Source organism: Pleurodeles waltl, chromosome 6 (genome assembly GCF_031143425.1).
Source record: "Pleurodeles waltl isolate 20211129_DDA chromosome 6, aPleWal1.hap1.20221129, whole genome shotgun sequence".
Taxonomy (NCBI): Eukaryota; Metazoa; Chordata; class Amphibia; order Caudata; family Salamandridae; genus Pleurodeles; species Pleurodeles waltl.
In genome coordinates, this window is record NC_090445.1 from 966,943,635 (window position 1) to 967,231,992 (window position 288,358).

At 45.6% G+C, this 288,358-nt stretch overlaps 1 protein-coding gene across 1 annotated transcript; it reads left to right on the forward strand.

Annotated features, from left to right (window-relative positions):
- The first annotated feature begins 20,474 nt into the window (after positions 1–20,474).
- MARCHF5 (membrane associated ring-CH-type finger 5) lies at positions 20,475–232,729 on the forward strand. Its single transcript, XM_069239806.1, has 6 exons — positions 20,475–20,828; positions 64,251–64,453; positions 91,323–91,453; positions 132,082–132,265; positions 185,764–185,930; positions 231,443–232,729. Exons 1-6 carry the CDS (start codon positions 20,782–20,784, stop codon positions 231,557–231,559), a joined length of 849 nt encoding a protein of 282 aa, XP_069095907.1. The 5' UTR covers positions 20,475–20,781; the 3' UTR covers positions 231,560–232,729.
- The last annotated feature ends 55,629 nt before the right edge of the window (positions 232,730–288,358 follow it).

Sequence of the window (288,358 nt, forward strand, 5' to 3'; positions counted from 1 at the left end):
TTGTAAACATAGCATCAGCAAAGGCAAAAAGTCAGGGGGCAACCATGCCAAGGAGGCATTTCCTTACACTAAGACGCTGAAGCGTTCTTCAATTTCATCATGCTGGTTCAAGTCTTTGGACGAGGAGCACAAACAACTTCACTCCAGGTCTTCTCCTACGTGCCGCCAGCATCTGGCTCCACTCCATGCTTATTTGAGTTTCCTAGAGCAGGAGTGACCTCCGCCCAACTCTGTGCACCTAATATTTGGGTGGGCCAAACTTCTGGAGCGCCTCTGGGCCCTATGGGTTTGGTGTGTGCCCCCATTGGATTCTCCCTGGTAGGTTTGCCTTGGTACCAGTCGGGCCCCCTGGATCCCATGTTGTATGGGAAAGGCTCTGCTTGCAAGACCGAAACCTTCTCCGGAGGCTGTTCTAGCAGCTTCGTTCCCAGTGGCACAGACCCCATCATCATACCTGATTTTGATAAAGAGAAAGATTGGTGTCACCCGATGCTGCTTCAAGGGCTGGCCGGAACCAGATCACGTTAGTGGGAACCAGTGCCTCCTTTCTTTGACAGGCCTGGAGAGGGTTATGATATGGGGAGATCTGAGGATCCCTATGGCTACATCCCCTCGAGGAGACCGAAGACAACTGGTATGAGGAACTGGTTTGTACACCTCACCAGAGAAGTGGCCTGGTTTCTCCTCCTTGTGTGCCTACAGAGGAAGGGGCCTTTTGGGGTTGGTGGTGCACCAGGCGGCTGAGGTCCTGGACCTTCAGCTGCCCTCTGTGGCAGTCAAAATAAATGTCTTGGAGGAGGTGCTTCCACCAGGAGTCACTCCCTCAGAACATCTTCTCTTTGATGAAGCCCTCACTGATGACCTGCTTGGGACCATTGCCACCCGCTATTGCCCCGCTCGTGGGAACCAAGCTTTCCTCACCCAGCACCCCGCCCCAGAGAACCTGTTTGTCTAGGCCTTCACCTCCAAGGTTAACCCTGCTGCTTTCCCTACCACACCACCGGAAAACAATTCAAGATGCTTGATGCCTTTGGCAAGAGGATGATCTCTTCTGGCAGCCTAGCACTGCGGTCGGTGAAGACCACATGCCTTCTGGGATTTTATACCCTCAAAATGTGATTCAGGTGCACAAGTGTTGCCCATGGTCTCGAGAAGGCCTGGGTTATACTGTCACAAGCTACTGTAGATGGCAGACACAATATTCGCAGTGGACTGGACATGACTAGCTTGCTAGGCATAGCGATTGCGTTGTCAGTGGCACTCAGATGGGGGGTGTCCAGGCATCACTTTTGGAAATGCTCTTCAATAGCACCTGCCTCCATGGCAATATTGCGATTTAAGGAAAGCTGGGCTACTGCCAAGTCCTTGGGCCTCTCCATGTCCCCCATCTAACCCCATTATGCCTTCAGCAGCTACAGTGTGGGTTACCAACATCATCCATTCCTGCCCAGCCACCAAGGCCATGAGGCTCGCTTGTCCTTTTGAGGCCAGTTCCCACAAGCCCTTTGAGACATCCAAAGATCGATCCAGTCCACTCCACCACTTCCCAGTAGCTGCAGCCTCCAAACCACTTTAGTTTGCCCTTGTACGATGATGGGCACCCAGCAGAACCTCCGTCACCTGCCCCACTGGCAGTTCATTACATTGGAAGTAGGTACTTCAGATTGTTCAGCAGGGTTACTCCATCCCCTTTTTTGGAAACCCCTCCATCCATGCCACCCTCATTTTACTGAGGACCACTTCTGCCTGCGCCATCAGGGAAGTAGAGGCTTTTTTAGCCAAAAAAGCCATCAGGAGGGTGCTAGCATCAGAAATAGGTCATGGTATCTATTCCAACTATTTTTTGGTGCCCAAAAACAAAGGAGCCCTCCGCCCTATTCTAGACTTGCGTCCTCTTGATTACTTCCTAAAAGACAGAAGTTCAAGATGCTCACATTGGCTCAGATTCTGTCAGCACTTGACACTGGATGGTAGTGCTGGACTTGCAGGACGCCTATTTCCATTTCCCTGTCCTGTCTGCCCACAGGTGATACCCGTGGTTCACAGTGGTCCTTGAGCATAATCAGTTTGCTGTGCTCTCATTTGGAATGACCACCATCCCTGGTGTGTTTAAAATGGTGATGGCAGTGGTTGCAGCATATCTATGGAGGTCGGGCGATCCAGTTTTCCCCTACCTTGACGACTGGTTGTTGAAGGAGGGCTCCCATTCCCAGACCAAAGCTGTCCGTCTGCATTCACTGGGGTTCACTGTAAACGTACCGAAGTCATACCCGACTCCCTCTCAGACAGCTGTCATTGCAGCTGTTATGGATATCGTGTAGCGGAATGGCGAGTCCAGGATATAAGGGGTATGAATCTGACGTTTCAGCCTTTATCCTGGATTTCTGTGAGCCCGACTCGGAGGCTGTAGGATCTTTTGGCCTATGTGGGCTCTGCAGTGGGCCCTGAAGTCCCAGTGGGCTCAGCATCAGGGAAATCTCTTCGAACTAGTCCAGATCTCGGAGAAAACTGCAAAGACATGCAGTGGTGGCTGATGAACCACGATTAGGTCAGCGGCAGACCCCTCTCCCTTCCCGGACCAGAGCTCACTGTATTGACAAATACATTACCCCTAGGCTGGGACAGTCATTTGGCAGAGGTGGATATCAGAGTACTTTGGTCTCTGGAGGAGTCTCAGCTCCCCATCAACTTGCTGGAGCTGAGAACGATCGAACTGGCATTGGACAAGACCACCACCATGTGGTATTGCAACAGTGGAGTTGGGCTGTAGACCTTATGTCAAGAAGACCAGCATCTCTGGACATGGCTGGAATATTGGGGAATTTCTCTTGAGGTTCAACAGGCTCTATGAATGCCAGAGCAGCCAAACTCAGCCATCGATGCCTAGCAGATCACAAATGGCATCTCCATTCAGAGGTGGTGCATGGTCTCTTTATAGATTGGGGAGAACTTTGGTTAGATCTATTTGCCATCGCTGAGAACGTGCACAGTTAGCACTTCTGCCTGCTGGGGTTTCCAAGGTGACTCTCGCTCTAAGATGCTTTTCGTCCCGAGTGGATCTCAGGCCTCCTGTATATCTTTTCATCTATAACACTTCTAGAAGATCAGGAACGATTGGGCCCAAGTCATGTTTGCGTCTCCGGTTTGGGTACTCCAGAGCATGAGCATTGGTCATCCGATCAGGCTGCTTTTTGGGGAGGATATACTGTTGCAGCAGCAAGGCAGGATACTACACCAGAACCTGTGACTGCCCCACCTTCATTCTTGGAGATTGTGCGTGGCAATTGACAGTTTTTGACCTTCCTCCTTATGTCTGTGATGTAATTTTGGTAGCCAGGCATCCCTCCACCAAGACAATATATGCCTGCCATTGAACAAATTCATGGCTTGGTGTGCTTCCACAGAAGTTGAGCCCCTTTCTGTACCCTGATTCCAGGTTTTGTTGTCTGTTCTCTCTTTGACCCAGCAAGGCTTTGCTCTGGCTACTGTTAAAGGGTATCTTTCAGTCACATACACTTTCTTTTGGTTGCCGGATCAGCCCTCACTGTTCAAGTCACCTGTTGGGACTCATTTTCTAAAACGGCTACAGCACGTTTCCTCCAAGACCCTTCATCATGCCCCAATGGGACCTGAACATGGTTCTAACTTTCTTGATGTGTGCGCCATTCAAGCCCTTACAAAATTTCCGCCTGCGTTTACTGAGCATGAAAACGGCTTTTCTGATGGCCATTAGGGCTAGTGAACTGCAGGTTCTTTCTCTCTATCTTCCTTACACAATATTATACCCAGGCAAACTGGAGTTGAGAACTCATGCCTTCTTTCTCTCAAAACTAGTGACACCTTTTCATGCAGGCAAGACCACAACCATGCCTACCTTCTTTGCTGTGCCTCACTCGTCCAAAGAAGAGAAGAGACGCCACGGCCTAGTCCCAAAAAAAGAGTTCTGTTGATCTGTATTGATCGTATCTTAGAGTGACGGGTGGCAATCAACTCTTCGTTGGGTACATCAGTGCGAAGAAAGGAAAGGCCGTGCATAGAAGGACCATCTCATGATGGACTGTGCTCTGTATTAAAATCTGCTACGCACTGGCCAATAAGCAACCTCATGAGGGCTTGCAAGCTCATTCCACCAGAGCCAAGGTTGTAACTGGACATCTGGCACACTGCAATGTGGGCATCTCTGCACATGTTTACTGAGCACTACTGCCTGGACAGTCAGGTCTGTCGTAACAGACACTTTCCCGCTTGGTTCTACTGAACTTTTTGGTCTAATATTTTTCACAGACCCATTTCCTGGGAGGTATTGCTTGGGTATTTATTGAAAGGTAAGGAAACTGTGGCTGGAAGTCTCTACCAGATGAACAAGGTATCTCTCTTCGGTAACACCTTATGTGGTAGACACTCTATCTAGCTGACAATTCCTTATCAACTTCCCATTCTTGTTGCTCTGCAAACAGATTTCTACTTATAGGAGAACTCTTAGCAGGTCATTAGTATCTGTACACTAGTGTATCAGAAACCTTTGTGGTTCTACACTTCTGGCGTGGAAAGATCATGAAAACTAACTGTTGTCAGTGCGCTGGGAAGGTACCAATAGGAACTGCACACATCACTTTTGGCGCAGACGATGCCAATGTGGAGCCGACTGACACCACCTACTGGTGCACAGAGGTACTTTACAGATCCAGTCTGATGCCTGGGGATTACTCTAAAGTAAGGATTCTCCGGCTAACGCCCCTCCCAGATAAGGCATTACCAAAGGTAAGTAACTTGTTTGTTACAGTTACTCCTGGCCAGGAGAAGTAAAATGTATAATATGGAAGACCTTCTAGAATAGCTTTCTTAATTTCCTTGAGTGCTTAGTCCTGCAAGTGGGGTGACCTAGAGACTTAAATTTAGTGTGACACAATAGATAACCCAATACATTGAATAATTAGCAAGTGCTTCTTTTATAAGACGAAAAGATCTTTTACAAGTGAAGAGTACATTTAAAGGATGCACTGAAAACCAGAAGGTCCTGATACTTTCTGGTTACCAACCCAAAATGCTTTTATAAACCTATCACACTATGCACTACAATTATTGTTATCACTGTTATCATTGGATATTGTTCTCCTATTTGTTGTTTGGCAGAAGCATTTGCTCTTTTTAGGTAAAAACCAGTGGTGGCTCCTTTGCAATGGTGAAGGAGTGTCGCCCCCTTGGCTAAGAGTCCTTTTGGTTTGCACTTGGGGACAAAATGTCCCAGGGGGCTGCCCAGATGTTTCAGTGCATCATGGCAATACTGGTAGCCACCGACGTCTTGCCATTTCTTTTTGAGGTATGTGCTGCACTTTATAAATAGCAAAATACTTAATTTCAGGTTTACCTGGGGTAAGAGCTTCAAACAGCAGTATCTCCTCAACTGTAAGGGTGAGAATAATGATTGAAGGTGCTCAGGAATCAGAATAACCTTCTTCAGCAGCATAACTGGAACCCCTGTCTGGGCTATGACAAAAAACTGTCTCATAGTCCCTCTATTTTTTTAGAAAAAGTAAATAGGGTCACCCTATGGGCCCAGAATTCATTGAGGGTCACACAGGCTTACATGTTTCGATTCCAAAAGATATTGGAGCAACTCCTCAATCAGCATGATTATCGTGCTTTTCCTGGATAGCTGGGCTAGGGTGAGTTTGTGGCTCCAGGGCAGTTATCTGGTCATGCTAGACCAAGTCAAAGTCAAAACTTAAGTCTTACGATGATGGACTGCTTTCAGATAAATGGACCAGATTTATCCCAGTGGAAAGGTTATCATCCGAATTAGAACGTTTTCTGGAGAGAAAGTGGTTGTCAGTGGGGCAAGTTTCAAGCTGAATCTGAATTGGGGCTATATGGTGGTGGGCTCCCAGTGTGGTCATCAACAAATGCGGGGAAAAGCTCAAAGTGGCCAAAGTATGGAGCCTGTACCAAGGAAGGTCTTGACTTCGGTTGGATGCAGCTCATCATTGGTCTCGGTGAAGCCCTCTACGTTCAGTTAGAAACTTTCCTGGAAGTAGTATCTCCTTCAGTGGGGCAAACCGGCAAGTTGGTTCCTACCAGCGATCCTAGTGTCCTGCTGCTTTGTCACAGAGAAAGTTGGTGAAAAGTCTCAGCTCTTGCAGTTTGGACAGGAGGAGTACATTCTAACATCAGCTGAGGGTCCAGGACCTTAGGGGTGGGGGAACAGGGACACTACTTGGGGTTAGGACTTACTCCAACAGAGTACAGTAGAAAAGTCTTGGGCAGGTCCAGTTCGGATGGGTCTGGTGGGCGGAAAAGGGAAAAGGCCCCTGAAAGCCGGTTGTGGACCTGTAGCTCAAAAAGGAGAACAACCAACTGGCCCTTAGGGTCACTGCTGGAGCCCTGGGTTCAGAGTAAGAAGGTAGCAGGTCCAGTCTTCTTTCAGGATTCAGACTGCAGGGCAGTCCTTCTTCTGATTCTTCTCGGGTCCAGGAGTGTTCTGAAGAGAGTTCTGGGGATGTCTCTTTTATGCCCAGCTCAGCCTGTGAGTTGGAGGCAATAGTTTGTCCACTCTCCAAACAGGTTCTCACCAACTACCCACTCCCACCTCAGTGGGTTTGGAACCAGACTGACTATAAAGCCAAAATGGAGGCGGACCTAGGCGTAAGCTTCATCTGCCAGTGACAAGGTAGGCATCCTTTGAACTTCAGGAAGGGGCTGGCACAGGCCCCCAGGCCATCCTTCCAACGAGGGAAATTCCCTCCTGCTGCCCAGGGCTCTGTGCCAAGTGTCTGTGAGCAATACACATCCCACCACAGGGGAGCCATCAGTAGTCAGGGGACAGCTGGACACTGGCAGAAAAGCCTTTTGGTTTTAGACAGAAACAAAATAACTTTCTAGAAGTGTATTTTCTAAAGCAATAATGTAAATTCCAACCTTATAATTGGATTTTAAATTGCTATTAAAATGAGTTATTGTATTATTTTTCTAGCTGTCCCCAAACTGAATTTAGCATTCATTGAGTTAATAAGGTAAACTAGTGTTGGCCTATGGGAGAGCCAGCCTTGTCAGTGAAAAATGGCATTGGGTGTTTTTCACTGCTAGAATATGTAAAACATGAATTTCTATGTGCTTTACTTTCAAATACCATGCCTTAATGGGCAATAGGGTCTACCTCAGGGGTGATACCGATATTAAAAAGAGACTATGGCAAACAACGGCAATGGAGCACTTATCACATAAGCTCTTCCTTACAGATAAGAAATTCCTGTGACTCTGGCAACCCCTTCTGGAATACCTTTTGCGATTGGAACATCTCTGCTTCTAGCTGCCTAGGCTTCGTGCTCTCCAACTTTTTGATTAATCCACCTGCTCACTGACCCCTTTCACTGGTTGCCTCTTGCTATCCCTCTGGTACAAGAGACCGCTATAGCTGCCCCTGATCTCTCTGCAAAGTGCTCTCCTCTCCTCGGCCTCAAGACCACGTATGTGGCCCGCTTCTGCTTTCTTAACAAGTGACAATGAAGTCCTCCCTCTGGCCTCAGTATCAGCGAACCTCCCCCCACCTCACATTTTTGTTGGGTTGTTTGTGACTACATTCCCTCTGAGACAGTTCTACACTGGAGCACATTGGTAGTTTGAAAATGGACACAATTATTCACTGATACTCACTGCAACATGGGAGTATCAATGAACCATATTTTGACTCAAAGGTTGCTAGCCCTAGGTACTCGTTCCAAAGGGGAAATCGCACCCTAACATATCGACCTACTAAGTTTGAATATGCTTCAGTGTGCCATACCCTGTGTTTTACTAGAATTTTACCCTACACTGCACATCTGGATTACATTTGTTTTAGACTTTTGATCTTCTACTGCACCCCTGTATTATGCTGTAATCCATTTACTAGTGTTTCTTATGTGAATTATGTCACAGACGTTCATATTTTTTATTGTAATTGTTTTAATATTTTAAAAAACTTGTAAAAAAACGGATTCTGAGCAAAAGAAAAGGAAGGTTTAAGCTTGTCAAAAAGGTGTTTCTGACACCTTTAATATGCAGTTTAAAACTGCACACCCAGGCTGCTGTGGCAGGCCTAGAAAAAAGGTTTTTACAATACTTTAGTGAGTGGCACAATGAATGCTACAGCTAGTTACTCAAGACCCTGGGTATATGTAGTACCATATACTAGGGACATACAAATAATTGAAATGTGAAAATCAGATGCATACCAGTTTTAACATGTTTGAAAGGGAGAGCACAAGCTCTTTATCACAAGTATATAGACCTCCGTCTGAAGGGTGTTGTGAGGGAAATAGCCATAACACAGGAAACAGGGAAGAGGTGAGACTTATTCAGGCATGGATTACTAACTCTAAAGACAAATCAGGTGGGCTGGAGACCTCCATTACTTATTAGACATCATGAAGGCAAAGTGCCTCAGTTATAAGGCTTAAACAGACATTTTACGGTAGCTAGCCTCATCATTATGCTGCCACCACATTAGTCACTGAATAGCTTTGTTTGAGTTGGTAGTACTGACTCGTTCAGAATGTCGGTACATTTTGGGAGGTCATCCAAGTCCAGTTTTGATATTCCCAAAAACAAACAATATAGGGAGCATGTCCAGTAGGTTGGCACTCCTATTGAGTTCACTGGGGAAAGATGCACATGGCTATCCAAAAATGTACTACAGCAATTCAGAACAGCTAAACAAAACCATACAGAGGACCTACCCCCAAGCATCAGTAGGTACAAAAAAGGGCTAACTGCAGGGCATCCTCACAACAGGCACGTTTGCACTCTTTGGCGGGCTGCTAACGCACAACAATCCAGATAATTTTATTGGGCTGGTCCATAGAGATCAGAGCTGGGAGGGGACACATACAATAACTGGGCATGAGGTCTGGGTAGAACAAGAGATCTAGAAAGATTTGTGCTTTGGTGTGGTCTCTACAAAGAATAGCATACTGGGCTAAGACGTGATGGCTGAATGTGGTCTGAGTAATTACTAGTGGAGGATATTAATTCAAGCATTCCACTTATCACTTTTTCTTTTTTTTAAGTGAGGTGCCCTGGCTGCAACAGCTGTGTCTGGGTGTGGTTTTCATGCTCACTGCGCCACTGGACATAAGCTGTACTACACTGATAAGCCTGGGGAGTCTCACGCCCAGGCCAAGATGATTCCTGCTGCAGACAAGAAGTTTTAATCTATATTTAGTCTGTTAAACAAGCATTCTGCTATGCCATCCTACAACATATGCAAGCATATATGGCCTGATTTACAGTTTCGTAGACGGGTATTACGATCTCCATAGACTATTATAGGATTGTAAAATGGCAGAAGGGATACCCGTCATGTTTGTAATGGATCAACCCCCTCCAGAAAACTCTAAATCAAGTCCTAAGTCAGTTATTTCAAATTGCATGCTGAAAACATCCCGAGCACTGATTTTCAGAGGTAAATATGGTAACCATCATAAGCTTGAGGAGAGCTATGAGTAGTCTCCTGCTCACACCTGGTAAGCAAGGTGAAACAGATTCAATCTATATATTGGTTGTGGGCTCCAACACTACAAATAACAAGCATGTTGTGAAGATGGTCTCCGGGGAGGGAAACTGGGTCCTGCCGCATCCAGAGAAGGTGTGATTTAAGTTGAAAGTATCAGCTGTCTGGTCCCCGTGTGCTTGCAATATTGTGGAAAATCTTAGTGAACGCCTTGCTGCATGCCATCTCCAATTAAAAATAGAAGAAAATTGAGGACATAAGAGGTCCACGATCACTGTTGTTGTCCGGCTGGAATACCAATGAGCTGATAGTGAGTAAACAGGCTGCAAAAGGTTTTCTGTAGTGGCCTAATTAGCTGATATGTAGTATCAGGAAGAAGGGCTTGTGAGGTAGGTTACAGGGGCTGGCTGCCTCTGTCGGGGAAATGAAGCGCAAGAAATCCAGAGTGTGGTATACCTGCTGGGCGGAAGGAGCTCCAGAAAGGGGTTACTTCCTGGGACTGGAAAACCCAAACAAGATATACTGAGTAGACGTCAAGTTTAGGTTCAAATGGTGTGTTCCAATTTGCTGCAGAGGCCGTGATGCTGTCAAAAAAAGAAACACACACTTCTCACCCAGGAACCCGAGGGGAAGTCACCCTGAGTGGGGATTGATTTCAAATGTTTAAGACGACTTTTACTGCTTAGTCCCAAGCTACAATGTTGCTGAGCCGGGTGTACATTGGTTGTACTCTAGTTCAAAGAGGTGGGTGAGTCAACAAATTAACAAAAGCGCCAAGGATCGACTCCACCTTTGAGTGCCCATGTACGAGCCAGACCTTGAAAATATTTGGCATGCCAATAATGCAACATACATCATGCAGAATATGACAAGGTGTCTTCCCTGCTGAAAAAAGTGCATTCTTTTAACTCAAGGAAACTTTTCAGCTTAGTACATCAAATTAGATCATTTCATTGGGCTTTCATTAAACATGCAAGTTTTCAAACATGATCTGAGAAAGATTCCTGCCCATGCTGTGATAGCAATGGTATTAATGATCTCAAATGCAAGTCAGCAAGCTTACGTATCATATGTGTGGCCTTGATTGATATTATACACAGATTAACATTCTAGGCAACTGAATCAAACACATGAGTTTTTTGCAGAGCGAAGGAGGCTCAGTGAAATAAAGTACTTGCCTAGGGTCACACAATTTGGTCAAACAAGGAAGCCGGGAATGATTCCAGGTTTCCTAGTTTCAAACTATACAATTCAGCTACTAGCTAGCTCTTTATTTTTCACATCAGATGTCAATGCTTTGTTGTTAATACTTTATTGTTAACACCTGGAGAATGAGATTAGCACATCTGTAACCAGAACAATTTTGGAAAAGCACACATGTAGTACGGTCTACCCTCAAAGTCATACACAGGACTTCTGTCACAACAATCAGGCTGTACAAAGGGCTGAGTGTACAGGAGCCCCATACAATAAATGCTTAAAGTCTCCAAATGCCTCATAATACTTAGCAGTCTAAATCATTTTATTGGGCGGTGTTTCACCGTAACCCCCCGCCCTAAACACACACACACACACACACACCTCCCCACCCCCAAACCACCACCGCCAGGACAGCAAGAAATCTTGGGGTTGTAGCCGATGACCAACTCTCTTTCGAAGGCCTAATTTCCTTAGCAGTAAAAGTGTGCTTTTGGCAAAATGAGGGCCTTGAAAGAATTCTCTTTTCTTCTCTGGGAAGCCCAGAAAATTGTTGCCCAAGAGTCTAATATATCTAGATAGGATTATTTCAATGTCTTATATTTGGTTTTTCCAACTTTCTTTGTTAGGCGACTTCAAGAAATACAGAATACAGTGGCTCGCCTCCTTTTCACTCTCTCTAGGCCAGAGGTAACCCCCCCCCCCCCCCCCCCCCGACGCGTCATTTGTATCCAGTCCTTTAAATGGTCTTAAAATTTAAAAAATTAAAATAAAATTAAAAAAACACAAATGGGATATCTTGTAATGTAAAAGAATGTATTTCTATCTGATTAGCTAAACCTGCATTTATATTTAGTTTAAGATTTCTGTATTATTGTTTATGCTGGTAACTGAAAGGGGAAAAACAAGTCACAGAATATTTTATTCCTTTTAGGAATGTAGTGGTAGGGTCAAAAACGTGGATAAAAAGAACACATTATTCTTCAAGTGTTTTGCTTTTCACTTTAAGTTAATTGCATATAAAATAATGCAAGAAAATCTTCACTCCAACCCCACCCTCCCTTTACCCAGAGGCACTTGACGGGCCACAATGACTGTTCAGGGATGGTTGTGTTTTTCAAAGAAAAGTATGGGAACTGCTTTTGTAGAATTAAAAAAACATGGGGCACATGGGTCCTCATAGACACCGTCCACTATGACCTCTGTTCACATGCACATGTGCTTCAAAGTGAGTCGAGGGGTGACGGGGAGAAGGCCAGCCGGGTGACGTTCAGACAGAGCTCTCTGATCGTCTGGACCCCCTGGGCCTCAGAGTAACGGTCCAGGAGAAAGAGGAAAGTACTTGGATAGCATCAAAGAGATAGCCCACAGGAAGGGTCGGTGTCATTTTTTAGATTACAAATGACAGAAACAGCTTCTTTGAAGAGATGCCTTGAGGAGGGTGTGGAGTTTCCTTTTTTTTTTTTAGGGTGTAGTTGCATTAAGACCCAGGCTCACAACACCCCAATTGTGAGGCCTATTTCTGTTTTTGTACTTTTATATGTCTCACATATAGCATGGATTATGAGCTACAGAGAAATACCCCTCAGAGCAAAAGAGTTTGAAAACCTCTGTTCTAGACGCAGTCCAATATCCTGATAAATAAAACAGCTCCACTGGTTACCAGTTAATAAAAGAATCACTTTCAAAGCCTTACTGCTTACTCACCGTCCCTTGCACGGAGTAGAGACACTATCTGAATAGGAGAATCCTGCTTCATTTCCCTGGCATGGTCCTCTGCTTGGGAAAAGCTCGACTAATAGTAGCCCCTCACTTTAAAAGATCAAGACGTAATGGTTCGTCCTTTTTTTAGTTTGTGTGGCCATAATCTGGAACCATCTTCCCCAGCATCTGTAAACATGTCAAACGCTTTTATTACAACGGATTCCCATATAGCATACATGAGGGAGCTACATCAGTGTTAGATGGGTAAGAAAAATGTTATCATTTGTCAATGTTATTTGCTACGTTTTGAGACTAGAATGTCCCTGGCATGGTAAAGAGTCATTTTGCCTAACTGTATGTATCTGGAAACCTGATTTTTGCTTTTGGCCCTGGAGTCCTGCTAACCTACTGTGCGCACAGATGTTTCGGTCTGTTTTATTTTTTATGTAAGGTGGGCACCTGTCCTGGAGGGGCGCATCAAGCACACACATTGAGAGATGGTGGAGAAATGTCCGTCATGGGTTCAGCACATACAGTGGTGGTGGCGGCATATTGTGTTTTGTGAATTCATACTAGTGGCCAGCCCTTTTTTATCTGTCTCACTGAAGTTAAAGTTTACTAGCCTACTTGTGTTGATCGATAGCTTATCTCTGTAGATCTAAAATCTCAGGTGTATGCTGTACATGTTTGTGTGTGTAGCTTGTGTGGTGCATGCATGGATTGTAAATGAACCACAATAAATAGAAGTCTGTTAGAACAATCCTGGATGCCCCTGGCATTGCCTTTTGACAAGATGGAGATGAGATTGTTCTCAAGACAGTGGAAGTGTACTGTTGACATTCCTGGAGTGGAAGGGACAGGACCTAGAGAGTGATGGGAGGCAGAGGAGACAGGCCACTTTAGAAAATCATTTAGGCCTTTTACTGAGACAGGGGCTGTTGATTAGGAACACTAAAACTCTACTATTTAGTGGATGGTAAACCTGAAGGTGGGACTGTAGGTTCAGTTGTGCAAGGTGAAGTGGACCCTTTAGGTGAGGCCCAGCTCTGTCTCTCCGTGAGCACACTTCTGAATTGGCAAATGGCAGAAACCTCTATGTGTATCTGTTGTGGGTTCTCTAGACTGGAGGCAACCCCTGATGTGAGAAGGATCACTCTACACAAGGAAGGTCTCTGGAAAACAGCCTTGAATGGACACTTAAAAGGGGAACCACCCGAAACTGGTCTGAAAGTGCAAACATTGAGTTCATATCCCCTATATGCTGTTATGCATAATAGGGTGACCCCACTGCCCTGCTTGTTGCTCCATTTCTACATTCTCTATTACCAGGAAGGGTTGCTCTCCAGAGTACTCCAAGGACTACTCTGCACCCAGAGCTTGTTTTTGCCTATCAGACAGCTTTCCAGAGGTGAAAGGACATCACCTAAGTCTACTCCTTGCTGGAAGAGTTGTTTACCTGACATAAATCACTTCGAAGCCAGCCTGCGTTCCCTCAGATTGGGAAAGAACAAGAACCTGATAATCCGGCAGGAGAAGGGACTGTGCAGAAGGATCAAGGTGAAGCATGACCCCGGTGCTGGTGGGGTGTGCCACAAGAACCTGTGGAAGTTATTGCACAAAAAAATGAATTACACAGTTATGAGCCAACCTATAAATAAAATGGTAATTCAGCACTTAATACCTGCTATACCCCAGTATGGTGTTGGGCATTCCAACAGGTGTTTTAAAAAGGACGCACCCGCGGAGCGTAGACTCATATTATACTCCGCTGTGGGCTCACAAGCTTAATAAAAGTGTGCTGCGAGTCCGCTTGAGGGTAGTGCAATAAACAGCAGAAACTCTGTAAGTGTACTTATTTACACTGGTGGTCCCAAGTCGCAACATGACAAAACTGAAACAGGCAGGCGACATAACATTCATCCACGCTGCCTTGATGTGCAGCGGCACCTCTTCCCTTCATTCTACCCTCCTGCAATCTTTGGCTTCGGACGGCCTTCTGTTTCCCCATATTACCCAGCACATATGCAGCACCCGACCTGGCCAGTGGAACGGCAAGGCTCTGAAGATGACAGTGCGTTCCACCCAGTACATGCTGAGGTAACCCCCCCTCCACTCCCCCAAGTAAGACAGCCACCATAGCTGCACTCCCAGTCCTCCATGCAGTCGGTGCCGGGAAGAAAACAGCATCCCGATGAAGTCAGTCTCAGGGTGCATAGAGCCGGGACAGCCTGCTTGCTGAGCTCTTACCAGCCAGCCTTCCTCTGCGACACGGTGCCCACACCAAACGAGGTACCACTGCACAGATCTGACTGACACACCCAGTCTGGGAACACCGGTGACCACAGCTCAAATAACTTCGCTACTAGTGCAATGCCTGCACGAAAAGGACAACTGACGCATCTGGCTAAGATAGACTGCATTGTTGTGGTGACAAAGCCACGCTCACACCCACAGCTCAAGGAAGATAGGCTCATCCACTGGTGTCAAGGCATCCATCCCAGCTGTTGAGCACTTTGTCATGACTGGGCCTTCATCTGCACAGGTCCCAAGATGGAAACTGTGGGTCAAGTGATGAGATATGTATTTTGGAGCCATGGAAACTGATAATGATAGGAAGAGGTCCATGTTGCTTCACCTAGCAGGTGAGGAAATCTACAAAATCTCCTTAAGTGTTGTGGCAGCTGGACTACCTTTTACATGTCCTACATTAAAGACAGAGCAAAAACAACAAGTGATGGACGGAATGCTGAACATTGTCAAACATTCACCCCCAGTACAGTGATCTGGGCCTAAATCCATCGTTTTTTTTGCTGCCCATGCCATTCCAGTTTGGACCCAGCCATATGCAAATCAGTCTTGACCCTGTTCCCTATGGGAACAGTCCAGCCCGAACTGCTAGGCCAGGTCTTCCCTGGACTGGAAACAAGCAACCTGGGACCGGTTTCAGGGTTTCACCCCTCATCAGCCAGGCTAGCTTGAATCCAGTGGCATGGGAAGCACGGGACCCACGTCTGGGCATACCCTTCCCACTTAGGGCGACAAAGCAAAAACAACAAGTGATGGACGGAATGCTGAACATTGTCAAACATTCACCCCCAGTACAGTGATCTGGGCCTAAATCCATTGGTTTTTTTTGCTGCCCATGCCATTCCAGTTTGGACCCAGCCATATGCAAATCAGTCTTGACCCTGTTCCCTATGGGAACAGTCCAGCCCGAACTGCTAGGCCAGGTCTTCCCTGGACTGGAAACAAGCATCCTGGGACCGGTTTCAGGGTTTCACCCCTCATCAGCCAGGCTAGCTTGAATCCAGTGGCATGGGAAGCACGGGACCCACGTCTAGGCATACCCTTCCCACTTAGGGCGACAAAGCAAAAACAACAAGTGATGGACGGAATGCTGAACATTGTCAAACATTCACCCCCAGTACAGTGATCTGGGCCTAAATCCATCGTTTTTTTTGCTGCCCATGCCATTCCAGTTTGGACCCAGCCATATGCAAATCAGTCTTGACCCTGTTCCCTATGGGAACAGTCCAGCCCGAACTGCTAGGCCAGGTCTTCCCTGGACTGGAAACAAGCATCCTGGGACCGGTTTCAGGGTTTCACCCCTCATCAGCCAGGCTAGCTTGAATCCAGTGGCATGGGAAGCACGGGACCCACGTCTGGGCATACCCTTCCCACTTAGGGCGACAAAGTTACGCTATCCCACAGCGTTTGTATTTTGCTTTGCTTTTGCCGCCCTAAGTGCGCCGGGTATGCCCAGACGTGGGTCCCGGGCTCACTGTGCCACTGGATTCAAGCTAGCCTGGCTGAGGAGGGGTGAAACCCCGAAACCGGTCCCAGGATGCTTGTTTCCGGTCCAGGGAGAACCTGGCCTGGCAGTTCGGGCTGGACTGTTCCCATGTGGAACAGGGTCAAGACTGATTTGCATATGGCTGGGTTCAAACTGGGGTGGCATGGTGAGCAAAATAATGGATGGATTAAACCCAGATCTGTGACTGGGGGTGAATGTTTGATTGGTTCCGCATTCCGTCCATCCAGTTACGATATCCCACAGCGTTTGTATTTTGCTTTGCTACATTAAAGACAGGCCTTAAAAGCTACTTCCTGCCAATGACCACCCTGATTATGAGCATGTTCTACTGCACCATGCCAAGCCAGAACCTGATGAGTCAGTAGACACTTTTTACGCATGACTGAGAACTCGCAAGCACATGTACCCTCTCTGATGAAATGGGAGCCCTATCCATACAGGGTTGTGCATTTGTCGATGTTACAAAAAATTCCGGAAAGTCCATTCCATACAAACTCTCCAAAGCCAGGGTTTCCACAAGGAACCATCACTGCACACACCAGTTACGACACAAACCAGTCAACCAAATATCCAGGGATTGGTAACATGGAGAAGGGACAACAAGCCACACTCACCCCACAGGTCCTGCAGAAACTGTGGAGATCCCTTCCCACATACCGGGGAGAGCCCTGCATTGCACAAGAAGTTCTCAGCATGCAGTAAACTGAACCAATATGCAAAAGTGTGCTGGCCAACTCCCATGATGAATGGCAACCCAAAGAAAGCCAGATGACAAAGATATGGAAGATGACAGGATAGAAGGTACCCTAGACATTGTTTAGGCCCTAAAGCAATTGTACATACAGGCCAGGCCTGCCTAAAATACTGGGTGCAAGTGAAAGGATAGATCCCAACACGTTATCAATACTGGGGTGCCAATAAATATAATGCTGGAGCTCTTGTAGGCTGTAGAAAATAAGCCCAAACTCAAGACAACCCGAGTCTGGATGTACGTTTATGACAGGATTGAACATCTCTCGCTAGCCTGCATGTTTGCAAACGCCATCAGCAGTAAGTGACACTTTACTCTTATCCAATTATAAGGCATCAAGAAGGCAGAGCCATGCTACTTATTGCCAGATCACTGAAGGACTCACATTAATACAGTTTATGCTTGGCGTACGTATGTTGGGTCTTAAGTCGCTGCTGGGAGAATTCATGACCCTATTTCAGGGAATAGGACGCATGAAAGGGAAGACAGTGTGGCTTCACTTCAAACTTTCTATTCAGCTCGTATAGGTTGGGTCAGTGGTGGGTGGCTTTCCATCTCAGCCCCAAAGTGTAGGAGGAGCTAAAAAGGTAAGAGGCAGCCGACAACATTGAACAAGTGGAAGGTCCCAACCTGTGGATGTCCTCAATTGTGGTGACTGAAAACCAAAGTAGCAAGGTGTGGTAAGGATGTGTGTGGATAGGCAACTCCCCAATCTAGCCATCAAGAGGGAGAGATATTTAATGCAAATAGTCGACAACACTGCGACTGAGATCACCAGGTCCTGCTGGTTTTCAAAAATGGACCTCAGGTCGGGGTACTGCTAACTCCTCCCAGCCCCCGAGTCACAATACATAACTACATAATCAAATCACCTGGGTCCCTGGCGCTACAAGTGCCTCAATGCTGCCATATCCATCGCTATTGAAGTGTTCCAAGATAAAGTGTATTGGCCAAGATCCCCAGGGTCCTCGATGTCAGTGATGGCATCATGGCACATGCTTCGACAGTGGAAGAACAACTGCAGCGGATGACAGTTGTGTTTTGCAGACTCTAAAAGAATGGCCTCTCGCTTCACAAAGTGTGAATGTTTGATGATCAAGATATGCTTCTCTGGCCACTGATTCTTGGTGGCAGGAGGAACACCATGTCCAACCAAAGTAAAAGACATACGATCTGCTTCAGGGGTCTGAAGTTTCTTGGGCATGGTAAATTACTGTGGACACTTCACAAAAAATGTCACTCCCCTTGCAGCTCCTCTACGAGAACGCACAAAAGTCTTCTCCCTGTGGATATGGGGAACAGACATTCCAAAACACAAAAAAAAACATCTAAAGACCCTACCTTGGTGGACAGCGATCCCCGGAACAAGTACCTTCATTTCTGGTGCATCACACACAGGAAGACTACATCAAGGTGGCCATATGCGAATGGGGAAGTCAAATGCTTCATGAGACCCCTGGCTAAGAAGATCTGCATAGCTTATACTTCCAACTAAAGAGTAGAATGGGCCATCTACTCATTTTTAGGGGAGTACAGACAGACCCAGCATATGACCACATTAGTAGTTCCAAGTATAAGGTGTTTGGGCCGTCAAGTTGCTGATATGATTCCCACGATCCAGATTAGGTGGCAAAGACCACACGTGAAGAGGTGTTGTTCCCATGTTGAAAAACTTGAAATGCACAGGTTATCAAACGGAGAAAAACCCCAAGCTGACAACTGCACTTGGACAATCTTGTTCTCGCAAAAGACAGATATCCGGCGAGCAAGTTCTGGCTCCCTTTTGAACCTACACCTTCGAGACTTTCCCAAGTTTGAGGCACCAAGACATCTGTCAGGAAAAGAACTCAAACTATTACAAGGAATATATCTTTCTTTAAGATGCTTTGGAGTACGGAAACTAGACAAAGACCAAGTGATGAGATGGGTCGAGACAGAAGTGGACAAAGGCTTTGAGGAAGTTGCTGATGGAGGCATAGTAAGGTGAGAAGAGCCACCCCAGTTAAAACAGCAGAAAGGGATCTAGGCTGACCGCTCAATGACTTACACTGTGAATCCGAGCTCCATTGTCCACTCCTGCAACAAAATCTCAGAACCCGAGAGGAGGGATTCATCAAATCAATTTAAGACCTGATCCAGTTCCATCCAGCAGTACAATGATTTTGTGATTAAGGAGCTCATCCATGTTCATGTTCTTTTTTCATTAGTCTAGGATTCTCTGTTTTATCTGGGTTTAAAGAGGAATGTAATGCTGGGCGTTCCCAACACAGGGACAGTCAAGAGTGTTTTCGCAGGAAGCCTACCACAGAGCGTAGGCTGCAATATAATACCCGGGGTATAGATAAGTTGCCATCACCGTGTGAAAAAAATGGCTTGTGTCACATCAGAAGCCATTGAAGCCCTAAAGAACATATTGTGGGGTCAGAACAGTTAACGCAGTGGTTTCTAACCTGCGGTCCAAGATCCCCCTAATGGTCCCGTGAGGCCTTCAAGGGACTTGTGAGTGTGCTACAAAATTAAAGGAGATTAACATTAATATATTAAAATTAATAAAGTCTACCAAAAAAAAAAAGGAAGCAAAATTGAAAATGAGAAAACCTTTTCTGTATTTGTGAATTAAACAAAATATTTACAGATTTGAGAAGTTGTTTGGTATACACTTGCTTTTATATATTGTTTTGAGTTTCAAATCATAGAAATTGCTTTTTTGGGGGGTGGGGGAGCTCTAGCTTCGTAGGGGGCCCTAAATTCCTGTAATGATTCAGTGGGGGTCCATATAAGTCAAAAGGTTAAGAGCCACTGAACTAAGGTAAAACTTAACATACGTGTCAAGCGTTACCTACTTAACATTCACACTTCTAAAAAGAAACATGACTCCAAATACTTTCATCAGTGGTTTAACGGAAAATCAACGCTGCCTCCCCTAAAAAAACATCTCTCAGTATTTATGCGTCTCTTACCGACATCCAGCGTCCGGGGATAGGGGGTCACACAAGCGCTTACAGGACGTTGCATTACGCACCTAATATAACATCACCCGCTTTACAAAACTGCACCCCACTCTCAAAAAATGATTTTTCTACATTCAATTAAAAGGGAACACTTATGACCCCTTTAAAAATTTGGCTACGCCCTCACTCCAGAAACACCAGGCTGACGGATAGGAATAATAGCGAACCGTATTAAAAAACTCAGATATAAAACAGCGAAACATCCTCGAACTGAAACGATTAATAAAGCCTGCGAACCCGCGGCTGTGGTGCCGATGTTCTGTTTCGTGTCAAGTTTTCTTCTAAAAATCTCCACGTTACAGTTACTGAGGTAAACGTTCAGGAGAACAAAGCGCAAATTTTCGAGCGACGTCGCCGAAACCGGAGGCTCCTGTTGCACTGGCAGCCGGTACAGACCCGTGACGTCTTCCAAGCAGGAACGAGGAGGACGCTCTGGAGGGTTTCTCGGTGCGCCACCGGTGGGGGGGGGAGCGCGCGCACACGCACGGAGTCGCACTTTGACGTCAGCGCGTGACTGCCGCTTCCTCCCGTCAGTGCCCAGTGGGATCACTCCGATTCTGATGCTTTACCTCACAGAAGGGGCAGGCGAAGCCAGAGTCCATTGCGGGGGCCGCCGCTTTACCGGGCGGTGGGGGGTTAGCAGCCGTTTTAGTGGCCTCGGGGAGCCGGGGCCAGGCAAGAGGACGTCAACAGGCGTGCCAGGTCCCGGGACCTGGTGGCTGCGTGGACGTAAGGACTGGGGAGGTAGCGCAGAGGCCTGCAGTTGGTAGTGAAGTGCACCCAACTGGCCCCCACCGGACCCCAGCGAGCAAGGGCCATGTCGGACCAGACCACCAGCGTCTCCCTGCCACAGGCCCTGGATAGGTAAGCGTGGAGGGGCTGTGGAGAGCGCTGTTGCTCATGGAATGACGGGGTTAAGGGGCATTAGTGGCTTGGCAGAATTGGAGGAACGGGAACTGTGACAGTTATGATACAACCACCGTTTTAGACCAAGAAACAGCTCTTCCCGGTGTGGCACTCCGTGGCAATGTTTATAACCATGAGTTGCACACATATTAAGCCCCTTCTCAATTAGAAATCCATACAACGCGTACTTCTCCACCAATGTCCAGTTGCGTTTTTTTGCAGAAAATCTTTATGTATTGAGGATGTAGGCACGGTCCTTAATAGAGAAGAAAAGCGCGAGCCGAGTCGTCAAAAGAAACCAAATGTAAACCAAAGCAATCGTCCTATAAAACAACAATAGACACGATTTCGGATTATAAATAGATTGTTATTTGAACTCGTATAACACTTGAGTACAGTAGATTATTGTTGTCCTGGGGCATGTTCTTCCTTGTGTTTTTTTTTCTCTTTTAATTAACTCCTTTTAATGAGAGGATGGTACGGCCAGAGCTGCTGATTTTAGATCTGGGGAACCAGGTTCGAGTCTCGGTGTCGGCTCGACATCCTGTGATTCTGGGCAAATCACTTAATCTCCCCATGCCTACCAAAAATGAATGTTTCCCTGTGTAGCGTAACTAGTGCTCATGTAGCGCTGCATTACCTTGGGATTGAGTTCGCAAAACTGCTTTTTCTTTATTCTGGCTACATGCATGGAGTGTAACTCTAGAATCCGTCGCTTGGAGCTGGACTGCATGGATGCTAGCTGTTGGACTCGCCTTGCTTACTAAATACAACTTAAATACAAACCCGTATTTACCCCAGACGTCTAGAGAGTCATTCTGCAGTGGTCCAACACCACATATTTGGTGACGAGCAATGGCGAGGATTTAAATTTAGGTGGCCCATCAACATCTTAATCGCAGCGGAGTGCTTCAGTTGAGCGGACTCTTCACCTTTACATGCTGTAGTTACCAGGACTACTGAGTTCGCAATCGACGAAGTCCCATGGTTAGGTGGTGTCGACAGGAGCAGAGGAGACGCATAAAGGCTTGATGGTAACAGGTGTGGCACTTCGTGAACCATCGGAGACACTTTTTCAACCAATGAACTTCGGCATTCAGGCATCATGCGAGTAAATGTGCAGACACATGTAACGCCTCAGTACACAGTCCGATGTGCGGCCACTGCTTAAAGTCACAGAGCAGCGAGCTGAAAGGAACGCAAAATGTATTTATATACATTTGTATTATTGGTTCCATTCTTCAGTTAGGACCCCAACAGCAGAATCAGCAGCGGAGAGACATTCCAACATTAGCACATGATTTATTTTTCTTTTCTCCATTCCTCACTTCAGACCGGCAAGGTGGGGAAGTTTTGTTGATTGAAGCAAAGTGCTACCCACATAGATAGGGGAAAATTTGAATTTGTGGTGCGTGGCATGTGTATATACTGATATAATTACTTGCTAAGCACAAAGATGTATTACTTAATAACTTCCTGAGCACAATGATTCATCATGGCCGGTGGCGGGCATGTTAAGCAACCTCAACACTTTTTGGCAAATCCTTGCAAGCCGGTTTTGGAGTGGAAACATTGTATTTGCGCATTTCAAAAATATTTAGTAGCCATAGATGCTGGATGTTATTCACTGAATAAGAAATTGGCTCTACTATTTTACTGCTTAGGTAACTAGGGTCAGAAAATATTTGACCATCTGCCGGAAATACAACCACTTAGTGATGATTCAGGTGATTCCGGGAATTGGGATGTCTTCATAAAGGTGGAGAAAAAGACAATAACAACATTTTTTCAGAGGAACCTAGTATTGTATTAGAACTTTTTATTTTGGGTTTTAGCAAAAAAAAATGTGCTGGAGAAACTATTGACCAATATGTAGCTGTTCTAAGGGTATTGTCTACTTTATGTAAGTTTGACAGTGCAGTAGATCAACAATGCATTAGGGATCAGATTGATTGTTATATAAAAATATTCAGGAGCATCTATTATGATGTACAAATACTACACTGAAAAATAATAAGAATTGTGAAGGGGGATTGAACGTTCTGTTCAATCTGTGAAAATATTGGAGGGTGCTGTTGCGTGTGACAAGTCAGAAAGTGTGAATGTACCTGTTGTTAAAAAAAAAAAAAAAAAAAAAAGTCCACCTAGAGGAAGAAGTAATAACGCTGTTCTTCGCAGTGGTGCATGTTTTAGTTGATGTTCGCATAACCATATGGGCAATAGTGCAAAGAGTCCAGCACAAGGGAAGAAGTGCATCAAGTGCAATAAAATTGGTCACTTCATGAGTGTGTAAAAATGTAAGGTCTGAGGTAAAAGTGAGTTGTCTCAGATGATGATCAACAGGAAGTTAGTAATATTGCAACAACTACTGTTCTAACCGTGGAAAGTAATCACAATGGAGGTGAAGTTACAAGTAAGAATGGACCATATTGTATGGTGCCGAGTGGTTATGTGGATTTAAAAATGATGGCAAATTCAGGGTCACCTGTGACAGTGTTGTCGGAAAAACATTTAAGTCTTTATTGAAAAAGTTGTAGCTTAAGAAAGCGGATATTGGAGCAGTAACTTATGGGGATTCATAGACTGAGACATTGTTTTTCTTTTTTTTTTTTTTTTTTGAGGCCGAGTTGCACTTTTGTGATAGAATAATTGTCACTAAAATTTATGGAGCAGTAATTGTTAAAGACTTAATGGGATGGATAGATCTGGGCAGGTGAGGTATTATGCTGAGACAACGTACGAGCATTCCTAATATATTGGTGGAGCAAAAGTGTGACAAGGTGAATTAAATATTGAACAAATATCCCCAAGTGTCTGCTAATAAAATAGTTACTACGAAGGGATTAGAGCATGAAATAATTTTTAAGCAGAATGATACATATGTGGGCACAAAGTATGTGATGTTCCTTTATGTATGAGAGAGCAATCGAGAAACCCTTTAGATCAGTTGTGTGCTGATAATATAATTGAAGCTGTGAATGCGACAGGATGGTAAGTGCAATGGTGATAGCGAAGAAATAATAAAAATGGCAATATTCGCCTATGTGGTGATTTATGCTCACTAAACAAAAATAGTGTTGTAGACTGTCACCCCCTGCTGAAAATTCTCGAAGTATCCAAAGTTCGGTGGAGCAAAATGGTTCAGCAATATTTATCTTGATGCAGCATATCATCAGGTACCTTTTGAAAGAACGATCTCATCTTATCACATTCTTTATTCAGTTTGGAGCTTTTAATATTTGCTCTTAATTAGCATCTGCTGCTAGTGTTTTCCAGAAGCTAAAATATATATTTAAAGATGTTCCGGGGGCGCAAGCCTTTCTGGACAACAATTTAATAATTGCCAATCCATTGAGGAACGTAACTGTATATTAGATAAAGTATTATCAATTTTAAATGCACATGGAATGACTGTATTTTGTGACAAATTCATGTTTTTGACCAATACAGTAGAATACCTGGGACTTTGCATAACATCCAAAGGCATAAGCCTAAAAAAAGATCTGATCAATGCCTTGAGAATTGTACTGTGTCCAGAAAACAAGGAGTGTCTTAAAAAGTTTATTGCTTTAAATGACTACTGTGTGAGATTTGAGTGGATATGTTTTGCTCTTCACTGCTGACTGAGCTGAAATACACATACAAACACATGCTTTCTCTCTTTCTCTCTTTCTCTCTTTCTCTCTTTCTCTCTTTCTCTCTTTCTCTCTTTCTCTCTTTCTCTCTTTCTCTCTTTCTCTCTTTTTTTTTCTCTGGAATGCACCTTTTAGTCTAGGAAGTATATTTAACTAATCACTCTGCAAGGCTCGTAAAGGAAGGTCGGTACAACTGAAAGTGCACATTTAAAATGTGCACAACAATAAAATTAAATCGTGTAGAAAGAATCTTCAATCTATAAACAGCAAATATATACATGTAAAGATACAGATACATATATATATATATATATATATATTCATACACAATGCAAAGCAAATAATTAGTAAAAATTCATCACCATGGGGCACAGTTGTTCCTTCAACTTTCTCCCAGCACTTCAAGCTGCAGACCTGAGATCGACTGTCAAGAGAAATCGGATTTATCCTCACGGGAGATGTCAGGCATTGACGCCTCAGTCCTGACTGAGGTATCCGATTCTCCCCACCATCAATCCTGGGTCTCTTCTATACCATAAACAAGCCAGAGAGGATTTCTAGACTCCCCCGCTCTGCTGCCTTTAAAAAAATGCTGGCTACTTCATGTCATGTTTTGAAAGGAACATGTTGGAATTGGCCAAAATCCCAAGGTGCCCTCTCTCAAAACAAAACTGTCCCCTACAGTACCATAGATATCATCCTAGTACATACTTATCTGCCTAAGCCGTTGAAGAACACACAGACACGCAGAATAAAAACATGAGCATTTTGAATTGGTGGCTTTCATGAATTCACAAAAACTTACAGAAGTAGACCAGGAAATCGTACTCCAAGAAAATATTTGTGAATTGTATTTCAGCACTAGTAAATATGCATGTGTAGATTTGCTCATGTGAAAATGTATTCAGTGTTTACAAGTACACATTCCCTCCAACCACTTTTTTCCCAACCCTCGAATAACTTCTACTTCTGCCATTGTCAGGAGTACATTTCCAACCTTTCTCATTATGGGAAAAGTTTTTAGAGAAGAGCTGGTGAAAATCCTTAAAACATGCAAGTTAGTACGTTTGCAAACTCAGACATTCCAACCCTAGAACTATTGGTTACTGTTTCCTCCAGCTCCAGTATGTAGATCTGCGTAAAGGTGGCAAAATATGGAAATTGCTATAGTAGGGAATGAAATTGCAAGTATTCAAGCTCTACTATAGTAGTAGCCCTGGCATAATCAGAGAGGCTATTATCAGAGCTCTTACATTTGTCGCTGCACTAAATGGCTCCAGTGGTACAAGTAGATTGTTTTGCAGGACAAGTAGATTTAAGAAGCAACGTGTCCCCTGGACAAGTAGATATGTTATTCAATTCCACACCTCTGTGCTTAAGAAGCAGATCCCCTGTCTCAGCTTCCAGAGCCTCACATTGAGGAGAAATCCTGGGTTAAGGAGTCATTCATAATCCAAACTTTATTGTAAAGCCCTTCAATTCTACCTGGCTACTCATGAGTCACAATGCACCAGCCCCACTGATCCCAGAAGTCCTGGGACACAAATTGTTATCCCTTACATAAGATTATTCCACTTTAACTGTTTATGGACAATATAGGCCTATTCCACGTTTTCAAAAGCCTTTTTTTAAGCATATCCTCAAAGTCTGTGTGAGCCCTAATTTATATAATATGTACATAGCCCTCTTGCTGTAGTTATTCAGTTGTTTGGCTTAAGTGTGGTCTCATGGACACCTAACTCATGGTTTGTATCAGCAAGAATACCAGTATGGCACAAGAATCTTTTAAAGAGTGCCTTGTTAAAGTAGCACATTGGATGGAATCTAGCTGCCTTAAACTTAATTCTGGTAAAACAGAAATCTTGATGAATTTATTTATTTATTATTTATTTTTTTTAGCATCCCAATCAAATAGGTGCAATGTGTGGTGGCCAAATGAAGTGGGACTCTTCTAGTTCCTCCTAACACAGTGAGAAACCTGAGGGTCCGATTTAATTCAGATCTTTCTTTTTGTCCGAAGATATGAATACTTGCTGCTATCTATTTTTCTTTATAATGTTCTTAAAATAAAAAGAAGCTTGCCTTTCTTTATGCTAGTACATAAAATTCCAATGTCCATGAGCTTATTACTGCCAGTCAAGGTTATGCCAATTCTTTATATCTAGGTCTGCCTCAGTATCTCAGGCGTTGTCTTCAGGTACAAAATACAGGACTATTTCACATGTCACACTTCGAAGTAAGAAACAGAGCTATGTATAACTATGTAACCAATTTATTCCCAAACCCACTACCCTTGGTTTCATGCTTCCTTATCAATACAGCCCAAACCTTGTCATATTGCCCTTATACATTATCTGTATGCCAGGAATTGCACTGCTGGTATGCTTGCATGTCAGAAAAGTCCTCTGAATTCTACATTTAAAACACTTGAAAATACTCTTTGCTCCCAGTTGTGGCCTAGTGGGACCCATTTGTCACATGCAGGTGTAAAAGGCCCTGTTGTTGCAAATCCTGGGCACAGTCTACCCTTTTGAACCTGTCCACTGTAAGCCTCTAGATCAGCAGTGCTGCACCTCATGCAAATCCAGGCAGTCTTTCCCCATGGCCTTAGATCTAAGAAGTGTGGCTATAGATCTGCATCACATATCTGCTGTTAATGCGAAGTTTTCTGCAGCTGGAGTCCTCCACATCCATTTGGTCACCTACTAAAGTTGTGCTGCAGTGTAATAATGTTCTGAATCCGGTACTCGCAGGCCTCCCTCTTTTATCAGCAGATGGAGCTTGCTTTCGTCCAAAATAATGTGGTCTGAGCTCCCAATCCCCTCTACAAGTCTCTTTCTTTGAATAATTTGATGGCAACACCACCAGCAGATTATTGAAATAGTATAGTAGGCTAGGTAGTGATGTGTTGTTTTTTTTTTTCTTCTTTTCCTGAAGTTATTGTCCCCATTACTGACTGGATGCTTCCGCCAGACGGCAGCACTATTCTGTAGTGCCGTGATAACTTTTCAGTTGCCTGCTACTACATCTGAATTTCTATAATAAACTTGGACCCACCAAAATATCTAAATTTAGGATATTCCGCTTTGAGGTTCAAGATGAGGCGAGGTCCGGTCTAGTTGCCTAACCAAAAATATGCATGATTTGTCCCAGTTTATTTTCATGTTAGAAAACCTTTGTTTAACTTCTTCAGATGTTGGGCCTAACCCTTTGTCGCATTCACCACATATAGTAAAAAGTAATATCCATATAGTGTGTTGAGGCAGCTATTTTTGTACCCCTCTCCTTATGAAACCTCTGTTACGTTGGCTAAAGGTTCCATTGCCAGTGCGAATATTAGTGTTCTAAAGTGGACACATCCCTCTCTAATCTTCTACGAGGGCAAAACAACTTGCCCCGTTACCTACCCATGCCATTGGATCAGTATACAAGGCAGGACATAAGCTCATTTTGTGCAGCTCTACAGATATCTAGTACACAGCAAATTAGTGTGATGTAAAGTGTCCCTAAAATAAATCAGTTGTTCTGAACTTGAAGAACTTATAATAAGTATGTCAGGCAATTTTTTTTGTATATTGCGTATTAATTGAACAAAGTAGGGGTACGTTGGTCACTATTAAAATCAGAATTTCCATATTGCATTCTGTTACTTTTGTTGTTAATTTCATTATTTTAACATTGCTCAACGGTTGCCTTCCTTTGTAAATACTTAAACATATGTCTAATTCAGTGTCTATTAGAAGGTCTTCCTTCCTTGTTTTTGTTTGTAAACATAAGCTGCAAAAATATAGACTCAGAAGCTACACAGCCCAAGTATTCACTGTACATAAATATTTTTCTGCAAAAAGTTTGTTACATTTTTTAATCTCGCAAACTTTTATTACATGTTGTGTAACTGGGCTAACAACTCCCAGTATAAATGGGGGTACATGCTTTATATATTGATGGAGTGGGTGTATAATGTCCATAACAAACATGATGGCCTTAATGTGATTACTTTACTTGGTGACATAATAGTCAAAGAGGAGGCCAAAGGGAAAGCAGCTTGTTTAAAATTCCATTTGAATGTGAAACCATTGTTGAAACATGCCATTCAACCACACACTGGGTTCCAACTTGCAAAACTTGATAGTTGTTTTTAATTATATTTATCCTCTTAGCTTATGAGACTTACCAATCCTCCATTTTGAGCCCATTTGTTGGGCACTTTGAACATAAGCCTTCGTCACTTTATTTGAATAAACTGTATTAATGCCAAATTTGTGTCTTCCTCCCTCTCCCCACCCCAACACACACACATATGTTGGGGATTCTAAGGTATCCAAGGTTTTTGTGTATTCTCCTGGAGAGAACCGAAAAAAAAGCCAAATGAGATATATATTAAACAGACATTTGAGGTGAGCAAATCTAGAGTGTCACTGGTGTTGCAGGGTACTCCTTACTGGAGCTGCTTTCCATCGAAACTTGGGAACTACAGAGAGTTCTCTCTTCTTTTTTTGCATAATTGATGCGCGACTCTAACCCTAAAAGGGCTTTGTTTTGACTTTTACTGGGTGTTCCCTTCTGTTTATACAAAGCTAAATCCCTCTGAAGAGCTTTAATGAGAGTGAAACACGTGTCAGGGGTTGCTTTTACTCATTCCAGGTGGGCCTGGATGTTATTTTACCAATCCAAAGCTGCAATACTGTGCCTGGAGTGGTGAATGGCTTTTGTCATTTTGCAGCTCGGCAAGGATAACACTGTGACAATCCTATGCTTAAAGATTTTGCTGTACAAATGCAAAATTCTTTGTCCCTATTTAGCTTGGCGTGGATAGCACTTTGCTGATACAAGGCTTAAAAACTTTGAAAGATAAACAGACATTTGAGGTGAGCAAATCTAAAGTGTCGCTGGTAACCTGTTAGGCAATTTGGACCTTTGTGGCAAATACCCAGAGTTGGTAAATGAGTTGCAGCTTATAATGATATTTAATTGTGTACCAACAATGCAAATTTGTATGGTAAAATCTAATGTCTGAATAATTAGTATGAAGGAAGGCTGCATTTTTTAAACTGTGCCTAAGATGCTGATAATTGTGGTTATTTGAACAACTATTAACTTGTGATTTAGAGGGCATTTTGCAAAATGTTGTCTTTCTTGCACACTTGTATACATTTAGAGACAAAAATGGCAAGATAATAACAAATGTCCAACTATTCCATATTCCCACATTTATCCCATTTAAAACAGTACCCCACTTGTGTGGCTGGGGCTGTCACCTGTGAAACACTAGGCTCCAAAACGTAATGTGGTGACATCCAATTTTCGCCATTAAAATTGGCTCATTTTGATGAGTAGCTGCTGGATTTGGGCCCGGCCGCCACCCTTGAATACCTACTAACCCTAGACAGGTATGAAAATTAGACACCCAGGAGATTCCAGGGTGATGCATTTTCTTACTGAGAATTTCCCGCAGGCCACAAATGTTGGCAAAAAGCATGCATTTTCCTAAAATTTCTATGAGAGAAAGTTGTGTAATGAGCGAGGATAAAAATACCCAACGTCCCACATTTCTCCTGAGTTAAAAAAATAATAATAATCAGCAGCGGCAAAACTTTTTACAGAATTTTGAGACGTCCATAAAAACTCAAAGAATTAAAACATTCAAGACAACTTACATTAAAAGAAGCATCCTACAAATTAATCAATTAAAATGGCTATGCTAATTTCATAAAATAACTTCAATCTACAGAATTGAAAACCCTCCTTTATATGGCTGGTCCGATGATCTATGACAAGAATGGACTGAACTGTTTTCTATTAAAAAGTAATTACCAAGACGTACACAGAAGTGATTTAACTGGGATGTGGAGTGCTCTAAAATTATAGTTGAAGACCTTAAGAAGACAAATTCATAGTTACGTAATCAAATTAAGTTCACTTTGCAGTAAAGTATTATGGTAATTTCCCCTCCTGCTATCCATATTATATGTTGATAATTTTACCACAGTTGGTAAGAATACAGGGGCAACCCCTTGCTTTATTGATAATACAGCAATGAAGGGCAGTAATGATAAATATATTTACTTTTTAAAATGTACCTGGTTGTAGACCCATTTGCTACTAGATTGCGGTACATTTTTAGACCCTTATCAAAATGCTTTAAAATTGCTGGTCTAAAAATAAGACTGCTTTTCATACTTATCTGCAATATAGTTGGTGAGCGAAAGGAAATTTGAAGATGCAATGTTTGTATTATGTAATTTTTTGTGCAATGATTTTTTTTTAAAAATATATAATTGCACTATTTTATGTCTGTATTTTGAAAGCTCTAACCAAGGAAATAAAAGTATTGATAACTAACATAAACCAGCATTTGCAATGCAATGGGTCTCTCGCGTTTGCTCGTGTTAGAGCCATTAGCTTTGTAAATTCCTAACTGGACTTTCCTTGCCACATAAAATGAAAAGTAAATCAGTTGACCTAAGCGAGCGATTCAAAACGCCACAGCTGGCAAGAGTGTGAAGGAGAGACACAAAAGAATAAAGAAGTTCGCTTGCAGTCAAATGTATCTGCAAAAGTGCAGTTATCCATGTAACTGGGTCGACGGTCAAGGCAGTAACAAAACTGCCCCAAGGAGTCACAAATGTAAAGCATTTACCAATGATGATAAAGGTTTTTGAAAAGGCAAGCCCTTGAACGAGTGATAATGATGGGTGTGGTTAAAAGCCCACAGATAGATTACAACACGTTTGAGTGTTTGCACGCTCGACCTAAGAAATGGCACTTAAAACTTCCTTCTCGACTACTTATTAGTTGTGCAGCTTTGTACCTTGTTTCATTCCTGATTGGATCATTTACTTAATTGCCTCTCTACCAACCTGATGAGTCATCTCTTACATGATCATCTGCAATACTCTTCATCAGGACCCTTCTTTTGTTTACTGACTGCCTCAACTATTAGATTACTGTTGCCTATTCTACTGAGTTTGCTTGTATAGAGCTCTAGCTCTCATAAAGCCAACTGTCGGTTGACCCTCTGCTTATTCCGGCTTATTGTTCTCGGGATGTGCCAGCTAGATGAAAGTCATTGTTTTACTTCTGGTATCAGTCAGTAATTCACTCTTTTTTCCACTACGATTGAGTCAGAAAAGCAAAGTTATCAAAAAAACAATGCAACATGATGATAAAAATCTGTTTTTGATACAAAAAGACTTTTATATAGGGCCAGAATTACATAATCACAATATATTCCTATGATTTGTCCTGATGTTCAAAGTCACCCAAATTAGATTTAAAACAGCTAAAAATATAGACTCTGGTGAAAGTTGCTGAATTAAAAGAAATGCCTCCTTTATAGGAACGAATATTAACCTTTTTAAAAAGTAGTAAGAAGAAACGTTTCCATGGAGAGCTGTACAGTGTGCAAAATAACATGTGAAAAGTGATTTGTGGTAAAACATTGTCATAAGGGGAGGGAAGTAGTGTTTCCTTCTATAAGCCGGCAACTGGGAATGCCAGTAGGAAATGCAAAAGTATTCAACCAAAGCGGGTTAAATAAAATCTAAACTAAGGATTTCTGACAATAAATAAGGTTCTGTGGCCTTTATTAAAACTAGGGGTAAATAATCACTCTCAACTGGGGTCCTATCAACTTAACCATCCGCTTGTTCCCATACATCTTACAAATCTTGTCCAGAATCCCACATTTCACTTACCAATCAATTATGTTTCATGTCTTTAAGCCAGGGGATATCTAAAACTTTATCCAACCTTAAACAATCCTTTATCACCGCTTTCGTGAAAGTGGTTTCCCTTTTGACCCAAATTGAGAGCCATAACATGATGGGGGTGACTTCTAATAAAATATAAGGCGCCCCAGACTCTGTGTTTACAAGTAGAATTAGGAACTGCTAGAAGCCAGAATAAAAGCAAATTGTCTATCTTGTGTAGGGGTACAGGTTTAATATACCCCCCAAGCCTCTTCCCCATACCTACCCTCTGAAAAGCATTTTGCCCTATTGATTTCCAATTAATGTCTGAATAGTGTCCCTCCTAACTTTGAGGCATACCCCTTAACTTCCACAGATCTCTAAATTTGTTGAGTTCTAATAGTACACAGGTATTGTCAGTGAAATGAAGCTGCTAATTGTACGCCCAGGTAGGTAAAATGGGGGACTCCATTGACATATAAATTATCTGTTGAATGAGTTTTGATTTTAGAGCCCCAAAGCCCACAGTCATAATATAAGATGTGGCTGAATTAATATTTAAATCTAAAAAAAAAGTTTGAATGAATCAATCAAAAGTTGAAGGCCATTTTGCTGTTCTTTATAACAATACAGCGTTGTCCGCATATAGTAAAACTGGAACTGGCTGTCTCCCCACCTGTGGTAAATCTTTCACCTATCATCTAAAAATGGTCCCAAACTGTTAGTATAAAAATGGAGCCGATTCACATCCCTGTCTTAAACCTTTTCACAGAGGCTAGTTTCTCTGTACATGTCCCAGTGAGTGCATAACAAACCCTAACTCGTGTGTCTTGATGTAACATCCTTGAAAGAAGTGATCAGAGGCTTTTCCACTCAAACAGCCTTCATCAGCAGCAATAGCGTAGACCAATTCACAGAATCAAATACTGCTGTTAAATCCATCAAACCCATGTTGAAGGTGCCCTTCTTTGCCTTAGTATATATGCCCGTTATCAAAAGAAGATTGAGACAGTGCTCGATTTTTCCCAATCCTGGGTGAAAGCCATGCTGTACATCTGAAAAAATCCCTTTTCCTATACCCAACTCTCAAGTCAATGAAGAATTATTCTGCCTAGGCTCTTTACCATGGAGTCGAGGAGAGAAATCGGGCAATAGCAGGAAGGAAAACTCATATCTCTTTAAAAAAAATAAAAAATAAATCGGAACTACGACTGCCTTACTTATGTTTTCATTTAATGAGCCCCATCCTGTCAAAATCAAACCTTGTCCATTGCAAGATATTGTTCTGTCTCCTGTAAGACTTTGTTGTATCCCCCTGTTAGAAATGGGGTCTTTGGTTAGCAGTCAGGTTGCCCCCTGTCTAAGCAAGGACCCTCACTCTAGCCAGGGTAAAGGAGAAACATACCCAGTTAACCCCCCCTTCACCCTCTTGATAGCTTGGCATAAGCAAAAAGGCTTAACCCAGAAGCCCTGTGTAAAGTATTTGTACCAACACACAGTAATAAAGTTAAGCACTACAAAAATGTACACCACACAGGTTTAGAAAAATAGACAATATTTATCTAAATAAAACAAGACCAAATACAATAAAAATCCACAATTAAAAATATGGCTTGAGCAATTAAAAGCAGCAAAATAGTGCCTAGAAGCACAAATGCTGCAATCTGATGTTAAAGCGGCGCCATGACGAAGTTTTTTTTCCTTCAACGCGAAGCCACTGGTGCCGTTTACGGAGTCACACGGACCACCAAGTACAGTATTTTAGTATGGAAAACAGCATTGTGGAAAACAGGCCGGGGCATGGAGTCGGGGAGCGAGGTGTCGCTGGATATAATGCGGTATTGGTTCCGGCGCTGCAGGGCGAAGGAGTGAAGGCGTCATGAAGAGGCGTTGGGTCCTTGCTGTGGACCAGTGGAGGTGAGGCGGTGTCCGTTCCTGGGGACCTCCGGCAAAGTCGAAGTCATGATCCTGCTGGGCGACCTCACGGGGTCGCAGTCATGTTACAGGCCCTTCGATGGAATCTGGTGTCACGAACGGCAAGTCTACGAGACTCCAGTTCACGAGTGCGTGTCGACATCAGCGGCTGCGGCGACATTGGGCCTACGTTGACGGTGGGGTTGCCTCGGCGAGGTCCACGGATTCAAGTGTAGGCAGGATTGCAAGCTTCGTGCAGCGCCGTCCTTAGCAATGTCACATGTAGTCGTCCGCCGTTGTTTCACAGGATTTCACCTGAAATTCACTTCCAGAGGTCCAGGAATTGGAATGGCACCCGCTGGCAAGCTTGTTTAAATCAGGAAAACTGCAAGAGCTTTTCACTTCTTTTGATTTTTTTTAAAGCAGAGAAAGCGATCACAAAGGAGATATTTATGGCAACTCGTAACTTGTGCACAATAGATCATTACACAAAAGCTAGAATCTCGGAATGGGTTTACAAATCCTGCCACAGAATATGTTTTAACTCTAGTATTCATTAAACTGATTTGACTATCTTTTTGCAACTGCTTTTTGGTACATGGTCAGACTTAATTTTTCACCCGTTTCTAGACCCCTTTTTTGCTGGCTTTAGTACTCTGTGCACTTTATGCCTACTAATCAGAAGTAAATTGCTCACATTTTTAACATGGTTAAATTGGTTTATTCTTATTTAACACAGTTAACATGCTCTTAAGTCCCTAGTATATGGTGTAGGAAATGCGCCCAGGGCCTGGAAGTTAAATACCACTTGTGGACTGTAGCACCTATTGTGCCATTCACGGAGTGCGAGTACAAAACATGATTACAGGCATACCAGCATAACCTGACTGATCCAGTGTAAAGCTAGTAGTGCAACCTGTCAGAATAACTGTTTTTGACAAGCAAATAACTCAGTTTGTCCTATTAAGTCACCCCAAGTGGGACATTTAGAAAATTAATATCACCATGTCCATACAGTACCAAGGCTCCAAAATATGTTTTCTCAGTGGCAGTCCTAGCCGTCCTATCCAGAAAATCAGAATATCAGTGAAAATATTAATTCTGTATCTCCGGTTTGGGACCAGCTAAAAAAATAATTCAACTACTCCTCAAAATATTTATTGAAAAGTCTATTGTGAAGTTGAATATTTAAAACATATTTAGGAAAAGTGACTTTTAGTAAGTTACCTTCTCTCTTCTGAAGCTCATGGAGGCTGATTTACATTCACTCTCCAGCAGCTGTTAATCAAGTACTTGATGTTAATGAGGTGAGAAATTCCTTCAAGAAGCTATACAACAGAGCACTTTGATAGTTTTAACTGAATGGACAGGATTGACTCCTCTGAGCCTAGCTGTACATTCAGGGTGGGGACTCCTATCCCTCCTATTGACATCACAGTGCCAGATCCCCCTCAAGGCACATGTGGAATGTTTGTGTGTTTGAAAGTGATCAAACAGAACCACAACACAGTTCCTGTGTATCCCCTGCCTCGTTGCTAGAGGACCCTGCTTGTCCTTCTGTGTCTTTCTAGACTTGGGTCTCCTTTTTTCTTGTGGATCAAGGCGAATCATGATTGTGATGTTAAATGTGGGAGGAAATTAGTCATTTCCATAGTACATTTCTCCTATACATTCACAGCACTCAGAGACCATGTTTAGTGTCTTGCAAGAGTTTGGTGATTTTGGAATTGGATTTGGGCCTGTTTGCAGTAATCCAGAAAATAAATAGTAAAATCTTTAGGAGGCCAGGGCCTAGGGACCTTTACCTACTTGGTTAGGGAGTGCCCATGTCCTGTCCCACACCCACTAGATAGTGCTAACCATAACAGTGGCAAAACAAGGCACTGTCAGAACACGTTCTAGACCTATAGAAAAAAAAAATGAGTACTAGTCCTGCTTTCTTTGTCCTGAGGACAAGGGGGAGCAGGACTGGTCCTTCAGGTCAAAGAACAGCACTCCAAGGGTCAGTTGGCTGACCTCTGGCTACATGGATACAACAGGCTGCAAGAGGCCTTTTTCCCCAAAGTGTCTAGCTGACCAGTGGCAACTGGATCTGGATCTGGACTGGACTTTGCTTTTGGTCACTGCTGGTCCCCCCACCCTTAAGAGTCTCTAAGTGTTTCCCCTAAGGCCCCGAGAGCCTTAGGAGTGTACTCCTGTGGTTGTTTGGGCAATAGAAGAAAATGTTGACACATTTGAAAACGTTTCCACCCAAGCTTCAGCGGAACCCTCCAAAAAAAGTGTCCAACTAGGAGTTCCATAGCATCAGATTGAATTTCAGCTTTTTTCTGTGCGAAGACCTCAGTTCCTCTGAAAAAACATGACATTCTTGATTTAGAAGAAACGTGAACATTTTTTGTAGAAAAAGGTGACAGCACTTGGTGCATCTGACCCGGTCTATCGCTTCCAAAGGGTATCATTGTTGCTTAGTGCATTTTGGTGCTACTTTTTATTTCATACTTACAAAATGTATATTTCCTGAACTAGTTAATTGTTTTTTTTTTTTTAATTCATTTTTGTGCCATTTTGTTCAGTTTTAATCTTTTCTGATTGGATTTGGGATTTTTATTGCTTAGTTTGTTGGCTTTATTAACTGTTTGTGCAGGGCATACATATTTTACACATTGCCCTAATTTAAGCTGGTCTGCTCTGTACCATAGCTATGAGGGGGTTGAGTTCAGGTTAATTTAGTGACTTTAAAGGTTTATACTGCCAAGAATTATTTTTCCTTGAGGTTGGCAGTAACCCACCCCTAATAATAATAATATCCACGTTTTCACTGTATGTTTAATTTTGCAGTACAGATTGTGCTTTTAATCTTGTCTACAATGAACATGAAATAGCAGGGCACCAAAGATGTATTCAGTTTATGGGAAAAGTGATGGTGTGCCCATATGTTAACAGGAATAAAATGCCCTCTATTAAAATGATATTCCAAGTCTTCTCAGAGTTCCATGACCTTATAAAGGATCCCAGCTTTTGGACTTGTTCCTCTGTATGGTCATGGAACTCCTCAACGACTTACAATATTCTCATGTATCGCAATGGATAATTTAGAACAAATAACAAGAAAAGTTATGGCAAAGCCTGACCAATTTTTTTTTAAAGTGTATTGTTAAAACCAACAGGCCTCATAGAGTAGGTTGTCATTACACTTTGTTGAAAGCTGAAATATTGTTTTACTTGAAATTTCACAAATTACCATAATAGGCAAGAATTTTGGTGTTGGTTACCCACTCTGAGAAACACATGGACTGGGACCTTTTTAGTGCGACAATCCTTTTTTAGTCCTTTTCAGAGGGCTGTATATTGTTTTGCCAACTGTAATTTTCTGTTTATTTTGATGTCTTAAGACTGTGTGCTTGATAGTTGCCTCAGTTATGGCGACAAGTCAGTAATGAAGGATATTGGCTTGATTGGTTCATATGCGATGGATATGTCATATGCTGTAAGACCAGTCTTTAAATAATGGAAACAAATACAGTCAGCCAGGCATATTTATTTGACATTCATATATTAACCCCTTCTGTGCCGGGGACGTAATGGTTATGTCCACCGGCACAGTGCTCATGTGCCGCGGACGTAACCATTACATCCTCGGCACTGAGCTTAGAGGGAACGCTAACGCTCTCTCTGTGGGCTTCCTTCCCACTCCCCCATCCAAGGCAGGGATAGAAGGGGAAGCCCTTCCCCTTCCACCCGACCCCTTCCTGACGCCCCCCCCCCCCCCCAGTGACGTCTGATGATGTCAGCGCGCATTTGAGCGCTGACCTCGTCAGAGGCCACTTCCCCATCGCGATCAGAAGAGAAATGAAAAGCATTTCTCTTCGGATCATGTGATGGGGGCCTGAGAGGCTTCAAGGGGAAGGAAAGGAATTTATTTTAGGCCATTTCTCCCCCCCCTCCCCCCCCCCCCCCCCCCCCAGGGGAAGATTGGCAGATTTTTGTTAGGCCAATCTGCCTCCAAGGGGGGCAGAAACCACTCAGGCACCAGAGATTGGTGTATGTGTGTGTTTTCTCTAGGGGGGCACCCCCTTGGGTAAGGGTTGCTCCCCTTGGGGGCACATTACTGTTGGCCATATCTGCCCCCCCCCCCCTTAGGGGTAGATGGGCCTATTTTTGGAAGGCCCATCTGCCGCCAAGAGACCAGGGAAGTCCCCCCCCCCCCAAAATAAGAGGGTGGGGGTACAGCCATACCCACACCCCAAATAAATGGGGCCAAAGTTGTTCTGCCCACCAGTGGGCAGATGGGGCAATTACCTCTGATCCACACCAGGGGGGGGGCAGGCAGAAAGTCTACTAGATGCCAGGGAATTAAAAAATAAATAAATAAATATTGGGGTGGTGGCTACAAACCAGATTGGGCCTGGTTATGCCCCCCACCCCAACTGAAGGGCGTAACAGTTTTTCAGCTCTCCCCCGCACTCTAAAACATCTTATCCCACAGCAAGCAAGAAAACATTTGATTATTTTTGGTTTTGGTTTTACATTTGGGCCATGAGAGCTTGGCTAACTCTCAAAATCGTCCGACTTGGAATGGTGAGGGCTGCACTTTATGGACTTTAGGACTCTGCCATGTAGAGAAATCCACAAGACCTAGACACATCTGAAAACTAAACATCTAGGTGATTCCAGGGGGGTGTGTTACACATGCACCCCACACCTTTTTTGTACCCACAATGCCCTGCAAACCTCCAACTTTGCTGGAAATCACACAGTTTTCTCACATTTTTGTGATGGAACCTTCCGGAATCTGCAGGAATCCACAAAATTCCTACCACCCAGCATTGTCTCATCTATACCGATAAAAAATTCTGCTGCACTTGTCAGCCTAAAAATGTTTTTTTGCAAACTGCCCTTTTGGACCCCCTTTGGTTCCCCCTCAATATCCACATGTTTTTGGCTCTTCCCTTTCACAAGCTCATGGCCCACCTACACAAATGAGGTATAATTTTTACCGGGAGACTGAGGGGAACATTGGGTGGTATGAAATTTGTCCCAGTGGGTTGATCCCACACAGAAATATGGGAAAAATTAGATGTTTTTATTTTATTTTATTTTTTTAGCTAAATTTGAGGTTTGCTGAGGATTCTGGGTAAGAAAACATTGGGGGATCCACGCAAGTCACACCTCACTGGACTCCTCAGGTGTATAGTTTTCAGAAATGTCTGGGTTTGGTAACTTTCCCTAGAAGGCTGCTGAGTCCAGGACCAAAAACGCAGGTGCCCCTCACCCCGCAAAAACAGGTAGTTTTGTATTTGACAATTTTGATGTGTCCAGATAGTGTTTTGGGGCATTTCCTTTTGCCGGCGCTAGGCCTACCCCCACAAGTGAGGTACCATTTTTATCGGGAGACTTGGGGGAACACCGAATAGCAAAACAAGTGTTATTGCCCCTTGTCTTTCTCCACATTTTCTTCTTTCCAAATGTAAGACTGTGTGTTAAAAAAAAAAAAAAAAAAAAAAGACGTCTATTTGAGAAATGCCCTGTAATTCACATGGTAGTATGGGCACCCCGGAATTTAGAGATGTGCAAATAACCACTGCTTCTCAACACATTATCCTGTGGCCATTTTGGAAATACAAAGGTTTTCTTGATACCTATTTTTCACTTTTTATATTTCAGCAAATCAATTGCTGTATACCCGGTATAGAATAAAAACCCATTGCAAGGTGCAGCTCATTTATTGGCTCTGGGTACCTAGGATTCTTGATGAACCTACAAGCCCTATATATCCCCGCAACCAGAAGAGTCCAGCTGACATAACGGTATATTGCTTTCAAAAAGTTGACATCACAGGCAAAAGTTACAGAGTAAAATGTGGAGAAAAATGGCTGTTTTGTTCACCTCAATTTCAATATTTTTTTATTTCAGCTGTTATTTTCTGTAGGAACCACTTGTAGGATGTACACAAATGACCCCTTGCTGAATTCAGAATTTTGTCTACTTTTCCGAAATATTTAGATTTCTGGGATCCAGCATTGGTTTCTCACCCATTTCGGTCACTAACTGGAAAGAGGCTGAAAGCACAAAAAATATTAAAAATGGGGTATGTCCCAGTAAAATGTCAAAATTGTGTTGAAAAATTGAGTTTTCTAATTCAAGTCTGCCTGTTCCTGAAAGCTGGGAAGAAGGTGATTTTACCAACGCAAACCCCTTGTTGATGCCATTTTCAGGGGGAAAACACATGCCTTCTTCTGCAGCCCCTTTTCCTTATATTTTTTTAAAAAAACACAAAAAAGGCTCTGCACAGGAGGGGAAAAGGCCTCGCAGCGAAGGGGTTTAAGTCAGTATAACTTTAAGGATGGATTGATATTACACCATGTTAATACCTGTAGATGGGCATTTGATTAAGTGGAATCTCGCAGACAAATCCAGTGTGTGGAAGATTTGCATTGTAATGATTCTTTCTAAACCCTCTAAGGAATGGTGCAGGAGCCATAGGTAGTTATAGTTAGACCTAGTTTCCATAGGAAATATTTTTTTTGTTTTGCCTATACCTTTGGCACCATTTGATGATTCTTCACGAAATTTTAGAACCTAGTTTGCCAATCACTTTGCTGCCGTTTGGAAAGTTTCAGGGTGATTTATTAAGCAGGGGGATGAGAAAGTTGGAGTGGGGGGGGGGGGCGATGTTTGGGAGGCTGCCCCAAAACATGTTTTCCCCATGCAATTTTCCATAGGTATTTTAGACACAACTACACCACGAACCACTGGACGGAATGGCTCCAGATTTGACTGAAAGCCATATCTTGGACCAGAAAGCATGCGTCTTGTAATTTGGTGTACATCGGTTCAGTAGTTTCAAAGTTACTAAAGGAAAAAGAAATGTAGATATCTAGTGACTTAGGTCCTTTGCGGATCCTGCGGAAAGGTAAGGCTCATTCCACTGTAGTTTTTCAGAATTCTTACTGTACTTGACCAGGTTACTCGAGGTTAAGTTTTGTCTATCATATTTTGACACTTCAAAGCATCTTAAACAGCTTCAGGATTAAGTATATTTACTTGTAGAATGTTCAACTCATTGGGTTGCTATCCTGGCCCTTGGAGAAAGGGGAACTAGCCTATTGCAAAGAGCCTGTTTTTAAGTTTCCTTCAGAATTTTAGGAATATGCTGGCGTCTGGGGTGGGGGAATCATTCCAGGGGTTAGGAGCCAGGTATGAAAAGTGGCAACGCTGGCTCTTCGGTTGTATGTTGTTTTGCCAGTTGTAATTTTCTGGCAAGGGAGAGAGGCTCTCGGAAGGCAGGCGGACCACAGTTGTCAGGTGTGGGTGTGAAAGCTGATATGGCTGTTCAAGTGTATGGGTCATAGGTTGTGCAGTGATTTGTATGTGTGCAGAGTATTTCGAAAAGGGCTCAGTTGTGGATGGGGAACCAATGGTGTTTGGTGTAAGGGGATAGGTAGTTGCTGGTCAGGAGGTCCATTGTAAGTCTGGCTGCTGTGTTCTGGATGACGTTGAGCATCTTGATTAAGTTGAACTGAGAGTCACATGTAAAGTGCCATTCGATACTGTGGCGTGCTGGCTGTAAGAGCTTGAGTTGATTAATTGTCCCATGGATGTTGAGAAGCAGCCATCTGAAGATGTTCCTGAGGAGCTTTCGGGTGTTTAAACGGGAGGAGGCGATAGATTTAACCTGTCTGGACACAGTAAAATGGCATTGATCACAATCCCTTGGTTCCAAGCCTGGATTGACGGGTAGGGTGTGTGTCCTAGTTCTGATGAACAAACTTGACTTGTCATCATGGATAGTGTGGAGTTTTGCAGAATATATCAAGCTGTATTAAGTTCATTGTTGTCAGTTTTTGTTTTACGATGACAAATGATTTGCACAAATCTACTGTACTTCTTTTTTTAGCCATAGGCTGGAAAAATTGTGATGGAGCGGGTTTCATACTTGGAGATCCGCGATTTGCGGACATGCTGTAGAACAATTTGTCTGTCATAGTTGTTTTAAATGCATGCAAAAATTACTATCGGAGCTGAACCAGGCAGTAGGGGAGCCATCAGTGCCCTATGTACTCCTTTGACTTTGAAAAATGTAGACTGTCATTTAGGCGTCAGAGCATTTCAGGGGGGTGAATTTAATGAAATATTTACTTGTCCATAGAACGGGTTGCTTTGTAAATCTACTTGTCCTGTAAAAAAATGTACTTGACCCTTTGGTGCCATGTAGTGTGGTGACAAATTATGGCTGCAATCTCATTAAATAATAGCCTCTCTAATTATGCCAAGGCTACTACTATGGTAGGGCTGGAATTCTGCAATTTCAATCCCTACAATAGCAGTTTCTTATTTTGCCAACTTTCCACAGATCTACATACTGGGGCTGGAGGAAGCAGCGGGGCTGGAATGCCTTTGAGCCTGCAAACCTGCTAATCTGTTCCCAAAATGAGAAAGTTGGAAATGTACTCCTGACAGTGGCAGAAGTAGAAGTTCTTCAAGGGTGGGGGAACAAGTGGTTGGAGGGAAAGTGAACTTACAAACGCTCAATAGATTTTCACATGAGCAAATCTACACATGCATATTTGCTCGTGCTAAAATATAGTTCACAAATATTTTCTAGGAGTACGATTTCCTGGTCTACTTCTGTAAGTTCTTGTGAATTTATGAATGCCACTAATTCAAAGGCATGTAACATGCACTTTTGTGACTTTCTTTAAGAATTGGGTCCCTAATTAGGTCTGGCATTAACAAAGACATTTTGTTTTTATTAAACTTATATTGGATTGCTACACAAAGTAGTTCTGTTCAGTGCCCGGAACTACTGTGGCAATCAGTAGTGTAATTAAATTGGAGAGCCTTCCCTGCAAAGACACCCCACCCCCCTACTACCTCAGGGTAGGTGCTATGCTGAGGGGGCCCCACGGAGGGGGGCTCCAGGCCCTTTGTTAAGCCACTGGTGACAATGTGTGCATTTTGAGACAAACTTTTTTTTTTTTTTGTTTCTTCTTGGCAGTGTTTGTTAAAATGGTGAGAGCCTGGCAGCTCGCACAACACCAAAGTGTTTCAAAAGCAATGTCAAAACAGAGCGCGTTCTGGGAGCATTATACTTGGCCTCATATTGTTAAACTTTCCAAACCTGTGCCATTTTTGCTACTGGTTGGCTCAGTAAACGGAACGCAGTGTGAATTGATTCCAGTTGAGGAATGGGTCGGTCTCCCTGAAATGAGCTGTGTTAGAAGCAAGCCCACACTGGCCATCTGTTAAGTGGCATTGTTGTTGAGTCAAGTTAAAATGTGTGATAGTTGACAAGCATGCAAAAAGAATGACTTCTATGATCCTCTGACTCTAAGGAAGAATGTTGCAACAGATTTGGATGTCGGATATGGTGCTTTAGGAAAGCTGTGAGAGAGGAAATTATTACAAAACCCAATGTTCTACTTCTCTGAACATATAAACAAGAGGTTGCATCAGCCTTGTACTGGTGAAGAAGGCCCCTACCCGGGCGACAGAGTCTGCTTCACTCGTGATAGTTGGATTCTGATGGTGCTGCTGAGGAATTGAATTTAACTGGATCCTGGGTTGTGAAAGGCGTCCTACTTGAAACTGGATTTGCAGTCCAGAAGCTAACATCATTCTGTTGTGGAATTTATCATGGAGACCCAATCGTAGGTCTAGTTGGCTGGCGTCAGAGCCACATGTTTTTGGAACATGTCCCCTCAGCTTGTCAATATTTACTTTATACGCAGCATTGTGGGGCCACAGGTTTGCTATTTTTATATCTTGTGTGGGGAGGAATAAAACATGGCTACAATAGGTTACCATTTGAGTAACAGAAATCACATAAGCGATTCTTGACTTCGTTTCACAGCAGCTTTGACCGTTCAGGACCATATAGCTTCCTTTAGAAAGTATCCGAAATACTGGACAAATCAAAGAGAGAGGAGTACGCTTCAGATAGCATGCTTCCAAGACACACTGCCACTTTTAAGGACCTGCAGTGTCCAGCTTAATTGCATGATGGAACGCAGCTGGCTTTGTCTATGTTGTAAACAGGATATGTCATTCTGAATAATATCAAATGCAGATAATGCTATATTATTTAAAGTGTAATTTCTGTTGGATAAAGTGTTCATGCCATTATCGACAACAGCTAAAGCCTTTTTCCGTGTTTTCCTTATCAATCTGCCCTAAACGTGCACCAACTTCCATCTAGGAAAGTTTCCTGATCTTGTTATATATGGCATATAGGAAGCGTTTTGAGCGTGGCTTCCTGGGTCCTAACAAGAAATCTTGTAAAGTGACTTCCTGTAAAAGGAGACTAAGGTGTTCTTTGACAGCTGCTAAGGTGCGAGAAAGTAAGCACTGTTGGCACAGTTTACCCACACTTTATGTAGTAACGGGAAATGAATGTTGAGCCGAAGCATAGCGAAGGTCTGGCGGGGTTGCTCTGATGCTTCCGGAGGATTTAACAAACCGTGCCCGGCACTCATTTGTGTTTTTTGGCCACAATAACCACCTGCCGGGACTTGAACATGAGGAATTAAAGGTACCATTCCGAACCCATTCAATTGTTCTTCAGTGACATTCAAAATATTTTGGCATTTGTGAAATTTAGCTGGTGTAGGGTTACTGGGCACATTTAATTATTTTACTTTTGCTCACCTCAGTGGGACAGTGTAATTTAAATATATATTTTGTAGAGGAATAAGGCATGCTCTAAGCAAAGCTTCCCTAAACTGTATCTGCCAATCTTTTGTTCCCCAACCACTCTTAAACTCAATTGTGTTTTCCAATACTCATATCCTTCAACAGCAAGCCGGGAAACAAAGGAATCAGAATAAATACATTTTGTGTTGGTTAGCAAAGTTTTCCTCATTCTGAATGGTGACAATTTGAAATAATGACTCAGCAGTTCTAGTGTCATGCCCATTAAAATACGCAAACTTGTCCACATACACTTTGAAACTCCCCACAGGTGGAATTGATCAGTGTTCCCATTGGGTGTAAATATAAACTAATCTTGGAGTACTAGCGTGGTGCAGAAAGTAATGTCTGTAGTGGTGATAACAGAACATTGTCCCATACTTCGCTGTGTTCATATACATGTCTTCACTTTCAAATACAGTATAAATATCCAAGCTCTGAAAGCATGGAAACAACTGTTTTAACATCCCGGTCATCTCAAACAATATCCGGTGTAATAACATCACTCATTGAAATTTTAATCCCTTCCGGAATTGGAACAGCTGAAATGTTCTCAAGGGACAAGTCTCTTCGGACCTTATGGTAAGATAGGTAAGGTGTAAAAATCTCATCCACAGACTTAACGGCAGAGTAAGATAATTACCATTTATTAAGGGAAAGAAGACTGTAACAAAATCAATCCATAGCAGAAAGGCAAGCAATGTCAACAGTATCCACAGATAATACCATGGATAATTTAAGTAATTGTTTTTAAGTCACGTGTACAGCTTACGTTTCCTGGATACAGGTTCAGTTGCAGAAGCAGATGAGTTAGAAGAAAAGTCATCAATGTTGCTAAAATAACCAGAAGCAGTCTGTACAAACACAAGAGCTGGTGGATGGAGCCATTTGTTGTGGTGGTTCATAGTAGATGATGTCATCTGTCTGTGTTGAATTAGAATAATAAAGTTCCGCATCTCTGACGTTTCGTGTCGATTAAATGGTAATGGAAATCAGCAGAAGCTCATTTTCCACTCCCGTACCCCACCCCCTCCTCTCGGAGAGGCAGTTGTAGCATTGGTACTTCCAGAAGCATTGTTTACTGCATGAAGAGGTATATCGTGTTGGGTAGTTGGAGGGGAACTGGTACTACTCACAGAACCTCTTGGTTTACTATGCAGGATCGGCCACATGATGCAATTTGTCGTTATCAATTGAAACAAATCTGTTCTCTTTGGAACCAGGCAGCAGTGGTAGGATGACCATTGTGATACCTTGTATTTCCAGGATTGAAACCGGTGCACTGAATGATGGGCCAAACTCCCTTTTCACAAGCAATCTTTTCACAAACTAGATCCTCCACTTTGGAATCCAGCCTGTAGATGTTGTTGGCAAATCCCTTATTCCCAAGGTGAATCATAGGAAGATGAATTTTCATCACAGAATTGTTGACGCTCCTATAAAACTGTGAACATATGTCAAACGGTGTGTCTGCTGCCACCGCACCAGGGCCGTCAAGATCTGGGACATACATATGTATCCCAAATAGGACCTCATACGGGGTGCGACCTCCCAAGGACCTTCTGGGCAGATTATTTAGTGCTCTCTGGACCCAGTGTTGGTGATGAAGCCAACTATGGCCTGAACCGAATACTCTTGCTGTGAAGGACTGCTTTAAGTCTTGGTTCCTCCTCTCCACAATGCTATTTCCCTTGATAGGGTGAGGAGTAATGGAGCTGAACACCCATCATCTTCTCCATGGTGTCCCTGAATGCCCTAGAGGCAAAAGCAGGGCCCTCGTCCGAGTGGAATGTTGCAACCGCATATGTGCAGATAAACACTTGCAAATCTTTAATAACAGCCTGAACGTCTGCTGACTATTGCAGCCATACCCACAGGAATCTAGAACAGGAATCAGCAACAACTAAAAAGTATTTGTACAGGCCATCAGGTTGTAAGGGACCACGATGGTGCAGGTACATATACTATAAAGTTATTTTGCAAATTAGGAGGGATGTCTGCGGTGGGCGTTTCGATGGATCTTTTAATTTGTTGCCAAATGCCACAACTAAGGACATATTGCTTGGTCTCTTTGTATAGACCTGGCCTCCAAAAGCGTTTGTGTAATACAAATATTGTAGCCCGCATGCCTGTGTGAGCAGAACTGACACCTTCATGTGATGCTTTGATGAGATCTAATCTCTGGTTTTGGTTGGGGATCACATGATCGCCCACCTCTGGAATGGTTGCGAATGTAATGTTTTGGGCACTGAGATGGTAGGAATATTTTGCTGGGTATGCTTTTGTTAAAGGCTTGCCGTCAGCAGAAGCTTTCACAGCCCCCAGCGTCTCATTATCCAACCTCATATGAGAACAAGTTATTGCAGCAACAGAAGCCGTAGCTACTGCAGATTTGGCAGCTTCATCAGCCAAAGTGTTTCCTACAACATGTGCCCCTACACGTTGGTGGCTCAATGTATGTACTACATGAGCGTTTGGTAGTCTGTCCTGAAGATCAGCTACCCTCTCCCCACAAGCTTTTATGTTCAATGGTGTTCCTTTTGGAATCTCTGAAGCCGTTCAGACGCCAGTGATTTAGGTAATCTTTATAGGACTGTACACAATAGTACTAATCACACACAATTAGTGTTGGTTGGTCCGGATCCTTATGTTCAAGTGCTAAGACGAGCCTTAAGCTCAGCCAATTTTGTAGTATCCTATGGTCTGCGTGTAGGTATTTTGAGGTTCGAAGGTACCATCCCTCCTCATCCCACTTATGGCTCCGCAAGAGTCTAAGTATTGACGTTTAGTACCTACAGCTGGACGTTAAGTGTAAATGATAGTTCAGTATTGGGCAAGTGGGCATATATTAGTAGGTGCAGGGTATTCCTGTTCGTATTGGAGGAATTCCTGTGCCTGAAGTTTTGGGTCAAAGATGTAATCAACATCAGTGGCAGCCAGGGAGGTTGCCCATTGAATTCAACATGGATGTAATGCTTTGGCATTGGGAACGCTGGCTTTGGTGACCCCTCAAGTGCTGGCACCGGGATAATGACAATAATGCGTTTCCCTTGGGCAAGTGGCATCTCCATGATGACGGCCATCTGTACAGCAGTCACTATTTTTTCTGTGGGTGCAAAACTTTGTTCTGCGTTTAAGTACAAATGAGATTTGTATGGTATGGGTATGGTGTCGCCCTCATTAAAAGTGACATAGATGAACCCAATTGCACCAGCAATTATTCTGATGACCAAGTTTGTTTTATTGTCATGTGTAAGTGTTCTGCCTCTAGTGTGTTCTGCTGTCCAGTGTCTGCTTGACAAATCTTGACGAATTAGACCATAGAGTGGTTTTATGCCTTCTGCATCATCTGATATGTATGTTCTGCCAAATTTAAAGAAACCGAGCAGTGACTGCAGTTTCTTAATGGTATTTGGAGGTTGACGTTGAGCGCATTATTCTAGAAAGTGCAGGACCTGGCTCTTGCCTTCATCTAATAGCTTTTATCCCAGAAATAGGACACTAAAGAAAGCAATTTAATTTTGTTTTTTAATTTAATTTGTAGCCCTGGGCAGCGAATCCTGGCCTGATGTATGTTGAGGTCGCCATCTGTGAGGTAGATGTCATCCACAGATGTCAAATCCTTAGGATCAATATCTTGTAGTATTGATGTTACACAGGCTGAAAACAACCCTAGACTGTTATTACACCCTGGTAGCAAGCGTCAAAAGCCCTGCTGCGAGCCTAATGAGCTAAAAGTGCTTAGATCGAAACCTTCAGTCGCTAGATTTTGTGAAAAAAAATTGGAACTGTAGTTTTTGCGCACCATGTTGTTAATTAGTGCTGTGTGCATTTTGTGTTGCATATTTGCACGTGACTGTTGTCTGTAGTCTGGCTACTCTGCATGAATGGTCTGGTTTTGCAACGGGGGTGCAGGGCTCAATTACTCCCTGATACTCAAGTTGTGTGAGAATCTCTCTTACTGGAGCTTTAACCTCATATTTAATAGGATATTGTGGTTGAGGCTGTGGTTAGGACCTAATGGGTATTAAATGGTAGGGGGAATCTTTATCCCACCTACATGGTTGTGGTACAGTGCGGGAGCCTGCGCCAGAGCCCAATCAGCAGCATAGGCTTCCTTTTATAACATCTGGAATCAGGACTGAGAGAGAATGCAAAATGACATCTTCTCCTGGTGGGAGCTTGCAGACAAATTCAGGTGGCCAATCTTTTTCTGCCAATAGTATATCACAGTTTAGTTTTTCCCAGATTACTCCAGCGGTGCACTCTATATACCCCTCAATTTGGAAATTTAATTCATAAACCGCCATCTGGTGCAGAGGTGCAATTGTCCGCTGTCTTGACTACAAGAAAGTCATTAGTTGCTGTCGCATCCAGATGATATATAAGAATCTGGTGACATACTGTGACCTCTGCTGCACTGTTCAGCAGAGTCACTGCCCATGTCTTGTTCTTCAACAATGTTCTCACGTGACTAGCATCTTTCATTGAAATTGCAGGCACCTTTTTCTTTTAAATCAGGGTTTTTGTTGAGGAGTTTTGTCCTCTTGTTCAGCGTAAGCTTCTGAGAAATGTTTGAAGTCTTTCTTCGGCTTTGTGTAGTCACTTTGCGTTTCTGATCGTCCCACTCTCTCACTCAGATTATTAGGTGTGTCCTGAAAAGAATGAGAGGGACATGTATTTGTATATTGGTATCTGTCACAAGGTTTTGAAGTTGTTCTATTTCGGACATTATATCTTCTCTCAGAGATCTCCGGTTGCTTAGCTTCTCCTCTCTGACTTCTTCTGACTTTCTTTTGTTTTTGTTTATCTCAATGTTTTTAGAACCCTCTTGTGCATGTTTAATACCTTCCTTAAGGTTGTACTCTAAATTTGTGGTTTAGTTGGTTTGGCCCCAGACTATCCTGTCCTAAACTAGTATAGGTTTCGGAGATAATCTTTGGCGGCTCTTGCTCCTGTTCCTGTTGAGGAATCTCCCAGAGCTGCTGGCGAAATGGCCAACACTGCTGTTTTCCCCTTTAATGTTGCTTAAAATAATTGAGAACACGGTCTCAGAATTGTACATCAGTTTCATCCCCAAGTCCAGGGCCTGGGCTGCCCCGTGTTCATTTTGACTTTGGTTTAATACTTCCGGTAAATTTGCGAGTGTAGGGGTACCATATGTGAGAGTCTAAATTGCGCCAAAGACTGTGTTCCAAGTATAACAGTCCACTTTTGAGGGAAGCATAACAAATGTCAAGCACATTGTGAGAATTATATGTTTGTCTTGGGGCCCTGTATGAGAGAAACACTGCTTCCAGCTGATATGTTTTTTTGTGCAATCCAGAACAAAATCTTTTCCCGATCTGTGGGTGCTTTTCCCATTATTGATTGGATGGTTTCTGGCTTAATTCATGTAATGGCAAATTGATGAACAGCTGGAGCAGCCCTTGCAGGGGCGGTTTTTAAACTCTGCATTACAAAATGTATTAGACATCTATATATTGTTACTAGCTCATTGTAAAGTGTGCGTACTTCAGCTACTGGCATAGTCTGCACATTGGGATGTGTGTGCGCCAAGTGTGGGTCACGTCGGTCCATCATTACTTAAAGTATCTAATCTCATGGTTTGTATTACATGTGGAAAGGACCATTGAACAAGTTTTGATGCTCTTGATAAGAGAGAGGTATTGATAAGCTCTGTACTGTTGTGGTATGTTTCCTATTGTGATTGTGTGAAATGTATCTGTATTTGCATCTTGAAAAATAGACCCAAGAGTAAAATATTTCTGTTCTATATGCGTCATGGGATTCCACGACGAATGTAACTTCCCTCCCCTTCTTCTGTTAAGCCATTAGCTAAAAAACTGCATGAGTGGATGTCTGCAGTTCTCCCAAATATTTATTTTGTTTGCCATATTAACCCCTTCTCTGCCAGGCCTTTTCCCCCTCCTGTGCCGAGCCTTTTTTTGGCTATTTGGGGCAGTTCGCGCTTAGGCCCTCATAACTTTTTGTTCACATAATCTACCCACGCCAAATTTGCGACCTTTTTTTCCAACATCCTAGGGATTCTAGAGGTACCCAGACTTTGTGGGTTCCCCAGAAGGAGGCCAAGAAATTAGCCAAAATACAGTGAAAATTTCGTTTTTAAAAAAAATAAAAATGGGAAAAAGGGGCTGCAGAAGAAGGCTTGTGGTTTTTTTCCCTGAAAATGGCATCAACAAAGGGTTTGCGGTGCTAAAATCACCAGCTTCCCAGCTTTCAGGAACAGGCAGACTTGAATCAGAAAACCCAATTTTTCAACACAATTTTGGCATTTTACTGGGACATACCCCATTTTTATGATTTTTTTTTTTTTGTGCTTTCAGCCTCCTTCCAGTCAGTGACAGAAATGGGCATGAAACCAACATTTCTGAAAAGTAGACAAAATTCTGAATTCAGCAAGGGGTAATTTGTGTAGATCCTACAAGGGTTTCCTACAGAAAATAACAACTGAAAAAGAAAAATATTGAAATTGAGGTAAAAAAACATCAATTTTTCTCTACGTTTTACTCTGTAACTTTTTCCTGCAATGTCAGATTTTCGAAAGCAATATACCGTTACGTCTGCTGGACTCCTCTGGTTGTGGGGATATATAGGGCTTGTAGGTTCATCAAGAACCCTAGGTACCCAGAGCCAATAATTGAGCTGCACCCTGCAGTGAGTTTTCATTCTATACCGGGTATACAGCAATTAATTTGCTGAAATATAAAGAGTGAAAAATAGCTATCAAGAAACCTTTGTATTTCCAAAAAGGGCACAAGATAAGGTGTTGAGGAGCAGTGGTTATTTGCACATCTCTGAATTCCGGGGTGCCCATCCTAGCATGTGAATTACAGGGCATTTCTCAAATAGACGTCTTTTTTTTTTACACACTTATGTTTGGAAGGAAAAAATGTAGAGAAAGACAAGGGGCAATAACACTTGTTTTGCTATTCTGTGTTTCCCCCAAGTCTCCCGATTAAAAATGATACCTCACTTGTGTGGGTAGGCCTAGCGCCTACGACAGGAAATGCCCCAAAACACAACGTGGACACATCCCATTTTTTTACAGAAAACAGAGGTGTTTTTTGCAAAGTGCCTACCTGTAGATTTTGGCCTCTAGCTCAGCCGGCACCTAGGGAAACCTATCAAACCTGTGCATTTTTGAAAACTAGAGACCTAGGGGAATCCAAGATGGGGTGACTTGTGGGGTTCTGACCAGGTTCTGTTACCCAGAATCCTTTGCAAACCTCAAAATTTGGCTTAAAAAAACAAGTTTTTCTCACGTTTCGGTGACAGAAAGTTATGGAATCAGAGAGGAGCCACAAATTTCCATCCACCCAGCGTTCCCCCAAGTCTCCTGATAAAAATGATACCTCACTTGTGTGGGTAGGCCTTGCGCACGCGACAGGATATGGCCCAAAACACAACGTGGACACATCAAATTTTTTCATAGAAAACAGTGCCTACCTGTGGATTTTGGCCTCTAGCTCAGCCGGCCCCGGGGGGGGGGCAGAAATGGTCTAAAATAAATTTGTTCCTCCCCCCCCACCGGAGCGACCCTTGCCTACGGGGTCGCTCCCCCTGCGTGACATTGGTGCCAAAAAAAAATCCCCAGTGCCTAGTGGTTTCTGCCCCAACTGGGGGCAGATCGGCTTAATAACAATAGGCCGATCTGCCCCGGGGGGGGGGAGGGGGGCAGATTGACCTAAAATCGGCCAGGCAGAAATGGTCTAAATACAATTTGGGTCGCTCCCCATCTCTAAAAAAATAAAAAAATAAAAAAAAAAAAAAACTCAAAAAAACAATTTGCCCTGATGCCTAGAGGTTTCTGCCCCGGGGGCAGAAATGGCCTAAAATAAATTTGCCCCCCCCCCGAGCGACCATTGCCTACGGGGTCGCTCCCCCTTCGTGGCATTGGCGTAAAAAAAAAAAAACCCCGGTGCCTAGTGGTTTCTGCCCCCTTGGGGGCAAATTGACCTAAAATCAGCCAATCTGTCCCCAAGGGGGCAGAAATGGTCAAAATACAATTTTGCCCCCCAGGGGAGCGACCCTTGCCTAATGGGTTGCTCCCCATCTCTCAAAAAAAAAAAAAAACTAAAAAAAAAAATTTGCCCTGGCGCCTAGAGGGGGGGCAGATCGGCCTAATAACAATAGGCCGATCTGCCCCCTGGGGGTTGGGGCAGAAATGGCCTAAAATAAATTTGCCCCCCAACTCCCCCTCCCGGGGAGCAACCCTTGCCTACAAGGTCGATCCCCTTGCGTGACGGCGCAAAAAAAAGATCCCTGGTTGCTAGTGGTTTCTGCCCCACTAGGGGGCAGATTGACCTAAAATCGGCCGATCTGGCCCCAAAGCGGGCAGAAATGGCATATATACAATTTGCCCCTCCAGGGGAGCGGCCCTTGTCCAAGGGGTCGCTCCCCATCTGTAAAACAAAAAATCCCTGGTGTCTAGTGGTTTCTGTCCCCCTTGGGGGCAGATTGGCCTCATCAAAATAGAAAAAAAAAAAAATGATCCCCGGTGCCTAGAGGTTTCTGCCCCAGAGAGGGGGGGGGGGGTGCAGAAAAAGCCTTCCCAAAAAAATGCCCCCCCCTGGGAGCGACCTGTGCCCAAGGGGTCGCTCCCTTATGTCCATAAAAAAAAAAAAAAAATCCCTGGTGTCTAGTGGGGTTTCAAAAGCCGGATTGCAAGCAATCCGGCTTTTGAAACCCTGGGAGAGACTTCAAAGGGAAGGAAATAAATTTCCTTCCCTTTGAAGCCTCTCCGGGCCTCCCCCACGTGATTGAAAGAGAAATGCTGAGCATTTCTCTTTCAATCACGCTGGAAGCAGAGCTTCCAGCGCGATGGGGGAGACCCAGTGACAAATCAGCTCGCCCACTGACGTCACAGGGTGGGGGTTGGAGGGGTCGGGGTGGAAGGGGAAGGGCTTCCCCTTCCATCCCTGACTTGTGGCTAGCGCTCCCTCTGGGCTCTGTGACCGGGACGTAATAGTTACGTTCTGGGCACAGCAGCACTGTGCCTCAGGACGTAACCATTACGTCCTGGGCACAGAACCGGTTAAAGAATAGGTATCTGAGTTGGGAATGCCAACGGGAGAAAAATCATTTCCAGCTTGAACAACCTACAGCCTAGATAGGTGCTCCCTATTCAGCTGAGGAGGCTTGTCCCTAAGACCACAGACGTCGCCTTGTGATGGTACTTATGGTACTTCAGTGTGTGTAGGACAGAGATACTCGGAAGACCTTTGAAATTAGTTCCTACACCATCGTTGGTGGCGCCCTATCATAAGCACTCTCGTGTCTCAACAAGATGGCTGGATTTGGTGCAGCAGTACCTCTGCTTGTAGGTGATTGAGTCCAGTTGGAAGCTGTCGACCCAACCCTCCCGGCTCTCTAGCAGCACCTCACCCAAACGGTAAAGGTGATTTGTGGCAGGCTAGTGCAAGGAACGCTGAAGACCCCTCAGGGAGATTGTGCAAACTAGCCTTACCCCTTTCTCTTTAAAATACAAGTCTCTAACACACACACAGACAAGAAAGGATAGTTTTCAATATGTTTACTGAGAAGACTGCAATCTACGATAAAATGCATGCGCTGCAATGATTAGGCTAGTGTGAAATAACAAAATTGGAATTGTGAAGTTTAGATATGTAAAGATGAACAACCCCAACATATTACAATAAACATGAATATATAATTCCTTCCTAAAGCCTGTTCTCAAGCCTTTAGTGAGAGCATGGCAGTGTAAGCCCAATCGGTCTGTACAGTCTGCATGAGAAGCATCCCCCCACCCCTGTTACCTTAGAACAAGGGCAGGCCTTCAGATCAGGCTCCGTTGAGACATACAGGCTGAGGTCAGCTACAATCTGACGTGATGTGGGTATGTACCCAAGTGTTAGACTGTTTGTACAATATGGCAGCAATACAAAAATAGTATCCTGCATTCTTTGCATTCTGTTTTTACCACCCAGGGCAGAAGAACACGATGAAAATATGCCATGCATAACACTGATAGTGACGCTCTTGCAGAGTTGCAGCTGTTTATGAAAATAAAAACATTTCCGTTAAAACAAGCTGCGCTAAAATGAATAAAATTGAATAAATAAAAACGGAGCATATTAACTGGGTGAAAGGGCACAGGCCGCAAGCCTAAGCTAAGCCAAGTGCTGTACCTAGTCAAGGAGCTAAAATGGACCCACAACCATGCTGCTGTTCAGGACATAAATTCTAGTCTGCATTGTGATACAGGTGATGCTGGTTGTCTTGTAAAAATGTTTTCAGACTTTTTTTCCGTGGAGTAGACACAAAACGCCAATACAAATAAACATTGCAGCCATCATGGACACAAAGACCTATTGCAGAACCTGATGTTGATGAGATGTCTTGTGTAGCTCCCACTGGATGGGGGCAAATCCCCCCCCAAAAAAAACAGTAACAAAGATTACACTGTTCAAATCACAGTAGGTGCTACCTTGGACGTCCAGGCCTACCTCACTCCGAAACCACCAGTGCACACCCAACAAGAGCAACACTACAATTGTTGGTTGTAATAAATTGTTAAGTATTGGCACATCCTGGTTAGACAAGGAGAGGTGTATGGATTCACTACTTCGAACTCCCTTCAGGAAGGTTTCCAGCACCAGGAGAGTTTCCCGGACATCTTCAGCTCACTCACGGAGGCATGAGTGCCATGCTGGGTAGATCTTTTTGTATGAAGACTGAATCATCCATGTCCACGCTATTTCTGTTGGAGACTTGATCTGGGTGCAGTTGTGATAGACACCTTTTTCCAAGACTGGGCTATGGAGAGTGGTTTTGCTTTTCCCTGGCTCTTTATCAGCACCAGAATAACAGCAGTAGGTAGTCAGGAGGCAGAACGTGACCATCATCCTGTAACACAGGTGTGGAGATCTCAGATATGGTATCAAGTTCTGATGGAATTTTCCAGTCCATCTTCCCAAGTTTCCTGAACTTTTAAGAAATCCTTTGTGATCGAACCTCAAGATAGTGGATGACAGGCGACTCCATCTCATGATAGGGAGGATTACTGGGATTGTTAGGTGATCCCAGAACTTTCTAAAGAGACTGTCAGTCTCATCCAGTGAGCATGAACCAAGAGCATAGTCAAATGATACACGTTTGCATTGAAATCTGTGTCAGCGAGAAAGACCCCAGGAGATGGTATGTTTGGGTCTGGGGCGTTTCCTCTTTTTAAGGGCGAGCACAAAGCGCTCCATCCCCTGATGTAATCTCTCTTTGGGCTTCTAACCACGCCCATGTCACGTCAGTCCCTTACATTGGTTCGTGGGCTTGCCTTTTAAAATCTGCTTGCTTTTTTTTTGTTAAAAAGGCATGCATACATCATGCCGTTTCCGGTGTTAAGCTCTCCTCGAGCGCACCGACTAACGACTGGAAACATACGAGGTGCCATGTTTTCTGTATGGTTTCTGGGCTACCTTTTCTCTTTATTTAGCAGCATGACTGCGCTCTCTTTTTTTTCTTCTTCACCCCCCTCCCCCCCATATATGTCGAAGGAAAGACCAGTTAGGAGTTTACAATGTTAATAGCTCTAACTCTGCGAAATGTGAGACCCGTTGTATTGCAAATGCTTGTTTTAGATCAACTGTTCAGACCCCAGGACTTTACTCGACATGCCAATCCATTCCTGTTCCTCATCTTGGAAATTTTTGTTGTTGGTGCCAGCATTAAAAATTGCAGGGACATGGATTAGCCAGGCTTCTTCAGTAATGCTTGATTCCAGATGGTCTTTCTTGGCTCCTAGACCATCTCATATTTTTACCCAGACGGCCCTCGTATCATTTTTCATGGCAGCTAGTTTATTTTCTGATGGATACAACTACCTGTGGATTCCTCACCTTATGAATTCTCCCAGTGCACCAGCATTTGACGGAAATTTTCTTCCTAGCTCTCCACGTTGACGAGGCCCTCACAATTTCACTGCTCCACACGTGACTTCGTCTGATGTCATCATGGCAATAAGTCCTCGCTGACGTCAGTTCCTTTTTTTCCGTGCCTTTGACGTTAACGTTTTTTTCCTACCTCTTGAACAGTTACTGTTTCAAGGAATTGTTGTTGAGCGGTACACTGTCTCCACTGAAAAAAATCGCGATTTAAGCCTTGTTACGAGCGCGGGGTTGCATGTCGGTGACAGATCTTCATGAGAATTGCTTGTGGTGGCTGTGCTCGGACCACGATGTGGAGGGATGCGTGACCTGCTAGGGGATGAACCCGAAGGCCTTGGAGGAGCGAGAGGCCTCTAAGCTCTTGTTGGCAAAAGCTACGAAGGAGAAAAGGGGTCATTGAAGATCAAAGACGAGAGGTATTTCTTCGCATAAGTCCTCGAGGTCACATTAGAAGCGACGCCGGCACGAATCTCAACGCCGTTCTTCCAGGGATTGGTCTCTGTCTCGGTCCCTTCTGAGACGGTGCCGTGTGGTGGGGGAGATAAGTCCTACAGGGACTCCTCAGCCTCAGAGTCCACAGGATTCTCCGGTGCTGACTTTGATAGAGGTCTCGGAGTCCCCGGTGAACCCTACAGCTCAGTTTTCTCCTTTGCCCACTCATGGTCAGGAGTCTGTGTGCAGGCATCGGAGTCAGTTCAGACGCCTCAGGAGGAGCAGAGGTTTCCTGCCTTCCTGACTCTGATGCAATGTTTAGCATTTTTAACAGCTGGTGCGCCTGCTGGTCCCACGGGTCCGTTAGCATTCATGCTGGGTTCGCAGGTGCTGTACAAGCAGGCGCAGTTTGTACTCTTCTATCCGGGTGAAGGTGACCCACAGTGTCTCCCCATCCTCTCCTCCGCCGTAGCGTCCATTTGTTTTGAAACTGGCGTCGTTGAAGTTGGCTAATTCTGTCAAAGCCGCGCTTGTAGTCTAGACTGAGGTCGAGAAGAAGGGCCTTGAGGCTCTTGGAGGAGCAGGAGTATCGGCAACAGCTGTTGGAGGAAGGAGAAATTCTGGACCCTATGGGTGAATTTCAGGGCTTAGACTCTGCAACTGGCTTGGCTACATCCCCTGAGTGGTATTTTTCATCCCCTGGTAAGCTCACAGCAAAGGTAGCATCTTACCACAGTGTAATAAGAAAGGCTGCTGAGTTTTTGGACCTTCCTTTGCCGGCATCAGAGGCGAAGACCAACATTTTAACTAAGGTGTTACATCCATCGGCTGCCTCTTCTGAGCCTCTTCTCCCTTGATGCCCTTACTGTGCCCATTCTGGACATTTGGAGGAGGCCTGTCACAACTCCAGCGGTTTTCAGGAGTGTGGCTAGGAGTTACAGAGTTGCTCCAGGGGATCCGCAGTTTCTGTCACAGCCTCCATTGCCTGAGGGCTTGGTGGTGCAAGCCTCTTGTCCTGCGAGGTCTGCTCGTGGTTCGTTCCCTGTGACACCTTCAGATAGGGAGCCAAAGCATATGGAGCAAACAGCTAAAAAGGTCTTCTCCTGCAATATGTCATTGAAGTCTCTAAATGCTACGTGTATGCTGGGGAGGTGTATCCATGCCCTGGTGGACTCGGCAAGAGCTGTTGTGCCAAGATTGCTTCAGGATGAGCAGGGACAGTTTGATGGACTCCCGTTGGACAGTCAAGCGGCAGCCAAGCAAGTTATTCAGTCTGGCTTGGACACTGCAGATTCGGTTGCCAGGGCGATGGGCAACCAGGAGGCATGCCTGACTCAGGGCTTCTGGTTTCTCCACTGATGTTCAGGCTACTCCTCTGGACCTTCCTTTTGATGGTGAGAAGTTGTTTGGGTCCAAAGCAGAATCTGCTTTGGAACCATTTAAAGACAGCAGGGCTACCGCAAAGTCTTTGGGACTCCAAGCTTCATTGTCTACACTCTTTAGGTTGTTTAGAACATTCAGGGGTATTGGCTGAGAGTCCTGTTTCCATGGAAGGCCACAAACCAGTGTTTAGCAGCCTGCTAACACTCTCTTATAGATCTTATAGAGGTCGGGGGAGGGTTAGGATGCAAGGAGCCACTCAGCAGCCTTCAGCTTCACCCTATTCCTCTGGGGGAGCCCATCATGGAAAGCAGCCCTAGTTTTCTCTTCATTTTACATCATGTTTCTCCCGTAGAGGAAATGTTATCTCATTTTCTCCACGAGTGGGAGTTAATCACATCAGACTCTTGGGTGCTGAATATTGTGGGGAAAGGTTATGCCCTTCCCTTTTGGGAGTTTCCCCTTCCCATCCCTCCCTGTCATTTATTTTGCACAGAAGATAATCTCCTGTTGTTTCAGCAGGAGGTGCAGGTCCCTTTTGTTAAAGGGTGCAGTGGAGTTGGTTCCAGAGCAGGAGAAGGGTCAGGGATATTATTATTCAAGGTTTTTCCTCATTCCCAAGAAGAATGTCGATTGAGGCCTATCCTGGATCTGAGGATTTGAATTGGTTCCTCAAACAGGAGAAGTTCAAACTGTTGACCCTAGTACAGGTGCTTCTTGCTTAGAACAAGGAAGACTGGATGGTGTCCATTGACTTGCAGGATGCTTATTTTCATATCCCCATTCTAAAGTCGCACAGGTAGTATCTCCGGTTTGTGGCAGGGTCGCAACACTACCAGTTTATGGTCCTTCCTTTTGGTCTTACTTCAGCAGCTCGAGCCTTCACAAAGGTGATGGCAGTGGTTGCAGCGGACCTCAGAAGGAAGAGAATGTCTGCATTCCCTGACCTGGACAATTGTCTGATCAAAGCTAGGCCCTCAGAGCTTGTGCTGCATCACTTGCAAGTGATAACCCAGTTGTTGTTCAACCTGGGCTTTACAGTAAATGTGCCTAAATCTCACCTGGAGCCCTCCCAGCGCCTCCTGTTCTTGGGGGCAGTACTGGACACAACATTGAATCAGGCCTTCTCTCCTCCTCAGAGGATTCAGGACATTCAGGTGTTGATTCCAATGTTTCAGAATGGGGCGGTTGTTCCACTCCTCAAGGTTCTATGTCTGCTCGGTCTGTTAGCTTCAAGCATTCTGTTGGTCACTCCTGCACGTTGGCACATAGAGGCTCTCCAGTGGTGCCTCCGCAAGCAGTGGTTTCAACACAAGAAGAGTCGATAACGATCTCCAGAGACGCTGCAGTGGATCTTTGATAATGGGCTGTGGATGGCAACCTTTCCCAAGGAAGGCTGTTTTGTCTACCACCTCCGGTGGCTAAGGTCATAACTGATGCTTCCACTCTATGGAGCTCATCTGGGGAACCTGGAGATCAAAGGTCACTGGTCTCCAGTGGAATAGATGTTTCACATAAATTTGTTAGAATTACGGGTAATATGTCTGGCTCTCAAGGCCTTCCTCCCGTCCCTTCGGGGTCAGTCAGTTCAAGTCTTGACAGACAACACTACAGCAATGTGGTACATCAACAAGCAGGGAGGAGCAGGGTCGTACCTTCTCTGCAGAGAGGCTCTGGTCCTGGACACATGACCATCGGATTTGCATAGTGGCAAACCATGTGGCCAGAGTTCTCAACATACACGTGGACAGTCTCAGTTGGCATTTCTCAGCTGATCACGAGTGGCCTCTCCATCCAGACCTGGTTCTTCACATTTTCCGGATGTGGGGGTTTCCACAGATACACCTGTTTGGCACTCAGGAGAATTTAATGTGGAGTTGGTGTGATGTGTTACAATCTGGAGGTCACCTATTTTTTTACAATGCTATCCCCTAATTTAGCCGTTGGCCACTTGTGTACTTTCTCATAGAGGTTTTGACCTTCTCCTGTGTATATAAAAATTTGCCTGGTTGGGCATGTTTTTATAGGTAAGATATACTGGTTTAATGAGTGCTGATATCTCACACACTGCCTGTCATTCTGCAGCCTCCAGTATCCGGTGCAGGGAGCGTTGGGGGATGCATTTCAGATGTCTTGGTGCGACCAGTTGCTTTATGTGTTTCTCCCCCCCCCCCATAACTTTTGATTCCTCGAGTTTTGAGGAAGATTCGCCAAGATCGGGCTCAAGTCATTTTAATAGCCCCAGATTGGCCAAGAAGGGTGTGGTACACAGACCTTCTTCAACTCCCTCTGTGCCTGCCTGCTCCATCTCCCTTACGGGATAGACCTCCTCTCGCAGTCGCAGGTTCTACACCCCCACCTACAGAGCCTGCACCTACATGCCTGGAGATTGAACGGGGCAATCTGAGTTCCTTTTCTCTCCCTCCAGAAGTGGTGTATGTTATCTTATCGGCCAGGCGACACTCCACCAAGACTGTCTGCGAACAGATGGGCAAAATTTGTTACTTGGTGTGGAGAGAGGCGAATTGATCCCTTAAAGGCCCATTTGTCTAATATTTTGCTTTTTGCCCTTTCCTTGGCACAGAAAGGTTGTGCAGTTGCGACTGTGAAGGGTTATTTGGCAGTGCTGTCTGCCTTTCTTTGCCTTCCTTATCCGCCTTCCTTGTTTAAGTCCCCTATAGTTGTTAGGTTCCTTAAAGGCTTGGTTAACAAGTTTCCTCCCACTCCGTTTGTCATGCCTCAGTGGGATCACCGTTTGAGCCTACACATTCTTGCCCGTTGAGGCTTTTAGTTTTAAAAACAGTTTTCCTAACGGCTATCACGTCAGATAGACGTGTGAGTGAGTTTCAGGCTCTTAGTGTGAAACCTCCTTTTACAACCTTTCATGCTGACAAGGTGGTGCTGAGAACCAGGGCGGCTTTCCTTCCTAAAGTGGTCACTCCCTTTCATATGGGCCAGTCTATAACACTCTCGTCCTTTTACCCTCCTCCCCATCCATCGAATGAGGAGGAAAGACTTCATTGCTTGGATCCAAGAAGGGTTCTGAGTTTCTACATTGAGAGAAGAGACTTTCGAGTTGATCAACTTTTCGTTGGATATGTGGGCAAGATGAAGGGTAGAGCTGTCCACAAGAGAACTCTTTCTAGGTGGGTCATTCTTTGCGTAAAGATTTGTTAGTTGCTAGCAAAAAAGGTTCCTCCTGAAGGTATTCGGTCCCATTCCACCAGGGCTAAGTCTGCCACTCCGGCCTTGGCTAGATGTGTCCCAGTTGTTGAAATTTGTAAGGCCGCAACTTGGGCTTCCCTCCACACTTTCGCAAAGCATTATTGCTTGGACTCGGAAGTTAGGAGGGACGGCCAGTTTGCACGTTCTGTTTTGCAGGATTTCTTGGTTTGACCAGTAAGGCACCCACCTCCGAGTGCGTGACAGCTTTGGGATTCTATTCATAAGGTGAGAAATCCACAGGTAGTCATATCCATCAGAAGAACAAGTTACTTACCTTCGGTAACGCTTTTTTGGTGGATACAGTAGCTACCTGTGGATTCATCAGGCCCACCCGCCTCCCCGTTGCCTGTCTGGTCATACCAAGACTTTTTATTATAAATGTATATATGTTTTTGGTGTTTCTATGTAAACTGATATTGTGGTTTATGTTTGTATTTTGATTGGTATATATTGTTCTTGTGAGGTCGGTATTCACATGTTCGCCTCGAAGGCATGTAAAAAATGGTGAAACTGACGTCCGCACGCTGGCGAGGACATCTTATTGCCACAATGATGTCAGACGGAGTCAGGTGCGGAGCTGTGTGATTGTGACATCCTTGTCGATGTGGAAAGCTAGGAAGAAAATAACCGTTGAATGCTGGCACATTGGGAGAATTCATAAGGTGAGGAATCCACTGGTAGCTACTGTATCAAGCAGAAAAAGCATTACTGAAGATAAGTAACTTGTTCATTTAGCCACTTTGCATTCATATTGTCAGCCTTTTTCTTCTTAAGTTACGTCTTATTGCTAGATATTGTCTCTTGCTGAGTTGCTGTGAACCAGGGTTTGAAGCTTCATTTTTTTGATCTTTCAATCTTTGTCAAATCCTCTGTCACTGAGGCTGGTATTAGTTTTAGTTTGCTTCTTAAAAGTAAATATTCTAGAAACAATTGGGCTTAATGCATTCAGTCTTTTGACATACCAAGATAGTTTATCATTCTCTGTTTGACCTTCCAAGATGGATAATTGAAGGGTGAAAAGGGATGGTTGAGCTTTCCATCCTATCAGGTTTGACTCAAGATTGGGGTTCCATCTCATCCTTATGTGTACTCCAAGAGCCCAGGAAGTTTTCAAATTTTGGATTTCTCTTAGTTTGATGTGTTTATTATGTTTGAAATCTAGCGTCAAAGGGTTGTAGTTGCTTTCTAACCTCTGCTGTACATGGAGGTTTTCAAAATCTTCTGAATCTGCTGCCTTCAATAGGTTGTAATCAATTACAGATTGGTCCATTCGAGCATTGTGCGTCAGTACATTGTTGTTATTTACATAGAAATTTCATGCTGATATTAGGCCGTCATTTGAGCAGGCTGGGACTAGACACTTACCTTCTATGACTGCATTTGGAAAAGCGTGGCTTAGCGTCAAGATCTCATGTGATGCGTTAAATTTGATTGATTCCTCATGAACTCCCCATTTACCAGTCTTGAAGTTAAAGTTGACACATGTTGAGATATGTATATGGCTTATTTCTGGCACAATTGTTTTAATACACACTAAAGGTTTTAGAAATCTGACATCTTTTTCTGCTGCACGTATTTATTTATTACCCTTAATGTGGAGTTGGTGTTATGTTACGATCTGGAGGTCACCTATTTTTTTTACAGTGCCATCCCCTAATTTAGCCGTTGGCCACTTATGTACTTTTTTTCTCAGAGAGGTTCTGTCCTCCTTCTTTGTATATACAAATTTGCCTAGTTGGGCATGTTTTTGTAGGTAAGATATACTGGTTTAATGAGTGCTGATATCTCACACACATGCAGAGAAATTCTGCCTTTTATGAGTTAGTAGGTCTCCGCAATTCCATCTACCATCCCATACGTAACAAAAATGGAAGTGTTGTTAATATAATACCACACAACACAAGTGGATTATTGATGTTGGATATCACATGTTTATGTAAGAGTGGAGGTTAAGATTCACAAATCAGCCCTTCAAAACTCATCTTTTGGCCTGTTAAGGTCCATTAACTCTTGTTGCAATTACTGTGTTTAGTTAGCAGATGATTAGACATATGGCTTTGAGGTACTTTGGGCAGCTGCAATGGTACATCTCCTCAGGATGTTCCCAATCTGTAGTCAAAATGTTCTCTAATCTCGTCTTTTTTTGTTAAGCGAATATCAAATCCAATTTAATTTAATGATTGAATGCTTGGGAAGTGCTGCAGTTCCATATGGTATGCTCACCAGCTGTTAAATAAAAAGTATTGTGACATTCAACGTAAGGTATTTATTTCTACATATATATCTGTGCCCTCTACTTGAAAAAAACAATTGCTTAACTCTGTGATGAATATAATTAAGGTAGAGCAAGTGTCATCATGATTGGAGCCCACGTTTAACTTTTGGAAAAATACTTATTCCTTCAATTTCTTAGTTCATGACCTTGGAAAAGTATTTTCTTAGTTTTAATTCTTTCAATGACAACATTGCTTTTTTCTTTATAACTTTTAGAAGTTGCTGGGTATGTTTTGCTACTGATGAAGATGACCGAACAGCAGAGTGGGTGAGACCTTGCAGGTGCAGAGGATCTACTAAATGGGTTCACCAGGCGTGTCTACAACGTTGGGTAGATGAAAAGCAGAGGGGAAACAGTACCGCCCGTGTTGCATGCCCTCAGTGCAATGCAGAATATTTAATAGTGTTTCCAAAGTTGGGTAAGTTTAAAATTATATTTTAATCTTTGTTCTTTACATTTTGTAACTAATTTGTTTCTAAAATGATAGGTATCTCTATCTCTGTCAAGGTTTGAGATTGACAGAGGTGATAATTCGAGGCAGGTCACGGTGGATGGGGCAGTTGTTATGGCCATGCATTAAATTAATCCTGACCCCCTGATAAACTCTTGTCCAGTGATTTTCATTTTTAAATCGTGTTTTTGGATCATTAGAGAAGTAATTTAGCTTGGGCAGACCTTGCTGATCTGGGCCAGATTTTTCAGGACAACAGTTTTAAAAATGACGGATGTGTTGCAGTGATGATGTAATAGTTCAGGAACCATAAGACCTATATGCTTCATTTTGATGTCAAAATACAGGTTTTGGGGTTCAGGTAGTCTTATAGAGATAGAAAATAACTCCTCAGAGCAACCTTTCCTCCATTTTCAAAATGGCAGCTAGGATATAGGAAGAAGAGACATATATAGTTATGAAACAAATAATAATGGCTTTTTATCCATTTATGTATAAACCAAACAATGTTTATGGTCTGAATGTGGAAAAATAATAATGTTTATCTCTCCTCTTTTAGACGCATTTTCATATTTCACTTTATTTGTTGTGGTAATCACTCCTGGTACATTTTCAGAATGTTGAACATTTGGGAAGAGGAAAATCAACAGGGGCATTTTTTTGTAGCACAGATGTTGCAAGTACATGTACTTGTAAGATCTGTGAGAAGAGTCTTTAGAAATTTCGTAGGTTTTAGCCCCCCATCAATATCTTTCCAACTAAATTCAGACTGCTCTTTCTCTACTTGCACATGATCCAAAACATTTACACGTTTTCTGATCAAGTAGAACTTCTTTTAATGTCCATGTATAGAATATTACGTCAGTGGACGGTCACTTAGTGGGACATAATTCTTGAACTCACTGTACCGAAGATCGTCAAGTATGTGACAGTCAGAACTTGTTTTTCACACGTCTTTAAAGTCCCGTTCTTCTGTCTCAGCATACCCTTCTCAAAACTTCACAGGTTCAGTAGTTAAGGCAACATCACAAAATAAAATGATTGATGGAGTGTTGAAACCTTTCTAACAATCATCACCAGTCACAGATCTGGGTTTAATCCATTGTTATTTTGCTCGCCACGTCACCCCAGTTTGGACCCAGTCATATGCAAATCAGTCTTGACCCTGTTCCCCATGGGAGATTTCAGCCTCAATAAGTACATAGTCTATATCACATCCACTAAGATAACTTCCTACACACCGCAACGCAACTTTTGTCACGTGGACAATGCCCATCATTAGATAAAGATGGTCAAATTGTACTGGATTGCTCATAAAAATGTCAGCTACATACAAGAAAACACCTTCATCGCAGAAAATTGACAGAATAGGCTGGTCTTCAAGCTGCACACGCACATTTTGGATTTGTCTTTTTAGCTCTATTTAGACTGTTGGATTGTTTGTGACTGGAGATGGTATTACTGGTAAAAACCTAACCTTCACAATGGGACGGTGTTCTAGATCAGAGCATGAATTCCAGTCTACGCAGGAACTGGCTTTTCTTCATCCCTCAGTCCGGACTGAATAAGCGTTATGATACAGTCAGTTAAATCAGCTTGGTGGACCCCACAACATGTCCACATCCACTTTAAAACTTTCTGGTAGATTGGGACGTGTTGATGGCTTGTAGTGATTTTGCACATATTGGCAAGGCAGCTTGGTTATAAGTTTGCAGCGTTGTTTGTTTATGACTACACCTGACACAGCTTGTTTTCCAGCAGCTACTTCATTGGTGCAGTCTTGAAAAAGCACCACAGCAGTATTGTGTGCTGGATGTTCTAAAGAAGAGTGGTCTTCAAAATCAAACTGAACAAGCGCAACCATTGTAAATCCTTACCTGGTAAAGTGACTTTAAAGTGGTGTGCTGTCGGCATTCCCAAGATTTAACAGCATGAGCTGCTAAAAAGTTTCAGCTCTGTACTGTATCATTATAACTTATTGATATATCAATCCTATTCAGTGAAGTGATTAGCTCTCTACCTTTCCACTTGTCATAGATTGCATGGGCAGTAAACATGTGTAGCGCAGTTCTCTGTTTGCCGTGATGTAGTTCATAAAACATGATTTGGAAAAGACAGTACATTTTCACCGCATAAGCCTGTCGGTTCATAGGATTGTCTTCCACTTCTTCCCTTATATCTTTAAAGCCATCATCAGTGTTGTCGGCTTCTGATCTGAACTCAATAACTTTAGTTTGTAACAGTTTTGCTTTACTGATATTAAGCAATGATGTAAAAAAAATGTTCGACAAAACCAGCCATTCTTGTTGACTCCCATGATTTGCGGAGCTCTTGGGCTTCACAAAATTTGTCATTAAGTCCACGATCTAAATCTTTCAGAACATTTCTTAAAATAGTTCCTGCTGATTTGACTGCATCCTGTGATCTTATTTTGACAGCAAGAACTTCAGGAATCAAATCAACTGCGAACATTCTAACTGATTCATTGTTTTTGTTAGACTGACAAAAACAAATTGTCATTGTACATTCTCACCAGAAAAATAATAATTTCATTGTTATGAATCAGTACAGTTCTATCAATGTTGACCATTATTTCTCTGATCTCACGGACTGTGAACCTGTAGCCAGCACTAGAGTGGCTTTAAAACCTGGTTTGCTTTTTCAAAGAATACAAACTTAACTGACGGCTGACTGTTATGTTGCTGCTAGGAGCTCATCGTACATTCATGTTTTCGATCGTTTGCACACATGCAGTTCAGGTGGGCATACAGATCCGCTGCAAATACATTCACCTCGCTCTTTACATCAGCTACTCTGCTGAAAACATCATCTTGGAAGAAACTAGCTGCAGATAAAAACATGTTTGCCCTTTGCGATTCACCTACCCTGTGCTTTGTTCTTTCGTCAGTTCCTTTGGCTTTTGTTCTGGCTAAACCACAGATAACACATAGAAAATCGATGGCTATCCCTCGCCGACCTCCGACAACTCATCAGAAAACAGAGGATCTTCAAAGTGGATGGGCACTGGGTTTGGTTGTCGTTGCTTTTTCAGAAGAGTCAGATGTTTGTTGTGATTAGCTGGTTTCTGCTAAATTATTTTTTGCAGGTTTTTTTTTCTTATATTGTATATGCCTTGTAGCACTTGCTGTTACAATGATAAAATATTTGATCCTCTTCAACCATCAGTTTCAATCTTTTGTGAACTTCATCTTGCTGTATTTCTGCAGCATCGCAAACTCTCTTCCGCCCAGCCTAAGTTGATGTTAGCTCTTCTTTTGGATTACTTTGGCAATTAACACATTTTTCTTAGTTGAAGGAGTCCTCAGATTTTGTAGTCGCCAACACTTTATCTCACCTGCTTCGCTCTTGTTTATGAACAAATGAAGTATATAGGTCTCACGGTTCTTGAAATATGACATCATCACTGCAACACATCTGCCATTTTTGAAAATGGCATCCAGAAAGAAATCTGCCTGATTAGCACGATCTACCCAATCAAAATTACTTCTCTATTCATACAGAAAGGCAAATCAAAAATGAAAATCTCTGGACAACAATTTTTTTTTCACGGAGGTCTATCAAGGGGACAGGACTAACTTTTTTCAGAATTAAGTATTGACATGATTTACCATAAAATGTATGCTTAATGTAGGAGGCTGGCTCGGTGAATGGTGCACACCTATGGTGTGGAACCCTATAATGAGTCCAGGCAGCCCTTAGTGAGCGTGAATAGGTGTCCAGATAGCAGAAGCTGTCTTGGGGTAGCTGAGGCGAGCAGCTAAAGCTTATCCAGGAGGAGTGTAAAACGCTTTCAGTGCCACAGTAGTCATACAATAACTTAGTCACAAGAAAGAACCACAAAAGTGTTGCAGGAATAAAGGATACTATATTACTGCAATGTTACTAAATTGAAATTGGTATATGTCCCTTTGGAGATAGTACATACAATTATACATATAAAATAACCAGCAAAAATAGCATTAAAAATATACAGGGCCCTAGGGGAGGGCCGAGGCATATACTAAAAATGTGAAAGTGAAACTCCAACCAAGGTAAGTGTGGTAGAGGTAAGTACAGTAGGCAACTCCACCACCCAGTTGTCCTATAGGCTAACATAGAAAGGAGTGGTTGGAGTTTGTGGAATTCATAACTCTGCGGACCCCAAGGAAACCAGGAGGTTGGATGGGACAGTATCAGTACCCCAGGATACCCCGAAGACAGGAGTACCTACCCCAGGGACCCAGATGCAGAGGGGAGAAGGTACTCTCTCAGAAGCCTGGCATGCCTTGGATAGTCCAGCTGCTGTCACGACCCGTGGACCAGGCTGGTGGATTCCAGGGACATATTCTGGATGTGGAGGACCTGCAAAGGAAGGGGACAGAGTTCAGCACCGTAGGGGGTGCCCAGGTGGCAAACCCACCCTCCTGAAGATGAAGCTCCTGCAAGAAGTCGTCCATGGGAGGGGTCCAGGAGTCAGTTAAGATCCCAGGAGTCACCTACGAACTGTCTCTTGACGGTCACCGGATTGCAGGAGGATCAGTGACCAGCTAGGTCACCAACAAGCCCTTGCAAGGTCAAATAGATGCAAAAAAGAAGTTTGCTAAGTTGTGGGGACCAGCCAGGTCTAGGAAATTCTACCCAGGAGGAGGAGTGAGAGCTGTCCCTCAGCACCCAAGAAGGCCAACAGAAGTCAATGGAGCACCCACGATTGACCCATAGGCGCTGGACACGGAGTCACAAGGAGGCTTTACCAGCCCAATTAAGCAGAAGTCCCACGTCGCAGGAGTTTCAGGACAGGAGCTGATCTTTGGTTTGCTGAGTGTGGGGGGGCCGGGCTTTATTGGAGGCACAACATCTCCTAGAGGAAGAGTCAACAAGCCTTGGCAAATGCAAGTCAGGGTACATAGGGGAGCCATTCCAGTGGCAGGAGCAAGGACATACAGTCTCACAGCTTGGATAAATTACAAGCAGGACCCAGATGAGGCCACAGACCCACCACCTGTGTTGCAGTATCTTTGAATTTCCAGAGAAAGCAGACCCACCAACCGGTCGATGTCTTGAGGTGCCTGCTGTTGCAGGGGAGTGACTCCTTCACTCCAAGGGAGATTCCTTTTGCTTCCTGTTGCAAGCAGAGTCCTTGTGACCCTGGAGGATGCACAGCCTTGGATGTTGTAGAATTCTTGCAGGATCTGGAGAAACAATGTTGCATTGAGAGTCTTCACACCAGAAGTAGTCTTGTTCGGTTCCAGGCGGAGTCCAGCAGCGGTTACAGAGGCCAGGGGCAGAAGATGTTTTGCAGAGAGTTCCTTGTAGAGTGTTGTTTGACGAATCTGAGGACCCACCCGCGAGGAAGCCCTTAAATACCTCTAAAAGGGGGTTGGTCACTCCCTGCAGTGTCCTACCTATTAGAGGAGGCCAGGGACGTCACCTGACAGGCCTAACCAACCAGATGCTCCCAGGGGCCTCTGCCCATCTTATTTTCAAGATAGCAGAATCAAGTGGCCACTGTGGTCACTGCCCTGTCCTTTTATGTAGTTGTGTGCCTTTTAAAGCAATCTGGTGGTGCTCAGAGGCCACCCCACCCCAGCCCTAGACACCGAATATACAGAGAGGTGGTCACACTTCTCCTTTGCAGGAAATCCTTTGTTTGCTCCTCCGGCCTGAGCCTTGCTCATCAGCAGAAGGGCAGAAAAGTGTCTGGGGTCAGCAGCAGCGTGGGTTGGCAGCTGTACCTTGTAAGGCTGCACTGGCAGAACTGGAGGACCCCCCAAGGGAACCCCCAGAGTATACATGGTATCGTGCAACTAACACTGGAATCAGTGTAGTTGCATGATTCCAACATGTTTGATAATAAACATGACTGGTTTTGGTGAATCTATTATGTAGTTGACCACTCATGTTGACCAGTGCCCACTATATACCTTAAGTTGGCTTCCCTGCACCTGCAAAGCCCAGAATGGGGTCTAGGGTTTGCAGGGGTGTGTCTGCTCATGCAGGGCACATTCACACTTAGAACCATACACCCTGCCCTTGGGCTGAAGGGCCTACCTTGGGGTGACTTACAGGGACAAGAGTGCAGTGACCATGATATAACGGGGAACTGTACATCTGAAGTGAAAGGTGCATGCACCATTTCACACAGGCTGCAATGGCAGGCCTGTAGTCACCGGTTGCATAGGCTCCCATGGGAGGCATAATACATGCTTCAGCCCATTGGTTTCCCCTGGTGTACCAATGCCCTGGGTACCTAAGTTCCATATATATCAGGGATTTACAGGGGTACTCCTGTTTGCCAATTGTGGGGTATAAAAGTTGCTTACCAACTAAACTTAGGGCAGAGAAAACTCCTGGTTAGCAGGATCCCAGTGTACTACAATCAGAATACACTGACGCCACATAGTTACCCCTTTTCTATGTGTAGGAAAGTCCCTTGTTCTCACATGGTTACCACCCCCCTCCCCCACACCTTTTGCCTGTTGCTTAGGCCGTTTTCACTGTGTTCCTGTTAAGCAGGACCTCAGTGATTGTGCTCTTTCCCCTAAATTTGGTTGTCTGGGTACCCTTCATGGCAGGCCTGCAGTCATAGTTTGCATGGGCTGTTATGGGTAACAAAATACATGCTGCAGCCCATAGGGGTCTCCTGGTGTACCAGTGCCCTAGGTACCTAAGTAACTTATACTAGGGTCTTGCGTGGGTGTGCCAGTATGCCAATTGTGGGTGTGAATGGTAGCCAACAACTAACTTTAGGGGAGAGAGCACTGTGACTGAGGTCCCTGGTTAGCAGGATCCCAGTAAACTACAGTCCAAGCACACTACAGTCCAAGCACACGGACATCTGGCACAAAGAGGGGGTAACCATGCCAGAAAGACTGCACTTTCCTACACTTAACAATTATTAAATATATTACAAAATATTCCAGTGCTTGGATGTTGCATTTCAGGATGAGACTTTGGACTCCAAATGGACATCTTCACCTTTCGCTGAGGGGGATTTTACTTGATACAAACATACAAATTCTTTGTTGGGCTGTTCCACAAAAGGTTCACATAGTTACGCATTGCACCGGTCACTTACACCACTACCTGATAGACTTTACTTGGGCAAGGCAACACATTGCTGCTTTACTGCATCCAAATTTCTTTTCCTGTGTTTTTCTTTATTGAGGTTTTCAAAATAATATAGAGAAACACAAGTAGCGCAGCAGCCCATAGCAGCATGTTATACAGAGTAAGAGTTAGAACATTTGTGATTAAGTGCAAGGGAATATCGTGAATCTTGGCATGGAGAACAAGCGTGAAGCAGCATCACTGACATAAATAGCTGCAAAAATAGGCATAGGATTCATCATAATTTCCCCCAAAATATCCTACCTAGATCTATTGTGCAGCATCTGGGTCCGTTTTGAAAAACAAATAATCTTATGGAAAATTACCAATAATGATTCAAGGAGGCCTGAAATCAGCCTACCTTACTGTTGATTCAGAAAGACACTTACAAAATGTACACACAAGTCATTTTCCCCCTGGTTCATCAAGTCATGATTTTTCCACTATCATAGTTTTGAGCCTGTGCCACTCCGTCGTCATCCGTGAAAAGTGCTGTAAAGCAGTACCCTGTCCTTCCATGCTTTTAATGTGTGGCGATTTGCCAATGAAGAACCCAGCACAAGGAACCCCAGGTATGTCTGAGCATCCTTTGTGGCAAGTAGAAGACCCCTGAGGTGCAGATTGGGTGACTTGACACTATTTAAGGGAAAAATGTGTGTTAAGACTTACTCCCAAAATTTGGAAACCCCACACCATTCCACCTTATCTGCCATATATCACATCCTATTTTGACTACCCAAAAGTAATCTGGTATATGAGCAGGAGTCATTCTATGACCTTGAGGAATTCTATAGTTATTCATTAGCCATTTGTATTGGATAAGTGTAAAACAGTTTTTCTGCAAACCACACTCGTAGGCAGATTTGCTTTGGTTTACTTCACATTAGTAAGCCTTATAGCTATATCTGCCTCTGAACTTTACTTCAATAAAACTTGCCACTGTAGCTAGCGTCACAGTATATAGCTTGGTGGTGTGCCTTTACTAGCCACCAAGTTCTGCAATGCCATGTAGCATTTGTGGGAAACTTGGCCAAGTACATCAAAGTCTCATACATAATGAAGGTAACACTACTTAAGACACTGCCTCCTAGGAATCTAACATGAATACATTCCTAAACATTTTATTTGTTACATGTAAAATTCTGTCAGCAGGCCAACCATGCCTGGAGATTTCATTTTGCCCATGGAATTGATGGTGCTTTCTGTTCCTGTTTCTATTGGAGAGGATTCTAGTTTAACCTTGTTGTTGGACAGCCCTCAGGCCAGCATCTTGCAGGAGAAGTGGATCTGATCACCGTCTGTCAAGCACAGCTGTCCTTAGAGTGCATGAAAGTGCTCTCCTGGAAAGTGCCCATATGCCCTCCTGGTACAATGATAGCATCCCAGACAGAGCAGGTCTGGTCCTAAGCATCCTTATGCACCATCAAGGCTAACAACTTGATGCCTTCTCAGTCTCCGCTGGAGATAGATGATGACTATTGCATGACTTACCAATTGTAGCCAGACGTATCCACCTAGCCTTTTTTATTTTTTTATTTTATTTTTTAACTCTCCCTCTTGTACAAAGGTTTTTCAGTCGCACTGAAGTTAATGCAGAACTCAACTCACAGGTAAGAACCAGTGGGTCAGGCAGCTAGCTGCCAACAGATTACTTGGTGATTTAATTAATTTCCAACAGATTGCCAGGCAATCTAGAGTCGTCAACAACTTCTGAAAGGAGAAAAAGCATCCTGGTTTACTGAGGAAGAACGTTTGCATATCTAGTGCTGTTCATGTGTTATCAATCCCATTTACATCTGTAGTAGGTTGAATTGATGCAGGTGAGGCAATATGGAACGTCTTTTAATTATTTTTTAATGGAGGATTGTCGCTGAAGCTAATCTTATTGAGATGGGAACTCGTTTCAGCTAGCTGATTAGATCAATGGCAGTTTCTATAGATCTAGCTCCTGGGCAGGTTGGTAACGGAGTATTCTCTGGAGGCCTGCATGATAAGCACTGTCTGATCTTTACATGATGGCTCAACGGTTCAATGCAAATCTTCATTCTTATGGCTCTAGTCTTGCTGGTCCTTGCATAGATGGAAATATAGTGAATGATGATGATAATGTGCTCTGAGACAGTGTAACCAATAAGATGTTTTTTTACCTCTAGGATGCTTTGTCTCCCCGGGCAACAAGCTCTGTGATGCCAGTGCCAGATGACTGTGGCAGTGGGTTCAGTTCTAGAAAGACAAGTCAAAGTGGCAGGGAATGGTACATATGTTGTGAAATTCCCCATCCCCCTACGAAGGGAGCAGAACAGTCTAAGCACTGATGTTTTTGAGTTCCCTCTCCCACATAGCAATCGGCTTTGAGGCAGAAAACAAGGTTTTCTTAACTTCACCAGTCTCCTACTCATAAATGAATCAGAATGCCTTTCCCACTGCCTCCCCTAAGACAGCATGTAAAAGATGAGACTATGGGTCATGATGTCTTTGCTTCTGGTAGTCTAACCCTCTACATGGCAAATGCCACATGCCTTTGAGGCCGCTCCGACAACAGCCCATGGGCAATAGCAAAGCTGATTGTTTTGTATTTTGAACCATATGAATAAGCCCTCTTCAAACTGGGTCAACAATAGATTTGAAGTGTGGCCTTGCTTCTGTAGGTACCGATGGCACACTGTCACCGTGACAAGATAAATTTAGATGCAGTCCACCAGTTTTTCTTGAGGATGTCTAAGATACTCTTATGAACATGCACTTTAATGGCAAGCACCTATTTGGCTAAAAGGCTGGCTCCTCTCTGGAACTCTTCACGAACATCAAGCTTTGGCTAATTTTCTAGGTCTAGCTTCCCCAATAAGGCAGTTTCATAAGGAAGATTTGGCTGTCCAGAATTAGTCTCAAAAGTTTTCCTCACAGCTGGTCAGAGGGCTCCACTGGATCTGCCGCTCTTTTCGGAGAAGGGGTGGGTCTAAGTGACACAAACACCAGCCGGTCCTGTCCCTACTATGTTTCGCTTGCTCAGCTGCCTCAAATCCACGGATACCTCCATCCCCTCTTTTTGACAAACTTTTTATTGATTTTCTAACCAATGTGTATCAGTAACATGTTACAAGCATAGTATGAGACGTTAAGCATAACAACACTGCACATTGACATGTTGACAAAAACCATCTTGTAGGTGGGGCTAAAATATGTGTGGAATAGATGCCTGAATTGCCTTTCCTCCTCCCTCATCCAGCCTCTCCGTTTCTTGTCGACTCCTCATACTTTTGTTAGACCATCAAGTGGGTGTCTGGGCAAGGTTCTAGGCGTATGCCCTTAGCCTCTGCCCATCCCTTCCATATCTTGTAATTTTTTTAGGGCAGCCTCTTGCTTTGTATATGGTACATTCCACTCCCATGCAGAAATCCATACCTTTAGCCCAAACCTCAACTGATGAGGCAGCCATCTCCTTCCAAGCCTTTGCAATATCTCTCTTGGCTACTATTAGGCCTAACCATAAGAGTGCCCTTTGGTATCGTATGCCACCCACTTTGTCCGTCACATGGAGTAACTCCAATTTAGTATTTCTCTGGATTCCCAAACCTAACACTCTCTCCAATGTCTCCAAAACCCCTTCCTAGAAGGGAAAAAGAACAGGACAATACCAAAATGTGTGCAGTATGTTCCCTGGGGAGCTCCCACGTGGCAGAGCCTAGCCCTGGTATAGTATACCAGTAGAGCAGTTTTAGGTGTGTGTTTCTAAACTGTGAAGCTATGACTGCTTCTCTGGGAGCCTCTTGGTGTTAGGAAAACTATTTTTTAACCATCCTCTGAGTGACGCAAAGAAAACACAAACACCAGGCAAGGCTCCGGAACAGATGAAAAGTTTCTTGAGGTACCAAGGTTCATTGGCAGGCCAAGGCAGAAGGCAAGATGCACATCCAGTGTTACGTCTTACAAGCTGGCATCTTCTACCCTGAAGCATATAAGTCAGGCACTTATATATGTTAATAAGTGCTGTCACAGCACAACCCCAAAATGGGGCACAGTCCACATGGGCACGCACATACAAAAGAAATGCTTCATATACAAAATTTAACCCCTTCGCTGCCAGGCCTTTTCCCCCTCCTGTGCCGAGCCTTTTTTTTTGGGTATTTGGGGAAGTTTGCGCTTAGGCCCTCATAACTTTTTGTTCACATAAGCTACCCACGCCAAATTTGCGTCCTTTTTTCCCAACATCCTAGGGATTCTAGAGGTTCCCCTGAAGGAGGCCAGGAAATTAGCCAAAATACAGTGAAAATGTAGTTATTTTTTATTTATTTTTTTTTAAATGGGGAAAAGGAGAAGAAGGCTTGTGGTTTTTTCCCTGAAAATGGCATCAACAAAGGGTTTGCGGTGCTAAAATCACCAGCTTCCCAGCTTTCAGGAACAGGCAGACTTGAATCAGAAAACTCAATTTTTCAACAGAATTTTGGCATTTTACTGGGACACATCCCATTTTTACGATTTTTTTGTGCTTTCAGCCTTCATCCAGTCAGTGACAGAAATGGGCGTGAAACCAATGCTGGATCCCAGAAACTGAAATATTTCTGAAAAGTAGACAAAATTCTGAATTCAGCAAGGGGTAATTTGTGTAGATCCTACAAGGGTTTCCTACAAAAAATAACAACTGGAAAAAAAAAATTGAAATTGAGGTGAAAAAACCTGTAATTTTCCTCTACGTTTTACTCTAACTTTTTCCCCGCAATGTCAGATTTTATAAAGCAATATACCGTTACGTCTGCTGGACTCTTCTGGTTGCCGGGGATATATAGGACTTTTAGGTTCATCAAGAACTCTAGGAACCCAGAGCCAATAAATGAGCTGCATCCTGCAGTGGGTTTTCATTCTATACCGGGTATACAGCAATTCATTTGCTGAAATATAAAGAGTAAAAAATAGCTATCAAGAAACCTTTGTATTTCCAAAATGGGCACAAGATAAGGTGTTGAGGAGCAGTGGTTATTTGCACATCTCTGAGTTCCGGGGTGCCCATACTAGCATGTGAATTACAGGGCATTTCTCAAATAGACGTCTTTTTTTTTTTACACACTCTTATGTTTGGAAGGAAAAAATGTAGAGAAAGACAAGGGGCAATAACACTTGTTTTGCTATTCTGTGTTTCCCCCAAGTCTCCCGATTAAAAATGATACCTCACTTGTGTGGGTAGGCCTAGCGCCTACGACAGGAAATGCCCCAAAACACAACGTGGACACATCCCATTTTTTGACAGAAAACAGAGGTGTTTTTTGCAAAGTGCCTACCTGTAGATTTTGGCCTCTAGCTCAGCCGGCACCTAGGGAAACCTATCAAACCTGTGCATTTTTTAAAACAAGAGACCTTCGGGAATCCAAGATGGGTTGACTTGTGGGGCTCTGACCAGGTTCTGTTACCCAGAATCCTTTGCAAACCTCAAAATTTGGCTGAAAAACACACATTTTCCTCACATTTCGGTGATGGGAAGTTCTGGAATCTGAGAGGAGTCACAAATTTCCTTCCGCCCAGCGTTCCCCCAAGCCTCCCGATAAAAATGATACCTCACTTGTGTGAGTGGGCCAGGTGCTTGCAACAGAATAAGGCCAAAAACGTGAAGAGATAGATGGGATAGCACAGCTAGTTGATAAGGACATATTCTTCTTTTATACATCTTTAGGCTGACTCTGCTTTGGGGTCCCACACAAGTGAGGTGTCATTTTACTTGGGAGACTGAGGGGAATGCTGGGGAGTAGGAATTTTGTGCTGGAGCAGTGATCGTTCAAACGAAAGTCAGGAAAATATGCTTGTTCGATGGCATCTGTCGCTGTAGATACACATGGTATGCATGAGCTCGCCATCTGGTGTTGGGTCGGAGTGTTACAAGTTGTTTTTCTTCGAAGAAGTGTTTTCGAGTCACGGGACCGAGTGACTCCACCTTCTGTGCTCATTGCGCATGGGCGTCGACTCCATCTTCGATTGTTTTCTTTCCGCCATCGGGTTCGGACGTGTTCATGTCGCTCCGAGTTTCGGAACGGAAAGATAGCTGAAGACGGAAGATTTTCGACGGTATCGTTGCGATCCGGTTAGAGATAGACACATACGACGACGCGTTGAACATCGAAGCGCTTCGGTGCCCTTCGGGGTAGATTTCGGCACCCCGTCGGGGCCTAGTCGGCCCGACCGCGTGGAGGACAACGCCGATGGATCGGACCCCGTTTCGATTCTGCCCCGAATGCCACAACAAATATCCTTATACGGACCTGCACTCGGTCTGTAATCTGTGCCTGTCACCCGAGCACAGTGAAGAATCCTGCGAGGCCTGTCGGGCGTTCCGGTCCCGAAAAACTCTGCGCGACCGTCGAGCGAGAAGACTGCAGATGGCGTCCACGCCAAAAGAGCGTCGACAGTTCGAGACAGAAGAAGAACAGGAGGAATCCTTTTCCATCCAGGATTCAGACTCCGACGAGCTACACTCTACAAGAACTGTGAGTAAGACGTCGAGATCAAACCTTAAAAAAGGAAAGAAGGCCCAGGGGACGCCACTGCCAACCGGCCATGGCTCCACCCAAATTCTCGGTGACCAACAATCGGCACCGAAAAAGGCCCATTCAGTGTCGAGATCGTCCGACTTCGGTCGAGACACCGGCACGCAGCCTCCTCGGGACCGAGAGAGTGCTAAACAGAAGCATCGACACCGAGAGTTCGGTGTCGACACCGATCGACGCCGAGACAGTGGCGCCGAAGACCATAGAGGCCAAGAATTTTCGGCACAGAAAAAGAGGAAGGTTACCTCGGAGCCGAAAAAACAATCGACAGGGCTTTCGGAGCCGAAAAAAGCGACATCAGACCCTGTTTCTGGCTCCTATACCGAAGAGCATTCTATGTCTTCTCAACTGAAGAAACATAGATTTGAACAAGAACTGCAATCCACTGACGTGGATCACACGCAAAAGCGTATCTTTATTCAGCAGGGGACTGGGAAGATCAGTACCCTTCCACCTGTCAAACGAAAGAGAACGCTTCAGTTTACTCCTCAGCAAGAAACAACACAAAAGGTAACACCTCCTCCCTCGCCTCCACCTGTAACTCCGGCTTCGCCAACTTACACCCCGTCACATTCGCCAGCTCACACCGCCATGAGCCACGACGACCAAGATCAGGATGCGTGGGACTTGTACGACGCACCAGTGTCTGATAACAGCCCAGACACATACCCAACTAGGCCATCACCACCGGAAGACAGCACAGCCTACTCACAAGTGGTGGCTAGAGCAGCTCTATTCCATAATGTGGAACTACACTCGGAACAAGTAGAGGATGATTTTTTATTTAACACCCTCTCCTCAACCCACAGCTCCTACCAAAGCCTGCCGATGCTCCCAGGCATGCTACGCCATGCAAAGGACATTTTCAAGGAGCCAGTTAAAAGTAGGGCAGTGACGCCTAGGGTGGACAAAAAGTATAAGGCGCCTCCTACGGACCCTGTCTTCATCACCTCTCAGCTGCCACCAGACTCTGTGGTGGTAGGGGCTGCCAGAAAACGGGCAAACTCACACACTTCTGGGGATGCACCTCCCCCAGATAAAGAAAGTAGGAAGTTCGATGCAGCCGGGAAGAGGGTTGCTGTCCAAGCAGCAAACCAGTGGCGCATCGCAAATTCACAAGCGCTGCTAGCGCGATACGACAGAGCCCACTGGGATGAGATGCAGCATCTCATTGAACATCTCCCAAAAGATCTGCAAAAAAGAGCAAAACAGGTTGTTGAGGAGGGTCAAAACATTTCCAACAATCAAATACGCTCCTCCATGGATGCAGCAGACACGGCCGCAAGAACCATTAATACGTCGGTTACCATCCGTAGGCACGCATGGCTCAGAACGTCTGGATTCAAGCCAGAAATTCAGCAGGCAGTGCTTAACATGCCAGTAAACGAGAAACTTCTGTTCGGTCCGGAGGTCGACACAGCTATAGAAAAGCTCAAGAAGGACACTGACACTGCCAAGGCCATGGGCGCACTCTACTCCCCGCAGAGCAGAGGATCTTATAACACCTTCCGCAAAACACCTTTTAGAGGAGGGTTTCGGGGTCAGGCCACACAAGCTAGCACCTCACAGTCCGCACCGCCCACCTACCAGGGACAGTACAGGGGAGGTTTTCGGGGCCAGTATAGAGGGGGGCAATTTCCTAGGAATAGAGGAAGATTTCAAAGCCCCAAAAACACTACCAACAAGCAGTGACTCACACGTCACTCACCCCTCCCACACAACACCAGTGGGGGGGAGGATACATCAATATTACGAAGCATGGGACAAAATAACTACAGATACATGGGTCCTAGCAATTATCCAACATGGTTATTGCATAGAATTCATGCAATTCCCTCCAGACATACCACCAAAATCACAAAATTTATCAAAATACCATTCACAACTTCTAGAGATAGAAGTTCAAGCACTACTGCAAAAAAATGCAATAGAATTAGTACCAAGCACACAAATAAACACAGGAGTTTATTCACTGTACTTCTTGATACCAAAAAAGGACGAAACACTGAGACCAATTCTAGACCTCAGGGTAGTAAACACATTCATCAAATCAGACCACTTTCACATGGTCACACTACAAGAAGTGTTACCATTGCTCAGAAAACACGACTACATGACAACCCTAGACCTCAAGGACGCATATTTCCATATACCAATCCATCAATCACACAGGAAATATCTAAGGTTTGTATTCAAAGGAATACATTACCAATTCAAAGTATTGCCTTTTGGTTTAACAACCGCTCCAAGAGTATTCACAAAGTGCCTAGCAGTAGTCGCTGCACACATCAGAAGGCAGCAAATACATGTGTTCCCGTATCTAGACGACTGGCTAATCAAAACCAGTTCGCTCACACAATGCTCAAACCACACAAATCAAGTCATACAAACCCTCTACAATTTAGGGTTCACCGTCAACTTTGCAAAATCAAACATTCTGCCAAGCAAAGTACAGCAATATCTAGGAGCCATAATAGACACAACAAAAGGAGTAGCAACGCCAACTCCACAAAGGATCCACAATTTCAACAGGGTCATTCAACACATGTCTCCAAACCAAACAATACAAGCAAGAACAATACTACAGCTCCTAGGCATGATGTCCTCATGCATAGCCATTGTCCCAAACGCAAGACTGCACATGAGGCCCTTACAACAGTGCCTAGCCTCACAGTGGTCTCAAGCACAGGGTCACCTTCTAGATCTGGTGTTGCTAGACCGCCAAACTTACCTATCGCTTCTATGGTGGAACAGTATAAATTTAAACATAGGGCGGCCTTTCCAAGACCCAGTGCCACAGTACGTAATAACAACAGATGCTTCCATGACAGGGTGGGGAGCACATCTCAATCAACACAACATAAGAGGACAATGGAACATACATCAAACAAAACTGCATATAAATCATCTAGAATTATTAGCAGTTTTTCAAGCACTAAAAGCTTTCCAACCAATCATAACCCACAAATACATCCTTGTCAAAACAGACAACATGACAACGATGTATTATCTAAACAAACAAGGAGGAACACATTCAACGCAGTTAAGCTTGTTAGCTCAAAAAATATGGAAGTGGGCAATCCACCATCAAATTGGTCTAATAGCACAGTTTATTCCGGGGATCCAGAATCAGCTGGCAGACAATCTCTCTCGAGATCACCAGCAAGTCCACGAATGGGAAATCCACCCACAAATTCTGAACACCTACTTCACACTCTGGGGAACACCACAAATAGACTTATTTGCAACAAAAGAGAACGCAAAATGCCAAAACTTCGCGTCCAGATACCCACACAAGCAATCCCAAGGCAATGCCCTATGGATGAACTGGTCAGGAATATTTGCTTACGCTTTTCCTCCTCTCCCTCTCCTTCCTTACCTAGTAAACAAATTGAGTCAAAACAAACTCAAACTCATTTTAATAGCACCAACGTGGGCAAGACAACCCTGGTACACAACACTGCTAGATCTGTCTGTAGTACCACACATCAAACTGCCCAACAAACCAGATCTGTTAACGCAACACAACCAACAGATCAGACACCCGGACCCAGCATCGCTGAATCTAGCAATCTGGCTCCTGAAATCCTAGAATTCGGACACTTACAACTTAGCCAAGAGTGTATGGAAGTCATAAAGCAGGCCAGAAGGCCATCCACTAGACACTGCTACGCAAGTAAGTGGAAAAGATTTGTTTGGTACTGCCATCATAATCAGATACAACCACTAGAGGCAACTCCAAAACATATAGTAAATTACTTGCTCCATTTACAAAAAGCAAAGCTAGCCTTCTCTTCTATTAAAATACACCTTGCAGCAATATCTGCATACCTGCAAACTACATATTCAACTTCCTTGTATAGGATACCAGTTATCAAAGCATTCATAGAAGGGCTTAAAAGAATTATACCACCAAGAACACCACCTGTTCCTTCATGGAACCTAAACGTGGTTCTAACAAGACTCATGGGCCCACCCTTCGAACCCATGCACTCTTGCGGAATACAATTCCTCACCTGGAAAGTTGCCTTTCTCATCGCCATTACATCTCTAAGAAGAGTAAGTGAAATTCAAGCGTTCACAACACAAGAGCCTTTTATACAAATACATAAAAATAAGGTCGTCCTACGACCTAATCCAAAATTTTTACCAAAAGTTATTTCTCCATTCCATCTAAATCAAACGGTAGAATTACCAGTATTCTTCCCACAGCCAGATTCTGTGGCTGAAAGAGCACTACATACATTAGATGTCAAAAGAGCATTAATGTACTACATTGACAGAACGAAGAACATCAGAAAAACTAAACAGCTATTTATTGCATTCCAAAAACCTCATGCAGGTAACCCAATATCAAAACAAGGTATAGCCAGATGGATAGTTAAATGCATCCAAATCTGCTACCTTAAAGCAAAAAGACAACTGCCCATTACTCCCAGGGCACATTCAACAAGGAAAAAAGGTGCTTCAATGGCCTTTTTAGGAAACATCCCAATGCAAGAAATATGTAAGGCAGCCACTTGGTCTACGCCTCACACATTCACCAAACACTACTGTATAGATGTGCTATCCGCACAACAAGCTACAGTAGGTCAAGCTGTATTAAGAACTCTATTTCAGACAACTTCTACTCCTACAGGCTAAACCACCGCTTATGGGGAACTAACTGCTTACTAGTCTATGCATACCATGTGTATCTACAGCGACAGATGCCATCGAACTGAAAATGTCACTTACCCAGTGTACATCTGTTCGTGGCATCAGTCGCTGAGATTCACATGGACCCACCCACCTCCCCGGAAGCCTGTAGCAGTTCAGAAGTTACCTTCAATTTTGTACATTTGTATATATATTACTTAATCCTTTAATAGGTACATACTTACATTTTTCATTGCGCGGGCACTATTACTATAGTACAACTCCTACCTCACCCTCTGCGGGGAAAACAATCGAAGATGGAGTCGACGCCCATGCGCAATGAGCACAGAAGGTGGAGTCACTCGGTCCCGTGACTCGAAAACACTTCTTCGAAGAAAAACAACTTGTAACACTCCGACCCAACACCAGATGGCGAGCTCATGCATACCATGTGAATCTCAGCGACTGATGCCACGAACAGATGTACACTGGGTAAGTGACATTTTCATTTCTAAGCACATTTTGAGGTTTGCTGAGGAGTCTGGGTAAGAAAATGTTGGGGGATCCACGCAAGCCACACATCCCTGGACTCCTTGGGGTGTCTAGTTTTAAAAAAATGTCTGGGTTTGGTAGGTTTCCCTAGATTAAGGCCGCACCCAGGACCAAAAACATAGGTGCCCCCCCCCCCCCCCCCCCCCCAAACACAGGTAGTTTTGTAATATATCATTTTGATGTGTCCACATACGTCTGTGATGTGCCAAACACTAAAACTGTGAAAAGAAACGCACTTAGGTTATGTGAAAAAGACCCCTTGCCCACCAACCAAGTTGGTGGCATGCTTCATCATCGGGGTCCCACCCGAGGCACCTAGCGTGTCACAGGTGTGCTGCGACGCCTGATTACAGCGGAACAGGTTTTGCCATTTTTACCACACATACTGGTTGGATTTGGCACGAGGGTGAGTGATGGTTCAGTGGATCAAATTTTATTAACAAGAGATTTCACAAAAATGAAATGCACTGTTAATAACTGAAAGGCCAAAAAACTGAACCAATGACTCACAGCTCGTGAGCTGCAAAGGCACGGCAAGGCACCAACCGCTTTACAGTCCATTCACACACCTTTCATACATGACACACACAAGACCATTCACGCCGCCAGCCATGGGCCCAGCACATTACAACACTCGCATTGACAGACAGCGCCACTCAAGGGCCCATCACTTACATACACCCACATGCCTGATACAACAATCACACCAGCTGATGGGAGTGTGTGGACTGGTGTTTGGCTGGCAGTGTGTTGCAATAGCCAACAGCAAGTCAATATGTACACTCTGTACACCCTCAGCCAAGCCCCACTCCACACACAATGGCATCATTTTTTTTAAAACAAAGAAACCCCAAACTAATTAGAAATAATTACAAAACTACAAACACAAAAGCTCTAAGTACATGACAGAAATGCTAACCATAAAACTGAACACATGAAAATACAAAACAGACATGAGTTTACACTCACGGTTGTTCCCAGTAATTCTTCTGGGTGTGGTAATTCTTAAAACCACCACCCACACACAGCCCAGGCTTTGAAGGACAATCTGGGCAGTACATTCAAGTATCCCTCCGGATACTCTTTGAAAACACACTCTACATTTCTTAGCTGGAAAGTCTCTTTTTTTGGGTGTGGGAGGAATGTGCTCAGTAAAGTGGCGATCTTTCAATCTAGTCACATCCTCCACCACTGCTTCTCTAGGAACTCTGGCCTGTTCCACCACAATAAGGCTCTCTATCACTGACTTCTGAAATTTCACAAATGTCATCTTTGACCCTGGAGACCTATCCTTAAACACAATAAAAGCACTAAAAGTTGCTAAGTGGAAGAGGTGAATTGCTAACTTCTTATACCAAACGTAAGACTTACGAATAGCATTATAAGGTTCCAACCTCTGATCAACTCTATCTACACCTCCTATGTGCTTATTATAATCTAAAATGCACACAGGTTTGCGCACTTCAGCAACCTGGCCCCAAACAGTCACGGGGGGAAGTACTCTCATCATGGATGGTACTTAGCATGTAGACATCCCTCCTGTCTGAAAACTTCAAAGCTAGCAGCTCATCATTCCGCAAAGCACTGCAATGTCCCCTCTCAAGTTTTTTTACAGACAAGCTCCCTTGGATAGCCTTTCCCATTACAACGAATTATGCCACAAGCAACAGTGTCCACTCTAAACAATTCCTTGAACAACTGCACTCCAGTGTAAAAGTTATCTACATACAAATGGTGACCTCTGTTGAACAGTCGTCTACCAAGTTCCCACACAATTTTCTCAGTAACTCCAAAAGTGGGAGGACAACCCGGGGGGGGTCAATACTGGAATCCCTATCAGTGTAGACACAGAAATTATACACATATCCTGTACTACTTTCAGACAGCATATACAATTTAATTCCACATCGTGCCCATTTGCTAGGAATGTACTGCCTAAAAACCAAACGACCCTTGAAGAGGACCAAAGACTCGTCCAGAGCTATTTCTTTGCCTGGAATATAGACCTCTGAAAAACGATCTACAAAATGATCAAGGACAGGCCTAATCTTAAAAAGACGGTCAGAATCAGGGTATTCTCGTGGCAAGGCTAATGCATTGTCAATAAAATGTAGCTTCCTAAGAAGAAGCAAATACTGATTACGACTCATTGTTGCAGGAAATATAGCTGTTGCCACCAAGGGACTAGTAGACCAATAAGAAGCCAGTGACGGCTTCCTTATCAAACCTAAAAACCTTTTCATCTCCTCAATTTGTGGGAATCCACTGGGCAGCTCCAGAGTGCGGCCTAAGTCTAGCAGCGTTGTCCCTCAAATACTGCTCCGCATACAAATTAGTCTGCTCAACAATCTCTTCCAAAAACACATCATCCTCAAATAACTCAAAGAAATTGACAGGCAAAAAGTTCTCAGTATTGACTCTACACCCCAGGAGACCAGTGAAGGCAGGCAACTCTGGCTGCTCCATTTTTGGGGCAACCCAGAGTTCAGGTCTTCTAGCGGGAAACCTTTCAGCCCCAGGTTGCTGCACTAATGGCTCATCAGTGTCCTCCTCTGAAACAGGCCCTTCATCTGCACTGAGTGTGGCTTCCTCATCGGAATATTCCTCTCCGGCAGAAACTTCACTGCCAGAATCCCTCTCTTCCTCCTCTGCCTCAGATGCAGAGTCCGTCTTATAATCATGATCAGACAATGACTCAAAAAGCATACCAAACACCTGCTGAGCGGTCATCCTGTGGCTAACTGGACTTAACTGGACAAATGCACCATCAGCTTTATTAATAAGAGTTATAAACTCAAAAACTATAACGCTCACTTGCCTGAAAAAGCTTGAATCACCATCAACTACTCTGCACAGACGCATCAATCACCAATGATATCCCACTAAAAAGAAAGAAAGAAAAGCAAATTAGAAATAAGACAACAGAAATATCATTGTGCACAAATCTAAGGACAATTTCACACAAACCTGCATTTAGTACACCACCTACAAACATGTCATTCATGCATGGCAACAATACTCCTTTGGAGTAAATTGTTTTTACTTACCTAAAATATTCAACTATGCAAACCACAGGTCAACCACAGCCAAAACCACAAGGAGCCACAGCAAAGAAAGCAAAAGCTTTGAGCTAAAACAAAAAGGAAGAAAAAAATTATCACAAATGCAAATACTTTGTCAGTTGACAAACATCCCACCATCAAGCATTTAGAAATTGGTGCCTAAGTGGATTCTGCCATAGGGGCAGATGGGCCTACTAAAAAAATAGGCCTATCTGCCCCAAGGAGGGCAGAAAATACCTTTAGTAGTGTGTCCCCAGGGGGAGCGACCCTTGCCTAAGGGCCCACCCCCAAACAAAAAACAAACCGCACACACACACACACACACACACACACTATCCCTTGTGCCTACGTAGCTTCTGCCCCCCTTGGGGGCAGATGGGCCTAAAAAAAAAATAGGCCCATCTTCCCCCAGGGGGAACAGAAATGGCCAACAGTTCAATGCCCCCCTTGGGGGGGGGGGGGGGGCACCCCCACGTAAATAAACATATTTTAAAAAATCCCTGGAGTTCTAGTGGTTTCTTCCCCCCTTGGGGGCATATCAGCCTAAAAATAATAGGCTGATCTGTCCCCAAGGGGGGCAGAAATGGCCTTGGTACACATGCCCCCAACGAGGGGGGGTGACCCTTGCCCAAGGGGTCTCCCCCCCCCCCCCCCTCCACTAACACACACACACACACAAACTATCCCTGGAGTCTAAGTGGCTTCTGCCCCCCTAGGGGGCAGATGGGCCTATAACAAATAGGCCCATCTGCCCACAAGGGGGGCAGAAATGGCCAACAGTTCAATGCCTCCCTAGGGGGGGATGCCCCTTGCCCAAGGGGACACCCCCCCCACATAAATAAACATATAAAAAAAAATCCCTGGCGTTCTAGTGGTTTGGGGCAGATCATTCTAAAAATAATAGGCTGATCTGTCCCCAAGGGGGGTAGAAATGGCCTTGGTACACGTGCCCCCCAAAGGGGGTGACCCTTGCGGAAGGGGTTCCCCCCTCCACTAACACACACACACACACACTATCGCACACACACACACACTATCGCACACACACACACACTATCTCACACACACAATATCACACACACACAAAATCACACACACAATCCCTGGCAGAAATGGCCACAATAAACATGCCCCCAAAAGGGAGCGACCCTTGCCCAAGGGGCCGCTCCTCAACGCTGAAAATTTAAAACATAAACAAAATAAATCCCTGGCGTCTACTGGCTGCCTTGGGGCCAGATCGGCCTAAAAATAGTAGGCTGATCTGCCCTCAAGGGGGGCAGAAAAGGCCACAATAAACATGCCCCCAAAAGGGAGCGACCCTTGCCCAAGGGGCCGCTCCCCAACACTAAAAATTTCAAATATATACAAATAAAATGAATCCCTGGCGTCTAGTGGCTTCTGCCCCCCTTGGGGGAAGATCGGCCTAAAAATATTAAGCTGATCTGCCCCCAAGGGGGGTGGAAATGGCCAACATAAACATGCCCCCAAATGGGAGCGACCCTTGCCCAAGGGGCCGCTCCCAAACACTTATACATTTCACAAATAAAAAATAAAAAAAATCCCTGGCGTCTAGTGGGCATTCTTGCTGCCCGATCGGGCAGCAGGAATGCTCAAAGAGACACCGGGGGAAAGGAAAAGCCTTTCCTTTCCCCCGATCCTCTTTGGCCCAAACCCACCACCCGCTGGAGGAGAAACTTACCTGTTTCTCCGTACTCGCACTGGAAGCAGATGGCTTCCAGTGCGACCGGCAGTGGGTAATGTCAGCGCGCGATCGCGCACTTACGTAATTTTGTGAAGGGGGGGTGGGGGGTGTAAGGGTAAGGTCTTCCCCTTCCATCCCCACCTTGGGTGGGGGGGGGGGGGGGAACCCCTCCCTCCGGGCTCCGTGCCGAGGACGTAATGGTTACGTCCTCGGCACAGGAGCACTGTGCTGCGGGACGTAATCATTACGTCCGCGGCACAGAAGGGGTAAAAGTCCATAGTGTAAAAATATACATGATGCAGTGTGAGCATGAACACGTGAACAGACAACAGGTGGTCCCTAAAGAAAAGGGGGCTGGGTTGCTGACTGGCTGAACTTCAGTGTGAGGCTAAACTTAACAACATGGCTTGGAGAGGTTTGTTTGTACAACTGGCCTAGGTGTCAGAGAGGTCAGTAGGGAAGTCTTGGAGCAGTTCTAGAATAATGATGTGGGAAAGCTGGTTCAGCCAGTGAATGAGATAAGCAGGTGTCTTGGAAAGAATAATTAGCTTACTGGGATTTAGATAATGGAGGAGAGAATTGGAACTAAAGTGTCATATCTATAGGTACATACATGGGAATATATTTTCCTCTACTCTTGGGCCTCTCTTCAGTCGTCATCATCATCAAGTTTTCCTAATTTTTGTTCCCCCGTCCTACTCCCCACCTCCACAGGGTCTGGTACATTCCTCAGCAACATTTTATATGCCTGTGATAGCTTTTTATTTTTTTAGGTTCCTAAGGAGGAGCCTATCTTCTAATGATGAAAACGTGGGTATCTCAGTTGTGGCCTGGAGCGCTGCCATCAGCTCGGCTGGAGTTGCAAGTATCTGAAAAACTGCGAGCTGTGTAAAGCGTATACCTCCTGTAACTCCTGAAAGGATTTCAACACACCATTGTGTAGAACATCTCCCAGAGTCGAGATTCTGATAATGTCCCATGCCGCGAAGGCTTGCAAGGTCACGACCCGCGGAAGGTATGTGCCTTGCCATAGCGCTGTCTGTTACTCTACCAGTCCATCTGGTAGCTTTTTTTTAGCTGCCGTCCATACCCCCAGCACCACCCTAGTAGCCGGTGGATGAGACTTGGACTCATCGTCCCCATATAGTAAGTGTGGGAGGCCCTGCGTACCCATAGCCCTCCATTCAAGGGTGTAGGCCGGGGTCCCTGAACCACCAGTCGTTGATAATAAGAAGATGGACCGCCCAATAGTACAAAAGAACATCCGGCGTGGCCACTCCTCCCTCAAACACCTGTCTGCAACACTTTTCTAGTGAGATGTGTGATATTTCACACCCCCAGAGCAGCGTCCACAGCTGTGCGTTAACTTTCACAAAGAAGGAAGGGGTGACTTTTCAATTGATATAAGAACTGCAGTAGCGCAACCATCTTAAAGGTGACCGAGCGTCCAGTCAAGGACAATGGAAGCACATTCCCGAACTTTAACGATCCTCAACAGCTGCTCCATCTGTGGCACTAGGTTGCCATCATATGAACACTTTGCATTCCCAGTAAGAAAGACTCTCAAATACTGGAACCCTGTGGATTGAATCAGTATACCTGATGCCCATGGCACATCAACCAGGCATGGTGCTGTGAGGTAGACCACCGATTTCCAGGGGTTAATCTGAAGGCCCATGTGCCAAATATATCTAGCATCTGCAGGTTCCTAGGCCCTGATACGGGTGGATCCCCCAAACACAGAAATGCATCATTTCCCTCTCCCCGCACCATGGCTCTGAGACTGATGTATAAAACTGAACATATTTGATGAACGTAGGGCCAAAGCACACTCTGGGAAGAAGAGCATATATAGGCTCAATCGTCCCAGTCGAAGGTATTCTGAAAATCGACTGACATTAAGGCTGTATGTTCCTCCAATGACTTGCTTAAGGCAATCGCATTATTCATCTGCCTCAAATTGTGGCGAGTGGTCCTCGGTGGCATGAACCCTGACTGATCCCCACTGATAGATTCTCCTGCAAGTGGCCGGCCACGTCTCTCAAGCCTCTTGCATATGAGATGTCTGCGCACACAGCGATTTTCCTCAGGAACTCCTCCTGATCTGAGCTGACAAAACAGCTTTCCAGAGCCAAAATATGCTTCTCTAGATTCTTGACGTTCTGCCTATCCTTTTCCTTATGGCCTTTGATGTAAATAAAGATGTCCCCTCAGTGTGGCATAAATTTCCATATTTGAACAACTGACTGGCTAAGGCAGAATCTCTTGGGGAAAGACCACCTGCAGCGCACTATGACCTTCCTCCACAACTTGGGCTTTATGATCAATGCAAAGAATTCTCAATGGAGTCCCATGCAGAAGCTAACCTTCACAGGAGAGGTGCTGGACAAAACCTGCATGAAGGCTTTCCCTCCTCCTCAGAGGATAGCAGGTAATCAGGAGATAATTCAGATGTTTCTGACTTTGACTTGTATCCCGGTTCTGCACATCAGATCAGTGCTGGGTTTGATTGGCTCCTGCATCTTGTTGGGGTCACACGCCAGATAGCGGATGCAATTAGTGTCTCAGAAAGCAGTGACTCGAACACTGAGGTAGCCTTTTAGTGTGAGTGCAGATCTTTGAGTCAGTCCATTTGGATCAGCACTGGGGAAGTGTTACTACCCCACCAACCCCACACACAGACCCACACACCCTAACCTCCTGGTAGATCGGTCCTTCAGCCGTCCCCACGTGCAGGCTGCTGTAGTCACTGCACTCCCTCTCTCCTCGGGTGCCTGTTTGGTGTAGTCTTCTTTTGGCTTGCGGAAGAAGAATTTATACTGTATTGGCTTGGTGCTCCCCAAGTGAGGAGACATGTTTTTTTCTCCCTACTATATGTATACAGATGATTACCATGGATAGGACCCTGATCTGTACCTGTAGAAATTTGTGAGTTGATAATTAATGCACGTGGAATAGGTAATTAATTTTCTTAACTCTTATATACTTTGCCAAAAGTAAAAACATCTGCAGACAAACCAGCAGCCAATGGAAGCATACACTCTAAAGTATATTTGTATGATCTGATTTAACTACATAATGTCTTGAATAATATTGAGCAGCATCATACAGTTCACTGTACAGCAGAAGAATGAAAACATATTTGTAATTTATTGATGCAGATTTAAGTATTCAGTAATTTTTTTAAACGCATATTTGAAATGGTACTTATTTTCTAACTCTTCTTCACTCTTTCATACCTTTAGGCCCAGTAGTTTATGTCTTGGATCTTGCAGACAGGTTAATATCCAAGGCTTGTCCTTTTGCTGCAGCTGGGATAATGGTAGGCTCCATATACTGGACAGCTGTCACATATGGAGCAGTGACTGTGATGCAGGTAAATAGTTTTATGCTTTTCACTTATTTTTGGTAAGCTCATTCAAATTGCATCTCAAAAGTCATGGCACCTCATCACACTCAACAGTTGTAATAGTATATTACATTCCACATTTGCATAGAATGTTTGTATATATAACCTTTGGTTTCCTGATAACTTTGGCCACGTTTGATGAATCGTCACAAAACTTGCCCCAAAAAAAAAAGTTAATCTACCTCAACTCCTTCCTGGAAAGTTTTAGTGGTGATCGTTCAAGTGAGGCCTGTGGGGCTAGAATTAAATTGAAACAGTAACTATTACAGGTGTCACTGACGAAACAGTTGTCGATGAGAGCCCCGTTGATGATGGCGCTGTCGACGGTGCAGAACTTGGCGTTTTCAGTTTGTGTTTAATCAAAGGCGGTGTAGACGGTTCAGAAATAGTCTTGTTGAAGGACTTTCTGAATAATTCTGACCCTTTCTGAAAGCCAGTTTGCTTTTTCTGTGCAGGGCTGTGGATTTTTGAAGAGCCCCCAGCTGACTTCTGTGAAATTTTCTTGGGTGGCTCCTGAGCATCTGAGCCTTCATGCTTTCTTTTGACAGATATTTTAGGAGCAGAGATAGAGGAAGAAGCACTGTCCTCGTTAGAGGCGGAGTGGCCAGCCTTACCTTTCAGAAGACACAAAAGCATACGTCCTTCTCTGTCCTTCAGAGTTTTTGTAGAAAACATTCTATATATCTTGCAGTCCTGGGTCTTATGACTGGGCTATAAACAGTAAATGCATTCCTCATGTGGATCATCAACTTATAAACCTTTCTTTAGACATGAGGTACAGGATCTGAAAAGGTCCTTTTCTTGGTGTCTCTGACATGGCAGCCAGTTTGAAGCACCAAAGAAGAAAATAAATGTCCAATTTCAGGAATAGACTTCTGAGAGAAAACGTTTTGAGCAGAGCTCAAAAGAGACTCCTCAGCACGACGTGCAGTGGAAAATATGAGGGAAGGCAGCTCCTCTCAGGAGGTTCTACTGGGTGAGGCAATCTGATTGGTTCAATCTCGAGTTTGGGTCTAATTTACAAAATGATTATGAGAGGTTGTTGAATTAAGGCCTAAAGCATGTAATGTAGATGTACATTTTAGGCCTGTGTTGTATATTCCACTGGGGACTCCCATCTCGACAACTGGGAAGTATTCAAGCATGTGAATCTATGAAAGCTACCAATACTGGAGAACTACAGTTACAAGTAAGTAACTTATTTGTTTCTGCTGAAAGGGAAACTAGATAGGAGAGCAAGCAAAGTATGTCTACTCTCACCAAAGTCCAGTAGTGAAATAAAGCAAAAAAGGATGGAACCCTCTTTTTCTAAATAAAAATATCCATATGCACCAATCAGAATCCTTCCTTAAGGTGTTCTACTTCTCTCTGGCGTCTTGCGAGACCGTAAAAAAGTACTTCCTTTATATCTTCTATAAAACATTCCATAATTCATTTTCCTACCTCAAACAACATGTCTAGTGTTGTTTTTTGTTCAGAATTACAATACAACACTAATTAACATAATTCTAAATGTACTTTCTCCAGTATTGTATCTTTAATAGATTCACATGCTTGAATCATCCCCGTCTAGGTGGGAGCCTCACGGTAAACTTAAATATATAAAGCAGTAAGTCAGTAAAAGTAAAACCAGTAGGCCCTAGTAGGCCTCATAGGGTATTTTACAGTCTATCCACCTTGTTTTGTGAAAAAGACCCAAACTTCAGTATCAACCAATCAGGATTCAGCCCCTCCCAAACACTCCCAACAGAGGCTGAATTCCCTCAGATTTTCTACCGCACGTCGTGTGAAGGGAGTCTCCCTGAGCTCTGCTCAGTTTTTTCCTATTTTCTGACTGAAGATTGTTTTTTCTCTCAGGAAACTATCTACAGCTTTACTATGTCTGAAAAAGCAAAGAAGGGTCTGTTCAGAGACTGTGACAACTGTGGGAAGAAGAGACTGCATGTTGATGACCCCCACAAGAAGTGTATCTACTGCCTTCATCCAGACCACAAGGTGAGAGACTGCAAAATCTGTCGCATCTTTAGTCAAAAAACCCTCAAAGACCGTGAGGGTAGACTTCTTTTATGGCTGCAAAAACAGAAAGCCTTAGAACATCCTTCCTCAGACGACAGCGAAGCGTCATCATAGACTTCTCGCCCTCAGAAAAGAACAGGTGAGAGAAGTAGAGGGTCGGATGAACCACCAAGGAAGGTGCCCAAATAGACAAAACAAGTCTCTACTGAAGCGAAAAAGGATGTTTTCCACTCAGAGACATTTAAACATGGGCCAACAAAGGTTCATTCAGAACCTACTACGCCTTTGCACCGAAAAAGCACCTAAAAAAGCCATCCCTGTGTCTGTCACCACAAAAAGAGCCAGAAAAACTTTTTTCGGTGAAAAAACAACCGTCGACGACCGCCCCGTCGACGACTGTGTCGACGGTAACAGCGACTACGGTATCGTCGACGTTCACAACACCAGCCTCACCGATGATTATGACGTCGTCGCCGTTGTCATCGACGACGATAATTACAGCAAGATTTTTTAAGAAGGCTTCGTAGGCAACCACATCGTCGACAGCGGAGGCCTCCTGGGTTCACCAATCAACCAGGGCACTCCCATCTACGAAGCACCTCTCAATGAGGTTTAAAAAGGCACTGCCGACGACGGCACCTACACAAGATACGTCGGCGAAACAACCGTCGTCTATAAAGTACACGTCGACGAAGGGACCATCGACGAAGGATTAGTTGACAAAGGACCCGTTAGCAAAGACGCCGTCGACGAGGGAACCGTCGACGATTATAACGTCCACAGCACTAACAGTTTACAAACCATCCACCTACCTGGATACTTCGCCACACCATTCCTCATACCATCAGGACGACTCCACCAGATTCTTACCCCTTTCACTTATTAATATAGGGGACAAGGCGTCTGATATTCTGCCGATGCAAACCTCACCAAGTAAAGTGTTGCCATACCCACCACAACATATTTTAGACGATGATGCATACTCTCAAAACGACGGAATGTTTGGGGCAGCTAGTAGCCCGTCCCAACTCAATGTCAAATGCCAAGAGTTTGATGAAGAAGAGGATCAACATTACCAGCCTAGTTATGCCTCAACATCTTATCCACAGACCGAACAACCATCGCCCCTTGCTATGCCTAGCACATTAGTGGCAGATCTACAATATATGTTGAAGGACTACTATAAAAGGTTTCCACCATCAACTCAGTCCACGCCACCTAGACCTGAGAGCTACCAGACACCTCGGCAAGCTCAGACTACTAATCTTTCCGAAACGCCACAGGCTCGTATACCTGTAACTAGCCAAACTCCGGAAGCTTGCCCCTCGTCAGACGACGAAAGGGAAGAGGGTGAGCTAAGAGATTCGGCGGCTAGTGAATGGGATGATTATCTCGTTCCCACACCATCTCCACCGCCAGCAGGTTCAGTAGATTCTCCTCCAGAGGACATAGGAGGTTTCCATAATTTAATAGAGAGAGCGGCGAAACGTTTTGGCCTTGCAATTGTTTCCCATGGAACCGAATGTTTTTTGTACGACTTTAATGAGCCATCAAAGATATCTGTAAGAGCCATACCCATTGTAGATTTCTTATGGCAGGAGGGTTTGAAGGCAATGAAAAACCCAGCAACAGTGCCTTCACAAATGGCAAGACTAGAGAAAAAATACAAGGCCCCAGATGATTCTCCGGCCTGTCTAGTCTCACAGCCGAAACCTGACTCTGTTATATCACAGGCGGCTCAGCGACGTTCCAAAAACCCCTCCACGCCTATTGCGTCTCCCCCAGACAAGGAAGGAAGGAGATTAGACAATATCGGCAAGAAATTCTCCTCTGTTGCTGCAGTCACGGTTAAGGCGGCTAATTCCCTCGCCATCCTGGGAAGGTACAATCGCCAGATGTGGGCAGACATGTCTGCCTTTTTAGATTTACTGCCAGAAGACGTCAAGGTGGAAGCAAAAAAGGTCTTGCATGAGGGAGAAAGGGTCTCCGCAGAGATAATAGACAGCACAATAGATATTTCTCTCACTGGCTTTAGACAATTAGCTGGCGCAGCAGTCCTGCGCAGACAAGGATGGCTTAAAGCTACTTCATTCAGACCAGAAGTCCAGACTCGTGTTCTCGACATGCCTTTTGATGGAGAGAGTTTGTTTGGCAAACATGTCGACGACATGTTGCAGGCTATCAAGACGGATACCGATACGGCAAAATCCCTAGGTACCCTACAATATAAAAAACAACCTTTTCGTGGAGCAAGGGGTGGAGGTAATTACTCCTTTCGAGGTGGATACCAACAATACAGGTCACAATATCCGTCTTCCTCCACAGGATCACGACATCAGTACCATCAGCAACAGCAGCATTATCGATTACCACCGGCCGCAGCTTACAAACATCCAGCTAGAGGAAGAGGAGCTGCCAGAGGAAGAGATACAGGCAGGAAGCAATGACCCGCTTATCATCTCAACGCTTCCCCACCAACCAACATCGAGGGTCGGAGGTCGCATCACTTCCTATTTCCCCAAGTGGAAGGCTATAACATTGGACAGATGGGTACTCGATGTAGTGGCCAGAGGTCATACTCTGGAATTCACACAAACACCACTAATTGTTCCTCCATCGGGCCCACAGCCTCCGAGGTTGAACCAACTCCTCAGGGAAGTAAGAATAATGCTGAGAAAGGGAGCAGTAGAACCAGTCCCTTTATCTCAAAAGAACAGAGGATTCTACTCCCGTTTTTTCCTTCTAAAGAAACCCTCAGGAGACTGGTGCCCCATCCTGGACTTGAGAGCACTAAACAAGTTTCCAAAGAAGCAATCATTCAGGATGGTAACATTGCAGGATGTCCTGTGTCTGTTAAATACCGGAGATCGGATGGCATCCCTAGACCTCCAGGATGCCTATTTTCATATCCCCATATATCGCAACCATCGCAAATTCCTAAGGTTCAGAGTAGGAAGTATGCACCTTCAATTCCGGGTTCTACCATTCGGTCTCAAATCAGCCCCCAGAATCTTCACAAAAATGTTAGCTCCGGTAGCAGCACATCTCCGCCAGTCAGGTATCCAGGTCTTCCCTTCCCTTACCTGGACGACTGGCTTATAAAGGCACCCTCAAAATCGCAAGTAACAAATCATATCTCCTATTGCCTTCAATTGTTACACAGCCTGGGGTTTGTAGTCAACTACCAGAAATCTCAGCTCTACCCCAAACAGGAATTTAGTTTCTTGGGAGCAATTCTGGACACAGTCCGGAGCAAAGCGTACCCATCTCACGAGAGGAAACAAAAGTTAACCTCCTTGGCAGACAGGCTCTCCAGAAGAAAGTTCGTTTCAGTCCGTATCTACAAATCATTGCTCGGAATGATATCATCATGCATTCCGCTAGTCCCAGATTGCAGGCTCCATATGCGACCCCTGCAAGAGCAATTGGACATACAATGGACTCAGGTCAACGGTTCCTTCAAAGACAAGATTCGCATAACGCCTCTAATGAAGAACACCATGAGGTGGTGGGCGACTCTAACCAATTTGTCAAACGGACTGTCTTTTCTTCTTCAAACACCAAGTTACATAGTAACAACGGATGCCTCTCGAAGGATGGGGTGCACACTGCCAGGACCTGCAAATCAGCGGAATCTGGAATCAGAAAGAGGGTCCGCTCCACATCAATTATCTAGAACTCAAGGCAATACACTTAGCTCTAAAAGCTTTCTTACCAAAGATACAAAGTTCAAGCGTCTTAATCAGGACGGACAACACAACCAGCATGTTTTATCTAAACAAGCAAGGAGGCACAAGATTCCTACAACTCTCGCAGCTAGCCCAACAAATTTGGACATGGGCCATCAAGCACAATATTTCACTCAAAGCGGAGCATGTGCCAGGACAAACCAATGTTCTAGCAGACACCCTGAGCAGGACAGTGATTCCTTATCACGAGTGGGAGCTAGACCAGAAAACTCTCAACGGCCTTTTTCTATTATGGGGCAAACCGAACTTAGACCTATTTGCCACTCTCAAGAACAAGAAATGCCAGTTCTACGCAAGTTGGCTTCCCCAAAAAGATTTGTGGGGGAATGCGTTTTCGATGAGATGGTCCGGAGTTTATGCCTACGCTTTTCCTCCAATCCCGCTCATTCCGAGAGTCATCAACAAACTGAAGGCGGAAGGGTGTCGCCTTCTGCTCATAGCTCCCAGATGGCCCAGACAAGTCTGGTATACGGAGCTCCTCATGCTCTCCGAACTACCACATCTACGACTCAGACAGAGTCCGACTCTTTTAACGATGCACCAAGGACAAGTCAGACACCCAGATCCGTTGTCTCTTCATTTGTCGGCTTGGCTCCTGAATACAATGAATACTTAAATCTCAACATTTCCCCGGAGTGTAGAGACATCTTGGCAAAAGCTAGAGCTGACACTACCAACAAAACCTATAAACTTAAATGGAAACGTTTTTGTATATGGTGTGCAGCAGAAGATATACATCCTTTGTCCTCTACTCCGGAACAGATACTTCCATATCTCCTGCTCCTGGCAAAATCAGGACTTGCATATTCTTCCATTCAGGTACATCTGGCAGCAATCTCCAGATACCGCAGATCACCAGACAGACTCTCATTGTGTTCCACAAGAATTGTCAAACAATTTATGAAGGGCCTTTTTCGGGTCTTCCCGCCAGTTAGAAAGCCTCCACCACTATGGTCCTTGAATGTTGTGTTGATGCAGCTCATGAAAGCTCCTTTTGAGCCGATCTATAAAGCTGACCTAAAATTCATCTCATGGAAAACAGCGTTACTGCTAGCTCTTACTTCAACAAAAAGAGTCAGTGACATACAGGCTTTCACTGTCAAACAGCCTTTCCTCCAATTCACAAACTCAGGTGTCATCCTGCGAACAAATCCTAAATTCATCCCGAAAGTTCCTTCAACGTTTCACTTAAATGAACCAGTCATCTTAAAAACCTTTTTTCCAAATCCGCAAACAGTAGCGGAAAAAACATTACACTCTCTTGATATTAAAAGATGTTTAAAGTTTTATCTACAGAAAACTCAAGCCATCTGCCAGTCGGATCAATTATTTGTAGCATTCGGCGGAGCAAGAAAGGGGCACGCGGTGTCCAAACAGACTATAGCTAGATGGATTGGCCTGGCAATTCAATTCTGCCATTCAAAAGCAGGAAAACCGCTCCACACCAAGGTGAGAGCCCACTCTACAAGATCGGTAGCCACTTCAGCTGCACTCTTTGCAGGCGTACCACTACATAGCATATGTAGAGCAGCAACATGGTCCAGCCAGCACACATTTACGAGGCATTACTGTCTCGAGGAAACTAACAATGTCGATACAGCAGTGGGACAGGCAGTGCTGAGGCATCTATTTCGTTAAGGTGAGCCTCTTACACATCCCACCACCACACTCGAGGTATGTTCGTTATTGGTTCTTAGTCTCGTTAATAGCTACAGTGTGTTTTACTCTAATTTTGTGCTTCAGATGGTTCACTTTGTTATACTGCGTTAACTTGTCGTAGTCTTCATAATAATAACACAAATTGTGTCAGTATTTTCTGCCACACACCTGTTATTGCTCTTCTATTCGGATGTTTATGGATATAGATATATTGATATGTACGTGGATTTTTAAACCTGAACTAATGTGAATCACATCACTTATAAAATTACGATAGAATTACAGTCAATGTAATTCACTAATTAAGAAAACATTACTGCTCGTTATTCTGATTCAAGCATGTGAATCTATGAAAGATACAATACTGGAGAAGAAAATTAGTTACTTACCTGTAACTGCAGTTCTCCAGTATTGGTATCTTTCATAGATTCACTTGCGACCCACCCTCCTCCCCTCAGAGGCTCCCCTATTATACAGATATTAAACTTCACACTCCTACTAGAAAATCTGAGGGAATTCAGCCTCTGTTGGGAGTGTTTGGGAGGGGCTGAATCCTGATTGGTTGATACTGAAGTTTGGGTCTTTTTCACAAAACAAGGTGGATAGACTGTAAAATACCCTATGAGGCCTACTAGGGCCTACTGGCTTTACTTTTACTGACTTACTGCTTTATATATTTAAGTGTTCGATGGCATCTGTCGCTGTAGATACGCATGTTCTGCAATAGCTCGCCATCTGGTGTTGGGCCGGAGTGTTACAAGTTGTTTTTCTTCGAAGAAGTCTTTCGAGTCACGGGACCGAGTGACTCCTCCTTTTGTCTCCATTGCGCATGGGCGTCGACTCCATCTTCGATTGTTTTTTTTCCGCCATCGGGTTCGGACGTGTCCCTGTCGCTCCGAGTTTCGGAACGGAAAATAATAGTTAATTTCGGAAGATTTTCGTCGGTATTGTTGCGTTCGGGATCGGCGTACTTAGATTCAACACCGCATCGAAGATCGAAGAGCTCCGGTGCCCTTCGGGGTAGTTTTTCGATCCTCCGTCGGGGCCTGGTCGGCCCGACCGCGTGCTGAGGAACGCCGATGGAACGGACCCCGTTCCGTTTCTGCCCCAAATGCCACAATAAATACCCCTACACAGACCAACACTTGGTCTGCAACCTGTGCCTGTCACCTGAGCACAGCGAAGACACCTGCGAGGCCTGTCGTGCGTTCCGGTCCCGAAAAACACTCCGAGACCGTCGAGCCAGAAGACTTCAAATGGCGTCCGCACCGACAGCCCAACGGGAGTTCGAGGAACAGGAAGAGGAAGGTACCTTCTCGATCCAACACTCAGACTCCGAAGGATTCGACGATACACAAACCGTGAGTAAGACGTCGAAAACCACACAAAGAAACATTTACAAGGCCCAGGGGACGCCACTGCCACCAGGCCATGGCTCGACCCATAAATTCGGTGACCGACCGTCGGCACCGAAAAAGGCCCAAACAGTGCCGAGATCGTCCGACTCCGGTCGAGACACCGGCACGCAGCCTTCTCGGGACCGAGAAAGTGCTGGAGACAAGCCTCGACACCGAGATGCCGGTGTGGACACGGCTCGACGCCGAGACAGCGGCACCGAAACAGATCGACGCCGAGAGGTTTCGGCCCCGAAAAGGAAAAGAGTCACCTCGGAGCCGAAAAAACACACAGACAAAGTTTCGATGCCGAAACAGACTGCAAGCGACCCAGCTTCGGGCTCTTACACAGAAGAGCACTCGCTAACCTCCCAAATGCAAAAGCATAGGTTTGAGGAAGAGCTACAAGCAACTGATTTGGACCATACGCAAAAGCGTATCTTCATTCAGCAGGGGACAGGAAAGATTAGCACCCTTCCCCCCATCAGGAGAAAGAGAAGGTTGGAGTTCCAGACGGAACAAGCACCACAACCAAAAGTGGTGAAAAGGGTTACACCACCACCCTCTCCTCCGCCCGTGATTAACGTTTCACCAGCACAAACGCCATCACACTCCCCAGCTCACACCACCATGAGCCAGGGTGACCAAGACCAGGACGCATGGGACCTATACGACGCCCCAGTGTCAGATAACAGCCCAGAGGCATACCCTACAAAACCATCTCCACCAGAAGACAGCACCGCGTACTCTCAGGTGGTGGCTAGAGCAGCACAATTTCACAACGTAAGCCTCCACTCAGAACAGGTCGAGGATGATTTCTTGTTCAACACACTCTCCTCCACCCACAGCTCCTACCAAAGCCTGCCTATGCTCCCTGGTATGCTCTGGCACGCAAAAGACATATTTAAGGACCCGGTCAAAAGTAGGGCAATCACACCAAGGGTGGAAAAAAAGTATAAGCCGCCTCCTACGGACCCGGTTTTTCATCACAACACAGCTGCCACCAGACTCTGTTGTTGTAGGAGCAGCTAGGAAAAGGGCCAACTCTCACACATCTGGAGATGCACCACCCCCAGATAAAGAAAGCCGCAAGTTCGATGCAGCTGGTAAGAGAGTCGCAGCACAAGCTGCAAACCAGTGGCGCATCGCGAACTCCCAGGCACTACTTGCGCGCTATGACAGAGCCCACTGGGACGAGATGCAACATCTTATTGAACATCTGCCCAAAGACTTCCAAAATAGGGCAAAACAAGTGGTTGAGGAGGGACAGACCATCTCCAACAACCAGATACGTTCCTCCATGGACGCTGCAGATACAGCTGCGCGGACAATTAATACATCTGTAACTATCAGAAGGCATGCATGGCTCCGAACGTCTGGATTTAAACCAGAGATTCAACAAGCAGTTCTCAATATGCCTTTTAATGAAAAAGAACTGTTCGGTCCAGAAGTGGACACAGCGATTGAGAAACTCAAAAAAGATACAGACACTGCCAAAGCCATGGGCGCACTCTACTCCCCGCAGAGCAGAGGGAATTACAGCACATTCCGTAAAACGCCCTTTCGAGGGGGGTTTCGGGGTCAAAGCACACAAGCCAGCACCTCACAAGCAACACCGTCCACTTACCAGGGACAGTATAGAGGAGGTTTTCGGGGACAATATAGAGGAGGGCAATTCCCTAGAAATAGAGGGAGATTTCAAAGCCCCAAAACCCCTACTACTAAACAATGACTCACATGTCACTCACCCCCTCCACACAACACCAGTGGGGGGAAGAATAGGTCATCATTACAAAGCATGGGAGGAAATCACTACAGACACTTGGGTTCTAGCAATTATCCAACATGGTTATTGCATAGAATTTCTACAATTCCCTCCAAACATACCACCAAAAGCACAAAATTTAACAACACACCATTCCAATCTCCTGGAGATAGAAGTGCAGGCACTATTGCAAAAGAATGCAATCGAATTAGTGCCAAACACACAAATAAACACAGGAGTTTACTCACTGTACTTTCTGATACCAAAGAAGGACAAAACGCTGAGACCAATCCTAGACCTCAGAGTAGTGAACACTTTCATCAAATCAGACCACTTCCACATGGTCACACTACAAGAAGTATTGCCATTACTAAAACTGCACGACTACATGGCAACTTTAGACCTCAAGGATGCTTATTTCCATATACCAATACACCCATCGCACAGGAAATACCTAAGGTTTGTATTCAAAGGAATACATTACCAATTCAGGGTACTGCCTTTCGGATTAACAACCGCACCAAGAGTCTTTACCAAATGTCTAGCAGTGGTCGCAGCACACATAAGAAGGCAGCAAATCCATGTGTTCCCATATCTAGACGACTGCCTAATCAAAGCCCATTCGTTAATAGAGTGCTCAAATCACACAAATCATATCATACAAACCCTCTTCAAACTAGGGTTCACCGTCAATTTCACAAAATCCAAAATTCGGCCACGCAAGGTACAACAATACCTGGGAGCCATAATAGACACATCAAAAGGAGTAGCCACTCCAAGTCCACAAAGAATTCAAAATTTCAACACCATCATACAACGCATGTATCCAACACAAAAGATACAGGCAAAGATGGTATTACAACTCCTAGGCATGATGTCATCATGCATAGCCATTGTCCCAAACGCAAGACTGCACATGAGGCCCTTACAACAATGCCTAGCATCACAGTGGTCTCAAGCACAGGGTCACCTTCTAGATCTGGTGTTAATAGACCGCCAAACTTACCTCTCGCTTCTGTGGTGGAACAACATAAATTTAAACAAGGGGCGGCCTTTCCAAGACCCAGTGCCACAATACGTAATAACAACAGATGCTTCCATGACAGGGTGGGGAGCACACCTCAATCAACACAGCATACAAGGACAATGGAACGTACATCAAACAAAACTGCATATCAATCACCTAGAACTTCTAGCAGTTTTTCAAGCACTAAAAGCTTTCCAACCAATAATAGTTCACAAATACATTCTCGTCAAAACAGACAACATGACAACAATGTATTATCTAAACAAGCAGGGAGGGACGCACTCCACGCAGTTAAGCCTGCTAGAACAAAAAATTTGGCATTGGGCAATTCACAACCAAATTCGCCTAATTGCACAGTTTATACCAGGGATACAAAATCAACTCGCAGACAATCTCTCTCGAGATCACCAACAGGTCCACGAATGGGAAATTCACCCCCAAATACTGAACACTTATTTCAAACTCTGGGGAACACCTCAGATAGACTTGTTTGCGACAAGGGAGAACGCAAAATGCCAAAACTTCGCATCCAGATACCCACACAAACAATCCCAAGGCAATGCCCTATGGATGAACTGGTCAGGGATATTTGCTTACGCTTTTCCTCCTCTCCCTCTCCTTCCTTACCTGGTAAACAAACTCAGTCAAAGCAAACTCAAACTCATATTGATAGCACCAACTTGGGCAAGGCAACCCTGGTACACAACGCTGCTAGACCTATCAGTGGTACCCTGCATCAAATTGCCCAACAGGCCAGATCTGTTGACACAGCACAACCAAAAGATCAGGCACCCAGATCCAGCATCGCTGAATCTAGCAATCTGGCTCCTGAAATCCTAGAATTCGGGCACTTACAACTTACCCAAGAATGTATGGAAGTCATAAAACAAGCAAGAAGGCCATCCACCAGGCACTGCTATGCAAGTAAATGGAAGAGGTTTGTTTGCTACTGCCATATTAATCAAATACAACCATTACACACAACTCCAGAACATGTAGTGGGTTACTTGCTTCACTTACAAAAATCTAACCTAGCTTTCTCTTCCATTAAGATTCACCTTGCAGCAATATCTGCATACCTGCAGACTACCTATTCAACTTCCCTATATAAAATACCAGTCATTAAAGCATTCATGGAGGGCCTTAGGAGAATTATACCACCAAGAACACTACCTGTTCCTTCATGGAACCTAAATGTTGTCCTAACTAGACTTATGGGTCCACCTTTTGAACCCATGCACTCCTGCGACATACAGTTCCTAACCTGGAAGGTGGCATTTCTCATCGCCATTACTTCCCTGAGAAGAGTAAGCGAGATTCAGGCGTTTACTATACAGGAACCTTTTATACAACTACACAAAAATAAAGTCGTCCTAAGGACCAATCCTAAATTTTTGCCAAAGGTTATTTCACCGTTCCATCTAAATCAAACAGTGGAACTTCCAGTGTTCTTTCCACAGCCAGATACCGTAGCTGAAAGGGCACTACATACATTAGATGTCAAAAGAGCATTATTGTATTACATTGACAGAACAAAGAACATCAGAAAGACTAAACAACTCTTTATTGCATTTCAAAAACCTCATGCAGGAAACCCAATTTCAAAACAAGGTATAGCCAGATGGATAGTTAAATGCATCCAAATCTGCTACCTTAAAGCTAAACGACAGCTGCCCATTACACCAAGGGCACACTCAACCAGAAAGAAAGGTGCTACCATGGCCTTTCTAGGAAACATCCCAATGCAAGAAATATGTAAGGCAGCCACATGGTCTACGCCTCACACATTCACCAAGCACTACTGTGTAAACGTGTTATCCGCACAACAAGCCACAGTAGGTCAAGCTGTATTAAGGACATTATTTCAGACTACTTCCACTCCTACAGGCTGATCCACCGCTTTTGGGGAAATAACTGCTTACTAGTCTATTGCAGAACATGCGTATCTACAGCGACAGATGCCATCGAACTGAAAATGTCACTTACCCAGTGTACATCTGTTCGTGGCATCAGTCGCAGTAGATTCGCATGTGCCCACCCGCCTCCCCGGGAGCCTGTAGCAGTTTGGAAGTTACCTTCAATTATTTATATATGTATCATCTCAACCTTAAATAGGTGCATACTTAGTCACTCCATTGCATGGGCACTATTACTACAATTCAACTCCTACCTCACCCTCTGCGGGGAAAAACAATCGAAGATGGAGTCGACGCCCATGCGCAATGGAGACAAAAGGAGGAGTCACTCGGTCCCGTGACTCGAAAGACTTCTTCGAAGAAAAACAACTTGTAACACTCCGGCCCAACACCAGATGGCGAGCTATTGCAGAACATGCGAATCTACTGCGACTGATGCCACGAACAGATGTACACTGGGTAAGTGACATTTTCATTACCGTGAGGCTCCCACCTCGACGACGGGGATGATTCAAGCATGTGAATCTATGAAAGATACCAATACTGGAGAACTGCAGTTACAGGTAAGTAACTAATTTTCATCTTGAGAGTAGTTTGCGAGAGCCGACAGGAAGTACAACCCCCTTGGAGTCCACACAGGGGATTTTATTTCCGACTTGTGTGAATGTCTTGCGAGAGCCAAAACACTTAAAAAATAAAATAAATATCCAAGCATATTTTATTCACTGCTCCATTATAGATTAGCATAAAATAGTAACTAAAAACATGATTAAAAAAAAAACATACAATAAATCGAAATGAAATTTAGAACATTACGATCTCACAAGAGTAATGACACCTCAAAAAAAGATTGCTCGTGACATTTCTTGATCAGAGTTGCAATAACTGAGCAAGTAAACAATTTCTACTGAAATATTGAATATTTATCTGTTTAATGCTCACACATTTTAGAAATGTTTTGCAAACGTGAACCATATCTTGAGTTACAATAAAAAAAACATTCTTTTTTTTTTTACAAAATAATGTCTGATGAACACAACATATATTGCAAAGTGATTCTACAGTATGTACGCTCACAAAAATATTTAATTTATTTTTTAAAAATCACATAGAAATTCACTGAAAAAAAACAAAGGTGAAAGTACACTATAGTTAGATGAATTCCTCAGTGACAATGTTCATGTTTTGAACTAAAAAAAAAAAACAGAAATTCAGTAGTTATAGTTAGCAGAACTAACTATAACTTGTGCCTGCCATTCACTGCTTATTACCTCACATGCGTATTCATGACCTGTTCTATCCATTTATGACATCACTGACATCATTGAAGACCTCATTCACATTCACTCGTATTGCTCTATAAATTAGTATGACATTAGGAGCATGATAGTAAGTACAAAATGGCTCAGGAGAAAATCACACATTACTACTGCCACAACACATACAACTTAGATGTTGAAAAAAACATTACAGGGAGCATTGAGCCTTAAGCTTACACTATACAAGTAGCATAGATCAAATTAACAATCAGCCACAGATAAAACACTCATTGACTGCAGTGTTCACTGTCTATACAGTTGCTGACAGAAAACCAAAATAGTGAATGACAGTTACAAAAATTAAGCCTACTACATACACTTTTAATCTGTATAGGCCCCATGACAGTAACTGCACCTATAGAGAAGTGGGTACTATAAAAGGTATTCACTCTATGGAGAGAGTTTTCTCTGTGCCACACTGTGGTGTACTTTTCGTGAGAGTTTCAATGGTTCCAGAGTATTGAAACAAATCTACTGAGGACAGTGTACACTCTATGCAACAGTTGTCAAAAAAGACAATCGCTGCTTAATAATTAAAAAACTAAATCTGAAGGTCATAAAGATAATACTACATGCAACCTTGATGCTGTGGTGAAAGCTTTACAGAAACGTATCTTCTGAAGCATAACAAGCATGTGTACATAGGTTAGTACCCGCTGCACACAGTCTTCAGTGTTAAGTATAATTTATCATGCGGACACGATTCTCTCCAGTAACTCAAGGCTGCTTACGAAAGTTAGTATTTACTATGTAGAATCTTTCTCCTGTTGGAAACTTTCTATGCCGAGCCGAAACGTAGTATGAAGCATAATGAATACAGGCCAACTGTTGCTTACACACAGGTTATTCTTGAAGGTAAACATTTATAACGTGTTCAGTACCTCTGCACAACTACGGTACGTTAGGAACACATGCGTTTTGTTAACACTTACATCCATTCGCTGGATCCCGGCTGTACATAATTATATAGAAAAGTATTACGGTAGTTACCTATAAAACACACTAGTAGGTGGGCAGGACAGCCTTGGGATTCAAAATTACTTGATGTCAGCCCCCACAAGAAGGTCCTCAACAGGTCTGTGGAACCAAGGTCAAATCAGACACTCAGACAATTTGACACCAAATGTCCTAGAGTTCCCTACCTGTCTTCCGCAGGAGTGCATGGACATCTTATGTGAGTCCCACTGGAGTATACATGAGCCTGCAATGCAGCACAGTGGATGACATTTGTCCAATATTGCACCTCCAAGCACCTGGATCTCTTTAAATCTACTGTACAGAACATTGTCTGTTATGTTATCCATCTGCCAAAATCCGGCATCACATGCACTGCTATATGTCTCTATTTGGCAATTGTAGCTGCAAAACAGGGAATACTCCTCCCTCTTTCACATCCTTATAGTTAAGGGCTTCTTGGAGGGTTTCAAAAGGATAATCGTCTCGGATAGTCCCTCTGCCCCTGCTTGGAATCTTTGGTTCTTAACATACCCATGGGCTCCTCCCCCCTACCCCACCCACCCCTTGAGCCTTCACACATGTGAACTATACTGTTTTCACTCTCCACTCCATAGCTCTCTCTCTGCGACTAGCAGTCTAATATGGAGTTGGTGCCCATGCACATTACCAATTGGGGCTGGAGTCAAAGTCCACCCTGTGACTCCAAAGCTGCTGTTTGAAGAAAAACATGTGAAAGTCTGAGCCCAGTAGAGTGAGTTTAACGCTGTATGAATGAAATAGCCATACGTAGTCTTTCATTTCAGTAAGGTATCCCAAAGAACTCACCCTTTTCAGACCATATCAGAATTCTACGTTGGACTATTTTTCTTCTAACATTTTTTTCCCAGGCCCTTTCTCTCCAACTGGAAGGGCCATTCCTTGAACATTAAAATGGCTCTGAAATATTACTGGAAAAAGACAAAAACTTGATGAAATAAAAGTTCTGGTATTCATTATGTGACTTTGCAGAGATGGACACACTTCTAAACAGAGGGATTTGTCATTTATCAGTACATGTTACTAAAAGGTACTAACAAAATGTGAAAAGGCTCTAAAGGCCCATTCTCCTAAAGGTAAAGAAGCTACCCTGCCTTCGTAGGGAACATTCCCACTCCAGACATTTGTAATGCGGCCACCTGAAAGTCAGTTTATTAATTTACTAAGCAATGTTGTATTGACTCTGATTTCAGACATAAATGCTTGTAGATAAGGCCTGTCCTGTTTGCTTGATTTATCAGTTTCTTTATTTCTATGATTTTGACCCAATTTCTGAGGCAGGTTTTATCTTTTAGCCTACTACTTTCACTGGATATCACAGAAAATGATATGACAGCGAAGAAAAAAACACTTCCCTGCAACCCTTGTTTTGATAGAGACTTCCAGCTGCAGACTTCTCACCTTTTGAGTCTTTCCCAGTCGTCTGACTGGATTTGTAGACTTTTCAGCACTATCTCTGCAGGCTACTAGGTGGCACCATGCGGCACCACCCAGCACAGTAGCGCGCTCTGGCAGAGCCTCTATAGGTGTGCCACTCCTGCAAGTTGACATTGCTTCCTTTCTTTCCGTGCCACCAGATGCAGATCTACCTCTTGTTTCTTTTACAAAGAAAAGTGTGTTTGTGGCATGTGTAGCTTTAGATACACATGCTGTGCATACTTGCGCCATCTAGTGTTGGGCTCCGACACGTACAACTTGAGTCAGAGGATCTAGTGACTCCACCTTTTGATGGTATTATGTGTGGGGATCGGCTCCATAGTTAAGTTGTTTTTAATCCGCCATCTGGTTCAGACAAGTCGCTCACAGCTCCGGTTTGACACCTCGTGGTGTTCTTGTTGGGCCCAGAGGTTTGTCCTCTCTGTACCTACAAACAATCCTGTGTTCTTGTCTGTGTGTACCGTCACGTACCTTTGACTCGGTGTTGCTCTAGCACCCTGGACTCCCAAACGCTTGGGTTGAGAATGTTCTTGTGATGGAAAATACTCCATTCAGGTCCTGTCGTAGTTATTGGGCCAAGTATGACCTCCACGAAGTCTGCAACCTCTGTTTGTCTTCTGACCACTGTGAGGCATCCTGTGCGGAGTACCGCACCTGTTGTATGGCCTCCACCACTATGGTGCATAGACGTCTGGAGCACCTCCATCTCACATCTTTGGAGATCAGGAGAAGTCTGGTGTTGAAGAGGTGGCTGCTCCAGGTGCTTCAATGGAGGCAGCCTTTTCTCCTGGAAGCATTGGTTCCAAGGCATATGTTGAGTCCAAAGAACCTCCTTTATCCCAGCGCCCTCTGATCACAGCGAGTACTGTTCCTAAAACTCACCACCAAGAGGCACAAGCCTCTGGCTCTGAGATTGCTAATGAGGCCTCACACGCACCACTGCCTTCTGGCCATGGTCGACACCAACATGTGGAGAAGGACCTAAGCCGCATTCTGCGCTAAAGTCCCATTTCATGCTTCAAGACTCGCCTGCTACTTTGGCTCCAGACTCAAAGGCACATCCTCAGCCACCCTTGGCCTCGAAAGGATTAGTGCCGAAAACAGCCTAGACAGACCGCGCCAAAACATTTGGAGCTGAGGGTGAGTTTGGCATCAAGCCCTGTCGACTCTAAGCAATCAGAGCTGAGTTCAAGCTCCGCACCTGCTGCTCAGTGAAGTTCTACAACCCTGTCAAGGCCGCCTTCTACTGCAGCATCTTCTGCCACTTCTACTGCAGCATCTTCTGCCGCTTCTGAGTAATTTGGTCAGCCAGTTCTTGAGCGGCTGCAGGAACTCTGGGATGCTTGAGATATCCAACCAGGCACAGGACGAATTCTGGCAAAACCTCCACATGCGCGAGACGACTCTGCACCCCATAACTAGAAGCTGACCTTTGAGGAGGACATCAAACCATCAGAATTTTTAGCCCTTGGAAAATCAAAGAGACATGACAGGGCAATCGCTACCCTTACTCCTGCTCATCCCCCTCCTTCTTGCTAGCACCTCCTTCTCCAAATGTGCCTCCTATCTTACCTTTGGGGTCACCATGTTATTCACCTAGAGTTCTTCAAATTCCGGGTCTGGGGACAATCCTAGGTTCCCTTATGACTCATATGACCACCCTCATGACCCACAGGGTCCTGACCCATGGGATGACTATGATGCTGAACTCCCCGTGGAGCTAGACCCAGATCTGTACTCTACTAAGCCCTCACCTCCTGATGTCACTTAGGACCATGAGGTGTTGTGCAGAGCTGCCACTTTCCACAGTGAAGAACTCCATGTGCAGCAAAAGGAGGAGGAAACCCTCTCCTCCACCCAATGCTCCCTTCAATATTTTCAGATGTTTAAGGGTGTTCTCAAGCCTGCCATCGAGATTTTCAATGATCCTGTCAAGGTGAGAATTACCACGCCTAGGGTGGATTGGAAGTATAAAGCTTCCCCTAGTGACCCTCCATACATCTGTGGCCAACTACCCCCTGAATGTTTGGCGGTTTATACAGACAGGAAACCTGCCAACACTCAAGGCACTGGTGATGCACCCCCTTCTGACCAGAGGAGCAAGAAAATTGCAACATCGCACACTGGGATCAAATGGCAGACCTGGTAGAGCGTCTCAGAGCAGTGCTGCAAGAAGGGGCACCAGTTCGTGGCAGAGTGGAAGGTCATCTCCAACACTAACATACGCTATGCTTTGGATGCCGTGGATACAGCAGCTCATGGCATTAATACTAGTATTCTACTGCACCGGCATGCCTGGCTGCATGTTTCAGGCTTTAAGCCGAAAATACGGCAGCTTCCACTCAATGTTCCTTTTGACAGTCAGCATCTCTCTGGTACTCGAGGAGATGTGATGCTTCAAAAAAACAAAAAGGACACAGAGACGGCTAAGTCCATGGGTGCCCTCCAAACACCAACCCCCAGAGGTTCCTTTTGATACAGTTTTGTGGTGCATCCAAGACCCCCCACTCCAGAAACCTCTTCTACCTTTACAAAGCCAATGCAGCAGTCCCCCTCATATGGTTACGACAAGGGCAGTTTCTGATGGATACACCTACCTGTGGATTCCTCACCAAAAGAATTCTCCCCCTCGCGCCAGCCTCAACGGATTCAACGGAAATTTCTTCTAGCTCTGCACGTCGACGATGACGTCACAATTGCCCGACTCCACGCGACGCCGTATAATGTCATCCAGGCAATAAGAAGCCCTTGTCGACGTGCAGACGTCAGTTCCCTTTTTTCCGTGCCTCCAAGTAACTGTTATTTCTTCGAGGCTCACAGGGAGCTACTGTTTCGAACGACGGTTACAATGTCGCAGCCAAGGAAATCCGGTTTTAAACCATGTAACCAGTGCGGGGGTTGGATGTCGGTTACCGATCCCCATGAGAATTGCCTCTGGTGCCTTAGAAGCCGCATGACTCGACCTCATGGTCGGAGCTGCCAGCGCATGAACCCTAAGGCACTTAAGGAGAGGGAGGCAAAATTGTTCTTTGCTCGGTCCAAGAAAAAGAAGGAGAGGCGTCATCGGAGGGAGTCCTCTTCAAGATCTTCGAGATCTCACCATCACCAAAGTGACTCTCGGCGCCGTCGCGATTCCTGGTGCCGATCGAGCAACGGACGGTCCAGATCAAGATCGGCTTCTCCGTCATCTCGGTGCCGTCCGACGTGGGAGATTAGCCCGACCGTCATCCCTCCACCTCCTACGACCCCGACGTCACCCAGGTCGGTCTTCGAGGTCGAGCCTCGCCAGAGGGTTCTCCTAGTCAGGAGTTACTTGGCCCTTCTTCGGCGTCTATGCCGGCGCCGGTGCAACAATAATACCCGGCTTTCCCGAATCCGGGAACGGATCCTGCGGCGTTCTTGAACGCCATGTTTAAAATTTTTACTTCCATGGTGCCGGGTGGAAGTCAAGCAGGCCCTTTGGCCTTTAATTTAGGCGTTCCGGCGTCTTACAAATCGGCGCCTTTTACTGCATTTTTGCCTACTGCACCCGACGCGGCGCTGATACCCTTGACGTCGCCCAGGAGACCTGCTACGGCGCCGTCTGATTCGCCTCGGATCCGATCCACAGTCAAGGTTCCTGTGGAGCCGGAGGGTCCGGCGTCGGACGGATCCGAGGTTCGGCGCCGTCTGAGATCTTCGGCGTCGGCTGATGCCTTATCGACGCCAGGTCTGGAGTCAAGGCTTCGATCCAGACATCTGGCTCTACGGCTATTGGAGGAGGAAGAATATGCAAGGCAGCACCTGGAAGAGGGTGAGGTTTTGGAGCCTTCTGGTGACTTCCAGGGTCTGGATACAGCCGGTGGCATAGCTACCTCCCCGGAGTGGGATGTAGCTTCCCCTGGAGAGTTCACCGAGGAAGCAGCATCATTCCACGCAGTTATTCGGAAGGCTGCGGACTTTTTAGACCTTCCCCTTCCAGCTGCAGAAGTCAAGAGAAATCTATTGACGGAGGTTTTGCACCCAGCTTCTGTAACTGCTGAGCCTCTTTTGCCCTTTAACGAGGCACTAATGGATCCCATTAAAGACATCTGGAGGAAACCTGTGTCTACCGCAGCTGTCAACAGAGCGGTGGCTCGTCACTATCTGGCGGCACCAGGTGATCCTGTGTTTCTCTCCAAACACCCAACACCGGAGAGTTTAGTGGTACAGGCCTCTTGTTCGTCCAGGTCCTCTCCTGAAGCTCTTTGGGACAAAGGCGGATTCTGCTCTGGAGCGTTTTAAGGAGAGCAGAGCTACTGCGAGATCCTTGGGGCTTCAGTCTTCTGCCTCATCCTCCTTTAGAGGTTATAGGAGGTTTAAAGGATTTGGACGTGGCTCCTCCTTTCGTGGCAGATTTCAGGGACCACAACAGACTGCATCCACCCTGCCATACAGATCTTTCAGGGGCAGGGACAGAGTCTGGACAAGAGGAGCCACCCAGCAGCACTCTGCCTCTTCCTCTTTCTCGGGAGGGGTGCAGCAAGGAAAGCAGCCGTAGTCCTCCTCCACTCCCTGTCCACTTGTCTCCGGTAGGGGGGAGACTTGCCCATTTTCTTCCGATGTGGGAGGTTATAACCTCAGACTCCTGGGTCATCGACATTGTGAAGAAGGGGTACGCTCTTTCCTTTCGGGAATTCCCTCCTCCCTTTCCTCCCCGCCTATCCTTCTGTTCGGAAGACCATCTTCTCCTATTGCAATAGGAAGTGTTGTCCCTATTGGCAAAAGGCGCGATTGAGTTGGTTCCCGAGCAGGAGAGGGGTCAGGGCTGTTATTCAAGATATTTCCTGATCCCCAAAAAGGATGGACGGTTGAGACCGATTTTGGACTTGAGGGTTTTGAATTGGTTCCTCAAACAGGAAAAGTTCAAAATGCTGACCCTTTCACAGGTTCTTTTGGCGTTGAACGAAGGAGACTGGATGGTGTCGGTCGATTTGCAGGACGCGTATTTTCATATTCCGATCCTCAAATCGCACAGGAAGTATCTCCGGTTTGTTGTGGGATCGCAACATTATCAGTTTGCGGTCCTCCTGTTTGGTCTTACTTCAGCACCTCGAGTCTTCACAAAGGTGATGGCGGTGGTAGCGGCAGAGCTCAGAAGAAGGGGGATAGCGGTGTTCCCCTATCTGGACGATTGTTTGATCAAAGCCAACACTCCGGAGCTCGTACGGCAACCTCTCCAGTCGTCAACTCAATTGTTGTATGACCTGGGTTTTTCAGTCAATGTACCCAAATCTCACCTGGAGCCCTCTCAACGCCTCCTGTTCATAGGGGCAGTATTGGACATGACAATGAATCAGGCCTTTCCTCCGCCCCAACAGGTCCAGGACATTCAGGCTTTGATTCCAATGTTTCGAAATGGAGCGGTAGTTCCAGTCCTCAAGGTCCTTTGTCTGCTCGGTCTGTTCGCTTCTTGCATACTGTTAGTCACTCATGCACGCTGGCACATGAGGGCTCTTCAGTGGTGCGTCCGCAGGCAGTGGTTTCAGCACAAAGGGGATCTCGAGGAGTTGATAAAGATCTCCAGAGACACTGCAGTGGATCTTCAGTGGTGGGCAGCGGTCGACAACCTGTCACAAGGAAGGCCGTTCTCGCTGCCCCCACCAGTGGCCACAGTAGTAACGGATGCTTCCACTCTAGGGAGGGGAGCTCATCTGGAGGACCTGGAGTTCAAAGGCCTTTGGTCTCCGGTAGAACAGAGATTACACATCAATCTGTTAGAATTGCGGGCAGTACGTTTTGCTCTCAAGGCCTTCCTTCCTTCCATTCGCGGTCAGTCAGTCCAGATTCTAACGGACAACACTACCGCGATGTGGTATATAAACAAACAGGGAGGAGTGGGGTCGTATCTTCTCTGTAGAGAAGCTCTTCGTCTCTGGTCCTGGCTTCAGGAACACAAGATCTGCTTGGTAGCACATCATTTGGCCGGAGTCCTGAACGTGCGTGCGAATGTTCTCAGTCGACGCAGCTCGGTCGAACCCGAGTGGCGTCTTCATCCAGATCTGGTTCTGTATATCTTCCGGATGTGGGGATATCCACAAATAGATCTGTTTGCAACTCAAGAGAATGCGCAGTGTCCGCTATTTTGCAGCCTCCAGTATCCGGTGCAAGGAGCATTGGGGGACGCGTTTCAGATGTTCTGGAAGGGTCAGTTGCTTTACCCCCCCCCCCATACCCTTGATTCCTCGAGTTCTGAGGAAGATCCGCCAAGACTGATCTCAATTCATCTTGATAGCTCCGGATTGGCCGAGAAGGGTGTGGTATTCAGAACTTCTCCAACTCTCTCAGTGCCCGCCGCTCCGTCTCCCTTACAGGGTGGACCTCCTCTCGCAGTCGCAGGGGCAGATTTTACACCCCCACCTCCAGAGCCTGCACCTTCATGCCTGGAGATTGAACGGGGCAATCTGAGTTCCTTTTCTCTCCCACCAGAAGTGGTGGATGTTATTTTATCGGCCAGGCGACACTCCACCAAATCAATCTATGCTAGTCGTTGGGCTAAATTTGCAGGCTGGTGTGGAGAGAACAGAATCGATCCCTTAAAAGCTGGCTTATCTGACATATTGTCATTTGCTCTTTGTCTGGCACAGAAGGGTTGTGCGATTGCCACAGTCAAAGGTTATGTGTCTGCGCTATCCGCTTTTCTGTGCCTTCCTGATCAGCCATCCTTCTTTAAATCTCCTATTGTTTTAAGGTTTCTAAAGGGACTCACTAAAAAATTTCCACCATCACCATTCGTTATGCCTCAGTGGGACCTTAACTTAGTTTTAGCGTTTCTAATGGGTTCCCCTTTTGAACCGATGCATTCTTGCTCTTTACGGTTGCTAGTTTTCAAGACTGTTTTACTGGTGGCCATAACATCTGCCAGAAGGGTTAGTGAGCTTCACGCTCTTAGTGTAGAACCCCCATACCTTTCTTTCTTTAGGGACAAAGTGGTGTTAAGGACCAAGGTGGCTTTCCTACCGAAGGTGGTTACACCCTTTCACCTGGGGCAGTCGATTACTCTCTCTTCCTTTTACCCTCCACCTCACCCATCCAAGGAGGAAGAGAAGCTCCACCGGCTGGATCAACGAAGAGCGCTGAGCTTTTACGTCGCCAGGACAAGAGAGTTCAGACAAGATGATCAGCTCTTCGTTGGATACGTGGGGAAGAGGAAAGGTAGAGCGGTCCACAAGAGAACGCTATCCAGGTGGGTCATTCTATGTATTAAGAGTTGTTATTCTTTGGCGAAGAAAGAACCACCTGTGGGGCTTCGTGCAAAGCAGCTTCATCGGCTTTGGCTAGAGGTGTTACTGTGGCTGACATCTGCAGGGCAGCGACCTGGGCGTCCCTCCATACTTTTGTCAAACATTACTGTTTGGATTCGGAGGTTAGGAGGAATGGCCATTTTGCTCGCTCGGTGCTGCAGGATTTCTTGGTTTGACCATTCGGGCACCCACCTCCGGAGGTAGTACTGCTTTGGGACTCTATTTTTTGGTGAGGAATCCACAGGTAGGTGTATCCATCAGAAGAATAAGTTACTTACCTTCGGTAACGCTTTTTCTGGTGGATACAGTAACTACCTCTGGATTCCTCACGGTCCCACCCGCCTCCCCGTTGCCTGTCTGGTCAAACCGAGATATCCTTGGGTGAGCATCCTTGGTCTCGTATATATGTATATAACTGATTCATGTATATAGTTGCGGTAACTGTATTTACATTTCCTTTGCAAATTAAGACAGTTCAAAGAAGACTTGTTTGGACTTGGTTTATATATTTATATATATTCCTATCTTGTATTGAGCATTCATTACTGTTATTTATAATATGTATTTATAATAAATGTTCTATTTTCATTCATTCGAGATGAAGATGTACTTTTTAGGGTTAACCTGTTCGCCTCTACGGCACGTAAAAAATGGTGATAGCTGATGTCTGCACGTCGACGAGGGCTTCTTATTGCCTGGATGACGTCATATGGCGTCGCGTGGAGTCGGGCGATTGTGACGTCATCGTCGACGTGCAGAGCTAGAAGAAATTTCCGTCGAGGCTGGCGCGAGGGGAGAATTCTTTTGGTGAGGAATCCACAGGTAGTTACTGTATCCACCAGAAAAAGCGTTACCGAAGGTAAGTAACTTATTCTTTAGGGGCAATAATGGATGAGGTATAAGTAAGGGCGCTATCTCTAAGGGAACTGGGCCCCGAAACCGTCGCCCTACAGCTCTTCCCCCACCCGATCCCCAATCAGACAACACCTGTCCCGGAAAGATTACAGGTGTTTCTGCCTGCTTGGCAGAAATCACCTCAGACTGTTGGGTTCTAGATAGAACACAGGAGTTTATTGTTTGGAACTCAAGCAGACAAACCCCCTCGTCAACACAGATTGTCTGAGGAACATCTGCTCTTTCTTCATGAGAAGGTACAGGCCCTCATGGACAAGAAGGCCATAAAGCCCATCCTGCTTCAACACCACGGAAAGGGTGTATCCTTCCTCTACTTATTATCCCAAAGGAGGACTGCTCCGTCAAGCCCTTTTTCGATCTCGGGCGTCAAGGGGTCACTTCAGATTGGGCCGTAGGGGACAGATGCAGTGGTTGCTTAAATTATCTAGTTTCTCTCACCTCAGAGGCTGCAGGAGAGGGGGCCTGCTGGCAGAGGCTGCAGGAGACTTCGGGGAGTCTAGGAGGGGGGAATCCACAAGGGACTCACTCTGGGGAGCTGGGGAACCTTTTTGGCACCAGATCTCCACTCCCACTCGGGTCAGTGAAAGGAGGTGCAGTGGTGACTTAGGTGTCGGGTCCTTGCGGTTCCGGAGACTGCAGAATCTTTTTTTTTTTATAGTTGGTTGGAGGAAAAGGTCCACTGCTCACAGGAGTCTTGATTCTTTTTCAAAGGCAGTCAGTCCTCCTGGATTTCTGGAGGCTCAGCTGCAGGATGAGCTGTCTTTTGGTGCAGAGTCCGTCAAGGGTTGCAGACACCCAGTGAGGTTTGTACCAGATCAACTGCTAATTTTCTGTTCTTCTGCAGGTGCGACTTTTTAGTGTCTTTGGGCTTCTTAGGTTGTCAGGAGACATTACAGAGAGTGCCAGGTGGCAGCCAGTGTGTTGTCCACCTTTAGGGTGACAACATCCTTTTTATGACTTGAGCATAACCTTGGCCTTAGAGGTCTGATTCAGACCAAAACAAGGTGGAGGAATTTAAAAAGTGGTGTCCTCATCAGCTGATCCACCTTAGGCGTGGGAATGGAATGATGTGGGAACACCTCCTAATATTGCTAATTTTCCCACCTGTCGTGCCGCCAGGAAGTGGGATCAGGACATGGGGTTGGTCATCTCTGTCATTTGGAGGGATCAGAGTTGCATTACAAAGGCGGCTAGGCCTTTGAAGCTTCCCGCTATGGAATGTCCATCCTGCCTGGAGGAGGTGTCAATACCCCCACCCAGTGCAGACTTTTGTCTCTGGCCTCTGAGAACGCTGGCTTTCACCTTAGCGGGTCAGAAACATGGCAAAGATGGCTGAACTGGTCAGGACCAATGAGTCAACACACTAGTAGCTGCTTGGTTTTCAGGAGGCATCTCTAAGTTGCTCTCTGAGTGCATGTATTGGTAAATCCAACACTGGCATCAGTGTGGGTTCACCAATACGAGATGTTTGATAACAAACATCCCTATCTTCAGTGAAGCCATCAAATAGTTGGGGAACTCATAGTGACCAGTGTCCAGCACATGTATTTATAATGGCTTCCGTGGTCACTTAGTATGAGTGAGAATTGGCAAAGACATATCAACGGCATGTCTTCTGGTGCAGATATGCCCTTACATGTAATATAGTGCACCCTGCCTTAGGGCTGTTAGGCCTGCTAGAGGGGTGACTTAAATATATTACATGCAGTGATAGGGGACATGGCACACAGGCTTTGTACAATGTCATGTTTTCCCTTTGTCTGCGCCTAGACACGCAACCTGCAATTGCAGCCTGTCGTGCTTGGTGAGGGGTCCCTAAGGTGGCACAATTCATGCTGCAGCCCTTAGGTACCCTCTTTTGTACCCTAGGCACGAGGGGTACAATTTGCTAGGGACTTTCAGAGGGCGCTAAAGCTTTTGCTGAGCAGGAACCTAGTGCACTTTCAGTCGAAATTACATCAGATACCAGCCAAACGTGGGGGTTAATCATGCCAAAAAGGTTTTCTACACACTCCTACAGTTTGTGGTGAGGAGATTGAGACAGACATCCCTCATTCTAAATGCACCAACCTGGGCACACCAGCCACGGTACCCCACAGTGCAGCTTCCCAAGAGGCTGGACCTTCAGACACAAAAAACACAGCACTCTCAGGCGTCCCAACCTTGAGATCTGGCTCCTGAGGTATTAGAGTGTAGTTACCTCAACTTACCAGAAGAGTGTATTCCCATTCTTAAAGAGGCCTAGAGACACTCCGCCAGGGCCTGTCACACAGCCAAATGGAAACATTTTGTGCGCTACTACCTCCCAAAACATACAAATCCTCTCATAGAACAGGTACAAGATATAGTTTGCCTTCTGCTGTTACAAAAATCAGGCCTAGCCTATATCTCAATCAGAATATATTTGACTGCCGTAGTTGCCTACTGCAGAACAGACAACAGGTTTCCTTATTTAGAATACCTGTTAGTAATGCGTTCAACGAAGGCCTTAAAGGATTTATTCCACCCAAGATTCCCCCTGCTCCACTTCTGAACTTAAACATTGACCTCCTGAGGCTCATGGGTCCTCCGTTATGAACCGCTTCACTCTTGCCTACTGCAATTCCTTTCTTTGAAGGTAGCCTTCCTTCTGGCCATCACTTCCTTAAGATGAGTCAGTCAGATATGTGTTCTTACCGTAGAAGGGCCCTTTTTCCCAGTACACCTAGATAAGACTGGTCCTTGCAACCAATCTAAAATTCCTTTCTAAGGTGGTCTCCAGTTTTGCCCTTAATCAGATGATGGAACTGCCAATCTTCTATTCACAACTACAATCTGTATCAGAACGCTTTCTGCATACGCTTGGTGTCGAAGGGCACTCACGTACTATATTGATGGAACAAAAACATTTCCTACGACCCAACAACTGTTTGTGTCATACTCCAAGCCTCACAAGTGACATGCTGTTTCCGAAGCAGGCGTAGCACATTGGTTAGTTAAATACATATAAACTTGATATGCCAAAGCTAAGAGAACCCTTTCTGCACCTCCTGGACCTCATTTCATTCGTAAGGAAGGGATTCCATCGCTTCTTATAGCATACCATTAACTGACATCTGCAAAGCAGCAATATGGGGTACCCCACATACCTTCACTAAACATTACTTTGTGGACGTTCTGACCAGACACCAAGTTTTAGTTGGCCAGACTGTCCTGCATACACTTTTGCAGTCTTTTGCAACATTCTCTGGTTAAACCACTGCTTTTAGGATGACTGCTTTGCAGTTGGTGCACAGCATATGTATCTACAGCTACGCATGCAGCGAACAGGAAATGTTACTTACCTTGTAAGCATCTGTTCGTGGCATGTGGTGCTGTAGATTTACATGCACCCACCCTCCTCCCCATTCACCTGAGGTTGTTGCAGATTCTTTTATTTTCCGGTCATTCTTATTTTATTTCCTTTGCAAGATAATTTTTACTGTATTCTCAGTCTCGTGCTCCGTGTGGGAAAAACAGTCTAACAGTAAAACTAGTGACCATGTGCAATACCACTGATAGTTGAAGTCATTAGACCCAGACCAGAAAAGACTTCCTTTGAAGTAAAACAGGTGGTACACACCCAAGCCCAACACTAGATAGCGGACTTATGCACAGCAGATGAATCTACTGCACTACAAGCCACAAACAGATGCTTACGGGGTAAGTAACACTTTTCCTTTTTGTTGCGCAAGGACTGTTGCAAACAGTTGCCTGTGACTGATCCTCATCAGATTTGCCTGTGGTACCTGGGGTTGAGCCACGACTCTGTGGCTTGGACTGACTACGCGTTGATGAACCCGAAAGCCATACGAGACTATGAGACAAAACTACATTGCCAAGCACCAGTAGACTTAGCATTGAGACAAGTCAAAGTCAAAAGTTTGGTCCTGGTCCTGTTCAAGATCCAGTCATTTCAGAATTCACTCCAGAAGTAGGTCTTCGTCTCAGTCACAGTCTTCAGGTAAGTCTGAGACAAAACACAAGAAATCTAAGCAGAATTCTGCCCCTTCTTGACACTTTTATTCCTCTAAGAAGGTGCGGGGCAGCGACATACACCTCGATCTCACTCCTGAAGTCATTCAACTTTACAGCTGATCCCGCCTTGTTCCAGCACAACCGGAGTTCTCTTGTAGGGGATTTCCATGATACGTTATAAGCACTGAATAGTCCCGCCCCTGTGTGGGGATCCCCTAGCACATCTTTAAAATGTCTTCTTAAGTGGGAGTTTTCTCCCTTCCTCACGAAGATCTGTGAAGACACTTAAGAAAGAGACAAATAATGCAGCTTATGTACCTAGGCTATGCTGAATGAGCTCTTCATCTTAAATCAAAAAAAGGGCCAGCACATTCTAATTTGAGAGTAATTTGTAAACAGAATGAATCTCCCTCACAAATCCCTTTTGCATGCTAGAGATGGAGAGGAGGGTAGAGAAGCCCCATAGGCTGCCATTACATGGCTAAAATAGAGACTGTGCCTTTAAGAACTGAGTCCACCAATATCGCATCATGCTCAACCGGTGGCAGTTGCATTAGTTCTTTTTCTGGCTCCTATTAACAGGACCACAGAGCATTGAGCTTCACTTCTGAATTTTACTGCCAACTACTATACTCTTTCCCCACCTTTTTCTGTCATTTTCTGACAGGATTTTTTCTTTATTATCAAAAATGCAATCTCTTTTCGGTAAGTGCCCTGACTGGGGGAGAAAAAAGGCCAAGACAGATCCTCACAGAGTATGTATTCTCTGTCTTCCAGATTCCCATATACCAAGCATGTGCCAAATGTGCAAGACCTTTTCTAGGTGCACTCTTCATGACGGGGAGAACATTCACCTTCAGGGTGCAGGGGAGCAGAGAAAGCAGAACACTCAATCTAAAGGTGGGACCTCAGGGCAGGTAGAAGCTTAGTCCTCTACCAAGGCTCTTTCATCGGCCTCTGGAGGGCATGCCAGTCAAAGAAAGACTGAGAAACGTTGTCGATCCTGGTCGACGTTGAGAACAGTTACAGCGCCAACCTGTTTACTGCCAATCCAACATCGAAGAACCACAGCAGATCGACTTTGAGGTGAAGGGGACCGATGGCGATGATAACACAGTGGGCCCACAGATGGGCATCAATGTCGAGGAGCCCATTGATGACGAGGCTCTCTCACCGGTCACCATAGAGGTCTTTATTGACACATCATGGTAATTCGACAGCAAGGTCAAGATCGATGTTGAGATGCACCTGATCACTGGCAACACATACTCTGACTTTGCGACGTTGTGCGCTATCGAAAAGTAGGTTGACGTCGAGGGAACAAGGAAGGTTGAAGTCAGTCTCTATTTCAGACTCCCCACGACTTCAAGAAGTGCGCAGAAAATGGAGACAAATCTACAGTTTCTGATTACTCTCACACCTATTCTCCACTAAGGGAGTCACCATCTGACCCTCCAGTACCTTCTACGCTTTCTTCTCCACAGCAGACTCCTCCACCAACAACCCCTACGAGAACCAGATCTCATTCTCCTTCAAGGCATCATTCAAATCATCACTCCAGGCACTGTCAACATAGTTCACGACACTCGCCTATAGTGCCAGGACACTCACACCATTGGCATTACTATACAAAGTCTTGATCAGTATACACTAATGATACTTCCTCCACAGGTACAGGGAGATATTTCCTGACTCTCTCTGACTCTCCATCTCAACGCATCTCACCAGTGGATGATATTTCTACCTTTAAAAAAAAATATTAGTGACAGGTGCTGCTAAATTAAACCTACTAATGTCTGCACAAAACCGGTCATTTTCGAGACATTGCAGCATAGATCAGCCTCACTTCCCTTGCTACCCCTGGTTCCAGGTCTCCTAGAACCAGCAATGAATCTTTTCCTAACCCCGTCATCGATCAAGCCTGCGCCATCAAGACCCCAGAAAAAGTATCATCCTCCCGCCAAGCTCTGGCCTTCCTACACAGGGACCCAACTCCAGACTTGGTGGTTGTGGTGTCCACGATAAAACATGACACAGCTCCTACTTCCATGGTTCCACCAGTTCAAAGAGAGCTGTGAACTGGATTCCGTGGGTTGAAAAGTCTGCAATATTGCAGCAACTACAATGAAGGCGGCATGTGCCACTACCTTATTAGGCCACTAAGACTGAGCCCTCTGGGGATTGCTACAACAGTTTATTGACCATCTCCTTAGGGATAAAAGAGAGGACTTTAATAAGATTTTAATCTTTAATCTCTACTAGCAGCACACGAATACTGCCACTGGGTCTCTCTCTGACGACATTCGTGACTTAGATTCACCTCTCTAAAGCCAAGTGGAAACAAAGCATACTCCACTTAACATTCACATGTACTATTCTCTTTGGTTCTCACACAGATGATGAGATGACGAGGATGCAGGCAGAGCTAGAGACATTAAAAGGCGCTGGTCTAGAAAAACCTAGAGTCCAGAAACTTTCAGGCCTTTCCAACACTGTTTTTCTGTTTTTCTTCACAGAGGGTTCAAGCCCCTTGTTTGTATCAAGGTCGCCAACAGTCTATTACACAGACCAGTACCAGCAGTCTTACCAGCCCTGGGAGAGAAAGCAGGCTAGAGAAAGATCAAACTAACGGCCTACTCAGGGAGGCAACCAACCAACAGGATCAAAGCCCTGATTCATCTCTTCCCCCTCTCATGTTACTCACTCCGGTATGGGGAAGCATCAAGCATTACATGAAAGAGTGACAAAAAATCATGCAAGGCACCTGGATTCTAAATATTGTTCCCAATGGATATTGTCTCAGATTCACCAGTCCCCCACTGTCTATGCCTCCAAAACTTTCCACATTCCACTGTTCCACCCCCGAAAGCACAAAGTATTCATTTACCCATACCTAGATGATTGGCTAATCAAGGCATCCACATTTCAAGAGGCTCAACTTCACTACAATTGGACATACAATCTCCTGAAATGGCTGGGTTTTCAGGTCAACCATGTGAAATCAAGCCCTGTCCCAGTACAAATAATATACTACCTGGTGGGGAGGGGGCCTCCATCAACAAACTCTAGGCAAACGTGTTTTGTTTGGAGGAGAGACGCTTATCAATCCTTAAATCTCAAGCTCTCATGACACACTCGTCCTACTGTGAGAACAGTATCCTCTCTCCTCAGTTTGACGCCTTTCTGTATATTCTGACCACGAATGCCCATCTCCACAGGAAACCCTTGCAGAAAGGCCTCGAGGACCAATGGGACCGACTGACTGGCATTTGGGACAAAAGGATTTAGCTATCCCATCATGCGAAACTGCCATTGAAATGGTGGTGCTTTCCAGCCAGTATCCTATGAGGCACACAATTCCATCTGGAGATTCCTCTACAAACTATAGTCACAGAGGCCTCTCTCCTAGGATGGAGAGCCCACATGGACCACCTCCAAATTCAGGGCAAGTGGTTGCAGAGAGACTCCCCATATCACATCAACCTCCTGAAGCTGCACGCAGTTCATCTGGTGCTGATAGCGTTCCCTCCATCATTCAATTCCAACATCCTGCTGGTTCAGACAGACAATACATCAACCATGTACTACCTCAACAAGCAGAGAGAGACGAGGTCCAGGCCCTTGTCTCACAAAGCCCAAACAATCTGGAGTTGGCTTCTAGCCAGGGATTTATCTATAACTGTGACTCGCCTTCCAGGAGTACAAAATACCCAAGCCGATTCTCTCATCAAACTCCTCCAAGAAAACCATGAGTGAATCTTAAACTACGATGTTGTTGAAAACATATTTCAACGCTGGGGAACTCAGGCCGTCGACTTGTTCGCCACTGCAGAAAACACCAACGCATCGAGGTACTTCCAGCCAGAACCATGGGGATTGCCTTATGGATCAACTGGTCCAACAGATTTCTCTGCGCTTTTCCACTGAGCCCCCAAATCCCGCCAGTCATCATCAAACTGTCTATCTTGAGAGCCAAGATGATACTCATAGCTTTGGAATGTCCATGTCAGTGGTGGCTCAAGGACCGCCTTTACCAGTCCATCCGTCCACATCGCAAGCTGCCATGCAGACCAGGTCTATTTGATGAAATTTGGAGGCCAGATGGTGTACCCCAATCTCTCCTCTTTGAATTTGGTGACATGGCTCCTGAGCTAGTGCAGTATATGGACATTTGAATCTGCAGCAAGACTGCATTGACAGCCTCAAAGAGGCAAAGTTGCCTTCCACAAGCTCTGCATATTCTTTCAAATGAAAGAGATTCTGATTATGGTGTTAATCTAAGAACAAAGACCCTACCACTTGCCAGGAAGATGTCATTCTTCCATACTTAATCCGTTTGGCATAATCTGGCTTGCAATTCTCTTCTGTAAATGTTCACCTGGCAGCGCTTACTGCATGTAGAAAATGTTCTTCACAAACCTCTTTTTCCAGAATCCCTTTCATCAAGGATTTCTTAGAGGGTTTGAAAAAGGTCCTTCCTCCCATTAGGCACCTTTTTCCTCCTTGGGAGCTAAATATAGTTCTTTCACGCTTTATTCAAGATCCCTTCAAACCCATACATAAGGCCTCTCTTCAACACTTATCTTGGAAAACTGCTTTCCTGGTGGCCATCACATCTGCCCGCAGAGTTAGTGAAATCCAGGTCACATGAACCATACACCGCATTTCATTCTAACAAAGTAGTCATGAGGACTCACCTGAAATTCCTCGATAAGGTGGTTTGGGACATTCATGTCAACCAATCAATATCTTTGCCAATATTTTTTCAGATCTCCTCTACTCCAGCTGAAAGATCTGTCCATTCCCTGGAAGTAAAACGAGTTCTAAAATTCTACCTGGACAAGACACGAAGCATTCGCAAATCGGACCAATTGTTTAGCAACTGTGGTCCTCTCCGTACAGGCTTAGCCACCTCTAAGCAATCAATTTTGCAATGGATAGTCTCATGTATTTTACTGTGCTATAAAAAAACTAAGAAAAGACTTCCTTCTAGACCAAAAACACACTCTACTTGAGAGAAAGCATCTACTACTGCTTTGCTGTGCAATATTCCTATCCCAGAGATTTGCAAAGCAGCATCCTGGGAATCCGTTTACACATTCACTTAACCCTATTGCCTAGACTCTGACGCTAGAGCAGACACTCAAGTAGGGCAGGCTTCCCTTAGAAGACCCATTTGCCTGATTTTTTTTTTTCTAGTTCATCCTCTGTCTCTTCCCCGGCTCTCTGTAGGGATGGTCTTGCTATTCTATTCAGTGCTTATGACTGTAGGATGCTGGCCTGGTGTGTAGTGAGCACCCATGGTGTTATCACCGTATACTAGGTCAAGGTATCCCTTTTTAGTGAGGTGTAGACACTGTTTAGGAAGCCAGGCTCTCTAGAGGTTGCTGTGGATGAGCAGCCAAGACTTATCCAGGAGACATGCAAAGCTTATGCAACACCACTACAGTCACACAGCTCTTACACACATGAAAGAACCTCACAGTGTTATACAAATAAAGTTACTTTATAATGGTAACACAAATACTAAAATACTGTATAGGCAATACTCCACCAGTAGGTGAGTAAACACACTATTATGTACACATTAGAAGTCAGTGATTAGCATAGAAAGCAATAGCAAATAGTAAAACGGTATAAAATAGCGAAGGCCCTAGGGGGAGACCAAACCATATACTAAGTAATTGGAATGTGAAAGGCAGTCCCCCACCCAAGGAGGTGAAATCAGCAGAGAGGAGCTGGAGGAACTAGGAACCCCAAAAGGTAAGTACCAGGGTGCTTCCCAACCCCAACGGAGGTCATTATGCAGTCAGTCAGTGGTGCAGAAAAGCACCAATAAGCCTTGGCAAATGCAGCTGTCTGTGAAGAAGGGTTTGCAAGGCTTAAGAGGACCAGCAAGGCCCAGGGAACTCGACCCAAGGAGTGGACTCCAAGGTGACCCTCAGGAGCTGGGAGAGTAACAAGAAGAGGAAGCAGCCCCCACAAGCGACCCACGGGCAGCAGACACAGGAGTCGCAGTGAGGCCTACTCAACACATCTGAAGAGGAGTCCAACGTCACTGGAGCAGCAGGCAGGAGACTGTGTTTTGCAGGGAAGAGTGCTGGAGGCTGAAGAGCCCTTGAAGGAGGAACAAAAGTCCTTGGTAGCTGCAAGAGTCACTGTGCACAGGGGTACTGTCCTGCGGGGAGAGGCAAGGCTTACAGTCTCCCAAGTTGGACAGCTGGTGGAGAGGTCCAAGGGGACCACACTGGACCACCACCTGTGATGCAGGATCCATGCAGTTCCTGGAGGAGAGAGGATCCATGCAGCCAGTCGTTGTTGCAGTTGGTGTCTGCGGATGCAGGGGAGTGACTCCTTTACTGAAAGGGAGATTCCTTATTGCTTCTTGTGCAGGCTGAAGAGTCGTTGCCATAGATGATGCACAGTCAGGGAAATGTTGCAGTTGCTGGAAGGAGCCGGAGAAACAATGTTGCAGAGATGAGTCGTTATTGTAGTTGCAGATTGTCTGTTCCTGGAGGGTCCAGTTGCAATCCTGGTGGCCAGATGATGAAGTAAAACGATTCAGAGGGGTCCTGCTGCAATCTTGCACGTCGAATCTGGAGACCCTAAGTAGCCCAGGAAGGGGTATTGGTCACCTAGCAGGGTGACCTCCTATCAGGAGGGGGCTGAACGTCACCTGCCCAACCTGGCCGCTCAGATTCTCCCAGGGGCCTCTGCCCACCTTTGATTCAAGATGGCAGAAGCGAGTGGCCACTTAAGCTCTGGGCACCCCCCTTGGGCTGGTGATGGACAAGGGAGTGGTCACTCCCCTTTCAGTTTTCCAGTTTCGTGCCAGAGCAGGGACCGGGGGTCCCTGGACTAGTGCTAACCAGTTTATGCAAGGAGGGTACCAAATGTGCCCTTCAAAGCATACCAGTGGCTTGGGGAGGCTAGCTCCCCCCCAAGCCATGTAACACCTATTTCCAAATGGAAAGAGGGAGGTGCCTCCCTCTTCCAAAGGAAATCTTTTGTTCTGCCTTCCTCTGCTTGAGCTAGTCAAGCAGCAGAAGGGCAGAAATCTGTCTGTGGGGTGGCAGCAACGTGAGCTGCCTGGAAAACCCCAGAAGACCGGTAGGAGCAATGCTGAGGGACCTCTAAGGAGCCCCCAGAGTGCATGGAAACATACAACCATTACTTGCAACTGTATTGGGGTATGATTTCGACATGTTTGATACCAAACATACCAGGTTCAGAATTACCATCATGTAGCAGGACACAGATAGTGAGTGGCCTGTGTCCAGTACATGGGTAAAATGGCTTCCCCACACTTACGAAGTCCAGGGAAATGGAGCTGGCTTTCGTAGGGGCACCTCTGCTCATGTAGGGGTTCCCTCACACACAGGTACCTGCACCCTGCACTGTGGTCTAGGAGGGTCTACCATAGGAGTGACTTATAGTGACCTGTAGTGAAAGGGTGCAATGCACCTTTTCACGCAGGCTGCTGCAATGGCTGACCTGCAGACACATTTTGCATGGTCTCCCATGGGTGGCACAATACATGCTGCAGACCATGGGGAACCCCTGGTGTCCAAATGCCCTGAGTACCTAAGTACCATATACTAGGGACGTATACGGGGGGCAGCTGAATACCAGTTGTGTGGTTTGCTAAGTCCCAAGCAACCACATTTAGAGGGAGAGAGCAGTCGCTGGGGTCCAGGTTAGCAGGATAGCAGTGAACACAGTTAAAACACACTGACGGTGGGCAAAAAGTGGGGGTAACCATGCCAAAAAAAGAGGGTACTTTCCTACAATGACTATACATGGAAATCCCCTACAAGAGAAGGAACAGTTTCTTACCTGTAACTCCAGTTCTCTCGTAGGGAATTTCCAGGATAAGTCATAAGGAACCCTCCATTCTCCCCAGGAGAATAGACAGAGGTATCAATGCACACTAGATAGGTCTCACATTGCTTTAAAAAAGAATGGAAGTAACTGCCACCAGCTGAACATTATGGGCTACTGGTGTTCTCTGAGTTCTTGAAGGCACAGTCTTTATTTTAGCCATGTGATGGCAGCCTACGGGGCTACTCTGTTCTCCTCTCCTTCATCTTTATCATGCAAATCTTTTTTGGGGGAAATTCATTCTATTTACAAAATACTCTCCAATTATAATGTGCTGGCCCTTTTTTTTAAGATGAGGAGTTCAGTCAGTGTAGCCTAGGAGCATAGGCTGCATTGTTTGTCACTTTCTTAAGTGTCTTTACAGTCCTTCCTGAAGAACAGCGAAAACTCCCACTTTTGGGAGATATTTTAAAGAAGTGCTCCAAGGTCCCCACATGTGGGTGAGTCTATTGAGTGCTTATGAATTGTCCTGGAAATTCCCCTACAAGAGAACTGAAGTTACAGGTAAGAAACTGTTCCTTTTTGGGGATGTCCACGACTCTTAAACACATCGAAGAGTTCTGAGAGGCCATGCTCTGACTCTTCGAATCCTTGCGGTATACCTGTGGCACGCCTGCGGGGGGCCTCAGAGAGCCAAGAGGTTCTCCACCTGGATTACTGCCGGTGGCTTAGTCGTCGCCCCCAGCTGGACCCTCCAAGTGTCATATGGTGCCGTCATCAGTCTCAACTCTCTCCAGTGCATGATCCATGCCGGTTCCCGGTACTTCAGCATCAGCGCTGACTCCATCAATACCGGAAACTGAGGCTCCAATTTTCATCTATGGTGCCGAGTTGGCGCAGGTCTGGCCTCGACTAACGCATGTCCTGCAGTACCTGTGTAGCAGGGATTGGGATAATGATTCTGATGCGGGTGTTGAGATCGACCAACTTTATCAAGAAAATTGTTATGACTGCTTGCAGGAGGCCATTGGCCTTGAGATATCTCCCTTAAATCGGGGCTCCACGGCCCCCCACCGTACCCCCTCCACCACCCACCCCTCACCCTCAGTCCACCACCCACCCCTCACCCTCAGTCCTGCCACTGAGGAGAATCCTTGACCACCAGCTCCCCACTTTAAAGGTCAAGACCAGTGTTCTTACCAAAGTCCTTCAGCCATGGCAAAAATCCACAAAGCCCCTCTTGGCTTTTTAACGAGGCACTTACGGATACTTTGTTGGGTATGTGGGACAAACCTCGCTGTGGCCCCCAGTTCACCACCCAGTTGCACTGGCCACTGTCCGGGTCCTGGTGAGCTTGTGTTCTTATCTGAAAGATTGGTGGTTTAGGCCTTTGCAAGTAGAAGTAACCTCATTACATTCCGTCCTACGACCCCTGATCAAGAGTCAGAATGGGTGAAACGTTTGACAAAGGAGTCTTCTCATCCACCAGCTTGGTGCTTTGATTAGTGAATGCCAGCTACGTGGTGGGACGCAGTTCTCGTGCTCTTTGGGATTTGGTGGTTCAAGTCTTTCCAGGAGTCTCTAAATATCTTTGATCTATCCTCTCCAGGCAATACAGGATGGTCACGTTCATGCTTCTTGTGGCTGAGGCACCACTGATTCGATCAAGCGTGCCGTTCCATCAGTGTCTCCATTCGCCACCATGCTTGGCAACAGTCTACTGGTCTTTCAGGTGATATTCAGTCATCCCTCAAGGACATGCTGCTCGACAGGCTCGTTTGATTGAGGACAGGCAGGCTCTGCGATTGAGTGGTTCAATAAGACCACGGCCATAGGACACTCCCCAGATTTGTCTGCCCCACCTTGTCCAACTTCATCAGCCCTACCGCTTCTTTCACAGCTTTGGCAGAGGCCAGTTTTGCTAAGCACAGCCATCTGTTAGGAGGTAGGACCCGATGGACAGTGCCAGGAGGCCCTGTGCTTCTGGAAATGGCTGGACCACTAAAATGTTTTCCAAGTTGTGAATCATTTGGTTAGATCATTGAATGACAGGACGAACAAGCTCAGCCGTCTATCTGCGCACTAGTGGCAGTTACACCAGGAGGTGTGCAAGGCCTCTTCCACAACGGAGGAGATCCTTGGCTCGACTTGCGTGTCACTGCTGAGAGTGCACAATTTTAGCACGTTGGAGTTTCCAAGGCATCTCTCGTCCGGCAACTTGTTCTGCCTCAAGTAGGACTCCTTTATGCATTTCTGCCAATACCATTCCTGCCCTGAGTTCTCAAGATGATGAGGACCAACCGGGTGCAATTCAACCTAGTGGCTCTGAATTGAGCACAGAGAAGAACTCCTCAGCTTCAGCATCTGTCCTCCAATCAGCTGCACCGGAGGTAGGAGCAAGAGGGCAAAATTCTGCACTGGGCCTTTCTAATCTCCACCATCATGCTCTGAGATTGAGCAGCGACAAATGACCCCCTTTGACCTTCCTCCGGAGGTAGTTGATATCATCTTAGTAGCTAGGCATCGATCGATTTAAAACTATATACACCTGTCATTGGCACAGATTTTTGGCTTAGTGTGGTACTCAGCAGATAGCCCCATACCCCTCTAGCCAAAGTTATGACGTTTTGTTATTTGTTTGATCTTTAGTCTGGCAGGGCTTTCATTTTTTGCAGAGTTAAATGGTATCCCTCCACCTAACACTACTTGGAGTACACCTGGTCATTGGTTGCTATTAAAAAAAAATTACGTTTTTTCATTTATAACCCTCACCCACTGTAGTAGGTCCCACAATTTTACAGATCAGATCCAGAGTTGCAGCTGACCTATATAGGCTTCAGGAGACTATAATTACATGGGAGTAACAGTTTCTGTACTCAAAGAAGACTGTTTGTATCCAAGGTTGTCGTCTTTAAATAACATAATTTAAAGCACATTTGTTTGTTGAAAAGTTGATACCGTGGGTACGGACTTGATTATGGCACGTTCAAGATGATCAGCACTGCTTCTTTAGTGGGGCCAGTAGTCTATTGATTTCTTCAACACGCCCCCCCCAAACCGGCCCCAGCCCTTGCTGAGACATGGGATTATTTAGATGATGGATCATGCAAGCAGGGAAGGCCTGCATTTCTGATTTTAAAAGCTTAGTCTGAAAGTTAAAAAGTTTTTTGTTTCTAGGATTTCTGCAATACATATTTTAAAGGTAATTTTGTGACTATTGTGTAAGTTGTACATAACTACAAGATGTTTATGATTGTTTAAAGTAATTTCTTAAAAGGCAGTTACAGAAATTGTGGTGCAAGTGTTGTTAATTCTTTAATGTTTAGGTTGTAGGTCATAAAGAAGGTCTTGATGTCATGGAAAGAGCTGATCCATTATTCCTTTTGATCGGTCTGCCTACAATACCAGTAATGTTGATCTTGGGAAAGATGATTCGCTGGGAGGATTATGTACTAAGATTGTGGCGAAAATATTCAAATAAATTACAGATTTTGAACAGTATATTCCCAGGTAAGTTTTTTGCTTTATTGTGTAAGAAAGTTCCAAACTAGCAGTATTTAAATCTGCTTTACAGGCGAATTACATTTCTATACTTAGTGTTAGATATGATGTTCTATTTAGCTAATTCGTTTTGTGCTCCAAAAAAAGATTAATCCTTCATTCTTAATCATTTTATAAAGAGTACACCGTTTGAGGTTTTATGTTTTTTAAACCCTGGTTACCACTTTTCGAGCTGCCACTGCAAGTAATCATTTGTGTTGTTGCTTTTTAAGACTATAGTATTTATTTTATCCTTGGGTGTAACATTTGATCTCCTTTATGTGCTCTTTCTAAAAATCCTTATCTTTAAAATATTTTAAAATACTATCACAACAATTCTGCCATCAAAACAATTATTTTCTAAAGTGTGTGTATTTGTATATGCAAAGTATGTGTAGTTGCTTTACCCATGAGCGGATGGATCCTTTTAGATTGACTATTCTCCATCCATAAGCTTAGAAACACCTACTCCCGTCCAGCCTACTCCTACATCAACTTAATTTATCTCCTCATTTTCTGTACCATGTTCACCAACTTCACCTACCAGTGACCCATCTGGCCATACCCTTCTACCAATTGCTAGAGAAAATGTGCCTCAATGTCTATCATAGCTACATTTATATAAAAGGTGTGCTAGTTTCCCTCCTCTGCTTAATCCAAACCCACCAGCCTTCATACCTCTTAACAAACATCCCACTTGTCCTTCTTTGTTCTTCTCACACTGACTGGACTCCAGTATTATATCTTTCACAGATTCCCATGCTTGAATCTTCCCTGTCGTCATGGTGGGAATCCCACTGTAACAGCAATAAAAAGCAGTACTAATAGATAGGCCCTAGAAACCCCTTTGAAAACTATAGACATTTATAACCAATTTACATTGGCTGGAAGTTTGGATGTATTAAAACAATCGGAGCAGAGACCTTGAAGTCACTTCAGTCATTCTCAAAGAGTCTTTGTCTCTTAAAATAACTCCCATTGCAGTGCTTAGGGAATGTCACCTGCCAAGAAGCCCTTCTGCAACTGTAATTGGCAAATATCCATTTGAGATTCCCATGAGGTATTTCTGTCGTGCTTGGGTCGAGGCGCAATTTGAGATAGTGTGCATCCTCTTACACCCTAAAGCCATAACAGAGCTCAAACCCACACATATTATTTCTTGCAGCGAACATTGGGCTTGATAAAGTTCGGACTTCAAGTCAAGGTCTCCTTCTAAATCCTGTTCCTCTCCATCAGAATTGTATTACATAAGGAAAAGAAGCATGAAGATGACTCGGTGAGACAGTGCTTGACACTTGAGCAGTCAGTCCCCTCCTCACCCAGTCAAGTTATCCTTGGTCCCAGAACTCACATACACCAGATGAGCTTTCAGCAACGGCAATGCCTGCGCCAGTCCAGGTCCCTGACTGCTCCCCTGCCATTGGCATCTTTCACAACACTCATACTGGGCTGTTTGGAATTTCTGGCACCAGGGAATGTTCTGGCCTTCTTACTTTACTATAAGATGGCTATGTTTCCCCGTTCAGCATTCCCTTGTGGAGCATCTCTGAGCCATCACTCGCAAGAGGTGGAGATCGGAGTTCTCTGGCAGGAATCACACTCCTGGAGATGTAGGCCAACCACTTGGCTTTGAAAGCTTTCCTTTCATCTATCAAGGGGGGGGGGCTGGAACAGGTGCTTATGGACAGCAACACTGCAAGATGGTATTGAACAAGCAGGGTGGAGTGGGGTCCCGAGCCCTGTACCAGGAGGTACTACATCTCTAGAAATAGCTGAACCTTCAAGGGATTTTCCTGATGATGAAGCACCAGGCAGGATCTTTGAATGCCAGGGCAGTGACACCTAGCATATCACAAGTGTCAGTTAGATTCAGAGGTGGCATGATGTCTGTTCCACAAATGGGGAGAACCTTAACCCAATCTATTGCCACTGCCAAGAAAGCGCAGTCAGCAATTCTGTGCATTCGATTTTCCAAGCCATCTATCACTTCCTGCCGATACCTCCTCTGCCTTCTGATATGAAAAAGATCAGGACTGACTGGGCCCAAATCAACCTAGTGGCCACAGATTAGGCATGAAAAGTATGATATCCAGCACTCCTGAACTTGGACAAGTGCTCTCAAATGAGACTACCCATCCAGAAGGACCTGCTTTCGCATCCCCTGGGCTGGTTTCTGCACCCGGACCTTCTCCATCTTCATGCATTAAGTCTGAACAATGACAGTTGAACACATTTGACCTTCCTCTGGAGGTGTTTGATGTCATATTGGCTGTTAGCAGTCACAAATAGAAATTTTATGCGCCTGTTATTGGGACTGATTTGTGGTTTGGTACGGTACACGCTAGATTGACGCTTAGCTGATGTTCTGTTGTCTTTGTCTTGCGCCCAGGAAGGCTTTGCTTTTGACACAGTTAAAGGCTACTTTTCTGTCCTTTTTATGGTGCCGGACCAGCCCTTATTTAAATCACTGTCTGTGATGTGTTTTTTGAAAGGCTTACAAAACGTTTTCACTCCAGTATTGGAACTTTCATAGATTCACATGCTTGAATTTCCCCATCGCCTAGATGGGAATTCCCCCTGTTGCATTGGCTCTCATTGTACCAATGAGGCTGCTGGCTTTGGGTGACAGCATCCGCTGAATTGTGGGGAACTGAGTTCGATTCCACACCATGTGACAACTGTCGGCCTAATCTGGTTCCGTCCAGCTAGGAGCGCCTCCCTTAAGCAGGAGTGATCTGTGGCAACTGGGTACATGACATTGTGACTGCTCAGGGAAATCGTAGTGGATCAGATCTCTTCCTTTTTCTTTGCTACATTCATCTCAGGCATGCAAAAACATACAGAACAGGCAGTGGTTCAATAAGATTTATTGAATCAGGTGCGTCCTGGATAAAATGACATGAGGTGCAATAATTAGGATTATAAACCATACTAGCAGAAGAATGGTGACAAGAAAAGTGAAACACAAGAAAAGTCCCACCATACTGTCACTATACAAGATGTGTGATTCCTGCCAGTGTCACTAAAGTTCTATATTAGAGCACAGCAGGATAAGTTCTAATCTGCCCTTCTGAGACACCCTCCCATGTAGGCCAGGGAACTGGTAGTTCCAGCGAGCAGCTGTAGCGAAGTCAGACAGCATGCAGTAGTAGTCATCTGGCTGGAACCTCCCTTCAGAGTGAAACAATGTCATGCTAAGAAATATAAATACTTTCTAAGCGAAAAGACAGCAAGATAAAGGAAAATAAAATCTCACCACAAATGTGATTGTTTCTTTAAGATTAAAATGAAATATTTGAAATATTACTAGGCTAAAGGGCCCAGACAGCAGACCTAGGTGATAAAAAAAAAAAACATACCCACAAACATCACCCCTTGTCTGTTCAGAAGTGGTAAAGCAGCCTAGACCGCAAGTTAAAAACAACTAAAATGCAGTACTTTAAAACATATATCAATAGAGACAAGTCAAAACCTACTCAAGCAGGTAAATTAGAGAAAATTAAAGTGGACAATTTTAAAATTTAGCAGTGGTGCCAATAAAACCAAACTTTAAAAGTGAATGTCATTTTGAAAATTTCCAATCACAGCTGGGACAATTGACTCAAGGAAATATTCCAATTCTGCAGGTGGTATTGTGATCAAATCGGTGCCAAGGAAAACAAAAGTGCACTCATGTTCCAAAGACCGAGCTCCACCTGAGGCAGCAGCAGCATTCAGTGGTGTGCCAAATGTTGAGGCAAGAGCAGCATGATCCATAAAGGGCAGCTCATAAATGGCTTCCTGTAGCAAACACACCCTCAATGCATGCATGTCTGGTAATGAGCCCTCAGCGAGAACATCAACAGATCAGCGTCCAATGAAAGTAAGTGCCGCTTAGAAAGACATATTTCCAGTGCACATTCGAAAAGGCACCAGAGGCACTGAAACATGGAATGCATACAATCCAAAACCAGTCTGAGTGACAGAGACCAGTTACACTCTAGTTCTTCCAGGAGTGGTGCTCCGAAATACTGCATCATGTGTTTACGACACAGTTGCGCTGGTGGAAGCGCCATCAATCCTCCTTTTTGCTTTGGGACAGCCAATGCGAATAGATAAAACAGCAAGATGCCACCTATTATAGCCAAAGTAATAGGAAACCCCTTGAAAATACTTGAGAATATAGAGAGCATGGCTGAAGGTATTATGCCAAATATAGAGGTGAAGGTGCTCCAGAACCAACAGCCTTAAAGAAATGTACAATCCCTCTAGTACTGGACACGTTAGAAATCCGTCCCATGAGTTCACCAAAGTGTCTCGGAAAGTTTGCATTTAAAAGGGACTGTATCTCTGAGCTCGTCACTAGGAGTGCATAGGTCTCGCTTACAGATGTCATCGACACATGTTTTTGGAACAATAGAGCTTTTAGTCTGCTTAACTTGTCAAAATTCACATTTGAAGTAGAAATGTGAGGCTATTGTCTGCTACTTTAGTCTGTGAAGTGGCGGTAAAAAGTACTTTACAGCAACAGGTGACAGTTTGGGAGACAAAAGCTACATAAGCAATTCTGGCTCTCATTCCGCAATGGCTCTCAATATTAAGAAGCACATAGCTTCCATTAAAGAGCACCGAGAACACTGGTCTAATCAAGAGGATTGAAACTCCTTTCAGATAGCAAGCTAAATTTGCTGCCGAAGCATTTCACGCCCTGTGCAAGGACAGCTGCTTAGAAACCATTGAGTGGCTCACAGAAGTCTTGCATTCACTACCGCTAAGAAAGACCTCTTTCATGCCATTGAGGCATGTGTATGAAAAGGGTAGCTCCCATACCTCACTGATATAACTATCTCCTAGCCTTTCATATCTGCCCACTGGAATGCGCTTCAAGCAAGATGTGAATTGCAGTGTTGAAATACGCAGAGTGATAACCCCATGCATTAACTATTCAGCAGATGGAATTTCGGCCACAGTAAAAGGCAACCTTTTCAACTTTTCAATGTTTAACATAGCATAAGTTGCTTCCTTCTTAGCCATTATTGTTGCTCTTGCGTCAAGTTAAATGCTGAAAAGATGTCCCTTGCACCAACATGTTTTCAGGGAACGTGACCAGATTTGAAAGTTTGTTGGTCCATCCCAACTGTATAATGGACCTGCTCCGGCTCGGTCCATTTTGTAGAAATGACATGTCACTTTGTACAATGTCTATTGCAGATGAAACAATGTTATTTAAAATGTATATGTTGTCATACAAGGTGTTAATCCCATTATCTACAACAGCTAATGATTTCTGTAAATTTTCCTGATCTATTGCCTTAACCGGGCAGCAACTTCTTGTTGGGAAAGTTTTCAAATTTCAGTGTAACTTGCATATAAGAAACACTTTTTACGTTCCCTTTTGGGGCCTAATAGGAAATCCTGTAAGTCTGTTGTTGGACAGGAGGCTGAGGTGTTCTTTAACAGCATCTAGTGAGGAACTTTATAACCATTGCTGGCATAATTTCCCTACACTGTATGTTGTTACTATACCTGAACGTTCTGATGACACAGCGATGGTCTGGTCTACTAGTTCTAAAAAAAACCCTGTGGAGTTTAAAAAAACAAGCCTGGCAACCATTTGTGTCCATTGGCTACAATACCCACCCGCCAGGATGTGAAAGTGATGTTCGATTTTGGACCCACACATTGAGCTGATCTTTAGTTGCATTCATGTATTTTTGCCATTTATGGAATTTAGCAGGAGCAGGGATACTGGCCACATTCAATTCCTTAATTTTTGCCAAGCCTAAACAACTTGTCTGTTGTAAAGTTTAATTTAAAAATAACATTTGTGCAGAAATTGGGCATGCTCTAATAAAGCTTCCTCCCCCCTTATTTGCCAATTTTTAATTCAATCATAGAACCAAGTGTTTTTACATCCCCATCACCAGAAATAACTCCAGGTGTTATTACATCATTCATTGAAAGTTTAAATACATATGGAATTTGAATAACCTCCGTTGGGCCATGTATATGAAAAGATTCTTTGTCCCAAACAATCTCATCAGGAATTGGTATAGATGAAATTTTGCCCAGGGACAAATCACGATGGACCACATGGGAGGACAAATGTGGCTTCAGGACCTTAGTCATCAGTTCAACTACAGAGCGTTCAGGGTGGTAATGACCATGTATTAAAAGGAAAAAGACGATGACAAACCCAATCCAAAGAAGGAAGGCAAGTACAGTTAATAAGATAGTTTAATGGACAAATGAAATAGTTAATTTTGAGCAAATTTATCACCAGACGTGCTTGTTGCAGAAGAAACAGATGAGGCAGCGAAAGAGTCGTTGATGTCTGCAAAATATTCAGAAGCAGTTTGTGCAAAAAATGGAGCTGTGTTTTGAAGAGGGGAACTGGCAGATGTCTCCCTTGGTAGTTCACAGTAAATTATTCCATCCATTTTAGTTTCATTTAAGAACAGTTGCTCATTGTTGTGGGCGTTTAGTGTTGATGAAAGATCTTCCACCCTCCCCAAGCTTGTGGAAGTATCAGCATTGCTGCTCAAAACCTGTAGAGAAACACCTAGGTCTGTAGTGAGAGAGAGTCTGGGTCTACCTAGGAGTCCTCTAGGTATGCTGTGTAGGATCAGCAAAGTGGCTTTCTTTAGAACCAGGCAGCGGTGGTAGAATAACAGTTCTTGTACCCTGTATTTCCCGGACTGGAACCAGTGCACAATAAGAAAGACCAAACTCCTTTTTCACAGCAATCTTTTCACGCACTAGATCTCCAACTTTTAGAATCCAGCCGGTAGGTGTTATTGGTGCATCCCTTATTCCCAAGGAGGTGGCACTGGCAGATATGTTGTCGCAGAACGGTTGTAAGTCCTGCAAGACAGTGACATGTTCATTTATGTCAAAAGGTGTATCTGCCGCCTCCACGCCAGGACCATACCTTTGTGTTCCAATTAGGATTTCATATGGAGTATGACTTCACAGGAACCTTCTATGCAGATTAAGTGCTCTCTGGACTCCATGCAAGTGATTAAACCAACTACTTCACATGCCTAATACTCTAGCTTTTAAGGATTGCTTCAGGTCCCAGTTTCTTCGCTCCACATCTATTTCCCTTGGAACAATACAGAGATGAGTAATACAGTTGGACCACTAACGAAGCCATGGTGTCCCTGAATACTCTTGAGGCGAAAGCAGGGCCTTGGTCCGAGTGGAAACCCGCAACTGCTTATGTGCCGCTGAGCGTTGTGACCATGCCCAGAGAAATCTGGAGCATGAGTCAACAGCAACTAAAATGTATTGGTATGCACTATCAGGTGTCAAGGGAGCACAGTGGTCCAGCTACACACATTGTAGAGGTTTGTTAGAAATAAAGAGGGGTGTCTGTAGTGAACATTTGACGTTGGATCCCTTTATTTTCTGACAGATGTCGCCGCAAAGGACATACTGTTTGGTCTGTTTGTATAGACCTGCCCACCAGTAACATGATTGCAATAGTAAATTAGTAGCTGTCTCACCACCATGGGCAGAAGGAAATCCCTCATGCACTACTCGACTCAACTAAGGTCTTTGGTCTTGGTTGAGGATCACCCAAACCTGGTATTGTTACTAGGGCAGTATTTAGGCTAGATATGCAGTAGGAATATTTTTCAAGATATGCCTTTGGCATGGGCTTCTTTTTAGCCTAATCTTTCCCAGTAGCCAATGTTTCATCATCCAACCTCATCTGTGAACAAGTTATAGCAGCAACAGAAGCCGTAGCTACTGCTGATTTGGCCGCTTCATCAGCCAAGGTATTGCCTCTAATGTGTATTCCAACACGTTGATGCCCCAAAGTATGAACTACGTGGACATTGGGTAGCGTTTCTTTTAGATCTGCTACTTTCCTCCACAGTAGTCTGTGTTTGATGGTGTTGCCTTACAAATCTCTGAACCCATTCTGGCACCAGTAATGCGGGTATTCTTTGAAGGACTGGACACAATAATACGAATCACAGACTATTCATGTCAGTTGTCCTGAATCTGTGTGTTCCAGTGCCATCAACAGAGCCTTGAGCACTGCTAAAAAGCAGTGCAATCCCCTAAGTTCTGCGTGTAAGTTTGTAGTGGATGGAATTCACCATCCTTCATGTAGACACTCACAACCGCACAGGCGGCGGAGTATTGATGTTCAGTGCCTATTGCTGGTCTGCTGAACGATCAGTGTAAATGATTGTATGATATTGTTCAATAGGCAAAGTGTTTGCTGGAACTGGGTATTCTAGTTCATATTGGAGACCTTTTTAAGTTTGTAATTTAGGGTTGAAAACATAAGCAACATCAGTGGCTGTCAGAGACGTTGCCCATTGAATCCAACATGGATGTAGTGCCTTGGCATTAGGAACGCTGGCTTTTGTGACCGCTTTGAGGGCTGGGATCAAAGATAAGACGATAATGTGTTTCCCGCAGAGGTCTCTTTTTAATGACAGCCATCTGAACAGCAGTCAGAAATTTTTCTGTGGAAGCAAAGAGTTGTTCAGCTGTGGAATACAGTTGTGATTATATATGCTATGGGATTGTATCACTCTCATTGAACATTACATAGGTGAAACCAATGGCACCAGCAATTACTCGGATGCCTAAATGTGTTTTGTTGTCCCTTGTAAGTGTTTAGCTGTATGCATGTATTGTTGCAATGCTCTCAAAATGTGTATATTCAACTGTCTAATATTTACTTGAAAAATCAGGAGTATTAAATCATATAATGTTTTAATGTGTTGTGTATAATCTGGAATGTAAGTTCTATCATATTTTAAAAAGCTCAACAATGACTGGAGCTTTTTGATGGTGTTCTGTGGTTGCAGCTGTGAACACATTTCTAGAAAGTGGAGAGCGAGGCTCCTGCCATCGTCTGATAATTGGTATCCCACAAATAGGCTATTTTTTTTTGTAAACTAAATTTGTAGCTTAATTTGGCAAGCCCCCCAACAATGCAGCTCACAGTCTTATATGTTGAACAAGATCATCATCCGTTAGGTAGATGTCATCTACGTAGGACAATGTGTCAGGGACAGTGTTGTGTAAAATGGAAGTAACGCAAGCTGAAAACAATCAGGACTGTTTTTATACCCCTGTGGGAGTCAGCAAAACCTTTTTTTGTGAGGCTAAATCGCTAAAACTTCTTAAATCACTACTTTCAGGTGCCATATTTTGGCAGAAGAAATTGTTGGAAATATCCAAGGTTGTATTGTGTTTTTTGCGCACTATATTGTTAATAAGTGCAGTACTGTGTGCATTTTGAATGATAAATGTGCGTGTATGACTATCTGAATGTCTGTAGTCTAAGACTGTTCTATATAAACGGTCCGGTTTAGCTACAGGTAAGAACGGGTTGTTCATTAGTGGGGCACAGGCAATCATGCCCTGGTACTCTAACTGCATGAGGATTTCTCTCAGAGGTGATTTTGCCTCATGTTTGATTGGATATTGGGTTTGAGGTTGTGGTTGGGACCTAATTGGTATTATTTAGTAGAGAGAATCTTTATCAAATCCTACATGGCTACGGTATAGCGCAGGTCCCTGCGCCAATGGCCAATCAGTAGCGCAAGCCTCCCTGAGCTTTACTGGAACTAGTGGAGAGAAAGATTGTTCAATTACCTCTTTCCCATATGGGAGGTTTTGGATATATTCTGGTGGCCAGGCTTTTTTTTAGCCAGTAGGATATCATAAATGTAGCTACGCAATCCCAAAAGATAGCGTCAATTGTGTGCTCAATGTCTCCTTCTAATTATATTTACAATTTTTTTTTATACACCCTATTGGGTTTAGAGATGCGCATGTCCACAGTCTCCACTTGTAAAAAGTTGTTAGTTGCTTTCACCCCCAGATGCTCTTGAAGACTCCGTCAAACTGTTGTGACCTCTGCTGCGCTGTCTATCAGGGCAAGTGCCCACTTTGTTCTTCAGTACAGCTCTCGTCCTCAGTTGCATTTAGTACAGAAATCGCTGCCACATTCTTTTTAAATTGAGGTTTTTGTTGGTGAAATTTCTCTTCTTTCTTAACAGAAACTTCAGATGAGCGTTGTAGGAAAGTCACTCTTTTTGGCAGGTTACCCCTAATGTTTGCCTGCTATCTGTAAGCTTTGGCTGTTTTCACTGGGGTCCTGCTAACCAGGACCTCAGTGATTGTGCTCTCTCCCTCTAAATTTGTTTGCCTATGACTTTGCACAGCCCACAATTGGCATACTGGTGCCCCCATGCAAGTCCCTAGTATATGGCACTTAGGCACCCAGGGAATTGGGGCACCAGGGGTTCCCCAGGGCTTGCAGCATGTATAGTACAACCCTGGGGAGCCCATTTGTAAATGTGTCTGCAGGCCTGCCATTGCAGCCCTCATGAAAAGGTGTGCATGCACCCTTTCACCACAGGTCACTACAAGTTGTCCTCTGAGCTAGCAGGGTAGTCCCTCCTAGCTCAGAGGGCAGGGTACAGGTACTTGTGTGTGAGGGCACCCCTGCATGAGCAGAGGTGCCCCCACGAACACCAGCTCCATTCCACTGGACTTCGTCAGTGCGGGGATTCCATTTTACTCTATACCGGACACCGGTCACTACCTGAGTCCAGCTACATAATGGTAACGCCAAACCTGGGCATATTTGGTATCAAACATGTTGAAATTATACCCCAATACTGATGCCAGTATTGGTTGTATGATTCCATGCACTCTGGGGGCTTCTTAGAGGACCCCCAACATTGCTCCTTCTAGTCTTCTGGCGTTTTCCTGGCTGCCCGTGCTGCTGCCACCCCTCAGATAGGTTCTTCCCTCCTACTGCTTGACTAACTCAGACAGAGGAAGGCAGAATAAAGGATTTCCTGTGGGAGAGGGAGGTAACACCCTCTCTCTTGGACATAAGTGTTACAAGGCTTGGGATGGGTAGCCTCCCCAAGCCACAAGTCTGCTTTGAAGGGCACATTTGATGCCCTCCTTGTATAAACCGGTTTGCACCAGTCCCGCAACCCTCAGCCCCTGCTCTGGCGTGAAAATGAGCAAAGGAAAGAGGAGTGACAACTCCCCTGTCCATCGCCACCTTAGGGGTGGTGCCCAGAGCTCCTCTAGATGGCCACTCGATTCTGCCATCTTGAATCCAAGGTGGGCAGAGGCCCTTTGAGCATCTGAGTGGTCAGGTCAGGTAGGGGACATCACAGCCCCTTCCTGATAGGTGGTCCAATGCCCCTTCCTGGGCTATTTAGAGTCTCCCTTTTGGGTGAGTCCTCAGATTCGACGTGCAAGATTTCAGCAGGGCTTCTCTGCATCGTTTACTTTATCTTCTGGTCACTGGGAATGCAACTGGACTCTCCAGGAACCAACAATCTGCAACTTCAGCAATGAATCCTCTCTGCAACATTGTTTCTCCGGCTCCTTCCAGCAACTGCAACATTTTCCCAGCTGTGCATCCTCTGAGGGCGGCGAGTCTTCATCCTTCATAAGAAGTAAGAAAGAATCTCCCTTGAAGTGAAGGAGTCACTCTCCTGCATCTGCAGGCACCAACTGCATTGACGACCAGCTGCTTGGATCTGCTCCCCTCCATAACTGTGTGGATCCTGCATTACAGGCGGTGGTCTGGAGTGGGCCCCTTGGTCCTCTTGACTAGTTGCCCATCTTGGGAAACAGTAGGCCCTTGCCTCTCCTTATAGGACAGTTCCCCTGTGCACTGCTACTCTTGCAGCTATCAAGGCTTGTTTGTTCCCCCTCCAAGGGATCCTCTGGCTCCGTGTAGCCTCGGCCTCCAGCACTCCTTCCTGCAAAGCACATTCTCCTGCCTGCTGCTCCAGCCACGTAGGACTCCTATTCAGGTGTGCTGAGTGGGCCTCACTGCGACTACTGTGCCTGCTGCCAGTGGGTTGCCTGTGGGAGCTGCCTCCTCTTCTTGTGACTCTTCCAGCTGCTGAGGGTCACCTGTTACTCCCCTCATTGAGTCCAGTCCCCTGAACCTTGCTGATCCTTTTCAGCCTTGCAAACCTTCTTCTCGATCTCTTGCAATTGCCCAGGCTTGTAGGTGATATTCCAGCACCACTAACACTAACTATCTCTATCACTGACGTGAGACATCACTTGCATCACTCCTGGAGCTTCTCTTCATCTCTTGTGCTGACCTTCTTCGTCCCCTGTCGATCTGGTCCTGCATCCACAGAAGGGTGCGTAGTGGCTCCATATTCAGTTAGCTGCTCTGACCACCCCCCCCTTCTCTCACTGCGCTTATCTGGTGAGTCCTGAAAGGAATGAGATTTGCGTGTATCATTATAGTGATAACTATTGGTTTTTATATTATCTCTGTTTCTAAGATTATAGCCGTTTTGAGGGGTCTCCGAACGCAGACATTCTTCTGTTACTTTTTTTAGGTGTTTGTTTTTGTTTATTCCAGTGTTTTTTTAGAACCCTCAGATGCTTGCTTGGTAGAATCCTTATTGGATTTACCCTTTAATTGTGGTTTATTAGGTCTGGCTCCAGAGACTATCCCGACCAATACTAGAGTAGGTCTGGGCGATATTTGGCAGCTTGCGTTCTTGATTCTGTACAGGAACGTCTCGGAGCTGCATGCGCACTGCTAGTGCTACTGCTTCTCTTCAAGGATTACTTAATATTATTGAAGGGGGCATGACTGTGAGCCCCAGGATCTCTCAGGTGGGGAATCCCACCACGTCATTTATCGCGCCCAGAGGTGTCTTTTTGGGACCCGGTACTCCTGCTGCGTGGGATGTTTTCTGGCTGCAGTTTGGGGCAGGAGTGCAAGCCCCAGGATCCCTTACAGGCAGGGAGGCCCGCCATGTCAGTTCTCGCACCCGGAGACGTCTTATTGGGATCTGGTACGCCTTCTAGGAATGTAGAACGAGACAATCGCTGAACCTCCAGGTAGAGGCAACCTGTGATTAATTAACCGGCAGCCTCTTGCTCATATGTGGCAATTTTAGAAGGGGTTTCGCAGCTACAGGATGAGCACAAGGAGAGCTCAAGTAAATGCGCAATAAATGTATGAGTTGGCTAGCTACCCATAAGGATTTTTCTCCTTGTTTAGCAAATGAAATTCTCCTTACACATCAATTAGGTTGGGTGAGTTCTGGCTGTAAGGACATAAGCGGTGATTGTATTATTATAAATTTTCGATCCCCCCAGATTGTACAGAGGCTGCTGTTTGCTCCTGTAGGACGCCTACAAAGAAATCTACAGTGGTGTAATTGCTGCTTGGGTATTTTTTATAAACCCAGAAGGGGGAGTGATCAGTGGGCTGCTACCACTGAGCTCAACTAACAGGACCAATTGCATTCAATATTTAATATTGTATGTCAACTGGGCCCCTAGAAAGGATGAGTTTGTCCTTCCACTTACCAGTAGCTATGACATTCAGGACAGGGTGGATTGACTTTTTTTTGTGGGGTGGGGTTTTCCCTGCAGAGTTTGAAGGGGTGAAATATAGACGTCTGAGAGACATCTAGCCCCTGTGGGGAGCCTAGTTTGACCGCGACCAAAAGGGGGGCTGTTGCTTTAGGTGGTTTGCGAGACGCGACACAGCCTGCAGTGGTGGGCAATGGGTCCCGAAGGGTATCCCTTATTAAAGACCATCACCTCTGGTGCTAGGCTTCTTATTCAGATGGTTTTAGATTTAGGCAAAGGCCTTTGGATACAGGCTTCCCAACTGGGACTGGTGGTCCTATAAATCCTGTGAGTTGCTCTGATGATATTAGATTTAGGTTTAGTCCCCTGATGTAGGTCGCACGAGTGTGGTTAATGGCGAGCTAACCTCTGTAGCAATGAGGCAAGAGGGGGGCATTCAAAAACTGGATCATCATCAACTGACTGGCCTGCAGGCCTCTGGTATGCTATTGTCATGGAATATTGTGGGTCTTGTTGCCAAACTTAGCATTCCTGAATGGACCAGGTTCATAGATCCTTATGCAATGTTTATTGCAGGAAACCTGGGCTGTCCAACCACAGCATTGCCTTGGGTTTGTTAACTTTTTAGTAAGGAGGCAGTTTCATGTGACAATGGTCGCCCTTCTGGGGGGGGCTAACCACCTGGGTCCATACTAGTCTTCGATGTTAAGTTAGTAAGCTTTTGGTTCCCTCTCCAGATATTTTGTGTGTTTGCTTGAGTACTGAGCCCGTATAAGATATTTCTCGGTAATGTGTATTAAAGTCCTGAGGGTAGGGGGGCTGGTAAAGAATCTACTGTAATGGAAGTACTGAAAACTCATATGTCATATGCACCTGGGGGTGTGCTGAAGAATGTGGGTGGGGATTTTAACTGTTAGTACGAACCCTTAGATAATAATGTGGCAGCTCTTACCTTTGAACTAGACAATCTTTGGTCCATACCTTAGTTGTCTTTGGCGTCAATTAAGAAATGGTCCACATTAGCCCTGCAATTTAATGCCTTCACAATAAAGCAAGGGTCACATGCATGAAATAGGAGAACAATGAGTGATAAAGATGGGAACCATACTATTAATCGAGTTCCAGTACCAGCCTGATTGATTATATCTTAGTGGATGTCAGGATTTAGTTGTCGGTGGTTGACACAGCTGTGATCTATTGCCAGGATAGTGATGATAATGCTCTGAGCCTTGAGGTGGACCTATGGATCCCGGGGCGGGGAGGTAGTGTGAGAGATCCTTCAGCCACTGGCTTGTGCTTAACTAGTAATAAACGTAGAGTTAAATGGCCCACTGTGCTTGTTTCGACGAAGATAATTGTGAGTATTTTTGCTAAGGTCACTTCAAGCCTTGATGACCTGAGAGGTGAGGGGGACTGTGGTAGGAGTACTAGTGGGGAATGTATTAGCTCTATTCACAATCGCTTATTTAGTGGGCTGAAGCATATTTTCTTTGAGGCTGCTCGTGGGCCGTTGGGTAGAAGGTTTCCTGTATCATGCTATAATTGAGCTTGTAGGGATGCCAGGACTGCCTTACTGCAATAAAAGCTCAGAATTGAGGTGAAATCCAAGTTCTAAGGGCCCATTACAAAAAATATATTTTAGTTGCAAACAAAGACTAGGGAGTGGCAAGGTGGGAAAGGATGCTTGTAACCACTAGGACAGGGAATGTCCGTGGGATTTGGAATCTGGTTTCAACTGGGAATGGGGATGGTGTCACTCAACTGTTAACCAACAGATTGGGTAGCACATTTCCCCTCACTATATGCTGAGGGTACTTTTCCACCCCTAAAGCCCAATTGGTGGGAAGTAAGTTTGAAGCGTGTTGAGTCTGGCAATTGTGAGAATACTATTGACTCCCCTATCACTGACGATGAAGTAAGAGCTGCTATTGGTATAGTAAGACCCAATAAATCACCTGGGTTGGATAAAGTCCCTGGAGATCTATATCTAAGTAAGCTGAATGTTTAAGCCCCATATTTCCTGGTAGTATTTAATAACATCTTCGCAGGTGGACCCATTCCTCCCTCCTGTGCAGGAGCCAAAATGATTTCCGTCTATAAGAAGGGCTCCTGGAATGACCCTCGGAATTATAGGCCTGTAAGTCTAATTGATTGTTCAAAAAAGGGATTTAGCTCAATTTTACTTGATTGCTTGCAACCATGGATGGAAAGTAATGATATTTTGACCTTCAAGCAGGGTTCCAAAAGGGAGTTAGCATGGTGGTCCAGGTCCGTAGACTCCCGTTTATCAGTTGGAAAATGGTGGTGGTGGCGGGGATTAGGAAGGGGGGGGGGGGCTGATGTTAGTCGCTGTTTCTCGATTTCTCTTCGTGATGTGCGGAATATGGCAATGTGCACAACTTCAGTAATTGCTATTCCTATAATGTCATAGATCTTTTAATTATGAAAATCCCTTTTGCATTGATCCATCATTCGAACAACACACTTTACTGTGATCTACCTTGGATGGTGAAAAATTAGTGTATGATATTGTGTTATATATTGGAACTCGTGTACACTGTTGAGCATCAATGGGTTTTAAAAAAATATATTTTTTAATATGTGCTTACATGGGTTTGCCATGCCCTTTCTCGCGGTTTTTATGTCTGAGCTTTGCTCTTTTCAGTTGTATAGATCTAATTATGATGTTTTTATATTCTGCTTTTATGATCGGAATGATCGAAATAAAGTATAACTTGACTTATTGAGGAGACAGTAGCAAAATTGCCCATTAATTGCATCCCCAAATTAAGGGCCGGGGCAGCCTTGTATTCATTTTGAATTTGTTTCAACACTTCCGGAAGATTGGCAAGTGTTGGTGTACTGTTTGCAGTAGTGTAGAGCATGGTAAATACCCTGCCCCAAGTGTTGCAGTTATCTACTGCGGGAACCATCCTATCTGCCAAGCACATAATGAGAATTCTATATTCATCTTGAGGTCCCTGCCTCCAATATTTATGTTTTGAGCTAACCAAAACTGATTTTTTTCCCATTTGGCAGGTACTTTACCCATGATTTAATGTAGGGTCACAGGGTTAATGCCTGGTGTGACCGCGTGCGGTTGTGGTGGAGCAGTGACTACTGGGTTAGCATTTAATGTTTGCATTACAAATTGTACTAAGTGTTTATATATTGCTGTAAGCTCAGTGTATAAGCAACAAACCTCAGCTAGTGCCTAGTTGCTCACATCGGGATGTGGTGTGTATGTGGCCAATAACGGTCAGGTAAGACCATCGTTACTCAGAGGACCTAACCTAACATGAAGTATTGTGTGGGTAGGGTGCCGTCAATCCAGTTATGGTGGTCTTGAAAGGATAGAGGTATCTCTAAGTTTGCATATGCTCTGTATTGCGCAGGTATATTAGCAGGTGAATAATAATGATGAAATGTATTAGTGTTCCCATTGATTGTTGGAAAATGTATCCATGTATAGGAAGCGGTCCTGGTGTGTGGTTAGCAAAAATAGTGTTTTCTCCTCATACCAGGTATCCCCTATTTGTGAAGTGTAGTCAATGTCTAGGATGTCAAGGCTTTCTAGAGGTAGCTGTGGATGATCACCCAAGACTTATACAGGAGACATGCAAAGGTTATGCAATACCACTATGGTCACACAGCACTTACACATCTGAAGTAACTACAAAGTGTTACAAAAATAAGGGTACTTTATTATAGTAACACAAATACTAAAATACTGTACACGCAATGCCCCAACTGAAGGTAAGTAAACACACTGTTATATACACATTAGCAATCAGTAGATAGCATAGAAAGCAATAGGCATTGGTAAAAGCAATAGTAAACTGTGAGGGCCCTAGGGGAGGGGCAAACCATATACTAAAAAAGGGGAATGTGAAAGGCAGTCCCCCATCCAAGGAAGTGGAATCAGCAGAGGGGGAGCTGGAGGAACTTGGAACCAAAAGAGGTGAGTACCAGAATGACCCCCAGCGACCAGGAAAGCAGAAGTAAGTACCTGGTTTTCCCCAAAATCAACAGATGGACTTTGGAAGAGGATTGTGCAAGACCCAAACAAGGCTGGAAGAACCCAAGATTGATCCTGACAGAAGGAAGGGGACCAAGTCCAGTTCGAGTTGGAGTATCCGGTTGTGGCAGGAACCACTACCCACCCTTCTGTGGATGCAGGACCAAGTCGACGGTGGTCGAAGAAGGTCAGGAAAGCAGCACATGAGTCGAAGAGGAGTCCCAGAGGTGATGGAAGTGATATCCTGCGTCAGTGGTTGAAATGCAGTTGGTCACGGGTGCTGGAAAACCACCAACAAGCCTTGGCAAATGCAAGAGTCTGAGAAGAAAGTTTGCAAGGCTGAAGAGGACCAGCCAGGTCCAGGAGGTTCGAACCAAGGAGGGTAGTCTGGGGTGACCCTCAACAGCTGGGAGAGCCACAAGAAGAGGAGTGAGCCCCCCACAGGCATCCCACTGGCAGCAGGCACAGGGTTGTTGTGAGGCCCACTCAGCACACCTGAGGAGGAGTCACTGGAGCAGGAAGTAAGGAGACTGTGCTTTGCAGGAGCGAGTGCTGGAGGCCGGGGCTACACGGAGCCTGAAGATCCATTGGAGGAACAAATAAGCCTTGGTAGCTGCAAGAGCAGCGTTGCACAAGGGTACTGTCCTACAAGGAGAGGCACAGGCTTACAGTCTCCCAAGTGGACAGCTTGTAGAGAGTACCCAGGTGACCATTCCAGACCACCATTTTGTCGCGTAGGCTCTCATTATTCCAATGAGACTAATTAATTTGGGCGCCAGAATCACTTGCGCTGTTGGGGACTGAGTCTGAGCCCGCTACAAGTTACACCTGTCCGCCTAATCCGTGTTTTGCTCCGGCTAACTAGCAGTGCCTCATCTCTACCCAATGGCAGGGATGATTAAGCAGCCGAGCGCATGACACAATTGACTCCTCAGGCAATTGTGGTCAGTCAGATTGCATTTGTTTCTCTCATTTACATTAGTCTCACATATACAAGGACAGTCAGGCATTATATGTTTGAATAAGATTTTAATGAAGCAGCTGCATCTTAGATAATAAAGCATGTACTGCAGTAACCAGGGCGATAAAGCATGACAGGATTAAAATTTTGACAAGGAGAGTGAAGCGTAAAAATATTGCTACCATGTTGTCACTAAAATCAGTGAAATAATTCCTACCTAGGCTATGTTAGGGCACAGCATGTTAAGCTCTCTTTCTGCCCTTCAGGTTCCCCTGGTAAGACATCATCCCTCATACCAGAGCAAGAGGCCGGTGGTCTACATAAGCAGCTATAGCAAAGCATTCAGCAATCAGCATACGGTCGTGGTCATCTGGCTGGTATCTCCCTCTAACCTGTATGGGACAGGGAAGTGTTTTTATAATAAAACAGCTGGTGTTCTGAGAAAATGTCCCTACTTAACAATGTGTATGTTTCTATGAACACTAGAGACAAATCGTTAACATGTTTACTGGCAACCTATCTTACTGCAGCCTTGAGAAAAGCAGAGAGTGAAAGAAATGCCTTGTTTAAAAACGCAGTGCTGACCGAGGCAAAAAACAGCTAGATGGAGAGAAATAAAACAAGACCGCAAATGTGGCTATTGTTAAAATCATAAACAAATCCGAATAAAATGTATCTAGGTGAAAGTGCACATCGGCAGGCCTAGTTTGCTAAAATAATGTGTATGAAGCTATATCTAAAATGGCTACACAACAACCTGAGATGCAGGATTCACACAGCTCCGGAGGAGAGAAGATCCACACAGCCAGTTGTCGTTGCAATTAGTGCCTGCAGATGCAAGGGAGTGACTCCTTCACTCCAAGGGAGATTACTTCTTACTTCTTGTGCAGGCTGAAGACTCATCGCCCTCAGAGGATGCACAGCTGGGGAAATTTTGCAGTTGCTGGAAGGAGACGTAGAAACAATTTTGCAGAACAGAGTTGTCACTGAAGTTGCAGATTGTCAGTTCCTGAATAGTCCAGTTGCAGTCCCAATGGCGAGAAGATGAAGTAAACAATGAAGAGGAGTCCTGCTGGAAACCTGTATGTTGAATCTGAGGACCTACCGAAGAGGGAGATCCTAAATACCCCAGGAAGGGGGATTGGTCACCTAGCAGGGTGAACACCTGTCAGGAGGGGGCTGTGATGTCACCTACATGACCTGGCCACTCGGATCCCTCTAGGGGCCTCCTCCCACCTTGGATTCAAGATGGCAGAATTGAGTGGCCATCTGGAGGAGGTCTGGGCACACCCCTGAGGTGGTGATTGACAGGGGAGTGGTCACTCCCCTTTCCATTGTCCAGTTTTGTGCCAGAGCAGGGACCAAGGGTCCTTGGGCTGGTGAAAATCAGTTTATGCAAGTAAGGCACCAAGCCATATAACACCTATGTCCAGACGAAATACTTTGTTCTGCCTTCCTCTGCCTGAGCTGGTCAAGTAGCAGGAGGGCAGAAACCTGTCTGCAGTTTGTCGCCGGCTGCACGGAAAACCCCAGAAGACTGGTAGGAGCAATGCTGGGGTCCTCTAAGTAGCCCCCAGAGTGCATGGAATCATACAACCAATACTGGCAACAGTATATGGATATGATTTCAACATGTGATACCATACATGCCTAGGTTTGGAGTTACCATTATGTACCTGGACTCAGGTAATGACCTTTGTCCAGTACACGTGTAAAGTGGCTTCTCCGCACTTAAGAAGTCCTTTGTAATGGTGCTTGAGTTCGTAGGGGCACCTCTGCTCATGCAGGGGTACCCTCAAACACAGGTACCTGCACCCTGCCCTCTGAACAATGAGGGCCTACCAATTGTGGGTTGGGCAAAGTCCTAAGCAACCAAATTGAGAGGGAGAGTGCACGGTCACTGGGGTCCTGGTTAGCAGGGTCCCACTGAACACAGTCAAAACACATTGATAGCAGGCAAAACGTGGGGGCAACCATGCAAGAAGAGGGTACTTTCCTAAACCATTAATAAAATGTTTGTTTTATAAGCTGGATGAGCCTCAACTATAAATGTAACAAGAACACCCCCTAGACCCCCACCCCGACAGGTTCGCAATGGTAAATGTACCTGTTCAGAGATAAGGACACCAAAAGGGGATTGAGCCTTTTAAGGTTCAAGCTTGAACAACCTACAGCACCAAATAGGTACTATCTATCTAGATGAGGAGGAAATCCTCAATACCATGGACGTCTCTGTGTATAGTATTAAGGTGCCTTTAGCGCGTAGTGAGACAGAAATACTCGTGAAGATCCGAAAACCAGTGCCCGACCAAACGTTGGTGGCGCCATGTCACTTTGCCTCTCGTTGTGCCAATGAGGCTGCTGAATTTGGGCAGCAGCATCACCTGAATTGTGGGGAACTGAGTTGGATCCCACACTATGGGACAACTGTTGGCCTAATCTGTTTCTGGCCAGCAGTGCCTCACCTATGCCTTAGAGCAGGGGTGGTCTGTGGCAACCAGGCGCATGATATTGTGACTCCTCAGGGAATCGTGGTTGATCAGATCACATCCTTTTCTCTCAAGTACATTCATCTCACACATGCAAAGACAAACGGAAGCAGGGAATGGTTCAATAAGATTTATTGAATCAGCTGCGACCTAGATAAAATGATATTAACTGCAATAATTAGGATGATAAAATATACTAGAAGCAGAATGATGACAAGAAAAGTAAAACACAAGAAAAGTCCCACCATCCTGTCACCATACAAGATGTGGGATTCCTACCTATGCCAATAATGTTTTATATTGGAGCACAGCAGGGTAAGCCCTCATCCGCCCTTCACGACCTCCGGGAAAGACATCATATTCCATACCTGACTGACAGTAGTGAAGGAGCCTGTTGTCTATTGAGACACCCTCCCATATAGGCCAGGGTACCGGTAGCCACAGCGAGCAGCTGTAGCAAAGTCAGACAGCATGCAGTAGTAGTCCTCTGGCTGGAACTTCCTGTAATATGTAAGTTGTGACCACTGATTCCATGTTGCACTTAGCCTAGCAGCACACAGTCACATTAGTGACCACCAGCTTCATTTTGCCTATTGAATTTATTTTAGCATTAGCCACTGCCACGTTAAAAGCTGCAAGTAGTTTTCCATGTTGTACAATGTGCACATATTTTTATTTTTCGTGTTCTTTCCCACCAAGGGCTTAGGCTGATAAGAATGTACTAAGATGGCAGGGATCGGTCTTGTTTTGAATTGGCACCTTGGGATTGTGGCCAAGTCACAACATGTTATTTTTAAAGCGGGCCTAAAGCAATCAGCATTTTTTTAATAAATAACCTTCTGCAGTGAGAGGGAGGTTCTAGAATTTTCCTCTCTTGTTTGTTCAAAGTTTAAGAGGGCGAGACCAGATGGACCGGGGACTCATTGTTATCAGATCTCAGGCATACCCAGGACGCTGGGGTGTGTCGTCCTTCCCGTGAGGATAATTTATCTCTCTCTCCTTGATCAATTCTGGGATCTGGCGATCTGATGCTGAATAGGAGGGAGATGAAGCAGTTGTGCCCTTGCCTCATGGTGATGCATATTTTTTAAATCATTATTTACTTTGCATTTTAATATGGCTACACATATTTGCTGTGTATATTGCAGTGGAAAATCATTTGTACATGTTTTCACTTCATTATTATGACCATTTATAAACGTGTGCTTTTAGCATGCTAATCTCCTTTTACGAACCTTGCGAAGTGAAATAATAAATGTCTTCTTTGGTCTAAGAAGCGCATTCCAGAGATTTTTTGTCAGTGCATGAATGTTTCAGCTCCATCATTAGTGAAGCAAAACACTTCCATCCAATGTGCAGGGGAAATACAGATGTTTTTATAGTAAAACAGCTAGTGTTCTGAGAAAATTGTCCCCATGCACAAATACGTATGTTCCTGTGAGATGGTAGAAACACAGTGTATCACACTGTGCCAGCAGCCCTTTCTTGTTGCAGCCTTAAATAAAGCACAGAGTGAAAGAATGATGTGCTAAGAAATGTAAATGCTTTCTAAGCGAAAGGACAGCAAGGTAAACGAAAATAAAACATCACCACAAACGTGATAGTTTCCAAAAGAATAAAATGAAACATTACTAGGCTAAAGGGCACAGACTGCAGGCGTAGGTGCTAAAAGAACGTGCCCACAAACATCACTGAAATGGCTTCACTACACCCTGGTACCTTAGAATAGAAATGTAAAGGCAAACGCATGACGGCACTAGATCCTTTGCTTTTGTAGCATATCTTAGTCAATTTAAAAAGAGACCAAACATAGGTTTCAGCAAATCAGGCTGTTTTGCCCTCTAGAACACTCATGTGAGAAGCTTTAGTCGCTCAGATGTTCTATCTCATGTCGTGCTAGGGAGTCTCCACTGAGCTCTGCTCAGTTATACCTTTTAACAGTTATTTCTAGGATTTGTTTCCAGTATTTCTGTGCTTTGGGTGTCCTTTCTCTCACACCAAATCATACTTGGTGTCCAATCTGACTTCTTATCTTGTCTAGTCATCTCAGAAAGGAGAAAAATAAATTCTTCAGGGCCTGTAAAACCTGTGGCAAAAAGAGCCTTCCCTCTGAGGATCCTCACCAAGATTGCATCTACTGTCTTTACCTAGACCTTACAGCCAAGGACTGTGAGGTATGTCGAACATTTTCCAACAGGACCCTAGAAGACAGAGAAGAAAAGCTGCGGGATTAGATCTTGTGTCTAGCTCTGAGAGTGAGGACTCCTCTACATCTTTAAGAAAATCTTTAAAAAGGGACAGATCTCCCCACTCTCGATATTCTAGTGAGCAGTCAAAAGGGGCCTCAAAAAGACTACCCATGCGTCTTATAATGGTGGCAGTCCTTGCAGGTCTCCACAAGAACATACACTTTCTGACAAATATAAAGAAAAAGGACAATCTACCTCCTCAGAAAGGCTAAAGAAGGTGTCATCTGAACAACCTTCACCACTTCCTAAAGTTAATCACTCTTTTAAGAAACCTTCTTCAGCACAATCCTCTGATAAGTTGTCGAAGAGTGTTCCACCGTAGATGAGAGCCTTGTCTTCGGCACTGTCAACGATGAAGACTTATATAGTAGCGTAGACGACTGAAACTACTAGCACTGTCTCCACACTGTGCACCACTTCTACCTTCCTGACATCGACAACATCCTCATCGACAGCGAGACCGTCAACATTAAAGAGTTTGCTTACCGTTGACAACGGCGGTTCCACTGTCGACATCCATTTAATCTTCAACATTAGTGAAACAGACAGCAACTTCTTTATCGACAAAAGGTTATTCAGGACGTCCATTCTTCTCACCTCATCGATGAGGGAAAAACACAGAAATCTGATGAGCAAATATTTGACCCCATCTCACACATCTCCAAACAAAATAACTCCTCTGATACCTGCACATCTCTTGGATGAGGACGATTCAGAGGTTCAAGGACCCTTCGGTGTGGCGTACAGTCCCTCTGAACTGCATGTTAATGCCAAGAGGAGGAAGAAGAGTATGAGGCAGAACAGTATGATTAACAGGTGTCCTGAGCTTCTCAGGAGCAGTAGCCATACCAGGAGGAAATGGTTTCTGTACCCGATTCTCTGATTTCAGATTTAAAATTCATAGTCGCCGACTTTAAAAAAAAAAACGTTTTCCACCTATGTCAGCCTCTATAGAAAAAGCCACACCTGCAAAGTCATCTGCAGTACAACCTTCCAAATACAGGTATTGACCAATGCCATTGCCTGAGTCAGTAACACCCACCCCTCAGACAGCCCTTCTTCAAGTCCCGGCAGCCTCTGATGAGGACAGAGAGGAAGGAGAGCTCTGTGACAAAAACACAGACTGGGATGATTACCTCATACCTATGCCATCCTCTCCTTCACCTACTCAAGTGCATTGGCACCTGATGACTTTTGGGGGATTTCATAATATATTGGAAAGGGCGGCAAAAAGGTTTGCACACCCCATGCCCACTATGAAGACGGACTGCTTTCTTTACGATTGTAAAGAGCCATTCCAGAAGTGCTTAAGATCTATGCCCATTGTCATCTACATTTGCGAGGAGGGCCTTAATGTGATGAAAAATCCAGCCACAGCTGTTCTTCCCGCGTCTGGACAAGAAATACAAGACTCCAAAAGATGCTCTAGCCTGTCTAATTGACCTTCCAAAACAAGATACGGTAATCACTCAAGCAGCCCAACATAGATCAAATAATCCCTCTACGCCAATCTCTCTGCCCCCAGACACGGAGAGTAGACGCCAGGACAATATTGGAAAACATTTCTTCTTGATGTCAATGCTTACTGGTAGGGCGATTAATTCTCTGGTGGTTCTAGGCGGGTATGATCGTCCGCTATGGGCCGACATTGCACTGTGTCTAGGCTACTTGCTGGAAGAGGTCAAACAGAGGCAAAAAAGGTCCTAAAGAAGGTGAGTGCATTTCAGCGGAAGTGATAAACTGTGCCATGGATATCGCTACAACAGCATGTAGACAGCTTTCAGGGGTTGCTGTGCTTAGGAGACGAGGCTGGCTCAAAGCAACTTCATTCAGACCAGAGGTATAGAACAAGACCTTGGATTTTCCATTTGATGGGAGGGCTCTGTTCGGCAAGCAATAAAGACAGACACCAACACATCTAAATCCCTCTGAACTCCCCAATTTAGAAAGCAGCCATTTTGGTGTGCCAAAGGATGAGGCTTTCCATCATTTAGGGGAGGATTCCAACAAGATATCCCTCCTACTCCTAAACCTTCCAACATTTTCAGCTGCAATACACCCAGAAGCAACCATCGCAAGTGGCCTTCAACAGACCTATGTCTAAAGGCAGAGCAGGATGTCAAGGAAAAGACGCTGATCATCCCCAGTGACCATTTACATGCTCCAGCTACCTTTTTCTCCCTTGCCATTCAGACTAGGAGGAAGAATATCCCATTACATTCGGCTCTGGCAAGACGGAACATCGGACCAGTGGGTCCTGGACCTTGTTCAATTTGGCCACACTCTAGAATTCGTCCAGATTCCACCACCAACTCTCCCCAGCCCGCCTCTACCCTCCCACACAGCCATTCAACAGCATCTTCAACTGCTCAAACTGGAAATACTAGCAATATGCAGCATTTTAAACATACCCCTCATGGGAACGCGCTTAATCGAATGCTGGCTGCCAATTCCTTGATTTTTTCCAACCTCTGAAGGTAAGGGGGCCTCACATTCTTGGGTGGAAGTGCTCAATCCACAATCGATTTTATAGTTTATTCAAGAAGTCTAATCCCCTTGGTAGGGAAGTTCAGGGTGATGCTAACCTGCATGATGACCATAACCCTCTTATCTTAGAAATCAGGATGGGTTTGGTTAAGGGCTCTAGTGTGAAGGCACAGCAGCCTGTGCTGAGGTCTAATGGCCAGAAAGGCTTGACCATTAACTGGGGTAAAATTTATAAACATAACTTCCCTAGAGATCTGATGACAAATAAGAAGAAAGAAGTTGTGATTGCATTGGGTGGAGCATACCCCTGCGCATAAAATTGAGGCACTTTCTGTCCTAACAAGCTATATGGCAGACAAGCTACAGCGCCTGAATATTAGTAAAGTTAGAAGTCCTCACCGGTTTAATCATGCATGCACGTCCGCATCTAAAGACTTAAAGTAGATTCTCTGCTCTGCCCCACGTAGTCAGTCTGCATTAAAGCGGCAAGAAGGACATGTAAGGCCACCCTTGTTGCCAGGAAAAGAGAATTGAGGGAAATTGCTTGGGATGAGTTAATTGAAGCTAGTAATAGCAAAGATATGAAGGCTTTCTGGCAAGTGTTTGATTCTACCCCACTTGCTGATAAGGATAATATTGTAATGGATACTGTTGTTCTAGCGCAAGCTTGGTTGGAACATTTCTCCAAAACATTTTTAACCGAGATTAACGTCTCCCAGGAAGAAGCAAATGGTCCCTCCGCTGGGAGTAATGTTTTCCTATGTGTACGCTATTGTAACTCAGTAGAAGTATCTGATGTATTACAGGCTCCTGGACTCCAGACAAAGCTTCTGGACTGGAAAGAATTCCAGCTGATCTGATATATAAAACCTTGCCAGAGTTTTGGGGTCCATTACTCACTAACTGTTTTGAGATCTGCCATCATTGGCCCCCTGGTGGATACCTGGAGAGAGGCGATTGTGCCCATCTTCAAGAAGGGGGACAGGGCTGATCCGCAGTCCTATCGCCCAATCTCCCTCCTGGACAGTTCTGTTAAGATCTTAGGCTGAGTGGTATTAAATAAATTGGAAAACTGGGCAATGGAGACAAATGACTTAACTAAGGTACACTTTGGTTTTCGGCCAGGGTTGGCAACAATTGAACAGATCCTCAATCAGACCTTGATAATACAAAAATACACTAAGGTAAGAAATAAAGAACGGCAGTGTGCACTTAGCTTTTATGGATCTGTCCTGTGCCTTTGACACAGTTGACAGATCCAAACTGTGGACTGTTATGTCCGATATGGAGGTGGATAAAGATATAGGGGGTCATTCCTACATTGGCGGGCGGCGGGTGCTGCCCGCCAAGCGGGAACCGCCAATTGGCCACTCCGCGGTCAAAAGACCGTGGAGGCCATTCAGACTTTCCCGCTGGGCTGGCGGGCGCCCGCCGGCCCAGCGGGAAAGGGCCTGCAACACTGAAGCCGGCTCCGAATGGAGCCGGCGGTGTTGCAGGTGTGCGACGGGTGCAGTTGCACCCGTCGCGATTTTCACTGTCTGCTATGCAGACAGTGAAAATCCTGCCGGGGCCCTGTTAAGAGGCCCCTGCACTGCCCATGCCAGTGGCATGGGCAGTGCAGGGGCCTCTTAACAGGGCCCCACGACACCCATTCCCGCCATCCTGTTCCTGGCGGTAAAAACCGCCAGAAACAGGCTGGCGGGAAGGGGATCGGAATCCCCATAGGATTCGCCCAACCGGGGTTAATCCGGCGGGAAATCGCCGGACCCGGTTTGGGCAGGGAAGCACCGCCAGCCTGTTGGCGGTGCTTCCGTCATTTTAGCCCTGGCGGTCGCCGACCACCAGGGTTAGAATGACCCCCATAATCTCTTACTCAGTAGACTCCATGCCTGCACTTCTGCACGGGTTAGTTTTAGCCAGGCTGGGCGATCTAACTGAAGAATTTCCATCTTTAAAGGGGGTCAGACAGGGATGTGTGCTGGCCCCCTTTCTTTTCCTCCTTTATATAAATGGTCTGGAAGATTTTTTGTGTAAAATGGGCAAGGATTAGCCCCTTATTAATTCCCAGCCAATTCCAGTATTACTTTATGCGAACGATGCAGTCCTTAGGTCAAGAACAGCAAATGGCCTTCAAATCCTATTGAATGCTTTTAACACTCTTATGGAAACCCTTGGTCTTAAAATTAATAGAACCAAATCCTTTGTGATGAAGTGGTCCAAAGGTATCAGAAAGTAAAAGATTTGTTCTAGAAGGCACAGAAATATTGAATGTTTCTAATTTTACCTTTCTGGGGGTCCCAATTGGTGTTGATTTTAACTGGAAATTCTTGCATAGTGTCCACATTCTGCAATTTTAAAGAGCTATTGATGCAGTTTTTACATTTTCAAAGAATCTGGGACATAAAACTGTGAAGGAAATGTTGACTGTTTTTAAAAGTAAATGTATTTCGAATGCATCGTTTGGAGCTGGTGTGTGGGGCTATACTGATTGTACAGGTCTCCAGGTAGTGGAGAATATGTTTCTGAGAAGGCTGTTAGCAGTCCCTCAATCCACACTGGCTCTGTTTTGCCATAACAATGCAGGCTTGACGGGCATAGCCGATTACATAAGATTACAACCTTTACTTCTCTGGTTGAGAGTCTAGCTAAATCCTGAAGCTCAGTTGTGCAGATCAGCAATTATGGACTGTTTGTCATTGTTGGAAAATGGGTTATTGGTAAGGGCAGGTAGGTACCTACACCTAGCAACAAGCCACCAACCTCCACTTAGGTACAGTTAGGTCTCAGTAAATTAATCCCAGCTCAACCCTTGGTAGCTTGGCAACGAGCGTCAAGGCTTAATTTAGGAGACAGTGTGTAAAGCATTCAAATATCACAAAACAGTAATTAAATAAAACACAGGAAACAGTTTAAAAATCCAAAACCAATTTATAAAAATAGTTTATATTTTTATCTTTAAAATGACACAAAAACGAATAGAATCGGATAAAGGGAACCGGAGATATGTATTTTTAAAGAATTATTATTTTTCTAGCGCTTAGAAACAAAAAGCGCCAATCGGGTCATCTGGTTGCACCAGGACCGGGGCAAAGTCAAAGTTTCAGGCCGACCGCGATGGAGCCCTGCTCGGCTACATGTCGCGGGAGGCCTCGGTTAAAAAGTTACCTTCTGACTTAGTCTTTATTTTGAAGATTTTCTTCAGCGGGACGAACCTGCCAGTCGAATCCGACCTCCTGGAGCCCTTGTCCGGATACGCGATGCTGGATTCCTCGGTGGAGATTTTTACCTTCGGACTTAGTCGTTTTTTCGAGGTGAAAATCCTTCGACCGGGGTAAACCTGGATCTTGATCCGACGTCCGTGGAGCCCTTCTCGGATACAATGGCTGGGAGGTCCCGGTCAACTTTTTACCTTCGGACTTAGTCTCTTTTTCTGAGATTTTTCTTTACCGGGACGAACCACCAAATCAGGCCGGGTCGCGGTTGAGGCAAGCCGGCTAGAATTTCCGCGGCGGGTCAGTCTCTCTCTGGAGCTTTTTTACAAAAATTCTCAAATCTTCTCCAAACTTCTGGGGCTTCACCCAGATGTTCTTTTAAGGTTCTTTTGGGGTCCACAACTCACCCCAAGGGTCCAGAAGTTCTGTGACGGTCCTTGGGGGGTGCGGACTTCAACTCCCAGAATGCTCCTTGCGCAAACTCCTTTTTGGCCACTGGACAGTGGTCAGCTGGTCACTTTTCAGGAGTTGGTGCAGGGGGACGCTGGATAGCAATTTTTCACCTGTAGCAAACAGGGAGTCCCTCCTTGAACCAGTTGAAGCCAGGCAAAGTCCTTCTTGTGGTGAAGCCCAAGTGTGCAGCTGGTGCAGTCCTTCTGAGTGCAGGTTCCAGGTGCAGGCCAGGGGTCCAGCAGGGCAGTCCTTCTTCTCCTTTAGTTCTTTTCTTCTTGAAATCTGGCAGGGATCTGAGGTGTGGGGGCAGGTCTGCCAGTTTTATCCTTGCTCCTGGGTGAAAAGCAGGGGGGTGCTGGTTCTCCAATCGGGTACAGGGTAGTCCCCCTGTGATGACTACTTCCTGGGAAGTGTGGCAAAAATCCATCCCAAAAGGCAACATTCTCTAAAAATCCAACATGGCTGAATCTGATTTTTGGAGGTTACATCTGGCTGAGCCCACCCACTGGTGTGGCTAAAAATCATAAACACACCCCTCTCCTGCCCTCTCCTAATCTAATCAAGGGGGCACCTAGTTGTCTGGGGCTGCAGGATGTGGGGGTGTTGCTGGTTGCTCCAAATGTCCTTCTCTGCCTTTGAAGACCAGTTTGGCAGCCCTCCCCCTTCCTGCCTCATTATCTGCTGAGGGGAGATTCTCTCCCCCAAGCACATTCCTTTGTGTGAAGCCAGGCCACTTCACACCTCATCAAGGTAGCTTGACTAAGCTGCTGCAGGCAGGCCAATCAGAGCACAGTAGCAAAAACAATGCAGGGCTGAAATTGGCAACTTTTTAGGTAAAGTCTAAAACTCTTTACCTGAACAAGTTATATTAAATCCAACAACTGGAAGTTGTGGAATTTATTACAACAATTAATTTGATACCAAATTCTTGGTATGCAACATTTAAGGAGACTTTAAAATTTAAAATAAAGTCTCCCCATTCTAGCCTATGAAGGCCATTTACTTCAATGAGGGAAAAACTAATTTGGCTGTTTTTACCTCACCAGGGTTTATAAATCTATTTTTATAAAGTCCCTGCTATAGTTACATGGCACCCAGCCCTAGGGGCACATAGGGCACACCTTAGGGGTGACTTATATGTAAAAATAAGGTATTTTAAGACTTTGGAACTACTTTTAATTCCAAAGTCGAATTTGCATATAACTTTAATTTAAAAGCAGCCAGCAAGGCAGGCCTGCCTTTAAAATGACACTGGGCACCTCAGCAGTGCACCTAGGTGTGCACCACCTATGCTGTGGTCCCTAAACCTACATGCCCTACCATATACTAGGGACTTGTAGGTTAACTTAGCCAATTATAATTAGCCTAATTTGCGTATCCATTTTACACAGAGCACTGGCCCTGGGACTGGTAAGCAGTACCCAGGGCACAGCCAAGAGTCAGTAACCACCAGTACCTGTCCAAAAAGTGTGGGGGTGATCAGGGCAAAAAAAAGAGGACTTTCCTACACTGCCCCCCCCCCCCAGATAAAAGGTGATGGGTACTAACCTACACCCTGGTAGTCCTCATCAGCTAAGTGGAAAAACCTGGAAAGGCCATCTGCATTGACATGGGCAGTCCCAGGTCTGTGCTCCACTGTGAAGTCCATCCCCTGTAGGGAAATGGACCACCTTAACAGTTTTGGGTTCTCCCCCCTCATCTGCATCAACCATCTGAGAGTCTGTGGTCAGTTTGTACACGGAAGTGAGTGCCAAACAAGTAAGGCCTCAACTTCTTCAGGGACCAGACCACAGCAAAGGCCTCCCTCTCAATGGCACTCCATTTTTTCTCTCTGGGGAGTAGTCGCCTGCTGATGAAGGCAACTGGGTGATCTTGGCCCTCTTCATTAACTTGTGCTAACACTGCCCCAATCCCTTCCTCTGAAGCATCTGTTTGCACTATAAACTCCTTGCTGTAGTCAGGGGCCAGTAACACTGGTGCTGAACACATAGCCTGTTTTAGGGTGTCAAAAGCTTTCTGACACTCTGGGGTCCAAATGACCTTCTTGGGCTGTTTCTTGGAGGTAAGCTCAGTCAGAGGGGCCACTATGGTCCCAAAATTCTGAACAAACCTCCTGTAGTACCCAGTCAGGCCAAGAAAGGCCCTGACCTGAGTCTGGGTTTTAGGAGCCTCCCAATTCAGGATAGTCTGGATCTTGGGCTGGAGAGGTTGTACATGGCCTCCACCAACAAGGTGGCCCAGGTACACAACTGAGCTTTGCCCTATCTGGCACTTGCTTGCCTTGATAGTCAGGCCTGCTTGAAGCAGGGCCTGAAGCACTTCCTTCAGGTGGACCAGGTGGTCCTTCCAGGTGGAACTAAATACAGCTATATCATCCAGATAAGCTGCACTGAAAGATTCCAACCCAGACAGGACTCTATTCACCAACCGTTGGAAGGTGGCAGGAGCATTTTTCATGCCAAAGGGCATCCCCTTGAACTGAAAGTGGCCCTCTGGTGTGGAAAATGCTGACCTCTCCTTAGCTCCTGGACTTAAGGCAATCTGCCAATATCCTGAGGTCAGATCAAACGTGCTCAGGAATTTGGCAGCCCCCAACCTGTCAATGAGCTCATCAGCTCTAGGTATGGGGTGAGCATCAGTCCTAGTGACTGCGTTTAGACCTCTGTAGTCCACACAAAATCTCAATTCTTTCTTCCCACCTTGGGGATTAGGTTTGGGCACCAGTACCACTGGACTGGACCAAGGACTATCAGAGGGCTCAATTACCTTGAGCTCCAACATCTTAGCCACTTCAGCTTTGATGTTGGCCTTGACCTGGTCAAACAGCCTGTACAGCTTGTTCTTGACAGGCAAGCTGTCACCAGTGTCAACATCATGGACACACCAATTGGTGAGTCCAGGGGTCAGGGAGAACAGACTAGCAAACTGTTTCAAAACTTGTTTACAGTCTTTTTGTTGCTGATCTGTCAATTTGTGAGAGAGTACCACTCCCTCCACTGACCCATCTTGTGCCTTTGAGGACAGGAGGTCTGGCAGAGGTTCACCCTCCTCCTCCTTCCCTTCATCAGTGACCATCAGCATGGTCATGTCTGCCCTGTCCTGGTGGGGTTTCATCCTGTTAACATGCAGGATCCTGTGAGGGTTCCTGGGGGTGCCAAGGTCCACCAAGTAGGTGACCTCACCTTTTTTCTCCAGAATTGGATAGGGCCCAGTCCATTTGGCCTGAAGTGCCCTAGGAGCCATGGGCTCCAAAACCCACACCAGCTGTCCTGGGTGATACTCAGGCATGGTAGCCTTTTGATCATGCCAGAGCTTCATGAGCTCCTGGCTGGCCTCCAGGTTTCTGCTTGCCTTCTTCATGTACTCAGCCATGCGTGACCGCAGGCCCAACACATAATCTAGCACATTCTCCTTGGACTCTTTGAGAGGCTTTTCCCAAGACTCTCTCACCAAGCACAATAGGCCTCTTACAGGGTGCCCAAACAGTAACTCAAAGGGGCTGAATCCAACCCCCTTCTGTGGCACCTCTCTGTAGGCAAACGGCAGGCATGGGAGGAGGACATCCCATCTCCTCCTGAGTTTGTCAGACAAACCCATAATCATGCCCTTCAGGGTCTTATTAAATCTTTCCACCAGACCATTGGTCTGTGGATGATAGGGGGTGGTGAACTTATAAGTAACACCACACTCATCCCACATGGCTTTCAGATAGGCTGACATAAGGTTTGTGCCCCTATCTGAGACCACCTCCTTTGGGAACCCCACTCTGGTGAACACACCAAGTAGGGCCCTAGCCACTGTGGGAGCAGTGACTGTCCGGAGGGGTATTGCCTCAGGGTACCTGGTGGCATGGTCCACAACCACCACAATGTACCTGTTACCTGAGGCAGTTGGTGGGTCTAGGGGACCAACAATGTCAATCCCCACCCGCTCAAAGGGAGTCCCAACCACTGGCAGTGGTATCAAGGGAGCCTTTGGCTTGCCCCCTGTCTTGCCACTGGCTTGGCAGGTGACAGCGGAGCTGCAAAACTCCTTGACTTTTTCTGACATTTGGGCCCAATAAAAATGGTTGACCAGCCTGTTCCAGGTCTTGGTCTGTCCCAAATGTCCAGCTAAGGGGATATCATGGCTTAAAGTAAGGAGGAATTCTCTATACTTCTGGGGGACCACTACTCTCCTAGTAGCCCCTGGTTTGAGGGCCCTTGCCTCAGTGTAGAGAACTCCATCCTCCCAGTAAACCTTGTGGCTCCCACTGGTATCCCCTTGTTCTTGCCTGGCAGCAGTCTGCCTCAGGCCCTCAAGAGTGGGACACTCTCTTTGTCCCTGGCACAAATCTTCTCTGGTGGGCCCACCTGCCCCTTGCAGTTCTGCCAAGTCAGGCAGAGCTTGCAGGGGAAGTGTCCCTCCCTAAGAGTTCAGATCCTCCCCCTCAGGGTTGGATTCTTCCTGACCCTCTGTACTTGTAGGGGCTGGCAAGCCAGACCCAGTGCCCTTTCTCTTCTTCTTGGAGGCTTGGCCCATTGTTCCAGGGTCCAAGTGTCCAGCACTTCCCTGTTGTGCTGCCTGTGACCTGGTCACAGCACACACCCATTCAGGGAGGTCCAGCATCTGTGCATGGACCCTTCTCTCCACTTCTGACCATTCAGATGCTTCAAGATCATTTCCCAGCAGACACTCTACTGGGAGGGCAGGAGCTACAGCTACCTTCTTAGGGCCAGTCACACCTCCCCATTCCAGACTCACCATGGCCATGGGATGGAGTTTGGTTCTGCTATCTGCATAAGTCACCTGGTGGAAGACACCAGGTAAGACCTGCTCTGGAGAAACCAGCTTCTCTGTGACCATTCTCACACTAGCTCCTGTATCTCTGAGCTTCCACTTCAGTCCCATTGACTTTAGGCCTCTGCCTATACCTCTCCATGATGGGAGGTAAGGTGGCCATAGTTGCAATGTCCACCCCACCCACGGATACTAAGGTGACCTCTGTGTACCCTGATTCCAGCCCTGGGCCAACTTCCACCCCCAACCCTACACTAGCAATCCCCTGGGATTGCCCACCAGTGGGGGGCTTCTTGGAGCAGATAGCATCTCCTCTTTTATGTCCAGGTTGATAACAGTCAAAACACTTGCCGGCCTTAGCAAGCTCCTGAAACCTTCCTGCTTTAGCAGGATCATAATTCTTTCCCTGATATCCTTTCCCCTTAAAAGTGGAATGGCTCGGGGCTCCCCCACCCTGAGAAGTTTTTGGGGACTCTTGTGAGGACTCTTTGGGCTTTTTATCATCTTTCCCTTGGTTCTTCCCCTGAGAAGAACCATGTCCTCCCTTTTTCTGATCACCCCCTGGGGGTTTCTGGTTAACCCTAGTTCTTAACCAGTCATCTGCTGCCTCCCCCAGCTCTCTGGGGTTGGTCAACCTAGAGTCAACTAGATACTGGCGGAGCTTCTCTTGGACACAATTGGTTAGAAGGTGCTCCCTCATAATCAAATTGTACAGCCCCTCAAAGGTACTTACCTTGTTGCCCTGTATCCAGCCCTCTAGTGCCTTTACTGAAATGTCCACAAAGTCCACCCAGGACTGGGTGCTTGTCTTTTGGGTGTCCCTAAACTTGAGCCTATACTGCTCTGGGGTCAGACCAAACTTTTTAGTCAAGCAACTCTTCATACTGGGGTATGAGTCTGCATCCTCCCCACTCATGGTTAGGAGCCTATCCCTCCCAGAGTTGGGAACTAACTCCCAAAGAAGTGAACCCCAGTACTGAGGCTTGACTCTCCTCATCTGGAGGGCCCTCTCAAAGGCCCCCAGCCACTTATCTATGTCATCCCCCGCTACATAGGCAGGAACCACCCCTTTGGGTAATCTGGGGGAAAAACCCCCACCCAGGGACACCTCAGCTTCTTTATCGCTGCCACCATCTCTTTTCTCTTTGTTTGCCCACTTTTTCTTTTCTAGAGCCAGCTTGTCTGCTTCCAAAGCTATGTATGCTAGCTGGGCCTCCAGCTCTCTTTCTCTGATGGATGGGTTCTCTCCTCCTGAAAGGACCCCCTTCCCACCACTAGCTTTGGGTCTGCCCCTAGTGACTGTATTTACTGAGGACCGTTCTTCCTCATCCTCACTTAGGCTCAGATGCCTTCCCTCCCCTGAGTGGTTAGAGCTAGCATCCTCCCCTTTTTCTCCCTCCTCTGGAGCTTCCTCTGAGTCTACCTCTTGGGCCTCAGCCCATGCTGTCAGGGATTTGATCAGGATTTGCTTCCTGAGATCAGTGGTTGCAGGCAACCCTCTTTAAATACACAACCCCCTAAGCTGGACTACTGTCAGTGTGGGTAGGCTAGCCAGATCAAGCTCCATGGTTCCCTGGTTTTGTGTCAACAAAAACTTTTTGCAAAAATTGGAAACAAGAATTTAGAAAAATTACAAAAATTCAATAATTGAAATAATCCAAATTAATAAACAAAAAAAAATGTACTTTTTTTTTTTTGCACTAGGACAATTTAAAGGATTTTTAATTTGTTTTACTTAAAACTGTAACGTGATACTGAACACAAGCACAGGATCCCACTGCTGCCACCAAAAATGTTGGAAAATGGGTTATTGGTAAGGGCGGGTAGGTACCTACACCTAGCAACAAGCCACCAACCTCCACTTAGGTACAGTTAGGTCTCAGTAAATTAATCCCAGCTCAACCCTTGGTAGCTTGGCAACGAGCGTCAAGGCTTAATTTAGGAGACAGTGTGTAAAGCATTCAAATATCACAAAACAGTAATTAAATAAAACACAGGAAACAGTTTAAAAATCCAAAACCAATTTATAAAAATAGTTTATATTTTTATCTTTAAAATGACACAAAAACGAATAAAATCGGATAAAGGGAACCGGAGATATGTATTTTTAAAGAATTATTATTTTTCTAGCGCTTAGAAACAAAAAGCGCCAATCGGGTCATCTGGTTGCACCAGGACCGGGGCAAAGTCAAAGTTTCAGGCCGACCGCGATGGAGCCCTGCTCGGCTACAAGTCGAGGGAGGCCTCGGTTAAAAAGTTACCTTCTGACTTAGTCTTTATTTTGAAGATTTTCTTCAGCGGGACGAACCTGCCAGTCGAATCCGACCTCCTGGAGCCCTTGCGATGCTGGATTCCTCGGTGGAGATTTTTACCTTCGGACTTAGTCGTTTTTTTCGAGGTGAAAATCCTTCGACCGGGGTAAACCTGGATCTTGATCCGACGTCTGTGGAGCCCTTCTCGGATACGATGGCTGGGAGGTCCCGGTCAACTTTTTACCTTCGGACTTAGTCTCTTTTTCTGAGATTTTTCTTTACCAGGACGAACCACCAAATCAGGCCGGGTCGCGGTTGAGGCAAGCCGGCTAGAATTTCCGCGGCGGGTCGGTCCCTCTCTGGAGCTTTTTTACAAAAATTCTCAAATCTTCTCCAAACTTCTGGGGCTTCACCCAGATGTTCTTTTAAGGTTCTTTTGGGGTCCACAGCTCACCCCAAGCGTCCAGAAGTTCTGTGACGGTCCTTGGGGGGTGTGGACTTCAACTCCCAGAATGCACCTGGCGCAAACTCCTTTTTGGCCACTGGACAGTGGTCAGCTGGTCACTTTTCAGGAGTTGGTGCAGGGGGACTCTGGATAGCAATTTTTCACCTGTAGCAAACAGGGAGTCCCTCCTTGAACCAGTTGAAGCCAGGCAAAGTCCTTCTTGTGGTGAAGCCCAAGTGTGCAGCTGGTGCAGTCCTTCTGAGTGCAGGTTCCAGGTGCAGGCCAGGGGTCCAGCAGGGCAGTCCTTCTCCTTTAGTTCTTTTCTTCTTGAAATCTGGCAGGGATCTGAGGTGTGGGGGCAGGTCTGCCAGTTTTATCCTTGCTCCTGGGTGAAAAGCAGGGGGGTGCTGGTTCTCCAATCAGGTACAGGGTAGTCCCCCTGTGATGACTACTTCCTGGGAAGTGTGGCAAAAATCCATCCCAAAAGGCAACATTCTCTAAAAATCCAACATGGCTGAATCTGATTTTTGGAGGTTACATCTGGCTGAGCCCACCCACCGGTGTGGCTAAAAATCATAAACACACCCCTCTCCTGCCCTCTCCTAATCTAATCAAGGGGGCACCTAGTTGTCTGGGGTTGCAGGATGTGGGGGTGTTGCTGGTTGCTCCAAATGTCCTTCTCTGCCTTTGAAGACCAGTTTGGCAGCCCTCCCCCTTCCTGCCTCACCATCTGCTGAGGGGAGATTCTCTCCCCCAAGCACATTCCTTTGTGTGAAGCCAGGCCACTTCACACCTCATCAAGGTAGCTTGACTAAGCTGCTGCAGGCTGGCCAATCAGAGCACAGCAGCAAAAACAATGCAGGGCTGAAATTGGCAACTTTTTAGGTAAAGTCTAAAACTCTTTACCTGAACAAGTTATATTAAATCCAACAACTGGAAGTTGTGGGATTTATTACAACAATTAATTTGATACCAAATTCTTGGTATGCAACATTTAAGGAGACTTTAAAATTTAAAATAAAGTCTCCTCATTCTAGCCTATGAAGGCCATTTACTTCAATGAGGGAAAAACGAATTTGGCTGTTTTTACCTCACCAGGGTTTATAAATCTATTTTTATAAAGTCCCTGCTTATAGTTACATGGCACCCAGCCCTAGGGGCACATAGGGCACACCTTAGGGGTGACTTATATGTAAAAATAAGGTAGTTTAAGACTTTGGAACTACTTTTAATTCCAAAGTCGAATTTGCATATAACTTTAATTTAAAAGCAGCCAGCAAGGCAGGCCTGCCTTTAAAATGACACTGGGCACCTCAGCAGTGCACCTAGGTGTGCACCACCTATGCTGTGGTCCCTAAACCTACATGCCCTACCATATACTAGGGACTTATATGTAGGTTAACTTAGCCAATTATAATTAGCCTAATTTGCATATCCATTTTACACAGAGCGCTGGCCCTGGGACTGGTAAGCAGTACCCAGGGCACAGCCAAGAGTCAGTAACCACCAGTACCTGTCCAAAAAGTGTGGGGGTGATCAGGGCAAAAAAAGAGGACTTTCCTACAGTCATTAACTCAGTGTATGGACATTCCCTGACTTAGATATGTTAGCTCTACATTTTCTTGGCTTGGGGTAGGGGATTATTTCCAGGCCCACAGCTCTCTACAGGAGTGAGGGGAGGCAGCAAAAACAGGATTACGGATCTATACTGGCATTCTATCTTTGACTCCAATTTAACCAGAGACGCATCCGGGGACCTGGAGAGTCTGTTGCCACAGCCAACACATCCCAAGTTATATCTTAATATCATTTCCTCCGAGCAGCACAAGTTTTTACTCACTAGATTTCGTCTAACTCCCATACATTATTCATTGGTTTAAGAGACTTCTGCCATGCTGTTGCAATGGCAGATCACGTCAATGCTCCTTCCACTTTGTTCTTTTTTGTAACTTATATACTGCACCTAGGAAAATGTTTTTACGCCATGCGCTTCTCCCTATGGGTCCAGCCATTCTGCTTTCTGTTATCTGCAGGACCTAGGAAGTAAAGGGACGATACAGGCTGTGTTAAATTTTATATATGCTGCCATTCGAATCCGCAAATGTTAATAATTTCTGTATTATGTTTTTATATTTATACTGACATGGTTATTTATATTCATAGCTTTGATTACATCCGGATCCCAAGTCTGTTCACTTATCAGCTTGGCTCCTGAGCACAATAAATTTGCCCACTTAAACATCTCTCCGTATTGTAGGGATATACTTTCCAGAGCCTGAGCGGACAGCACAAATAAAACCTACCAACATAAGTGGAAGAGATGGTGCACGTGGTGCCAACAAGCGCAAATCCATCTATTCTCATCATTATGTAAACACATCCTTCCATATCTAATACAGTTGGCGTGATCCGGATTGGCTCGTGATTTAATCTGGCTGCTGTATCGTGGTTTAGGCAATCAGATAAGTCACCATCATTGTGGTCTGCTAGAGTTATCAAGCAGTTTCTTAAGGGTTTGTTTAGGATTTTCCCATCTGTCAGACCTCCTCCTCCATCTTGGCATTTGAACACGGCACATTTAAAGTTCCTCTCCTAGTAAGTAGCTCTCCCTGTGGCTCTAACTTCAACTAGACGAGTCCGCGAGACCCAAGCCCTCACCATTCAAGATAGTTTTGTACAATTTAAGGAAGATAGGGTAATCCTTTGCACAAACCCAAAGTTTATTCCTAAAGTGTCTTCGGACTTTCATCCCAATAAACCGGTCATTCTAAAGATGTTCTTTCCTGACTCTGCAACACCAGCTAAACAAGTATTCCATTCTTTGACATCAAGAGATGCCTCTAATTTTACCTGGAAAAACCAAAGATTTTCGTAAATCTAACCAGTTATTTGTGGCACTTAGCGCTCCAAGAAAGGCCATCCCCTTTTGAAACAAAATATTGTTAGGTGGATATCTAATGCAATTCACTTCTGTCACCAGGCAGTAGGAAAACCGTTGCAGACTTCCGCACATGCTCATGCTACTACAACTGTATCAACGTCAACAGCAGTGTTTGGTGGTTAACCTCATCAGGACATTTGCAGAGCAGCCATCTGGAAGAATATGCACACTTTTACAAAGCACTACTGCTTAGATTCAGCGCCTCAAGGTGATGTGGCAGTAAGTCAAGCGGTGCTGAGACATTTTTTTCAGTAACTGTGAGCGGTCTCCTTTTTTTCCCCACCATCCCAGTTTTAGTTCAGCACATTGTCTATTATTTTATACTGTTTGACATGCCAGCACACAAATAAACGCAGCACTTGCTGTAGGAAAGTGCACTCTTTCTTGGCATGGTTACCCCCATTTTCTGCCTGTTGTGAATATGTTTGACTGTGTCTACCAGGTTCCTGATAACCAGGACCCCAGTAGTTTTGTTCTCTCCTGTAAATTATACCTTTTTCTTGGCATAATGGTCCCCCTCTTCCCCCATGTAATTCTCTAGTAAATACACCTAGGTACCCAAGGCATTGGGGCTCCAGGGGATCCCTATGGGCTGCAGCAGTTATTCTGCCACCCATAGGGAGCCCATGCAAAGAGTTAAGCAGGCCAGCCATTGCAGTCTGCGTGAACCGGGTCACTAAATCAGGTCACTAAGTCACCCCTATTGTAGGCCCTCTCAGCCCAGAGGGCAAGGTGCAGATACCCATGTGTGAGGGCACCCTGCACTAGCAGAAGTGCCCCCACGAACTCCGGCACCATTTTCTAGACTTTGTGAGTGCGGGGATGCCATTTTATATATGTACTGGACATAGGTCACTACCTATGTCCAGCCACATAATAGTAACTCAGAACCTGGGCATGTTTGGTATCGCACATTTCGGAATCATACTCCAATACTGTTGCAAGTATTGGCAGTATGATTCCATGCACTCTTGGGACTCCTTAGAGAGGACCCCCAGCAGTGCTACCACCAGTCTTACAGAGTTTCTCAGGCAGCCCAGCTGCTGCTTGATCTGATCAGCCCAGGAAGGCAGAACAAGGGATTTATTTTGGAGAGGGAGGTAACACCCTCTCCCTTCGGAAATAGGTATGACTGGCATGGGAGAGGTAGCCTCCCCAAGCCACTGGTTTGTTTTGAAGGGCACGTTTGGTGCCCTCTGCATAAACCAGTCTACACCGGTTTATGAAACCCCCAGTCCCTGCTCTGGCTCGAAACTAGGCAATGGAAAGGGGAGTGAGCACTCCCCTGCCCATCACCACCCCAGGGGTTGTGCTCAGAGCTCCTCCAGAGGGTCCCTGGGTTCTGCCATCTTGATTCCAAGGTTGGCGGGGAACTTTGGGAGCATCTGAGTGGCCAGGCCAGACAGCTGACGTCAGAGCTCCCTCCTGATATGTGCTTACTTGGTTAGGTGACCAGTCCCCTTTTCAGGGCTATTTAGGGTCTCTCTCTTGGTTGTGTCCTCCTATTCGGCTTGCAAGATTACAGCAGGACTCCTCTGCAACATTTACTTCGTCTTCTGGCCTCCCAGAACTGCGATTGGACCCTTCAGGAAGCCACAAGCTGCAGATCCACAAGGAAGACTCTTCTGCAACATTGTATCCAGAGTTCCTGCCAGCTTTGCAACAGTTTCCTGGCTGTGCATCCTCAAAAGACTGCAACTCTTCATCCTGCACAAGAAGAAGAAGAAGAAGGAATCTCCCTTGGAATGAAGGAGTCACTTCCCTGCAACCGCAGGCACCTACAACAAGCGACGACCGGCTGCTTTGGTCCCCTTCCCCTGCTTAGCTGCGTGGATCCTGCATCATTGGCGGTGGTTCGGAAGTAGTCCTCTGGGTCCTCTGCAAGTTGTCCAACTTTGGTGGAGGTAAGCCTTTGCCTTCCCACGCAAGATAGTACCCCAGTGCACCGCGTCACTTGCAGCTGCCACAGCTTGTTTGCATCTCCTCCAAGGGATCTTCAGGTGACGTGCAGCTCCAGCCCCCATCACTCCTTCCTGTAAATCCCAGCCTCTTCCATGGATCTCCTGAAGCATGGGATCCACTTTTGTAGTGCTGCGTGGGCGTCTTCTGTGGCTCCGTCCTGTGGGTGCTGCCTCTGCTCCTGTGGACTCTGTGACACAGAGGGTCCTCAGTGACTCCCCCTGCTGGATTGAGTCCTCCTAGACCTTGCTGGTCCCCAGCAGCACCTTTTTCCACTAGCCCCGAGTTTGCCTTTGCCAAGGCTTGTTGGTGGAAATCCTGCACGGCTACCCGTCTGCAATCTTCCTTCCGGCGTGGGACATCTGCATCGAACTGGAACTCTTCTCCGGCTCCTGGGCTGCAGTGCTGACCTGTTCTTCAGAACCGTTGACCAACTACTGCATCCCCAGCTGGGTGGGTAGTACCTCCTACTCCTCCTGGACTCCACCGTGACACTTGGACTTGGTCCCCTCTCTCCACAGGTCTTCTTTCTTCAGGAATCCACTGCTGGTTTTCTTGCAATCTTCTCTCTGTGTCTTCTTTTCCTACCTTTCTTCCTTTTGGGTGGTTTGGGGAAAATCGGCTGCTGGGGGGTACTGTAACCTTTGTGGTTTTCTAATACCCCTATCTTCCCTCTACACATTTTACTTACCCAGGTGGGGGTACCTTGTTAGCATTCCATTTTTTTTCAGTATATGGTTTGTGCTCCCCCAGGGTCACTCTTGGTTATTACTATTTGCACTGTTTCCTAACCTTTTCTATGCCTTTTTCTGATTGCTAGTGTAAGTATGTATTTAGTGTATTAATTCCTCCTAAGAGTGGATCACCTGTCTAGTGGTTTGTAATAATCTGTGCCAAAAATAAAGTACCTTTTCTTTCATGTGTGTAAGTGCTGTGTGACTACAGTGGTAATTCATGAGCTTTGCATGTCTCCTAGATAAACCTTTGGCTGCTCATCCACAGCTACCTCTAGAGAGCCTGGCTTCTAGACACTGCCTACACTTCACTAAGAAGGGATACCTGGACTTGGTATTAGGTGTAAGTACTTTGGGTAACCACCACACACCAGGCCAGCTTCTTACACTTGCTGTGTACACAAGTTTATAATTCATTTTCTAAAAATGTTAGTAGATATCAGCATATATATTTATGGTTATAAATGTTTGTGTACACTGGAGATTAGTGTGCTTGACTACTGCTATCCACTCTGATTCAAACATGTGACTATGAAAGTTTCAATACTAGAGTAAGAAAATAAGTTACTTACCTGTTACTATAGTTCTCCAGTATTGGAATCTTTCAAAGATTCACATGTGACCCACCCTCCTCCCCTGGGAAGCTCACTTCTCTTAGTTATTGTGCATTTGCGCTTTGGAAAATCTGAGGGACTCCCATCTCGAGGTCTTGGAATCATTCAAGCATGTGAATCTATGAAAGATTCCAATACTGGAGAACTATGAGTTACAGGTAAGTAACTAATTTCCTTCATCCCTCTCCTTTTGTCATGCCACAGGGGGGCCTTAACTTGGTCTTAATATATTTGATATGCGCTCCCTCTAACCCATTTTGGAGCTGCCCTTTGCGGTTTCTTATACTTAAGACATTCTTCCTCTTAGCCATAACATTCCAGGCAAACTGATATTACCGACACAAACATCCGTATTGCCGAATGTTGTGACACCTTTCCACGTCGGTCAAACCATCACTCTGCCGGGGTTCTATGCTTTGTCTCACCCCTCTAAGGAAGAGGAGAGACTCCATTGTTTAGTCCCCAAAAGAGCGCTGAGCTTTTACATTGATTGTACCAAAGTAAACTGTGTAGACAATCGCTGGAGTGGAAGAAAAGGCAAGGCCCTGCCGAAAGGTACCACCTTCCTCTGGATCATCCTCTGCATCAAACTCTGCTAAGCAGTGGCCAAAAAGTAGCCTCCGGAAGGAGAGTGAGTTCATTCCAGCAGGGCCAATGCTGCTTCCACTGCACCTGGAGTTCCTGATCTAGACATCTGTCTGTGAGCTGCATAGGTGTCACTTCATACCTTTACTAGGCACTACTGTCTAGACAGCCAGGTTAGCTGAAAGAGGCATTTTGGCCATTTCAGTCCTACAGGACTTTATGGTTTGAGCCAATTCCCCAACCAAAGCTACTGTTCTGATATCTAGTCAAAAGGTGAGGACCCTGCGGCTAGAAGTCTATCAGAAGAACAAGTTATTTGCCTTTGTTAATGCTCTTTCTGGTAGAAACTCTATTTAGCTGCAATACCTCACAGACTCATTCTCCCCCCTCCCCCAAATACTCCCTGTTGTGTTATTTGGGTTCTATACATTAATAAGATACCAAGCCTAGAAATCTGCACACTTTTTAAAGCCAAGTTTCTCTAGGGATTCTACATCTGGTGGTGCAGACAGCCTTGAAGGCAGATGACATCCACATGCAGCAGTGGCACTGATAATGGTACGCATGTAATTTCTGGAACAGAAAAGCATCTCTGCAGATTTGCATAGCACCACCTGCTGGGCATAGGTACTGCTGAAAAGTTTTTAGACCTTTTCGTATTGAAAAGGTGAGGAATCTGAGATCAGAAGGTGAATCACGTGTTCATTACTCCCACACACACTCACCCACAGCATAATTGATTATGTTTTGACAAAGGTAGAAGACCTAGCAGGATTCTAGCATAGTTAAATAGGTTCCTTTATGACAACTCGTTGTTAGCCCGCTCAATAATTCAAAGACTAGTCTGAAAATACCACTGTGGCGAACCCTCCCCCACTCACACACACATACTAAGACTACATTAGTAGGTGGAAATTATCATCGGGAAGGGAGAAAGAGGAAATGTGAAGAATACCTCGTGTAGGGCTGCACACAGACCAACATAATGCCAAGGTAAGAAATTTTAGACTATTTAAGATAAAACTGCCAAAGCACTCTGAAGAAAAATGACGGTCTAGAATTCCTCCAAACCGCAAATGAAATTGAGGAAGCATTCTGTGGGATGCAAAATAATAAACTCCATGACCAGATGGTATACCCACCGACCTATTCCAGTTAATACCTAATTTAAACCTAGACAAATTATTAATGACCCATGAGAAAGCACATCAGGTGGGCATGTTGACTCCCTCTTTAAGAGAAGTGCTGATCAGACTAATCCTAAAAGGAGAGAAATATCTGATACATCTGTCTTTGTATCTCTTACTGTCAATGTTGAGTACGGATGTGAAACTGCTTAATTGAACATTAATTACCAGAATTACATTGATAGGCTGTCTCCTCCATGAGGATCAGTTTGGCTTTATTCCGGACAGGAGGGCAGTGCACAACATCAGAAAGTTAACACACATTATGTACACTCTTATGACCTCAGAAGAATACACTATATTGGCATTTTATATATTGCATGCCATTGATACAGTATGCTGGCAGTATATTGTAATCATATTTATATAGTGCTTTCTACCCTGGACAAGGCGTTGATGCACTTTTTAGCGAGTAGCACGTGACCACAGAACCCAAGGTGCATTTGTATATCTCCCTTTTTACCAAAAAAATTGGGGTTCAGTCCTACCTTCTAAATTATTATACACAAACGACAGAGTGTGGTTGCGAATCAGTAATTGGATATAGGATTGTGTGACACTTGACTGAGGTAGGCATCGCAAGGCTGTACATTACATCCCATGTTGTTCGAGCTGACTATGGAGCTCTGGTGTGTGAACAATAAATAGTTATGTTGCATTGGGGTATACAGATAGGACTAACAAAACGCATTGTTTCACTCTGTAAAGACAATACATTGGATTATTGAAACGATTCAACGCATTCTGTTGCACATCTTACTGACATGGACAAATTTAGGAAAGTTACGGAGTTAAAAAGAAACTGGCAGATCTAAGTAAGTTCCTTTGGGTATATTCAAAGATTTGGAGGACCACACATTCCAGGATCTGTGATTAGATAGGGAAATTGCAGACTTTTGGCACCTGGCGATAGAGGTTACAAATGACTCAAAAGCCTAATATGTACTAAATATGGGGGTGTTACTGACAGGGCTCATACATTTTGGAGGGCACTTTCTTTGCTGATCATGGGAAGAATATCACTGTGATCCAGAACTCTTACGAGCGCAATGCCATTTGGCCTGTTACGTGAATTTGATAGACTGAGTGGTTCCTTGGCCTCTGTAGGAAAACGTAGCTGTTAAAATTTGAAATGTTGAAGTTCCCTTGGTTTTTTTTTGGGGGGGGGGGCCTCCCTGATTTGTTTTTGTATTGTGCTTCAACGCAATTTCAGCACACAGTGCAGTGCACCAGAAGATTGTCTTTCTCTAGACAGATGGGACGTATCTGGGAAAATGTTGTCAGCTATGCTAAAGGAACCTCCCATTTGATCTTGGTGTCCCATTGTGGTCAGTTAAGCCCTTCAAAGCAATAAGCACATTGATGACTAGATGTTTTTTTGGGGGTGGGGAGGACATCTCGTATGTAGGTTGACTTATTCCTGAAAAGTAGATTTTTGACATTTGGATTTTTTGGGTTGGGCCTTGGCCACATCCTCCATTATGCAAGTCTAGCACTTAATACCAGCAAGATCTGGACCATATTCCAAAAGGCACCCTCCGTAAAAAAATATTATAATGTTGAGAATACTAAATAAAGCAGGTGGGAGAAACCTAGTGACAAACAAGTAAGCTGCACTGATACAGGATACGAAAGGTGACTCATAACAGATAGAAAGAAAAATGTGCACAAGAGTGTCCTTAACCACTGATTGAGAGACTGTGAACAGATCAAACACATTTCCTCTAATGTACGTTCCAGATGAATTGAGTTTCGTTTCATGATCAAAACTTACATCGCCAGAAAAAAATACGGTGGACCTATGTAGGTAGAAAGACTGCAGTGGTAGGTGTGGATTGATGGGAGCTGACTTCCTTCATATGGTCTTGGTCTGCCCACAGTTTACTCCAGTCCAGGGATAAAGCGTTGAAGTTTTTAATTTTTTTATTTTTTTTAGAACCAATTTTTTATTATTTTCAAAAAGTTGAAAGCAGTGCACATACAGTAAGTTCCGACACAACAATAATGTAAGTGCAAGGCATAGGACGCAGTCTGTAGCTGGACACCCAGCACTTGGTGGTACATTACAACAAAACACCATGGTAGGCCCACCATTTCCCCCATATTTTGTCAAGTTTTCCTGACACCCTCGAGCCTCATAGATGTTTTTTTCTTGACGCACACACCAATCCACCCCCCCTCAACTCCGCCAGCGAAGGAGCCCTGGGAAGCTTCCACCCACGAGCAATATCTCTCTTGGCAACCAGGCATGCAACCCCTCTAAATGTCCTGTCAACCTGTGGACCCCCCAATTCTTCCAAAAGCTCCGGCAGCACAACCTTGGAACTTACATCAGTAGGACGCCCCAGGACTTCCGCCAATCCCTTACCAGTCCCCTCCTAAAAGGGTCGTATTCGGGGATAATTCCAAGTTAAATGGATAAAGCTGCCCCCGCCCCACCCTACATCCTCGACATTATTGCAGGGGGCAGATAGGAAGCATGGAGATAGTAGAACTGCAGCATTTGCAGCCTAGCCAATAGAGCGAACTCTCGGGGGTGGGGGTGGAGGGTCAACAATGCCTCTTGCCAATCATCTTCGCCCAGTGCGTCCATCATTGGCGCAGGTGGTCTAACCCATCCGGGGCATTCTTGAGAAGCAATTTATACATTTGGGACACTGCTTTCTTCCCCAGACTCCCAGTTATCAATCTGACCTCTAGCGGGTTGTAGTCGGGGAGCTGGGTGTGCGTTGCAGCATGGGCCCCCAAGGTTTGGCGCAACTGCAGGTATCAGAAGAACTGCCTCTGGTGCAGCCCATAGTGCTCTCTCATGTCCTGGAATGATATAAGATCATCATCATATATATATATATATATATATATATATATATATATATATATAATAATATACATACATCCCCTAAGTAAGTAACCCCAATTAAATCCCACTGTAGAAAGCTCTTTAGTGCGGTGAGTTGGTGCAGTCAGTTGCCGTGCCACAGCGGGGTAGGCGAGTAAGACGTCGGTCCCATTTTATATGTCTCAGAGCCGCCCTCCAACAATTCAGTGCCACACCGGGTGCAAATCCCGCCGAGTTGTCCCAACCCCCGGAAAACCAATCATTTATGGGCATCACCTGGGCGGCTATATAGTAAACATGTAAATCTGGGACACCCATGCCCCCCTCATATGGGGACCTCTGCACAGTATGAAAAGCCATGTTGTGCCACTCTCTGTTCCAAAAAAAATTAGTAAATTTAGATATGATAGCACAGAAGCACACCTTTGGTATTTGGTAAGGGTAATTCGCAAGGGCATACAGGTATTGAGGTAGCCACATAATTTTAAGGAGGGCTGTATGTGTCATGGGATTGGGAAGGAGATCTTTCCAATGCTGGAGGTCCCTGTCCAGACGCTCCGACAAGTTCTCGAAGTTTAGCACCCACGCTAAGTCAGAAGGGGAAACGTGGACTCTCAAGTATTTAAATAAGTTTCTCCTCACGGGGACCTGGGGACACCACAATCAACCCTCCGCATCCCCCCTGACCTCCACTGTAGGAAGTTGGCTCTGTATGTACTATTTCAAAGTAAGAAATAGCATGCACAGAGTCCAAGGGTTCCCCTTAGAGGTAAGATAGTGGCAAAAAGAGATAATTCTAATGCTCTATTTTGTGGTAGTGTAGTAGTCTCTGTAGTTCAGGAGTTGGACCACCACCCAGGGAGGAGCCCCGGTAGAGGACGCCTGGCCAGTGCTCGATGCGCCCTCTCCACCACAAAGCAGCTCTATAATTTCCCTTGAGGCACCCATGATTGAAACTAGGTCTCCATAAAATATTCCATTCTGCCTCTTGTGATTTCCTTCGCCAACCCCACCAGGCGAAGATTATTTCTCCACAACATGTTTTCGCCATCCTCGGTCCTCTCCTCTAGGCCGGACACCTTTTGAGGTGAGTTGGGTAATCTGAGCTTGAAGTGCGTACACTGCATTCTCCACTGTAGAAATGCTGGTCTCAGGTCACCCTCTCAACCACTCTGTGCAAGTCCTGACGCACGAGGGATAGGTCTACTTGCACCCCATCCAGCTTTGACTCAACTGCTTTCCTAGAGTCTTGGATTGCTTTCACGAGCATTGCCATTGCCATATCTGGGGGTGGGGCTGGGGTTGAGGGGCAGGGTATACTCTGACCTCCCCTAGTACCCCGGATGCCTGGATGGTACAGGAGTCTCTGGGTGCGTTGTATTGATCCATTTTAGTTTGTGCTGCTTTAGTCTGGAGCGTTTGTCCCAGCCCATTTCTATGATCCTTCAACGTCCCACTGCAGAAAAACAGTCACTGCAGATCAGGATCAAGGATCAGGAGACCAGGGCTACGTTAATACACAGCTCGGCTCCCCCGCCTCACATCCGGTCCAGGTGTGTCCATCCCTCCCCCACCCACCGACCATAAAGCACCACCGGACCGGAGGGCACCAGGCATAAGCGTCTTACCCCAGGGCCTGGTATATTGCAAGTCGCAGCAAGGGAACCCCAACAGAGGCACAGGCTGGGTGTAGTTGTCGGCAGTCATGAGAGTCCGAGGCTCACAGCAGATCAGTCCGGGCCCCTCGTTGGTGACCCAAAAACCGGGACGGCCCACTTCACAGCCAGGCCACACTACTGCTCCAACACCAGGGCCCCAGCGCTAGCAGCCTGTCTGCACTGTGTGCGTAGTCCAGCTGCTCCAATCAGAGGAAGTTCACAGTCTGAGGGAGGGTCCCGGGGTGGCGAATCGTGACGTGCCCCGAAGAGGTAAGTAGAGGGGACAGTTCTACCGGGCCCCACAAGACCCGACTGATCCTTGATGCAGTGCCTAACGAAGCTGCACCGACGCGCCGGCCCCGCAGTGGTCACTCTCACGATGTATTGCAGCAATGTAAGCCTTCTAGGGGCCCGACTTCTTAAGCTGCTGGGCCACCAGGAAAAGAGACCCTCCCTTTGGCCCCCGCGTGGCCCAATTCGGTGGCCGTCTCAAGCTCTACCGATCAGGCGCCCGGGGGGCGCTGCCTCCATCTTCACCTCGCCTCACAAGCACAGGATGAGGCACACCAAGCGGCCCACGCAGTTGCACTTCACAGTGGGGGGGGGGGGGGGAATTGCGAATACAGTCTCGGCCGGCCGTGGCGGCCTAGCGCCTTCGGGCTATACACTGGGATGCAGCACCACTTCCTCACTCCACTGTCACTGGGGCCCCTGCACAGAGTCCACATCCAGGCCCCTGCCGCTTTTGGCCCCAGCACACCTCTGGCCTCACCTGCCGTCTCCCAGCCTCCTCTGAGCGCCGACTCTCCGGCCAAGGTTTGTCATTCGGCCCCAGCATCAGCCACTCCTGCGCCCACTACGGGACTCAGCAAGCCCCCCATCAGGTGTCCCGGGTCGCCTCCACCCAAACTTCCGGGTGCGGGGTGACACGCTGTCAGGCTGGATCAACAGAACATTCTGGAGGAGCGGGAGCTCTCTCAGCTAGTGGCTGCCATGATGCCTTGCTTGGCCATGCCCCCCCAGTGGTGAAGGATTTAAATGCAGCAGTAGGTACCCTGCCTACCAAATTTGTGAAACAGTGCTTTTTAGATACACTGCTGTAGGAAGTAGGCACTGTTTATACTATCTCAAAGTGAGAGCTAGTGTGTACAGAGTCCAAGGGTTCCCCTTAGAGGTTGATAGTGGCAAAATTAGATAATTCTAATGCTCTATTTTTTGGTAGTGTGGTCGAGCAGTAGGCTTATCAGAGGGTAGTGTTAAGCATTTGTTGTACACACACTGGCAATAAATGAGGAACATACACTCAAAGACTTAACTCCATGACAATAGTTTTTTATGTAAAAAAAATATATTTTCTTAATTTATTTTAGAACCACAAGATTCAAGATTTGCAGCAAATACATAAAATGCAAGGTACTCCACAAAGGTAAGTAAGGAACTGAATTAAAGCAGTAGTACACACAGTATAGGTTAAAATGGCAATAAGCTATTTTTAAAAGTGGACACAGTGCAAAAATCAACAGTTCTTGGGGGAAGCTAAGTATGGTTAGGTTTCTGAGGTAAGGAAAGCACTTACAAGTTCAGTTTCCTGGGCATAGGCAGCCCACCGTTGGGGGTTCAAGGCAACCCCAAAGTCAACGCACCAGCAACACAGGGCCAGTCAGGCGCAGAGGTCAAAGGAGGGCCCAAACACATAGGCGCCTATGGAGAACAGGGGTGCTCTGGTTCCGGTCTGCTGGCAGCTAAGTACTCGCGTCCTCAGGGAGCAGACCAGGGGGGTTTTGTAGAGCACTGGGTGGGGGACACACAAACAGGCACATAAAACACGATCCCAGCGGCAAAGGGGCGGCCGGGTGCAGTGTGCAAAGTTGGCGTCGGGCTTTCTTTAGAAAACAATGGAGGGACCTGGGAGTCACTTAAGCGATGCAGGCAGGGCACAAGGGGGCTTCTTGGGCCAGCCACCGACTGGGCTAGGATGAGGGTCGTCTGCTGGTCACCCCTGCACTGGAGGCTGGTTCCTCTCAGTCCTGGGGGCTGCAGGTGCAGTGCTTGGTCCAGGCAGTCGCAGTCAGGGGGAGCCCCTGGATCCTCTCTGCAGGCGTTGCTGTGGGAGTGCAGGGGGGCCATCTTAGGTTACTCACGTAGTCGCAGTCGCCTCGGAGTCCTCTCTGCAGTGTTTGTTCTCTGGAGCTCGAGCTGGGGGTGTCGGGTGCATTGTGTGAAGTCTCACGCTTCCAGTGGGAAGAGTACGTTCTTTAAAAGTTGCTTCTTTGTTCCAAAGATGTTGCTGTTGGTGAACAGTGCCGCTGTTTTCGGGAGTTTCTTGGTCCTTCAGGTTCAGGGCAGTCCTCTGAAACCTCAGAGGTTACTGGTCGCTGTCGGATGGGTCGCTGTGCAGGTTCTTTGAGTCTGGAGACAGGCTGGTAGGGCTGGGGCCAAGTCAGTTGTCGTCTCTGCAGGGCTTTCAGGCCAGTAGTCCTCCTTCTTGGTACAGGTTGCAGGAATCTCATTTCCTGGGTTCTGGGTCGCCCCTAAATACTAATTTTAGGGGTGTGTTTAGGTCAGGAGGGCAGTAGCCAATGGCTACTGTCCTGGAGGCTGGCTACACCCTCTTTGTGCCTCCCCCCTGAGGGGAGGGGGGCACATCCCTAATCCTATTAGGGGAACCCTCCAGTCTCAAGATGGAGGATTTCTAAAGGCAGGGGTCACCTCAGCTCAGGACACCATAGGGGCTGTCCTGACTGGTGGGTGACTCCTCCTGTTTTTTCTCATTATCCTCTCCTGCCTTGCTGCCAAAAGTGAGGGCAGTGGCCAGAGGGGCAGGCATCTCCACTAGCTGGGATGCCCTGGGGTGCTGTAAGAAAAGGCATGAGCCTTTGAGGATCACCACAAGGTGTTACAGTTCCTGCAGGAGGAGGTGAGAAGCACTTCCACCAAGTACAGGCTTTGTTCCTGGCCACAGAGTGACTAAGGCACTCTCCCCAGGAGGCCAGCAACTCGTCTGGTTGTGGCAGGTTGACAGAAACTGGTCAGCCTAGCACTAGGAGTCGGACTGGAATTCAGGGGGCATCTCTAAGATGCCCTCTGGTTGCATCTTACAATAAATCCCACACTGCCATCAGTGTGCATTTATTGTGCTGAGAAGTTTGATATCAAACTTCGCAGATTTCAGTGTAGCCATTATGGAACTGTGGAGTTTGTGTTTGACAAACTCCCAGACCATATACTCTTTGGGGCAACCCTGCACTTGTAATGTTTAAGGTTTTGCTTAGACACTGTAGGGGCATAGTGCTCATGCACCTATGCCCTCACCTGTGGTATAGTGCACCCTCCCTTAGGGCTGTGAGGCCTGCTAGAGGGGTGACTTACCTATGTGGCGGGCAGTGAGAGGTGGCCATGGCACTCTGAGGGGAGTTCCATGTCGAGTTAGCCATTTCCTCCACACCAGCACACTCAAACTATGAGGCAGTGTGCATGTGCTGAGTGAGGGGTCCCCAGGGTGGCATAAGACATGCTGCAGCCCTTATAGACCTTCCCTGGCATCAGGGCCCTTGGTACCAGGGGTACCAGTTACAAGGGACTTACCTGTGTGCCAGGGCTGTGCCAATTGTGGGAACAAAGGTACAGTTTAGGGAAAGAACACTGGTGCTGGGTCCTGGTTGGCAGTGTCCCAGAACCCTTCAATCATAACTGGCATCAGCAAAAGGCAAAAAGTCAGGGGGTAACCGTGCCAAGGAAGGCATTTCCTTACAACTGCAAAATGAAACAATACCAGTATCCCTGAGCACACTCCTAAAAATAACTAAACCGATGAATAGTAGTACATTTTGTGAGCCCCACCGCCCCAAACTGGAACGGAGAAAAAAGGGACTAATTGAATGGGCTGTAGCATACGAACAACAAATGAAGGCCTTGAGAGAAGATTAAAAGTTAACCGAAGGCCTTGCTAACTGGGCTTAGGTGTTAACAAATAGACTTCCCCACCTCCCAAGATACCATTTTTAGGTGTGAGATCAGGAAAATCACACAATGCACTGATTAATTTTGGCAGTTGTAGAATTGTAGTACTATAATTAAGATAGAATCAAAACAAGGATAATTAGAAACACATAGCATATGATGTTTTATAAATGATAGATTATGGATGGCACTGTTATGCTGTTGCATGTGGGTCTTGAAAATCAATAGTTTTTTTTTTTCTTTTTCTTTTTCTTTTTATTTAAAAACATTCATAATATATTTATATGACCATTGGTGTATTTGTATAGGAATTGGATGTCCTGTTCCTCGCATACCCGCTGAAGCCAACCCTCTGGCTGATCATGTCTCTGCAACTCGCATTTTGTGTGGTGCTCTCGTCTTTCCCACAATTGCCACTATAGTTGGTAAATTGATGTTCAGCAGTGTTAACTCAAACCTACAAAGGACAATCTTGGTAAGATATTTTTAACCATTTTTAAATGTTGCTTATTAGAATTTTGTGTACTACCACTTGGCTTTTACGTAATGCACTTGTAATGCATTTATTGAAGTATATTATGTTGATTTGGTTTTTATTGTATATCTATTTATATGTTGCATTCTCCATTAAGGGCTCACAATGTGCTTGATAAACAACATAAACAAGTTTTTAGACATTGTAGCTGTCTGCCTGCATGTGAACAGATTCTGCATTGAAATATAGGATTGTTGAATTTCAAATCTCACACATTTGAGAAGAAAGTTATACCTGTGGTGGAGCTTTCCTTATAACTGTAATAGCAGACGCGACACAGCTTAAATACTTGACTTACTCAAGCTTATATTTACTTAAACCTATTATTTTTGTGGACCACCAATGAAGATAGCCGCATGATAATGCGCCTCCAGTGTCAACCAGACAGTCCGCCCGGTAATTGGATACAAAATCATTCCACAAACATGGATGGGTACAAAGCTGGGACGCTATGGTATTAACAATCAGCCTATGCTCTGCATATATTCCATCCAACGTACACACCAGACACACTACAAACATGAGGGGATCTCCTTCTGCAGCTACACATAGGAGTGCTGTTACCAGGAGGAGGCCTTAACATCGTAGTGGACAAGGAAATGGCATTGCGAGGGAAACAGCAGAAATTAAACCCTAACAACATCTTTGGATGCTGTGGGGCATATTTGACGTTTGGAGGGCATGTAACCCAGGGGACAGACCCACGTTTTACCCTGGGGAACACTGCAGTTTCTCTCGCATAGCTTATATCCTTGCCTAACGAGTATTTGAATGACACCTTGAGGGATCAAGAATATTGACTTGTGGAATCTCCAATCCGTCTCCCATTTGGGTGGAATTTAGGGGAAATAGCTTGATGAAGAGATGATTAGTCTATAGACCCATGGTATTTAACAAACAAAAAACTAGTTGCTAAACTCAAAATGAGTACAAACCAGTTCTTTACGGGAAATAAAGGAACGTTTTACTCCAGTGTCATCCTTTGTGAGGCCTACAAAACCATAGTGCAAGGTCAAGTAATTTTCAAGTAATTTTCTTGGTAACTGGGATTAGGAAAAAGAAGAGAACACAGATCGAAGTGTTTGAGTCTGAAATTATAGGACTTGGGACTTTTTTTAGTTGGCCAGGAGGTGAAAAACAGTATTGAGACCTGCCAGAAAATACTTTCCTTGCCTCAGAACAGACTGTAAGAGGTGAGAAACAAATCAGGCAGATTACTGGTATGGCTGGGTCCTAGGAACCTCAGCAGAAAAGGGGTTCCGTAGCTAATATATATATATATATATAAAACACCTCATCACAGGAAGATGTGGGACCATTCCTCAAAATCACTGAACTTTCACATGAAAATAGACAAGCACTGGTTGCTGAACTTGAAAGTGAAACTGACACAGAAACCAGAGGCCTGGAATCTGGCAAAGTGGCAGGCCTGAATGGCCTGCTGATTGAGCTGTAGACATGTATGACGAGCAAGTTAACTACCCACATTGTAGAAATGTTTAAGGAAGCTAAAAAGATAGGCCAGCTCCTGTACGATCAGAGACAGTGCACCATAGTGACAATACTTAAGGAATGCAAACCACCTGATGAGTGTGCCTAATACAGGCAAATCTTGTTACCATAGAGGGGGGAGGACCCTTGCAAAAGTATTAGTGAATCGACTAAGACATGTAATTACCACCCTTATACACCAGGACCAGTCTGAGTTTATGCTTAATAAGAGGGACCAGACTCATCCTACGCAGGTTGTATGATTGTATAACTTATAGTGAGGGTCTTATGGAGCTGATGGTGGTGGTGTTTTTGGATGCCACTATGGCATTCAACACACTAGAATTGATATATATGTTTGAGGTCGACGATGCTACCATTGACAATCCCGCCGATGACGACCTTACCGTTGGCAAGTGATGTTGGAACAATCGAAGTAGGGAGCAAAAACACCCAGAAAAGTAACATCTCCTCCTCTGTCTTGGATCACTGTAAGGGATAAATCATCGCATCCACCATTCTGCCAATTCACACCTCCCCAAGTAAGGTGTTGCCTTATCCGCCTGGGCACCTCTTAGATGAGGATGAAGACTTTGAGGATGGAAGTCCCTTTGGAGTAGCTAGTAGTCCATCCTAGCTACATGCAAAATACAGGACTTTGACGATGATGACAAACAGTATCAGGAGGACTATTACTCTACGAGAGAGCACTGAGGACTACACCGTTATGAATATTCGGTGCAAGACCATCAGAATTCTTCTATTTCAATGTCTTTGTTGCTGGTAACAAATTTTCAAAGTATGCTCCAAGACTATTATCGCAGTTCTCTTCCAGGGGATCCACATCAATAGTCATAAACATTGAATATTCCCGCCCTTGTGCGGGGACCCCGGAGCATATATATAAAATACATACATATTATCATGTGTAAAACAGCAATGCAGGCTATAATCATAAATAGGCTAAAATGCTTTATTTCTATGAAGTTTTTTTTTTTTTTTTTTTTTTTTTTTATATTATAAAATCACAATAGATCATAAATATCTACCTAAGCCCCCAAAAACTGGACTTAGGGAAGTAAACCGCAGTAAATAGCAGAGAAAAATAGAAAAAACTACATTGAAAAACAATGAAGCATTCTTAGCCAATAGGCTGCATGCAGGTTAACACAGGAGAACCATAAAAACTTTGGCACCGTGCCTTTAAGACCCTGAGCACCTCCAGTATCCCACCATGCCTCAGGGGTGAAGGGAAGGTGACAGTTGGTTCACAGTTAGGTCAGTTCTTTTTTCCGGCTTCTTCTGAGAGGATCCTGGAGCATTGAGCTCTCAGTTTTTCTGAGTTTTTCTTCAGAAAAATCCTTAAAAATAGTGTTTTTCCTATTTACTCAACAGATAACATCTTTTGTCTGAGTTTGGAAGTCTTTTTTGACAGAAAATGCCATCTCTTTTTGTAAAATGTCCTTCTTGTGGGAAGAAGAAAGCCCAGTCAGACCCACACTCTCTGTGTATTGTCTGCCTGCCACAGAGTCACTGTCCTGACACCTGCAAGTATTGTAAGAACATGTCAAGGAGGACTCTCAAAGACAGAGAGAAGATCAGGCTACATGGGCTTCAGGAGAGGAAAAAGTCAACATCCTCTTCACTTCCCAGACCTACAGCAGAAGGAATGGCCCGATCGACGTCGACAGGTAGGATTGTTCCTGTTTGTTCTCCATCGACGTCATCGGCACCACCGTCTCACCGGCATAGATCACCGTCGACCAGACCGACGTCGAGGGACAAAACGTCGAAGCATGGACACAGGGGTACATCTCCGTCGACGGCAGGCCGCCGTTCGGCGTCGAGCCATCTCCGGCGCTCCCGTTCGCCGTTGAGAACGTCTCACCCCTTGGCGTCGAAGGACACGACACCAAAAACACCTCGACGGCATGAACATCCGCCGTCGACCACTCGCCACTCAACGTCGAGACACACGACGGCGAGTAGGTCCAGGTCCCGCGATAGGCGATCGGCGTCAAGACACTCGACGGCAAGACCTCCGACGTCAAGACCTTCGACGTCGAGAACAGATCAGCCAGCGCAACCTTCGACGTCGAGGATGCAATCGACGTCGACACAACCTTCAGCTGTGTCACAGGCAGTAGAGCCAGCGGACAAAGCTCCCTCACCGGTGGTCTCTATAAGGAGTGCATCATCCCATTCCAGAGCATCGGGGCATGTTTCTCCCATCACTCTATCACCCAGATGGTTAGAGAGCCTGAATAGACCGGCAGCATCCCCGGATTCACAATACTCTAGGATGTATTCTCCTACTGCCTCATTACCGAGAACGCCATCGCCTACAGCTAGAGCAGGACGGGCTCGTTCTGCTTCTCGTCAGCCGACCACAAGACCTGCACACTCTGCTACAGCCTCTCGGAGCAGGTCCCGTTCCCGAAGGAGAACCAGGTCACGAACACCACGCAGAAGATCACCTTCTTGGTCTTCTTCAGGATCGTCTGTTGGGCGCTACTCCCCCACACTCACAGATTCTCCACCTGCTAGGATTTCCCCGGTGGATGATATCACCACTTTTAATGAGGTTCTTCTAAGGGGAGCGCAGAAGCTAAATATTGAGGTACCGGAGCCGGCCACCTCATCCTCAGTTATCTTTGAGACCCTACAACACAGATCAGTCTCGAGAAAACTGCTGCCACTAGTACCGGGTTTGCTGCAACCGACTATGGACACTTTTCTGTCTCCAGCCACTCTCAAGTCTGCCCCGGCTAGGATTCAAAAGAAATACAAAGCTCCGGAACAAGATCCTTTATTCCTGCGGAAGGATCCGCCACCGGACTCTGTGATCTTAGCCGCAGCCAGAAAAACACACTCTGTGGCATCATCTTCCACAGTCCCCCCGGATAAGGAGAGCAGACACCTAGACTCTCTGGGGAGAAAGATGTGCGGTACGGCGGCATCTGCTATGAAGGTCTCCAGCGCCTCAGCACTTCTGGGCAGATATGACCGCTCTCTGTGGGACTCACTCCACAGATTTACAGAAAAGTTGCCCAGGGAAGATAGACAGGACTTCCAGGAAATCTTGCAGGAAGGGGGCCTAGTATCTAACCAGGTCATCAGCGCGGCGGCGGACGGGGCGGATTTGGCTGCGCATGGGTATGCGCACGGAATCTGCGCTAGGAGGTCTTCCTGGCTACGGCTCACGGGTCTGAAACAGGAAGCACAGCAGCGCATTTTGAACCTCCCATTCAGCGGGAGTTCGTTGTTCGGTACCCACGCGGATGAAGAGATGGCCCGAATGAAAACGGAAGTCGACACGATGAGGGCAGTGGGCCTGGAACGTAAAAAAGACTTCAGGCGGAGGTACAGGCCGTATGACAGACGACCATTCCAGCAGAGGGTTCAAACCCCTCACTGGTCTCAAAGGCCACAACAACGACAGGGACGTCCCCTGTTTCAGGCACGTAGACCCACAAGAGACAGAGGGTCAAGTAGACCTCAACAGTCTACAGCAAAGACACCATCAAAGCAATGAGGCATTGCTTCCCTCAGCACTGTGCACCACTCCGGTGGGGGGAAGTGTTACGCATCATCTTCGCGAGTGGCACTCAATCACAAAAGACAAATGGGTGCTCAATATTGTCGAACATGGCTATTCTCTCCTTTTCAAAAAACCTCCTCCACACTTGCCGCCAGCAAGGTATTTTCCTTCTCATCTCAGCCTGCTACGCAAGGAAGTTCTCGCACTCCTACAAAAGAAAGCTGTAGAAAAGGTTCCTCCGGCACAAAAAGGAAAAGGGGTGTACTCCCGTTACTTTCTGGTGGCGAAAAAAGGTCAACAGGGCCTCTTCAGGCCAATTCTGGACTTACGGCTCCTGAACAAGTACATAAGAAAACAAAAGTTCAGGATGCTAGCCCTTCACCAGATTGTCCCGCAACTGCATCAGGGAGACTGGATGTGCTCCATCGACCTACAGGATGCATATTTTCACAACTACCAATTCAGAGTCCTTCCATTCGGCCTGAAGTCTGCACCCCGAGTCTTTTCAAAATGTGTAGCAGTGGTAGCGGCACACCTTCGAAGACAAAAAATATTCGTCTACCCCTACCTGGACGACTGGCTAGTGAAGGCCTCATCTCCGGATCAGGCGAGAAAACATTGAGATATCGTTCTAAGAACTTTCGAGTCTCTAGGTCTTCAAATCAACCACGACAAGTCAACCTTGATTCCAACACAAAACCTCCACTACCTGGGAGCGATACTAAACACAGAGCTCCAAAGAGTGTATCCTTCGGAGGAACGACTTATCAATCCACAGGAAGTGTCAACAACTATTAACAGCCGATGCACCTACAGCTCGTCAGGTGACATCGCTTCTGGGCTCCATGGCTTCATGCATCTTCATTGTCCCGAATGCCAGGCTACGCATGAGGCCCCTTCAGGAGGCATTAGAGAACAATTGGAGCCAAAAGACTGGTCACTGGGAGGACAGAGTTCGACTACCAGCAGTGGCTTTTCAATCACTACAATGGTGGATGCACAGACCTCACCTGTCGATAGGTTCTCCGTTTCACCAGACAATTCCAGTCGACACTCTGGTAACGGATGCGTCTCTTCAGGGTTGGGGTGCTCATCTGGGTTCCTTCCAAGCTCAGGGTCTGTGGTCCGACAAGGAAAAGAACTATCACATAAATCTACTGGAACTCAGAGCAGTCCATCTGGCTCTCAAATCTTTCTCTCCATTGGTTCAGGGGAAATCTATCCTAATTCAGACAGACAATACAACCACAATGTATTACCTGAACAAACAGGGGGGAACAAGATCACTACCTCTGTCTCGAGAATCCCAAACGATATGGCATTGGCTCCTGGCCAGGGGAATGTCTATCACAGCGGTACACCTGCCAGGTCAGCAAAACGTAGAGGCAGATTTCCTGAGCAGACATCTGGAAGACGCGCACGACTGGGTGCTACACGACGAAGTCGTCGAGGACATCTTCGGTCAATGGGGTCGACCTCAGTTGGATCTCTTTGCAGACGAAACAAACAAGAAATGCCCAGACTTCGCATCCAGGTTCTGCCGTCCGGGATCTCAAGGGAATGCCCTGTTGATCAACTGGTCAGGGACATTTCTCTACGCCTTTCCACCGATTCCCCTCATACCGGCAGTAATCAACAAATTTTACAACTCCAGAACCAGAATGATTCTGATAGCGCCACAATGGCCCCGCCAATTCTGGTACACGGACCTACTCAACTTATCGGAAAGACCTCACAGGAGGTTGCCGTGCAGACCGGATCTCCTGAGCAGAATGGAAGGCAGAATCCTACATCCCAACCTTCCCTCTCTGAGCTTGACAGCATGGCTCCTGAATTCCTACAGTATGGGCACCTAGGGCTCTCACAGGAGTGCATGAGCATCTTGAAAGAGTCAAAACGACCTTCCACGCGGCGTTCTTACGCTTTTAAGTGGAAGAGATTTTACATCTGGTGCTCTCAACAAGGTATAAATCCCATACGAGCTCAGGAGGATGTCATACTATCCTATTTACTTCATCTGGCGAAGTCTGTTCTGCAGGTATCTTCTATTAAGGTTCATTTGTCTGCAATTACAGCGTATCGTAAGTCGCCTTCTCAGGAATCCTTCTTTACGATACCTGTAGTCAAGGATTTTTTAGAAGGCTTGAAAAAGGTTTTTCCTCCCATTCGGAGACCTTCTCCTCCATGGGAACTGAATGTAGTCCTGTCAAAACTTATGGGCCCTCCTTTTGAACCTATCCACAAGGCCTCTTTACAGCACCTTACGTGGAAGACGGCTTTTTTGGTGGCCATTACTTCAGCGAGGAGGGTCAGCGAAATTCAGGCTCTGTCTTGCAGAGAACCGTACACGGTTTTTCACGATAATAGAGTGGTTCTGCGAACTCACCCATCTTTCCTTCCGAAGGTGGTGTCAGAATTCCATATCAATCAGACTATATCTTTACCGACTTTCTTTCCCAAGCCGGAGACTCCGGCTGAGAAAGCATTGCACTCCTTAGACTTGAAAAGAGTGCTGAAATTCTATTTGGACAAAACAAAACCGATTAGACATTCTAACCATTTGTTTCTAAATTATGGTCATTTAAGAACAGGAGAGGCAGCGTCTAAACGAACGATATCAAGATGGATTGTGTCTTGTATTGTTAACTCTTACCAACTGGCTAATAAGAGATTACTGGCTAGGCCAAGAGCGCATTCCACAAGGGGAAAAGCGGCTACTGCTGCCCTCCTTAACAATGTACCAATTTCCGAGATTTGTAAGGCTGCTACATGGAAGTCTGTGCATACCTTTACTAAGCATTACTGTTTAGACTCGGATGCAAGAGCGGATGCCCAGGTGGGGCAGGCCTCTCTTAGAAATCTATTTGCATGAATATATATCTTTTCCTGCACTTCTTTCAGACAGTCCGCAGAGTTTAGGGATGGGCTTGCTAATCTATTCAATGTTTATGACTATTGATGAGGATCCCCTGGAAGAGAAGGATAAGTTACTTACCTGTAAATCCTAGTTCTCTTCCAGGGGTATCCTCATCAAAGTCATAAACAACCCACCCTCCTCCCCGGACTCAAGTCTCCTGGAAGTGCAGGACAGATTATCTTTCTGATCAGTTACACAGATTGTCACCGTAAAAAAGTACTGACCTAACTGTGAACCAACTGTCACCTTCCCTTCACCCCTGAGGCATGGTGGGATACTGGAGGTGCTCAGGGTCTTAAAGGCACGGTGCCAAAGTTTTTATGGTTCTCCTGTGTTAACCTGCATGCAGCCTATTGGCTAAGAATGCTTCATTGTTTTTCAATGTAGTTTTTTTCTATTTTTCTCTGCTATTTACTGCTGTTTACTTCCCTAAGTCCAGTTTTTGGGGGCTTAGGTAGATATTTATGATCTATTGTGATTATATAATATAAAAAATAAATAAAAAAAAATAAAAAAAACTAAATAGAAATAAAGCATTTTAGCCTATTTATGATTATAGCCTGTATTGCTGTTTTACACATGATAATATGTATGTATTTTATATATATGCTCCGGGGTCCCCGCACAAGGGCGGGAATATTCAATGTTTATGACTTTGATGAGGATACCCCTGGAAGAGAACTAGGATTTACAGGTAAGTAACTTATCCATTTCCACCATCTGCTCCTACAACTACTATGCCACAAGCAGCACTGCCTGTACTGTTGTTGCCAACCCCTCCAGAGTTGGCGGATACTTTAGCTCACCCCCCTCTGGCTATGCTCCAGCTACTGATGACGATGGAGAAGAGGGAGAAATATGAGACTCTACCTCAGAACCAAATGAGTGGGACGACTATGTCATCCCCACTCTATCCCCACCAGTGGTGTCACCATTAGATTGTCTGCCAGAGGACATTGGCGGATTCCATAATTGAATGGCGAGGGCAGCCAAGCAATTTGAACTTCCACTGCTTACCAAAGTAACAGACTGTTTTCTATGATTTTAAGGAGCCAGCCAAGAAATCGGTGAGTCCTATTTTGTTTATAGATTTTATTTGGCAAGAAGGTCTTAAAGTCATGAAAAACCTGGCTACGGTGTCAGCAATCATCCCATGATTAGACAAGAAATACAAAGCTCCCGATGACTCTCCAACTTTTCTTATTGGGCAGCCGAAACCAGACTCTGTGGTGTCTGCGCATCTGCTCTCTAAGAACCCTTCAACACCAATTTCCTCTCCTCCAGACAGGGTTGGGCGTTGACCCGATAATATCAGCAAGAGATTCTCCTCCAGGGCTGCCACAAAAGTAAGAGTGTCAAACTCACTGGCTACCTTGGGCATTACGAGCACCACATGTGGTCATATATGTCCACTTACATTGACTTGCTGCGAGAGGGCGCCATGCCGGAAGCTCAAAAGATTCTCCAGAATGGGGAAAGGATATCTGCAGAGATAATTGACTGTGCCATCAATGTGGTGACTACTAGGTTCAGGTAGCTTGAGGTTTGTCGGTTCTCTGCATACAAGGATGGTTAAAATCCACCTCCTTCCATCCAGAAATCCAGAGTAAGAAACTTGACATGCCTTTAGACAGTGAATCATTGTTTGGCAAACATGTGAATGATTCTCTACCATACATGAAGGCTGACACAGATACATCGTAATCCCTTGAAACTCTCCACTATAGGAAGCATCACTTTTGAGGAGGCAGAGGGGCTTATTCCTTTAGGGGCAGTTACCAGCCCTCCAGGCCACAGTATCAGTCATGCCAGACACACTAATGTCCCCATTGTGCACAATAGCAGCAATATCGAAAATCACCAGCAACTGCATATAAGTACTCCAGCAGAGGAACATTATCTGCCCACGGCAGAGATGCAAACAGAAAACAATGACCACTATTTGGTGCGACTGCTCCCCACTCTCTGACAACTCGGATTTGAGGTCGCATTGCAAACCATTTTCATCAGTGGTCCACAGTTGTAGCAGGCTGGCTCAGTATATGACCTACACCTATAAATGAGGCACCCTGCACTGAGACCAGGCAATCCTTAGTGATGGTGTAAGTGGTTTCTAATAACTAAAGCTCTCAAAGGGTAGCTGTGGAGAGCAGATAAGGCTTATCAGAGGGGGTGTAAAGCATTTGCAATAACCACCGATTCAGTCATTTACACAAGAAAGAACCACTCCAAGTGTTGAAAACAATAGAGTATTATTTATTAACGCACAGGGACTAGGCTAGCTTTGGTATATCTCCTAACAAGATATATGCACAAACAAACAAAAACAGGTAGAGAAAAGCATAAAATGACATGGCCCTTATGAGGGGGGCAAAGCATATACAGAAAAAATGGGTTAAGAGCAGTCCACAAGACTAATACTCAAGAATCCTAAGGACTGGGGAAGTACTAGAACACCAAAGGTAAGTAGCAGAGTTTCCCCAGAAGCCCGTATGCAGAGGTGTTACTTAGTGTTGATGTCTACAGGATAACATTGGATAGTTACAGTTGGAAAAAGGTTGGCGGAAGGGCCCTTCCCAGAGGACCCCAAAGAAACCCATTGGAGGAAGGAAGGTTCAAGATTGCCCCCACCTGTGGATACCCAGAAAAGTGGAGTATCTACACCAGCAAGCCCAAGTGCATAGGGGTGAAGTTGTGTTGGAACCTTCAGTTGAAGTCAGTGGGGACTTTTGCTGTCCAGCTGCTGCAGTGACTCGTGGACCAGGTTGGTGGAACCCAGATGTGGATTCAGGGCAAGGAATAACTGGGGAAAAGTGACAGAGTCCAAAGCACCTGAAGTCGCGGTGCAGGAGGGCATTGCTCACCCTTCTTGGGGGTACTTCTCCGTTGGATAGTTGTCGTGGAGGAGCAGCTGCTACGCCCAGGAGATGTAGAAGGATCCCAGGAGTCATCCACAAGCTGTCCCACACCAGTCATTGCAGTAGTCGTCCACCCCCTTCCTGGGTTACTTAAGAGCTCCCCTGAGGGTGGGATCCTAGATTCGTCTACAAGATCAGTCGTCGAGACTCTTCTGTGACCTGGACTCTGTATCCTGCTGCTGGACTTCGCCGGGAACCACAAGGATGTGACTAGTAGGAGGGCTCCTACTGCAACTTTGCGCCAGAGCATTGCAAGGACTCTACAACTTCTGTAGCCATGCAACCTGCAGAGTCACAAGGGCTCTGCCTGCAGTAAGGACATCCAGAAGTCATCTCCCTTGGAATGAAGGAGTCACTCCCCTGTAACCACAGGCACAACAACGTCGACGACCGGTCTGTGGATCCTGCTGTGTCTCATGGACTCCCCAAGAGACTGCAACACAGGTGGTGGTTCTGTGGCTCTCCAGAGGTCTGACCCGTCTTCTTTGCTACTGAGAAGTCAATGGGCCCTTTTTTGAACTGCTGGAACGGAACCCCTTTGCATCACATTAGTATGTCATTGCCAAGGCTTGTTGACTCTTCAGTCCGAAGACCTCCTTGCTCCAAGAAGCCCCAGCCTCAAGCATCACACAGCTCCAAGACCAATGTTCTCCCTGCAACCCCTGCAACGTGGGTATTCATCTTCATTGTGGTGCTAAGGCTTTCTCAAGACTCCCTGTGCCTGCTGCCAGAGGGTCTTCATGGGGTCTCCATCAATTCCTGCTTGCTCTCCTCACTTCTGAGGGCTGTCCCTGACTTACCTGTGAAGGTCGAGTCCCTTGCACCTTGCTGGTCCCATCTATTTCAACTCTGAGTGCATCCTTCCTCTTGCATTTGCAAAGGCTTGTTGGTGGTCCTGCTGACCACTGACCCCTTTGCAATTCGAGGACCATCAGTTGGAAGCTGGCCTGGTGTGTGGTGGGTACCTATGGTACTTACACCTTATTCCAGGTATCCCCTCTTAGCGAAGTATAGGCAGTGTCTAGAAGCCAGGCTCTCTAGAGGTAGCTGTGGATGAGCAGTCAAGGCTTATCTAGGCGACATGCAAAGCTCATGCAATACCACTCTAGTCACAGATCACTTCCACACATGAAAGAAAACTTTAAGGAACTTTATTTTTTGGAACAAATCACCACAAAATACTAGACGGGTAACCCACCCTTAAGAGGTTAGTAATACACTAAACATATATATTAGTAACCAGAAACCGGCATAGAAAAGGTTAGAAAACAGTGCAAATAGCAATAACCCATAGTGACTCTAGGGGAGCACAAACCATATATAAAAAAATGAAATGCAAACAATGTACCCCCACCTAGGTAAGTAAAATGTGTAGAGGGGAGCTGGTAGTACTAGAAAACCACAGAGGTAACAGTACCCCCCAGCGACCAGGAATGCAGGCGTAAAACCTTGGATGTTCCCCCAAACCACCCAAATGGAGGAAATGAAGAAAAAGAAGACACCCATAAAAGACTGAAAGAAAACCAGCGGTGGATTCCTGAAGAAAGAAGACCTATGGAGAGAGGGGACCAAGTCCAAGAGTCACAGTGGAGTCCAGTTGTGGATGCAGGATTTGGTCGACGTGATGAAGAACAGGTCCGCACTTTATCCCTGAAGCCGGTAAAGAGTTCCTGATTGATGCAGATGAGGCCCCACGCTGGAAGGAAGATTGCAGATGGGTGTTGGTGCAGGAATTCCACCAACAAGCCTTGGTGAAGGCAAACTGTCGGTTAGGGGAAAAGAGGTGCTGCCAGGGATCAGCAAAGCCCACGAGGGGGAGTCACAGGGGACCCTCAGCGTTGCAGGGAGTCCATAGGAGCAGAGGCAGCACCCTAAGGAGTCCCACAGAACGGGGGGACAGGAGTCTCAGAAGAAGCCCACTCAACACTACAAAAGAGGGTCCCTCAACGCAGGAGAACAATGCAGGAGGCTGGGCTTTGCAGGATGGAGTGCTGGGGGCTGGAGCTACACGTAGCTTGAAATGCAAACAAGCCTTGGCCGCTGCAAGAGAAGCAGAGTACTCTCTTGCGTGGGAAGGCAAAGGCTTACCTCCACCAAAGTTGGACATCTGGCAGAGAGGACCAAGAGGACTACTCCGGACCACCATCCGTGATGCAGGATCCACGCAGCTCAGCAGGAGAGGGGATCCATGCAGCCTGTTGTCGCTTGTTGTAGGTGCCTGCGGTTGCAGTGAAGTGACTCCTTCACTCCAAGGGAGGTTACTTCTTCTTTCTGTACAGGCTGAAGAGTTGCAGTCTTCTCAAGATGCACGGCGGGGAAATGTTGCAAAGCTGGCAGGAGACGTGGAAACAAAGTTGCAAAAGAGTCTTTTTCGTTGTAGCAGCGTTTGTCAGTTCCTGAAGGGTCCAGTCGCGGTTCCAGTGGCCAGAAGTCACAGAGGTTGCAGAGGAGTCCTGCTGGAATCTTGCAAGCCGAATTGGAGGACCCACCCAAGAGAGAGACCTTTATTAGACCTGAATAGGGGGATTGGTCGCCTAACCCGGTAAGCACATATCAGGAGGGGGCTCTGACGCCACATGCCTGGCCAGGCCATACAGATGCTCCCAGAGTTCCCTACCAACTTTGGAAACAAGATGGCAGAACCCAGGGACCCTCTGGAAGAGCTCTGGGCACCACACCTGGGGTGGTGATGGACAGGGTAGTGGTCACTCCCCTTTCCATTGTCTAGTTTCACGCTAGAGCAGGGACTGGGGGGTGTGGTGTGGTGGGTGGGGTCTCCTGAACTGGTGTGGACTGGTTTATGCACGGAGGGCACCAAATGTGCCCTTCAAAGCAAACCAGTGGCTTGGGGAGGCTACCCCTCCCATGCCAGTGACACCTATTTCCAAAGGGAGAGGGTGTTACCTCCCTCTTCCAAAGGAAATCCTGTGCTCTGCCTTCCTGGGTTTGATCAGATCAAGCAGCAGGCGAGCAGAAACCTGTCTGAGGGGTGGCAGCAGCTGGGCTATCCAGAAAACGGTGGTAGCAATGCTGGAGGTCCTCTTAGGAGCCCCCAGAGTGCATGGAATCATACTTCCAATACGTAAAACATTATTAGGGTATGAGTCTGACATTTTTTATACCAAACATGCCCAGGTTCAGAGTTACCATTATGTAGCTGGACACAGGTAGTAACCTATGTCCAGTACATGCGTAAAATGGCCTCCCGGCACTCACAAAGTCCAGGACAAATTAATCTGGAGTTTGTGGGGGCACCTCTGCTAGTGCAGGGGTGACCTCACACACAGGTACCTGCACCTTGCCCTCTGGGCGGAGAGGGCCTACCATAGGGGTGACTTAGTTACCTGGTGTAGTGACCTGTAGTGAAAATGGATGCATGCACCCATTTCATGCAGGCAGCCATGGCAAGCCTGCACAACCCTTTGCATGGGCTCCCAATGGGTGGCAGAATAACTGCTGCAGCCAATATGGATCCCCTTGGAACCCCAATGCTCTTGGTACCTAGGTATCATATACTAGGGACTTGCATGGAGGGACCTGTATGCCAATTGTGGGAATAAAAAGATACAATTTATAGGAGAGAGCAAAACCACTGGGGTTCTGGTTAGCAGGAACCCAGTAGACATGGTCAAACATACTGACAACAGGCAGAACATGGGGGTAACCATGCCAAGAAAAGCAGCTCTAAGAATGGTGGGCATTGCCATCCTGGGCATCTCCGGGTGGTCTGGAGTCTATCCCTTCTTTCCTTAGGTCGTCTTTGTCTGGGAATCCACGCCTGGGTTCCACAAACCTGGTCCACGGGTCAACACAGCAGCTGGACAAACAAGGTCCCCACTGACTTCAACAGGAGGTTCCGACACAACTTCACCCCATGCACCAGGGTGCCCTGATGTAGGTACTCTGCTTCTCTGGGTATCCATGGGTGGGGCCACTCTTGAACCTCCCATGTCCCAATGGGTTACCTCTGGGTCCTCCGGGAAGGGTCCTAGAACACGAAAACTCTAACCGTGACTTGTTCATGTTATCCTATGGATAATGACTTAGGATTACAATTCGACACATGGGTGCTCGGTGAATCCTAGCTACTTAACTCTGGTGTTTTAGTGCTTTCCCAGTCCTAAAGATCCTTGGGTGGTAGCCTTGATTAGTAGTGACTTTCACATTCCATTTTTTTTTCTTTCTTTCAAATATACGGTTTGCCCCCACCATAGTTCCCCATGTTATTTTATGTCTTTACTTTCCTGTTTCTAAGTGTATTTTTGTGTGTATATATCTCTGGTTATGAGATTTACCACAGATTAGTTTAGTTCCTGTGTTGTATTAAATAATATATTTTTTTTTTTACACAGATGTGGTTCTTTCTTGTGTGTACATAACTGAATGATTTATGTGGTATTTGCAGTTGCTTTACACCCTTATGGATACGCCTTAGGTGCTCTACACAGCTACCCTTTGAGAGCTCTTGTTATCTGGAACCGTTTTCACCATTACTAAGGTGTACATGGATTCAGCACAGAGTGTCTCACCGATAGGTGTACACCATATACTGAGTTAGCCTCCTACATTGGTGGGATAAAGACTTGCATTGCTTTACCACTTGGTCATAAGTGAGTTTCCACAAGAAACCACTGCTGGCTTAGGTACCTCCTGTACCTTTTGCTAATTGGTGTTTTTTCTAACTTTTTTGTATTATGTGTCAGGGGTCTAGCATAGCCTTGTCTCCAATTCCTTAAAACGTTTAGAACACTAGGGTAGTTGTAGATACACACACATACTACACTAGTACCATGTCTTCAGTTGAAGGAGGTGACCAGTCTTCGGAGTCTAGGTACACTGGCCTTAAGATCCAGGAACTTAGGACCCTGTGTAGAGCTAGGAAACTGAAGACAGGTAGTCACCCAACTAAACCTAATCTCCTAAAGATGCTAATTCAGTATGACCTTCAGAATCCCGAAGGACAGGAAGAGCAGGGAGACCAAGTTAGGAGGGATGACCCTTCAGAGTTGAAGAAGGAAGTACCTGGTACTTTAAGCCTTCCCTCTGCATATAACCGAGAGGACTCAGAAGAGATCCTTGAGGATAACCCTGGGCCTCTAGGGGGCAATACTGATAGCGCAGAAGTGGGCCACACAGGTAGGTTCACTTTTTCTCCCCTTTGGATGGTACAAGAGTTGGCTTTAGATAGGGATACCACTTGCTCAGGATTGAGAAGACAGAACTCAAATTAAGAAGGTAGCAGCTGGCCCTTAAAAGGGAAGCCTTTAGAGGTGGAGAGAGAAAGAAAGAATTTGAGATTAGAAAACCATGTTGGCTGCATTAGAGACTCCAGGGTCAGGGAGGAACACTTTGACTCCAGGAATCTGATGATAGTTCCCCCTTACAGATCTGGGGCTGATATCCACAAACTGACAACTGCTCTGGAGAGGGCCTTTAAAGTCAAAAAAGTCGCCCCAGAGGCAGTGGGCAGCTATCCTGTGGCTCTTATTTGCAAACAAAGGTAGAGAAAAACTTTCTGCAGTCAGAGAAGAGGATGCAGACAACTATCAGATTTTGAAAAATTGGTCAGAGTCTGCTGCACACCCCAAGGTGAACCCAGCTACACCCTTGGCTGAAGTGCTACCACCAGTGCTATTGCTAGGGGCAATAGGAAGAGTGGTAGTAGTACTCAGTGCTTTTCTTAGGGCAGTTGCTATCACCTGCCCTATGGCCTTTTCCTAGGCAGGAAGCACCACGGTTTCTTTTTGAAGGAGGATTTGGGCCTACCACCAGAAGAATTTTGTGGGCCTGATGAGGACTTTCTTCTTTTCTGGTCAGTGAACTGCTCTGCCTCCCACAGCGCCACCTGCTAAGTAGGGGTCAGGAGCTCAGAGGAACGGGGGCTCTGTCAGGAGTTCAATGCCCTCCTCCACCTGCAGGTTTCTGCCTGCACCTCATCCCTTGTGTCTAGTGGGAGAGCTCTGCTTTCTTACTAGGCTGCCTCTCGCCTTTTTCTCTACTTCGCTCTGTGTGCTCTGCCCCCTTGTGCCCCTTTTTGCCGTTCGCTCTACTCTGTGCACTTTTGACTTTTGCTTTAGTTCTGCGCGTTTCCCTCCACTCTCTATCTCTCGCCCCCACCGCCCCTTTTTTCATGCAGTTTTTGCTCCCGCCTCCCAGCTCTTTCCCGCGTTCCCCCCAGCATACTTAATGGCCGCAGCTATGCCAAAGGCAAGCCCCTCTGCGCCCATCCACGCCTAGACTGCGCCCAATGGCGGATCCCCTGGCTCTCGTACCCCCACCTCGCCGCCGCTAAACCCATCTTCATTATGACGCCACCACTCTCCACGTCCTCAACACCAGCCGCCCAACTGCCTGCCATCAAGCCTCCCCGCAGCTCACCCGCGGACCCTTCTCCTACCGGAACTGCACCATCACCAGCCTCCACGCCAATGACGCACCCACCAAGGCAGGACATAACAATCTCAGATGCATCCTACTCAACACCCGCTCTGTCCACAAACACGCTGTCGAACTTTGTAATCTACTCAACTCAGCTTCCCCAGACGTCGCCTTACTGACCTATACCTGGATGAACCCCTCCTCAGCGCCCAACATGGCCATTACCATCCCGGACGGCTACAACATCACCCGCAGGGACCTCTCCTTCGAGAAACCCACAACATACCATCACCCGCAGCGGATTCCCCACCGCGGATGGAACAAGATCACTGAAGACCAACTGATCAATACCCGCTCCCGGAGCCCACCCATCAACACCACTGACAGCAACCCGCAACCTCAGGCAATGGATCGACAACGACTGTGCCAACACTCTAGCCCCGATCAAAAATCCTTCCAACAGACGCACTGACAGAAATGCATTCTGGTTCACCGCCAACCTCCAAGAATCTAAGGAAACATGCCGAAGACTCAAAGAAGTGGCGCCAAGATCAGACACTGGACAACCACACAGCCTTCAAGACGGCCATCCGCAGACACCTACAAATCATCCAAACCGCCAAGAGAACCGCCTTCAAAGAACGCAGCGACATCAATGCACACAGCCACAAGGAGCTCTTCAACATCATGAAGGAGCTCTCCAACCCCGGCTCCGACATCCTGCCATCACAAGACCTCTACGACTTCCTAGCCACCTTCTTCCACCGCAAGATCGCAGATATCCATGACGGCTTCAGTATGCAGAACCCACCCCCGTCAACCACCGACACCACAGACTCACCAGCCTCCTGCTCTCCTGGACCCACGACAACACCACCATCAAAATCATGAACACCATCCACTCTGGGACACCATCTAACCCCTGCCCTCACCACATCTTCAACAAAGCAAGCTCCGTCATTGTACCCCAACTCAGGAAGATCATCAACAGTTCCTTCGAGCCTGCCACCTTCCCAGAGAGTTGGAAACACGCTGAGATAAACATCCTCCTCAAGAAACTCAAGGCGGGCCCAAAGGACCTTAAGAACTTCCAGCCCATCTCCCTGCAAAAGTCCTAGAGAAAATTGTCAACAAACAACTAACCCATTTCCTTGAGGAGAACAACACTCTGTACCCATCCCACCCCGGATTCCGCAGCAACCACAGCACCAAAACTGCCCTCGTCGCCGCCCCAGACTAAATCAGAACCATACTGGACAACGGCGAAACCGTAACCCTCATCCTCCAGGACCTCTCAGCTGCGTTAGAGACGCTCTGCCACCACACCCTATGCACACTCCTCAGCGACGCAGGAATCCGCGACAGAGCCCTGAACTGGATCATCTCCTTTCTCACCAGGAGAACTCAGAGAGTCCGCTTCCTTCCATTCTGCTCTGAAGCCACCAAAATCATCTGTGGCATACCCCAGGGTTCGTCGCTCAGCCCGACCCTCTTCGTCTACATGGCTCCGCTCGCAAACATCGCCCGATCTCACAACCTCAACATCATCTCATATGCCGATGACACCCAGCAGATCCTCTCCCTCACCAAGGACACAGCCAAGACCAACTTCTACGAAGGAATGAATGGATGAAGAACAGCTGCCTGAAACTGAAGGTCCTCATCTTCGGTTCCACCCCCTCTGCATGGGGCACTCTTGGTGGCCTGCCACACTGGGAACCGCACCAGCACTCACTGACCACATATGCAACCTGGGACTCATCCTGGACTCTTCACTATCTATGAGCCAGCAAAGTCAACGCCATCTCCTCCTCCTGCTTCAACACCCTCCGCATGCTTCAGAAGATCTACAAATGGATCCCCACTGAAATCAGAACAACAGTCACCTAAGCCCTCGTAAGCAGCAAACTGGACTACGGCAATGCCCTCTATGCAGCAAGCACGGCCAAACTCCAGAAAAGACTGCAACGCATCCATAATGCCTCTGCACACCTCATCCTGGACATATCCCGCCACTGCGACATCACAGCCCACCTGAGAGACCTACATTGGCTCCCCGTCAACCAGAGAATCACCTTCAAACTCCTCACCCACGCTCACAAGGCACTGCACAACACAGGACCAGAATACCTCAACAGACTGCTCTCACTATACACCCCGACCCAACAGCTTTGCACTGCCGACCTTGCTCTCACCAACATCCCAAGTATCCGCAGAACAACCAGCGCGGCAGATAATTCTCGCACCTCACTGCCAAGACGTAGAACACTCTTCCCACCCACTTGCGTCAGACCAAGGACTTCATTAACTTCAGGAGGAGTTTCAAGACATGACTGTTCGAGCAGTAGCAGCCCACCCCCTCCCTCATCACCTTGAGACCGTCATGGGTAAGTAGTGTGCTTTACAAATACCCTGATTGATTGATTCTTTTCAGTTGACTTTTCATCATCTTTCTCCTGGGTATTAGAAGAACCCTTCTTCTTTTGGTCACCCACACTGTGAGTTTCCTTACTCACCTGTTTCGCTACACTAATGACCGAGATGAAATCCTCATGCCCTGAAATAAAATCTTTGGAATGCGCATTTTAGTCTAAAGAAGACATTTAATAGATCAATTGGAGTGTTGCAAGTTGTTTTTCTTTGAACAAGTCTTTTCGGAGTCACAGGATCGAGTGACTCTTCTCGGTTACAGTGCGCATGAACATCAACTCCATTGTTAGATTGTTTTCTTTCCGCTGTCGGGTTCGGACGTGTTTCCTCTCGCTCTGAGATTTTAAATCAGAAAACCTTAGAAAACCTATTTAACTGTTGGTATTGTTTCGATCGCGTTTCCCATCTTGCATCGAACCGATAGTACTGTCAGAATCTAGATTTCGCCCTTTTGGGCGCGTGCGGCGGACTGTGGCCTGTTTGGCCTACTGCGTCGAAGCCTGATGGATCGGACTCCATTTCGATTCTGCCCTCGGTGCCACATGAAGTTCCCATATACAGACCAACACCTGGTTTGTAATTTGTGCCTTTCTCTGGACCACTGAGAAGAAGGTTGCAAGGCCTGTTGATCGTTTTGATCAAAGAAGACCTTAAGAGATCGCAGAGCCCGAAGATAAGAAATGGCGTGTCAAAGTACAGAACATCTCGGCGTCATGGAAGAAGAGCAGGCACAGACAGCAGTCTCCATCCGAGATACCGACTCCGAGCAAGAATCGGAAGAAAATACACCTATCGCTGCTGGCCAGCACGTGAGTACGCCTGCCCCTACTCCCATATATAAAAAAAACTACCAAAATCCTTGCGTACACCACTGCCGGAAGACCATGGTTTGGGATGAAAAAAGACTGCCGTCGACCGACCGAAGGGTTCGGTGCCGAAAAAGGCTACTCCTCTGTCCACTTTGGAGTCGAGCAAGTCAGTTAAAAGTTGCACTTCGGACTCCAGTAAACGTCCTCACACCTCGTAGTCGAAGATTTGATGCCCTGCTTCAGAGCCGAAACAGACGACTTCATTTTCGGGTTCGAAGAAGATTCAAACTTCGGAACCGAACAAGTCCTCATATACAGAGGAACAAGGACTTTCTAGCAGACTGAAACAAATTTCGAAGCCGATGCAAGAATCTCACAAGCCTTCTGATGAGGACACTGAGATTCAGCCAATATTGGAGGTTATGGATGAAAGAAAATCCAGAATCCATATTCATAAAGAAACCCGCAGAATTATTACTGCACCTCCTTTAAAGTCTAAACGATCCTTGGGATCTGTATGACCGGGATCCTATTCCAGACAATGGGCCTGACCTATATCCCCCCGAACCTTCTCCACCAGAGGAGACTACTTCCTACACTCAGGTAGTCACTAGGGCAGCTGCCTATCATGGGGTGTTTATGCATACTGATCCCCTAGAAGAGGATTTGTTATTCATCACTCTCTCTTCCACCCTCTCTATATACCAGTGCCTTCCCATGTTGCCTGGAATGGTCAAACATGCGGACCAAATGTTTAGTGAGCTGGTCAAAGCTAGAGTAATCACTCCCAGAATTGACAAGAAATAGCAACCTGCTCCTACAGACCCAGACTACATCACTCACCAAGCCCCTCCAGATTCAGTAGTGGTGAGTGTGCTAGGAAAAGAGCTAACAGCCAATCCTCAGGGGATGCTCCTCCAACTGATAAGGATAGTAGAAAGTTTGATGCTGCGGGCAAGAGAGTAGCCACACAGGCAGCCAACCAGTGGCGTATTGATAATTCACAAGCACTTCTTGCCAGGTATGATAGAGCCCCCTGGGATGAGATGCAAGAAATCATACAGCACCTCCCCAAAGAGCATCAAAAAAGAGCACAACCGGTTGTAGAAGAGGGACAAGCCATAAGTAACAACCAGATAAGGTCTGCCCTCGATGCTGCAGATACAGCTGCAAGGAGTGTAAATACTGCCATTACAATAAGAAGGCATGCATGGTTACGCTCGTCTGTTTTTAAACCAGAAATTCAGCAGGCAGTACTTAACATGCCTTTTGATTGGAAAAAAAAACAAAAACACTTATTTGGACCTGAAGTAAATACTACTATTGAAAAACTAAGAAAAGCCTGATACTGCCAACGCAGTGGGACCATTATATACCATACCATATAGAGGGTCCTTTTGCAGGTCACAGTTAAGAGAAGGATTCAAACCACAATCCTCTGAAGCTTCTACCTCCCAGGCAAAGCAGGAACAACAGCAACAACAATATCAGAGGGGGGGTTTAGAGGGTCCTATAGAGGACAATATTTCAGAAACGGGCAGGTTCCAAACCTCAAAACAAGCCACTACACCATCCACACAGTGACTTCTTTCCCACCCCTCCACCACACACACCTCCTGTGGGGGGAAGACTACAGCAATTCCACTCTCATTTTCAAAATATCACCACAGACAATTGGGTGTTATCAATTATCCGCAATGGCTATTGCCTAGAGTTAATCTCCACCCCTCCATACATTCCACCACGTTACCAAAACTGTCCCCATAACACAACGTTCTGTTGCAACAGGAGTTGCAATCCCTACTAATAAAACAAGCAATAGAATTGTGCCCACATTCGCAGCAAGGAACAGGAGTACACTCACTATACTTCCTGATCCCCAAGAAAGATGGCACTCTAAGGCCTATCCTAGACCTCCGGCCTCTCAATCTATATAACCTGTCAGAACATGTTCACATGGTAACTCTGCAGGATGTCATTCCACTACTACAAAAACAGGATTACATGACCGCTTTAGACCTCAAAGATGCGTATTTCCATATACCCATCCATCCAGCTCACAGAAAATACCCCAGGTTCATCATAGCAGGAAAACATTACCAGTTCAAGGTTTTGCTGTTTGGCGTAACAGCTCCAAGAGTGTTCACAAAATGTCTAGCAGTAGTAGCAGCCTACTTAAGAAGACAACACATTCACGTTTTTCCGATTGGCTAATAAAATCAAGCAATTTTACACAATACCAACAACACACTCCATATGTAATAAAAACACTGCGCCTCAGACCATAATTACAACAGACGCATCAGTGATAGGTTGGGGAGCTCATCTCAACAATCATACCATTCAAGGGGAATGGGATCGCAAATGGAAACAATTTCACATAAACCACGTGGAATTATTGGCTGGGCACTGGGAAATCTTGCCCTAAAAGCATTTCAACCCCTTCTCAAACAGAAGACAGTTCTGATAAAAACGGACAACGTGACGACCATGTATTACCGCAAAAAACAGGGCGGGACACATTCATGTCAGCTGTCTCTGCTAGCCCAGACAATATGGAAATGGGCATTTCACAATCACATTCATCTATTAGCAGAATACATTACAGGAATAGACAATCGGTTAGCGGATCTTTTAAGAAGGAATCACCAACAAACTCCCGAATGGGAGGTTCATTCTCAAATACTTAAAAAGTGGAGAACACCAGAAATGGACCTATTCGCAACAAGCGAAAACGCAAAATGCCAAAACTTCGCATCCAGACACCCGCATCCCCCATCGAGGGGCAATGCTCTATGGATCAATTGGTCAGGGATATTTGCTTACGCTTTCCCCCTCTCCCACTCCTTCTCTTTCTGGTCAGCAAATGATTTCAAACATCTCTCACCATGATACTCATAGCCCCAACATGGGCATGTCAACATTGGTACACAACACTCCTAGACCTGTCTGTCATACCTCATTCGAAACTCCCAAACAGACCAGATTTGTTAACACAGAAAAAAGGTCAAATCATGCATCCAAACCCCAATGCTCTCAATTTAGTGATTTGGCTCCTGAAGTCATAGAATTTGGTAACCTAAAACTTCCATCAGAATGTATGGAAGTGCTTAAGCAGGCACGTAAACCTACTACCAGACAATGTTATGCTAACAAATGGAAAAGATTTGTTCACTACTGTCAATCTAAGAACACTGACTCACTTACAGCATGTATACAACATATTGTATGCTACCTACTTCATTTGCAAAAATCAAATTTTGCTTTCTCATCCATTAAAATCCACCTTACTGCAATTTCTGTATACTTAAATTATTCAACACACTTCTCTATTCAGAGTCCCTATTATTAAAGGTTTCATGGAAGGATTAAGATGCATTATTCCACCTAGAACTCCACCTGTTCCTTCTTGGAATCTAAATATCGTACGTACGAGACTCATGGGCCCCCCTTTTGAACCCATGAACTCTTGTCAAATTCTATTTTTAACATGGAAGGTTGCCTTCCTTGTAGATTTTACTTCATTACGAAGAGTTGGTCAAAAACCAGCGTTCACTCTGGAGGAACATTTTTTTCCAAGTACACAAACATAAAGTTGTACTTATGACAAATTCAAACTTTCTACCAAAAGTAGTATCTCCTTTTCATATCATCCAAACAGTGGAATTGCCAGTCTTCTTTCCACAGCCAGACTCAGTTGCAGAAAGAGCTCTTCATCCTCTAGACCTCAAAAGAGCTCTTATGTACTATATAGATAGAACTAAAGATTTTAGGAAAACAGAACAACTTTTTGTTGCTTTTCAACAACCACATAAAGGCAATCCTATATCGAAACAAGGCTTAGCTAGATTGATTGTTAAATGCATACAAACATGCTACATCAAAGCAAAAAAACAACTTTTGATAACTCCTAGAGCACATTCTACAAGGAAGAAAGGTGCGTCAATGGCATTTTTAGGAAACATATGAATGGCTGATATATGTAAAGCTGCTACATGGTCTACTCCTCATACCTTTACAAAACACTATTGTGTTGATATTTTCTCACAGCAACAGGGCACTGTAGGCCAAGCTGTCTTAAGAACACTATTTCAAACAACTTCAACTCCTACAGGCTAGCCACCGCTATTTTTTGGTAGGACTAACTGCATTGTAGTCTATGCATAGCATGTGTATCTGGAGCTATGCATACCATCGAAAGGAAAATAGCACTTACCCTGTGTACATCTGTTCGTGGCATGTAGTGCTGCTGATTCATATGCACCCTCCCTCCTCCCCAGAAGCCTGTAGTCATTTAAGCTCATCATTTGTACATATGTAGATACTTTTACACTTGCATGAATATCTCTTTATATTCTTATACTCTATCACTCCTTCCTTCACCCTTCGAAGAAAAATAACTTGTAACACTCCAAGCCCAACACTAGATGTCGGAAGAAAGTGATATGCATAGCATGTGAATCTGCAGCACTACATGCCACGAACAGATGTACACTGGGTAAGTGATCTTTTATTTATATATATATATATATATATATATATATAAGATATCTCACAATGAAAAGCAGATAAGAATTAAAAATGCAACACCATGAGGCTCGTGTAAATCTACATCATCTCCCTCCTTATCATTCCAGTTCTTTCTTATCAACCTAAGCCCTTGGTGAGAAAGAAAACGCAGAATAAAAACTTGAGCACATTGTATAACGTGGGCATGGAAAAATACTTGCAGCTTTTAACGTGGCGTGGTTAATGCTAAAATAAAGTCAACAGGCAAAATTAAGCTGATGGTTACTAATGTGACGGTGTGCTGCTAGGTTAAGTGCAACGTGGAGTCAGTGGTCAAAACACCAATATCATTAAATCACCCTGGTGCGAACCCATTTGTCTGCCTTATTTCGCAGTTTTTGGGCAGAGGTCAGATCTGAGTCCACCCGTACTGATGCAACTTTTCAGACACAATTTTTAAGGATGTGCTCTCTCATGATAAGATTTTACAGCCCTCCATAGTCATGCACATTACTACCATGAAACCAGCCTTCCAGAGCCTTAACTGAACAGTCCACAAAGTCTACCCAGTCGTGAGAGGACTCCTTCTGAGTTTCCCTGAACTTAACCCTATGCTCCTCAGTTGTGAGCCCAAACCCATCAATCAGAGCCTCTTTCAAGACCTGATAGTTATCTGCATCTTCCTCCCTTACAGTCAAAAGTTTATCTCGTTATTTGTCTGCAAAGAGGAGCCACAATAAATCTACCCGCTGCCTCTAAGGGACCTTCTGAACTTTACATGCCATCCCTAAAGCAGTGAATCACTTATGAATTACATCCCCAGACTTGTAACGATGGGCTATCATGCTGAGATTCCTGGAATCAAAGTGTCTTACCTGACCCTTGACTCTCTTATGCTGCCAGTATGGCATTCTAACCCCAAATTCCTTCTTTCTTTTTCCATCTCTAGGGCCTCGCTCTCTCGAGAGCCAGCTGCTGCTTTTTTAACTTGAGTTTGGCCTTTTCAAGTTTCAGCAAGCTGAATCCCCATATCTAAAGGTCCCTCCTCTGAGCTAAAGTGGATGGTGCCAACAACAGAAGCTGAGGCAAGGGAAGATGAGGAGGATACACTCCTCCTGGATACCCTTTTTTTATCAACCCAGGGGGAGAAAAGTGGGCCTACTACGACGACCCCCTATTGTGCTACCAGCACAGCTCCGTCCACGGTTCTCTCCGGAATCCTCATGGTCTGCCTAGTAGGGTCATAGGAAGTACCTGGTACCTCCTTTTCCAAAACTGGGGGTTCATCTAATTCTCTTTCCTTGTGAGGATTCTGAAGGTCATCTGGAATAAGTAAATCTAGGAGGATAGCTTTGGTAGGGTTACTGTAAGGAAATGCCTCCTTGGCATGGTTACACCCTAACTTTTTGCCTTTGCTGATGCTAAGTTTTGATTGAAAGTGTGCTGATACCCTGCTAACCAGGCCCCAGCACCAGTGTTCTTTCCCTAAACTGTACCTTTGCTTCCACAATTGGCACAGCCCTGGCACTCAGATAAGTCCCTTGTAACTGGTACCAAGGGCCCTGATGCCAGGGAAGGTCCCTAAGGGCTGCAGCATGTCTTATGCCACCCTGGTGACCCCTCACTCAGCACATGCACACTGCCTCACAGCTTGTGTGTGCTGGTGGGGGGAAATGACTAAGTCGACATGGCACTCCCCTCAGAGTGCCATGCCAACCTCACACTGCCTGTGGCATAGGTAAGTCACCCCTCTAGCAGGCCTTACAGCCCTAAGGCAGGGTGCACTATACCACAGGTGAGGGCATATGTACAAGAGCACTATGCCCCTACAGTGTCTAAGCAAAACCTTAGACATTGTAAGTGCAGCGTGGCCATAGGAGTATATGGTCTGGGAGTTTGTCAAACACAAACTCTACAGTTCCATAATGGCTACACTGAAAACTGGGAAGTTTGGTATCAAACTTCTCGGCACAATAAATGGACACTGATGCCATTGTGCAATTTACTGTAACATACACCTGGAGGGCATCTTAGAGATGCCCCCTGAATACCAATCCGACTTCTAGTGTAGGCTGACCAGTTTCTGCCAGCCTGCCACACACCAGACATGTTGCTGGCCACATGGGGAGAGTCCCTTTGTCACTCTGTGGCCAGGAGCAAATCCTGTACTGGGTGGAGGTGCTTCACACCTCCCCCTTTAAGGAACTGTAACACCTAGCGGTGAGCCTCAAAGGCTCACCCCATTTGTTACAGCGCCCCAGGGCATCCCACCCCTCCGTCCACTGCCCCCACTTTTGGCGGCAAGGTTGGAGGAGATAATGAGAAAAACAAGGAGTCACCACCCACCAGTCAGGAAAGCCCCTAAGGTGTCCTGAGATGAGGTGACCCCTGCCTTTAGAAATTCGCCATCTTAGTTTTGGAGAATTCCCCCAATAGGATTAGGGATGTGCCTCCTTCCCAAAGGGAGGATGCACAAAGAGGGTGTAGCCACCCTCAAGTACAGTAGCCATTGGCTACTGCCCTCCCAGACCTAAACGCACCCCTAAATTTAGTTTTTAGGGGCACCCCAGATCCCAGGAAAGCAGATTCCTGCAACCTGAAGAAACAAGAAGGACTGCTGACCTACAGGCTTGCAGAGAAGACTGATGACAACAGCTGCTTTGACCCCAGCCCTACCGGCCTGTCTCCAACTTCGAAAACCTGCAACCAGTGACTCATCCGACAGGGACCACCAACCTCTGAAGCCTCAGAGGACTGCCCTGGACTAAAGGACCAAGAAACTCCCGTGAGCAGCAGCCCTGCTCAAAACCAGCAACTTCTTTGCAACAAAGAAGGAACTTCCAAAGACTTCACGTTTCCCGCCGGAAGCGTGAGACTTCACACTCTGCACCCTATGCCCCCGGCTTGAGATCCGGAGGACTCCCCGGCGACTGCGAGCCCTTGAGTAGCCAGAGACGACTCCCCTGAGCCCCCACAGCAACACCTGCAGAGAGAATCCAGAGGCTCCCCCTGACCACGACTGCCTGTAACAAGGGACCCGACGCCTGGAACCGGCACTGCACCGGCAGCCCCCAGGACCTGAAGGAACCGAACCTCAGTGCAGGAGTGACCCCCAGGCGACCCTCTGCCTAGCCTAGGTGGTGGCTGTCCCGATAAGCCGCCCCCGTGCCTTCCTGCACAGCTAGTGACCCCCGGGTCCCTCCATTGTTACCTATCTGAAACCCGACACCTGCTTTGCACACTGCATCCAGCCGCCCCTGTGCTGCTGTGAGTGTGTATTGTGTGCATACGACGCGGGTACTTACCTGCTGGCAGACTGGAACCGGAGCACCCATGTTCTCCATAGGCACCTATGTGTTTTGGGCACCTCATTGACCTCTGCACCTGACCGGCCCTGAGCTGCTGGTGTGGTAACTTTGGGGTTGCCTTGAACCCCCAACGGTGGGCTGCCTATGCCCAGGAACTGAGACTTGTAAGTGTTTTACGTACCTCACAAAATACTTACCTCTCCCAAGAACTGTTGATTTCTGCACTGTGTCCACTTTTAAAATAGCTTATTGCCATTTTAACAAAGGCTGTATATGATATTGCTTTTATTCAAAGTTCCTTGCTTACCTGTATGAAGTACCTTGCATTTTACGTGTTTACTTCAAATCTTGAACCTGTGGTTCTTAAAATAAACTAAGAAAATATATTTTTCTGTATAAAAACCTATTGGCCTGGAGTAAGTCTTTGAGTGTGTGTTCCTCATTTATTGCCTGTGTGTGTGTACAACAAATGCTTAACACTACCCTCTGATAAGCCTACTGCTTGACCACACTACCACAAAATAGAGCATTAGAATTATCTAATTTTGCCACTATCTTACCTCTAAGGGTAACCCTTGGACTCTGTGCACACTTTTTCTTACTTTGAAATAGTATATACAGAGCCAACTTCCTACAGTTACTGTCTGTCTTTAAGTTTCTAATTGAACACCGGGACCTACGTTCTTTGTACCTAAGACCCCTCAAACCTAGACTCCTGAGTGTTCTCCACTAAAGACATGGTGTTAGAGTAGTGTATGTGATGCACCTGCCTACTCTTAAGTTTCTACAGTTTTAAAAGGCTTGGAGAAAGGGTCATGCTATGGAATATCCCTGACTACCCAGGCAAAAGTTTAGAAGTTCCTGAAGTTACTAGTATAGTATGTAACCAATAGTACTGATGTTTCTTATCGAAAGTCACTGCTGACCAAGTGCTAAAGCAATGCAAGTGTCTTATCCTACCGCTGCACCACCAATGTAGGAGGCTGGTTCAGTTTAAGGTGTCCACCTATGTTATGGTGCCTTATACTGGGTCCAGGCAACCCTTAGTGATAGTGAATAGGTGTCCAGATTGCAAACGCTCTCTAGTGGTAGCTGAGGCGAACAGCTGAAGGTTATCCAGGAGGAGTGTAAAGCACTTGCAATACCACAGTACTCATAGATAAGTAACTCACTCCAAGAAAGAACCACCCAAGTGTTGGATAAATAAAGGATTCTTTATTACAGCACTACTACTAGCCTAGCATTGGTGTATCTCCTGTTGGTGATATCTACGCACAATCTATACAGAAAATAGCCCACAGAAATTGCATGCAATGTACAGGGCCCCATGGGGGTTGAGGGGGTGGGAGGAGGGGCTGTAGTAAGCTGGGTCTGTATGTACACTACCATTAGCTGGAGTGCCCTGAGGCACTGTAACTGAAGGCCTGAGCCTTTGAGGCTCACCACCAAGTGTTAAAGTTTCTGCAGGGGGGAGATATGAAGCACCTCCACCCAGAGCAGACTTTGTTTTTTAACCCAGAGAGCACAAAGGCTCTCACCCCATGGGGTCAGAATTTTGTCAATTAGTGGAAGGATGGCATAGAATGGTCAGTCCTGCACTAAAGGGTTGGGAAAAATGCAGGAGCTATCTCTAAGATGCCATCTGTATGCAGTCAATAAATCCAACACTGACATCAGTGTGGGTGTATTGTGCTGAGAAGTTTAATACCAAACTTCCCAGTCATCAATGAAGCCATCATGGAGTTGTGTAGTTCATAATGTCAAACTCCCAGTCCATATATAGTCAATATGGACGCACTGCACTTACAATGTCTAAGAATGGACTTAAACACTGTAGGGGCATTTTGCTCATGCAGCTATGCCCTCAATTGTGGCATAGTGCACCCTGCCTTAGGGCTGTAAGGCCTGCTAGAGGGGTGACTTACCTATGCCACAGGCAGTGGTTTGTGTGCATGGCACCCTGGAAGGGGTGCCATGTTGACTACCCTTTTCTCCCTACCAGCACACACAATCGGCAGTGTGCATGTGCTTGGTGAGGGGTCCCTTAGGGTGGCTCAATACATGCTGCAGCCCTTGGGGACCCCTCCCCAGTCACAGATCCCTTGGTACCACTGCTTTTACAAGGAACTTAGCTGTGTGCCAGGGTTGTGCCAACTGTGGAAACAATGGTACAGTTTAGGGAAAGAACACTGGTGCTGGGGCCTGGTTAGCAGCATCCCAGAACACACTCAGTCAAGTTAGCATCAGATAGTAGGCAAAAAGTAGGGGGTCCTGCAAACAAGGGGCCAGTTTCCTACAGGCGCCAAATCATATACTAAATAAGTGGAATGCGAACTAGTGAACCCAACCAAGGCAAGTATGGTAGTTAGCTAGGGGCTAGTGGTAGATGAAAACACCAGAGGTAAGCACAGTAAATGTCCCCAGTGACCAGGCGCAAGGTAAGTTACCTACCTAGTCATCCCATAGATGAACACAAGGAGTAGTGGTTGGAGTTCGTGTGATTCAGGACCCTTCTCATTGGACCCTAAGGAAACCAGCAGACAAGAGGAAGGTCGAAGAGTGCCCTCACCCAAGGATACCCAGAAGACAGGAGTTCATACACCAGGGGACCCGGAATCAAGTGGGTGGAGGAAGAAGTCCAGCTGCGGAGTTCGGGAGCTGCAGAAGATCCCAGGAGTCGCCTACGAGCTGTCCCTCGCCGGTCGCCGGATTGCAGGATGGTCAGTGACCTGCCAAGTCCCACGCAAGCACTGGCAAATGCAAGCAGGGAACCTGGATGCAGAGTGGAGAAGGGAGCCTTCCTGAAGTCAGTGGAAGCCTTGGTTTGTCCAGCTGCTGTCATGACCCATGGACCAGGTCGGTGGACCCCAAGGGTGGATTCCAGACATGAAGGACCTGAAAAGGAAGAGGACAGAGTCCAGCACCCTTGGATGTGTCCCACCCTCCTAGAGGTGAAGTTCCTGCAAGTTGGTGGAGGAAGAAGTCTAGCTGCAGGGTTCAGGAGCTGCAGAAGATCCCAGGAGTCGCCTACGAGCTGTCCCTTGACAGTCACCGGATTGCAGAAGGGTCAGTGACCAGCCAGGTCACAAACAAGCGCTGGCAAATGTAAGCACGAGCTGAACAGGTATTTGCTGAGGTTTTGGGACCCGCAAGGTCCAGGAGACTATACCCTTGAGGGGGAGTAAGGGCTGGCCCTCAGCACGCAGGACGACCAATAAAAGTCATTGGCTCCCCCACGAGTGACCCATAGGCAATGAGCACAGGGAGTCACAAGGAGGCCTCATCAGCACAACAAAACTGAGTTTCACGTCACAGGAGATGCAGGACAGAAGCTGATCTTCGATTTGCAGAGTGCTGGTGGCCGGGGCACTTGAAGATCTCTTGGAGGAAGAGTCAACAAGCGTAAGCAAATGCAACAGTCATGGTGCACAGGGGTTCCAGTCCAGTGCCAGGAGCAGGGGCCAACAGTCTCCCAAGTTGGTCAGAAGACTAGCAGGACCCAGAGGAAGCCACAGACCCACCACCTGTGAAGCAGAGCCTCTCAGTGTCTGGAACAACAGACCCCACCAGCTGGTTGACGTGGTCTTAAGGTGCCTGCGGAGGCAGGGGAGTGATTCCTTCACTCCAAGAGAGATTCATTTCTTGTTCAGTTCTTGTGACCCTGGAGGATGCGCAGCCTTCAATGTTGCAGTGTAATCGGGGTTCTTGACAACCTTCAGCTTCAAAACCCTGAAAATCTCCTTCCCCCAACTCAGTTACCCACTCCGGTGGGGGGGAGCATCACCAGTTGTTTGGCAGAGTGGCAAAAAAGTACAACAGATGCTTGGGTCTTAAACATTGTACAGAATGGATATTGTCTCAGGTTTTCCACTCCACCACCAAACATTCTGCCGAAATCCACCACTTCTCATCTTGGCCTTCTAAAGGCAGAGGTTTCCATCCTCCTAGAAAAGAAAGCAGTGGAAACTGTTCCCCTCAACCAGCGGGGGGAAGAGCATTTACTCCAAGTATTTTCTCACCCCAAAGAAGGACAAGAGAGAGTTCAGACCCATTCTAGATCTCAAAATTGCCCAAAAAATGGGTCCGAAAGGAAGTTCAGGATGCTGTCCTTACACCAGATATACCCTCAGATTCAACAAGGGGACTGGCTTTATTCGGTAGACCTTCACGATGCTTACTTTCACATCCCCATCGCGAAAAAGCATTGGAAGTTCCTGAGGTTTGTGGTGGGTCAAGATCACTTCCAATACACTGTCCTACCATTCGGTCTCAGGTCAGCACCCAGAACCTTTTCCAAGTGCATGGCTGTGGTGGCAGCACATCTCCAAAGACATCTGATCTACATCTATCCATACCTGGACGACTGGCTAATCAAAGCATCCACCCGTGCAGCTGCCCAACTCCATTTCCAGTGGACCTGCAACCTCCTTTATCGACTAGGCCTTCATGTCAATTTTCAAAAGTCAATGACAGTTCCTGTCCAGAAGTTACACTGCTTAGGAGCTACCATAGACACACTACAGGCAAAAGTGTGTCCTTCGGAGGAACAACGCTTATCCATTCTCCAGAAGTGTCTGGCACTCCAAACTATGCATCACCCAACAGTGCGCACAGTCTCTTACCTCCTTTCTTGGCTCCATGGCCTCCTGTATCTTTCTGACACCCAACGCTTGCCTCGATATGCGACCTCTTCAGGATTGTCTGGAGGACCATTGGAGTCAACTGTCGGAACTGGGAAAATCGGATTCGTCTTTCCACCCATGCAATCAGATTTCTCGCTTGGGGGTGTTCTCCAGACAATCTCCTAAAGGGGATACCTTTTCGTCCACAGTCTCCAGCACAGACTATTGTGACAGATGCTTCTCTCCTTGGATGGGGAGCTCATATGGGTCATCTACAAGCACAAGGTCTCTGGTCTCCCAAGGAGTCGTCATACCACATCAATCTCCTCGAGCTCCGTGCGGTGCACCTAGCTCTGAAGGCCTTTCTCCAGTCATTCACCACCGACAACTTGCGTGTACAGACAGACAATACTACCACCATGTACTATCTGATCAAGCAGGGGGGCACCAGATCCAGAGTCTTGTCTGAAGAGTCCCAGACAATATGGGACTGGCTCCTAGCCAGGAAGTTGGACATAGTGGCAACCCACCTTCCAGGGGCTCAGAATGTACAAGCGGATGCCCTCAGCAGACATCTCGAAGAGAACCACGAGTGGGTGCTCAACAAAGATGTAGTTCAAGATATCTTCCGGTTATGGGGCACACCTTCTATCGACCTCTTTGCCACAGAGGAAAACAGAAAAGGCTGCTCCTTCGCAGCCAGGTTGTACCACCTAGAATTGCTGGGGAATGCTCTGTGGATAGACTGGTCCAACAAATTTCTGTATGCCTTTCCACCAATTCATCTGATCCCAGGAGTCCTCCTCAAACTCTCAATGACTTGAACCACAATGATCCTCATTGCACCAGAGTGCCGAGGCAGTGGTGGTTCCCGGACCTTCTACACCTGTCACTCCGTCCACATCTCAGGCTACCACGCAGACCGGACCTCCTGACGAAATTCGAAGGGCAGATGAGACACCCCAATCTCTCCTTGAGTTTGCCAGCTGGCTCCTGAGTTAGTCCAGTACGGACACCTAAACCTTCCACAGGATTTGATGGACATCCTAAAGGAGGTGAAACGGCCATCTACCGTTCGGCATATTCCTTCAAATGGAAGAGATTCTGCATTTGGTGTTCCTTTAAGAGGATAGACCTTCCGTCTTGCCAGGAAGATGTCATTCTTCCATACTTGTTACATTTGGCTCAATTTGGTCTGCAACACTCTTCAATAAAGGTCCATTTGGCAGCTTCGACTGTATACAGGAAAAAGTCCTTAGCAAACCTCTTTCTTTAGGATTCCAGTTATCAAAGATTTCCTAGAAGGGTTAAAGAAGGTCTTTCCTCCAGTTAAGCGCCCTTCCCCCACCATGGGAACTTAATGTGACACTTTCTCGACTCATCCATTTGAGCCCAAACACTAGCTGGCAGACCAAAAGCACATTCTACCAGAAGCAAGTCTGCAATGACGGCCCTAATGAGGAATGTTCTCTTAGCAGACCTCTGCGTCTATTCACACCCTTACTAAGTATTATTGTCTTGACTCCGATACCAGGGCAGATGCTCAAGTAGGACGGGCTTCTCTCAGGAACCTCTTTGCTTGAAAGTGTATTTCATGAGTGCTCTGTCTACTCCGCGGGTTAGGGGATGGGCTTGCTATTCTATTCAACGCTTGTGACTATATATGGAAATCCCCTACGAGAGAAGGAATAGTTTCTTACCTTTAACTCCAGTTCTCTCGTAGGGGTATTTCCATGATAGTCATGAGCAGCCCTCCAGCCTCAGGTTACTCATTATTGTCAGCTAGGACTGCCTACAGAAAGAACTGAGGTACCTGCCTCTCTCTAGGCATGATGGGATACTGGAGGACTGGCTGCTGTTAAAGGCACAGTCTCCTTTTTCTTCATTACTAATGGCAGCCTATGGGCTACACTGCCCTGCACTCCTTCATCAGTGTTTTGTTATATAAAAAGGTTTGCGAAATAATTTTTCTGAAAATGTTTTTACTCATTCAAGCATTGACATGCATGTATCTCAAATGTGTCCCTTTTTAAAAGCAAACTGGGTGAAGAATTTTGGACACCGTAGCCTTTTATTTAGGCTGCATATGGACATTTTTAAGTGACTTGGCAGGCCTTCCTGAAGTAAGGCGAACATGGACACTTAAGAAGTTATATTGGAAAAAGTGCTCCGGGGTCCCCGCAAGCGGGCGGAACTATTCAACGCTTATGACTATCATGGAAATACCCCTACGAGAGAACTGGAGTTACAGGTAAGAAGCTATTCCTTTCTGAAGGTAAGTAATTTGTTTATCCCAATCAGTGTCATCTTACAGCAAGAGAACCCTTTATTTTGTAATGAAGCAGAACAAGGTCACAAGTTATTTCTCAAAAAGTTCAAAGACTATGGTATTGGGTGGATCTTCACAGTATTGAGATGGCAGTGAATATGTCCCTGGCCTGCAGAATGTGATGGCTGCTTTGAGCAGGGGTAACTGACATTGCTGTGATGGGGAGTTAGACATGAATCAACTGCAGCACCTTATCAACAGATTGGGTGCCTCACCGCTGGACCTGTTTGCTATTATAAGCAATGCCAGATGACCACTTTCTGCAAGCTGGTGGTGATTTCAAGAAAACCTGATTTATATTTTGTTTTGTTCAGAAATCTATACATACTCTATTTAACAAGGCTCACCCCTACTGAGAGTACTCCGAAAACTACAAAGAGAACTCTGCAGGCTGCTCCTAATAGCCATTATTTGGGCCAGGCAGTTCTGGTGCCAGTGTGTGTCCCTGTTCGAATCAAAGTGGACCCTTACCTATCAACCATAGCTCGCACACAAGTTCTAATCCATAATCTCTTCACCTTACTGCTTGGCTGCAACAGACTTTGAGTTTCGATTTCATCCTGCCTGAATGTCAGACTATCCTATCGCCGGTGAGACATACTCCTTGAAATGGAACAGGGTTTGCATTGGCAAGTGGATCATAACCAAGATCCTTTAAAAATATGTCCACATGAGATTTACCTATCTACTACATCTGGTCTGGGTTGTAATATACCTCAGTTTTTATTAAACTGGCCACAGTATTAAAGTATTTCAGAACCCCAACAAACAATATCTATTTTCTGCCATATTGGTGAAAGGGTTTGAGAGGTTTATATCAAATCTTCCAGCTGATATCAAATCAAGTCTGGCAAATGAATACAGTTCAATGGATCGTCTTGAAAGTCTCTTTAAACCCATGCACAGATCTACTCTGCAATTGTTGTTATGGACATTGGACAGTTTATTAGCCATCACACGGACCAGGAGAATGGGAGAAAGTCTTTTTATTTTAAATTTGAGAGAAGTCTAGAGTGTCGCTAACCAAGAACGCTCATTTATTGCATGGCAAATGTAGAGTCATCTTTCAATTTGAATCGGAAAATCAGCTGTCGTAGTTTGACTCTTGCTCTAGGGAAGACTGCTGGTTTAAGGATGTTTGAAGACGACTATGCCAGTCCTACAACAAGTTGCAACTGTCGTCCCAACACTCCCGGCTCACAAGCAGTAAAAGGTGATTTGTGGCAGCCTTTACGCATGGACTCAAGGGTGTGACATCTCGGGGAATGTCATGGTTAAATGGAGATGACCCCTTTCTCACATGAACAACATGTCTCAATCAAACACAGGAATGGAGGAGATGCAGTAAAGTTTTCAATAGGTTTTATTAACAAAACTGCAATCTACGTTAAGGTGCAGGGGCTGCAATGATAAGGATAATGAATAATGCAAGAAACAGAATTGTGAACTGAGTCATTAACACAAAGACCCTCACCATAACATAAAATTACATGAGTTATGAAATATGTCCTAATACCCTAGCATGATGAACCTAATCTCTAACCTAAAGAGAGCTAGGTGTGTTAAACTTAATCTGCCAATGCCGTGTCCATAAATAAGGGAAGGGCTATGCTATTGTACAGGTGCAAACAAGTCATTGATCGGCTCAGTAAATGTGCACACAGGTGGCACACAGTCACGGTCTCCTCCCTTAAGGAATACCCTTGCAAGGATACATCTCTCTGCAATGTGGTGCAGCCACTCACTGTACCAGCCTGCGGTGGGATCCCTGCCCCCTCTTAAAACTGTTTCCTCCATTGGCAGTGGAAGACAGAACTGCGGTTTGAACTATCAGCTGTGACTTTCACTGATTAACTTTCCCCAGCTCAGAGCAGATTGTCACTGTTTGCACTTGCGCTGGGGGAGAATGTGTTTTTCTAGCAATTGGGCACACAGTAGCAGTCTGTGGTGCACCTTGGTGCATATCAGGACAATGCACATTAGGGGCTACACAGCCCAGCCCCAGTGTTATGCTTTTCTTTCTGGATCGAATCGGGGATCTGCTTTTGTCAGACATGTATCTTGTGGTCTGTGAGAACTACGATGCTGGCCGAGCAGTTGCCAAGGTTGTCATGTTAACACAAGGATAATTTAACACATCACCAGTTACTAAAGAAAGCCATACTCCATCTAGTGTCGGGAAACACATCAATAAGGTTAAGATGTTGACATGCCTAAGGTATTTAATAGTATATTCTCCAGCTTCATGGGCTATCCAAAAAGTGACGTGGCATCACTGTGCTTTTGTTTCTACATTGAGCTATACAAGAGCTACCCAGGAAATACGTTGCAACCTGATTGCCTAGACTGGACAGTGCTGTCTGTCATCTTCCATTTCTAGTTTTTCATTGCTGTGAAATTCGCCCAGAAGTTTAGAAGCCACAGCAAGTTGGAAAGGGGGGAGGAGGGGTCCACAAGAAGGCCGCATATTGATCGAGGTGCAGCAGCCACTTAACAATCCAACATTATCCATAATTACTGGCCACCAGTGGACCATGCATTAGGTCAGCGGAGCTCCCAACTCAACTTGTGACCCCTGTCTGGTGATTTTAAGCGCCCACTGTGGGGTTAATCCACTGTGGGAGTGACGTAGCCTGCCATGACTCAACGGCAGCCCAGAGGAGGAGCCTGAAATTTCTGCAGCGCAGCCAGAGAGCGGTGGATGCAGGCCCGGCCCTCTGATGGCAACGGACCGCACTGCCAGCTTTGTGGGTGGCTGCAGCAGTGCGGACAAAGCACGGGGGCCTGCCCTAGCCTGGCTTCACAGGCCTGGAATAATAAGGTGTGGCCTGTCGCCTGCGGCTGACTGACAACTGCACACTGGTGGCTGGCCTGGGCGGGTGCCAAAGGTCATAAATTCTCAGTCCCTTGTCAGAGAGTGCGGCCTGGGGTCGCTGCCGGCCGTCTGAGAAGGAATACGCCTGCAGACCCGAGATGACCTGCTACTGCCGGGCTCTCTGTGGGTCGAGCCCCTTGAGTGGCGCTTGCGGCTTCTGGAGCGAGCTGTGCGAGAGCTGTAGCCGGAGGCGCTTGTGACAGCTGAGACGACTTAGCAGCCCCGACATAGCGGACACAGTGAGTGCTACCACAGCCTTTTGTGATCTATATCTGCTTTTTGTGACCCATCTCCTCGTCGTGGGTCCCCCCCCCCCCCAAAGAATATTGTACTGCTTGCCATTCCGTCAAAAATACATCAGTGAAAGAGGGGAGTAAATAGAGACTCTCTTGAGGTCACACGCAGTTGTGCTGGCCTACCCGGGTGACTCCTTCTAAATTCCCTGCATTTCGCACTGCGCTAATGGGGGAGATTTTCTCTTAGATGACTAGTGTCCCCAGCTGCATTTCTGCCCCGGGACAATGGGTAAAACAGGCAACGCTGCAGTTCAAGCAGCATAGAACCCCTCTGCATTGAGATGAAGCTGCGGGGGACTCAGGGGCTGCTCTGGAGGATCCTGACTGGGATGGGGAGCCGACTTAAAGCATATACTTTTGGCAGAAGAGCCTGGCTACAATAGACAGCAAAATTGACTCTTTCATTTAGGATTAACAGAATGACTGAGTGCCTCGATAAGCATGCAGAGCACCTAGATGTGGCTGAGCGCATGATTTCTGATGCTGAGGACGGGCATGTCACTATGGCAAATGGTACAGTCGAAGATAAATAAATCACTTCTTGTGCTATAGGCTAAAATTGAGGACTAGAAAAGAACAACATGCATGTAGTGGGCATTGCAGAATTGGCGGATGTAAATAACATGGACGCTACATTGAAATGCTCTTCATCCCACTCCTAGCCTGTGAAACCTTCACAGAGATGTTCGTGTTGGAGTTTGCTCAATGCTCACTGGTGCCCCGGCTGCCTCCTGGTGCTAATTCTCGTCCAGTGATAGCAAGACTCTTAAATTGTAGAGATTGGGATACTGCTCTGAGGAGTGCGTGGGAACTCAAAACTCTGCAACATGAGGGTCCTGTAATCTCCTTATATCAGGACTCCACTCAAAAGGTACAGTAGGCAAGGAGGTTTTTCCTGCCGGCCAAGAGACTGTTGCAGAAACTCTATCTAGTATATCTCATGCTGTACCTGACAAAGCTCCATGTTGTTGTAGATGGAAAACCTTTGACTTTTAGTGACCATAAACAACTACAGCACTTTCTGAAGTGCAGACAATCTGCCAGTGGCCAGCGTGCATCACCCTTATCTCCCTCGTAGGAGAGTTGCGATGCTGCTTGCTCACGGGTCTCTGTGATTTTCTCCTTTTCTCACCTTTGACACTGCTAATTCTGTGGCATGGGCAACTCCTTAATGACCGGAGGAGTGTGAAATGCTCTGCTGTGATAGGGAGCACATGATTTGCTGTCCATATTGTCTACATGTTGTAGGTATTAGTATTTGGCTGTGCCCTTGGGCGAGGTGGCGGAGACCAACACACTGGTCTCATATTTTGGACATTGTTCTCCCAGGTAGTGGGGAAGACAAGGCAGGCCCGGTGTTTCTTTCTATATGGCTAAAGTAAGTTTTGAATTAAGTGATTTTGTTTAACTGGCGCAGGAGCTTCCATTTGCAGGTGTCATTTTCTTGGAAAGCTGGAGGTAATGCCTGACAACATCTACCCCATGTATGTTCCACATTTCCTATGGTTTCCTATTGGCAGAAGGGATGTCGGAGGGTTAGGGGGAGTTTCTGTACTGGCATGCTTGTTCGGGATGTGCTTGTGGGTGGGTGTGCTTGTGGGTGGGAGGTTTTGTGGGTTTGTGTTGTTCACTAGTTTTGCATATCTATCATGATAGTCACTTCTACACAGTCGGACTGGGACCCAGCATCATACAACATATTATATCTGAGAGGTAACTGCCCCTAATTGCACGCTCCTGAAATTCGTAATCTGGTACGTACATGGGCTCAATGATTTTAGAAAAGGGCACAAAGTGGTTGCCTGTCTAAAACGTTGATACAGATGTGGCAATATTGCAGGAAACGCATTAAGCCCCGGGCAGCACAACTTTGACTCCATGCAGGTTTCAGGTCCAGTTCTTTGCTGCAGGATGTAACTTGCATGCACGAGGCATGTTGGTCTGGGCGAGTAGGGGACCGGGGGTCTGTCTCCATGGACTCTTTGCGGACCCAGGAGGTACTTATGTTATAGTTCAGTGTGACAGAGGCGACTTATCGCTAGTATTGGTGGGGGTTTATGGTCCCAACTATGATGATCCGCAGGTTTACTGCAATCTACATGCATGCTTGACTAGATGGGGATATCTACCACAAATTGAAGGGGCAATTTCAATTGTGTGTTGAACCCGATATTTGTTCGATGAGCTGGTCCCCCGAGACAGCCTTCTGCTGCAGTGTGTGCTATGGCTGACATAGCGACCAACAATTGCCTTGTTGACATTTGAAGGAACAAATTCCCTTCTTGGGCAGACTATACCCACTATTCTTCGACACACACCATACACAGATTGATTATTAGCTGTTGTCCAGATGCTTCACACCTCTGGTACATACTTATGAGCCCTGGCCCAGAACATAATGTGATCACTCACCTGTCCACCTCACACTAGAGACCCGGAGGCAGAGGATAAATTCCTTTACGTGGCACTTTCCTCCATGCTCTTTATTGGACGTTGTGTTCCGGGATGACCTAGCTCGAGTCATAGAGGATTTTTCTGCATAAACGTGGGCATAGTTTACAAATTCAGTACTGTCTGGGAAGCCTTTAAAGTTTATATCAGAGGAGTGACTATAGTTAAGCATGCTGGTGTCCTCAAATCTCTAGGGTCAGTTAGACTTTCTGGAGACAGAGATTGCTGACCTTGAGAGAGATATCTTAATACAGCCAATCATAGATTGCGTGGATTAATCCAAAAGAAAATAACTGACTTTCACGATATGGCACAAATTGAGCTCTGGCATCTAGGGAAATATGCAGAGGTTGAAGCGAACACCCCAGTGCCACGTTAGCAGCATTCATATTGCCCATCAGGGAGCTGGATGTCATTCTAGAGGTACAGGATGAAGAGAGAGGACCCGTTTGTAACCCTATGCCATTTGCAAACAGGTTTTGCAGCTATTATACGGAACTGTACACATCAAAACTTTCAGATGATGAGGCGCCCTCCAGGGATTACCTGCAAGATATTATTATGCCTTAGCTGACCAATACTGATAGGGAGCATTTGATGGCCCCTTTGCAGCCGTGAGAGGTACGCAGGGCCCTTTAGGACATGGCAGCTGGGAAAGCCACAGGCTCGAATGGGCTCACAGTAGCCTTTTATAAGGCTTATTAGGAGCTATTAATTCCACAATTGGTCACCCTATTTGGAGAGATGGCTAGTGATCAACAGATGCTGTATTACATGAGAGAAACCATAATTATTACTCTGCTAAAACAAGGCAAACCGCAGATACAGTTTTCCTGTTATAGGCCCCTCTCACTGCTAAATGTGGACCCTAAGTTGTATGCCAGAATTCTTTCCAGCAGACTGGCGTCTGTTTTGCCCAGTATGGTCGGGCCAGAGCAGGCAGGCTTTGTCCCTGGGTGCAGTCTCACTCTTAATCCTAGAACTTTATTCGGCACTATCCAACTGATAGATCCATAAGTGCGAATGGTGGCGGTTTTTTTAAATGCTGAAAAAGCATTTGATTCGGTTAAATGAAGCTTTATGCTGAAAGTGTTGCAACGTATCGGGGTGCGGGAAGTCTTTCTACAACTGGTCCAGACTCTCTACACCACCCTGACCTCTTAAGTGCGGATCAGTGGAGTTGTCTCCGCTCCATGTCCATCTGTAGAGGTACTTGACAGGGGTGCCCAGTGTCCTCCCTTTAATATGCCCTAGTGGCTGAACCACTGGCATGTGCCTTACACGAATACCACAGACATAAGGGTATCCGCTTCCCAGAATATAATCTCATTGTTTCAGTTTATGCTTATGACACCGTGCTGTACAGATGCAATCCAGATCAGAACCCTTCGCCCATACTTTGTGAAGTGGTGCACTTCGGGGGACATTCCGGCTTAAAAATCAATTGGGATAAGTCTATTATATTCCTACTCAACCCAACTATCACCTCTGTGTCACTAGACTTCCCCCTCGCATGGACCACCTAATCGATGAAATACCTGGGGATCCAGATCCACACAGACCCGTCGGTTGACATGCTAGACAACTACGAGAGAGCTATACAGAAATTATCGGAAGCAGCAGAACTTTGGATCAAATTGCCCCTCTAATGGGACTGATAGTAATTATGCAAATGATTATCCTTTCGAGATTCTTATTTTTGTTTCAGAACATCCCAAAATTGCTTACGAAATCTGTGTTTCGCACACTACGCTCCTTCCTGAACTGACTGACCTGGGTGGGTAAAAAACCAAGAGTCCGCGGGGACATGCTTACTTTACCATATTATATGTGGTGGCTCAGTGCCCCTGACTTGGAGGCATATTATGCAGTGGCACACAGCATGTTTGTACACTAATAGCTTCATGGCCCACGGAATCTACCACACCTCCGCATAGAACGGGACGCCTCACAACCACGTGCACTACCCTATCAACATTTGCTGACCCCTAGCCGTCAGTATGGCACTTTGAATTCCCTGAACACTACAACACATGCATGGCATGGCCTTATGACACAGCATGCACACTGTTATATTTACCACATATAAAGGTGCCTTGTTGTGCCTGGTTCCCGCTGTGTCAGGATATGGGCGCGGTGGACGCCCTTCGTAAATTGAGCATTGATATAGGGGGGATCTTTTTCACACAGGTACAATGCGCCCCTGGGAGGCCGTTATGGAACACATGGAGATGTCCTCTCCCCTCATGAGCTGCTAGAGTTCATGGTGGTGACCTCTGAGAGCCCCCAGAACTACTGGCACTCTTCACCTTGCTGTAGGACGATGTGCCTAGCATACTGGTAGCCCGGTTATACGCCTCTGCACAGGAGGCTTGGAGGCCTGGTCTGACTAAGCCCCCACTCGACTGGCACATGGACATAGGCATTGCTCTCACAGACTCTCATTGGAAGTATTGCTGTTTCATGGTGCACTCTATCTCCCTAAATGGAAGACAGACTGATTCACCTTAAATATCTCAACCGGGTATACTATACTCCTGCTCGACTATTTCACTGTGGACTGTGTGACACTGCTGACTGCTCGAGGTGTGGGAAGGGAAATGCAGATTTGCTCCGCATGGCTTGGACCTTTCCAGGCATATACCAATTCTGGATGATGGCGCTTCCTGATCTGGAGCGCATTGTTGAGGTCTGGCTGATGGACACGCCAGTGTTGGCCCTGCTGGGGTATGACAGGGACATGGTGCGGGGAGTCAGGCGCATCGTGCCCATGGGACATTTAATGGCATGAGATGGAATTGTAGACCATTACCCCATCCTGAGAGACTGGCACCCAGAAATGGCATACTGTAATACTCAGACTGATACATATAACGAGCTGGTCCCCCTTCAGAACCGCCCCAGAAATTACTGGGGCCCATACCAGACCTATTTGATTGGTAAGGCAGAAGGTGGGTGGTAAGTAAACTAGGGAGGCAGAAGGTGGGTCACCACATACACCAGAGACAGACATAGACATAGACATGGACTCATCTGACCCTACACACTTTCTTTAACAGCATTGAGATTGGAACAGTGTAATGCATAAGTACACTTACAGTAATAAAGGCTGTGCATTTCTGGCAGAGTGGTATGATATTGTATCACATTCCCTTCATGTGTAACATTTATTTATCTTTTGACCATGTATGCAGCGCTGTCCGCAGTCACTTTGCATTCTAAAGTCACATTGTTGTGAGTATTGTATGTTCTTTGTTGATTTTATAAAGAGAACCTTTAGTTAAAAAAATGTTCTTTAACAGTGACTTCATTACTCTTAAGCTTGTTGCTTCTTTCCCATTATCAGTACCTTCCTGCTTGACCCAGCAGCCATTATTAGAAAGCTCAGCATATTAGGTCTCCGTAAAGACAGACTGTAAGAAAAAAAAATAATAATAGAGAGGCGCTTGGGTCCACCATCTCAATAAATAGATGTATTCAACTGATATTCACATTTTGCTTCTGTCCACCACAACATACAGCATGGGTCAGCCTTCTTTAGCTATTTACTCTCTCGTGCACTTTGAGCGACTTAATTTTGCCTGAACAATTATGCACATCTGCCTAAAAAAGAAATGCACTTCACTGGCAGGGCTGGTGGGCTAGTATTTTACTTTAACAATGCTTATTTTCTCTCCTTACGTTAGCCTTTATTTTCTTATTATTTCTTTAGTCATCTCTTTGTTTAAGCTGTTTCCAGTTTACAATAATTCAAAGTCAATGTTACTTTTTCTTCCACCATTAAGAACTCTCTTTTCCTGTGATGTGTGTAAAACTAACAAGTATTTGCACTGCATTTGGTCTCGCATTTGCTCCAGTTAGAGCTATTGGCGTTGTAAATTCCTAACTAAACTTTTTTTGCCACATAAGTTGAAAAAGAAAAGTAAAACATAAGTTGACAAAAGCTAGCCGATTCAAAGCGCCATGGCTAGCATTAGTGCAAAGGAGAGACTCAAAAGGAAAAAGAAGTTCGCTAACAGTCAAACATATTGGCATTTGTGCAGTTATCCACATAACAGTGGCAGCCTGCAAGGCGGTAACAAAACCGCCCCAGGGAGGGACAAACGTAAAGCATTCACCAATGATAGCAAAGGATTTTTGAAAGGTAAGCCTACGAAGGGGTGAAAGTGATGGGCGTGGTTAAAAGCCCACAATACTAACAGGTCAGAGTGCTTGCGCACTCAACCTAAAAAGGATTTCAGTACCTGTTCTAAGGAGATCCCGCCCTGTTAACTTAGAAGTATAAATTGGCTAACAAATTACGCTTTGCATATAATTTGCTGTGCATAATATAGGTGCGTCTGGGTACCTGCAGGCAAAGCTCAGTATTGACCTCCCTAGATACAGATTCTTATCCGGCCACTTGGTGGCTGTGATATGTGCAGGTTGAGAATGAGTACGATCCTGCAGTCTAAGAATAGCATGAATGACCATAAAGATAACTAGCTTTTCTCAGTCTGCAGGAAATGTGAATGAGTTATGAACTAGCCTTATGTATATTTTATTATAACGTTTGACATATTTTATCTTCCCTTTTAGGGTGGTATAGCTTTTGTTGCCATTAAGGGGGCTTTCAAGGTGTATTTCAAACAGCAGCAATATTTGCGCCAAGCTCACCGCAAAATTTTAAATTACCCTGAACAAGAAGAGGTATAAGGACGTAATTACCATTTCCTGTACAGTCTACGACCTGGTTCCATTCTGTTGAACTGAATCCGTCACTCATACACAGTCCAGCGGTGGGGATTTATGGCTCCTGATTCCAGTTTTTTTTTTTTTTTTTACAAACGTAATAAAGCACTTTCCTATGACTGGATAAAACTTCCCAGTAATCACTGAACCTAAAAATATGTTTTTCTTTGTTTTTTTTATGCATCCCAGGCGGGTAGTTATGAACAATTTGAATAGCATGGAACGTGATTTTTTTTTTTCCTCCAGAATATGTGTTAACAAAAACAAATGTTCTTAATTTTTAGGTGTGCACGGACTGTTCTTTTCGACTGCCTTTTGTAAATTTAATACATGATTAATATTTTCATATGGAGAACATTAGCTGGATCCTGTGGAAACAGTGAGGGGCTTTTAAAAATATATTTTAAATGATATTTTGTTTTGTAAAAAGGTTTGCCAAGCTAAAAATGTGTTCGACAAATGTGCTGTTGTGAATTTTAGACATAGTCAATTGAGGTGAGCTTTCTCTTTATGAATGAATAATTAGTATAAAGGCCACCAAATCTGAAATCTAAATGCAAGTTCACGTTATGACTTGACATTTACATAGCTGGATACTCTGTGTCACCTTGAAGTTGAAGAAAGCACAACTTTTATTACTGTAGGAAGTTCAGTACTGTTATGACAGTCATTTATTCCCACTGACCCACATGAATGACTTGGGACATTTACAACAGTATCTAATGATCAACATGCTTGACTTGTGAAAACTGATACTTTCACTGGGAAGCATACTACAAAATGTGTTTTCTTTTCTTTAAGCATGTAAAGTGTTGGATACATGTGTGCAATAGTGTTAATTTTAACAGTGCATTAAGTGATAAGGTTGACTACCTTAGAAAAAGTGTTTCTCTGTAAAATATCAAGAGACCTTTTGCAAATATAAAATAAAAAGGCAGTGTAGTTAAAGGCCAAAAAGTACTGTGAGGCTGACTTTACTAAGAAATAATACATGTAACTGACATTTTCTTTTATTGTGGCTACAGTTAAAGCAATCTGATTTACTATTGCCTTATAAAGTATGATCTGTTGATTTCTCTAAACTGTATTTATTCATTTGATGGCTGATTTGTAATAAAAATACTGTGGAATTGTTTGGTGTTTCATCCTCTCATCTGGTCACTATTGAAAATCTGGCAATAATTGAGGTTTTAATCTTCACTTAAGTGTTAATTAAGTAGATTTTAACAATCCAGCAAATAAACTTGCACTCTGAAAAAGGCAACTAGGAACCAATGCAGTTAGAAGCAGTTGGCAGACTTGTCTGAGGTATGAAGTGCTTTACAACTGCTGCCGTTCAATACAGTGAGGGAGTAGCGCGCTTAATAAATTTTTTGATTGATTAATTGATACAGTATACAAATAATAAGCAGAAAGTGATTATAAGATTATTGTTTCTGATGAATCTTCCTTCTCCACCTTATGAATTACCTTTCCTAGATGTACTGGTCCAGAAAAGCTTTTTCCCAGCAATATCTGTCCAGCACTTAGGCAACACCATGCAGTTAACAGCCACAACCTCCAATCTGATAATACCGGACTATGTTGCGAGCCAAACTTTATGTTGACAGCAGTTCTTTTTCTGCACCACTTCATAGTGGTCCAGTGCTCTCTCTTGTGGCGCCTCACCAATGAAATTATTTAGCTTTATTCAAGAACTAGGTCATATGTCTCCTGAAGTTTCAGGTTTCAAACCTTGTCACACATTACCCGAAGACCATCAGGAAGCAGGAGGTCAAGTTGTTTTTGGCTAAGGCCCAGCGAGAGAGAGAGAGAGAGAGGTCTCAGCAATCTTTCACCCACAGGTAACACACAAAGCACCACATTTAAGGAAGCCATTTTGGATCCAATTATGGTTGCATGGGAGAAAGCCTTTTTGGGTCCAGCAGTCCACTGAAAGTTAGCCAGACATCAGAGGCCTACTCCAGGACAAATGGCAGAGGTTCCTCTGCCATTTGTCCTCTCACTTGGCATCAGAAAGTCCTCATCTAAGCAAAACCTGAATGCCTTCACTCCTGCATTACGTGTTGGATATTCAAATAAACCTGGCTTGTTGTTCTACTGAATAGTCTTTTCTCCTTGTAATACCGCCTGCCTCCTGGGCTAATATATTCATGCTTTGTGGGAACTGGTAAAACGGATTAAAACAGATATTGAAGTACAGACTGGGCTCTGCAGAGACTCTTGCTTTTGCCAATAGGCACAGCTGTTAGCACACCCAGGTGCATTTGAGTAGATGTCCTAATATAGCCTTAGAACTCGCTGTAGCGGGCTCTACCGGCCATTTAAGGCCTGCTCCTGCGTTAAAGGCTGAGCCGAAGACGATGGCCTTTAACAAGGAAGAGGGCCTTTAATGGCCGGGAGAGCCCGCTAAGGTGGGTTCTAAGGCCATTAGAACATTCTGCCACTCGGGGGCAGAATGTTCTGTTAAATAAAACAAATTCCTCAGGAAGCCCAAGGGAATTAGAATCCCCTCGGGCTCCTCTGAGGCTTTGTTCACAGCTGTTGCTATGAACAAAGAGAACATTGGAATGTTGGCTCCTGGCTTTTACTAGCTAGTAAAAGCCTGGAGCACTCCATTGTCTGCAAAGGAGATCCGAACATTCCAATGTTCTAATAAACATGTTGACAGCCTTCTTCATTTCATGCAGCAGCAAGGAAACCCCTTTGAAATGACTGAGCCTGTGCGACTACACAGCTTTGTGACCAAACACTATGTGGATAACGATATAAAGACACGTCTACTAGATGTCCTGGATCATGGATCAAAACTATACGCAGAACTGAAGCAGGAGAGATTTGTATTGAAAGGGGAAAAGGTGTTTGACATAATCACTAAAGCTAAACTTCCATGCTTTATTTGTCATAGGGAGAGTTTTGTCAAACCAGCCACTACAAAACACATTACAAAAAAACAACTTTTGCAAGCTCGTAGAGTGATGGATGTAGCAAAAGAAAGGGGTGAATTTATCGAGGACTGCTTGACTCTCCTCCAACAAACGCGTTATTTGACGGAGATACTGCAATCAAACCAATGAAGCTCAAACTTGTACAAAACCTTTCACCTGAAGAATTTCAAATCGAAAAGGTGCCCTCACTGAAAACTGCTGTTGTGGACTATGTCACAATAGCGAATGGTCAAGATTTCATCCATGCAAAACTTCAGAGAGGTCATTCAGACTGTTCTACAGATATCAAAGTCCTTGTGAACCTTGCAAGAACTGCATATTGTCTTTGACAGTTATCTTGAACTATCTGTCAAAGAAGGTGAGAGCATCAGACACATTTCTACAAGTGAAACATTTTACCTTGCCTGAATCAAACATTTGACACCTATACCTGTGCAGCTTGATCAATTCTGGTCATCAATGTTGAAAACGATGAACTTAGAGATGTTGACGTGGCAAAACATTGCTGATGCTTCAATAAACACTGAATTTCGAATTTTTGCAAGTGGAATGATTATCAATGAGGAGTTGGTGCCTGTAGAGGTATATTCAAAAGGTACAGGCCATATTGTTCAAGAACTTAACTGCAAATTGGAGGAAGCTGACCTTTGTGTTGTGGCTTATGTTGAGTGGGCTGTTCGAAATGGTTCCAGCCAAGTCATTGTACTGTTAAATGACAGATGTTATTATTGTGGTAATTAAATTTGTTGCAATGTTCATAAGTCAAGGATTATCAGAGTTATTGATACGTAATGGAACAGGTGAGAAAAGACACTTAATGCTGCTTTATATTCTGTACAAGAAACGTGACCCAAAGATGCCCAGTGTTCTCATCAAGGCACATATTTATGGGTGATGACAGTATGAGTAAAATTATAACAAAGCTTGGAGCTTTAACTGCTGAACCTTTGAAGTTTCTAAAAGGATTTACTGATACCGAAGAAGAATGTGACTTTAAAGATGTAGAAAAATACCTTTTGTGCGTGTGGAAATTAAGTTCATACTGTCACACATGTACAGTTAGTTCAAGAGATCAGTCCCGCTAAGTGACCTTCCACTGACGTCATGTTCTGTGCATGGACACATTAAAAGAGTGTTCTACTTTATTAGAAGATATGTAAATGTTTTGGATAATAAATATGTAGATAAAGATCTGTGTGAACTTGGTTGGGAAGCTATTGATGGGGTGCTAAAACCTACGAAATGTCTAAAGCCTCTACCCACAGAACTTACATGTACTAGCAAAACCTGTGCTCCAAAAATATGTCTCTGTCGATATGCTGTTCTCAAATGTTCAACATTCTGCAAATGTATCACAAGTGATTGCTGAAATAATTAAAGTAAACTATGAAAATGTGTCTAAAACAGAAGTGATGAACACTATTTTTTTCTTCATATTCAGATCATAAACATTGTTTGGTGTGTACATAAAAGGATTAAAAACCGCTATTGTTCATTTGTATGTGTCTCTTCTTCCTCTCTTATAGCTGCCACTTAGGAAAATGGCAGAAGGATTGCTCTGAGGAGTTATTTTTTGTCTCTGTAAGACTACTTGACCCCCCAAAACCTATGGTTCGATGGCATATGTTGCTGCAGATACACATGTTTTGCACAGTCCTCTGCCTGGTGTTGGGCTCGGAGTATTACAAGTTGTTTTTCTTCGAAGAAGTCTTTTTTGGTCACGGGACCGAAGGACTCCTCCCTCTTCGGCTCCATTGCGCATGGGCGTCGACTCCATCTTAGATTGTTTTTTTCCGCTGTCGGGTTCGGACGTATTCCTTTTCGCTCCGTGTTTCGGTTCGGAAAGTTAGTCAGAATCTCGGAAGAAAGCGTCGGTATTGTTCCGTTCGGTATCGGGATAGTTAGGTACATCGACACCGATCATCGGAAGACTTTGGGGTAGCTTCGATTCCCCCATCGGGGCCTGGTCGGCCCGACCGCGTGCGACATCGAAGCCGATGGAACGGACCCCGTTTCGTTTCTGCCCAAAATGTCACAGTAAGTATCCTTATACAGATCAGCACTTGGTCTGTAACTTGTGCTTGTCCCCCGAGCACAAGGAGGATACCCGTGAGGCCTGTCGAGCCTTCCGGTCCAGAAAAACACTCCGGGACCGAAGAGCCAGGCGTCTACAAATGGCGTCCACGCCAACAAAACAACGTTTCGACGACGAAGAGGAAACATTCTCGGTTCCGGAATCAGAATCCGGAGACTCCGACGTCGAACAATAGCAACAAACAATGAGTAAGACGTCGAAAATTAAAACCATCGAGAAGATAAAAGCCCAGGGGACGCCACTGCCAACAGGCCATGGCTCGACCCATAAAACCGGCGACCCGTTGAAGGCGCCGAAAAAGGGCACGCCCATAGCGAAGACACCCGACTCCGGTCGAGGGACCGCCATGGAGCAACCTCGGAGCCGAGATAGCGGCTCCGGGAGGCAAAAACAAGATGCCGGCACCGAAAAACATCGGCACCGAGACACACTGCCGAAAGCCACAAAACTTCTGTCGGTGCCGAAGCCGAAAAAAGATTCTCTCTCGGCGCCGAAAAGTTCCACACCTTCATCCTACACAGAGGAACAAGGAATAAGTGGCCAGATGCACAGATTTGGACAAGAGCTCCAAAATGTAGAATCAGACTACACACAAAAGAGACTGTACATCCAGCAAGACACAGGGAAGATATCAACCCTTCCCCCAATAATGAGGAAAAGAAGGATCGGACTTCTCAAGGATGACGCACAACCACAAGCCAAAGTGGTTAAAAAAGTCACACCTCCGCCCTCTCCACCACAACAGGCATCGCCGGCACAAACACCGCCACAAATGCACTCACCAGCGCAAACTACCATAAGTCAAGATAATCAGGATCAAGACGCTTGGGACCTATATGACACCCCAGTGCCGGACAATGATCCTGATTCATACCCCACAAAGCCGTCACCGCCAGAGGACAGTACCTCATACTCGCAACTGGTGGCTAGGGCTGCAGAATTCCACAATGTCCAACTGCATTCCGATCCTATAGAGGATGATTTTTTATTTAACACCCTCTCGGCTACACATAGCCAATATCAATGTCTCCCAATGCTACCAGGGATGTTACGGCACGCAAAACAAATTTTTGAAGAGCCCGTAAAATCAAGAGCCATCACCCCAAGGGTGGATAAGAAATACAAACCACCACCCACAGACCCAGTGTTTATTACTTCGCAGTTACCACCTGACTCCGTAGTAGTAGGGGCAGCTCGCAAGAGAGCAAATTCCCATACATCTGGCGACGCCCCACCTCCGGACAAAGAAAGCAGAAAATTTGATGCGGCAGGAAAAAGAGTAGCATCACAGGCAGCCAACCAGTGGCGCATCGCAAATTCTCAAGCGCTGCTGGCCAGATATGACCGCGCACACTGGGATGAGATGCAACTTCTCGTAGACCATCTTCCCCAGGAATACCAAAAAAGGGCGCAGCAAATAGTTGAAGAGGGACAAACGATCTCAAACAATCAAATCCGCTCTTCACTGGACGCAGCCAATACTGCAGCGAGAACAGTCAACACTGCTGTCACCATAAGGAGACACGCTTGGCTCCGCACTTCAGGCTTCAAACCTGAAATCCAGCAGGCTGTCCTTAATATGCCCTTCAACGAGAAACAAGTTTTTGGCCCTGAAGTGGACACAGCCATTGAAAAACTTAAAAAGGACACAGACACGGCCAAAGCCATGGGCGCACTCTACTCCCCGCAGAGCAGAGGCTCTTTTAGAAAAACTCCATTTAGAGGGGGGTTTCGTGGCCAACCCACAGACACCACCAGCCAACAAACAAGAACCACACCATATCAGGGTTCATTCCAAAGGGGAGGTTTCAGGGGATATAGAGGGGGTCAATTCCCAAGGAGTAGGGGAAGATTCCAGACTCCAAAAACACCTCCACCTAAACAGTGACTTTCAAGTCCCACAACCCCTTCACTCAACACCAGTGGGGGGAAGACTAAGCCAATTCTACCAATCTTGGCAGCAGATTACAACAGACAATTGGGTATTAGCAATAATCCAACATGGCTATTGCATAGAATTCCACAAATTCCCACCAAACATCCCTCCAAAAACACGCAAAATGTCACCACAACATTTAGAACTTTTAGGACTAGAAGTTCAAGCACTACTGCAAAAGGATGCAATAGAGTTAGTACCAGTACAACAAAAAAACACAGGAGTTTACTCCCTGTACTTTCTAATTCCAAAAAAAGACAAAACATTAAGACCAATATTAGATCTCAGGACACTAAATACCTACATCATATCGGACCACTTTCACATGGTCACACTACAAGACATCATTCCACTGCTCAAACAGCAAGATTACATGACCACATTAGACCTAAAAGATGCGTACTTTCATATACCGATACACCCTTCTCACAGAAAGTACCTAAGGTTCGTATTCAAAGGAATACATTACCAATTCAAAGTGTTGCCATTCGGAATAACAACTGCACCAAGAGTGTTCACAAAATGTCTAGCAGTAGTAGCAGCACATATCAGGAGACAACAGATACATGTGTTTCCTTACCTGGACGATTGGCTAATCAAGACCAACACAGTAAAAAAGTGCACAAACGACACCACATATGTCATACAAACCCTTCACAAACTGGGTTTCTCCATCAACTATACAAAATCACACCTCGAACCGTGTCAGACACAACAATATCTAGGAGCAACCATCAACACATCAAAGGGCATTGCCACTCCAAGTCCACAAAGAGTGCAAGCATTCCACAAGGTAATAAGTGCTATGTTTCCAAACCAAAAGATACAAGCAAAATTTGTGCTAAAACTTCTAGGCATGATGTCATCATGCATAGCCATTGTCCCAAACGCAAGACTACACATGCGACCCTTACAACAGTGCCTAGCATCACAATGGTCACAGGCACAGGGTCAACTTCAAGATCTGGTGTTGGTAGACCGCCAAACATACCTCTCGCTTCTATGGTGGAACAGCAACAATTTAAACAAAGGGCGGACATTTCAGGACCCAGTGCCTCAATACGTTATAACAACAGATGCTTCCATGACAGGGTGGGGAGCACACCTCAATCACCACAGCATTCAAGGACAATGGGATGTACACCAAACAAAATTTCATATCAATTACCTAGAACTGTTAGCAGTATTTCTAGCGTTAAAAGCCTTTCAACCCATAATAACACACAAATACATTCTTGTCAAAACAGACAACATGACAACAATGTATTACTTAAACAAACAAGGAGGAACACACTCAACACAATTGTGCCTCGTAACACAAAAAATATGGCAGTGGGCGATTCACAACAACATTCGCCTAATAGCACAATTTATTCCAGGGATCCAAAACCAACTAGCAGACAACCTTTCGCGAGACCACCAACAAGTCCACGAATGGGAAATTCACCCCCAAGTTCTGAACAAGTACTTTCAAATTTGGGGAACACCCCAGATAGATTTGTTCGCAACAAAAGAAAACGCAAAATGCCAAAACTTCGCATCCAGGTAACCACACCGCGAATCACAAGGCAATGCTCTATGGATGAGTTGGTCAGGGATATTTGCATACGCTTTTCCCCCTCTCCCTCTCCTTCCATATCTAGTAAACAAGTTGAGTCAAAACCAACTCAAACTCATACTGATAGCACCCACATGGGCAAGACAACCTTGGTATACAACTCTACTAGACCTTTCACTAGTACCGCATGTCAAACTACCCAACAGACCAGATCTGTTAACACAACACAAACAACAGATCAGGCATCCAAACCCAGCATCATTGAATCTGGCAATTTGGCTCCTGAAATCCTAGAATTCGGACACTTAGACCTCACACAAGAATGCATGGAGGTCATAAAACAAGCTAGAAAAGCTTCCACTAGACACTGCTATGCATCTAAGTGGAAAAGATTTGTTTGCTACTGCCATACCAATCAAATCCAACCATTACATGCCTCTACAAAGGACATAGTGGGATACTTACTACATTTGCAAAAAGCGAATCTCGCTTTTTCATCTATAAAAATACACCTCGCAGCAATATCTGCTTACCTACAAACTACTCATTCATCGTCTCTATTTAGAATACCAGTTATTAAAGCATTTATAGAAGAGCTAAAAAGAATTATACCACCAAGAACACCACCAGTTCCTTCATGGAACCTTAACATCGTCTTAACAAGACTCATGGGTCCACCTTTCGAACCCATGCATTCCTGTGAAATGCAATATCTAACCTGGAAAGTCGCATTTCTCATTGCAATCACATCCCTCAGAAGAGTAAGTGAAATACAGGCATTTACCATAAAAGAACCATTTATTCAAATACACAAAAATAAAATAGTTCTAAGAACAAATCCAAAATTTCTACCAAAAGTAATCTCACCATTCCATTTAAATCAAACAGTAGAATTGCCAGTGTTCTTCCCACAACCAGATTCCGTGGCCGAAAGGGCTCTACATACATTAGACATCAAAAGAGCACTAATGTACTACATTCACAGAACAAAGCTAATCAGGAAAACAAAACAACTGTTCATAGCTTTTCAAAAACCACACATAGGAAATCCAATCTCTAAACAAGGCATTGCTAGATGGATAGTCAGATGTATTCAAACATGCTATCTTAAAGCCAAAAGAGAATTGCCTATTACACCAAAGGCACACTCAACCAGAAAGAAAGGTGCTACAATGGCCTTTCTAGGAAACATTCCTATGAGCGAAATATGTAAGGCTGCAACCTGGTCTACGCCTCATACATTTACTAAACACTACTGTGTAGACGTACTAAATGCACAACAAGCTACAGTGGGCCAAGCTGTACTAAGAACATTATTCCAAACTACTTCAACTCCTACAGGCTAAACCACCGCTTTTAGGGGAGGTAACTGCTTTATAGTCTATGCAAAACATGTGTATCTGCAGCAACATATGCCATCGAACTGAAAATGTCACTTACCCAGTGTACATCTGTTCGTGGCATTAGTCGCTGCAGATTCACATGTGCCCTCCCGCCTCCCCGGGAAGCCTGTAGCCGTTTAGAAGTAGATCTTAAATCTTAAACATTTGTACATTTGTAAATAATTATTATAAACTTTTTATGTACATACGTATTCACTCCATTGCATGGGCACTATTTATAGCAAACAACTCCATCCTCACCCTCTGCGGGGAAAACAATCTAAGATGGAGTCGACGCCCATACGCAATGGAGCCGAAGAGGGAGGAGTCCTTCGGTCCCGTGACCAAAAAAGACTTCTTCGAAGAAAAACAACTTGTAATACTCCGAGCCCAACACCAGGCAGCGGACTGTGCAAAACATGTGAATCTGCAGCGACTAATGCCACGAACAGATGTACACTGGGTAAGTGACATTTTCATTTTGACACCAAAATTAAGTATATAGATCTAATTGTGCCTGAAATATTACATCAACACATTTGCCATTTTTAAAAATGGCGTCCAGAAAAACTCAGCCCGGATCAGCAATGTCTACCCAAGCTAAATCACTTCTCTAATGATATATATAAACAAAAATCAAAACCGAAAATCCCTGGATACTAATCTTTTTTACGGAGGTATATCATGAGGCCAGGATTATAATGGCCATGCCGTTTAATGGCGAGCAGCTGTATGGAGGTAAAGCATACTCGTCCTTGGAGTCTTTTAAGAACAGAAGAGCGATGACTGCATGCTGGGCCTTGCCTCCTAAGTGCGGCATTTCCATCCACAGTATAGAACGTTTTATGGTTACTCCAGGGTGATACATTCTCAGCAGAGACAAACTTCCAGACCCCCACACCCCCAAAATATATACCGCTGCTTTTGGGGAAAGGGCAAATTTTCAGCAACAGATACAGCCTCTCCCAGTACTGCTGTCTCAAAACCTCTGATTTACTTAACCGAGTATCTTCAGATTGACAGGGAGAGGGGGATTTTCCCACTTTTTTAGTTCACTAATTGGGAGGCGATCATGGTGAATCACAGTCTCCTTCATTTAATCTGCCAGGGCTACCCTTTGTCCCTTCTGAACTTTCCTCCTTGCAGCAGCACATGCTCTATAGCAGAAGCATAGATTTTGTAGCTGGTAGTCCTTGCCCTGACTAACAAAGGGGCCATAGACTTGGGCCTCTGGAAGAAAGAGGTGCAATTCACTGTAGTGCTTGGTCTCGAAAAAGAATAGAGATCTGAGACCCATCCAGGATCTTTGCCGTCCGAATTTTTTCATTTGGCAGCACAAGTAAAATATGCTGCCCTTGAGCCTAGTCTAACGGGCCCTAAATATGGGTTGTCATCCTTTGTTCTTCAGCACACTTATTTCCATTCCTGTTCTTCCTGCCCACACGATACTTGAGGTTCACAGTGGGGACCCTAGCACTATTGGTACATAGTTCTTCTGTCTGGTATGGTGACTGATCGGTGCAAGTGCTGGTAGTTGTGATGGGTTCAGTACTTAAGTTGGAAGGCCATATGACATATCTCTGTATTCGGATGACTGACAAGTGAAAACAGTCTCCGGGGCTGGTCAGAGTACATCTTCTGTGAACAGTAACCTTCCTCCGTGAAGTAATCTTTACCATCAACATACGAGTCCCAACTTTCTTCTGTGCAGAGGCTGATTTTCATAATGGCAATACTGGACACATCCCCCACAAATGCCGTTTTAACCTCCTCAGAGTATAGCAGAAATTCTGAAGATTCCGAAATTTCTAGCTTGGATCTCAGGTTTGCTTGGTGCATTGGCAAGTGCATCCATTGGTTCCATACACCATAGGAGGGCACTTTGGTGGCTTCCGGGGTGGCATTGGCTTCGGCATCATGAGAACCACATGGTGCAGAGCGCGCGCTCTCTCGCTTTCCTGTTTTTGTGGGTTGTCCTTTCGGTCATCCTCAAGTACAGGCTACTATAGTCAAGGGCGCTTCTGGGTGGTCTGGGGTGCTCATCATGACATGAGGGCGCAGAGCTGTTGTCGCCCTGTTAACAACTCTTGCAGATGTGTGCTCGAGCTGTAGGCAGTCCATCATGCAGTGAAAGGACGTTTCCCTTCCGTTTCGTGAAGCAACAGTCTGATTCTGAGACACAATACTTGCTACTGTCCATTATATTAACAGACATGCCAATGTGGGATGATGGATCTTATGTTTCAAGGTGATTCGCCTCTGAAAGAGGGATGAAATGTGACAGTCTTTCTAGTAGCTGCTCACGTAGCCAGTTCAAAGCGCTGAACATGAGGATGATCGACCACAACTGATTGTGATCGCCTCTAACTGGGAGCAGAGAATCTGGTTCTACCAATCTGTTCACACTGACGACCAGACAAATTCACCTTCTGCTCAGGAGTGGGGAAGTCTGCTTTAGAATGTGTTTTATGTAAACACAGCTCGTCTCCTCATTAAAAGAACTCTCTAGGAAGTGTCCTGCGTCCTGGTGCACGAGAAAAAGCACATGCAACAAAACAGGCAGGTAAATGCTGTAAACCATTTAAACTCATACTTAAGATCCCAGCTGAAATCAAAATAGAAAAGCAGCAGTTGTGGCTGACAAATTAAGTAACTTGCAAAGACATGCACACAAAAAGCATGAGGGCATTGTTTCCAGGTTCCTTGCCATTTCTGCTGCCCTTGCTTCCGTTCATTTGTTACAAAATTATAACAACCTAGGAAGGGTCTGCAAATTGAGGGAAAACCTTTCCGTCAGTGCATCAGATATTTACCCAATGCAAGAGAGGGGAATAAACACAGGTCGGTAAGAGGAAGTTAGAGCAAAGGCAAAACAGTCAGCAAGGGAGAAAGCAGGAACCTGCACGAGTGAGATAAAGGGACATAGAGTGTCTGGTAGTTAAATAAAGAAGCACAAGGTGGATTTAAGACTACCAGCCTTGGTATTCGGTAAACTGACAGGTAATGGTGCCGTCTGTGAGCTTTTTGAGGAGAGCTTCAGGCCACCGGCATGCATTATTTTACAAATGTGATAGAGACTTCTAGTTGCGGACTCCTGTCCTTAGAATTTCCCCCTGGCGTCAAATTGGATCCAGAGATTTTTCTTCAAGCAATACACTTATGCGTCGGTCGACTCCAAGGGCGTCGTTTGTATCGTGATGACATCGGGAGTAGTACATAGATGCGGCCTTCACGCAGTGACGCCAGTTCTTTTCTTTCTGCACCATAAGCTGATCCGGAGAGAGCTACCCTGGTTTCTTTTTGACCAAATTCAAACGTTTTGTCGACTTTTGTAGTGAGATATTTGGTACGTTGAGATGTCCCCGAAAACCAGTTTCAAGCCATGCGAGGACTGTCACCACATGATGTCGGTGACTGATCCGCATCAGGTTTGTTTGTGGTGTTTCGAGCTCGACCAGGACGCGAAGTCGTGCTCAGAGTGCCAGGCCATGCACCTGAAGGCCTTTAGGGAGCGGTCCCTCAAACACATGGCAGCCCTGCACTCAACTCCGCTTAAGTCCCGGTCTCGATCAAGAGGAAGGTCTTGAGACCGTTCCCAGAGCCATCACCACTTGTCTTCAAAATCTTCAGGTGCAGGTAAGAAAAAGAAGTCGTCGAAGAGGTCCCATCGCTCTCTGCCTTCACCTTGTCGCTAGGCTGATGCGACGCGGAAGGAGCGTCGATGCTCAAGGTCTCCGTCTTCAGAGCCCGCGTCTGGGTCTGCTCTGCGCTTCCCCGAGTTTACAGGAGCCAGAGCTACCCCCACCCAACTTAAAGAATTCTACGAGGCCATGAGCCTCATCTTTGGGCGGACCGATCCCGATACGACGCCTTCGGGCCCAAGAGGCCTTTGGGTTCCGCGCCGGCGGCTTCGGCCACCGCGGTTCCCTTCTGGATCGGCACTTGCACCGGTCGCACCATTGAGACCTTCTTCGTGCTGGGTCGATTGTCGACGCTTCAGACATCCGTAGTGCCCGCTATCAACATCGACCCAATCCTGATCCCCGACGACTCAATGGGGCCTATTCACCCCAGGCCTGATTCAGGCCCCTTTTCCTATGGGTACGAATTTGGGGAAGGATTGGAAGGGTCCCTGGACCCTTATGAATACCAGGATGACCCATCTTTGGACTGGGCACAGGAATTGGGCTACGCCAGTGGTCTGGATACTTCTCCAGACGCTGGCATGCTGTCTCCTACCGTGGCTACAGCAGAAAGAGCAACTTATGATATTGTGGTCAGTCGGGCCTTGAGCTTCCTGCTGTAGAGGTCAGGTCCAGTCTCCTGACTGAGGTGCTTCAGCCAGGGGCTTCCACATCCGAACCCCTTTTGCCGTTCAATGAAGGCTTCACCATTGTCCTTTTGGGTACTTTGCCCAAACCCAACACAGGGGCTCCTGTGAATAGGACCATTGCATGCTGCCATCGGCCTGCTCCGAACGACTCTAAATTCCCGCCCCAACACCCCATGCCTGAGAGTCTTGTTATCCAGGCCTCCTCTTCTTCAGGCGCATTCCCTTCTGCACCCCCGGATAGGGAATCAAAAGGGCTGGAACAATTTGGTAAGAAGTTGTTTTCTTCCTACAGTCTTTCGCTGCAGTCTGTGAACACAGCATGCCTTTTGGGCCTCTATAATTACTCTTTGTGCGATACGGTTGCGCAAGTCCTGCTGCAGATACCAAAGGAGGCCCGTGCTAATATCTCCCAAGCTGTCAATGATGGGAGAGATGCAGCGAAGTTCACAATCCGTTGTGGGCTAGACACGACCGACTCTCTGGGTAGATCGGTTGCTATGACGATGGCCTTGAGATGCCACGCCTGGTTGCTTACTTCTGGTTTTTCTGGGGATGTCCAACAGTACATCATGGACATGCCCTTTGATGTCTCTCGTCTCTTTGAAGACAAGGCGGAATCGGCCTTGGGGAGATTCAAGGATTCCTGGGCTACAGCTCGGGTCCCTTGGTCTTTCCTCTGCCCCTTGCTCCCGCAGTCTGCTTTTCGCTCCTTCTGTGACCACAGAAGGGGCTCCATGTCGCGTCTTCTGCCCAGGCACCGTGCCACCCATGCTGTCCTGCTGTTGCGTGGCCCGGGACACGGACTCCCACATGGGCGTAGGACTAGGAACCAAAGGTCTGCCCAGTCCACCTCTGCCCCTGCTGCAGCCTCCAAACCCTCCTAGTCCATCCCCTCACTCCCATCCAGTTGGCAGCAGGATTCAACATCACCTGCCCCACTGGGAATCCATCACTACGGACAGGAGGGTTTTTGCAGATTGTTCGAAAGGGCTACTTTCTCAATTTCGAATCTGCTCCACCAGTCATGCCTCCATTACTCAGCCACCTCCCAGAGGATCATTTGGAGCTTCTCTGCTAGGAAGTCGCAGCTCTCTTAGCCAAGGGGACTATAGAGAAGGTCCCTGTGACCGAAGTAGTTCGTGGTTGGTATTCCTGCTACTTTCTGGTGCCGAAAAAGGCCAAGGGTTTACGTACTATCCTAGACCTTTGGGACCTAAACTACTTCCTCAAGAAGTAGAAATTTAAAATGCTTACTGTGGCTCAGGTTCTGTCTGCCTTGGACCCAGGAGACTGGATGGTAGCGTTGGACTTGCAGGACACTTATTTCCACATCCACATCCTGCCCACCCACAGACGTTACCTACGATTCGTGGTAGGTCATGAGCACTTTGTTTACCGTGTTCCCCTTCAGCCTTCACAGCGCCACTCGGGTGTTCACGACAGTAATGGCAGTGGTTGCAGCTCATCTGCGCAAGTTAGGGGTATCAGTCTTCCCCTTCCTCTGACTGGCTTTTAAAGGGGGACTCGCCCCAGAAAGTCATCTCCCACCTTCAGACTACAGTGAACCTCCCTGCACACACTGGGGTTCGCTGTAAACATGCCGAAGTCACACCTGACTCTCTCTCAGATGCACCCTTTCATCAGAGCTGTTCTGTACACAGTGCAGTTTCAGGCGTATCCTCCCGAAAAGTGAGTCCAAGATATTCAGGCTATGATTCCAATCTGTCAGCTTCTGCTTTGGGTTTCAGTGAGACTGACTTTGAGGCTGCCTCATGGCCTGGCCTGTCATGGCATCCTGCTAGTGACACATGCCAGATAGCATATGCAGGCTCTGCAGTGGGACTTGAAGTTCCAGTGGGCGAAGCGTCAGGGGAATCTCTCCGACATGGTCCAGATCTCGGCAGGGACTGCGAAAGACCTGCACTGGTGGCTTTCAAATCCACATTGGGTCCACGGCAGATCCCTCTCCCTTCCCCAACCAGATATATCTATAGTGACAGATGTGTCACTTCTGGGTTGGGGCGGCCACATGGGAGAGGCGAAGATCAGAGGACTCTGGGCTCCAGCGGAGTCTGGGCTCCATATCAATCTTCTGGAGCTTCGGGTGATCAGGCTTGCGTTGAAAGCATTTCTTCCCTGTCTTAAGGGAAAGTAGTGCATGTGTTCACAGACAATACTACAGCCATGTGGTACTGCAACAAACAGGGCGGAGTAGGGTGCTGGCTCCTTTGTCAGGAGGCACTATGCCTCTGGACATGGCTGAAACATCACTGCATTACCCTGGTGGTTCAACATCTAGCGGGTTCACTCAACGCCAGAGTGAACGAACTCTGTCGTCTATGCACAGTCGATCACGAATGGCGTCACCATCCAGAGGTGCTGCAAGGCCTTTTTCAGCAGTGGGGAGAGCCTTGGTTAGATCTGTTCGCCTCCGCAGAGAATGCGCAATGTCCGCTGTTTCCAAGCCGGCACTCGCTTGGAGACTCTTTTTGTCTTGAGTGGAACTCTGGCCTCCTTTACGCCTATACCACTTCTGCCCAGAGTTCTCAAGAAGATCAGGAACGACTGGGCCCAAGTCATCTTGGTGGCTCCGGACTGGGCACGAAGATTTTGTTATCCAGAGCTATTGAGCATGTCCATCGATCCTCCATTGAGACTGCCTCTTCGGGAGGATCTTCTGTCGAAGCAACAGGGGACGGTTCTTCACCTGAACCTGTCCAACCTCCGCCTTCATGCGTGGAGATTGAGAGGCGACAGTTGACGACTTTTAATCTTCCACTCGGAAGTCTGCAATGTTATCTTGGCAGCCAGGAGTCCCTCCTCCAAAACTGCATACGCCTGTTGTTGGAATAAATTTGTGGCATGGTGCACCAACAAATCTGTTGATCTCCTCTCTGCCCCTCTGTCCGAGGTTCTTTTGTTCATTTTTTGTTTGGCCCAGCAGGGCTCTGCTTTGGGCAACCTTAAAGGGTATTTATCTGCCATTTCGGACTTCCTTAGGTTACCTGATCAGCCCTCACTTTTTAAATCTCCTATTGTGAGTAGATTCTTAAAAGGCCTCACCCATTTATTTCCTCCCACTCCATTTATCATGCCTCAGTGGGACCTTAATCTTGTCCTTACTTATTTATTAGGTACTCCCTTTGAGCTGATGCACAATTGTCCCTTACGGCTCCTCTCCTTCGCAACTGTCATGCTTGTTGCCATCACCCCTGCTCGCAGGGTGAGTGAGCTTCAAGCCCTTTCGTCCAAACCTCTATACTTGTCTGTGCACCCTGACAAAGTGGTGTTGCGTACTAAGGCTTCCTTCCTTCCTTCCTTCCTTCCTTCCAAAGGTGGTTACGCCTTGTCATGTAGGCCAGTCCATCACCCTACCTACTTCCTACGGACCCCCACATCCTTCTCATGAGGAGGAGAGACTCCACCGTCTAGACCCAAAAGGAGCGTTGGCGTTCTATCTTAATCGTCCTAAAGATTTCTGGGTTGACAATCAACTCTGAGTATGTGGGTGCAAAAAAAAAAAAGGGAAGGCGGTGCAAAAATGTTCCATCTCTCAATGGGTACTTCTTTACATCAAAATGTGTTACGCTTTGGCCAAGAGACCGCCCCCTGAGGGCTTGCATGCTCATTCCACCAGAGCAACTGCTGCTTCCACTGCATTAGCATGCAGAGTTCCTGTCCTGGATGCGTGACAGGCAGCTACGTGAGTGTCCCTGCACACATTTGCTAAACACTACTGCCTGGACAGTCTGGTCCATCGGGATGGCTGCTTTAGTCGTTCGTGCCTGCATGACTTCCTAGTATGATCTTGGTTCACAGCCCGCCACTGAGGATGGAATTGCTTGGGTATCTATTCTAAGGTAAGAAATCTGCAACTGGAAGTCTCTATCAGATGTACAAGTTACTTACCTTTGGTAAAAAAATATCTGGTAGAGACATATTTTAGTTGTAGATTCCTTACCGACCCACCCATCTTCCCCACTGGCGAACTGATTTCTAGGGACAGGGATTCCCCCTTCAGGTCCTTAGCTCTGGCGCACCAATCTGTGTTCTTAGCAGTTCTGCTCTTTGGCTCAGAGAGTCGTTAAAAGAAAGGCATCTGCAACTAGAATTTGTCTCTACCAGATATTTTGTTACCAAAGGTAAGTAACTTGTACTTTAAGCACTGCTTCCCATAGTAAAGTCTCCAGAATGTTTCTGTACAGCCCGTACTGTCCATTAAAAAAAGGTTGCACAATTAATGCATATGGGTGGCTTGCTGCCTAAGGCAATCTCGATTACCTGTCAATGTTGTACTGTTTTATGTGTTTAAAAAAATGTGATCTTGTGCAGTACCTGTTGCGTGCAAGAGTGAAGCTTGAACTGCTTTTTCTTGTGTTGTGCCTCTTTTCTAAAAGGGAAACATGTTCTTTCTCAGGGGATCTCCATTGATAGTCAAAAGCACTGAATGGTTCCATCAACGTGCGGGGATCCCGGAGTACTTTTCTATAGTATGTCTTCATAAGTGTAGATATTTGCCTTTCTCAAGAAGGCCTGTTTAAACACCTAGATAAGAACATTATGCAGCCTATAAGAAAGGCTACAACGGCCAAAATCTTCAGAGTGTACATAAAAAGGGTAAAGAAACCCATATATATATATATATATATATATATATATATATATATATATATAAAGATAGATAGATGTATTTACAGCCAAATACTTTTGTAGAAAGCTTAAACCTCCTTCACAAACCCTTTTGTGTAAGAGGCAAGAGATGAAGAATAGAAGGACAGTGTAGCCCTATAGGCTGCCACTATGTGAGTGTAAATACAGTGTCTGTGCCTTTCGGGGCCCACAGTCCACCGGTATCCTATCATGCCCAGCAGGTGGCAGTTGCTTCAGTTCTTTTTTCCGGCTCCTGGTGACAGAATCTAATAGCACTGAGCTAAGCCTTTTTGGCTTTTTTCCTTCAAAAATCTTTCATAGATTTTTGTGGCAACTGTTTCACTTGACTCTTTTCAACTGTCTCTTTAATTTTCTGTCGTTTTGTGACAGAAATTTGTGGTACCTAGTCAAATAAAATGCCTTCTTTATTTGACAAGTGTTCTGTCTGTCGAAAAAAGAATGCCAAGTCTGACTCGCATGACATCTGCATCATATGCCTTCCTGAAAGCCATACCTGACAAATGCCAGCACTGCAAGAAGTTCTCAAGGCGTGCTGTAAGAAGCTGGCTCTGTATATAACATGTAAAAATTAGATATAGTGTGCACAGAGTTCGTGTGTTCCCCAAGAGGCCTGACAGAGGCAATAATAGATAATGCTCTATTTGTGGTAGTGTGGTCAAGCAGTTAGGCTCATCCGAGGGTAGTATTAAGCATTTGTTGTACATGCACAAGCAATAGAAGAAACACACACTCAATGACTTAAGTCCAGTCCAATAGGATTTTATATAGAATTTTTTTTTTTTTTAATTTTATTACTAGAACTACAAGACTCAGTTCAGAAGTAAATACTGTTGCAGGTAAGTACTTAGCGTAAACATCAATGTAACTTTGTTTCCCTTTAGTCAAGTAAACAGTTTTTAAGAAAACAGAGAATATCTATTTCAAAAGTGGACACAGTGCATTTTCAGAACAGTTCCGGAGGGAAGAGAATAAAGTACAGTTTTAGAGGTAAGTACACGACTTATAGTTCCAGTCTCCGGGTTATAGGTAGTCCACCGTTGGGGGTTCAAGTCAACCCCAAACACCCACCACCAGCTGCACGGGGCTGGCCGGATGCAGAGGTCAAAGTTGAGCAATTTTAACTTGGGCTCCTATGGAGACAGAGAGTACTCTGAATTCAGTCTGCCAGCAGGTAAGTACCCACGGCTCGGAGGGCAGACTGGGGGGGAAGGGGGGAATTAGAGGAGCACTGGAGGGGCCCCAAGTAAACACCAATCCCACACCCTCTGCGGCACTGGGGTGGCCAGGTTCAGGGTGCAAACAGGGCGTTGGGTTTCCAATGAAACTCTATGAGGGAACCCCAGGGGGTCACTCAGACGCTGCAGGCGAGGTCCAGGTGGTGTCTCAAGCACACCACCAGTCGGACAGGGAAGAGGGACGCCTGTTGATTGTTGGTGCACCGGGTGTCGATTTGTCCAAGGCCTGGGGGCTGTGGGTCCTTTGGCATCGGTAATCTTCGTCCAGGTCACTCGCGGTCAGGGGGGGGTCCTCAGGATTCCCTCTGCAGGTGTCGTCGTGGAATGTCAACCAGGGTGGGCACTTGGTCACCGTCGCCTGGAAGTCCTCTATGGTCGGTTGGGCCACCTGGACTCTGGCTGTGGACGTCTGGTGTAGAGTGGTTGGGACTCGCGCTTCTGGAGTGAGGTGGGAGTCCTTCAGAAGAAGTTTCTTCTTTGCACAGGGACGCTGTCCACAGAAGTTCTTGATCCTCTGTTATGCAGGCAGTCCTCTGGAGGTTTTTCAGAGGTCGCTGGACCTGCAGGACACGTCGCTTTTCTTCTGCAGTTTCTTTGAAGCAGGAGACAGGCGGAGTGGGGCCAAGTCAGTTGTTGTCTCCTTTCCTTCTCTGCTGGGGTTTCCGCTAAGCAGTCCTTCTTTTTCTTGTGAGGTCGTCAGGAATCTGACTTAGTTTGATTCAGGGAGCCCTTAAATACAAGATTTAGGGGTGTTCTTAGGTGTCAGAGAGCAGTAGCCAATGGCTGCTGTCCCTGAGCGTGGCTACACCCTTCCTGTACCCACTCCCTTTGGGGAGGGGGACATATTCCCAACCCTGTTGGTCCCTGTCCTCCAAACCAAGATGGAGGATTCTGCAAGGCAGGGGGTCACTTCAGCTCCGGACACCTTAGAGGTGGTCTCGGCTGAGGTGGTGATTCCTCCTTGTTTATCCTAATTATCTCCCTGGACTTGCCGCCAAAAGTGGTGCTTTGTCCAGGGGCTGGGCATCTCCACTAGCTGGAGTGCCCTGGGGCATTGTAACACGAAGCCTGAGCCTTTGAGGGTCACCGCTAGGTGTTACAGTTTCTGCAGGGAGGAGGTGTGAAGCACCTCCAACCAGTGCAGGCTTTGTTTCTGGCCTCCAAGAGAGCAAAGGCTCTCACCCCAGTGTCAGAAACTCATCTCGGTGGCAGGCTGGCACAGACCATTCAGGCCTGCACTGAAGGATTGGGTAAAATAATTGGGGCATCTTTAAAAACCCCTCTGTGTGCATTTTTTTTTAAATAAATCCAACACTGGCATCCGTGTGGGTTTATTATTCTGAGAAGTTTGATGCCAAACTTCCCAGTATTTAGTGTAGCCATTATGGAACTGTGGAGTTCGTTTTGACAAACTCCCAGACCATATACTTAATATGGCCACACTGTACTTACAATGTGTAAGAATGGACTTACACTGTCTGGGCATATTGCTCATGCAGCTATGCCCTCACCTGTGGTATAGTGCACCCTGCCTTAGGGCTTTAAGGCCTGCTAGAGGGGTGACTTAGCTATGCCACAGGCAGTGTTTTGTGTGCATGGCACCCTGAGGGGGATGACATGTTGACTTTGTCTTTTTCTCGCCACCAACCCACACAAGCTACAATTGCAGTGTGGATGTGTTAGGTGAGGGGGTCCCTTAGGATGCCATAACACTTGCTGCAGACCTGGTACCTTTTACAAGGGACTTATCTGTGTGCCAGTTGTGGAAACAATGGTACATTTTTAGTGAAAGAACACCGGTGCTGGGGCACGGTTAGCAGGGTCCCAGCACACTTTGTCATATCAGTAGCAGGCAAAAAGTGTGGGGGGGGGGGGTAACTGCAACAAGGGCTATTTTCCTACAGAACTCTGAGGCAAAGGGAGAACATTTGTCCCTATGTCACAGAAGAGTGACACAGGCAACAAGTGCAGTCTGAAGGTGGGACATCAGGAGAGCAAGGAGAGGGCCAGTCCTGTACTAGGGCTCTTCCAACTTCCTCTGAAGACTCCATGTGTGGGAGATCTAAAAAAGAGTACACCCCAAAATAATGTTCCAGATCGACGTTGAGACTGGTTACAGCTCCAACTTGTTCTCCATCGAAGGCTGGGTTAATGTGTAAGAGGAGGCAAACATCAATGTTGACGTCGAGACATAGGAATAGGTCGACGTCGAGAACATCTAGGCATGCAGAAAAATCTATGAAATCAAGGAAGAGACACATTTCATTATCTCCCAACACTGAATACTCCAGAGTGTACCTTTGTCTTCTCCAATAGTGCTGCCAGACTCTCCTGCTTCTTTATCTCCATTTCCTACGCCTCCTCCATTACCATCATCTACTCTGCCTTCACCATCTCCTCCTCTGATGCCATTTCCTCCACCTCAACCTGTGGAAGCCCCTCTCTTTCGAGGCCTAGTGTTTCTCCGAGACGACCATGTTCGAGAACTCATCATCATTTGCATCACACTTAATTGCCACAGGTCCCGACACTCTTTGTCTCGACCATCCTCTAGACGCTTTTACTATCATCATGCATCTAGGTCTAGATCAAGGTCACGTACAAGGTCAGGACACTATTCGACTTACTAATGCACCTCCTCTTCCAGCATAGTGAGATACTCTCCACAACCACAGGTTTCTCCTTTGGATGGTGTCACTACCTTCCAGGAGGTCCTGGTGAAAGGAGCAGCAAAGTTAAACATCCTGGTGTCGGTTCCAGCACCATCCACTTCCGTCATATTCGAGTCGCTTCACTACCTATCAGCATCCAGTCCTCTACTTCCTTTGGTTCCATGTCTGTTGGAACCAAGGATGGACTTGTTCCTTACTCCAGCTTCAGCTAAATCTGCTCCATCGAGGCTACAAAAGAAATAGAGACCTCCTGAACCGGTCTCCGCTCTGATCGGTCTCCAAATTCTGTGCTCATCCTGATGGCTAAAAACATAATTTTACAACTCCTTCGTCTATTGTACCTGCAGACAAGCAAAGTAAGAAGCTGGATTCTATGGGCCACAAAGTACACAATACAGCTGCTACCACCATGAAGGCAGAAAGTGCATCAGCTCTTCTGGGCAGGTACAACAGGGCATTATGGGAGTTCTTGCAGAAATTTGCTGATGACCTCCCCATAGGCCAAAGGGAGGACTTCCTTGAGGTTGCCAAAGAGTGGTTGATGGTCTCCAGCTAGATCATCAGTACGGCAGCTGAGTCATCCTTGCTACCAGTCCACGAGTACTGTCACTGGGTGGCAATACAAAGACATTCATAGCTCCATCTCATAGCCCTCAAGCATGAATCCCAACAGCGGATCTTTCCTCTTCCATTCTCGGGGTCCACACTCTTTGGCAGTCACACAGATCACAAGCTGGCCTGGGTGAAGTCCAAAATGGAGATCATCAAGGGATTAGGCCTCGAAAAAAAAAGGAACAACGAGGGCCCTACAAGCCCTATCAGCGTTTTTTCCCTCAGAGAGTTCAAACCCCTCACTGGTACCAAGGTTGCCAGCAAACCCAACAGCAGAGACCATACAAGCAACAACAGCGGCGACAGCCCAGAGGGAGAGCCACTCAACAGCTTGCTCAGGGGAGAAAGCCTACAGAAAGCTCCAAGCCATTAATCTTTACTTCCCCTTCTTCCATTACTCACGGTGGTATGAGGAAGTATTTCCCATTCTGACAGTGCCAATCATCCCAAAAGATGCCTGGGTAATAAATATTGTTCGGAGTGAGTATGGTCTTAGGTTCACCAAGCATCTAACAAATATTTCACCAAAACCATCCAATCACCATCTGCTGATGCTGCACTTGGAAGTCTGCATCCTTCTGCAAAAGCATGCTATACGGTGAAAAAGGAAGTTCCCAGAAACAACTTTGGACCCATTCTCGATTTGAAACTGGTCAACAAGTGGATTCAACAAGAAAGGTTTCAAACACTGGCACAGCATGAGATCTATCCTTTGTAGGTCTTCTCAGTAGGCCTCCAAGATGCATACTTTCATATACTATTAGCCAAGAATCGTTGCAAGTTCTTGAGGTTCGTTGTGGGTCACACCCATTACCAGTCCAAAGTGCTTCTGTTTGGCCTCAAGTCAGCCTCGAGAAGTTTAGCTGCCCATCTAGGGAAGCATCAAGTTTTCGTCTACCCCTACCTAGACGATTGGCCCTGAGGAAGCCCTTCTGCTTTACCAATAGACAGGCAATCTCCTCCAAAGCTTAGAGCTGCTTATCACTTGCAGCAAGTCAACATCTGCTCCTGTTCAGACAGTGCATTATTTGGGGGTCTCTATGGACACCAGTCGAGCAAGAGTGTTTCCTTCGGAGGAGAGACTTATTAGTCCGTCTGAAGTGTCATTCTCTCATGAAAACCTCTAACCCAACAGTGAGTTCAATGTCATCCCTCCTCGGCTCAGTGGCTTCCTGTATCTTTCTAACTGCGAATGCCAGTCTCTGTTCCTTGTTACTAAGATGGGTAGCACATATTGGTCACCTCCAAATCTAGGGAACATGGTCTGCAAGAGAGGTGACCTACTACATCAGTCTCCTTGCGCTTCGTGCTGTTCACCGGACGTTGAAAGCTTTTCTCTAATCATTCAAGACTCAATTTCTTGCTTGTTCAGACACAACACGACCAACATGACAAGCATGTACTACTTCAACCAGCAGAGGGGAACGAGGTCCAAACCTTTATCCCATGATGCCCAGACAATTTGGTAGTGGCTGATAGCCAGAGACCTGCGGATCATGGCAACTGATTCTCAGGTGTTCAAAATGTTTAAGTAGACTCCCTAAGTAGAATCCTGGAAAACCACAAATGACTCCTTCACGACATTGTGCAAAATATCTTCAGGCTGTGGGGCTCTCGGCACATCGTCTTGTTTGCCACAACAGAAAACAGAAAATGCCTAGGCTTCGCCTCGAAGTTCTTCCAACCAGGGACACTAGGGAATGCCCTATGGATGGACTGGTCTGGCAAATTTCTCTACGCCTTTTCTCGGATTCCCTCTCATTTCGTCAGTACTCATCAAACTGTCTTACTTGAGAGCCAGAATTATCTTGATTGTTCCAGAGTGGCCATGTCAATGGTGGTTCGCGGAGCTTTTTCACCAGAGCATCCACATCTCAAGCTGCCATGCAGACCAGACCTATTCATGAAATTCGTAGGCCAGGTGGTTCACCCTAATCTCTTCTCTTTGAATTTGGCAACATGCCTCCTAACCTAATTTAGTATGGATGCCTGAAGCTTCTGCTAGAATGCATGAACATTAACAAAGAGGCTAAAAGACAATCAACTTGTTCAGCCTATTCATTCAAATGGTAGAGGTTTTCCATTTGGTGTTATAACAAGAATGTGGGCCCAAAACCTTGAAAAGAAGATGTCATTCTCCCATACTTACTTACTTTGGCAAAATCTGGCTTACAATTCTTTTCAATAAAAGTTCATTTGGCAGGTCTTACTGCCTACAGAAAAATATCCTTCACAAATCTATTTTTTCAAAATAGCCCTTATCAAGCATTTTTTTGGGAGGATTGAAAAAGTTTTTCCCTCCCATTAGGCATTGTCCTCTTCCCTGGAAGCTCAATAGTTCTCTTTTGAACCCATTCACAAATTGTCCTTGCAACATCTCTAATGGAAAATGGCTTTCCTCATTGCTATTACATCAGTACGTAGCGTTCTCATGAACCATACACCATTTTTTTGGTAGTTTTGAGGACTCACCCAAAATTCTAAAACAATTGCCAAAGTAATTTATGATTTTCACGCCAGTCAGATAATTTCCTTACCAACTTTATTTCAAATGCTGAAAGAACTCTCCATTCCCTAGACATTAGGCGAGTCAAAGTTTTATCTGGAGAAAACACAAGACATTTGTAAATCGGACCAATAATTTGTAAACTATTGCCCGTTCTGTACAGGTCTAGCCACTCCCAAACAGTCCATGTCCACTGTGATAGTATCTTGCATCCTATTATGCTACCAAAAAGTTAAAAAGATTTTGGCCGCTGGACATAATGCTCACTGTACTAGGGAGAAAGCGGCTAGTCCCACTTTGAGAAATGACCCTATAACCAAAATGTACGAATCGGCTACATAGAGATCTGTTCACACGTTTACCAAACATTGTTTGGACTCGGATGCAAGAACAGATGCTCAAGTAGAATAGGCTTTCCTGAGAAATTTATTTGCTTGATATGGTCATTTGGTCATTCCTCCATCTTTTCCACTGCTCTTTGTGGGGATGGGCTTGCTATTCTGTTCAGTGCTTATGACTATCAGTGGAGATCCCCTGAGAGAGAAGGAATAGTTTCTTACCTGAAATCCCAGTTTTGCCTCCGGGGAACCTCGCCTTCCCAGTGGAGCTGAATGAGGCAATTACTGGACCTATTACTGCCACCTCTTGTCAAAAAGAACTGAAGCAACTGCCACCTGCTGGGCATGATCGTGTGCTGGTGGTCTCTGAGTCCTTAAAGTCACAGACATGGTTTTACACTCATAGTGGCATCCTATATGGCTATGGTGCCCTTCATATCTCTACTCTTACAAAAAAAAGGTTTGTGAAGGATATTTAAGCTTTCTTTGAAAGTATATGGCTTTCAATATACATTTCTGTGAGTTTTACACTTTTTTAAAGTACACTCTGAAGAATGTGGCCTTTGTAATTGTTTCTACTGGCCTTCCTGAAGAAAGGCAAATATCTATACTTAAGAAGATATACTATACAAAAGTGCTCCAGAATCCCCGCACATGGGAGGCTCTACTCAGTGCTTATGATGTCAGTGGTGATTTCCCTAAGAGAGAACTGGGATTTCAGGTGAGAACCCATACCTTATTGCATTCACTGTTGCATGTGGCCAAGTGTTCTTATGGCCCTGCTTCAAAAGTTACATCTACACTGTGTTGGTGGAGTGGGGTGGGGTGAACTTAGGAGAGGAACTGAATAGACAGGGCTGAGGCTCCAGGGGAAGAAGGGCAGCAAAGCACTAGTTTAGATGGGAGTGAATGACCAATAATGCATAGAGAGATGGAAGGCAATCACAACGGGTGTAAATGACTGGCTAGTGTCATAGAGCCTTTACGTCACAACCAAATGAGTCACTTTCTGACCACCCGGATTCCAGGCAGGGTATATGAGGTGTCTTAACTGTTTGCAGGTGTGTACATGAATGGGGCTTATGTTATGATTTACAGTGAGTTATAGGAGAAACATATTTAACAGTTTGAATGGCAAGAAGGAATGTAAAAGGTCCAGAAAGAAGAATGTAACTAAAAGATGAGTGATAGTTTGAAATTAAACTTAAGAATGTTGAAGGGAAATAAATGTAGAGGTATGAGTCAAAGGTGGCAACATTAGGGTGACACTCTGAGAGAAGAAGAAAACTGGAATGTGGATGTGACAATTTTTAAAGGCCGCATTATTGCATCTGTGTTTCAGTATTTAAGTACTAGCAAAGCTTATCTGGTAGAGACTTCTAGTCGCAGATTTCTTATCTTTCTGACTGGATCCAGAAGATTTTAGTGAGCAACTACCCCTGTGAGGACTTGGGTGATGCCAGCAGACTGGACACATCTCCAGATACTGGCATGGTTTCTCTCCCTATCACGGCGGAGAGAGGTACATATGCTGTATTAGAACATTGGAAGTTGGCAGCTCCATTGAAAACAATGGAGTGCTGCGGGCTTTTACTGGCCGGTAAAAGCCCGCAGCGCCAACATTCCAATGGGCTTTGTTCACAGCAGCAGCTGTGAACAAAGCCTCATGGAGCCCGAGGGGATTCTAATCCCCTCGGGCTCAGTGAGCAATTTGTTTTTTTTAAGAGAACATTCTGCCCTGAGTGGCAGAATGTTCTAATAGCCTTAGAACCCGCCATAGCGGGCTCTATCGGCTATTAAAGGCCCTTTCCCTTGTTAAATGCCCTCGCCTTCGGCTCGGGCATTTAACTCGGGAGCGGGCCTTTAATAGCCGGTAGAGCCCGCTACGGCGGGTTCTAAGGCTATATTAGAACATTGGAATGCTGGGGGCTCCATTGAAAACAATGGAGTGCTGCGGGCTTTTACTGGCCGGTAAAAGCCTGCAGTGCCAACATTCCAATGTTCGCTTTGTTCACAGCAACAGCTGTGAACAAAGCCTCACGGAGCCCGAGGGGATTTTAATTCCCTCTGGCTCCGTGAAATTATTATTATTTTTTTAATAGAACATTCTGCCCTGAGTGGCAGAATGTTCTAATAGCCTTAGAACCCGCCGTAGCGGGCTCTACTGGCTTTTAAAGTCCCTCTCCCTTGTTAAATGCCCTCGCCTTCGGCTTGGGCATTTAACGCGGGGAGCGGGCCTTTAATAGCCGGTAGAGCCCGCTACGGTGGGTTCTAAGGCAATAGTGGTGAAGAGGGCGGCTGACGTCCTGGACCTCAAGTTGACCTCAGTAGCAGTAAATACTAATGTAGGGAGCTGGGTTCTGGCTGCAGTTACTCTTACCCCGCACCCCCGCCCCGCCCACACCTGGTTTTTAGATGCAACTTGGATTGAAGTGCACTGGGTTCCTTCTAACCAGGTCCCCATTGCCAGTGTTCCTTCCCTAAAACAAGACACCTGGCCACTTGATCCTCAAGTGACCAGACCCTTCATCCTCCCTGTAATTCCCTAGTAAATGGTACCCCTGGTTCCTAGGGCATGGGTTCTGAAGAGGGCCCCTCAGAGCTGCAGCATCACTCGTGGCACTCTGTGGGACCCAGCACCAACCTTATGCAGACTGCCATTGCAGACTGCGTGGCACAGTGCTCCCAAAATTGAAAACACAATGTGGCACACAGCCTGTGTGCCATGTCCCTTAACACTGCATGTAATATTTGTAAGTCACCCAATCAGGAAGCCATTTTAAATAGATGTACTGGACAGTGGTCACCACAAGTTCCCCAACTACATGATGGCTTTACTGTAGATAGGGATGTTTGGTATCCAACATCTCTTGTTGGTGAACCCACGCTGATGCCAGTGTTAGATTTACCAATACCTGCACCCAGATGGCACCTTAGAGGCACCCCCTGAAAACCTACCAAGTACTAGTGTGTTGACTAGTCCTGACCAGTTCAGCCACGTTTCTGGCCCCCAAGGTGAGAGACAGTGCTCTTGAGGGCCAGAGACAAAAGCCTGCACTGGGCAGGGGTGCTAGCACCTCATCTATGCAGAATGGACATTCCAGGATGGAAAGTTTCAAATACCTGGCTGCCTTTGTATTGTGACTCCAGTCTCTCCAGATGGAGACGCCCCTCTGTCCTGACCCACTTTTGGCGACAGAATAGGTGGGAAAATTAGGCAGATTAGGAGGTGTGCCCACTTCATGCCATTCCCACCCATAAGGTGTATGAGCTGAAGTGGACACCATTTTTTAAATTCCTCCATGTTTGTTGGGAAAGAATTGGGCCATTTGGGTTACAGTTATGCCCACTTCCCAGCAGAAGTGGTCATAGAAAGGGTGTAGTCGCCGTAAAGGTAGTCAGCCAATTGGCTACCTCTTAGCAATCCCTGTAAACCCCCTAAAGTCAGTATTTAGGTTGTACCCCTGAATTCTAGAACACAGATCCTGACGACCTAAGAAGAAAAGGACAAAGGAGAGATGTACGAACAGAGGAGGAGAAGAAGGAGCAGCTGATGTTGCACCAATCCTGCCTGCCTGTCTGCACTGTTCGACAGACTGCACCAAAAGACGCCTCGTCCTGCAGCTGAACCTCCAGAAACCAAAGAGGGCTGGCTGCCTTTGAAAAAGACACAAGCCTCCCATGAGCAGCAGACCTGCTCGCCAACCAACTCCAAAGAAAGGACTCTGCAGTCTCCAGAACCACAAAGAACCTGACGCCTGAAGTCACCACTGCACCCAAGATCACCGACCCGAGTGGGAGTGGACCTCTGGTGCCAGCCAAGTCTCCGAGGTGTCCAGAGTCTGAGTCCATCGTGGGTTCACCTCTCCTGGATTCACTGGAGTCGCCTGCAGCTTCTGCACGCAGGCTCCCCTCCCCTCCAGCTACTACAGCGAGAGAACCAGACACCTAAAGCAACCACTGCCCCTTTCCGGCCCGAGTTGAAGTGGAGTCCTGGTGTCAATGCCGTCCCCCAGCTCCCTGGGGCTCGAGTTCAATGTGGTTTCACCCCTCCTGGATTCCCTGATGATGCCTGCAGTCTTACACTCCAGAACCTCCCCAACCACAAGTGCTCAGGGAAAGGGAAACCCAGCGCCAAAGGTCACCCCTGTATTCGTCGCCCCGGGCCTTGTAGATGAGGACCAAAGGTGCACCCACGTCCCCGAGCACCCCACATTTGCAATTTACCTGTTGGTTGTCACGGACAGGCCCCCAAACCGTAGCCTGCAGCCTAAATCCACAGAGATCAATCCTCATTGAAATACACTGGGCACCCCACATGAATTAGTGCTGCCCTGAGTGACCTTTTGGGGTGGGCCTGACCCTTCCCCAGTATTTACGTTAGGTCTACAAGTCTGGTCCAGTGAGCTGTCAATAAATGCTTGTTTGCTGACACTGTTTTCCTCCAATAGGTTAACATTGAAGACCTCTGAAATTGTACATTAGAGTTTTGAAACTAAAAAGTATTTATGCTTGAAAATGTACTTGCCTTATAATGAAGTTCTTGGGTTTAAAGTATACATGAAAAGAAGAGTTATTTTTCTAAGTTGGTCTCGGATTTATTCTTTGAGTGTGTATCTCATTTATTGCCTCTGTGAGTACAAGTGCTTTGCACTGCCCTCTGATAAGCCTAACTGCTCGCCCACACTACTACAAAATAGTGCATTAGACCTATCTACGTGTTCCTCTGCAAATCAATTGGGGATCCACTGTAATCTCTGCACGGTGTACTTCTTTTTAATGCACCATATAGAGAGCCAGCTTCCTCCACATAACATCTTAACAGAAGTTCTACAGCCAGGAGTTTCCTCCTCTGAACCCCTGCTCCCTTTCAGTGAAGCGCTAGCAGATATCCTACTGGGAACCTTGTCCAAACCCAGCAAAAGGACTCCTGTGAGTAGGACTATTGCCAGTTGCCATTGCCCCTTCCCAGGAGATCCAAATTTCCTCACCCAACACCCCATCCTGGAAAGCTTGGTGGTACAAACTTCCACTTTCTAGGGTGCATTTCCTGCTATACCCCCAGAGTAGGAATCCAAGAGGCTGAATAGCTTTGGTAAGATGTTTTCTTCCACTAGTCTTGCATTGCGGTCAGTGAACACCGCATAATTATTGGGCTGTTATCCCCACACACTGGGATACGGTTGCGCAGGTGCTGCCACAGGTCATGGAGGCGGCCCAGGCCATTCTCTCCCAAGTGGTCAAGGACAGGAGAAATGCAGCCAAGTTCACTATTTGCTTTGGTTTAGACACAACCAACTTGCTGGGCAGAACGGTTTCCACAACAGCGCTCAGGCGCCATGCCTCGTTGAGAACATCTGGCTTTTTGTGAGATGGCCACGGTTCCCTCATGAACATGCCTTTTGTTGGCAACCGTCTCATTGGCGACAAGGCAGACTCTACGCTGGAGCGCTTTAAGGACTCACGAGCTACCGCCAAGACCTTGGGTGTCTCAGTTGCCCTGCGTCAACCCTCGTCTGTCTTTTGCTCCTTTCGTGCCTACAGAAGGGGCATTCAACCTTCCAAGCCCCATCCCAGTCACTGTCTTGCACACATTTCCCAGGCTATATGTGGGCGAGCGTGTGGTTCTTACTGACTCCGTGGGTCGAGTAGCCAGCTTTCTGCTACAACTACAACAGTCCTACCATCTGCAGCATTTAAGCCCTCCTAAACTTGCCCTTCAAGATCATGGTCATCCAGTTGTTGGCAGTGTGTGCCATCATGTCTACCACTGGCAGTCCATAACATCAGACAGGAGGGGCTGCTCCCCTCCCCTTTGGGTCTGCTCCTCCATCCATTCCTCCATCTTCCGACTGGCTGACACTGGATCATCTCTCCTTCCTCTGCAAGAAAATCAAGGCTGTCTTGGTGAAGGGAGCCATAGAGAGGGTTCCAGGGCCAAAGGTAGGCTGTGGTTGCTACTCCTGCTACTTTCTGATCCCCAAAAAGGACAGGGGTCTTCGCCCTATCCTAGTCCTCCAAACCCTCAAATTCCTCTTCAGAAAGGAGAAATTTAGGATGCTCACACTGGCTCAGGTCTTGTCTGCCCTGGATCCTGAAGTCTGGATGGTAGCGTTGGACTTGGCTGGAACAGCAGGGCATATCTCTGGTGGTTCAACATCTGGCAGGTTCCCTACACACCAGAGTGGACAAACTCAGCTGTCGATGCCTAATGGATCACGAGTGGTATCTCCATCCAGTGGTGGTGCAAGGTCTCTTTCAGCAGTGGGGAGAGTTTTAGTTAGATCTGTTCGCCTCCACAGAGAACATGCAATGTTTTCAGTTTTGCACACTGGAGTTTCCAAGGTGGCTTACGCTCACATGCTTTTCGTCTGAAGTGGGGCTCAGATCTCCTGTCTGCCTTTCCACCCATACCACTCCTGCCCAGAGTTTTGAGAAGATCAGGGATAGCTGGGCTGAAGTCATCCTTATGGCTCTGAACTGGGCACGGATAAGCTGGCATCCCGAGCTTCTGAACATGTGCATTGATCCTCCGATCAAACTGCCCCTTTGGGAAGATCGAGGATCTTCTGTTGCAGCAGCAGGGAAGAGTCCTCCATCCGAACCTATCAACTCTCTGCTTTCTTGTGTGGAGATTGAGTGGCAACAGTTGAAGGCTTTCAACCTTATTCCTGATGTCTGAAATGGTATTCTGGCAGCCGGGTGTCCATTCACCAAAACGATATACGCCTGCCGATGGAGAAAATTTGCATCATATTGTACAGACAAGTCTGTTGACCCTCTTTCTGCATCTCTTTCTGATTTTATTCTTACCCTTTCCCAACAGATCACTGCTTTGGGTAATCTGAAGGGTTATCTTTCTGCTCTGTCTGACTTATTGCGGCTTCCTGACCAGCCCTCTTTATTTAAACCCCCCCCCGTAAATAGATTTCTGAAGGATCCTGTATGTATGTATGTTTGTTTCCCCCTTCTTTTAATATGCCTTAGTGAGACCTTATTTTGGTCCTCACTTACTTGATTTGTGCTCCTTTCGAGGCTCTTCATAATTGTCTCCTAAGGCTGCTCAAGATCAAAGCAGCATTTCTTGTGGCAATTACGTCTGCCTGGAGGGTGAGTGAGCGGTAGGCTTTATCATCCAAGGCTTCCTACCTGTCCTTTTTTCAGACAAACTGGTGTTTCGTACAAGGGCCTCTTTTTTACCAAAAGTGGTAGCAACATTTCATTTAAGCCTATCTGTCACCTTGCCCACCTTTTAGGCTCCTCAACATCCCTCTAAAGAAGAGGAGCGACTCCACCGTCTGGACCCAAAAAGAGCCCTGTTGTTCTACCTTGATCGCACAAAAGAGTTCAAGGTGGACAACTAACCCTTCATGGGGTATGTTGGTGTGAAGAAAGGTCAGGCGGTGCAGAAACGGACCATCTGCTGATGGGTTGTTCTGTGCATCATTATTTGCTATGCATTGGCCAAGAAGCAACCCCCGAGGGCTTGCGGGCTCATTCCGCCAGAGTCAAAGTTGCTACCACTGCATTAGCACGTGGAGTCCCAGTCCTGGACATCTGCCAGGCAGCAGCGTGGGCTTCCTTGCACATGTTTACCAAACATTACTGCCTGGACAGTCAGGTCCACAAGGGGTGGGCATTTGGACAGTTTATTCCTACAGGACTTACTAGTTTACATTTCCGCAATCCCTTTGCCGGGGGATGGTATTGCTTCGGTACTTGCTCAAAGGTAAGGAATCTGGAGCTAGAAGTCTCTGTCAGATGAACAAGTTACTTACCTTTGGTTATGCCTTATCTGGTAGAGACAATATCAAGTCGCAGATTCCTTAGACCCATCTATCCTCTGAGGACAGATTTCCAGGGTTAGAGATGATCCCTTTCAGGGCCTTAGTCTGGACACACCAGTAACAGTGCAGTTCATGGCTCTGCGCTCCTGGTGTGGAAAGTCTTGAAAAGTAACAGACGTCAGCGCACCAAGGTTGCACCTATATAGGTGATGCAGACGTCACTTCCACCATGGATGCTGATCGATGCCACCTACCGACGCGCAGGGGTACTGCTCACAAAAATCTTCCGGATCCAATCGGACACCTGCAGATTCCTTACGTTCAAAGGTAAGGAATCGGCAGCTAGATATTGTCTCTACCAGATAAAGTGTTGCCCTATTATATAAGGGTTAGAGTGTTTTTGTGGTGCATCTCTGTAATGATCTGCACTAAACCCTGATATTCCAGTACTGAGAGCATAACATAAGTTACTAATAGGAAAGTAGCCTGATGATGTAATGAAGAACTGTCCACCTGCAGTTACAAGATAAATTCCAATCCGGCAGGTCAGGGGTTTGGGTGTCTGACAAAGAGATGTATGTACAACCTGCACTTAAGAGGCTGCATTATGAGTAAAGCAGCCTATATGGTGAATGTCTGCTAAGGTGTGTGTGTGTCCACATCGTGCAAGTGCACCCACAATTATTTTGCTTTTTTGCAGCAAATGCATTAACCTTTGCAGCTGTTTTACTACTTTTAAAGGCTCTGCTGCACATTACACACCAAAGCAGTGTACTGTGGGAGAGCCTTATGAAGATGTCAGTACTGGCGTAAAAGGCAACCAACAAGTTGAATTTGAAGTGTATTCTGTAAGTTTTTGTGAAGATGGCTTGATACCTTGTGTAAAATAGAAGTGTCAATATTAGAATATGATGAGGTAGGTGGTGACTTCAAATGGAATGTGGGGAGTCTGGAGAAAAGAGAGGAAGAAAAAGGTAGTAGGTGAAGGAGTTGTGCTGGAGGTGCTGTATATCTACTTGTGAAATAAAAAGATGGAATTACAATAAAGCTGGAAGACTCATCTTTACAGTTTTGTAATACTGAGGTAGATTGCAATTCAAGACGGAAATGTGCTGTAAGAGCTGTGTGGGTCTTTCTGTGCTGATATATTAGGATATGATGCACATCAGGATTGGGATGCTTCGAAAAGCCACCTGCATGTTTTGACACTGATTCCAGGGTGCACAGCAAGTCAGGTTACAGCTGCATTGTGAAAGGGGTAAAAAGATCCAGTTATTTTGCTACAGTGAACAGCGGGCCACAGTATAGCCGTTAGAACCCAGAGTTTCTGTATTTGGTGATAGTGCAAACCCTGAAAGAGTTCTGTAGTTGTGTGGGCGGGCTAAGGCATTGTCAAGATCGAGGTGCATTGTAAGAACTCTTTATTTGTCAGTGGTTAGGATAGGTTAAATTAGCCGTACATAATAACAGGTCAATGAATGTCTCAATACTGGAAAATTGATATGTGATACCTAGACAAAGTGTGATGGTTGTCTCTAGGCAAATGATTGTTGTGCCCTGAGCATTTGAGATGTTTCTTTCCATTTGAGACATTGTCTGGTAGTTGGAGACCATAATTGGGCATGCATGCTCATCTGATGCTGTAACTGGGCATGTGATAGGGAATCCCGGACATTTGCCAATAGGCTTGCGTATATCAGGTTCTAATTAGGTATTTAAACCCTTGGGCACCAAGGATGTTATGGTTATGTCCATGGCTGCGGCGCTTAGGCTCCACAGGTGTAACACTGGCCGAGGAAGCGCTAGCACTCCCTCCCTGCCCGAGGGCCGCGCACCCACCCCCCTAATGGCAGGCCTGGAAGGGTAATCGCTTCCCCTTCCACCCCCCCCCCTGTGACATCTGATGACGTCAGCACTTGAACGTGTGCTGACCTCATCAGAGGTCACCTCCCATCGCGCTGGAAGCATGCTTCCAGCGTGATGCGGAAGAGAAATGCTTAGCATTTCTCTTCTGCCCAGGAGGAGGGGGCAGGCAGAGGCATGAAAGGAAAGGCCTTTGCTTTCCTTTTATGTCTCTGCAAGCATTTCTGCTGCCCGATCAGGATCGGCAGCAGAAATGCCCACCTGACACCAGGTAATATATATATTTTTTTTATACTTACTCATAAGGGGAGCGGCCCCTTGAACAAGGGCTGCTCCCCAGACAGAAACCCCCTGGACACCAGGGATACATTTTTTTTGTTTATTTATTTCTTTTTTTTTTAATATGTGGGAAGCAAGCCCTTAGACAGGGGTCGCTCCCGGGGGGGGCTGGGTGGAATTACTTTTAGGCCATTTCTGCCCCCCTTTGGGGGCAGATCAGCCTATTTTTATTAGGCCAATAGACACCAGGGATGTTTTTTTCTTTTTATACTTATGCATAAGAGGAGCGGCCCCTTGGGCAAGGGCCGCTCCCCGGTGGGGGGGGGGGGGGGAGGAGGGGGCTGGGAATATTTGTAGGCCTTTGGCAGATTGGCCTATTATAATTAAGCCACTATGCCCCCAGCAGGGGCAGAAACCTCTAGACACCAGGGATATATATTTTATTTACTTTATGTTTTTATTTATGGGGAGCGACCCCTTAGGCAAGTGTCACTCTCCTGGGGGGGGGGATTTTATTTAGGCCATTTCTGCCCCGCTTGGGGGCAGATCGGCCTATTTTTATTAGGTCAGTCTGCCCCCAAGGAGGGAAGAAACCACTAGACAACAGGGATTTTTTTTCTTAATACTTGCGATTAAGGTTAGGGGGGAGATATTTTTAGGCCTTTTCTGCCCCGTCTGAGGGCAGATCGCCCTTTTATAATTAGGCCAATCGGCCCCCCGGGTGGGCAGAAACCCCTAGACACCAGGGATATATATTTTTTTATGTTTACTTTTGTTTTTTATATATGGGGAGCGACCCCTTAGGTATGGGTCGCTTTCCTCGGGGTAAAATTGTATTTAGGCCAAGGGGGGCAGATTGGCCTATTGTTTTTTAGGGAAACCACTAGACACCAGGGACTTTTATTTTTTGTTTCAATTTCACGCAAGGGGAGCAAATTTATTTTAGGCCATTTCTGCCCCCCTTGGGGGCAGATCGGCCTATTTTTATTAGGCTGATCTGCCCCATTTTGGGGCAGAAACCACTAGGCACTGGGGATTTTTTTTTTGCGCCAATTTCACGCAAGGGGAGTGACCCCTTAGGCAAGGGTTGCTCCCCTGGGGGGGGGGGGATTTTATTTAGGCCATTTCTGCCCCGCTTGGGGGCAGATCGGCCTATTTTTATTAGGTCAGTCTGCCCCCAAGGAGGGAAGAAACCACTAGACAACAGGGATTTTTTTTCTTAATACTTGCGATTAAGGTGAGGGGGGAGATATTTTTAGGCCTTTTCTGCCCCGTCTGAGGGCAGATCGCCCTTTTATAATTAGGCTAATCGGCCCCCCGGGTGGGCAGAAACCCCTAGACACCAGGGATATATATTTTTTTATGTTTACTTTTGTTTTTTATATATGGGGAGCGACCCCTTAGGTATGGGTCGCTTTCCTCGGGGTAAAATTGTATTTAGGCCAAGGGGGGCAGATTGGCCTATTGTTTTTTAGGGAAACCACTAGACACCAGGGACTTTTATTTTTTGTTTCAATTTCACGCAAGGGGAGCAAATTTATTTTAGGCCATTTCTGCCCCCCTTGGGGGCAGATCGGCCTATTTTTATTAGGCTGATCTGCCCCATTTTGGGGCAGAAACCACTAGGCACTGGGGATTTTTTTTTTGCGCCAATTTCACGCAAGGGGAGTGACCCCTTAGGCAAGGGTTGCTCCCCTGGGGAGGGGGGGGATTTATTTTAGGCCATTTCTGCTCTCCTTGGGGGCACATCTGGCTATTTCTATTAGGCCGATCTGCCCCCGGGGGGGGGCAGAAACCACTTAGACATACACACACCAATCCCTGGTGCCTGTGTGTGTTTTGTTTGGGAGGGGCAGCCTCTCGGGCAAGGGTGTCTCCACATGGGGGCACATTACTGTTGGCCATATTTGCCCCCCTTGGGGGCCAATCGTCCTATTTTTTGGAAGGCCCATCTGCCCCCAAGGGGGGCAGAAAGCCCACCCGAGACCAGGGAAGATGTTTTTTTCAAAATAAGAGGGGGGGTATAGCCATACCCCCACTCCAAATTATTGGGGCCAAAGTTGTTCTGCCCACCAATGGGCAGATGGGGCATTTACCCCCGATCCACACCCGGGGTGGGGGCTACCAACCAGTATGGTCCTGGTTATGCCCCCACCCCAACTGAGGGGGGTAACAGTCTTTCAGCTCTCCTCCTGCACACTAAAAAATCTTATCACATGGCAAGTAAGAGGACATTTGATTATTTTGGGTTTTGGTTTTACATTTGGGCAATAAGAGCTTGGCTACCTCTCAAAATCTTTCCACTTGGAATGGTGAGGGGTGCACTTCATGGACTTCGGGACGCTGCCATGTAGAAAAATCCACAAGACCTAGACACATCTGAAAACTAAACATCTGAGTGATTCCAGGGTGGTGTGCTTCACATGCACCCCACACCATTTTCTTACCCAAAATGCCCTGCAAACCTCCAACTTCGCTGGAAATCACACATTTTTCCCACATTTTTGTGATGGAACCTTCAGGAATACACAAAATTCCTACCACCCAGCAATTGTCTCATCTATACCGATAAAAATTATGCTGCACTTGTCAGCCTAAAAATGTTTTTTTTCCAAACTGCCCTTTTGGACCAGCTTTGGTTCCCCCTCAATTTCAACATGTTTTTGGCTCTTCCCTGTCACAGGCACTTGGCCCACCTACACAAGTGAGGTCTCATTTTTACCCAGAGACTGAGGGGAACGTTGGCTGGGAGGAAATGTGTCCCGGTGTGGTGATCCCACACAGAAATGTGGGAAAAAATTGTTTTTTTATTTATTTATTTTTTAGCTAAATTTGAGGTTTGCTGAGGACTCTGGGTAAGAAAACATTGGGGGATCCACGCAAGTCACACCTCCCTGGACCCCCTAGGGTGTCTATTTTTCAGAAATATCTGGGTTTGGTAGGTTTCCCTAGATGGCTGCTGAGCCCAGGACCAGAAACACAGGTGCTTCCCCCCTCTCCCTGCAAAAACAGGTAGTTTTGTATTTGATAATTTTGATGTGTCCAGATAGTGTTTTGGGGCATTTCCTTTCGCAGGCGCTAGCCCTACCCACACACTGAGGAACCATTTTTTATCAGTACACTTGGGGGAACACTGGGTGGAAGGAAATTTGGGGCTCCTCTCAGATTCCAGAACTTTCTGTCTCCGAAATGTGAGGAAAAAGTGTTTTTTGGGCCAAATTTTGAGGTTTGCAAAGGATTCTGGGTAACAGAACCTCGTTTTGCTGATCCCAAGTTATGATTGAAAGTATGCTGGGACCCTGCTAACCAGGCCCCAGCACTAGTGTTCTTTCCCTAAACTGTACCTTTGCTTTCACAATTGGCACAGCCCTGGCACTCATATAAGTCCCTTGTAAATGGTACCCCTGGTACCAAGGGCCGTGATGCCAGGGAAGGTCCCTAAGGGCTGCAGCATGTCTTATGCCACCTTGGGAACCCCTCACTCAGCACATGCACACTGCCTCACAGCTTGTGTGTGCTGGTGGGGAGAAAATGACTGCATCGACATGGCACTCCCCTCAGAGTGCCATGCCAATCTCACACTGCCTGTGGCATAGGTAAGTCACCCCTCTAGCAGGCATTACAGGCCTAAGGTAGGGTGCATTATACCACAGGTGAGGGCATATGTGCATGAGCACTATTCCCCTACAGTGTCTAAGCAAAACCTTAGACAAACTCCACAGTTCCATAATGGCTTCACTGAAATCTGGGAAGTTTGGTATCAAACTTCTCAGCACAATAAATGCACACTGATGCCAGTGTGGAATTTATTGTAAAATGCACCCAGAGGGCATCTTAAAGATGCCCCCTGAATACCAGTCCAACTCCTAGTGCTAGGCTGACCAGTTTCTGGCCACATGGGGAGAGTGCCTTTGTCACTCTGTGGCCAGGAACAAAGCCTGTACTGGGTGGAGATGCTTCTCACCTCCCCCTGCAAGATCTGTAACACACCTGGCGGTGAGCCTCAAAGGCTCATGCCTTTTGTTACAGCACCCCAAGGCATCCCAGCTAGTGGAGATACCCGCCCCTCCAGCCACTGCCCCCACTTTTGGCGGCAAGGCTGGAGGAGATAATGAGAAAAACAAGGAGGAGTCATCCACCAGTCAGGACAGCCCCTAAGGTGCCCTGAGCTGAGGTGACCCCTGCCTTTAGAAATCCTCCATCTTAGTTTTGGAGGATTCCCCCAATAGGATTAGGGATGTGCCCCCCTCCCATCAGGGAGGAGGCACAAAGAGGGTGTAGCCACCCTCCAGGACAGTAGCCATTGGCTACTACCCCCCAGACCTAAACACACCCCTAAATTTAGTATTTAGGGGCACCCCAGAACCCAGGAAATCAGATTCCTGCAACCTGAACCAAGAAGGACTGCTGACCTGAAAGCCCTGCAGAGACAACGGAAACGACAACTGCTTTGGCCCCAGCCCTACCGGCCTGTCTCCTGACTCAAAGAAAACTGCAACAGCGATGCATCCAACAGGGACCAGCGACCTCTGAAGCCTCAGAGGACTGCCCTGAACCAAAGGACCAAGAAACTCCTGTGAGCAGCAGCTGTGCTCAACAACAGCAACAACTTTGCAACTTTCAAAGACCTCTCTCTTCCCGCCGGAAGCGTGAGACTTCACCCTCTGCACCCGACGCCCCCGGCTCGAGCTCCAGAGAACCAACACTACAGGGAGGACTCCCAGGCGACTGCGACCTCGTGAGTAACCCGAGAAGACCCCCCTGAACTCCCACATCAAGGCATGCAGAGAGAATCCAGAGGCTCCCCCTGACCCCAACTGCCTGTAACAAGGAACCAGACGCCTGGACCAAGCACTGCACCCGCAGCCCCCAGGACCAGAAGGAACCAAACCTCAGTGCAGGAGTGACCCTCAGGTGACCCTCTGCCTAGCCCAGTTGGTGGCTGGCCCGAAAAGCCCCCGTGCCCTGCCTGCACCGCTAGAGCAACCATTGATTCCAATACAAAACCAGACGCCTGCTTTGCACACTGCACCCGGCCGCCCCTGTGCCGCTGAGGGTGTGTTTTGTGTGCCTACTTGTTTCCCCCCCAATACTCTACAAAACCCCCCTGGTCTGCCCTCCGAAGACTCAAGTATTTACCTGTAGGCAGACTGGAACCGGAGCACCCCTGTTCTCCCTAGGCGCCTATATGTTTTGGGCTCCTCTTTGACCTCTGCACCTGACCGTCCCTGTGAGGCTGGTGTGGTAACTTTGGGGTTGCCTTAAACCCACAACGGTGGGCTGCCTATGCCCAGGAACTTAGACTTGTAAATGTCTTACTTACCTGACACACTAACCATTACTTACCTCCCCCAGGAACTGTTGATTTTTGCACTGTGTCCACTTTTAAAATAGCTTATTGCCATTTTAACAAAGACTGTATTTGATATTGCTCTAATTCAAAGTTCCTAACTGGAGTACCTTGCATTTTATGTATTTACTTCAAATCTTGAACTTGTGGTTCTTAAAATAAACTAAGAAAATATATTTTTCTATATAAAAACCTATTGGCCTGGAGTTAGTCTTTGAGTGTGTGTTCCTCATTTATTGCCTGTGTGTGTACAACAGATTCTTAACACTACCCTCTGATAAGCCTACTGCTCGACCACACTACTACAAAATAGAGCATTAGAATTATCTAATTTTGCCTCTATCTTACCTCTAAGGGGAACCCTTGGACTCTGTGCACACTATCCCTTACTTTGAGATAGTATATACAGAGCCAACATCCTACATCTAGTTTTAAAAAATTTGCAGGATTGGTTTCCCTAGGTGCCAGCCGAGCCAGAGGCCAAAATCCACAGCTAAGCATTTTGCAAAAACCTGGTCTGTTTTCTTTGGAAAAATGTGATGTGTTCATGTTGTGTTTTGGGACATTTCCTGTCTCGGGCGCTAGGCCTACCCACACAAGTGAGGTACCATTTTTATCAGGAGACTTGGAGGAACGCTGGGTGGAAAGAAAATTTGCCGCTCCTCTCATATTCCAGAACTTTCTGTCACCGAAATGTGAGTAAAAGGTGTTTTTTGGCCCAAATTTTGAGGTTTCCAAAGTATTCTGGGTAACGGACCCTGGTGAGAGCCCCACAAGTCACCCCATCTTGGATTCCCCAGGTATCTAGTTTTCAAAAATACGCAGGTTTGGTAGGTTACCCTAGGTGCCTGATGAGCTGGAGGCCAAAATCTACAGCTAGGCACTGCAAAAAACATGTCAGATTTCAATGTAAAAATATGTGTCCGTGTTGTCTTTCCTGTCGCGAGCATTTGGCCTACCCACGCAAGTGAAGTACTATTGTTATCGGGAGACTTGGGGGAACACAAAATAGCAAAACAAGTGTTATTGCCCCTTGTCTTTCTCTAAATTTTTTCCTTCAAAATGTAAGACGGTGTGTAAAAAAAGACGTCTATTTGCGAAATGCCCTGTAATTCACATGCTAGTATGGGCACCCTGGAATTCAGAGATGTGCAAATAACCACTGCTTCTCAACACCTTATCTTGTGCCCATTTTGGAAATACAAAGATTTTCTTGATTCTTATTTTTCACTCTTTTTATTTCAGCAAATTAATTGCTGTATACCCGGTATAGAATGAAAACCCATTGCAAGGTGCAGCTCATTTAGTGGCTCTGGGTCCCTAGGGTTCTTGATGAACCTACAAGCCCTATATTTCTCCGCAACCAGAAGAGTCCAGCAGACGTAACGGTATATTGCTTTAAAAAATCTGACATCGCAGGAAGAAGTTACAGAGTAAAACGTGGAGCAAAACAGCTATTTTTTTCACCTCAATTTCAATATTTATTTTATTCAGCTGTTATTTTCTATAGGAAACCCTTGTAGGATCTACACAAATTAACCCTTGCTGAATTCTGAATTTTGTTTAATTTTCATAAATGTTTAGCTTTCTGGGATCCAGCATTGGTTTCACACCAAATTCTGTCACTAACTGGAAGGAGACTGAAAGCACAAAAAGTAGTAAAAACAGAGTATGTCCCAGTAAAATGCCAAAATTGTTTTGAAAAACTGGGTTTTCTGATTCAAGGCTTCCTGTTCCTGAAAACTGGGAAGATGGTGATTTTAGCACCGCAAACCCTTTGTTGATGCCATTTTCAGGGGCAAAAAAATCACAAGCCTTCTTCTGTAGCCCTTTTTCCCCATTTTTGTTGTAAAGAAACTACATTTTTGCTGTATTGTGGCTAATTTCTTAGTCTCCTTCAGGGGAACCCACAAAGTCTGGGTCTTAGTCTCCTTCAGGGGAACCCACAAAGTCTGGGTATGTCTAGAATCCCTAGGATGTTGGGAAAAAAGGATGCAAAGTTGGCGTGGGTAGCTTATGTGGACAAAATGTTATGAGGGCCTAAGTGCGAACTGCCCCAAACAGCCAAAAAAAGGCTTGGCACCTGAGGGGGAAAAGGCGTGGCTGCACAGGGGTTAAATTCCTTCTTTGGTTAATGATCATTGCCTACATTCTTACAGATAATTGATTTACCCCAGCATTTCTTGGCCTCTCCCTATGTAATTTTAAATTGCAATTAAACTACTCTTGTCTGTTTTAAAGCCTTTTTGTCATTAAAGCTTGTATTTAGTGTTTGTTTTATCAGATATGTATTCTGAGATGCCATCAGGGTCAAATAATATGTAATATCGTTGGAGGGTCAAAGGGTATGTGATGTCACTTCTGCTACCCCTGGCACTTTGCTGAATTAGCGTCCAGCACCAGCAGCTGAATGTGCTTTAACAGACACGGAAGAAGGAAAAACAATGTGCTGGTCAGTTGTCCCGCTTCCGCAGACCATCCTCTGCCTAGAGGCTGGTGTGATTTAGGTGGAGCACCTGCAACCACTGTGATGTACGCTGCTTTTGACTGGTGCTGCCGTCTTCACTGACCCTATGGATTCTCACTCGATAATTCACAGATTATCCAGCACTTCCATTGATGTGTCATCCTATTCATATTTGTTATAAGAAATCGGCTGATGAGTTTTCACCCTTGCATGAGGTGTTCAAGGCAGCTACATTACTTTCTAGAAATCTACCCCACCCTAGCGTCCAGTTGAGTCCTGCAACTTTGCCTTGATGGCTGGGTCACTTCTGAAATTGTCTTCCATCAGAAATCGGTATGAAGCAGTTATCGGTTCCGCAGAAGTCTCTCACCAGTAACAAATCTGTAGTGTACCTGTCTGAAAGGTGGTACTCTTCTGTCCTTTTCAGTGTCTCATTCTCCTGACCCCATTAGTCTGATCAGTCACCCCCCAACAATAGAGGGTTAGGTTTACTACGCACGTTGTTTATCAGGCTGACCGCATCTGAACCGTTTGGCTAATGTCGAGCTGATATGCTTGTAGTGTGATTAATGGATGCTGACAGGTACCTTACGTAATCAGGACAATGCAGAGGTGGTGTGGTTTCATTAAGTAAGATCAAGGGAAATCCTAGTAGAATCATTTTCAATAAATGAACTTAAGCCTTTGATAGACTAGTTACCTGCTTAATGGCAGTCTACTCTAAATGAAAAGAAAGCATTCACAATTGTTCTTTTGGTGGAAAGGTGGAGAGGTGCAAGATTCTATTCTGTTTGCAGTAACGGAAAAAGTTGGCTGATCGGAGCATTCACATTAAGTACGGTTAGAGTAAATATTGACTGCAAGATTTATTACACAGTTTATAAGTGTTGGATCGTGACAAAGAACGCATGGTCAAAGCTAAGTGGTCAGCACATAGTTGTTTATGTGAATGGGAGCAGGACTTCGGCCTGTCACCACTCACTTGAGTTAATAGTGCCACCCTGATGTCAGTAGCTTGTAAGCAGCTTTGCAAATTATCAGTAAATCTACAACTGATCTGTCTTCTCAAAATACATAAAGAAAATATATCCGAAGACTTAAAAAGATGGCTGAGAGGAAGACTATATAGGTTAAATAATAAAGGTAACAATTTAAGAGCCTTGAACACCAAATGCAAAGACACAGGGGAAATACAGTTAGACAATGCCACACCATTCGGCGAAATAAATACCATGCATCAGACCAGTGATTTCCAACCTGTGGACCGGGGACCCCGCTAAGCCTCCTCAGGGGGTCCACGACTGCTTAGAAAATTGTATAATTTTAACAAATTACGTCGCCAGCTTTCAGTAATGATTCAGTGGGGGTCTCTGGATTCCAATAATGATTCAGTAGGGGTACCCGGGTTCTAGTATTGATAAAGTGGGGGTCGACAGAAGTAAAAAGGTTGGAAACTACTGCACTAGACTCTCCAGCCACTCAGTATTGCTTGTAATATTGGTGAATTGTGGTGTCAAAAGCAGCAGAGAGATATAAGAGTGCCACCACCTGACCCCTTCATTAAATTGATGGTGTGGTTCATCAAATTATGTAATCAATATGAAGTTGTTGTTGAAACTGTGACTTAACACTGCACGCACAGTGTGGAGAATGTTACTGGCTATAAATTCCTGCAAATGATTATAGGTGCCAGTTTTCAATAATTTCAACCCACAGCAGCTGGGAAATTGAGAGAAAGTGTCTGAGTAGAGTTGACTTTTTCAGCCAGGGGGACAGAACGACAGTTTTATATTGTGATGGAATTTTCCTGTACAATAGGGATGAATTTATTACATATTTTACTTTCGGACTTAAAACTTCCATTAGACTCTTGGAATGTTTCACAGGAAAAAGGTCAGATGGAAAGCAAGATAGATTACTATTTGGCTCCAACACCAGAGTATCTTAATATGTAGGAGACCCAGTGTACTTCAGTTGCAAACACAAAAAATGGTGGGTCTTGTCAGATATACATTTTAAGCATGGAAGAAGGTAGGAGTACAATCCAAATTGACAAATACTAACTGGCTAACGTTTATAAATCAATTTGATATAATTTGCCTTCAGGTGTCCTGGATGTTGGATGCTTATCATATTGATGGTTTGCACTCCATTTGTAATCCTGCAATTCATTCTGTACCGGAAAGGGTGAGGGTAGGCCTTGAAGATTTGATATGTTTTAAAAGTGCTTGTATTAAGGTGAAGCCTCTTTGCCCCACGACTAGGTAACAACTGTTACTTATGTCCTTTCCTGGGGATTTTGATGGTTTGCTTATTAATTTTTATCATAATGTTTTTAACCAGCAGTCAACTGAGATAGTAGATAGGCTGGGTCACTTTCTGTCACATTTCAGTATGGCAACTAGCCCCCCCTCCTATAAGTTATGGGCCGAGTACTTTAACACTAGTGATGTGTATACGACCCTGTGATTCCAGCATACACAGGCATGGGCGATTCCAGAACAATTTATTTTTATTTTACTAGCTAAGGGCCTTTACTTATGGGCAGTTGATTTTAACGTTATATCAAATTATATTAGACATCACAATCCCCTGTAATTCTCTATAAATATAAAACGGGAGCCTAGAACTCCCACAGAGGAAGGTGGCTTGATGGAGTATTACTCAGATAAGGCTATAAGAATCAATTGAGACACTGTCAATCTGTTTATATTTATGGAAAATGTGATGTCCGCAGATACGCCCGCATGTTCTGTAATTAATAGTTTTGGTGGCTTATGTTATTCGATTTTCCGTCCCCTGCTGCTAAACCGAGAACATGAACTTCCTTGTTGATTGTTTAATTCTTCTTGTTCTGTAGCACATACACAACTCAATCTAGCTCTTAAGCTTTCCCCGAAAATTGAGGAAAGTATTGTATTAGCTCATACAATTTATAAAGCAACTTTGATTAACAGAAAGGATGAAATTAGATTAACTTGGGTCGACCTCGAAGCTCCAGGGAACGCAAGTAGATTGTTTTGGGAAACATGTACCTCTAGCTGACAGTTGGGTCTCCCATTTCTCAAAGGTATTTGACTCGAAGTCCATCACTACCCCAGAGCCTGGTGAAGCAGGAAATTTAGTAATAGATCTTGAGGCCACCCAGGATTTAAGTACTTTGAGTAGTGTTAAGCAAACTGTATCAGCTATAAATAAAAGCTCACGGGGAAAGCCCCTGGCTGACCTGCCAGTGGACGTTTTTAAAGTAAATGCTGAGTTTCAGACCTGCTTATTGTCAAATGTGATTCAGACACCGGTAGTCGCCCCATTACTCTTACCCTGGCAAGAGGAAATAATTTTCCCAATTTTCAAAAAAAGAAATAAGAATCTACCATGCTGTTATTGCCCTAGATCCTTATTGGACTCCATACTAAAACTTTTGGGAGGGGTTCTCCTCTCGAGGTTGGAGGGCTGGGCAGAGAGTAGTAATAATATTTCTGACGCCCAATCTGGCTTTAGATCAGGCATTGGCACCGCAGAGTAGTGTTTAAACGTATCTCTTCTGATATGGACGTATGTACAAGCAAAGAAGGGCACCTTACATATACCATTTAAGGATTTGTCAAGCGCATTTGATACTGTAAATCGATCTAAACTATGGTCCATGCTAGAAAAGCTGGGTGTAGAAAAAGAAATAGTCACTTTATTGAGACGTATACATTGGAATACCTCTATCAAGATTAGATATGGCCCAAATGGAGAGGGTTCTAACTCCATAAACTGCAACCGGAGTGTCCGGCAGGGCTGTATTTAGGCCCCTTTCCTATTTTTAATCTATATCAACAGGTTGGAGAGTTATTTGTTGTCATACGTGAAGGACTCCCCAAAGTAGGAAGCCATTTAATCCCTACTTTATCATATGTAGATGACATAGGTCGCATTTCTAGGACTGCAATCTGTGTGCAAATCATGATTGATGCCTTCTGTGCTTTTATGAATAATTTAGATTTGAAAGTAAATTGCTCCAAGTCCTTTACCCTGATTAGTGGCCCTAAATGCATAACAAACAAATCTTATGTCACAGGCAGGGTTTTAGTTGGTCAAATTTAGCATGTTAATTACTTAGGAATCCCCTTTGATTTGGCACATACATTTTTTTTTTATTGACCTTGAGAGCGCAACAGCTCTCTAGAGCTGTTGACGCACTTTTTCATTTTGCTTCTAGATTGAGCCACAAGCCTGTCAGGGAGCCACTACTTCTTTATAAGGCTAAATATATTACAGTTGAGGCGTATGGAGCAGGAGTGTGGGGTTAGTCTAACCCTGAATTCACTTAAAAGGTTTAAAGTGGTTTCCTGCGGAGATGTATTGGCATTTCACCAAGCACTTCCACATACATCTGCTAAGCTGAGGCTGGGATGGACTATATAGAGGACACCATAAGCTTGGCTCCCCTTGATGTTATGGCTTAAGATCAGGCAAACACCAGAGGTGGGATTCTCAAGACTGATTTTAAAATATTATTTAGCCCTCGACAGTATGATTAAAGTACATTGTAACAAGGCTTGCTGATGTTAAAGACTCAGTTGTGAAAATGTGAATCCCAGAGCTTTTCTCTAACCAGAGTTTGAGAAGGGTTTTATTAAAGCCCGACTCAGTTATCTTTTTCTAGACCACTGTTTTAATTAACGTTAGGTTAATGCCCAACTATTGCAAACAAAAGTAAATTACTGTGTCTTGGTCCCTGCATACAGCTTTGAATTTTATTTAACATTTACCCAAAATGTACAATACAGATCAGATTTAACTCACGTCTCGACACCGTATATTTTTTGTAGCATTCCCCCCAGAAGTAGCATGGTTTTCATATTTTCTAAATTGTCCCTGTGATAATCAGTCTCATCAAAGCACAGCTTACTTTATGCTATTTTGCACACTGTATTCAGCATGAGATCACGTTTTTTAGAGTCTATCCTTCCAACTGTAAACTATTAGAAGTCATAAGATGAGCTTGATCTATTTGCAAAAACCAAGATCTCCCGAAGTTTGTAGCGCTGTGATAAGTTTGATTCAATGTTCCTCAAAGGCGATGAAAAGGTACAGCGTTCCTACTTAAGAACAGACAGCCTTAAGACATTTAGGTGGTCATTCCGACCCTGGCGGTAAAAACCGCCAGGGCCGGGGACCACGGAAGCACCGCCAACAGGCTGGCGGTGCTTCCAGGGCCATTCTGACCACGGCGGTAAAGCCGCGGTCAGAAAAGGGGATCCGGCGGGTTCCCGCCAGATTTCCCCTGGCCCGGAGAATCCTCCATGGCGGCGCTGCTTGCAGCGCCGCCATGGGGATTCCGACCCCCTTCCCGCCATCCTGTTCCTGGCGGTAAAACCCGCCAGGAACAGGATGGCGGGAACGGGTGTCGTGGGGCCCCTAGGGGCCCCACAAAGATTTTCACTGTCAGCTTTGCAGACAGTGAAAATCACGACGGGTGCTACTGCACCCGTCGCACCCCTGCAACTCCGCCGGCTCCATTCGGAGCCGGCTTCATTGTTGCAGGGGCTTTCCCGCTGGGCCGGCGTGCGATCTTCTGGCGGTCGCCCGCCGGCCCAGCGGGAAAGTCAAAATGACCCCCGAGGTCTTATGACCGCGGTGCGGTCTTTCGGCGGTTTCCGACCGGTGGGCGGCGCCCGCCGAAGTCGGAATGAGGGCCTTAATGTATAAGAACATAGTTTTATGTTTACTACTGCAGGTTTTTTATTTTTTAAATTTTTACTTTTAGAGAATGCTTTTAGGATTTGTTATGCTTGTTTGTTGATAACTCTATTAGAGTGAGTTTGAGGGTGGATTTTAAATATTGCAATGGTAATTTTAAACATAGTTGTCGAGTTTTTAAAATGTTTTTTTGTATTATAAGATGATTTGTTTATATTATGTTGTGTTGAACATTTATTACGATTTTGCCGAATAAAGTTAAATTAACTGACTATACGAAGTTTCAGAATTGCCATCTGTGCAAGAAAGAATACCGGGCCTCTATACATTGTCTTGATGTTGACCTCAAAAGATGGGTAAATTAATTCAAATTTTCATGACAGATTTACACGAAGACTCTTTTTATTAGGTATAGTAATTTCAGTTAACACCCTTTTCTTTTTCTTTTTAACCGCTGAGCTTCCATAGCAGCCTTAGGCATTTTTTTAAATGTCCATGCAAGGACTACCGTTGACCATTGTGTTATTTGTTTCTGTTGTGGGCTGTAGGACGGACACACAAGTAGGACAATGTTTTTATTGGGACAATTGGGGAAACGCTGAGTGGCAGGAAGATTGTAGATCCCTGCACTTTTCTGTAGTTTGTCACAGAAATGCAAGGAAAATTAGTGTTTTATTCAATGTTTCACCTTTGCAGGGTATTCTGGGTAAGATGATGTTGGGGGAATCAAACAAGCATCACCTCTCTGGACTCTCCCAGGGTCTAGTTTTCAGAAATGTCTTGGTTTGATGGGAAAGATCCGGAACAACGTGTCCATAACTACGCCTGCGTTCACACAAGCGGAACAACGGTTGCCTGAACAACGCAGGCCTCTTTCTCTGCCTTAACCACACATGTGCTGAACAGCGCACATGCGTGGTTAAGGCAGAGAAAAAGGAACATCCATCGGGAGAGGATGCGGTCAAGTAAGTGGGGCGGGGACAAGGTTGGGGGTCGTTTTTAAGGGTGGAGTGGGGCAGGGGTTGATGGGGTTGGGGTAGTTAGGTTATTATTTTTTTTTTTAAGGGGGCAGGGTGAGGGGGGTCGGTACTATAGTTTTTAGGGTGGGGGATCGCGGTAATTTTGTATTTAGGGGGGTCAGGGTAATTTTGTGTTTAAGGCAGATGGGTAAGTCGGGTTTTTAGGGGCAGAGTGGGGGGGAGGTCAGGGTAATTTTATATTTGTGGGGGTTGGGGTAATTATTTTTTAGGGCGGGTGGGGGCGGGGTTGGGCTAATTTTGTATTGAGGGCGGGTGGGGCGGTTTATTAGGGGTGGGGGTCAGGGTAATTTTGTATTTAGGGCAGCTGGGGGGGCTCAGGTGTTGTGGGGTGAGGGTTGGGGTAATTTTGTATTCAGGGCAGGTGGGGGTTGGGTTTTTAGGGTCGGTTGGGGTAATTTTAGGGCAGGTGGGGTGGGTTATTGGGGATTGGGGGATCAGGGTAATTTTGTATTTGGGGAGGGGGCTGGTTTTACGGGTGGGGGCTCGGGGTAATTCTGTATTTAGGGTGGGTGGGGGGTCTGGTTTTTTGGGGTGGGGGTTTGTGGTGATTTTGTATTTAGGGCAGGCGGGGGTCGGGTTCTTAGGCGTGGGGTGGGGGGTCAGAGTAATTTTATTTCTAGGGGTTGGGTCGTTTTTTGGGGGTGGGGGTCAGTTTTAGGGCTCAGGGTGGGTGGGGAGGTATCGGGTCATTTTTAAAGGTGGGGGTTGGGGTACTTCTGTTTTTAGGGGCGGGGATGGGGGTCGAGGTAATTTTATTATTTGGGGTTGGGTTGGGTTTTTTTTGGGGCGGTGGGGTCGGTTTTAGGGCTCAGGGTGGGTGGGGGTGTATTGGGGTAGTTTTTAAGGGTGGGGGTTTGGGATACTTCTGTTTTTAGGGTGGGGGTGGCATGCAACAACCACCCATGCCGTTTCCACACATTGCTTTACAACAAAAAATCATTGTAAAGGCATGCGTGGAAACAACGCGGATGTTGTTCCGACCGCGTTGTTCAGGCATGCGTGGCTCCATCATAAAACCGGGTTTGATGGGTTTCTCTACATGGGTCTCCGACCCAGGACTAATTAGTGCACCTACAGCAGTTATCTTTATCGCCATAATATATTTTGGGCCCTTCCCTGTCACGAGCAGTAGACCTACCTACACAAGTGAGGTACCATTTTTATCAGAAGACTTAGGAGAATGCTGGGTGGAAGGAAGTTTGTGGCTCCCTGCAGATACCAGAACTTTCCATCCCAGAAATGTGAGTAAAATTTGTTTTTTGGTCAATGTTTAAGGTTTGATAGGGATTGTGGGTAAAACAAGCTGGTTATAGGCACACAAGTTGTCCCGCCCTGGGTTTCCATGGTGTGTAGCTTTACAAAAATGTACATATTTGCTGGGTTTCCATAGGTGCTGGGTGAGCTACGGCACAAAATCCACAGCATGGCACTTTGTGTAAAAGATTTAAAAAAATTAAAAAAAAAGGTCACTTTTGAGTGGAAAAATGTGATGTATCCATGTTGCTTTTTGTGCCGTTTCCAGTTGCGGGCACTAGGCCTACCCACACAAGTTAGGTACCATTTTTATCAGAGGACTTAGGGAAATGCTGGTTGGAAGGAAGTTTGTGGCTCCCCGCAGATTCCAGAACTTTCCATCAGAGAAATGTAAGGAAAATGTGTTTTTTTTAAGTCAAAGTTTGAGGTGTGGAAGGGATTCTGGGTAAAACAACCTGGTGAGAGCCATGCAAGTCAGCCCATCCTGGATTCCCCAAGGTGTTTAGTTTAAAAAAAATTACAGGTGTGCCTGGTGTCCCTGGGTGCCAGCTGATCTATGGCCCAAAATCCACAGCTAGGCACTTTGCAAAAAAAAAACATTTTTATCAAGAGACTTAGGGTAACACAGAATAGTAGAACAAGTGTTGTTACCAATTGTATTTCTCTGCATTTGTGCCTTTCTAAATGTAAGCCAGTGTGTAAGAAGACCTTTTGAGAAATGCCCTCTAAATCACATGCTAGCATGGGTACCCACAAATTCAGAAATCTGCAAATAATCAATGATTCTAAACTCTGTATCTTGTGCCCATTTTGGAAATACATAGGTTTCCTTGATACCTATTTTCATGCTTTATATTTTACAATACGAAATGCTCTATACTCGGTCGCAATGAAAAACCTTTGCAAGGTGCAGCTCAGTTAATGGCTCAGGGTATCTCGTGTTCTTGGAAAAATGACAATTCCAGTATATTCCCTCAACTATAAGGGTCCAGCCTTTGTAATGGTATATCGCTTTAGAAAATCAGCCATTGTGACAAGACGTTACAAATGAAAACATTGTCACAAATGGCTATTCTTTCCTTCAAAATTTTCCACACTTAGGGGGTCATTCTGACCCTGGCGGTCATGGACCGCCAGGGCCAACGACCGCGGGAGCACCGCCAACAGGCTGGCGGTGCTCCCATGGGCATTCTGACCGCGGCGGTACAACCGCGGTCAGAAACGGGAAACCGGCGGTGTCCCGCCGCTTTCCCGCTGCCCAGGGGAATCCTCCATGGCGGCGCTGCAAGCAGCGCCGCCATGGGGATTCCGACCCCCTTACCGCCAGCCTGGTTCTGGCGGTTTTGACCGCCAGAACCTGGCTGGCGGTAACGGGTGTCGTGGGGTCCCTGGGGGCCCCTGCAGTGCCCATGCCAATGGCATGGGCACTGCAGGGGCCCCCTAACAGGGCCCCACCAAGATTTTCAGTGTCTGCCAAGCAGACACTGAAAATCGCGACGGGTGCAACTGCACCCGTCGCACCCCTTCCACTCCGCCGGCTCCATTCGGAGCCGGCATCCTCATGGAAGGGGGTTTCCCGCTGGGCTGGCGGGCGGCCTTCTGGCGGTCACCCGCCAGCCCAGCGGGAAACTCAGAATTACCGCGGCGGTCTTCTGACCGCGCAGCGGAATTCCGACGGCGGGACTTTGGCGGGCGGCCTCCGCCGCCCGCCAAAGTCAGAATGACCGCCTTAGTTTCTTTGGGAAAGCTTTGAATGATGTACACAAATGACCCCTTGATGCATTCAGAATTTCGTCTAGTTTCCAGAAATGCACAGCTTTCCTGGATTCACCATGGGTTTCACCCCTGTTTTCACCGCAAACTGGAAGGAGGTTGAAAGCACAAAAAATAGGAAAAATTGGCTATCTCCCAGTAAAATGGCAAAACTGTGTTAAAATAAGCTGGGAAAATTGTGATTTTACCACTGCAATTCTTTCTTTGATGCCATTTGCAGGAGAAAAGAAAACAACAGTTTTCTTCTGCATCACTCCCCCCCCATCCCCCCCCCCAAAAAAAAAACGTAACTATATTTTGGCTAATGTCTCAGTCCTCTCCAGGGAATCCACAAACCCGGGTAGCTTTAAAATTCCTAGGATGTAGGAAAAAAAGAATCCAAATGTGTTGTGGATAGCTTATGTGGACCAAACCTTATGGAGGCCCAAGTGCAAAATACCCCATATAACCAAAAAAAAGGCTTAGAATGTGGGGAGAAGGGCCGAGCAGTCATAGGGTTCAAGTGGAGAACATGGCATCAGGGACATTTTCTAAAGAAAAAAAAACTTTGAGAACGTGGATTTAATCATGAAGTTCTAAAGTGTATTATGTTTTAACCATTCGAGTGTGGCTGTACTCCTATTATCTTAATGTCATTTTTGCTGTAATGAGCACAATTTAGGTCTAATTTCTAACATGGCCCATTGGCTTGGTTGCACAAAGTCTAGCTGATCAAGAGCAAGCTTCTTTATTGTTCAATTTAGCCAATGTAAGCAGTGAAAGCTGTGAGCCCTTGCTATTGAGCATTTTCCAAAGGTGATTACATCCGTTGCAGTGGGTAAAATGTTTGTCACTGTTTTTGATAGAAAGCAAAATATCAGTATACAGTGAAATAGTAGTTGTTTTTGTTGTCGAGCACCCATATGTGGAGGCGTCTCATTTCTTTGTTACTGGCTCTACTCCAAGTGTGAATAGGAGGAGGGTAACTCCTGCATAGTTTCTCTGGTGAGTAAAAGTTAATATGACACCAGATAGTATTTTGGTCATGGGAGCAATGTAAAGTAGTTGCACTAGTGGAAGGTATTGGTTTTCCATGCTTGTCATGCCCTGCGCTCAGAAGACAAGGGACCAATCCACATGGTCAAAGACATTATGCTCATCTAGTAGGGTAACAGCATACAAGGCCTGTGGGCTAGCCTGATCTCAGGTGATGAAAAATCTCTAAGCTTATATTTTGTTGCCCTGACTGGCTGAATACTTATGGAGCGCATTCAAACAGTGGCATTTCCAGCCTAAGTAATAACATAATCACAGCCCTTCCCAGCAGTGGGTGGAAGGGAACCAATCAATACCACTACATTATCCATGTCACTGAACTTGGGACAATACATTTCTTGTAAAATTCACTTGATAAACAATCTGACACATGCCTTTGATATGGACAGACTCTTAACCTTCATACCCTTATCTAAAATAATTAGATACAACAATTCCCCCACAGCTGTCAGATCCAAGAAAGCTCTACCTTTTCAAGAAAATTATGTATACGTTTCTGAGACAGCCAATTTCGATACAAATAACATAATAGGATTGCAGAAATATGCTGCATAGTTAAACTTTATCTGTAGGTATAGTGCTTGCATCATCACGTACAGCATCAATTCTCACAGCACCATGCTCTGCACAAATTACTTAAGCCGAGGAATGGCACAGCCAGTCAACCTTACTATACTTTCTGGCCTTAAATTTCCCATTGAGAAATTTCACAGCATTCAGCTTCCCTGATGTTATCATTCATAGATTAGTTTTTGTGGAAGTACTCAGAAACATGTGTTCCAGTATTTAAATGTGAGGTTCTAGTTCATCTAGTGTCTACTTCATGGTTGTAGTATGCCACATTCTTTGAAAATAAACATTCCTCAGATAAAGGACTTAAAGTCTTCCCATAATATTGCAGTAGTGTCTGCTGTCAAACCCTGTTGCTTAAGAAAAGTCTGTAAGTCTTTCAATAGGTCACTATTTAGGACCAAATAGTGAGAGGGTTAAAAAGCCACAATGGCCTATTTATCAATTATTATATCATAGAGATTTTAAGCTACATATTCCTTAGTTTAGAATAATCCCCAGGCTTCATACTGGATCTGGAAGAGTTTCAATCAGTGCCCCTGTGTGCTGGTAGATGGCATTGTTAATCTCCGCACCAGAGGTGATGTGCGCAGTACCTTTATAGGTACCATCTTGTTTTGCTGATGTCAGTTCTTTCCTTTCTGCGTTAGATAGCGCTGATCTTTTCTGAGCTACCCCATGGTCCCTTTTTGACTGACTTTGTCCTTAACGTTTTGTCGACCTTTTTAAGATTTTTCTCCTGGTGTTAAGGTATATCACCCAGGAAACCAGCTGGTTTCAAACCATGTGGGGCCTGGCACAGGCAAATGTCGGTGACAGATCACTACTTGGTGTGTTTTTCAGTGCTTAGAGTAGGACCATGACTCCAAGACCTGCAAGGAATGCCTCGCCATGCACCCCAGGGCGCTAAGGGAGAGGTCCCTCAAGCTGTTCCCTGCCAGATGTTGGTTGACTCCACGACGCTTGAGGTCCCGTTTGCGCGGAAGGTGCCAGGGCAGTTTGCAGAGCCCTTCCCTATGTTCGTCTACACATTCTAAGTCATCTGGTAAGTCCCAGAAGCATAAAAAATCAAATAAGTTGAAGAGGTCTTTGATTTGTGGCGTCTGTTGAAGTCTTCCTACGAGATGCAGGAGCTTTGCCACTCCACACCCTGCAAGTCAGCTGACTGAACCCAGATTCTCTCCACATTTCACTAATTTCCCCAGGGTAAGAGTGACCACCACTCAGCTGAAAGAGTTCTGTGAGGCCATGCCCCTTTATCTGGACAGCCTGGCCCCTCTGGAGCCCCGTCAGGCCCAATGGGCTTCTGACGGGCCCCTACTGGATCCACATTGGTGGGTTTGACATCAGCACTAGTCGGGCCCCACA

What these genes read in the sequence shown, in the direction of transcription:
- MARCHF5 (XM_069239806.1), top strand. Translation starts at nt 20,782, where the DNA reads ATGTCGGACCAGACCACCAGCGTCTCCCTGCCACAGGCCCTGGATAG. An exon ending in AATAGTGTTTCCAAAGTTGG is followed by an intron (nt 64,454 to 91,322) that starts GTAAGTTTAAAA and finishes TCATACCTTTAG; the next exon opens with GCCCAGTAGTTTATGTCTTG. An exon ending in ACCTACAAAGGACAATCTTG is followed by an intron (nt 185,931 to 231,442) that starts GTAAGATATTTT and finishes CTTCCCTTTTAG; the next exon opens with GGTGGTATAGCTTTTGTTGC.